This window comes from Leuresthes tenuis, unplaced genomic scaffold (assembly GCF_036924035.1).
Source record: "Leuresthes tenuis unplaced genomic scaffold, fLeuTen1.0.hap1 SCAF_7, whole genome shotgun sequence".
NCBI classification, from domain to species: Eukaryota; Metazoa; Chordata; class Actinopteri; order Atheriniformes; family Atherinopsidae; genus Leuresthes; species Leuresthes tenuis.
Window position 1 is genome coordinate 1,871,493 of NW_027325361.1, and position 265,541 is coordinate 2,137,033.

General features: G+C 44.9%; 9 protein-coding genes across 11 annotated transcripts; 3 read left to right on the top strand and 6 right to left on the bottom strand.

Moving 5' to 3' along the window:
* Positions 1 to 27,073: 27,073 nt before the first annotated feature.
* ntmt2 (N-terminal Xaa-Pro-Lys N-methyltransferase) lies at positions 27,074 to 41,156 on the bottom strand. The gene is made up of 4 exons (XM_072388638.1): positions 40,964 to 41,156; positions 36,076 to 36,248; positions 31,662 to 31,914; positions 27,074 to 27,849 (listed from the first exon to the last, which is right to left on the bottom strand). Exons 1-4 carry the CDS (start codon positions 41,154 to 41,156, stop codon positions 27,593 to 27,595), a joined length of 876 nt encoding a protein of 291 aa, XP_072244739.1. The 3' UTR covers positions 27,074 to 27,592.
* Positions 41,157 to 47,202: 6,046 nt separating this feature from the next.
* On the top strand, positions 47,203 to 110,330 carry kifap3a (kinesin-associated protein 3a). Its single transcript, XM_072388822.1, has 20 exons — positions 47,203 to 47,361; positions 49,047 to 49,178; positions 49,257 to 49,402; positions 49,486 to 49,544; positions 49,620 to 49,761; positions 53,724 to 53,823; positions 55,441 to 55,565; positions 55,696 to 55,794; positions 62,120 to 62,298; positions 68,080 to 68,242; positions 84,442 to 84,542; positions 88,496 to 88,604; positions 88,677 to 88,789; positions 90,403 to 90,568; positions 90,991 to 91,116; positions 91,879 to 91,977; positions 92,362 to 92,447; positions 95,508 to 95,697; positions 95,846 to 95,933; positions 108,849 to 110,330. The coding sequence occupies exons 1-20, from the start codon at positions 47,321 to 47,323 to the stop codon at positions 108,955 to 108,957; spliced, it is 2,373 nt and encodes a 790-aa protein (XP_072244923.1). The 5' UTR covers positions 47,203 to 47,320; the 3' UTR covers positions 108,958 to 110,330.
* Positions 56,483 to 58,906, bottom strand: LOC140311448 (tripartite motif-containing protein 16-like). Its single transcript, XM_072388820.1, has one exon. It carries the CDS (start codon positions 58,862 to 58,864, stop codon positions 57,125 to 57,127), a length of 1,740 nt encoding a protein of 579 aa, XP_072244921.1. The 5' UTR covers positions 58,865 to 58,906; the 3' UTR covers positions 56,483 to 57,124.
* Positions 110,331 to 110,413: 83 nt separating the features above from the next.
* Positions 110,414 to 149,427, bottom strand: niban1a (niban apoptosis regulator 1a). The gene is made up of 14 exons (XM_072388821.1): positions 149,293 to 149,427; positions 129,553 to 129,683; positions 128,381 to 128,509; positions 128,176 to 128,290; positions 122,385 to 122,549; positions 120,098 to 120,213; positions 117,385 to 117,489; positions 117,134 to 117,296; positions 116,871 to 117,058; positions 115,514 to 115,660; positions 115,081 to 115,191; positions 114,664 to 114,771; positions 113,699 to 113,810; positions 110,414 to 113,611 (listed from the first exon to the last, which is right to left on the bottom strand). Exons 1-14 carry the CDS (start codon positions 149,345 to 149,347, stop codon positions 111,795 to 111,797), a joined length of 3,462 nt encoding a protein of 1,153 aa, XP_072244922.1. The 5' UTR covers positions 149,348 to 149,427; the 3' UTR covers positions 110,414 to 111,794.
* A 2,976-nt stretch (positions 149,428 to 152,403) lies between these two features.
* Positions 152,404 to 171,098, bottom strand: trmt1l (tRNA methyltransferase 1-like). Of its 2 annotated transcripts, XM_072388837.1 has the most exons (16): positions 171,038 to 171,098; positions 167,454 to 167,555; positions 167,309 to 167,371; positions 165,364 to 165,477; positions 163,036 to 163,100; positions 162,752 to 162,908; positions 162,414 to 162,534; positions 162,256 to 162,335; positions 158,702 to 158,948; positions 158,415 to 158,627; positions 158,149 to 158,339; positions 156,648 to 156,714; positions 154,389 to 154,552; positions 154,247 to 154,312; positions 153,844 to 153,970; positions 152,404 to 152,784 (listed from the first exon to the last, which is right to left on the bottom strand). In XM_072388837.1, the coding sequence occupies exons 1-16, from the start codon at positions 171,096 to 171,098 to the stop codon at positions 152,595 to 152,597; spliced, it is 2,028 nt and encodes a 675-aa protein (XP_072244938.1). In that variant the 3' UTR covers positions 152,404 to 152,594. The 2 variants fall into 2 exon arrangements, with proteins under 2 accessions (XP_072244938.1, XP_072244939.1); XM_072388838.1 differs by lacking the exon at positions 167,454 to 167,555 and having other exon boundaries at positions 162,414 to 162,537; positions 171,038 to 171,089.
* A 1,610-nt stretch (positions 171,099 to 172,708) lies between these two features.
* LOC140311470 (interferon-induced protein with tetratricopeptide repeats 1-like) lies at positions 172,709 to 175,394 on the top strand. Its single transcript, XM_072388850.1, has 3 exons — positions 172,709 to 172,952; positions 173,991 to 175,293; positions 175,330 to 175,394. The coding sequence occupies exons 1-2, from the start codon at positions 172,945 to 172,947 to the stop codon at positions 175,288 to 175,290; spliced, it is 1,308 nt and encodes a 435-aa protein (XP_072244951.1). The 5' UTR covers positions 172,709 to 172,944; the 3' UTR covers positions 175,291 to 175,293; positions 175,330 to 175,394.
* A 2,331-nt stretch (positions 175,395 to 177,725) lies between these two features.
* On the bottom strand, positions 177,726 to 186,637 carry prpf38a (pre-mRNA processing factor 38A). The gene is made up of 10 exons (XM_072388823.1): positions 186,442 to 186,637; positions 185,189 to 185,348; positions 183,731 to 183,852; positions 182,770 to 182,855; positions 182,425 to 182,535; positions 181,329 to 181,435; positions 181,223 to 181,249; positions 180,293 to 180,384; positions 179,473 to 179,521; positions 177,726 to 177,987 (listed from the first exon to the last, which is right to left on the bottom strand). Exons 1-10 carry the CDS (start codon positions 186,569 to 186,571, stop codon positions 177,942 to 177,944), a joined length of 930 nt encoding a protein of 309 aa, XP_072244924.1. The 5' UTR covers positions 186,572 to 186,637; the 3' UTR covers positions 177,726 to 177,941.
* A 1,774-nt stretch (positions 186,638 to 188,411) lies between these two features.
* Positions 188,412 to 194,514, bottom strand: LOC140311248 (uncharacterized). Of its 2 annotated transcripts, none has more exons than XM_072388640.1 (5): positions 194,030 to 194,514; positions 191,997 to 192,119; positions 191,543 to 191,801; positions 190,868 to 190,891; positions 188,412 to 189,384 (listed from the first exon to the last, which is right to left on the bottom strand). In XM_072388640.1, the coding sequence occupies exons 1-5, from the start codon at positions 194,252 to 194,254 to the stop codon at positions 189,251 to 189,253; spliced, it is 765 nt and encodes a 254-aa protein (XP_072244741.1). In that variant the 5' UTR covers positions 194,255 to 194,514; the 3' UTR covers positions 188,412 to 189,250. The 2 variants fall into 2 exon arrangements, with proteins under 2 accessions (XP_072244741.1, XP_072244740.1); XM_072388639.1 differs by having other exon boundaries at positions 191,997 to 192,122.
* A 6,383-nt stretch (positions 194,515 to 200,897) lies between these two features.
* On the top strand, positions 200,898 to 222,372 carry orc1 (origin recognition complex, subunit 1). The gene is made up of 17 exons (XM_072388824.1): positions 200,898 to 201,145; positions 202,081 to 202,208; positions 202,285 to 202,457; positions 204,179 to 204,617; positions 204,687 to 204,894; positions 210,674 to 210,736; positions 213,629 to 213,736; positions 214,176 to 214,428; positions 214,502 to 214,608; positions 215,504 to 215,605; positions 218,566 to 218,737; positions 219,198 to 219,305; positions 220,556 to 220,705; positions 220,860 to 220,979; positions 221,060 to 221,229; positions 221,309 to 221,396; positions 221,937 to 222,372. Exons 1-17 carry the CDS (start codon positions 201,051 to 201,053, stop codon positions 222,129 to 222,131), a joined length of 2,679 nt encoding a protein of 892 aa, XP_072244925.1. The 5' UTR covers positions 200,898 to 201,050; the 3' UTR covers positions 222,132 to 222,372.
* The last annotated feature ends 43,169 nt before the right edge of the window (positions 222,373 to 265,541 follow it).

Consider the following 265,541-nt stretch of genomic DNA (forward strand, 5'->3'; position numbering starts at 1 on the left):
GGGAAGCGTGCAGAGGCCCAGAGGGAAGCAGGCAGAGGCCCAGAGGGAAGCAGGCAGACGCCCAGAGGGAAGCGTGCTGAGGCCCAAAGGGAAGCCTGCAGAGGCCCAGAGGGAAGCAGGCAGAGGCCCAGAGGGAAGCCTTCAGAGGCCCAGAGGGAAGCATGCAGAGGCCCAGAGGGAAGCATGCTGAGGCCCAGAGGGAAGCGTGCTGAGGCCCAGAGGGAAGCGTGCTGAGGCCCAGAGGGAAGCATGCAGAGGCCCAGAGGGAAGCATGCTGAGGCCCAGAGGGAAGCGTGCTGAGGCCCAGAGGGAAGCAAGCAGAGGCCCAGAGGGAAGCATGCTGAGGCCCAGAGGGAAGCAGGCAGAGGCCCAGAGGGAAGCAGGCAGAGGCCCAGAGGGAAGCGTGCAGAGGCCCAGAGGGAAGTGTGCAGAGGCCCAGAGGGAAGCAGGCAGAGGCCCAGAGGGAAGCAGGCAGAGGCCCAGAGGGAAGCGCCCAGAGGGAAGCGCCCAGAGGGAAGCGTGCAGAGGCCCAGAGGGAAGCGTGCTGAGGCCCAGAGGGAAGCGTGCAGAGGCCCAGAGGGAAGCAGGCAGAGGCCCAGAGGGAAGCGTGCAGAGGCCCAGAGGGAAGCAGGCAGAGGCCCAGAGGGAAGCGTGCTGAGGCCCAAAGGGAAGCCTGCAGAGGCCCAGAGGGAAGCGTGCAGAGGCCCAGAGGGAAGCAGGCAGAGGCCCAGAGGGAAGCGTGCAGAGGCCCAGAGGGAAGCAGGCAGAGGCCCAGAGGGAAGCCTGCAGAGGCCCAGAGGGAAGCGTGCAGAGGCCCAGAGGGAAGCAGGCAGAGGCCCAGAGGGAAGCGTGCAGAGGCCCAGAGGGAAGCAGGCAGAGGCCCAGAGGGAAGCAGGCAGACGCCCAGAGGGAAGCGTGCTGAGGCCCAAAGGGAAGCCTGCAGAGGCCCAGAGGGAAGCAGGCAGAGGCCCAGAGGGAAGCCTTCAGAGGCCCAGAGGGAAGCATGCAGAGGCCCAGAGGGAAGCATGCTGAGGCCCAGAGGGAAGCGTGCTGAGGCCCAGAGGGAAGCGTGTTGAGGCCCAGAGGGAAGCAAGCAGAGGCCCAGAGGGAAGCGTGCAGAGGCCCAGAGGGAAGCATGCTGAGGCCCAGAGGGAAGCATACAGAGGCCCAGAGGGAAGCGTGCAGAGGCCCAGAGGGAAGCATGCAGAGGCCCAGAGGGAAGCGTGCTGAGGCCCAGAGGGAAGCGTGCTGAGGCCCAGAGGGAAGCGTGCTGAGGCCCAGAGGGAAGCATGCAGAGGCCCAGAGGGAAGCATGCTGAGGCCCAGAGGGAAGCGTGCTGAGGCCCAGAGGGAAGCATGCAGAGGCCCAGAGGGAAGCATGCTGAGGCCCAGAGGGAAGCAGGCAGAGGCCCAGAGGGAAGCAGGCAGAGGCCCAGAGGGAAGCATGCTGAGGCCCAGAGGGAAGCGTGCAGAGGCCCAGAGGGAAGCATGCAGAGGCCCAGAGGGAAGCATGCTGAGGCCCAGAGGGAAGCGTGCAGAGGCCCAGAGGGAAGCGTGCAGAGGCCCAGAGGGAAGCGTGCAGAGGCCCAGAGGGAAGCATGCTGAGGCCCAGAGGGAAGCAGGCAGAGGCCCAGAGGGAAGCAGGCAGAGGCCCAGAGGGAAGCAGGCAGAGGCCCAGAGGGAAGCGCCCAGAGGGAAGCGCCCAGAGGGAAGCGTGCAGAGGCCCAGAGGGAAGCGTGCTGAGGCCCAGAGGGAAGCGTGCAGAGGCCCAGAGGGAAGCAGGCAGAGGCCCAGAGGGAAGCGTGCAGAGGCCCAGAGGGAAGCGCCCAGAGGGAAGCATGCTGAGGCCCAGAGGGAAGCGTGCAGAGGCCCAGAGGGAAGCAGGCAGAGGCCCAGAGGGAAGCGTGCAGAGGCCCAGAGGGAAGCGTGCAGAGGCCCAGAGGGAAGCAGGCAGAGGCCCAGAGGGAAGCAGGCAGAGGCCCAGAGGGAAGCGCCCAGAGGGAAGCGTGCAGAGGCCCAGAGGGAAGCAGGCAGAGGCCCAGAGGGAAGCGTGCAGAGGCCCAGAGGGAAGCAGGCAGAGGCCCAGAGGGAAGCAGGCAGAGGCCCAGAGGGAAGCAGGCAGAGGCCCAGAGGGAAGCGCCCAGAGGGAAGCGTGCTGAGGCCCAGAGGGAAGCCTGCAGAGGCCCAGAGGGAAGCGTGCAGAGGCCCAGAGGGAAGCAGGCAGAGGCCCAGAGGGAAGCGTGCTGAGGCCCAAAGGGAAGCCTGCAGAGGCCCAGAGGGAAGCGTGCAGAGGCCCAGAGGGAAGCAAGCAGAGGCCCAGAGGGAAGCATGCAGAGGCCCAGAGGGAAGCGCCCAGAGGGAAGCGTGCAGAGGCCCAGAGGGAAGCGTGCTGAGGCCCAGAGGGAAGCGTGCAGAGGCCCAGAGGGAAGCAGGCAGAGGCCCAGAGGGAAGCGTGCTGAGGCCCAGAGGGAAGCGCCCAGAGGGAAGCGCCCAGAGGGAAGCGCCCAGAGGGAAGCGTGCAGAGGCCCAGAGGGAAGCAGGCAGAGGCCCAGAGGGAAGCGTGCAGAGGCCCAGAGGGAAGCATGCTGAGGCCCAGAGGGAAGCAGGCAGAGGCCCAGAGGGAAGCGTGCTGAGGCCCAGAGGGAAGCGTGCTGAGGCCCAGAGGGAAGCAGGCAGAGGCCCAGAGGGAAGCAGGCAGAGGCCCAGAGGGAAGCGTGCAGAGGCCCAGAGGGAAGCAGGCAGAGGCCCAGAGGGAAGCAGGCAGAGGCCCAGAGGGAAGCGTGCTGAGGCCCAGAGGGAAGCGTGCTGAGGCCCAGAGGGAAGCAGGCAGAGGCCCAGAGGGAAGCAGGCAGAGGCCCAGAGGGAAGCGTGCAGAGGCCCAGAGGGAAGCAGGCAGAGGCCCAGAGGGAAGCGTGCTGAGGCCCAGAGGGAAGCGTGCTGAGGCCCAGAGGGAAGCAGGCAGAGGCCCAGAGGGAAGCAGGCAGAGGCCCAGAGGGAAGCGTGCAGAGGCCCAGAGGGAAGCGTGCAGAGGCCCAGAGGGAAGCAGGCAGAGGCCCAGAGGGAAGCAGGCAGAGGCCCAGAGGGAAGCGTGCTGAGGCCCAGAGGGAAGCAGGCAGAGGCCCAGAGGGAAGCGTGCTGAGGCCCAAAGGGAAGCCTGCAGAGGCCCAGAGGGAAGCGTGCAGAGGCCCAGAGGGAAGCAAGCAGAGGCCCAGAGGGAAGCATGCAGAGGCCCAGAGGGAAGCGCCCAGAGGGAAGCGTGCAGAGGCCCAGAGGGAAGCGTGCTGAGGCCCAGAGGGAAGCGTGCTGAGGCCCAGAGGGAAGCGTGCTGAGGCCCAGAGGGAAGCAGGCAGAGGCCCAGAGGGAAGCAGGCAGAGGCCCAGAGGGAAGCAGGCAGAGGCCCAGAGGGAAGCGTGCTGAGGGAAGCGTGCAGAGGCCCAGAGGGAAGCGTGCTGAGGCCCAGAGGGAAGCAGGCAGAGGCCCAGAGGGAAGCAGGCAGAGGCCCAGAGGGAAGCAGGCTGAGGCCCAGAGGGAAGCAGGCAGAGGCCCAGAGGGAAGCGTGCAGAGGCCCAGAGGGAAGCAGGCAGAGGCCCAGAGGGAAGCAGGCAGAGGCCCAGAGGGAAGCGTGCTGAGGCCCAGAGGGAAGCGTGCTGAGGCCCAGAGGGAAGCAGGCAGAGGCCCAGAGGGAAGCAGGCAGAGGCCCAGAGGGAAGCGTGCAGAGGCCCAGAGGGAAGCATGCAGAGGCCCAGAGGGAAGCAGGCAGAGGCCCAGAGGGAAGCGTGCAGAGGCCCAGAGGGAAGCATGCAGAGGCCCAGAGGGAAGCATGCAGAGGCCCAGAGGGAAGCATGCAGAGGCCCAGAGGGAAGCATGCAGAGGCCCAGAGGGAAGCGTGCAGAGGCCCAGAGGGAAGCATGCAGAGGCCCAGAGGGAAGCAGGCAGAGGCCCAGAGGGAAGCGTGCAGAGGCCCAGAGGGAAGCATGCAGAGGCCCAGAGGGAAGCATGCAGAGGCCCAGAGGGAAGCATGCAGAGGCCCAGAGGGAAGCGTGCTGAGGCCCAGAGGGAAGCATGCAGAGGCCCAGAGGGAAGCAGGCAGAGGCCCAGAGGGAAGCGTGCAGAGGCCCAGAGGGAAGCAGGCAGAGGCCCAGAGGGAAGCGTGCTGAGGCCCAGAGGGAAGCGTGCTGAGGCCCAGAGGGAAGCGTGCTGAGGCCCAGAGGGAAGCGTGTTGAGGCCCAGAGGGAAGCGTGTTGAGGCCCAGAGGGAAGCCTGCAGAGGCCCAGAGGGAAGCAAGCAGAGGCCCAGGGGGAAGCAGGCAGAGGCCCAGAGGGAAGCATGCAGAGGCCCAGAGGGAAGCATGCTGAGGCCCAGAGGGAAGCAAGCAGAGGCCCAGGGGGAAGCAGGCAGAGGCCCAGAGGGAAGCGTGCAGAGGCCCAGAGGGAAGCCTGCAGAGGCCCAGAGGGAAGCATGCTGAGGCCCAGAGGGAAGCAAGCAGAGGCCCAGGGGGAAGCAGGCAGAGGCCCAGAGGGAAGCGTGCAGAGGCCCAGAGGGAAGCCTGCAGAGGCCCAGAGGGAAGCGTGCTGAGTCCCAGAGGGAAGCAGGCAGAGGCCCAGAGGGAAGCGTGCAGAGGCCCAGAGGGAAGCATGCTGAGGCCCAGAGGGAAGCAGGCAGAGGCCCAGAGGGAAGCGTGCTGAGGCCCAGAGGGAAGCATAAGAGGCCCAGAGGGAAGCCTGCTGGCAGAGAAAAAGGCACCTCTCAGGCCACTGGGAAACTGGACTTTCAGGAGGAGTTCAAACTTGTTAGATGGAGCATGTAAACATGTCCTAACAATCCATTTTATTGGAATTTTAAGATCGGACATTTTGGGGCAAACACCTGATCATATGATTCATTCAGAGGGGCGTTTGGGTCAGTCAGACGGGGGCTATTAGCCACCCACAGGTTAATTATGGGGGATTTCAGGCACTTTGTCCAATCAGTGGGCAGCTGAGCCTCTCGGTAAGTGAGGTAACGTTTCCTGACGAACGCAACAAAAGGGCACTTGTCTCCATATTTACTGCAAACAGGCTGTGCTGAGTGTTGCTCCCACTGACACACAAACAAACAGAAGGCGCCCGCGAGGCCTCCTGCGATCGCAGAACGATTACAGCAAACAACAACACCTGCTAACATTCACGTGTGTGTGTGTGCATGGCCTGAATCAGGGGGAAAAGGCTGTTTCCCACCATCTCTGCCACTGAGCTTCACACAACAAGATGACTAATTTCTGGCCTGCAGAAGGCAGATCGTAACAAGAATTCAGCTTAATGGAAACAGACACACTCACACACACACATTAAGCCATCACAGGAAGAATGAATTGCAACAGAGATTACAGCATCCTCTGCAAGTCAAATGCGATATGCTTTATGAGGACGGGGAAGCAAAAGCACATGGGCCCTGTTTGATTTCTTAATTGGAGGATCTGTTGACCGAGCTGTGTGAACGGTCACGAGATCCAGGCTTAATCTGACCCGAATCCAGTTTGTTCCCGACTGTTTTTTATCTGGTATGAGAAAGGTTTGGATGCGGGTGTGTTGGAGGGGGGGGTTTGAAACAAGAACAGACACCACATGGTGGTTTTTTTAGAGCTAAAAAGAGGTTTTCTCCTCCACTCTGTCAGAAGGAGAGAGGAATAATGTGAGTTGCTGCGCTGTTCCTTGGCTGCTCCTTCTCATGGCAGAACAAAGGCATCATCGCACCTCATCCATCCATTCAGCCGCCGGACAATTGCCCCCCCACACATATTTACACATTTAGCCACAAGAGTGGTGCACAGGCCTCATCCAAGCCGTTTTTAGGTAGTTTTCCACATCCTCCAGATGTGCAGAAAGATGATATGTCTTTAGAAATATGGGAAATGCCACCTTTTAGATAGGTCTTGCTAATCCAAAGAGCTGGAATAAAGGCAACTGGACATCATCTCATCCAGAAGTTTTCTAAACTCGTTGGTGCAGAATATTGTCCTTAAATGCAGCATAAGCACTTCCAAACACAGATCCTTACAGAACCCTCTGCTAATGAGCGAGTTTTTGACCTTGTTAATACGTCTCTGAGATGTTATCTTTGACAAGACAGGAGCCAAATGAAAAATAATGTGCTGAGAGTCTCAGAAAGATGACATCATGCAGCCCATGTGTCCCACACATTACTCTGAAAAGAGAAGCTGGGAGCTGGTGATGATGCCTTCGTTCTAATTACCTTTTTTGTGCTCCTCTTGCTTGCTTTTGGGTCCATGTTTCCTCTGAAATGGATCTCTGACATCACAGTTTCTATTGCAGACTGAAGAGTTGGGACCCGGCTTTCCTTTTCTTTCTCTTTTCCCTCGTCTTCCCTTGTCAGGCTCCATTTTCTCTGCAGCATGACGGCTCATTCAGCTCACCTGTGGTCATTACCGCTCACCTTCTTGAATACCCAGATCTGCTCCTTACTCATTGCCAGTTTGTTCTTCTCGTGCTCACAGGAGACTTTTTGCAGTGTTTGGTCGTTTCCTCCTCTGCTCTGCACAGAACTGTGAACACAAAAGCCTGTTTTTCCCACCTGAATCCATCCTCTCTTCCCCAGAATCCTGCATCTTTCCTCTTCAGAAACCACATCCAGAGGAGAAACCAAAGTTCACCACAGCAGGAGAATCCTGGAGAGCTTGTTCTTGCACTCGTGGTGCAGTTGGCTTAACTTTAAGGATAATTATTTACCTGGTGAGATCACCTGTTCATTCCCTTTTCCTGAGACTTTTCTCCTTCCTACAGGGTTGAGCTGTGAGTAAAACAGTTTAATTCAGCCACTCCAGCTCCTGCCGAGGGCTGTCTCTGCCACAATTCAGCTACAAATCACCAAGTTTGAAAGTTTTTATGACCAGTAATATTGATTCAAACCATTTTAGAGTTACAGCAGAGTTTAAGTGTGATGTGATGAGTCACAGCGATCGATCATTGGCTAACCAGGGCTGGAAAATATCTCCCCTGTTGATCCGTTTAATGGACGAGGAACTTCCAAAAGTCCTCATTACCTTGAATGTGCTCAAAGTTAGATGGAACTCACTACTGTTGCTGTCTAACATTACCAAGTTTAGCACATCGGGCATCATTTAGCATCATGTAGCATCATTTAGCATCATTTAGCATCATTTAGCACAACATTTAGCATAATTTAGCACATCACTTAGCATCATTTAGCACAACATTTAGCATCATTTAGCACATCATTTAGCATCATTTAGCACAACATTTAGCATAATTTAGCACAACATTTAGCATAATTTAGCACATCATTTAGCACAACATTTAGCATAATTTAGCACAACATTTAGCATAATTTAGCACATCACTTAGCATCATTTAGCATCATTTAGCACAATATTTAGCATAATTTAGCACATCATTTAGCATCATTTAGCACAACATTTAGCACAACATTTAGCATAATTTAGCACATCATTTAGCACAACATTTAGCATCATTTAGCACAACATTTAGCATCATTTAGCACAACATTTAGCATCATTTAGCATCATGAACGTCTCAGACAGCAGGATTTGACAGAACGTCAGTATTTGACTAGATGCTGCTCATGTAGCCTAAAAAAATGCAGATTACACCAGAGTGACAACTTTACTGCCATATAAGACTTTATATGGTTACCAGGACAACTCTATTTGCACCAAACTGTTGATATATTATATAGCCGTGAGATTTTATTTGAAACTTTAAATATAGTTTACTGAGAAGTGGAGAAAAGTGTCACTAAAGAGCGAAATATGTCTGAACAGGAAGATTTCCTTCAGTTCTGTAAAACACGTTTGTTCCAGCATTAAAGCAGTAAAATCTATTCAGACTTTACTGTGATGAACAGCATGAGTCAAACGTTGGAACAACTGATTTGAGGCTAATTTCACCTGCATCCAAACAGCTTTTTAGTCTTTTAGGCTAAATTAGCTGAATCACTGCAGTGTTGTACTGAAAAGGTGAAAAAAAAGGCAAAATCCTCTAAAATCAACAATGAAATCCCAGCTGATGATTGGCTGCAGCTCAGGAGGGAGAGCAGCCACCGACCAATCAGAAGGCCGGTGGTTAGACTGCGAATGTGCACGAATGCGTGCACGAAAGCGCCGACTAAAACGTGCTGTGTCAGTGAATGCGGCATGCCGCGTTGAAGCGCTTTGAGTGGCACACTCCACAACACGTCAACGTCTCGATGTGACGTCTCCTGGTAGTTTGACGTCACGCCCACTTCAGGCTCCGCCTCCCTCGTGCATTCTGCAGTCACACCTCTGTCGTATTGGAGCTGGTTACCTGCACGTATCGTGACGCAGTAACTTGTGCACTTCGTGATTTTAAATGTCAAAGTGTTTCTGAACTGAATGCACGGTTGTGCGTGCGTGTGCGCGCGCCCGCGCATTGTTGGTTAGCTGGACAGAAACCTCAGCAGAGTGGTAATGCATCACTGCGGTGGGAGTTTGGTCCTGACCACATCTCCCCAGTGGTGATGGTGGATCTTCTCCTCTTGGCATGGGAAACCTACAATGTCTGGCAGCCCTGCAAAGCGCAGCAGTGCCCCCCCCCCCCATTTTACAAGAATAAAAGCTTTTAGCTGTCAAAAAGCACCCATCTGGAGCCAAAGAAAGAGGCTTCATTGTTCTGCCTCGCTCCACCTCTCCTCCACGACCCCATCTTCCTGTTGTGCTGGCTTGGCGGCGAGAAGGGGATTTTTATTTTGGTTTCTCTGCTGGAGGTCAAAGTTCGTGGGGATGTGGAATCAGAGGAGATGTTGCCATGTTTCCCCCCGACTCGTTTTTCAACCCCCCCAGGAGGCCGTTCGGGCCGGCATCGAACATCTCGGCGGCGCTGATGACACAGCGGGCTGGAGTCTGCACGCAATCATACGCGATACACGTGCACGCATGCACACAATCAGAGGATTTCACGCACATTTACACCCTGCAAAGTGTTTAATTGATTCATATCAGTCTCAGCTCGGATGCTATTGTTCAGTTTTAGTTGTGGAAGTTTTAAAAAACGACTTTTTATCAGGAAACACAAATGTTTCGCTTCCAGGAACTAAAGAAAAAGAAAAGTTTGACCCTGAACTCCCTCTAAATACAACTTTCTAAACTATGCTCCATACTGTAAAGCTGCACGGAAATCCAAAGCGTTTTACTATTATGCATTTATAATAATAATAATTATAATAATAAATGCATAATTGTGTTAAATTCTACTTTTGATCGTGGAGCACAGCACCAGGGACGCAGCGAAGCTCTGCAATTAAGCTGCTGTGTGAAATGTTATCATAACCAATAAGAATAATGACTGAAACCACGAGATCTTTACAAAAACACCATTTTTCTTCACGTCTGTGAGTGCGCGCGATGGCTGGGTGCGCGTGATGGAGCTCTTTAGGGGCCCGGACCAATTACATCATTTTCTTAACCAAGTTGACTGAGGAGAGGCCTTGAGACCTTTCCCTCTAAACACAATCAGAGCAGCATCCATCACGGCAGCAGGGTCTCTGCTGTCCGCCTTGTTTTCAGAGGCGCTTTGATGACGCAGCTGCACGTGACGCCAGGTGAGCACGTGAGGCAGCGATGAGTGGGCCGCAGATGTGTCCGTCAGCAGCAGCGGGAGCCGCCGCGTTCCTGCGCTTCTGGCGCAGAGACAGACAGCACAGATGACTCTCCCTTGTTGTTGTGCAGCAGAGGATGAGTCATTAAGGGGTTTTAGGAGGCCGTTTTAGACGTCTGCCCCCCCCCCCACCCTCCACCGCCCTCCTGCCTGCCTGGTTCAGCCCGGCTGTTCATTGCGAGTTAGGGGGTTTAATATTTTCCATGCACTGTGTCCAGGACATTTACAGTTGGCGTCAGGGTACGCTGTTGGTCTGAAGGGAGGCACTTTGAAGTGTTTGCGGTTTTGCCACATCTGCAGGCAAGATGTGCGCGCAGGGCTGGGGGTATGAGGGGTGGGGGGGGGGGGGGCAGGGAGGAGGAGGAGGCTTTCTATCGCGCTCCTAATGTCATGTGACAATGAACAACATCTCTTAACTCCTTCCCAGGATCTTTCCCGGGACAGCCGGTGGTGGCGCAGACATTAAATCCTCATCTCTCAGGCTCAAATGTGCGCAGCGCGCGCGCATCTATCGAGCCCCCGTGCGACAGGCGGCGCGTGTTTGTGTACACAGACAGACAGCAGCCCGTCCACAGGAAGAGGCCGAACCGAAGGGGGACTTTCCCAACATGTGCTTTTTATGTCTCTGGCATTATGCTGATGAATGCTCCGCATTACTTCAGCGCGCAGGCTCCACGCACGAAAGCTGCTTGACCTGATTAAACGCTTGTTAGTACAACTTACCAGCAGAGTCATTATTTTCAGATTGTTTCACACGTTCTAAATATAGCCGAAAAGCTATAAAACCGAGCCGAAACATCAACACCGAGGGTTCATAACTGCAGCCGCGGATCAGGATGGCAGCCAGGGTGGTGCCGCATTAAAGCGCGCCGTGGCCCCGTTAAAGCGCGCCGTGGCCCCCGTTAAAGCGCGCCTCAGACGTCGGTTGTCTCGGTCTGCTCCTCTTCTTCCGAGCTTAGACCCGCGAGCCGCCAAAGCCGAGCGGAGCGCCTAGAATTAGGCCCCGCCACAGCTACATCGGTTTAATCATCAGTTTATGGAGCTGGATTTGGTTGAGCTATGGTCGCCGCACCCACAAGTATTTTCATCACATTTCACGAGCCGTGCCAGGGTGGGGGCACGGGCAGAGGGAGCTGGTGTTGATCCCAGCGCAGGAATTTGACTTCTTTATTTTCCACCCTCCCATGCTCCCAGACGCTGCCATTTGCAGCCATTATTAAAGTCATATTTCACAGCTTACTTCATAAAATCGCCCAACTTGCTTCAAATTAGTAGAATTTTGCTGCTGCCTCCCCCGTCCACCCGCACCCTCTGTTAAGTCGCGGGATGGTGGGTTGGCAGCGCGTTCCAGGGTCTTTGAGCCACGAGCTGCCATCTCAGGTCAGGATCAGTCAGCCCACATCAGGCTCAGGTTGGAGTCTTGGCTTCTGTACACATGGCAGCAAATTTCCTCACACCATAAATATCGTGATAATTGAGACTGAAAGTGGGACAGAGTTGCTGCGCGCAAGCTTTCTCCAACCTGCCGCGCGGCGGAGAATTGATCAACTTATCATTGTTTATAGCTTTCATAAAGTAGAACTTCACAAAGATGAATGCTCTGGAATGAAATGAAGTTCTTACGCACTAAAACTGCGCATCGGTGCCACGTTACAGGCTCAACGTGCACACTTAGAACAGAACAAACCCTCCAGATCAGGCGGGTTAGTGACGTCACAATGAGCACAAGTTAGACACAGATACTCTGATCTGTTAGAGTTAGAGTTATTAAGAGTTATCGTTAGATCTCCTCGTGTCCTTCGGTGTTATTTATATGTCGGCATCGTGCTGCTGGAGGATATATTTAAAAAGAAATACATCAATTTTCCAAAATTTCAATTCTGCGCCTGTGACATCGTTCATTTTTAAGGCTTTTTCTTCACTTTTCGATTAAAACCTTCACAGTTAAGTTGTATTTGATCTTATATCTTATTACAACAGTGTGATTCAGTGATTATCTGAGAAGAAAACATGAGCTGAAGCACATAATGCACCTTTTGTGAATTATTATTCAACCATCTGCAGCTCCAGTACTGCCAACCCACAGCAAAAAAGTGTGGTCGGATGCTTGTTACAGCCCAACCTGTGTTGGGGGGGGGCTGCAGCTCACAGTGTTGCTTGTTCAATCCTCAACTTCCCCAGTTATTAACATTATGAGGTGTCCTTGGGCAAAATACCCAAGGATGAACATCAAAAACATCAAATGCTGGTGAAAGACAGCTTGAACCACAACCGATTTAAACCACAAAGAAGAGCAAAGACACATGGATGATGAACACAAAGACTGACTGAAACTGACCCTTTGTGGTGATTTCTGCACTAAAAAGCACAAAGCTTTTCCATTTAATGGCTTGGCAAAAGTAGAGAACAATAGCAGCCTTTCTGCCAGGTTCTGACGGTCCTGAGTGGCTGCAGGAAGCTACAACTGGAACATGTAGGTTTGCAAAGCTGATCCGCCCAGAACAGCAGCAGAACCCATCCAGTTATCATGTTGGAGTCCTACAGATTGGGTTTCCACCTCCTATTCGGCCTGATGCGATTCATTTTGGTCATTAAATGACTTCTGAGGTGCATCAGAAGCACATGAAGCGAAATGAGTCTCCTGTGTGCTGAAAAGTGACATAAAAAGGTCCTGATTAAGCATCTACTGGTCTGCATAAACCCATCCAATCTATCCTTAAAAAGTGTCTTTCTGTAATCTAAACCGAGTGATTTTATGATTCTTGGGCTTTTTTCTTTATTTGTGACTGTTTCTCAGTATCAGCGGAAAGGAAAAGTAGTTCCTCTCCACATCAATCCAAATGTCAGCTGTGAAACATACGTTTTATCAGCACAATTAGTGCCGCTTATTGTTTTAGTGACATTTAAATCAGCTCAAACTCTCTTCCTGGCCCATATGAGAAGCAAATTACGTTTAGGTTCGACTCAAAATGTCTCCCACGTGAGTCCAATAAATTTCCAGCTCACATCTTAACCGCCTGCGTGTTTCAATGTTCCCCTTGTATACAAGTCCAGGAACACAACCGAACAATGTGTCCCTCCATCATAAACTGCTTTAGTGTGGTCTTAAAAGTTCACATCCTGTTTTCCTCAGAGTACAAACTGCTTGAGGTTGAGAGGGAAGAAAAAAACACAAAAGACATTCAAAGATGCTGCTGCTGATCTTTGCTGTGTGGGAGGAAGAGAGCAGACACGTTTCAGTCTGAAGAAGTGCTCACAGCGGCCACTCCAACCCAAAAAGCCAAACACCGGCAGAGTTTCTGTTTATCTGAGCAGCCATGCAGCCGAGGAGGGAGGTGTGACGATGACACAACCTGTCAGGTATGAGCCTCGCGTTCACAGGATGTCAGAACCACCATAAAGTCATGACTAAACGTCTTGCAACATACTTTAACCTCCCAAAAACGTATCAATCGTGCAGGGAAATCACTGAGAACGAGATCTGAAGCGTAAAACAAAGTGTTGAGAGCGTCTGTCAGCTCAGTTTGGGATAAAATCTGAATTATTTTGCATATTAGTGAAGCTAAATAAGAGAAATTACTGTGGCAGCAGTGAGACTTTTCCTAAAAACCATCCACAAATAACGGTGAAGGTTATTAACTCATCTTAGAGCTGGACAACATGTTCTCTTTGACCTCCAGAGAGCAATAAAATCCGACCAACATGCAGACCTGGTGACTAAGCAGTAATTTCCTGTATTATAGTAAAAGTCTCGTTTTTACACCCACATCCCTGGTGACCGTCTGATTAGTCCCGGGTCCCTTCTGCTGCTGAATGCTCCGCCTTTTTAACAGAAACCATGCAGTAGATGTGAGGTATTAAAGGTTGTTTTATGAAATAACTGCCCGCTGACTTTAGAATAAGCAGGAAATCAAAATAGTTTGTAAAAATTTGATTCATCATTTGAACAAAAAGAGAAGTTGGTTAGTAGGTGTTTTTTCCTTTTATTAACAATGGCTGTATTATGCTGCAGTTGTTTTCCAAGAATACTGTGGTAACACTTGATTAAAAAATGGCAGTAAATAACGAAGCATGTTGCAGTTTGTGTAATGTGAGGTTTTACAAAATCATCCAATTACAAAAGTTGGCAGGCGAAGCTCTCACTGTAAAGAGCGTTCACACACACCCTGGGCACCGCAAAATGAAGCTGAATAATAAACTGCTGGCATCAAACCGCAACTTATTACGAGGACCGAACCCCCGCCGGCAAAAAGCAGCTCTGCCTCCCAAGATCAAGAGACAGGAAATACCTGCCGCTGAAGGGCGACTCGCCCGGGTCCCGGCAGATTTACTGGAGCAGCTAATGGCTCCAGCAGCGTTTCTCTGCCCTGCTCCTCATGAATACATCACCCGTCACTCAGAAGCTGCCCGAACACACGCAGAAAAGAGAGCGTTGTTCAATTAGAAGGTTTTATGTATCAGAAACACTCAAAAACACCGCAGCAGTGTGTGAAAAACTAAGTGAACCCTCACTGTTTCCACAGCAACTAAGAGGGTAAGAAGCAGCCAGGAGCTGCTGATCAATGCTCTGATTAACTGATCCTCAGTCAGTGTGAGCAGCTCTATAAAAGCAGGAGTTCTGTCAGTTTAACACGATGCCAAGGAGGAAAGACACCAGCAATGATCTGAGAGAAGCAGCTGCTGCTGCCCATCAGTCTGGGAAGGGTTATAAGGCCATTTCCAGACTATCTGGAGTCCATCATTCTACAGAGAGAAAGATTATTCACAAGTGGAAAACATTCAGGACAGCTGTCAATCTTCCCAGGAGTGGACGTCCCAGCAAGTTCACCCCAAGGTGAAGAAGCCCAGAGCTACATCTCAGACTCTACAGGCCTCAGTTAGCATGCTAAAGGTTAAAGGTCACCCCAAGGTGAAGAAGCCCAGAGCTACATCTCAGACTCTACAGGCCTCAGTTAGCATGTTAAAGGTTAAAGGTCACCCCAAGGTGAAGAAGCCCAGAGCTACATCTCAGACTCTACAGGCCTCAGTTAGCATGTTAAAGGTTAAAGGTCACCCCAAGGTGAAAAAGCCCAGAGCTACATCTCAGACTCTACAGGCCGCAGTTAGCATGTTAAAGGTTAAAGGTCACCCCAAGGTGAAGAAGCCCAGAGCTACATCTCAGACTCTACAGGCCTCAGTTAGCATGTTAAAGGTTAAAGGTCACCCCAAGGTGAAAAAGCCCAGAGCTACATCTCAGACTCTACAGGCCTCAGTTAGCATGCTAAAGGTTAAAGGTCACCCCAAGGTGAAAAAGCCCAGAGCTACATCTCAGACTCTACAGGCCTCAGTTAGCATGCTAAAGGTTAAAGGTCACCCCAAGGTGAAGAAGCCCAGAGCTACATCTCAGACTCTACAGGCCTCAGTTAGCATGCTAAAGGTTAAAGGTCACCCCAAGGTGAAAAAGCCCAGAGCTACATCTCAGACTCTACGGGCCTCAGTTAGCATGCTAAAGGTTAAAGGTCACCCCAAGGTGAAGAAGCCCAGAGCTACATCTCAGACTCTACAGGCCTCAGTTAGCATGTTAAAGGTTAAAGGTCACCCCAAGGTGAAGAAGCCCAGAGCTACATCTCAGACTCTGCAGGCCTCAGTTAGCATGTTAAAGGTCAAAGGTCATACATCTCAGACTCTACAGGCCTTAGTTAGCATGTTAAAGGTTAAAGGTCACCCCAAGGTGAAGAATCCCAGAGCTACATCTCAGACTCTACAGGCCTCAGTTAGCATGTTAAAGGTTAAAGGTCACCCCAAGGTGAAGAAGCCCAGAGCTACATCTCAGACTCTACAGGCCTCAGTTAGCATGTTAAAGGTTAAAGGTCACCCCAAGGTGAAGAAGCCCAGAGCTACATCTCAGACTCTACAGGCCTCAGTTAGCATGTTAAAGGTCAAAGGTCATACATCTCAGACTCTACAGGCCTTAGTTAGCATGTTAAAGGTTAAAGGTCACCCCAAGGTGAAGAATCCCAGAGCTACATCTCAGACTCTACAGGCCTCAGTTAGCATGTTAAAGGTTAAAGGTCACCCCAAGGTGAAGAAGCCCAGAGCTACATCTCATACTCTACAGGCCTCAGTTAGCATGCTAAAGGTTAAAGGTCATACATCTCAGACTCTACAGGCCTTAGTTAGCATGCTAAAGGTTAAAGGTCACCCCAAGGTGAAAAAGCCCAGAGCTACATCTCAGACTCTACAGGCCTCAGTTAGCATGTTAAAGGTTAAAGGTCACCCCAAGGTGAAGAAGCCCAGAGCTACATCTCAGACTCTACAGGCCTCAGTTAGCATGTTAAAGGTTAAAGGTCACCCCAAGGTGAAAAAGCCCAGAGCTACATCTCAGACTCTACAGGCCTCAGTTAGCATGTTAAAGGTCAAAGGTCACCCCAAGATGAAAAAGCCCAGAGCTACATCTCAGACTCTACAGGCCTCAGTTAGCATGCTAAAGGTTAAAGGTCACCCCAAGGTGAAAAAGCCCAGAGCTACATCTCAGACTCTACAGGCCTCAGTTAGCATGTTAAAGGTTAAAGGTCACCCCAAGGTGAAGAAGCCCAGAGCTACATCTCAGACTCTACAGGCCTCAGTTAGCATGTTAAAGGTTAAAGGTCACCCCAAGGTGAAAAAGCCCAGAGCTACATCTCAGACTCTACAGGCCTCAGTTAGCATGCTAAAGGTTAAAGGTCACCCCAAGGTGAAAAAGCCCAGAGCTACATCTCAGACTCTACAGGCCTCAGTTAGCATGTTAAAGGTTAAAGGTCATGGCAGCACAGTTAGAAAAAGACTGAACAAGGATGGCTTGTTTGGAAGGGCTGCAGGAGAAAGCCTCTTCTCTCTAAAAAGAACATGGCAGCACAGCTTAGGTTTGCAAAGCTGCATCTGAACAAAGCTCAAGACTTCTGGAACAATGTCCTTTGGACAGACCAGAGCAAAGTGGAGATGTTTGGTCCTAATGCACAGCAGCACGTTTGGAGGAAACCAAACACAGCAGATCAGCACAAACACCTCGTACCAGCTGTCAAGCACGGTGGTGGAGGGCTGATGATCTGGGCTGGTTCTGCAGCCACAGGACCTGGGCACCTTGCAGTCATTGAGTCCACCATGAACTCCTCTGGATACCAAAGTATTCTAGAGTCAGATGTGAGGCCATCTGTCCCACAGCTAAAGCTGGGCTGAAACTGGCTCATCAACAGCGATTCTATGCTTGCAAAGTGCTTAAAATGCTCCAAAACACCACCTTACAAATACTGTTTCATAGAGCGCTTCATTAAGAACACACAATCTGAACAATATACAGTCAAACATAAAAAAGAAGACATTTCAATCACAAACTCAGAACTTTAGTTCAGTTTAGTTGCATTTTGTTGCTAAAAGCTGAGCCAGGTTCAACTTTTCTGCCAGAAGACAATAAAAATCTCTCTCTGCCAGAAACCTGCTGTGGAGTGGCCCCCCTGAAATGGCTTTATGTGCATTTAGTTTTAATGCAACATATCAGTTTAAACACTTATTCTAAAGAAAATATATCAAGTTTACCTGAAAACTCGGAACCTTTGAAACCAAGTTTCCTCACGCTTTTAAATCAGCAGAAGAAGAAATAAAAGAAAAGGGGGAAAAGGAGGGAAAAGGAAGAAGAATAAAGCCTGAATATGAAATATCAACAGTTACTTTCGGGCCCTGATGCTCGGCACACACACTCCCTGAAGACACACAACGAGCTGCAAGCCTCGCCTCGCTCTGACTCATGTAGGAAAAAAGATTTAATCATGAGTAAATTGGCTGGCTGGAAAATGATTCGCCGGGGCATAATGTGCATGTGTGAGCCATTTCGACTCATTACGCCGTGATCTGAAAGGTTATGGAATTGAAACCAGCATGAAGGACGAAGCTTCCAAGGGCACCGGGAGCGCCGGGCCCCGAGAGCAGCTCCACATGTTGTCAGACAACGCGTTGCCATGGCAGCGCGGGAGGGGGGGTGCATTCTGGGTAAATCTAATTGGGTGGCGCTGCTCTTAAACCTCCCCAGAGCAATGAAACGAGGTGTTTGTTGTACCAAATTACTCACAATTAATGGATACAGTTGCACACACACAGACGTGTGGTCATATTTCCATCACTTCAGTCGAATTTACATCAACTTATATTTATATGTTTGACCTTATTTAGACTGTAACTCCTCCCTTAAGTCCTGTTTTTCCTGTTGTCAACAAAAGCCATGAAAGGAACAAACAGGTTCTGGCTGTTCTGGCCTCTGGGACTTTATAGATTCTGACCCATCAGTGAGCCTCATCCTGACATGTTCTCACATTATGAAAAATATGAGCTCTGCAGGTGATTTAGAAACAGCTCCAGAAGACTAAGAGCACCTCTGAGGTCACTGAGCGTGCTCAGACGGACGGCCTGGTTCTGTTGGAACCGGCTCCTCTGAGTTCACTGAGCGTGCTCAGACGGACGGCCTGGTTCTGATGGAACCGGCTCCTCTGAGTTCACTGAGCGTGCTCAGACGGACGGCCTGGTTCTGTTGGAACCGGCTCCTCTGAGGTCACTGAGCGTGCTCAGACGGACGGCCTGGTTCTGATGGAACCGGCTCCTCTGAGGTCACTGAGCGTGCTCAGACGGACGGCCTGGTTCTGATGGAACCGGCTCCTCTGAGGTCACTGAGCGTGCTCAGACGGACGGCCTGGTTCTGATGGAACCGGCTCCTCTGAGGTCACTGAGCGTGCTCAGACGGACGGCCTGGTTCTGATGGAACCGGCTCCTCTGAGGTCACTGAGCGTGCTCAGACGGACGGCCTGGTTCTGATGGAACCGGCTCCTCTGAGTTCACTGAGCGTGCTCAGACGGACGGCCTGGTTCTGTTGGAACCGGCTCCTCTGAGGTCACTGAGCGTGCTCAGACGGACGGCCTGGTTCTGATGGAACCGGCTCCTCTGAGGTCACTGAGCGTGCTCAGACGGACGGCCTGGTTCTGATGGAACCGGCTCCTCTGAGGTCACTGAGCGTGCTCAGACGGACGGCCTGGTTCTGATGGAACCGGCTCCTCTGAGGTCACTGAGCGTGCTCAGACGGACGGCCTGGTTCTGATGGAACCGGCTCCTCTGAGGTCACTGAGCGTGCTCAGACGGACGGCCTGGTTCTGATGGAACCGGCTCCTCTGAGGTCACTGAGCGTGCTCAGACGGACGGCCTGGTTATGATGTCGGAACCTGAGCTTGGAAACGGGTCCAAATGTTCTGAAATGATGAGCAGAATGTATATTGCGCCCACAGATGTTCTGGTATCTTGGTTGGATTAAATTCAATTCAGTTTTATTTATAAAGCACCAAATTACAACAATTGTCATCTCAAGACACTTAAATAATAAAGTCCAGTTCAAGCCAATTGGAATTCTGACAGAACCAGACTCAGGAAGAAATAAAGTAGCAATCAACAAGTAAGCTAACTTCATTTAGCTCATATTCTTCCTCTGACAGCTGGACCGCGACTGAAAAAGGAAAATAATGCAATCCAAGCGGACAAATGGCTTCCTTTATCTTCATGGTTTACCTGGAGGTCGGTTTGTTATGGTGCCAGCCTTCTGTTGATGGCACCTTTGATACCACAGCTGCAGCATCTCTGCACACCTGAGGGTCACCTGAGGGTCACCTGAGTGTCACCTGAGGGTCACCTGAGTGTTGGTGACCTGCACAATTCGAAGGTAAAAGAAGGTTTTTAAACCTTTTTAATTTTATAGAAGGAGACTGGAACAAACAACAAAAGATCCTTCATCCACTTTGAAAGCAGAACCGGCAGATTTGCTGAAAGTCAGAAACTTCTGGAACTTGTTCCCATGCCGGAACCGTTCAGCCAGGATCAAATATCAAAGGATACAAACCATCTGAGCAACTAAGAAACCTAATGGGTGGTTTGTGGGATCTTGTGTTTGGGATGTTCTGGTTTTCCTTTTTGTCTTATTTTGGCAGATCCTGTTCCTTAGTTCATTTAGTTTCACACCTTCGGTGTCACACCTGGTTTTCGTTGCCTCACTTTAATGGCTCCCTCGGTATTTATCCTCCAGGTTTTCCTTTGGGCTGTGCCAGGCTGCTGTTTTGTCATGTTCTGTTGCTCTTTTTTCACGCTTCTCGTTGAGTTCAGTAAAGCTTCTGTGATCACGACCTTCTGGTGGTTCTACGTTTGGGTCCAGATTCGAATGAAGCTCAAACCGTGACAGTATCGTTACCAACTGGCCCAATCAGTGATGAAACCTCTGCTGCATGACTGTAAAGCATATTCACTTTGGACATCCATCTATCTGCTTTCTGAGATACCCAAACCTCTTTCTTCCCAGCTCCAGGGGGATACCACAGTGTCCAAGAGACGCCAGCAAGTCCAGGGTCTGCTGCAAGGCTTCCTCCCAGAAGGGTCCAAAACTTAGGGACTGGACTGGCTAGTGTATGATTGCCACCTTCCATGTGGGAGACCTACTGCCTCCAGTAGGGGTCCTTAGGTAAGACCCCCTTATCCTACCTGCCTACCTGTAAGTCACTTTGGATAAAAGTGTCTGCTAAATGCATAAAAACATAAACAAAACTTGTCCAGGGAGGCAAACCCTAACCTAACCCACCTCAGATGAGTCTTTTCAATACAGAAGAGTAGCGACTCGACTCCGGCTTCCTCCTGGATGACCCACGGGGGTGAGCAACAGCCCCCCTTTGGAGGGAAACTAAAGCCGGCTGCTTGGGATCATAAATTAAGCCGCTCACGATGCTCACAACCCGCCGCTTGTACTTCTTCTGTCGCCGGAAGCGGCCAAAGGGGCGGGGCTTATATGTATAGCAACTAGCATATATATATAATAATCCATCCATACATCGGTTCCCTCTTTCACCATGGATCGTACTCTTGGCAGCCTTCTTTGTGTTTCCTTGTGTTTGCGCTCTGCCGTTTTCCGCCTTTTTTTTTCGCCTTTTTTCCGCCTTTTTTTCCCGCCTTTTTTCCCGCCTTTTTTTCTGCCTTTTTCCTCCTTTTTTCCGCCTTCGGGAATCCAGATCGGCCCTAATTGGCTGTCATCGCGTAGCGTCACTGCTCATTTGCATAAAGTTGAGCCTTTCTCAACTCATGAAGCTCACGAAGCTCACAACGCCGGCGGCTCATCGACGCCAGCTTACATTGAAAATGAACGGCAGCTGGCCGCTCACGACGCTTTTGGTGTGAGTCCCCGGTTACCCACGGGGGTGAGCAACAGCCCCCTTTTGGAGGGAAACTAATGCCGGCTGCTTGGGATCATAAATTAAAACATAGATCAACTCCTTTGCCTTTACGCTCTACTCTATCTTCACCCTGACCGGCCCAGCGGATCGATAGGATGAGGCTGACTTTCAGCCTCATCCTATCGATCCTGTCTTATGAACAACACACCAAAGACAGTTAAACTTCTCTAGTTAAGGCAGCATTTCAGTGCCAACCCTGAATGTCTGAATGTCTCATCCACCCTTTTCTGACGGAGCGCCGTGGCCTCAGGGTTTGAGGTCCTGACTCTCAGTCCGGTAACTTGCTGACAATCTCAAAAAGACCAACAGGACCACATCATCTGCTGCCCTGCGCTGACTGTACTGGAAACTGTCTGCCCATTGGCTGTCTTTAAATGCTGTCCGAGAAGGTTATGAACAGAATCAGTGACAAAGGGCAGCTCTGGTGGAGTCCCGCAAGGAAAAGACTTGTACAGCGACTGAATGTCTCGTAGCAAAGGGCCTGATGTTCTGTGCTCCTAAAGCTTCTCCCACAGGACTCCACAAAGCTCTCTCCAGGTCTGTAAAACACAGGCTGGGCAAACTCCCACACATCCCCCAATATCCTAACAGGGAGGAAGAGCTAGACCAGAACAAAAGAATGCGTTGCCTGAGGTTGAATCTGACTTTCTCCGGCAGCTAGACTTTCTCAAAGAGGAACCGTGATCCCAAATTGGGGACCATCATCTTCCACCTGAAGGTAAAACAGGTAAAACAGCCCAACAACATCCAGGGCCTTGAGGAACTCCTCTTGATTTGTGGAAACACTTAAAACAGTTTGGCTTTTAGCTTGAAAAGCAGCCCTACAACACCCCAGAAGAGCCCAGATCTCAACACCATCAGTCTCAGGTTACAGCACACACGGAAAGGTCCTGCTCTAATTTCTTGGAGGTTAGCTTAACTTATGATACTCCGACTAATTCCCACACATTACGGTGCGTTCAAGAAATGCTGCACCAGTCCAGGCCTGGGGAATTAGGTCTTAACTCATAGCCGGGAACTCGCTGGCCCTGCGTTGCTCCATCATAGTCACAGTGAATCAGACACACACTCACGCCATCGCTTTCAAGCCAGGTCCAGATGGGAAGAAATTCCTTCTCTTTTTGTTGTAATGAGCAATGTTTTCCGTCAATATCTGCTCAGCAGGAAGGTCGATGTCGGGAGGGAAAGTGTTTCTGTCCCAGTGGGCAGTTTTAATCTTTATGGTATATTAGGCAGAAGTCAGGGCATTCTGTGTGTGCTTTAAAGCAGTCAGGATGTCGTCATCTGTCATCGTTTGTTCAGCCCGGAGATTAAACCCTTACAGTCAGCAGCACCTGATCCAGGCTCGGAGCCCACATTGCAGGATGAAATATTACATGTTCAGGACTGGGCCTGTAAAAACTCTGAAACTAATCCCTGCCCTCCGAGTTAAGGAGAGCTGAGTGGGGCAAAAAGAAGAAGAAAAAAAACCCTCTCAGACCTTAGACAACATGTTGAGAGAGTTAAAACCCTGAAAAAGCAGCCAAAGAAAGAGCAGCCCAAAGCTCATCAAGTGTATTTTTTCACTGACATGATTTACTGTGAGAACTGGAGATGAAGAGAAAGCACATTCCTTCAGTTTGAATTCTCTCAGGGAATGGAGGTTAGGCTTCTCTCTGTCTCGCTGAAACCATCCCGGCTCCAGAGGCTGACTGACTGAGGTTTCTCTCAACTTCAGATTCCACAAAGGCTCATTCTGTTCGGAGCGGGAGCTCGTGTTGTCTGACTGATCCCCCTGCTCTGGAAAACGACCCCTCTGCTGCTTTCCGGGGGTGTTTACTGTCTTCACAGGAGGTAGGAATCCACAGTGAAGCCTCCATACGACAGACCTGAAGCTACTATAAAAAGGTTAAAGCCTTGTTAGCAGCCTCTAGGGACCCGAAGTGGTTATTACAGCGTCCAAGACTCTGCTGCAACACAACGGAGCCTCACACTGAAAGACACGAAGAAGAAAGCAGACACTTTAATCTGAGGCGGCTCGTAAACACCGGGAAAGATATGCTTCATATATATATATATATATAAATATATTTATATATGTTCCCAAAGACACTTCCACACGTGGAAGAATAGCATAAATGAACCTTTGATTTATGGGTTGTAGATTTTATCCCAAAAATAATGGATCGGCATCTTAAAATTCTGATGTGAAACCGAAATATTTTGAGGTATAAATAAGATTTTAGTATTAAAAAAAGTCCAAATAATTAGTCCAAAACTATGTGGTTAATTAGTAAAATAATGCGACAGAATGTACAATGTTAAAATAAAGGTAAATAGAAAATAATTAGTGCAGATTATCTCAAAATTTTGTGATAATATCTAAAATCTTACAACCTAATTTCAGAGAGATTGTGAAGTTTGTTCAAATAAAAAAGTCATATCTTGAAAAATTAAACACTTTTTTTAAAATATACTATAAATAACTGATAAAAATTAGTTAAAATGTTTATATTTTATCTAAAGAAATGATGCAGCATCTTGACATTTTTAGATTTTATTCAAAATAAATAAGTTTGTGTGTAAAAATAATGAATTAGAACCTACTTACGATGAGTTGTGATAGTTTAAATATAGTTAAAGTTATAATTATATCCTAAAATTTGGCAATACTGTCTAAAAAATTAATTTGTATCTCAAAATATTGATTTAATACCTGAAAGTTATTGATGAAAGGGATCTTAAGAAAATAAGTTTACCAGAATAAACAACATTTTGAGTAAATGTTTTTTTTAAGTATCTTAAAATTATGTAAAACGACCAAAAAAAATTGAGTAAATCAGAATAATGACATTATGTCTTAATAATTATGTGTCACTAAATAACAAGTTAGTGCATCGAATTATTGATTTACCACGTGAAAGTGATGAGTTCTTAAAGAAAATAATCTAACATGTGAAAATGGTTGTGAGTGTGTTGAAATCTTCTTCTTCTTCTTCTTCTGCTTCTTCTTCTTCTTCTGCTTCTTCTTCTTCTTCTTCTGTCGGCCTCCCTTTCAGGGGTCGCCACAGAGGGTCGATCTCGCTGATTTGACCAGGATCCTGACGCAACCCTCACCTTTCATCCGGCACCAGAACCACACTGGCTCCCGGTGGCTGGACGCTCACACTCCCAAAGTATCTCCAAAGAACAAGTGGAAAACGAGCCACTAACGCAAAAATAATGACGCAGCATCTTAAACTAACTATTTAATATCTCGACGCTTTAATTTAATTTTTATTTTATCACTTTAAACCATTCTTCTACCTGAAAATATTCTTTTAACACGTGGAAATAGGCAACAATGCAAAATAAATTACTTTATGTCTCAACACTTTTAGATTTTATCTCAAAATGATCAGTTATTGGCCTAAAATCTGAAGTCTGGGTCTGAAAAATGTGGAATAATCCGAACTTTTTCGATACAGTCTAACATATATTCAATAATCTACATTTTTCTGCTGATAGGCCTCAGATTAGCTGCTGTACTGATGTGTTTCTTACTCGTAAGTGACTTTAGAAGCAGGCACCGCTGGGGGGTTTAATGATGGCGTTCCCAAGGCAACGCTGCGTCACCGTCCTCCTGGTCTGCAGGCGCTGCCGTCTCGAGCTAACAGCGATGATGACGTGTGGACAGTTTCTGGGATTCCAAGCAAAGCAGATGAAGTCAAACTGTCTTTTTGAACAGTGCCATTAGGAGACACCGATCATTTGTCATTTCCAGCATTTTGATGTTTTCTTTGGACAGTTTCTGAAACGTTTCCAGGCCTGAACTCGCTGTCGGTCGCCACCTCTGTCTCTGATACACTTCTGAAAAGCCGAGCTTAAAGCTCTGCGCTGCAGACGTGACCGGACAAATTAGTGTAACTCCATCTAATGTATTCAAACCGCTGCCGAGCGCCTGCAGAGGACATTGAGCGCTATTAGAAATGATCGCTTTGACTGTCAGCGACGCTAACCACTCCTGAAAAGGTGACAGCACATTTGGCTGCTATTTGCTGGGGGGGGAGAAGAAAAGTACCTACAAGTTTAAATTTGGGGCATTTTGATCTTTAATTCATATGGGATGTGGAAAATGTGTTTGGTCTATTCACATCTTAAAAGAGTCCTTCTGACGAGGGGAGCGCGCCCAGAGATCATCGCACGCCATCGCGCCTTTAATACTTTGATGATTTTGTATTTTCTCAGCGCCAGCCTTCGCACTAACAAACTGTCCTTTCATGAAAAAGCTCAGGGAGCAACAACTCCACTCCATTCCCGTCGAGCGCTTACGCACGCACGCTGAATGCTGAATATTTGAGGCGACTCCTGGATGTATTTCATGCAGACAGCATGTGACAGGCCTGAAGTGAAGCCAGTGCAGATATGAAAACAGGCAGTGTCTGTCAAAACCAGGAAATAATCAACCCCCGCATCCAGCTCAGGGGCCCAGCTGAAAGCCATTAAGCCAAAACAATGTGCTGCTTCTGCTGTTAGTTTTAAAATACATAATAATGGTAATAATACTTAGGAGAATAACTCTGAGAGAATCTAAATGATCGTGTGAGGAAGACTGCAGCTCGGTTGCTGTAATGTGTGTTGATGGGCTGTTCTGGAGGACTATTCAGGGAAAATTGGCCGGCATTTACATCCCAGCCTTGACTGAAACAGCCAGCAGTAATTACCCATCTTTAATCCTATTAGCCTCTCTGTGAAACGTGTGATGAGAAACTTTATAACACCCGAAAACAACCAATGCAACCGCATCCAAATGACGTTTTTCTTTGTTGAAAACAGTGCAGCTACATCTTAAAGGTACTTCAAAGCAGATTTACTGTCCAATGCACCAAAATACAGCAAGTAAAGCACATTTATTTAACACGTTTAAGCTTTACAGGTGCAAAAAAGTCCATTAATGAGGAAAAGTATAAAACATTATTACATAAAAACAAAGATATTTACACCTGATGCATTGAATGAACGTCTCCTTTAATGTGAAACCATAGAAACTGAGCTGGGAGGTGACATTAAAGGTCCAGTGCGAGGGATTTAATGACATTTAAAGGCAAAACTAACATGCTGGAGATGCAGAGCATACCTGCTCATCCAAGCAAAAACTTTGAGATTTGTCCCTTCTGGGCCACTGTAGTAGCATGATAGAGCCTGAGGCAACACTTCTTAGTTTCACAGGATTCAACGCGAATTAAAAGATGTTAAATGTTACTTTCAGCCAATAGATGATGCTCAGTAGTCTGGCTATTGGCTCCTGGCTCATGCATTCTTCCTTTAAACAAGTCAATAGAAAGATTTGTGCCATTTAATTACCTTTTTTTAAACCTTTTACTTCTGGAGGGAGGGAAGCAGCAGGGAGGAGGAGGTTTTTATTTCTAGACAAATAGTTTGGTAATAAAGGATCAAGATCAGTTACCTGATGTGTCTGATTTCCTACACAGAACCGCCTGGAAGGCCATCCGTGGCTCCATCAGATTATAGCCCAAAAGCCAGCTGATGCAATCTAACTCTAAACCAGTCAGTGGAGGGAAGCATCTCCAGTGGTGTTCTTTTAAAGAGGAGCTTTAATTTAGCTCAACCGCCACGAGGAGCTTTGATTTTCACATTTTTAATCTTCATATTCAGCTCAGACTGACTCATTTATCAATTAGATCGGCTCTCTGCAGATATGGATGAATGTCTTAATCCACTGTAAACACGAACAGATGTTGGCTTTAATCACCTTAAAGTAGTGTCTTTGTGTTTTATTGATATGCTAACCTTCTTAAATAGATAGATAAGTGCTTCTATCACCTGGTTATAGGTTCAGTTGGATGTTATTACCGTTGAGTGTTCAGAGGAAACGGCACTTTTCGTCTGTCACATGACCTTTTTGAGGTCCTTTCCATCCATCTCACCATCTCTGTCTTTTCTATCTCTCATCCAAACTCAGATCAAGGTTTTAGCATGTTAAGAAAGGTAGTTCCTTCCCCTCAGCACCATTTTCCATGTCCTTAAATGGATTCTTTCCCGCATATTCTGGCTCTACGTCAGGGTCGACTATCAGTTAGGAATGCCTGTAAATCCTGTAGTGGAAGATGGATCAGCTGCTCCAACCACCTGAAGGAGCAGCGGCTCTACATGGGGCATCAAAATGACCTGTTTTAGTCAACCTAAAGACCCGAGATCGCATGCTATGACTCAGATATGAGATCCCTCTAAACTCCACCCTGTCTGGTCAAGTCTAACAGGAAACAGTCGCTGTTGTTCGCTGCATTCGTTCTGTAATGTTTGATTTAGCTCACTGATACAAATAATTCACTCAGAGGTAAAATCCACAGGTTAGTCCACTAATCCTGGTGTTTCAAACGGGAACGAACCGGAGCAAGGAGGCTCTAATCCTTAATGACATCGAGATATAAAGCCTGGAGGTGTTCAGCTCAGTCTGCTTCTGCAGAAGGTAAATATCCTGCCGAAAGCTTTATTTCATCTCAGCCCAGAGCAGAGAAAAATGCTTCTGTCTGTGTGAAACCACCATCATCTCCTCCAGGATTTATCCCTCGACGACACTGTGGAGATTTCTTACTTTGTTGTTGTACTTTACACAGAAACAATCAAGTTAAATCAAGATTAAAAACTAGAAGAGGTTGGATTTTCATCTTGGTAAGAGAGCAGAAAACAATCCGAGTCACTTCTACTTCATAGCGATCATCCAGACAGGAATGATGGCCTCAGGGAAGCCCTCCTGCTTCTCCACGGCCAGGATCTCCAGGCCAGCCTTGGCGATGATGACCCTCATGATGTCCAGGTGGCGGCTGATGCTGCTGTCGATGGGGTCCAGTTTGCAGCCCTGCCGCGCCATATTGTCCTTCATTATGATGACGCCGTTGGGCCGCAGACTCTTCTTACAGTTAAACAGGAAGTTCATCAGGTCCTTGTCTGTCAGGTGGCCTGAGGAGAAAGACAGACAAACAGCCGCATGGCGTCACAAACGACACACTGTGTTAGAAAAATTATATAATTATACTATGAGAAAAGCTGCAAGAATAAGGGTTTCTGTGATGGGGGGGGGGGCCTCCTCCTGTCTTTTGGTTCTCATAACACTATGTAGCGAGCAAAAGTGTTTTGACTGTCTGAACTCGTCTTCCCATAACATTAAATGGCTAGTAATGCCTTTTCCCATAACATTGTGTGGCCAGCAAGCATAAACAATATAAATAGCAAGAGCACCATTTTGTTAGCAGACAACTCTGAGCAGCTTCCTGACAGGTTGTGCGGACTCGTCTCTTTCTTGCAAGAAATAAATGTTTTGTGTTAATCCAGCGACTCTGAGCCTAATTTTGAGAGAATTTTTCTAACATATTGGTCCTTCGAGCCGGATTCTAAGTCCTTTCCACCTTCCAGGATCGGAGCTGAAACCGTGCACGGGGGGGGTCCAGGACTCCTAACTGAAGTCCTCTCAGCAGGGTTTCTGATAGAGGCCGGCTGCCACTGGCTGGAGGAAAGGTGACAGGATCTATTTTTGAATCAGTGGACAGACTCACTGGATTCTTCGTTGTTGAACTTACCAGTGGATTTATGGTAAGGAACCCTTTGTGTTACTATTGTTGGCGAGAAAGAGTGTGATTATTGGGGATAAATTGGGATTATTTAACTAACAATTGTTAGAAACAAGAGGCCTTTAACTAAATATGGGCGTTGTTAATTTCCAATAAGAAAAGTTACTATTTCGAGTGCAACTTAGTATCAGGAAAGCCTTTAACTGGTACTGTAAGTAGCCTTTAGCTGGTACTGTAAGTAGCCTTTAACTGGTACTGTAAGTAGCCTTTAGCTGGTACTGTAAGTAGCCTTTAGCTGGTACTGTAATTAGCCTTTAGCTGGTACTGTAAGTAGCTTTTAGCTGGTACTGTAAGTAGCCTTTAGCTGGTACTGTAAGTAGCGTTTAGCTGGTACTGTAAGTAGCCTTTAGCTGGTACTGTAAGTAGACTTTTAGCTGGTACTGTAAGTAGCCTTTTAGCTGGTACTGTAAGTAGCCTTTTAGCTGGTACTGTAAGTAGCCTTTAGCTGGTACTGTAAGTAGCCTTTTAGCTGGTACTGTAAGTAGCCTTTTAGCTGGTACTGTAAGTAGCCTTTAGCTGGTACTGTAAGTAGCCTTTAACTGGTACTGTAAGTAGACTTTTAGCTGGTACTGTAAGTAGCCTTTAACTGGTACTGTAAGTAGCCTTTAGCTGGTACTGTAAGTAGCGTTTAACTGGTACTGTAAGTAGCCTTTAACTGGTACTGTAAGTAGCCTTTAGCTGGTACTGTAAGTAGCCTTTAACTGGTACTGTAAGTAGCCTTTAGCTGGTACTGTAAGTAGCCTTTAACTGGTACTGTAAGTAGCCTTTAGCTGGTACTGTAAGTAGCCTTTTAGCTGGTACTGTAAGTAGCGTTTAGCTGGTACTGTAAGTAGCCTTTTAGCTGGTACTGTAAGTAGCCTTTTAGCTGGTACTGTAAGTAGCCTTTAACTGGTACTGTAAGTAGCCTTTAGCTGGTACTGTAAGTAGCCTTTTAGCTGGTACTGTAAGTAGCGTTTAGCTGGTACTGTAAGTAGCCTTTTAGCTGGTACTGTAAGTAGCCTTTTAGCTGGTACTGTAAGTAGCCTTTAGCTGGTCCTGTAAAAGCAGTCAGGAAAGGTGAAAGGTCTATGTGAAGAATATCAACGATGAATTTTTCTAACACACTGGAAAGGCTGAAACGATGCTCTGTCTGACCAACAACAACCTGCTGACAAACAGCTGCTGTTTCTTACATATTTCACTACAGCAGCTGCTGGGAACTGTTTGATAAAGACTTCAGAAGTTTGGCCAACTGATTCAGAGCCTGTTCACCAGCTTTCATGCCTGTGCCTAAACTGCTCTGGCAGCAACCATGGCTGGAAGTTGGAGGTGCGTTTATGCACAGTTTAGTCCTGAAACTGATGGGCTCCTTTTATGAAGCCAAGCTCAAATTACCCACCACATTAACAGGATTTTCTATTAGTCCGAAGAGGTTTCAGTCGGTAGAATTTGGTAGCAAAGGTAAGAAGAAACTTGGTTTCTCTTAACACCAAACTCAAAAAGTGGCTTCTATGTTGCAGCCAATGGGCCACGAAGATGGACCGGTGCTTAAAAACAGGATAAACCCCTGAAGAGACTTTTAAAACCTACAAATAAAAAGAAAACTACCTTTGCTATACACCGTTACAAGATCTGGCAACAAATATATCGCTTTAAGTGGGAAATAAATCTATGATACAGGTATAAACTACATACTCATAAGCCCACTTACTGTTTTTCTACAAGAAAATAAAGAAAAATCACACAAAACATAAGCTAATCTACTTTCATTCATCCACACAGAGTTCACAGCACTTTACTCCCACGTAGGAGGCTGGAAGTCGTCACCTTTTCATAGCTTTTGTGCAGTTATTTCTCATCATCGTCTCAGCTTAAAGGTATTTTAGAGAATAAAAGCTTTTTAAACCAAACAATTTAAGCTAACAAAAGATGTTGGGAAGGTCTAACTGAGTAAAATGGGATGTCCGGTTCTTTTAATCTTCTGAGTTGGCCTGTTTTAGCACGATGGGATCAAGTGTAGCATTTACACGGTGGAACTTTGATCTTAACCTGGACCCCAGTTTTACCCCGTTTTACCCCAGTTTTATCCCAGTTTTACCCTAGTTTTACCCCAGTTTTACCCCAGTTTTATCCCAGTTTTACCCCACTTTTACCCCCGTTTTAACCCCGTTTTAACCCCGTTTTACCCCCGTTTTATCCCAGTTTTACCCTAGCGTTTTATCCCCATTTTATCCCAGTTTTATCCCAGTTTTACCCTAGCGTTTTACCCCAGTTTTACCCCAGTTTTAACCCAGTTTTACCCCAGTTTTACCCTAGCGTTTTACCCCCATTTTATCCCAGTTTTATCCCAGTTTTACCCTAGCGTTTTACCCCAGTTTTATCCCAGTTTTGCCCTAGCGTTTTCCCCAGTTTTACCCCAGTTTTATCCCAGTTTTACCCTAGTTTTACCCCAGTTTTACCCCAGTTTTACCCCAGTTTTACCCCCGTTTTACCCCCGTTTTACCCCAGTTTTATCCCAGTTTTACCCTAGCGTTTTACCCCCATTTTATCCCAGTTTTACCCTAGCGTTTTACCCCCCTTTTATCCCAGTTTTACCCCAGTTTTACCCCGTTTTACCCCCGTTTTATCCCAGTTTTACCCTAGCATGTTACCCCAGTTTTATCCCAGTTTTACCCCCGTTGTATCCCTGTTTTACCCTAGTTGTATCCCAGTTTTACCCCAGTTTTACCCGTTTTACCCTAGCGTTTTACCCCCGTTTTATCCCAGTTTTACCCTAGCATTTTACCCCAGTTTTACCCAAGTTTTACCCCCGTTTTACCCCAGTTTTACCCCAGTTTTACCCAAGTTTTACCCCCGTTTTACCCCAGTTTTACCCCCATTTTACCCCAGTTTTACCCCCATTTTACCCCAGTTTTACCCCCATTTTACCCCCATTTTACCCCAGTTTTATCCCCGTTTTACCCCAGCGTTTTAAAGTAAGCGGTTGGACTTCTTTTTCACCTGAAATGAGTATGGATCGTCTGAACTTTTTAAACTTTATCCAATCGGCTTCAGTTAAGCTTTAAACCGTTCTCAAACATATATAAAGTAAATAATATGAACAAGCATGTCTGTGCAACAGTTACTCATCAGAAGACAACAGCAGGCAGGGATCATCATACTTACATGCCACCCACTGCATCCAGATGACATCATATTTGTTTTTGGGAGGCGTGAACTCTTGCAGGTTGTAACAATAGTAGGTCTCGATGCGGTCAGCGTCGTCGCCCAAATACTCCTCGTGCGCATGGAGCAGGAAGTGCTCCATCATGTCCGCCATCTCCATTTTCTCAAACACGGGAAGAAGGACGCCTTTGGCCACGCGCCCAATCCCACATCCACAATCCAAGGCAAAGTGTGTACCGGCCTTACCGGGACCCTGTTAGCAAAAAAAGGTCAAAGATGTCACAAATGTGTCAAATTTAAACCTTTAGATGTTTTTATCGCAAGGATAAAGTCAGTGAAAAGCCTCAAGTGGGGACAATAATCTGTAATAAAACCGAGGAATCCCTAAAGAATAAGACATTAAGTTTAATTTCCCCTCTGAATGTAATTTCCTGAAGTGATAGATGGGTCTATACCTTGTTTTTTTGTGTCACCAGATGTCAGGCTTCAGCGCTTATAAGCACCGACAGCACAAACAAGTCGACCTCAGTTCCTCAGGGCAACAATGCAGTGAACTTTACCCCAGGGGGGCAAAAAGTCAGCTCACTACAAACATGCTGGTTTTTCCTCTTTTTCACTTGGTATTCTGACCTCAGGCCAACCCCTCCACATCAGGGGCCCCAGTGTGTGATTTTATGAAAGAAGGGGCCCCGAGGAGCTCTGTTACCGGAGGCTTCCTGGTTTCGGTGAATTACTGCCACATTGCTCAGTGCGTATGTACATCTGTTTAAATCTGGATGTATTCTAAATCTTCTCCTGCCACGCTTGTTTTTCATGGAGATGTTTGCTTTGAACAGAAGATGATCTTTCTGCTTCATCTTTGCATTAAAGAGAGCGATTAAAAAGGAATTTCTGGATACACACAAACAAGTTTCCATATTTAACTCCAGTCGTTTTTATGGTTGGAGCCTCAAATGGTGAACATTAAGTGGTGATTCTCAAAGGACACAAAAGAGAAGTAAAATGTGAAGAGAACTGTGTTTGAACTTGATTATGTAACACTGTACAGCATTAAAAGATCCCGTCTTTGGGCAAGGGAAGGGGAATTGATTAATCCAGCATAATTAAACAACAAAGCGATTCAAAGCACTTTACATCAAACATAAAAGGATAAAACACAACATTTTAGAAGAGTTAAACAGAGGGAGGGTAGAGCAGAGTGAAAGTGTTTAATCAAAGTCCTTCAGTTGAATTAAATCAGTTAATTAAATGCAGTGTTGAACAGGAAAGTCTTAAGGTTTGATTTAAAAGAGAAGAGTTGGCTCAGACCTGCAGTTATTCAGGACTTTGTTCCAGATAAACCCTGAGAGTAGCTTCTCCATGTTTGGTTCTAACTCTGAGGACAGAAAGATAACCTGTTCCTGAAGGTTCAGAAACCAGCAGAAGATCTGAGATGAAACCAGTTAAAGCTTCAGAAACCAGTTAAAGCTTCAGAAACCAGCAGAAGATCTGAGATGAAACCAGTTAAAGCTTCAGAAACCAGCAGAAGATCTGAGATGAAACCAGTTAAAGCTTCAGAAACCAGCAGAAGATCTGAGATGAAACCAGTTAAAGCTTCAGAAACCAGCAGAAGATCTGAGATGAAACCAGTTAAAGCTTCATAAACCAGCAGAAGATCTGAGATGAAACCAGTTAAAGCTTCATAAACCAGTTAAAGCTCCAGAAACCAGCAGAAGGTCTGAGATGAAACCAGTTAAAGCTTCATAAACCAGTTAAAGCTTCAGAAACCAGCAGAAGATCTGAGAAGAAACCAGTTAAAGCTTCAGAAACCAGCAGAAGGTCTGAGAAGAAACCAGTTAAAGCTTCAGAAACCAGTTAAAGCTTCAGAAACCAGCAGCAGGGTTTAAACCAGCAGGAAGCAGAGGCCTCAGGATGGAGGATATGATCCACTTCTCTGCTCTCAGCAAGGACTCAATCAGCTGATCATCTTTTAGACACATCTGTGTGTCGTCCATAACTGTGGGAGCATATTTAGTTCCTTTGTGTAATCGGAGTCAGTTAGAGCAGGTAAATGTTGAATAAAAGAGGCCCCAGAATGAAACCCTGAGGGACTCCACGTGCTGTTTTTGTCTGATCAGTTGTGGGATCACCTGCAGACACAAAGTACATCAAAATATGACACAACTGCTGCTGCATTAAGGTTTTAAATACTTTGTAGTGGAATTCAAGCTGTTATTGTCTCAGTTTCCAAAGACTCGGAAACACAATCCAAATTCACGGAGGTCAAATAAACAAAAGGAGCTTTAGTGAAACTGAGGACTGAAGAAAAGTTGCAGGAATGACCCAACAAACAAAAAGAAGCCAAAGAAACTAACGTAGAAGAAAAGAAGTAAAGAAAACAAGACAAAGGTAAAGTTATTAAAGTTTTTTACTGCTTTTCGGCTCATATTTTAGATTTATCAAATCCAAATTCAGCTTATATTTGTTGCTCCATCGATTTGTTGTCATGAAAGTATGTTAATCTATTTAAGTTTAAACTAAATCACAAGTCTAGAAGGTTCCTTCCCTTAAAGCTCTTAAAACTCCTGCTAAGTTGTGACTTCTATTCATTATAAACCAACGAAAGAATTCATTTATTTGCTGTGAGAACTGTGTAACGCCTTGTTTATTACAGAAGAACCCATTCTCAGAGCAGACAGCTGACATCTGACAGCTGACAGCTGAATCTGAACACCTTCTGTTTACATTCACACCAGAGGAAAAGCTGCCTCTTGCTGTCTTTAAAGCATCCGAAGTTGGCGGTTTATATTTAGACCGCCTCTAAAGCTGATCCTCCGTGTTCACGGGCCAAACAACTTCCCCAGAATTAGCAACAACATCTATAAAAACTCTGCAGCGCGTGCTTTAAAGTGGAATGTGCACATGAATATTTGGGCATAAATGAGTGCTGATGCATGCCCTTTGGTTCATTTCACACCCTGCAGCATGTAAAACTCCTGTCCTGCAGGTTTTAGATGCTTCAACACACCTGATTCAGATGAAATGGATCTCTTCCAAAGATTGTTAAGTTCTGCACAAACCTGCTAATGATGCATTGATCTGATTCAGCTGTGTTGAAGCAGGGAAACAGCTAAAACCTGCAGGACAGCGGCCCTCCAGGACCGGACTTTGACATCCCTGCTCTGGATGTTTCCAAATGAAAGTGTTTGTTCAGGAATTACTTCGTCACAAAGTGACAGGCAGCTGGTGGAGCCCTTTGGTCGGGTGTTTATGGGCTGAGCAACTATTAAAAACTGCACATGAAACAAGGTGAAATTCCTTTTGTACAGTCAGGATGATGAGTTCCTCACCAGAAATAGACGCTGGCTTGTTTAATCAGAGATAGCCGCACCAGTGTAAATAGAGACCCCGGTGGGCAGTAATCAGAAACCACAGCAAAGAGTCGATGATGGAGCTTCTCCACTGTTACCGGCTTCGGTTCCCCGGGTCTGATTAAGCAGCTGAATGACTCACCCTATGGCGTAACCACGCATTCTTTGGGGGGTCGTGTCCCCCCCAATATTGAGAAAATACCAACCTGTCCCCCCCCCCCCCCCCAATATACAGAAGAAAATATGTAAAATGCATGTTCTCCTTTTATGAACCCTGTCAAGGGATCGGTCTCTTGTTATGTCTTATTTATTTTCACTTTATTTCCGTGTGTTACCATGGGAACCTAACGGCTCAATGAGCGTGACCCACCGGGCGCGCTTGCGTGTGTTACCATGGGGACGTAACGGCTGCGCCGCCGTCTCAGCAGCGGCTCTCCTTATCTTTACGTTGGACTTCTACTTTTGACGGAGCCGCTGCTCAACAGAGCAGATTGTACCAGAACAGGAAATCCAACACAGAATCAACAAAATAAACTTCCGCCCCCTTTCAAAATAAAACAACTTAAAACTAAAATAACATTAGACTATTAGACTTTTCATTGTTAATGCACATTTTGAGACATTGACACAATAGAAATGAACCTGGACTTAAAAGTCCTCAGCACAGTTTTTGTTAAAGGAAAAGTCTGTCATTTGTTACATCATTAGTTGTCCTTATTAAAATATTTCCATAAACATGCTTTGGGTATTTGGTCGTTTTCCATTGGAAGCTGTCCTATTTGCTGCAGAACTACTGGAAGAGCAGAATTGTAATTGGTAGGTGTGTTTAAGGTCAGTAAACAGTAAGCAACTAACCAAAACAAAGTGGGGGGGCAGTCACTGTCTCTGAGAAATTACACTATTCCTTTAGATGTGAACTTACATGGTCAATGTAGTCCTCTAAACTATGTTCTAAATGTCCAATTTTTCATATATAAATAAAGAATTGTAGATAATGCACTCAACAAATTTGTTTTTCTTGGACCCCCCCAATGTCTAAACCATGGTTACGCCCTTGGACTCACCACAAACCTCTTCAGAAACTGCCGGGAACCTTCCAGATCAACGTTGGATATTTCAACAAAGTCTCCCATCATGCCTTCCTCCGAGGCGGGGACGTCCTCGTAGAACTTCTGCGCTCTGTAGTAGAACTGTTTCTCTCCTTTGATGTACTCGCAGGTGACGGGAAACAGCTTCACTGTCAGAGCACACAGACAGATGTGCAGCAGGATGAGAGGAAGCCACCATCTTTATTACAGCAGATTTTATCAGCTGGAAGGCAAGGCGAGTTTATTTTATAGAACAATTCAACAACAAGGGGATTCAAAGTGCTTCACAGAGACATTAAAACAGAAGAAATAAAAAGCAGGATTTAAAATTTAAACAAAAGAAAGAAATAAGAACAATAGATAAAATCAGGAGTTAAAATATGAAACTCAAGCTTATTCAAATGCAGCTGAAAATAGATGTTTCTTCAACCTGGACTTAAATACTGAGTGTTTCAGCTGATCTGAGGCTTTCTGGGAGTTTGTTCCAGACATGTGGAGCATAGAAGCTGAATGCAGCTTCTCCAGGTCTGGTTCTGACTCTGGGAACTGATAAAGAACCGGATCCAGATGACCTGAGGGGTCTGGGAGGTTCATAGTGGGTCAGGAGGTCACTGATGTATTTTAGACCATTCAGAGCTTTATGGACCAGCATCAGAACTTTAAAGTCTATCCTCTGATGGACCAGCATCAGAACTTTAAAGTCTATCCTCTGATGGACCGGCATCAGAACTTTAAAGTCTATCCTCTGATGGACCAGCATCAGAACTTTAAAGTCTATCCTCTGATGGACCGGCATCAGAACTTTAAAGTCTATCCTCTGATGGACCGGCATCAGAACTTTAAAGTCTATCCTCTGATGGACCAGCATCAGAACTTTAAAGTCTATCCTCTGATGGACCGGCAGCAGAACTTTAAAGTCTATCCTCTGATGGACCGGCATCAGAACTTTAAAGTCTATCCTCTGATGGACCGGCAGCCGGTGGAAAGACCTCACAGCTGGACTGATGTGCTCCACTTCTTTGGTCTCAGTGAGGACTCCAGCAGCTGAGTTCTGGATGAGCTGCAGGTGTCTGACTGACTTTTTAAAGATGCTTTTACAATAATCAAACCCACTAAAGATGAATGCATGGACCAGTTTGGAAGGCTGAACACAAACAGTGAGCAGTGAAAAACACAGTTTATGAGTCAGAAACAACATCCAGGAACCTCTATCAGCAGTAAAAGTCTCTTTGTGACGTTCTGTTTGCATCTCAGCAGCAGGGCTAAAGCCTCCATCCTTCAAAAGCAACAAAATCCTCATCTCCAGTCGGATGTTGCTCCGATTTTTGTTGAATTCAGTAGAAAATCTTCTTTATTCTTATTGTACTCGGCTGCAAACGACAAGCTAAACAACCTGTGTTCTTGTAGGTTAGCATGTTAGCATGTTAGCATGTTAGCGGTTAGCAACGAGGTCAGATCTAACATTTCCTAAACTTTGGGAAAGCAAGAAGACCTAAGAAAGAAATTTCTGGGCTTAAACTCCCGATAAATACATTTAGACCCGTCAGGAAGAAGAAGAGAGTTCCTCAAACATGCCTGTATTAAATGCTGTACACTTTATTTTCACAAAGAATATCAGCAAGCAAGCACTGAACCATCTGTAATTGGGGAGAAACAGCAATAAAACAGGTGCTGAAGGTGGTTACTGACGGTGAGTGACTGATGAGGGATTAGAGACATAAATTCACAACAGGACAGCAGGCTGCTCTGCATGCAGAGGGTCAGAATCTCAGAGGAAGTGTAGGATGATAATTAGATCAGCAGAAGACTATAAATAAGCATGTGCTGTGCTGCTCTTACACTCCGCTCAGCTGTTTCATGACATAATTCAGCACCTCACATCCAGAGTTGTGCATTTATTAAATGTTCGGATTAAAAAAAGAAGTGACAAGAAGCTGAGAACTTACAGAATCCGTCTGTGATGGTGTTTTAAAAGGCTTACATGGATGCCAGAGACAATCCCAGCCTTTCAGTGCCTCTGTTCCGCTGAGCTGAAATAAATCCTGCAGAATGAAGGCAGCATTTCTGACAGCTTAACCGACACGTTACACCGCTGGGGACCGGGCAGGAGGTGGGAATGTCAGTCCTCTGGTCACCGGAGGCAGAATTCATGACACCACAGTGAAATATAAAGAAGGGGGATTTATTTCCTGATGGAAGCGCCAGGATGGGGCAAGGAGCCAAGGAAAGGGCTAAAAACAAGTTGTAGCAGCAGACAGAGCATGCTGGGACCTCCTGGCCCGTGCCCCCATGCTCATGACACATTTGTCACTGTTCCAGATCGGTTTTGAGCACCTTGATTGGGTCGTAGGGGTCATGTGACACCTGAGGGAGGCATTCAGAGGAAGGGCATGTGCAGAAACATCGAGCAAGACAAGGACGGGACCATCTCCCAGCTTCAAAGTGGAGCAGCTCATCAGAGGCTGACCTTTAACCTTCTGGGCAACAGAAAAAGACATTTGATTGATTAAAGTGTCTTCACGTGTCTCAAAGCTAAATTCCCGCCTCCTTCAGCGTTTTAGGAGATTAAAAAAAGTGAAAATGTGTTTGGTTCAGCGCATCGAAAGCTGTGAATAATCTGAAACTGACGGGCGTGATTTAGAGCTGTCAGGCTTGATGTTGCCTCTCCAATAATGCTCCTTGTATCGGGTTAGTGGGCAGAAAGCAAAGCCTTTCTGAGCCAGGATCTCCGGTTTCTGCAGCTCGTGGTCTCATGACGGGCGGCGAATGTTCTGGAGAGGGTCAGGTGGGACTCAGACTGTCAGGATTAGCTGATGTGAGTCACCGGGTGTTGGTCTGAAACAAAGGAAGGAACTGGAGACTTTCAGTAAAACCCGGTGAGGATTCACAGTCCATTAAATTTACAACTGGTTGACAGTTCACTCGCTGGCATCATCAGTGATAGATTTAGGGTTCTGGAGCGGTCCCAGCACACATCTCCAGCTAACTCAGGGGTGATTAATGCTGATTATCTCATTAACACTGACGTCGCAGGCAGTGATTTAACATCAGTTTATGTGTTGGAAGCAGGAAATAAAGGCGATCTGAGCATCTGTTTGGGTCTGTTCAGGACCAGAAGTTTACCTTCAGGAAACCTTTACGATTAAACCAAAGTCCACAGTTTAACTGAAGGTTTCTGCACCCTACGGTGTACTTTTCAGAGAAATTAAACCTTCTTTTCTGTGCATCTTTGGCCCATGCTGACCCCACTGCCTGTGCCTTCCATGGAAAAAAAAGGGATCTTCCTTAGTTCCATGTGGAAAACTGAGCTTGTTAATGATTTCCCAGGGAAGAAGAAGACAACGGGCTGAACTGTGGGAGGAAGGTAAGCTGAGGCACTGTGGTGCTGTGTTTAACTTCAGCTTGGACCACCAATCCGTCACAGAGACAAAGGTCACTGATGGCCTCTTTCAACAGATTCATTCTTCCTCCTGGTATTAGCTTCCAATAGACTGACGTCACAACACTCAGGACCGTGTTTAATGACCAGAGTGAATGTTCTTTTACATGAGCTACATCTCAGACTCTACAGGCCTCAGTTAGCATGTTAAAGGTCAAAGGTCATGACAGCACAGTTAGAAAAAGGCTGAACAAGGATGGCTTGTTTGGAAGGGCTGCAGGAGAAAGCCTCTTCTCTCTAAAAAGAACATGGCAGCACAGCTTAGGTTTGCAAAGCTGCATCTGAACAAAGCTCAAGACTTCTGGAACAATGTCCTTTGGACAGACCAGAGCAAAGTGGAGATGTTTGGTCCTAATGCACAGCAGCACGTTTGGAGGAAACCAAACACAGCAGATCAGCACAAACACCTCATACCAGCTGTCAAGCACGGTGGTGGAGGGCTGATGATCTGGGCTGGTTCTGCAGCCACAGGACCTGGGCACCTTGCAGTCATTGAGTCCACCATGAACTCCTCTGGATACCAAAGTATTCTAGAGTCAAATGTGAGGCCATCTGTCCCACAGCTAAAGCTGGGCTGAAACTGGCTCATCAACAGGACAAAGATCCCAAACACAGCAGCAGATCTACAGCAGAATGTGGGAAAAAGAAAAGAATCAAGGTGTTGCAATGGTCCAGTCAGAGTCCAGACCTCAGCCTGACTGAGATGCTGTGGTGGGACCTTAAGAGAGCTGTGCAGAAACCAATGCTGCAAACCTCAATGAGCTGAAGCAGCGCTGGAGAGAAGAGGGCCGAGATTCCTCCAGAACCAGGAGAGAGACTGATAACGTCCCACAGGAAACCATCACTGCAGCTCACTGCTGCTGAAGCTGCTGGATCAGGGGTTCACTTAGTTTTACACTCACTGCTGCTGAAGCTGCTGGATCAGGGGTTCACTTAGTTTTACACTCACTGCTGCTGAAACTGCTGGATCAGGGGTTCACTTTTTTTTACACTCACTGCTGCTGAAGCTGCTGGATCAGGGGTTCACTTAATTTTGTTCCATAAATAATGACACAGTGTGATATATCAGGTGTTGTTACTCTGATGTTGGATTTTCTGAGTCACTGAGCTGTGTTAAAAAACACCAAAAGTACAAAAACTTCTCAGAAATTAGGGGGAAAAAATGTGAAAAATCTTAATTTTTATTTATTCATTTATTTTTACTGCTGCTGAAGCTGCTGAATCAGGGGTTCACTTAGTTTCTCCCACACTGCTGCTGTGTTTTCTTCAGTAAATAATGACACAGTGCTGTTTAACATGTCCTGATCTGTGTGTGAGAAACAGCCGTCCCAGAGGCAGATCCTAAAGATAAAAGCTCTTCATGCTTTGCAGAGAACAGAGAAAGTCAGACAAGCTTTCATGCTTCCAGGATGCAGCCTTCCTTACCCACAGGGGTCTTCTCCAGCAGGTACAGGTAGCTGGCGAAGAACTCGCTCCTCAGCGTGTGGTGCAGGTGGAACGACATGCTGTGGCGACACATGCTGTCGTCCGTCCCTTTCCAGCGGTCCTTGAACGCCTGGTGAGCTCCTTTGTACTCTAAGTTTGCTGATTTGCTCTCGTCTTCAAGCGTAATCTCCATTTTTTGGCCTGTTGTGCAGAAGCTGGCAGGGCGAAGGACACGAGGACTCTGAGCGCCGCAGCTCCTCAGCTGCTGCTATATCTGTCCAGCTGAGAGTTGAGCTCGGCTCTGCCGGCGCTCGGCGAGCAGCGCGGATCTTTTACACCCGGCAGATTTACAGATCACCTGCTGTGGACTTTGGACATGAGACAGAGGAGTGGCTGAGCAGGAAGGGAGATGCCTTGTGTCTAAAAACTCTCACGAGCAGCAGTGCACAGGCTTCACATTCCAGCACAGAACATGAGAATCCATACATCTGACCTTCAGCACCGGCTGCCATAACTTAAACTGAGCTTTGTCATCTTGACTTTATATACATGGCTTTCTTTTTTCAGGCGACACTCGTCCCAAACCACCTTTCTCCCTGAATAGATCCCTGGGAGCTCAAGTCAGACTCAAACCAGCATCAAAAACCAGGTCATTTACTCCAGTTCTGTGCACTTTTCACCAGCTCAGAGGTCCCTCGGCTTTCTCCAGATGGCTCAGAACTCGTCTTTTCGACTGAAAAGGCACAAACGCATCACCCTCTGCACTCTGATTTTAAATACTACAAACCTTTAAATACCTTTTAAAACATTTCAGACTTACTGACCTGATATTTGAGGTCCTGCTAACTATTCCCGGCTCATTTTGGGCCTTTTACATCAGAGCCCCCGTTTTACGGAAGTCTGAACCCTCTGATTTGACAGCATTAAGGCAGGATTCCTGTTTTTTTCAGCCTCTTCAGAGAACCTTTTGGGTCAGAAGGTGCTTGTGCACATAATCAGTTTACAGCACTTTGCAGAGGTGTGAATTGCGGCGATTTTCCTGCAAAATCAACTTTTCATACCTTCATAAATATGACCCATGGGGGCCTCCTCTGAACCCGAAGCCCCCCACAGTCGTCTTTGTCCTTCATGGGACCGAAATGCATTCTTTGCACTGTCACTGTCACCATTTGGCACTTTAAGTTGCTGCTTTCATGACATCTGAAGGTTGCATAACCCTTTAAAGTGATTATAGATCATCATTGGCTGCATAAACAAATGACAAATGACAAATGACCTGGTTTATGAGAGGACAGTAGCTCAGTTAGAGCCTGGTTACAGATATCTGGGCTTCGCTCTGAGCCCAGTGGATCCTCACAGACTAAATGGAAGCAACACAAACCTCCTGCATGTACAAACCGTCAGTTGTTGCCTTTAGGTCTGCAGTTACCTGTAAAACCTCCTTAAAACTGTCCCCTTTGTATGAGTTAACAACGTCTGACGTTTTTTAACAATCTAAATTTACCTCTATTTGACTGAAATGGACTTTTTTCTTCATATAAAGCAGTTTGTAACATTTTTATGAACAAATTATCGTTATGTTTTTATTATTTTTTGACTTCTTATTCCTATTTTTGAAAAGTTTGGCCATGTTTTAGAACACCGACTCTTTAGAGTAATGAATGTACGTCTGTGAGATGGATTTAAAGGTTGCAGTGTTGTCCCTCCTCTTATTCTGCAGGAGCAGCATGCTTAATAAACACTTAATTTGCCTTATATTCACCCTATTTGGTCAGAATAAATGAGGGAAAGCAGACTAAAGCGCTCCTTTGCAGCAGCTCTGCATGAGAAGTGCAAAAGTTTCAACCTTTAAAGGTTTAATCTTTGCTTCAGTCGTCTCTACAGCTAATTTCCCTCCTGCTCTGAGTCACTTTTACTCATTTATTTATCCTGACATCTTCAGTGTTAACTGTTAGAATTCCTTTAAATAAACCAGTAAACTCCTGGCAGCTGGGTTGCCATCATGTTACTGTAAAATGACATCATGTTACCGTAAAATGACATCATGTTACCGTAAAATGACATCATGTTACCGTAAAATTACATCATGTTACTGTAAAATGACATCATGTTACCGTAAAATGACATCATGTTACTGTAAAATGACATCATGTTACCGTAAAATGACATCATGTTACCGTAAAATTACATCATGTTACCGTAAAATTACATCATGTTACCATAAAATTACATCATGTTACCGTAAAATGACATCATGTTACCGTAAAATGACATCATGTTACCGTAAAATTACATCATGTTACCGTAAAATTACATCATGTTACCGTAAAATTAACATATTTTCAGTGTCGCTTACTTTACAGTTTTGTACTGTTCATGAAAAATACAGAATTAACTGGTTTTTAAAATGATTTTCACAGTATTTTACAATTAAATGACTATTTAGTTTGTATTATTTATACATTTTAATAAACTGTTTTAAAAAAAAACTAAATTAAGACATGAATAGTCATTAAATTACTATTTAATTTGTATTATTTATACATTTTAATAAACTGTTTTAAAAAAAAAACTAAATTAAGACATGAATAGTCATGATTTCATATAATTAAATGCACTTTTGTGAAGGAAAGCATGTTAATAGATGTCACTGTCACAGAATCTCTGTTTGAAACATGGCTACAAGCAGATGGTGAATCATAATAAAATAAACCTACAGATTTTCAACCCTGTGATTGGAAGAGAAAAAGCTTCTTTTTGCACTTTCCTTTTTATTTGAACGTAAAGTTGACATGCGAAACCTTCACAAACAGAACAAAATGTGTTCAAATTACAAAAATATCACTGCATTTTAAAAAAAAACGCCTTAATAAAAAAGTTGTTTCCATTCCCAGCTTTAAGTTTAAACCATAGCGGCTTTGATTAGTTCCTGGAACGGAGCACAAAAGTTTTTGACCCTTCACACAAATCATTTTCTGCCATATTCACCACGAGCTCCATGCTAAATATAGACAGGTGACATCAGCTGTCACACAGGGGAACTGACTGGTGCTGAGACAAGCAAATGCTTTCTGGAGCGCAGATTTACCGGGTTCCCATATCAGTTCCACCACTGGTGACATCATGAATTTTCACCATTTTTTTACAGTTAAAGCTGCACTGGACAAATTTCTTCCTATCTTTCGTTTTTGGGTCTTTTTTTTTCTGGTGCTGCAATGTTTTCTGAAGCAGAGACACCATTCTGCCCGGCAACAGGGCGACAGAGACCCAGCCCCAACCATAGCTCACAGAAATAAGACCTCCAAAAGATGACCGTCCCATGCAAACGCAACACTGCGATCGTTCTGGCGCCAGCAGAACACCCGACACTTTAAAGTCTGAATGAACGATGTTTGAGATGGCTGAAAGACACACGTTTGTCTGTGATATCAAAGAACAGAGTAAACTGAAGCTTTAACTTCTCCACAATCAATAAAATGAATCATTTTGTCTGAATAAGACAAATTTCCTTGTTTTATTGGTCAATAATAAACTAAATTACCTGATAATGTGTTTTCTGCTAAATCCACAAACAAGTTCAACCAAAAGTGGGCATTAAAAAATGAAAAAATAAGTTAGAAACCCTGATGCTGGATGAACTCAATGTTTTACACACAGTGAAAACCAAGGGCGTAACCATGGTTTAGACATTGGGGGGGTCCAAGAAAAACAAAATTGTTGAGTGCATTATCTACAATTCTTTATTTATATATGAAAAATTGGACATTTAGAACATAGTTTAGAGGACTACATTGACCATGTAAGTTCACATCTAAAGGAATAGTGTAATTTCTCCGAGACAGTGACTGCCCCCCCACTTTGTTTTGGTTAGTTGCTTACTGTTTACTGACCTTAAACACACCTACCAATTACAGTTATGCTCTTCCAGTAGTTCTGTAGCAAATAGGACAGCTTCCAATGGAAAACCACCAAATACCCAAAGCATGTTTATGGAAATATTTTAATAAGGACAACTAATGATGTAACAAATTACAGACTTTTCCTTTAACAAAAAATGTGCCGAGGACTTTTAAGTCCAGGTTCATTTCTATTGTGTCAATGTCTCAAAATGTGCATTAACAATGAAAAGTCTAATAGTCTAATGTTATTTTTGTTTTAAGTTGTTTTATTTTGAAAGGGGGCAGAAGTTTATTTTGTTGATTCTGTGTTGGATTTCCTGTTCTGGTACAATCTGCTCTGTTGAGCAGCGGCTCCGTCAAAAGTAGAAGTCCAACGTAAAGATCAGGAGAGCCGCTGCTGAGACGGCGGCGCAGCCGTTACGTTCCCATGGTAACACACGCAAGCGCGCCCGGTGGGTCACTCTCATTGGCTAGAGTGTTAGCATCAACAACGGCGACCGCGGCGCAGCCGTTACGTTCCCATGGTAACACACGGAAATAAACTGAAAATAAATAAGGCATAACAAGAGACCGAGCCCTTGACAGGGTTCATAAAAGGAGAACATGCATTTTACATATTTTCTTCTGTATATTGGGGGGGACAGGTTGGTATTTTCTCAATATTGGGGGGGACACGACCCCCCCCAAGGATGCGTGGTTACGCCATAGGTGAAAATAGTCCAAAGAGGATTTAAACCCCACGGACCTTCCTGAGGTCATGCCCAGTGATGCCTACACCTTCCTGACCTCTGACCTCAACCTGCCGTCAGATCATCCATCATAACTGCAGAAGGAGGCCAGTCGAACACATCAACAGTTTTGCTTCATTCGTTGTCAGTTAGCAAATGTTTGTCACTTATTCTGTGGTTGGCTGAATGTTCCCTGTAATTTTTACCCATAAATCGACATGTATCTATAATTAAAAAGTGCATCTGCTGTATGTTAATCAAAGGAAGTAAAATATGTCCTGTGTACTTTCTGGAACATAAGTCATCATTTTAAATGATGCCGATGTCTCCAATGTGAAGTAAAAGAATTCAGGGAGGACATTCCTGCTTCCCACAGGATGATTTATGATACCTTTGGTGACTTCTTCCCTAGTTTTGAGTGAAACATCTGAACAGTGATTGGTTTTATTGCCTCAGAATTTGTTACATGTTCCCAAAAGACTGAAAACACTCCTCAAACACGACCCTTAAAGAAGCGTCGCCAAGGCTGTCTCCACCCAAAAATAACCCCTTACATTAAAAATGTGCAGGGACATCCCAAAGCTCTTCTTTGGATGTGGGCTGCCTTTTGTTCCGTTCTCTGTCAGATGATCCCACACTGCTTCAATAATGTTGAGGTCCGGGCTCTGGGGAGGATTCATCCCTCCATAAGACCTGTTGCCACTGATTTTCAGTCCACTTCTTGTGTCATTTGGCACAGCTCAGCCTTTTCTCCCTGTTTCCCTTCCTTAAGAACGGCTTCTTGACAGCCACCCTTCCATGGAGACCATTTCTGATGAGGCTTGGGCCAACAGTAGATGGATCAGCTGAAGGTCCAGATGCATCTCTCAGGTCCTGTCAGGTCACAGCTGGATTTTTTCCTCTTTCTTAAGGACATCACTTTCAGATCCTGTTCATCTGCTGGAGATAGTTTTTTAGGCCTGACACTTCTTCTTTTGTCCTCCACTTGTCCAGTTTCCTCAAATGTTTTAAGGACACACTGCACACCATGCTGAGATATGCCAAGTTTTCAGCTAATAGCTCTTTGGGAATCACCTTGTTGCTGCAGAAATCCTATTTTCTGTCTGTCAAACTGTGTTTTCTTTGCTGTTTTTCATAGATGCAGCTAAAGAAATGGGAACAAATGATGTGTCTTTGTGACAAAGAGCCTAAAGATCCAGTTTAAAATGGCTTCTTTGCCAAGTTGTCTGTTCTGTGTCGACACAACACTGGTTCATCCCTTGAGTTAGGAGCCTTTTTTCTTTTTAGGTCAGAGTCAAGTGACTTAACAAACAAACAAAATACAAGGACTGGACTGAAAATGAGCGGAAAAAGCACCCAATGTCCAAAGAAAAACTTTTAAAGACTTTCAGAAAGCTGGAGAACTATTTATCAGGACCACTTTAAAAGATTATAAGAAATTCTGGCTGGTTGGAAGGAAACAGAAAGAAATGAGGACTGGATTAAGACTTTTAAACATTATTATATGACTGAAAATGATCAGATTCCCGTGAAGGCTTTAGCAGCCATTTCGTCCTCCGGGCCTCTAGGGGGCAGCAGTGTCGGTTTGCTGTACATGAACGGCTAACAGCTAATTCTGCTCCTTGGCAACAAGCTGAAGAGGCAAACAACATCCGCCCCGTCTGCATCTGCATCTGCTGTTATCAATAGGAGGCAGGAAAAACCAGTGTGATTAGTCTTTAATATCTAAGATGGAAAACTTGCAGGCAGGAGATCCACGGTACCTGAAGAGGTAACGGCTGCTAGCATGATTTAATGTGTAGCGTTAGCAGGTCGATGAGACAGAGCAGCAGGATGCTCAGCTGTCCTCTGACAACATGTCGGGCTTTTAAATGAATTACATGAAGCTTACAGGTCTCATGCAGGAAAATCTGCTATTAGACATATTTAGAATTAAATTTTAGTCAATAAGGGCTGAGATGATTGAGTTAGCTAGCGGTTGCTACCGTTAGGTCGACGTCATCTCTGTAAAGAGTGTAAATAATCGATATGTTGTGATTCTCCTGCATGTTTACTGATTGGTCCTATTTCCATCTGTTGTCGCTCCTGGTAACTGTTTACATGCCAGCTTGTTTGTGGAGGAAAGAGGCTTAAATCGTTTTAAAAAGTGTTGATTTTAAAGCTGCTGTAGTGTGAAGAAACGTTTTATTCCTTTAGTCCTGATCACGTTTTAAAGTGTGAGGTTATTCACTGACGACTGGATCGTTTTAGAAGCACTGCAGAAATCCAGTTACTTATTTAAGCTGGATTACGACACAACAGAATCTGCCTTTGGTTCTCGGGTTTTATGTCGATCATCTTATTGTCAAACTCAGCGGGTCCTAAAATGAGGAAAATCCATCAGCAACACGTCATATTTTACACCGACAGTTAAAACTGGGCTGAAACTGGACAGTGAACCCACACACAGCACGTTGTGGATTTAGTATTTCCACAAATTGCTGTGGCTGGATTGATTTTTATGTGTTTATGTTTCTGTATTTATCAGACGCTTTTATCCAAAGAGACTTACAAATGAAGATATAACAGCTCTATAAAAAGCTAACAATAAGCTCCATAGAAGGAACCCAGGAGTCCGACTCTGTCAGAGGGGACAGAGTAGAGATAGGGTGCAGGCATAGAAGGAAGTGCAGGAGATGCTCTCTGAAGGTTTTTTGTTGTTTCCCACCATCCCAAAAGAAGCCATCTGGTCAGTGGCTGCAGGTTTTCCATGAGCCAAAACTCTGAAATGATAGAAAAGGCTTGACTCAAATGGTGAGGTCGATTTTACCGCCCCGAATCACAGCTTTCCTTGTTGTCTTCCACACTTTTACTGCCTTTTGTAGAATTTAATTACTCTTTACTCTCATTGCCTGGGCATCCCTAAACCGGTCCTTCAAATAACTCTCAATTAACCACAGATACATGCAGTCTGATGACGATTTAATAAGCCCCACGTTTCTGTTTCTGTATTTATCAGACGCTTTTATCCAAAGAGACTTACAAATGAAGATACAACAGCTTTATAAAAAGCTAACAATAAGCTACATAGAAGGAACCCAGGAGTCCGACTCTGTCAGAGGGGACAGAGCAGAGATAGGGTGCAGGCATAGAAGGAAGAGCAGAAAGATAAAGAGCAGAGATAGAGGGGGGAGGGAAGCACAAGGTAAGTGCTGGGATAGGAGATGCTCTCTGAAGAGCTGGGTTTTCAGGAGCTTCTTGAAGATAGACAGGGACGCCCCTGTTCTGGTAGCGCTCGGTAGGTCATTCCACCATCGTGGGACGACACATGAACAGAGTTTGGATTGTCTTAGGCGTGGTGTAGGAGCTGCTAGACGACAATCCTGGGACCAACGGAGGGACCATTCCTTTCTAAAGAGGCACAGAGTTTCTTCTCATATTAGTTTGAAACCTTTTTCCTCTGCCTTTGAGCAACAGGAGGGTGAAGGGTTGCACGCTGGATGTCCACCCGACTGAGAAGGCGCTCATCGTTCAGTACGAGGTGGAGGCAACCATCCTGGGGGAGCTGGGGGAGGCCATGGTCGGAGAACGCAAAGAGTGTCAGAAAATGTGAGATCATTTCCTCTTTATATCCGTTAAAATCCTCAGCGTTTCTCTATCATTTCAGTCTGTCTCTGCTTCCTTTAGTATTCGCCTGAAAAGCTTGAACGCCAACACAGACACGTCCTCGCTGGCTCGAAAGGTGGTGGAGGAGTGTCGTCTGATTCATCCATCGAAGCTCCGCGAAGTGGAGCAGCTGCTCTTCTACCTGCAGAACCGAAAGCCCTCAAACGGTACTGAAGGGTTTAACGTCGTTACGAATCACTGTGTGAGAAGTAGGAGGTCGTCGTCATGGAAACCTTTTGTTTTTAAACAGACAACCAGGAGAAGAAACGCGTCTCTCCTCGAGACTTTGCACCCTACGCAGGAGTGGAGGTGGGGGCTGGCTGGGTTTGCATGAGTGGTCCCGATGCTGAGGTTTCTCTCTTTAACTTGTGACTTCTCCTCCAGCTGGACGAGGAGGCGAGCATCGGCAACATCGAGGAGTACGTGGAGCTGCTGTACGAGGACGTCCAGGAGAAGATCAGAGGCGCGACGCTCATCTTCCAGCTGGCTCGCAACCCAGACAACTTGGAGGAGCTCATAGAGAACGGTAACTTCTTTTCCAAAGCTGGAAAGTATCCCGAGGCTGAGGGAATCTGGGGAGCTGAGATGTTGGCCTGCTGTGGAACCGTTCCAAAGATGGTCAGCGTCAGTAACCGGGGGATTCAGGAGGCAGAGGCAGGGTCGTGTGGTTCAAGAGGTTTTATTTAAATAAAACACAGCAGATAACGGCACTGCAGGGCGATCTCCCGCAGCGCAGAAGAAACTCCTCCTTATCTATGGTGGAGGAGGAGCTATGAAAGTTAAACATAAAGTCTCTCCAAACTGGGAGGAAACAGAAATGCTTTGAACACTTTAACAAAACTAAGTCACGCTCTCTAACAGAGGCTCTATGAAACTTTAACTTTAACTAAAAGCTCTCCTTTAACGGAGGAATGGTTCCAACAGAAATCGCTCCTTGAAAACGGAGGAAAAACAAAGCTGTGAAACTTACCGTTATAATAAATAAACTAAAGCTATGGAACAAGAATAAATTACAAAACAAGATGCACTGCAGGAGAGTCGCTCGCTGCAGGCTCGAGGAGTCATGGAAGAAGATGAGACGAGTGGCTGGTAATGAAGCTCAAAATGAGACAACATACTGGCCGAAGACAAGGGAAACAGACTGTTTGAACACATGAGGGACCAAAGGGAACAGGTGGAAACACTTTGGAATCAGGGAAGACACGGGAGGAAGGGCAAGATACCTGAAACGAGAGGAGAAGGTCAGTGACTTTTCAAAATAAAACAGGAAGTGACGAGACATGGAACGGAAAATAAACCGTGACAGTCAGAAATCAGAGTTTATGCTCGCAGAGGATGCTGTGTTGTCATGGCAACCCGCCGTGGTGTGTGTGGCTCCTGTGAACCAGCGTCTGTTCGACCCGGCAAAGCCAAAGCTGCACGGTGTCCTTCCCGTGTGACGCTCTCCCTGCAGCGCGGAGCTGCATCGGGTCCCGTTAAAAACACGATGGAGCTGAGCTGAGGGCCCAGTCCACTCTGACGGGGGGCTTTTACACACCTATTGAGATAATTCAGAGTTCTGACAGTGAAAATATCCCTTCATACCAAGGCTGGTCGATTCAGAGCAGAAAGGAAAGAATAAAAAAGCCCCAAAGAGGAAGGAAATAAGGAGGTTTGCGCACACATTTACCTGCATGAGTCCCAGTCAGTGCGACTGTGTTAAAGCGCCTGTTTGCACTGATTTTTGGGCTCATCAGACATCATCTGCTGAAGAGGAGGATGAAGGAAACACTGCGGTGTCACGGCTGCTGTTCCACACATGAGTGATGGAACATTAACACCTCTTAAAGCAGGGGTCGGGAACCTTTTTGACTAAGAGAGCCACGAAAGCAAAACATTTGGACATTTATTTCAATGAGAGCCATATAATATATTTTAAAAGTGAATTCAACTAAATGTCAGTATAATAAGCCTCTGAATTTATTAGCATATTATATTAGCATATTATTTATTAGCATACTCGCCATCTGTGAATGGTTTTCCGTTCCTCACTATTGCTAAAGATCCAGCAAAGCTAGCAGAATTATAGCCACCTCGCCGGGTTGCTGCTGGCTAGCTTGTACCCTGCTCAGTAGCTCTAGCTTGTACCCTGCTCAGTAGCTCTAGCTTGTACCCTGCTCAGTAGCTCTAGCTTGTACCCTGCTCAGTAGCTCTAGCTTGTACCCTGCTCAGTAGCTCTAGCTTGTACCCTGCTCAGTAGCTCTAGCTTGTACCCTGCTCAGTAGCACTAGCTTGTACCCTGCTCAGTAGCTCTAGCTTGTACCCTGCTCAGTAGCTCTAGCTTGTACCCTGCTCAGTAGCTCTAGCTTGTACCCTGCTCAGTAGCTCTAGCTTGTACCCTGCTCAGTAGCTCTAGCTTGTACCCTGCTCAGTAGCTCTAGCTTTTACCCTGCTCAGTAGCTCTGGCTTGTACCCTGCTCAGTAGCTTTAGCTTGTACCCTGCTCAGTAGCTCTAGCTTGTACCCTGCTCAGTAGCACTAGCTTGTACCCTGCTCAGTAGCTCTAGCTTGTACCCTGCTCAGTAGCTCTAGCTTGTACCCTGCTCAGTAGCTCTAGCTTGTACCCTGCTCAGTAGCTCTAGCTTGTACCCTGCTCAGTAGCTCTAGCTTGTACCCTGCTCAGTAGCTCTAGCTTGTACCCTGCTCAGTAGCTCTAGCTTGTACCCTGCTCAGTAGCACTAGCTTGTACCCTGCTCAGTAGCTCTAGCTTGTACCCTGCTCAGTAGCTCTAGCTTGTACCCTGCTCAGTAGCTCTAGCTTGTACCCTGCTCAGTAGCTCTCGGCACGCTTTCTTTCTGCTGTCTCCTGCCGGGTATTTTGATGCTAAGGTAGCATGGCGCATGTCGAAGTGCCGCTTTACATTCGACCGTTTCATCGATGTAATTTTGTCTTTGCAAATTAGACACACCGCAGAATTTGCTCTCTCCACAAAGGCGAATTCTTCAGTCCATTCGGCCTGAAATGTACGATACTCGTCATCTTTTTTTCTTTTCGCCATCTTCTTCGTCGAAGGGTTAGCTTTGAGCTAATGACCGAGCAGACTGATTCAAAAGGGGGCGTTTACCTGTTTTACGCTGCCAACGTAGTCCAGCATCATCCAATTAAAATAATGCTCCTGCAGCCCTGAGCAGGACATGAAAAATCGATAGATGGATTAAAACAAGTGAGAATATTTTGTTTGATCTGTTTTATCTTGATGCAATCATCAAAAGAGCCACACCTGTCTTAAAGGGACTTTGGTCTTCCTCACACTTCATTCGGTGGCAGAGAGCAGCTTGATGTTTCCTTCCCATTCGTTGAGGTATAACCCTAAAGAAAGGCCAGTCTGAACTTTGACCTTTATTTTGAGCTTACAGACAGGTATCTTTGATTATCACACATTCAGATTCGGAGTTAAAAACCTTGTTTCTGCTCTGGCTGCATCATTCTGAACGTCTCAGATGAGGAACGTCTTTTACGATCATCAGCTGCTGCTCTTCTTCTTCTTCTTCTTCTTGGGGCCCTTTTAAGTTTTCTTCTATTCTACAGATTAAACAGTGAATTTATCGAACAATAATCTCTCGTAAATCTAATCTGACTGAGCAGAAGGGCTCTGCCAGGATGAGGCTCCTCCCAAACAATGATTCAGACTGACCTCAAAGACTGGAACATCTTGTTTTTATCGTTGTTTTTGGAGCTTTCGAACCCAACTCGGTGTTCCTCCGGGGATGGAACTGGCTCGGCTGCAGGGACGATGACTCATCAGCTGTTTCAGTAATTTAATATTCATGCAGTCACAGGAGCGAGGGTTGCCAAAAGGCCCCAGCTCCTCCTGTGCCATGTGTGCTGCTTTATTCGATAACTTGGATCTGTTAAGACTTTGAACTTTTGGTCTTCTCAGAAAATAATTCCCGTAAATCAACCAGGCAAATGATGCAACACCATCTGCTGAGAAGGACCCTGAAATAGGATCGAAGGCTTCTTTCTAAAGCCACTATCTTCAAGGTTTTCTGGAAGAGCAACTGGAATTCTTTTCAGAATCATGAACCCCTAAAACATTTAGACGACTCGAGCCGATTCAGCGTTTGGATGCAAATTGATCGGACAGCTCAGAGAGTTGTTCCAGCGAGTGTTATCTGCTCCTCCTGGACGTGGAAAGAAAACACAGTTCTGCTCCGGCTCGTCTCCCTGACGACCTGACGGTTTTCCCACAACAGCACGGAGCCGTCATCCTCCACAGCCTTCACCAGAGGGCCGGCTTCGTTCCCTTCTGTCACGAAGCATCCTCCGCTCCCTCCGTCTGTCGCTCAGCATCAGCCGCGCTCATGCTGATGAGAGCTGAGTGTTTGCGTGAAGAGGGGCCGGGGGTCGCCGTGGAAACAGGATACGAGTCCTGGGACCCACGGCTGAAACCCTGGTCTCCTGCGTCCGTTCTGTCTCTATTAGCTCGTGTTTTTCTCTCTGCTCTTAGAGGCGGCCCTCGGCGCTCTGGCCAGAGTCCTGAGAGAAGACTGGAAGCAGAGCGTGGACCTGGCAACCACCATCGTCTACATCTTCTTCTGCTTCTCCAGGTGAGCAACCATTCAGTAGTTTCACATCAGGGTTTTCAATCCCTTCCTTCCTATAATACCTCTGATGAGCAATGAAATGGAGAAACGTAAGTTTTTATTCTTCGTTGCAAGGAAAAAGCTCAGCGGAAATGGTTTGAAAAAGATCCAAACAAAAGGAATACAGAGCATTTATACCTGAGGAGGGGAGCTTTGTTCTTTAGGTGTGTAACCACACCTCCAGGATGCAGTCTTGATGATAATTAAGAGGTAAATAGTTTAAAACAATTAGTGTTTAAATGGTTAATGTGGATTGGAGAGTCAGTCAGACCTAAAATTTACCATCAGGGCCCTTATTTTGTGGCAGGAACTCACTGTCAGCTGTCTCTGTCTCACTGTCCTGGTGCAGGATCTCATGCTGCTGAGGGAATGGGGCTCGTTCACCAGTTACAGTCCAATGCTCACATGAAGAAAAGCACAACACCGAGCGGCTAAATAATGAGGCTGCGGTTAACAGTGTTCAGCAGGTCCAGCCAATCAGAAGCCAGGACCGACGCAGTGCTCCATCCACTTAGAGTCTGACCTCTAAATGACCTCTGAGAAGCGCTTCTGTTCCTCCACCAGCTTCGTCTTCATCGGTCCTGAGTCCGCTTCGCGTTTTCTCTTCTGTTAATTCACGCGTCGTCCGTTCTTACGTTTCTTTCACAAAACATGCTCCATAACCGCCGAATTCTCCACTTTTTTCATGATATTTGAGCAGAATGTGGTTGTTCTCCCACATCTGCTGCATGAATGATAATAAATCGTTTGTAAAAGCAGTTTGACACGAACTGAGATGCAGTTTTTAACTTCTGAGACACCGACTCTGCGTCGGCTCTGTTTGTTCCTTTGTTTAAAGATCAATAATCTCTTTCTGGGTTTGGTGGACGCCGAACATTAAGCTGTTATCTGAGCAGCAGGCAGCTTTATTTCTATCACTCGATGGTGGTGGCGTGCACCGTCACAGTTTGACAAATCGATGTTTGCCCCTCAGGCTGAGAGTCTGTGTCTGGAACAGGTTCAGCTCGTCTGCTGCAGAGTCAGATCAATTACAAGCTAACGCTAACGCTAACAGCTGAGCGTGTTGCACCAGGGAAGGAGCAGCGTTGGCAGGGGAGTGTCGAAAAGTGTCACCAGAAATAAGAAAACGCTCGTTCTTCTTTCCATTTGAAGCTCAAACCCAGCTTTTCAGCCTGAGCTCTCCAAACCTTCTGCTTTCTCCTTCTCTCTTACAGTAGTCATCCTCTTTGGCAGCGTGCGTCAGACTGAAGTTTCACCTTCGGAAACACCAAAATTAGCTCGCACTAGAATAATACATAAGCGTCTGTCAGAGCTGATTTAGGCCGTCTGAAAGCGATAGTGGTTGTTGGCTCGTCTCCACCTCCATGCTATGCTGTGTGATTGTGAAACGCTTTGAGCCTGCCTGATTGTAAGCCTGAGCAGGACACAGTCTTAGACTTTGACAGTTTACTCTGTAAACTACTTCGGGGGTGACGGATGGGGTCGTTTTAATGACAGCTCCCGGCTGGAATACTGTTCTGAAAGTCCACTTTTGGATAAATGGAACTCTGTTTCCTCTCTCCTCCTTCTTTTCTCCCTCAGTTTCTCCCAGTTCCATGGCCTGGTCACACATTTCAAGATCGGGGCCCTCTGCATGAACATCATTGAGCACGAGCTGAAGAGGTTTGACCTCTGGCAAGAGGAGCTGCAGAAGAAGAAGGCGGCCTATATCCTTCACAAAGAGTCAACCTTTTACCCAAAGGAATGGCTTTATGTTCAGTGAATGCATGCAATCTGCTCCTGAGAAAACCTGGAGATGAATCTTAGCTGTACTTTCTGTTCCTTGACTATCGTCACGTGAAGAATTCTCGGAGAACCAAAACCTGAAGAAGGAACATGAGAAGTCTTTCAGAAAGTACCAGAGCCTCCTGACCAAGCAGGAGCAGCTTCTCAGAGGTGCTGAAACCTTTTTGTTCCTTTTGTTCTACTTAGATTTATCAGCAGGGTGTGTTACTGCTTCCTCTGATTGGATGAGAACATTCAGTCTGTGTCAGAGTAAAGGATTCATGTCAGAATATTGCTGTGCATGTAAACATGGCATCAGTAAGCTAACCATCCAAGCTAATTAGCATTTACATTTCTCTGCTGCAGCCCTGGTTTCTTTATATTTCCAGAAAAACAGGAAGCAGCTGCAGAGATTCACTGAAACATGTTCAAACATGAACATAAACCCAGAATCTGAGGCAGAACCAGAGTTTTCATCAGTTCTCAGCAGCTTTAAAGTGAATCTCTGGTCTGAGCTCCTTTATTCTCCAACACAGCCTGAACCCTCTGAGACCAGCTTTCTGTCATTTCTTTAAGGAGTCTTCAGGAATAGTTCTCCAGGCTTCTTGAAGGACATCCCAAAGCTCTTCTTTGGATGTGGGCTGCCTTTTGTTCCGTTCTCTGGAAGTTCTCATCGGTTCTCGTGTTGTTTTTAATCGGCTGAAGAAAGTGTTTCTAAGCTGTTAAAGAAGAAACGTCAGAACAACAGAGTTCAGAGAATAAAAACTAATCATCTGAAGCATGTGGATCAAATCTTTCTGAGTGAGAGACGCAAGAAAGAAAAATTCAAAGAAGACTGGACTCATTTCTCTGAGATGAAGCTGTTTTATTGAAGAAAGTCAAATATTTTCTGCTCTGAACATGAACTCTGAACTTTGTGCTGTTACAGGAAAACTGCCTCAGTTATACCCTCACATCAGTTTGACATTTTCTCTGTCAGATTTCACACAAACACTGAAATGAAGACAACAGAAAACACTTTGTTCACTCCTTCAAAGCGGTATTTGCTGTGAAAATCTTCACTGGTTCTCACATTAAAGCTGATGAAGGACCTCCTGATTCCTGCTGATCCTGGAAATGACCGTTTCTGAGCACCTCAGAACAGACTTCCTCATCTGTTGATTTAGAAAACAGCAGCAACATTTGATCTCTGAAGCAAATCAAAGTCAGTGTAGCTCCAGAATAATTTTACATTTACAAAGTGATGAGATGTGAACAGAGTCTGTGATAAAGGAAGGTCTGCTGATCTCTCTGTTGGGCTCCATGAAGTGGAAGAGAAACAACAACATACAGACACATCAACACAAGCATCCAACTAATATTTAGAGCTCAGAGAAGTTTAGATTTTCATGTGGAGAAACATTTCTGTGAATAAAACTCATCATTAGCAGTGATTTCCTCCATGGCTGCACAAACCCAGGAAAAAGCAGCAAATAAACAGCAAAGAGCTGACAGGATACCTTTATTCCACTTTACACAACTCTGCTGTGGCTCCATCAGAATAATAATGAAACCTAATCCCAGCATAGAGCGGCTGAGTGAATGTGGTCTGGACTCTGTGGAGCAGAGTCATGGTTCCAGAGATGCTGTAGAAGGACAGAATACCTGCTCTGTGATCCAGGTACACTCCGACTCTGGAGGATACAGGACCTGAGATGGAGGTTTTTATGCTGTTGTACCAAAATGAATAATTGTCTGAGTCACAATCTAATGCCCAAGATTTGTCATTAAATCCAAATCCACATTCATTCCCACCTCCTGCTCTGCTGATGTTCTTGTATGCGACTGCGACACCAACTCCTCTCCCTCTCCACTCCACCTCCCAGTAACAGCGTCCAGTCAGACTCTCTCTGCTCAGGACCTGAAAACATCCAGTGAATCTGTCTGGATGATCAGAATAAGACTGAGTTTGATTCATATATGAAACTTTTCTGTTCCCCTCTGACAGGAACAGCTTTCTGTTTGCTGTGTTTGGATCCAGTTTGATTTCACATGAATATTTTAAGAAGTCAGCTCTGCTCTCTGGTTCTGGTTCAGGTTCTGGTTCAGGTTCAGGTTCAGGTTCAGGTTCAGGTTCAGGTTCTGGTTCTGGTTCCTGCAGTAAAACATCCACCTCAGTGACTCTCAGGGAGATGTTGGTCCATTCCTCTCTCAGGAGGTCCTGTAGTTTCTCTCTGAGCTCTGACACAGCTGCTGTCACAGCCTCAAAGTGCCTCAGAGGACGGATCTTGATGCTGGATGAGGGTGTAGACTCCCTGAGTGCTGACACTGAGGGGCAGTTCTGTAGAAACTGGGTGTGATCCTCTGTGTCTGAGAGCTGCTGCAGCTCAGCATCTTTCCTCTGCAGCTCAGTGATCTCCTGCTCCAGCTTCTCCTGAAGCTCTTTGACTCGACTCACTTCAGTTTCCTGCTGGGATCTGATCTGCTGCTTCACCTCAGAGCTTCTTTTCTGGAGGAGACGGATCAGCTCAGAGAAGATCTTCTCACTGTGCTCCACTGTTTTATCAGCAGACTGATTGATGGCCTCCACCTCCTGCTGAAGCAGCTTCACATCTTTCTCTCGGTCCTGGACTCTCTGCTGGATTTGCTGTCGACTCCCCTCCAGCTCTCTCTGCCTCTCAGTCCTTTCTGCTGCAGCTGACACTGTGTCGTGGCCTTTATGTTCATCCACAGAGCAGAGATAACAGATAGACTTCTGATCAGAGCGGCAGAACATCTTCATCACCTCATCGTGACGAGAGCAGATGTTCTCCTGGAGGTTCTTGGAGGGCTCCACCAGCTTGTGTTTCCTGAATGGAGGTGAATCATAATGAGGCTGAAGGTGTTTCTCACAGTAAGAGGCCAGACAGACTAAACAGGACTTGATGGCTTTCAGTTTTCTTCCAGAGCAGACATCACAGGCCACATCTTCAGCTCCAGCATAGCAGTGATCAGCAGGAGCAGCTTGGAGTCCAGTCTTCTTCAGCTGCTCCACTAAAGCAGCTAACATGGTGTTTTTCTCCAGGACAGGCCTCGGTGTGAAAGTTTTCCTGCACTGAGGGCAGCTGTGGATTCCCTTCTGATCCTCTCCATCCCAGAAGCCTTTAATACAGTTCCTGCAGTAGCTGTGTCCACAGGGAAGAGTCACCGGATCCTTCAGCAGATCCAAACAGATCGAACAAGAGAAGCTTTCTCGGTCCAGCTGAGCTCCTTTCTGCGCCATTTCTCCTCTCAGATCAGCGACTGAGTGAGTTTCACTTCCTCAAAGCTGAAACTAGTCTGAGCTTGATCTACAAATCACGTGTCAGAGAACAGAACCGGTTAGTTCAGCAGCTGCTGGTTTCACCCATCATCAGGGGAGGGAACAAGGAGATATGTGAGAGCAGGAAGTGTGTTGAAGCTGTTTCACACCAGTCTTCATGGTTAAAATACGGCTTGATTCTTCTTTTAATCCCTTTGGAAAGAAGTTTAGCTTCACTTTCACAAAGAATCATTAAAGCTCCAGTTCCTCGTCGGCTTCTTTCTTCACAGAACTTTAAATGAAGCAGACGAGCTTCTCCTGAAATAATGGAATCAGTTGCTGCACATAAATCAAAATGTTGCTGCTTTGGATCCTAAATTCGACATAAATGCAGCAGAGTTTTGAGCCTTTTACTTTCCTGTTAATGCTGTTAATGCACCAAGTGGCAACACATTCTTAACATGTTCTTGTAGGTTTTCCTCCTAAGAATGAAGATTAAATCATATCCTGACCAAACAGACGTCAGACCTGAATGTATATTTATCTGAAGGCTGATTTTCACCTTAAAACTGAGCCGATGAGACGGTTTCATGATGTTTTCTTCTAAAACGTCTCTAAAGGAGCTCATAAACTGCATTTAAGTGAAATATCAGACAGATGATGGACACTCTCACCTGCCTGAGCACTAAATTTATCCTCCATGTTGTGAGTGTGAGCAGAAACACTTTCACTGCAACACCTGAACAGGATGAAGGGACAGAAGCAAAGATTTCTCATTAAAGTTTGGATGAAAAGCTCCGAACATGCCGCAGATCAGAGGTTTCCCTTCATTCAGACATGTGAGCAGTTGGGTCTTAGTTTCCAGGATGAGGGATTTATCACAGAAACTCAAAGATCTCCTGAAGTTTTCACATAAAATCAAAGAGTGAAGTCAGAGAAAATGAGTGAAAGTTACAACAGAAGAACTTTCTTCCTTCAGTCATCTCTCAGGCTTTCAGCTTTATTTCATGGCCTGCTGGAGGGGCCCAACCAAGAGGCTGAGGGCCACCAAGCTAAGAATGATCACTTCTCTGGGCTCTGGGGAGGATTCATCCCTCCATAAGACCTGTTGCCACTGATTTTCAGTCCACTTCTTGTGTCATTTGGCACAGCTCAGCCTTTTCTCCCTGTTTCCCTTCCTTAAGAACGGCTTCTTGACAGCCACCCTTCCATGGAGACCATTTCTGATGAGGCTTGGGCCAACAGTAGATGGATCAGCTGAAGGTCCAGATGCATCTCTCAGGTCCTGTCAGGTCACAGCTGGATTTTTTCCTCTTTCTTAAGGACATCACTTTCAGATCCTGTTCATCTGCTGGAGATAGTTTTTTAGGCCTGACACTTCTTCTTTTGTCCTCCACTTGTCCAGTTTCCTCAAATGTTTTAAGGACACACTGCACACCATGCTGAGATATGCCAAGTTTTCAGCTAATAGCTCTTTGGGAATCACCTTGTTGCTGCAGAAATCCTATTTTCTGTCTGTCAAACTGTGTTTTCTTTGCTGTTTTTCATAGATGCAGCTAAAGAAATGGGAACAAATGATGTGTCTTTGTGACAAAGTGCCTAAAGATCCAGTTTAAAATGGCTTCTTTGCTAAGTTGTCTGTTCTGTGAATCTCTGGTCTGAGCTCCTTTATTCTCCAACACAGCCTGAACCCTCTGAGACAAGCTTTCTGTCATTTCTTTAAGGAGTCTTCAGGAATAGTTCTCCAGGCTTCTTGAAGGACATCCCAAAGCTCTTCTTTGGATGTGGGCTGCCTTTTGTTCCGTTCTCTGTCAGATGATCCCACACTGCTTCAATAATGTTGAGGTCCGGGCTCTGGGGAGGATTCATCCCTCCATAAGACCTGTTGCCACTGATTTTCAGTCCACTTCTTGTGTCATTTGGCACAGCTCAGCCTTTTCTCCCTGTTTCCCTTCCTTAAGAACGGCTTCTTGACAGCCACCCTTCCATGGAGACCATTTCTGATGAGGCTTGGGCCAACAGTAGATGGATCAGCTGAAGGTCCAGATGCATCTCTCAGGTCCTGTCAGGTCACAGCTGGATTTTTTCCTCTTTCTTAAGGACATCACTTTCAGATCCTGTTCATCTGCTGGAGATAGTTTTTTAGGCCTGACACTTCTTCTTTTGTCCTCCACTTGTCCAGTTTCCTCAAATGTTTTAAGGACACACTGCACACCCTGCTGAGATATGCCAAGTTTTCAGCTAATAGCTCTTTGGGAATCACCTTGTTGCTGCAGAAATCCTATTTTCTGTCTGTCAAACTGTGTTTTCTTTGCTGTTTTTCATAGATGCAGCTAAAGAAATGGGAACAAATGATGTGTCTTTGTGACAAAGTGCCTAAAGATCCAGTTTAAAATGGCTTCTTTGCTAAGTTGTCTGTTCTGTGAATCTCTGGTCTGAGCTCCTTTATTCTCCAACACAGCCTGAACCCTCTGAGACAAGCTTTCTGTCATTTCTTTAAGGAGTCTTCAGGAATAGTTCTCCAGGCTTCTTGAAGGACATCCCAAAGCTCTTCTTTGGATGTGGGCTGCCTTTTGTTCCGTTCTCTGTCAGATGATCCCACACTGCTTCAATAATGTTGAGGTCCGGGCTCTGGGGAGGATTCATCCCTCCATAAGACCTGTTGCCACTGATTTTCAGTCCACTTCTTGTGTCATTTGGCACAGCTCAGCCTTTTCTCCCTGTTTCCCTTCCTTAAGAACGGCTTCTTGACAGCCACCCTTCCATGGAGACCATTTCTGATGAGGCTTGGGCCAACAGTAGATGGATCAGCTGAAGGTCCAGATGCATCTCTCAGGTCCTGTCAGGTCACAGCTGGATTTTTTCCTCTTTCTTAAGGACATCACTTTCAGATCCTCTTCATCTGAATGTGAAATGCCCACAGCAAACACCGCTATGATTCCAGTTTGTGTCTCCTCTCCAGTCCCTCTGCTCTGACGTCAGATTCACTCTTAAAAGTTCTTGTGAAGATGCAAAAGTCTTTTTTTTACACCAGATAACTTAAGCTGAATTTTTCTAAGTGTATCATATAAACATTGGGTCCAATATGCATGTTTTTCCTCACTCCATAAGTAGATTTCTCATTAGTTAAAACCTTAGTGACCTTAAGTTACTTGTCCTAATGGTGATAATGGGTCAAACCCAACATCTGGGTAACAGCAGCTAAAAGGACTGACTCTGCCACCCTTGATGCTGCAGTTTCTCTGTGTCTGCTGCTGAATCTGGCTGAAGACACTCGCACAGAGCTGAAGATGAGGAACAAAAACATCGTCCACATGCTGGTGAAGATTGTGGATCGGGAGGACGAGGAGCTGCTTCTGGTGGTCGTCTCCTTCCTGAAGAAACTCTCCATCTTCCTGGAGAACAAGAACGACATGGTGAGAAAGGAAGTAGTTTGTTTGCATTATAGGTGAACTTAATAAACCATAAAGACGTACATGTAAAGTTTATTTTTGGATGTTTCTTTCTTTACTTCTTCAAGTGAGAATAACACTTTATTTCACCAATACTTTAAGAAGAATGAATGAATGAATGAACGTGTGCTATAGCTCTGTTAGCTCATAGCTGCTGTTAGCTCATAGCTCTGTTAGCTCATAGCTGCTGTTATGTGGCTACTTGCAGCTATAGGAGAGCTAACGGAGGGATTTCTACACAGGCACTCTACTGGGACCACTTCATCCACACGCCCCCCTGCAGCACAGTTTATTCACTCCGTGCTCTGTGACAGTCGGCTAACTTCACACAGAGTTTGCTGCTGATAGTTTTGTGCAACATGGCAGGATATTTATCAGATTTTGACGACTTTGAGTAAGATGGACGTTCTTACTGCAGTGAATAAACTGTGCTGCAGGGGGGCGTGTGGATGAAGTGGTCCCAGTAGAGTGCCTGTGTAGAAATCCCTCCGTTAGCTCTCCTATAGCTGCAAGTAGCCACATAACAGCAGCTATGAGCTAACAGAGCTATGAGCTAACAGCAGCTATGAGCTAACAGCAGCTATGAGCTAACAGAGCTATAGCACACGTTCATTCATTCATTCTTCTTAAAGTATTGGTGAAATAAAGACAGATAATGCCTTATTTAGAGGCTGCATCCTCTAAGCCCCGTTCACTCCGTTATATGGATCTCCAGTTATCTAAATATCTTCTGAAGGACGCCGACTTTCACCAAACTGTTCTCAGTGAGCAGATGAACGTATTTCATGCCAGAAATAAGGTTTAAAAATACCAGAGTTCAGCCGAGTTCAGAATAAAATCTCAGTAATTCACTTCAGATTTTCTGCCAGATTTCTGCAAATCTAAAGCGATTCTCTCAAGGCAGCGAAAAAGAAATGTGAATCAGACACATTTCCATTAAGTTTTAAGTGAATAAAACATACTGCGTTGGGCCACCACAGGGGGGCGGTATAGGCTACGATGTTAGTGGGTGTAATTCAGTAGAAGAAGTAGTTGTCTGACCTGGAGGAGGAAAAAACAACAACTGCGGTGGACATCCACAGGAGGAAAATGGAGAGAGCTCTTTTGTAAGAGTTAGCTTAATCTCTGGGAGTATCTGGGATATTATCTGATTGACGCCAGTTGGTCACTGAGTTCAGACCAGAAACGGCTGATACAATTAAAAGCCAAAGGGTTTTCGACCAGTAGGAAAAGGGTTCGTGTTCAGGGGGTCAAACTGATGTGGTGGTTTTAAAAAAAGTGAAAAAACACTTAACCAGACCTTTATCGTCAATGTTTACTTTAACGGGAAAGTTTTTTTATGACCTGATTAATCGTGGAAAAAGCTAATATTTATTCATTCTGTTGAAATATTTTCCCAAAGGTCATTTTGACAAATAGCTGCTTCCATCTGCAGTGCAAGCAGAAAGGATACTGATCAAATTTCAGTTTCAAAAGTCCGCTGTTCCCAGAGCGCTCACCGTGTCGGCTTCCCCCGACCCAAACCCACCTGGTTCCAATCTCACTCAGCTTGTGGGTCTTTATCAAAGCCAGACCCCGTGAGGAACTGGTTTTATCTCCTTGTTTCCCCTCCAGTGTATCTTTGATGCAGATTAAAGAATCCTTCAGGGGGGCTTAGGCCCTGTCCAGCAGGAAGATGTTGGCTTCAACACTTTGACTCAGTGAGCTGTATCAGTTTACACCAGGGAAAGAGTTTGCATTGCAAGACATGGCTGTCTAATTAAGGAAAAAGAGTGATCACATTATTACAGAGTGCTGGATTTGTTTACTCAGCAAACATGTTGTGACTTTCTCTTAATCAGATAAGACTGATCTGGCTTGTCTGCCAGCTGCTGTCACTAATGGGAGGGGAATGTCGGTGGTAATTGACACAGGCTGCAGTTGATTAAGCGGCTCGAGGTCTGGTTTGTGCTGGTGTGACTGGAGCTGGTTTTGCACACAGTAGCAGCGAGTGCGTTTTAACTGGGAGCAGGTTGCATTGTGGGGGCGTCTGCCTGCAGGGAGACCACAGGAGACGGAAACGTGCACCAAAGGATCGGCCGTGTCACTCTGACAGTCATAGTGACAGCGCATGGAGGGAGTCTAAACAGCGCTGGTGTCCTCAGCTCAACACCTCCACCTGCCTGCTGGGCACGTTCTCCGTGAACCACGGGCACATTTCAGTGTTTTATGCAGATGTTTCCAAGCTGAAACGCCACATTTTTCCATCTGATTTTTGTTTGATACCAGGGTGTTACAGAGAGAAAGTACTCGGATACTTCCCTGTACCAGAATATAAAGTAATGACCTTTTTCTGGGAAGTTTGACTTGTTATTGAAGAAAAAGGTGCCGTAATGACACAGATTTTGGCTCAATGCCTTCAGCAGCTTGTCACCTGCACCAGTCCTTCGTGGAGGAGATGGAGCTGTGCCGAAAGGACCCAGCTGTTCATTTACAGGGATCAGGAAAGAGCTGCTGCAGCTGAGGTGCTTCGACCCAACACATGATGAGAAGCTCTGTACAAAAGTCTTGGACTTGTAATCTTCTAAAGTGGTCAAGGATTTTAAAAAAGGCTCCTAACTCAAGGGAGGAACCACAACAAGGTTCCTCACTGCAGGACTAGAAGCCAAGGAAATACCATCTAGAGTAACTGTATAACTGAAGTTTCTCCCTGAAGAACTCAGATCCAAAGAGAACAACTTCAGTTTGTTTAGAAGCAGAAAGCTCTGAGTCATCCAGGTCTTTGTGTCTTTAAGACAGGCTTGTAGTCTGACCAACCTGTTGGTTTCATCTGGTTTCATAGATAAGTACAGCTGAGTATCATCAGCATAACAAAGGAGCTTTATGCCATGCTGTCTGATAATGTTACCTAATGAAAGCATGTATAAAGTAAAAAGAATCGGTCCGAGCACAGAACCCTGAGGAACTCCGTGACTTACTCCAATGTGTGAGGAAGATTCTTCATTTACAAGAACAAACTGGAATCTATAAGATAAATATGACTTAAACCAGCCTAATGCAGCTCCTTTAATCCCAATAACATGTTCAAGTCTGTGTAACAGAATGCTGTGATCGATCGGATCAAATGCAGCTCTGAGATCCAACAGGACAAGAAACAAGTCCGCTATCAGAAGCTAACAATCCCTCTCTTGATCCATCAAAGATAGATAGAAACCTGGGTGTCATGATTGATGACCAACTAACCTTCAAAGATCACGTTACCTCGGTTGCTCGTTCAGCCGCTTTGCATTACTAAACATAAGAAAGATCAGACCATACCTGACCCAACATGCCCCCCAGCTCCTGGTGCAGGCCATGGTCATCTCCCACCTTCACTACTGCAACGCTCTCCTAACTGGTCTCCTAACTGGTTTCCTAACTGGTCTCCTAACTGGTTTCCTAACTGGTTTCCTAACTGGTCTCCTAACTGGTCTCCTAACTGGTTTCCTAACTGGTCTCCTAACTGGTTTCCTAACTGGTTTCCTAACTGGTCTCCTAACTGGTCTCCTAACTGGTCTCCTAACTGGTTTCCTAACTGGTCTCCTAACTGGTTTCCTAACTGCTCTCCTAACTGGTCTCCTAACTGGTCTCCTAACTGGTCTCCTAACTGGTTTCCTAACTGGTCTCCTAACTGGTCTCCTAACTGGTTTCCTAACTGGTCTCCTAACTGGTTTCCTAACTGGTTTCCTAACTGGTCTCCTAACTGGTTTCCTAACTGGTTTCCTAACTGGTCTCCTAACTGGTCTCCTAACTGGTTTCCTAACTGGTCTCCTAACTGGTTTCCTAACTGGTCTCCTAACTGCTCTCCTAACTGGTCTCCTAACTGGTCTCCTAACTGGTTTCCTAACTGGTTTCCTAACTGGTCTCCTAACTGGTTTCCTAACTGGTTTCCTAACTGGTCTCCTAACTGGTCTCCTAACTGGTTTCCTAACTGGTCTCCTAACTGGTTTCCTAACTGGTTTCCTAACTGGTCTCCTAACTGGTCTCCTAACTGGTTTCCTAACTGGTCTCCTAACTGGTTTCCTAACTGCTCTCCTAACTGGTTTCCTAACTGGTCTCCTAACTGGTCTCCTAACTGGTTTCCTAACTGGTCTCCTAACTGGTCTCCTAACTGGTTTCCTAACTGGTCTCCTAACTGGTTTCCTAACTGGTTTCCTAACTGGTCTCCTAACTGGTTTCCTAACTGGTTTCCTAACTGGTTTCCTAACTGGTCTCCTAACTGGTCTCCTAACTGGTTTCCTAACTGGTCTCCTAACTGGTTTCCTAACTGGTTTCCTAACTGCTCTCCTAACTGGTCTCCTAACTGGTCTCCTAACTGGTTTCCTAACTGGTTTCCTAACTGGTCTCCTAACTGGTTTCCTAACTGGTTTCCTAACTGGTTTCCTAACTGGTCTCCTAACTGGTCTCCTAACTGGTCTCCTAACTGGTTTCCTAACTGGTTTCCTAACTGGTCTCCTAACTGGTTTCCTAACTGGTTTCCTAACTGGTTTCCTAACTGGTCTCCTAACTGGTCTCCTAACTGGTCTCCTAACTGGTTTCCTAACTGGTCTCCTAACTGGTTTCCTAACTGGTCTCCTAACTGCTCTCCTAACTGGTCTCCTAACTGGTCTCCTAACTGGTTTCCTAACTGGTTTCCTAACTGGTCTCCTAACTGGTTTCCTAACTGGTCTCCTAACTGGTTTCCTAACTGGTTTCCTAACTGGTCTCCTAACTGGTTTCCTAACTGGTCTCCTAACTGGTTTCCTAACTGGTTTCCTAACTGGTTTCCTAACTGGTTTCCTAACTGGTCTCCTAACTGGTCTCCTAACTGGTTTCCTAACTGGTCTCCTAACTGGTCTCCTAACTGGTTTCCTAACTGGTTTCCTAACTGGTTTCCTAACTGGTCTCCTAACTGGTCTCCTAACTGGTTTCCTAACTGGTCTCCTAACTGGTCTCCTAACTGGTTTCCTAACTGGTTTCCTAACTGGTTTCCTAACTGGTCTCCAGCCTGTGAAACCTCTGCAGATGGTCCAGAACGCGGCGGTGCGTCTGGTCTTGGATCAGCCTAAAAGAACACGTCCCCCCTCTGTTCATTGAGCTCCTCTGGCTGCCCTTAGCATCAGATCCAAGTCCCTGATGTTAGCTACAAAGAGCTTAATGGAACGGCTCCATCTACTTGAAGGCTCTTGCAAAGGCGTCTGTCCCAACTGGGTCCCTCCGTTGGTCCCAGGATTGTCGTCTAGCAGCTCCTACACCACGCCTAAGACAATCCAAACTCTGTTCATGTGTCGTCCCACGATGGTGGAATGACCTACCGAGCGCCACCAGAACAGGGGCGTCCCTGTCTATCTTCAAGAAGCTCCTGAAAACCCAGCTCTTCAGAGAGCATCTCCTATCCCAGCACTTACCTTGTACTTCCCTCCCCCCTCTATCTCTGCACTTTATCTTTCTGCACTTCCTTCTATGCCTGCACCCTATCTCTACTCTGTCCCCTCTGACAGAGTCGGACTCCTGGGTTCCTTCTATGTAGCTTATTGTTAGCTTTTATATAGCTGTTATATCTTCATTTGTAAGTGGCTTTGGATAAAAGCGTCTGATAAATACAGAAACATGAACATATCAGAGGCTAACAGGAGATCATTGGTGACTCTCACCAGTGCTGTTTCTGTGCTCTGAATCCTGACTGAAATGTCATCTTTCCAGACTAAAGGAACGCCTCTGACTCCTTTGTTTCCTTTTCCTCTCCAGGCTGAAGCGTTTGCAGTGGAGAAGCTGGCCCGGCTGGTTCCCTGTGAGCACGAGGAGCTCCTGAGCACCACCTTACGCCTCCTGCTCAACCTGTCCTTCGACACATCCCTGCGCAGCCAGATGGTTCAGGCCGGGCTCGTTCCCAAGCTCTGCTCCCTGCTCGGTAATCGCTCTTTGTCTCGGTGTTTGCTTTGTACTCGTTCCTGTGGGTGTCCACACTCTCGTCCAAACCCAGCTGCAGCTTTTTCTTCTCTTACTGCTGAGGAACGTGCAGGTTCTGACTTTACCCCACAGCTTAAAACCCGGCTGTGTTAGTGGCACGCCAGCTCCTCCAAAGGGACACAAATCTGTGTCATTACGGCAACTTTTTCTTCCATAACAAGTCAAACAGCCCAGAAAAGGTCATTACTTTATATTCTGGTACAGGGAAGTATCCGAGTACTTTCTGTCTGTAACACCCTGGTATCAAGACACAAAAATCAGATGGAAAGCAGCATCTCTGAAGCCGGCTTTGAAGCCTCAGGGGGCGGCTCTGGTGACGGAGCATAATTAATATAATATATTTGTTAGAATAACATGCCAAAGCCTCTGCACAAATGTTGTTTTTGTAGGAGAGGTGGAGGGGTCTTCGGAGATTTGGGCAGGGCTGTTTTTTGGGAAGTGGCAGGGGGGGGTTTCTCATTCAGGAAGCGAGGCGCACACGCATAATATAACTTAACACTGAAATATCACGCCTGCTCACAGTTGTGACACTGTTGAGTTTGCCTGTATTTGCGTGTGTGTGCTTGAGTCTTTATGTGAGCCGAGGGTTCATTAATCATCTGCTCTCTGCCAGCTGTCTGCTTTTCCTCTGACGCGCTGCATGAGAGCGCTGCAGAGTTATCTCTGAAGAGAGGAGACTCCGTCCTCCCCGTTCAGACCTGACCCGAGGTCACGAAGCCCGACGATAAGATGAAAGTGGAGAGCTGTCATCACCACCTCCTGTCTGACCAAACCCACTGCCAGCTGAGCAGCAGAAAGATGGCAGATTTCACTCTGTAGATGGTGCTGAAACAGAAAAATGGCAGATTTCACTCTGTAGATGGTGTAGAAACAGAAAAATGGCAGATTTCACTCTGTAGATGGTGTAGAAACAGAAAAGTGGCAGATTTCACTCTGTAGATGGTGCTGAAACAGAAAAATGGCAGATTTCACTCTGTAGATGGTGTTGAAACAGAAAAATGGCAGATTTCACTCTGTAGATGGTGTAGAAACAGAAAAATGGCAGATTTCACTCTGTAGATGGTGTAGAAACAGAAAAATGGCAGATTTCACTCTGTAGATGGTGTAGAAACAGATAAATGGCAGATTTCACTCTGTAGATGGTGTTGAAACAGAAAAAATGGCAGATTTCACTCTGTAGATGGTGTAGAAACAGAAAAATGGCAGATTTCACTCTGTAGATGGTGTTGAAACAGAAAAATGGCAGATTTCACTCTGTAGATGGTGTAGAAACAGAAAAATGGCAGATTTCACTCTGTAGATGGTGTTGAAACAGAAAAATGGCAGATTTCACTCTGTAGATGGTGTTGAAACAGAAAAATGGCAGATTTCACTCTGTAGATGGTGTAGAAACAGAAAAATGGCAGATTTCACTCTGTAGATGGTGTAGAAACAGAAAAATGGCAGATTTCACTCTGTAGATGGTGTTGAAACAGAAAAATGGCAGATTTCACTCTGTAGATGGTGTAGAAACAGAAAAATGGCAGATTTCACTCTGTAGATGGTGTAGAAACAGAAAAATGGCAGATTTCACTCTGTAGATGGTGCTGAAACAGAAAAATGGCAGATTTCACTCTGTAGATGGTGTAGAAACAGAAAAATGGCAGATTTCACTCTGTAGATGGTGTAGAAACAGAAAAATGGCAGATTTCACTCTGTAGATGGTGCTGAAACAGAAAAATGGCAGATTTCACTCTGTAGATGGTGTTGAAACAGAAAAATGGCAGATTTCACTCTGTAGATGGTGTAGAAACAGAAAAATGGCAGATTTCACTCTGTAGATGGTGTTGAAACAGAAAAATGGCAGATTTCACTCTGTAGATGGTGTAGAAACAGAAAAATGGCAGATTTCACTCTGTAGATGGTGTAGAAACAGAAAAATGACAGATTTCACTCTGTAGATCGTGTAGAAACAGAAAAATGGCAGATTTCACTCTGTAGATGGTGTAGAAACAGAAAAATGGCAGATTTCACTCTGTAGATGGTGTAGAAACAGAAAAATGACAGATTTCACTCTGTAGATGGTGCTGAAACAGAAAAATGGCAGATTTCACTCTGTAGATGGTGTAGAAACAGAAAAATGGCAGATTTCACTCTGTAGATGGTGTAGAAACAGAAAAATGGCAGATTTCACTCTGTAGATGGTGTAGAAACAGAAAAATGGCAGATTTCACTCTGTAGATGGTGTTAAAACAGAAAAATGGCAGATTTCACTCTGTAGATGGTGTAGAAACAGAAAAATGGCAGATTTCACTCTGTAGATGGTGTAGAAACAGAAAAATGGCAGATTTCACTCTGTAGATGGTGTAGAAACAGAAAAATGGCAGATTTCACTCTGTAGATGGTGTAGAAACAGAAAAATGGCAGATTTCACTCTGTAGATGGTGTAGAAACAGAAAAATGGCAGATTTCACTCTGTAGATGGTGCTGAAACAGAAAAATGGCAGATTTCACTCTGTAGATGGTGTAGAAACTGAAAAATGGCAGATTTCACTCTGTAGATGGTGTAGAAACAGGAAAATGGCAGATTTCACTCTGTAGATGGTGTAGAAACAGAAAAATGGCAGATTTCACTCTGTAGATGGTGTAGAAACAGAAAAATGGCAGATTTCACTCTGTAGATGGTGCTGAAACAGGAAAATGGCAGATTTCACTCTGTAGATGGTGTGGAAACAGAAAAATGGCAGATTTCACTCTGTAGATGGTGTAGAAACAGAAAAATGGCAGATTTCACTCTGTAGATGGTGTAGAAACAGAAAAATGGCAGATTTCACTCTGTAGATGGTGTAGAAACAGAAAAATGGCAGATTTCACTCTGTAGATGGTGTAGAAACAGAAAAATGGCAGATTTCACTCTGTAGATGGTGCTGAAACAGAAAAATGGCAGATTTCACTCTGTAGATGGTGTAGAAACTGAAAAATGGCAGATTTCACTCTGTAGATGGTGTAGAAACAGGAAAATGGCAGATTTCACTCTGTAGATGGTGTAGAAACAGAAAAATGGCAGATTTCACTCTGTAGATGGTGTAGAAACAGAAAAATGGCAGATTTCACTCTGTAGATGGTGCTGAAACAGGAAAATGGCAGATTTCACTCTGTAGATGGTGTGGAAACAGAAAAATGGCAGATTTCACTCTGTAGATGGTGTAGAAACAGAAAAATGGCAGATTTCACTCTGTAGATGGTGTAGAAACAGAAAAATGGCAGATTTCACTCTGTAGATGGTGTAGAAACAGAAAAATGGCAGATTTCACTCTGTAGATGGTGTAGAAACAGAAAAAATGGCAGATTTCACTCTGTAGATGGTGTAGAAACAGAAAAATGGCAGATTTCACTCTGTAGATGGTGTAGAAACAGAAAAATGGCAGATTTCACTCTGTAGATGGTGTAGAAACAGAAAAATGGCAGATTTCACTCTGTAGATGGTGTAGAAACAGAAAAATGGCAGATTTCACTCTGTAGATGGTGTAGAAACAGAAAAATGGCAGATTTCACTCTGTAGATGGTGTAGAAACAGAAAAATGGCAGATTTCACTCTGTAGATGGTGTAGAAACAGAAAAATGGCAGATTTCATTCTGTAGATGGTGTAGAAACAGAAAAATGGCAGATTTCACTCTGTAGATGGTGCTGAAACAGAAAAATGGCAGATTTCACTCTGTAGATGGTGTAGAAACAGAAAAGTGGCAGATTTCACTCTGTAGATGGTGTAGAAACAGAAAAATGGCAGATTTCACTCTGTAGATGGTGTTGAAACAGAAAAATGGCAGATTTCACTCTGTAGATGGTGTAGAAACAGAAAAATGGCAGATTTCACTCTGTAGATGGTGCTGAAACTGAAAAATGGCAGATTTCACTCTGTAGATGGTGTAGAAACAGACAAATGGCAGATTTCACTCTGTAGATGGTGCTGAAACAGAAAAATGGCAGATTTCACTCTGTAGATGGTGTAGAAACAGAAAAATGGCAGATTTCACTCTGTAGATGGTGTTGAAACAGAAAAATGGCAGATTTCACTCTGTAGATGGTGTAGAAACAGAAAAAATGGCAGATTTCACTCTGTAGATGGTGTAGAAACAGAAAAATGGCAGATTTCACTCTGTAGATGGTGTAGAAACAGAAAAATGGCAGATTTCACTCTGTAGATGGTGCTGAAACAGAAAAATGGCAGATTTCACTCTGTAGATGGTGTTGAAACAGAAAAATGGCAGATTTCACTCTGTAGATGGTGTTAAAACAGAAAAATGGCAGATTTCACTCTGTAGATGGTGTAGAAACAGAAAAATGGCAGATTTCACTCTGTAGATGGTGTAGAAACAGAAAATGGCAGATTTCACTCTGTAGATGGTGTAGAAACAGAAAAATGGCAGATTTCACTCTGTAGATGGTGCTGAAACTGAAAAATGGCAGATTTCACTCTGTAGATGGTGCTGAAACAGAAAAATGGCAGATTTCACTCTGTAGATGGTGTTGAAACAGAAAAATGGCAGATTTCACTCTGTAGATGGTGCAGAAACAGAAAAATGGCAGATTTCACTCTGTAGATGGTGCAGAAACAGAAAAATGGCAGATTTCACTCTGTAGATGGTGTAGAAACAGAAAAATGGCAGATTTCACTCTGTAGATGGTGTAGAAACAGAAAAATGGCAGATTTCACTCTGTAGATGGTGTTGAAACAGAAAAATGGCAGATTTCACTCTGTAGATGGTGTAGAAACAGAAAAATGGCAGATTTCACTCTGTAGATGGTGTAGAAACAGAAAAATGGCAGATTTCACTCTGTAGATGGTGCTGAAACAGAAAAATGGCAGATTTCACTCTGTAGATGGTGTAGAAACAGAAAAATGGCAGATTTCACTCTGTAGATGGTGTTAAAACAGAAAAATGGCAGATTTCACTCTGAGAAACCGTGTTTTACTCTGAGAAACCGTGTTTTACTCTGAGAAACCGTGTTTTACTCTGAGAAACCGTGTTTTACTCTGAGAAACTGCGTTTTACTCTGAGAAACTGCGTTTTACTCTGAGAAACTGCGTTTTACTCTGAGAAACTGTGTTTTACTCTGAGAAACCGTGTTTTACTCTGAGAAACCGTGTTTTACTCTGAGAAACCGTTTTTTACTCTGAGAAACTGTGTTTTACTCTGAGAAACTGTGTTTTACTCTGAGAAACTGCTTTTTACTCTGAGAAACCGTGTTTTACTCTGAGAAACTGTGTTTTACTCTGAGAAACTGTGTTTTACTCTGAGAAACTGCGTTTTACTCTGAGAAACCGTGTTTTACTCTGAGAAACCGTGTTTTACTCTGAGAAACTGTGTTTTACTCTGAGAAACAGCCTGAAATCAAACTCCAATGTTAGAATAAAGGTTTGAGTTGGCCTGTTTCAGATGCAGCCGAGACTTTCTACACTTTCTGTAGTGCATGTTTTACATGTGCAACGAGAAGAATGTGAGCAGCAGCAGCCTGAACCGCTAGACTGATGAGTTTATTTCACCTCCAAGTGCTCAGTGGTCCAGTTTCATTGTTTTGACTCGGTAAAAGCCGACCGAAGCGGCTCAGCTCGGACCTGCTGCCCTCCTGTCATTAGGCTCCACTTGAGGGGAAACTCCTGAAACACTTGACTGATTTCAGTGCTCAGTGGTCCTCTATCCAGATCCAGGCCTGAAATGGTTAAGAACTGGAACCGGTAACCAGGAAGGAAATGTATGAGACAGTTTGAAGTGGACAGAGATGGTAATTTAGCATTAAAAAGTAGTTAATTTTCAGTTTCCAACCTCTCAAATGTAGATTTCTTTGGCTTTTATCAGTGATTTAGTGTCATTTTGGGTGTTTAACGATTATTTAAAGAAATCTACTCATTTAGTGCTGCTAATTGTATGAAACACGAATCCCTGCGATGAGCAGAAACCCCTCCGACTGCCTTTAAAGTGCACAAACAAACGAGTTTACTGCCGTGGCTGCAGGGATTGTCTGTAAAGGCCTTCCAGCTCGTTTTGTGGTGTGCAGAGCGACCGAAGACCAAACCCAGCTCACTCATTTATCCAGAAACTGCAGTGACGGCGTCCCACAAACGGAGCCCAGACACTTCTTCATGTGTGCGGGTGTAATTTTACGGAGCTTCGGCGGTTTTAAATCAGGCTGGGGTGTAATTGGACTTGAGCTCTCCCACTAACTGCCCTTGAACAGTCCAGTTAATTCTTAACAGCTCCCCTTCACCGGTTCCTTCTCCTCCGCTGCTCCAGCCGTACGGGTGTTTTTGAACATTTAATGGGAGCTCTCTCCTCGCCCATAAAGGATCCTCCTAGCAGCAGAATGAGGGAGGGAGCTGGTTGAGGTAAAGGATCGCTAATGAGAAGCACATGTTCTGGTCAGCGGCTGGCGGTGCTGGAAGGGCCAGAGCGGCGAGCAGCGTGGCTTTAACTTATTAAAGGCAGTAAAATTGATGCTTCCTCCTGTTTTCCCAATTAAAGCTTGAAGCCGCCTCTCCTCGTCTCCCTCCTGTGATTCCGATGGTTCACCGGGCACATCTGGATTCAATCCGGGGCGATAAGGCTCCCTGTACGGCCGGTGACCGAACACGGCTGGGACCCGTTTTAACTGGACCAGGCTGGTGGGCATTACAGGAGGTCTGTCAGTGGTTCTGGTCCAGTGAAGAGCCTCTTTCTTAACACTTCCCTTAATGAAAACTCCCTGGGTCAGACTTTAGTCTGAACTCTATTAACTCCCCCCGGCCGGCTCCTCCTCCCGGCCTCCAGCGCCCCGACCGAGGTCAGAGGTCAAACTCATAAAGGTCCCGGGCTCACTGACAGTCTAACACTTAATCCATCCAACTTTTATCTCCAACATGCTGCTGCTGAGGTTTGATCAGCACTCCAATCTGCAGGAGCAGGGGGAAATGTGCTCTTATTACTGGACAAATCAAGGAAAAACAGAAGAAAATCCATTCAGATTTACTCGTATTGCAGCTTTCAAACTAATCAGATCTAATCCAGAGTTTTAAAAGTGACTGAAGGTGTAAAAAACTAACTTTTAGAGTCTAATCCAGAGTTTTAAAAGTGACTGAAGGTGTAAAAAACTAACTTTTAGAGTCTAATGCACAAAAAAAACCAGGAAAACGTTGAAAAACAGGCGATAGGATGAAATGTTGTGATATTAGAGAAGAAATGTAGTAACAGTGCAGTGCTTAAAAGTCTAGAAATAAAAAAGAAAGGAATGTTTTATCATGGGAAACGCGCTCTTATTACTGGACAAATCAAGGAAAAACAGATGAAAATCCAGTCAGATTTACTCGTATTGCAACTTTCAAACTAATCAGATCTAATCCAGAGTTTTAAAAGTGACTGAAGGTGTAAAAAACTAACTTTTAGAGTCTAATCCAGAGTTTTAAAAGTGACTGAAGGTGTAAAAAACTAACTTTTAGAGTCTAATGCACAAAAAAAAACAGGAAAACGTTGAAAAAACAGGCGATAGGATGAAATGTTGTGATATTAGAGAAGAAATGTAGTAACAGTGCAGTGCTTAAAAGCCTAGAAATAAAAAAGAAAGGAATGTTTTATCATGGGAAACGCGCTCTTATTACTGGACAAATCAAGGAAAAACTGAAGAAAATCCAGTCAGATTTACTCGTATTGCAGCTTTCAAACTAATCAGATCTAATCCAGTTTTAAAAGTGACTGAAGGTGTAAAAAACTAACTTTTAGAGTCTAATGCACCAAAAAAAACAGGAAAAGGTTGAAAAACAGGCGATAGGATGAAATGTTGTGATATTAGAGAAGAAATGTAGTAACAGTGCAGTGCTTAAAAGCCTAGAAATAAAAAAGAAAGGAATGTTTTATCATGGGAAACGCGCTCTTATTACTGGACAAATCAAGGAAAAACAGAAGAAAATCCAGTCAGATTTACTCGTATTGCAGCTTTCAAACTAATCAGATCTAATCCAGAGTTTTAAAAGTGACTGAAGGTGTAAAAAACTAACTTTTCAGATCTAATCCAGAGTTTTAAAAGTGACTGAAGGTGTAAAAAACTAACTTTTAGAGTCTAATGCACAAAAAAAAACAGGAAAACGTTGAAAAACAGGCGATAGGATGAAATATTGTGATATTAGAGAAGAAATGTAGTAACAGTGCAGTGCTTAAAGGCCTAGAAATAAAAAAGAATGTTTTATCATGGGAAACGCGCTCTTATTACTGGACAAATCAAGGAAAAACTGAAGAAAATCCAGTCAGATTTACTCGTATTGCAGCTTTCAAACTAATCAGATCTAATCCAGAGTTTTAAAAGTGACTGAAAGTGTAAAAAACTAACTTTTAGAGTCTAATGCACCAAAAAAAAAACAGGAAAACGTTGAAAAACAGGCGATAGGATGAAATGTTGTGATATTAGAGAAGAAATGTAGTAACAGTGCAGTGCTTAAAAGTCTAGAAATAAAAAAGAAAGGAATGTTTTATCATGGGAAACGCGCTCTTATTACTGGACAAATCAAGGAAAAACAGAAGAAAATCCAGTCAGATTTACTCGTATTGCAACTTTCAAACTAATCAGATCTAATCCAGTTTTAAAAGTGACTGAAGGTGTAAAAAACTAACTTTTAGAGTCTAATCCAGAGTTTTAAAAGTGACTGAAGGTGTAAAAAACTAACTTTTAGAGTCTAATGCACAAAAAAAGCAGGAAAAGGTTGAAAAACAGGCGATAGGATGAAATGTTGTGATATTAGAGAAGAAATGTAGTAACAGTGCAGTGCTTAAAAGCCTAGAAATAAAAAAGAAAGGAATGTTTTATCATGGGAAACGCGCTCTTATTACTGGACAAATCAAGGAAAAACAGATGAAAATCCAGTCAGATTTACTCGTATTGCAGCTTTCAAACTAATCAGATCTAATCCAGAGTTTTAAAAGTGACTGAAGGTGTAAAAAACTAACTTTTCAGATCTAATCCAGAGTTTTAAAAGTGACTAAAGGTGTAAAAAACTAACTTTTAGAGTCTAATGCACCAAAAAAAACAGGAAAAGGTTGAAAAACAGGCGATAGGATGAAATGTTGTGATATTAGAGAAGAAATGTAGTAACAGTGCAGTGCTTAAAAGCCTAGAAATAAAAAAGAAAGGAATGTTTTATCATGGGAAACGCGCTCTTATTACTGGACAAATCAAGGAAAAACTGAAGAAAATCCAGTCAGATTTACTCGTATTGCAGCTTTCAAACTAATCAGATCTAATCCAGAGTTTTAAAAGTGACTGAAGGTGTAAAAAACTAACTAATCAGATCTAATCCAGAGTTTTAAAAGTGACTAAAGGTGTAAAAAACTAACTTTTAGAGTCTAATGCACCAAAAAAAACAGGAAAAGGTTGAAAAACAGGCGATAGGATGAAATGTTGTGATATTAGAGAAGAAATGTAGTAACAGTGCAGTGCTTAAAAGCCTAGAAATAAAAAAGAAAGGAATGTTTTATCATGGGAAACGCGCTCTTATTACTGGACAAATCAAGGAAAAACAGAAGAAAATCCAGTCAGATTTACTCGTATTGCAGCTTTCAAACTAATCAGATCTAATCCAGAGTTTTAAAAGTGACTGAAGGTGTAAAAAACTAACTTTTCAGATCTAATCCAGAGTTTTAAAAGTGACTGAAGGTGTAAAAAACTAACTTTTAGAGTCTAATGCACAAAAAAAAACAGGAAAACGTTGAAAAACAGGCGATAGGATGAAATATTGTGATATTAGAGAAGAAATGTAGTAACAGTGCAGTGCTTAAAAGCCTAGAAATAAAAAAGAATGTTTTATCATGGGAAACGCGCTCTTATTACTGGACAAATCAAGGAAAAACTGAAGAAAATCCAGTCAGATTTACTCGTATTGCAGCTTTCAAACTAATCAGATCTAATCCAGAGTTTTAAAAGTGACTGAAAGTGTAAAAAACTAACTTTTAGAGTCTAATGCACCAAAAAAAAACAGGAAAACGTTGAAAAACAGGCGATAGGATGAAATGTTGTGATATTAGAGAAGAAATGTAGTAACAGTGCAGTGCTTAAAAGTCTAGAAATAAAAAAGAAAGGAATGTTTTATCATGGGAAACGCGCTCTTATTACTGGACAAATCAAGGAAAAACAGAAGAAAATCCAGTCAGATTTACTCGTATTGCAACTTTCAAACTAATCAGATCTAATCCAGAGTTTTAAAAGTGACTGAAGGTGTAAAAAACTAACTTTTAGAGTCTAATGCACAAAAAAAGCAGGAAAAGGTTGAAAAACAGGCGATAGGATGAAATGTTGTGATATTAGAGAAGAAATGTAGTAACAGTGCAGTGCTTAAAAGCCTAGAAATAAAAAAGAAAGGAATGTTTTATCATGGGAAACGCGCTCTTATTACTGGACAAATCAAGGAAAAACAGATGAAAATCCAGTCAGATTTACTCGTATTGCAGCTTTCAAACTAATCAGATCTAATCCAGAGTTTTAAAAGTGACTGAAGGTGTAAAAAACTAACTTTTCAGATCTAATCCAGAGTTTTAAAAGTGACCGAAGGTGTAAAAAACTAACTTTTAGAGTCTAATGCACAAAAAAAACAGGAAAACGTTGAAAAACAGACGATAGGATGAAATGCGGTGATATTAGAGAAGAAATGTAGTAACAGTGCAGTGCTTAAAAGCCTAGAAATAAAAAAGAAAGGAATGTTTTATCATGGGAAACGCGCTCTTATTACTGGACAAATCAAGGAAAAACTGAAGAAAATCCAGTCAGATTTACTCGTATTGCAGCTTTCAAACTAATCAGATCTAATCCAGAGTTTTAAAAGTGACTGAAGGTGTAAAAAACTAACTTTTAGAGTCTAATCCAGAGTTTTAAAAGTGACTGAAGGTGTAAAAAACTAACTTTTAGAGTCTAATCCAGAGTTTTAAAAGTGACTGAAGGTGTAAAAAACTAACTTTTAGAGTCTAATCCAGAGTTTTAAAAGTGACTGAAGGTGTAAAAAACTAACAAATCAGATCTAATCCAGAGTTTTAAAAGTGACTAAAGGTGTAAAAAACTAACTTTTAGAGTCTAATGCACAAAAAAAACCAGGAAAACGTTGAAAAACAGGCGATAGGATGAAATGTTGTGATATTAGAGAAGAAATGTAGTAACAGTGCAGTGCTTAAAAGCCTAGAAATAAAAAAGAAAGGAATGTTTTATCATGGGAAACGCGCTCTTATTACTGGACAAATCAAGGAAAAACAGAAGAAAATCCAGTCAGATTTACTCGTATTGCAGCTTTCAAACTAATCAGATCTAATCCAGAGTTTTAAAAGTGACTGAAGGTGTAAAAAACTAACTTTTAGAGTCTAATCCAGAGTTTTAAAAGTGACCGAAGGTGTAAAAAACTAACTTTTAGAGTCTAATGCACAAAAAAAAACAGGAAAACGTTGAAAAACAGGCGATAGGATGAAATGTTGTGATATTAGAGAAGAAATGTAGTAACAGTGCAGTGCTTAAAAGCCTAGAAATAAAAAAGAAAGGAATGTTTTATCATGGGAAACGCGCTCTTATTACTGGACAAATCAAGGAAAAACTGAAGAAAATCCATTCAGATTTACTCGTATTGCAGCTTTCAAACTAATCAGATCTAATCCAGAGTTTTAAAAGTGACTGAAGGTGTAAAAAACTAACTTTTAGAGTCTAATCCAGAGTTTTAAAAGTGACTGAAGGTGTAAAAAACTAACTTTTAGAGTCTAATGCAGAGTTTTAAAAGTGACTGAAGGTGTAAAAAACTAACTTTTAGAGTCTAATCCAGAGTTTTAAAAGTGACTGAAGGTGTAAAAAACTAACTTTTAGAGTCTAATCCAGAGTTTTAAAAGTGACTGAAGGTGTAAAAAACTAACTTTTAGAGTCTAATGCACAAAAAAAAACAGGAAAACGTTGAAAAACAGACGATAGGATGAAATGTTGTGATATTAGAGAAGAAATGTAGTAACAGTGCGGTGCTTAAAAGCCTAGAAATAAAAAAGAAAGGAATGTTTTATCATGGGAAACGCGCTCTTATTACTGGACAAATCAAGGAAAAACAGATGAAAATCCATTCAGATTTACTCGTATTGCAGCTTTCAAACTAATCAGATCTAATCCAGAGTTTTAAAAGTGACTGAAGGTGTAAAAAACTAACTAATCAGATCTAATCCAGAGTTTTAAAAGTGACTGAAGGTGTAAAAATCTAACTTTTAGAGTCTAATGCACAAAAAAAACAGGAAAACGTTGAAAAACAGGCGATAGGATGAAATGTTGTGATATTAGAGAAGAAATGTAGTAACAGTGCAGTGCTTAAAAGCCTAGAAATAAAAAAGAAAGGAATGTTTTATCATGGGAAACGCGCTCTTATTACTGGACAAATCAAGGAAAAACAGAAGAAAATCCATTCAGATTTACTCGTATTGCAGCTTTCAAACTAATCAGATCTAATCCAGTTTTAAAAGTGACTGAAGGTGTAAAAAACTAACTTTTAGAGTCTAATCCAGAGTTTTAAAAGTGACTGAAGGTGTAAAAAACTAACTTTTAGAGTCTAATGCACAAAAAAAAACAGGAAAACGTTGAAAAACAGGCGATAGGATGAAATGTTGTGATATTAGAGAAGAAATGTAGTAACAGTGCAGTGCTTAAAAGCCTAGAAATAAAAAAGAAAGGAATGTTTTATCATGGGAAACGCGCTCTTATTACTGGACAAATCAAGGAAAAACTGAAGAAAATCCATTCAGATTTACTCGTATTGCAGCTTTCAAACTAATCAGATCTAATCCAGAGTTTTAAAAGTGACTGAAGGTGTAAAAAACTAACTTTTAGAGTCTAATGCACAAAAAAAACAGGAAAACGTTGGAAAACAGGCGATAGGATGAAATGTTGTGATATTAGAGAAGAAATGTAGTAACAGTGCAGTGCTTAAAAGCCTAGAAATAAAAAAGAAAGGAATGTTTTATCATGGAAACGCGCTCTTATTACTGGACAAATCAAGGAAAAACTGAAGAAAATCCATTCAGATTTACTCGTATTGCAGCTTTCAAACTAATCAGATCTAATCCAGAGTTTTAAAAGTGACTGAAGGTGTAAAAAACTAACTTTTCAGATCTAATCCAGAGTTTTAAAAGTGACTGAAGGTGTAAAAAACTAACTTTTAGAGTCTAATCCAGAGTTTTAAAAGTGACTAAAGGTGTAAAAAACTAACTTTTAGAGTCTAATGCACCAAAAAAAAAAACAGGAAAAGGTTGAAAAACAGGCGATAGGATGAAATGTTGTGATATTAGAGAAGAAATGTAGTAACAGTGCAGTGCTTAAAAGCCTAGAAATAAAAAAGAAAGGAATGTTTTATCATGGGAAACGCGCTCTTATTACTGGACAAATCAAGGAAAAACAGATGAAAATCCAGTCAGATTTACTCGTATTGCAGCTTTCAAACTAATCAGATCTAATCCAGAGTTTTAAAAGTGACTGAAGGTGTAAAAAACTAACTAATCAGATCTAATCCAGAGTTTTAAAAGTGACTGAAGGTGTAAAAAACTAACTAATCAGATCTAATCCAGAGTTTTAAAAGTGACTAAAGGTGTAAAAAACTAACTTTTAGAGTCTAATCCAGAGTTTTAAAAGTGACTGAAGGTGTAAAACACTAACTTTTAGAGTCTAATGCACCAAAAAAAACAGGAAAACGTTGAAAAACAGGCGATAGGATGAAATGTTGTGATATTAGAGAAGAAATGTAGTAACAGTGCAGTGCTTAAAAGCCTAGAAATAAAAAAGAAAGGGATGTTTTATCATGGGAAACGCGCTCTTATTACTGGACAAATCAAGGAAAAACTGAAGAAAATCCAGTCAGATTTACTCGTATTGCAGCTTTCAAACTAATCAGATCTAATCCAGAGTTTTAAAAGTGACTGAAGGTGTAAAAAACTAACTAATCAGATCTAATCCAGAGTTTTAAAAGTGACTAAAGGTGTAAAAAACTAACTTTTAGAGTCTAATGCACAAAAAAAAAACAGGAAAACGTTGAAAAACAGGCGATAGGATGAAATGTTGTGATATTAGAGAAGAAATGTAGTAACAGTGCAGTGCTTAAAAGCCTAGAAATAAAAAAGAAAGGAATGTTTTATCATGGGAAACGCGCTCTTATTACTGGACAAATCAAGGAAAAACAGATGAAAATCCAGTCAGATTTACTCGTATTGCAGCTTTCAAACTAATCAGATCTAATCCAGAGTTTTAAAAGTGACTGAAGGTGTAAAAAACTAACTAATCAGATCTAATCCAGAGTTTTAAAAGTGACTAAAGGTGTAAAAAACTAACTTTTAGAGTCTAATCCAGAGTTTTAAAAGTGACTGAAGGTGTAAAACACTAACTTTTAGAGTCTAATGCACCAAAAAAAACAGGAAAACGTTGAAAAACAGGCGATAGGATGAAATGTTGTGATATTAGAGAAGAAATGTAGTAACAGTGCAGTGCTTAAAAGCCTAGAAATAAAAAAGAAAGGGATGTTTTATCATGGGAAACGCGCTCTTATTACTGGACAAATCAAGGAAAAACTGAAGAAAATCCAGTCAGATTTACTCGTATTGCAGCTTTCAAACTAATCAGATCTAATCCAGAGTTTTAAAAGTGACTGAAGGTGTAAAAAACTAACTAATCAGATCTAATCCAGAGTTTTAAAAGTGACTAAAGGTGTAAAAAACTAACTTTTAGAGTCTAATGCACCAAAAAAAACAGGAAAAGGTTGAAAAACAGGCGATAGGATGAAATGTTGTGATATTAGAGAAGAAATGTAGTAACAGTGCAGTGCTTAAAAGCCTAGAAATAAAAAAGAAAGGGATGTTTTATCATCCTAGATGGAAAATTAAACATGAATTCATGAAACACACCAGACATTTGGTTTAAAACATGAGCTTTTCCCTCTGGGATGCAGCTCCTGCAGCATCCTGACTGAGAGCACATGTTTTACTTCTGCTGAAAGAGAAAAGATGGAGGATGTGAGGCTCCCTCCAGGCTCATAAACCGAGGCGTTTCTGATGCTACGATGATGCAAGCAGCAACCCTGACAGCTAACCTGTGTAAAGACTTCAGAGCAGATTTAATGTGAGGGATCTCAATCAGCTGCAGCCTGCAGAGGTTCTGGAGGGGAGAGCCTTGAAATCTGAGCCCCACAGACGCATAACTCCACGGTGATCAGTTTGTCCACAGCAGGCGTCGCCCAGCACTCTTTACAGCTCCTGTTAGCTTCATACGCTGCAGTAAACTGCACGGAGGTGGCTAATTGTTGCTGTTAGGAACAGCAGAATCGAATTCTTTGCCGATAATCCGACTCTCCACCAAGTTTCAGACAAACTGCACCAATCAATTCAATTTAATTTAATTTAATTTAATTTAATTTAATTTAATTTAATTTAATTTAATTTAATTTAATTTAATTTAATTCAATTCAATTCAATTCAATTCAATTCAATTCAATTCAATTCAATTCAATTCAATTCAATTCAATTCAATTCAATTCAATTCAATTCAATTCAATTCAATTCAAATCAATTCAATTTAATTTAATTTAATTTAATTTAATTTAATTTAATTTAATTCAATTCAATTCAATTCAACTTTATTTATAAAGCGCCAGATTACAACAGTTGTCATCTCAAGGCACTTAAATAATAAAGTCCAATTCAAGCCAATTGGAATTCAATTCTTTGTAATTATAATCCAATTAATTCTCATAGAGCCAATTAAAAATAATATCGTAGCTAAGGAAACCAGCAGCTTGGTGAAGCGTCTCCTCGGACATCTGATATCATGCTAATACTAATTCTGTGGCACAAGAATGACGGAGTTTACATGACTGCAAGGTTGTAAAAGTGTGTTTTAGTTTAGATTTGGGCGAAATGTCCCTTTTTGGGCTCTCTCTCCTCAGTGGTTGTGCTTTTGCCTGCTTCCCTCCTGCAGGCGACCGATTCTGATTCTGCTCCGAATAGCAGCTGAGTCGCCGTTAAAAAGGCCGTTCAGCCCATTAATATTTCTAAAAAACACACGGCCCTCCTAGATGTGGTCATTGGCGTCCTGCGGAGCGTTTCGGCACAACCAGTCATTCATGCCTTGCCCTCCCTCCTGTGTTTATGTTGCAGCTGACGAGGGCCAGAGACAGCTCAGCATGTGCATTCTGTACCACATCACCATGGAGGACAGATTCAAGTCCATGTTTGCCGACACAGGCTGCATACCGCAGGTAAGGCTGGCCAATGTACGCCGCCAGCAGACCAGAACAGACACATCAGCAGCTAAAGATAGCTGTGAGGGAGGGACGCCGCACATCTGGAACCAAACGCCACCAGAGGACTCTGTTTTCTTTGAGTCCCAGCGCCGTCTCACCTTTTTCTGTGTGCCGCAGCACAGAAACGGGCCTGTTTGGCCCGACTGAAGCGTCCTCGCTGTGATTGAGCCGCTCATCACCGGCGATTAGCTGGCTGAGCGTGGTGTTTGTTTGTTAAGATTGGGCGTAAATGTTGGCCAGATGTGGCTGTTTGCTCAGAAGTCAGCAGCAGATCTCAACCTCGGGGAGTATCGGGGCAGAAAGGAGGCAGCATGACCAGGATGTGACCTCTGACCTCGCCCCGGGGGCCATGCTACACCACTTCAGATTAAACACGTGGTGTTTTAATCCCTTTTATCCCGCTTCCTTTACTGTAATTTGACTTTTCTTGTGTTCACATCACAGAATCGGATTGATTAGAGCTTCCTTTTTGCCTTCTGGTTGCCCTGAAGGCTTTAAATCAATTAAAAAGCCTGTAGAATTATTCCACGTGGGACTATAAAACAACGTCTGAGTTATTGAACTCATTCAGACTCACTCAAAGTGACTTTATTTGAGGATTTGGGGCCATATTTTTGCGGATTTCTTTGATATGGACGGCTGTAAATGCTGCCTCCTGTTGAGGTTTTCCCGCTGTGTCTCCTGAGCACAGATGAGCTTTAACAGATGCTTCGGGGGTGTTGACGCAGCTCTGACGTCTCACTTCTGCTGTGGTTTCCTGGTGAGGTTGTGTTTTTCATACCTGTCTGTCAGAGACTCGCCAGAGGACTTCTGCGGACCATGTTTTATGTTTGCTAATGAAAGGAGGTGGAAGAAGAGAGGAATTTAGTTTGTGATATTTTGGTATCTGGTGTGGACACATGAAAAACAAGCAAGGAGGTATTTAAAGGCCATTTTTTCTTCTTTTTCTTCCCTTATTTGACCGAAAGTCACAGATCCCCCCTCCGCACACACACCTGATATCTTCATGCCCCCCCCCCCCTCCTTAATGAACTGCTCGGCCACAGTTCCCACCTTTTATCTCACCCACTTCACCCTCTAAGCCCCCTCTATTTTCTCACTTTCCCAGGCAGCGACGGCCTGCCCCTTTCCCCCTGTCCGGCTTTTAATGGGGTCACCGTTTGGTGCTGGATGTGGGCTGTGGCAGGAGGTGGGGGGGGGGCTGCACTGGTCCAACTGCGGACCTGACGGGGCCTCCAGTGGCTGTCTGTGGTAAATAAGCAGAGGCAGGTGCCAGAGAGTCTAGACGGGGCTGATTTGGGGTCCGGGGCCCCTGGTATGTGATACCTAACCCAGGCCCAGCCCAGCGTTTCTCTCCCTGTCTCTGATTCCTGACTCCTCGCAGGGAAGCAGTGCAACTTTGCCCCCCGCCACCACCTCCAGCTCAAAGCCCTTCCTGTTTAATGTTAAATCAGCAGCGGGGAGACGGACGGATGGACAGACTGAGGGCCGAGGGGGGGGGCAACGAAAAATCACAAAGATTCTGTTTGTGATTTTTAGCAAAAAGTGCAGCTTTTTCACACCTCCGACCTCATTAAAGGTGCCGATGGAAAAGAATCGGGCCCATTTATCACTTCTCTCCTCAAGGGTTCAGGCAATCTTTAAGAAAAGCCAAACAGGACAGGAATCCAACAGCGTTCTGCAGCGTATTTCCACACAGGGAACAGGAACCCGGCCCTCTTTGGGGCCCACAGATCAGGGAAGCTGTAAGAAGTAGAAACATCATTTAAAGGTTGTTTTTGGACATTTTCACCTCAGATTCAGAGGTTTAGAGGTCTTCACCTGCCAAAAAACAGCTTCATGACATCATCATAACAGCTGTTATCATCAATGCTGCCCATTGGTCAGTTGGACGGTTCCTGAGTAAAAAAAGACTTTATTTCACTGACTGGTGTGTCAGCTGCTGAATTAAATCAGTTATATGGGATTACTTAAAGCTTTCTTATTCAAAATAACAATAAGAAGCCTTTAAACTCACCATTTAAAGAGCTTTAACCAGAGAAGGTTTAATTATCAACCTTTAAAACTCACTTAAAGGATCTAATAATCACTCTGTTATTTCATCTTTAAGCTTATTCACATTCATTTAGTTTATCTTACAGTTAGCTAAGGTTTTCACCTCAGATTCAGAGGTTTAGAGGTCTTCACCTGCCAAAAAACAGCTTCATGACATCATCATAACAGCTGTTATCATCAATGCTGCCCATTGGTCAGTTGGACGGTTCCTGAGTAAAAAAAGACTTTATTTCACTGACTGGTGTGTCAGCTGCTGAATTAAATCAGTTATATGGGATTACTTAAAGCTTTCTTATTCAAAATAACAATAAGAAGCCTTTAAACTCACCATTTAAAGAGCTTTAACCAGAGAAGGTTTAATTATCAACCTTTAAAACTCACTTAAAGGATCTAATAATCACTCTGTTATTTCATCTTTAAGCTTATTCACATTCATTTAGTTTATCTTACAGTTAGCTAAGGTTTTCACCTCAGATTCAGAGGTTTAGAGGTCTTCACCTGCCAAAAAACAGCTTCATGACATCATCATAACAGCTGTTATCATCAATGCTGCTCATTGGTCAGTTGGACGGTTCCTGAGTAAAAAAAAGACTTTATTTCACTGACTGGTGTGTCAGCTGCTGAATTAAATCAGTTATATGGGATTTGCTTAAAGCTTTCTTATTCAGTCTGATATATATATATATATATATATATATATATATATATATATATATATATAATTAATTAATTCTTTGTTAAAAACAACAATAAGAAGCCTTTAAACTCACCATTTAAAGAGCTTTAACCAGAGAAGGTTTAATTATTAACCTTTAAAACTCACTTAAAGGGTCGAATAATCACTCTGTCATTTCATCTTTAAGCTTATTCACATTCATTTAGTTTATCTTACTGTTAGCTAAGGTTTTCACCTCAGATTTAGAGGTCTTCACCTGCCAAAAAACAGCTTCATGACATCATCATAACAGCTGTTATCATCAATGCTGCCCAGATATTTCCAGGTCAGTTCTCTGTTTGGACGGTTCCTGAGTAAAAAAAATACTTTATTTCACTGACTGGTGTGTCAGCTGCTGAATTAAATCAGTTATATGGAATTACTTAAAGCTTTCTTATTCAAAACAACAATAAGAAGCCATTAAACTCACCATTTAAAGAGCTTTAACCAGAGAAGGTTTAATTATTAACCTTTAAAACCCACTTAAAGGATCGAATAATCACTCTGTCATTTCATCTTTAAGCTTATTCACATTCATTTAGTTTAACTTACAGTTAGCTAAGGTTTTCACCTCAGATTTAGAGGTCTTCACCTGCCAAAAAACAGCTTCATGACATCATCATAACAGCTGTTATCATCAATGCTGCCCATTGGTCAGTTGGACGGTTCCTGAGTAAAAAAAAGACTTTATTTCACTGACTGGTGTGTCAGCTGCTGAATTAAATCGGTTATATGGGATTGCTTAAAGCTTTCTTATTCAGTCTGATATATATATATATAAAAAATGAATTAATTCTTTGTTAAAAACAAGAATAAGAAGCCGTTAAACTCACCATTTAAAGAGCTTTAACCAGAGAAGGTTTAATTATTAACCTTTAAAACTCACTTAAAGGATCTAATAATCACTGTCATTTGATCTTTAAGCTTATTCACATTCATTTAGTTTATCTTACAGTTAGCTAAAAAGGTCTCTGAGGTGTGACGACCACAGTCTCAGGAAGCTTGAACCATCGAATGTTTCTCACTTTTACGCTGAATCCCTGCAGGAGGAGCAGAAAAGTTGAGTTTACTGCAGTTTGAGTGCTGGTGCTGCTTTATTCCAACATGTTTAATGACACCTGGAGTCTGTGACTGACAGCTGATGCGGCTGCTGTTCGACTGCGGCGAGGAGAAGATGGACGTGGAGCTCATCTCGCTCTGCATCAACCTGGCTGCCAACCAGAGTAACGCCCAGGTCATCTGTGGAGGTAGGAGCTCCAGAGGAAGACTCAGACCCTTTGACCCCCTGCTCTCCCTGACCCTCTTCCTTCCTGCCTCAGGGAGCGGCCTGAAGATGCTGATGAAGAGGGCCCTGAAGCTGAAGGACGTTCTGGTGATGAAGATGATCAGAAATCTCTCTCAACACAATGGACCAACCAAGAGCTTGTTTCTGGTCAGTATTCGAACCCGATTCCCACCCGGCCCGTTCTCCGGACCATAGGTCTGATATCGGAGCCTGAAGTCTGGTTTTTATATGGATTGTTTTCTTTCTCACAACCAGAGAAGCTGCTTTAGCTTTACTTCCACTCTCAACAATCCTGACGGATAATTCCACAGAGTCTGAACTCTCCTGTCAAACAGGAACTCAAACATCATCCAATCCCCTCCCCGAGCACTCGGGCCGCCTTCAGTGAGGTGCTGCTTGGGCTCTTTGCTGTTTTAAACGGTCGATCCAGCCCTCCTTTCCTCCCAGACTCATGTTCATGTTTATGCATTTAGCAGACACTTTTATCCAAATTACAGATAGGCAGATAGGGGCAGGTAGGATAAGGGGGTCTTGCCTAAGGACCCCTACTGGAGGCAATACCTTTCATGCAGGGGATTTTAACCCAGATCTGCCTCATGAAAGCTGGCAATCACACCACTATCCAGCCCCAGACTCTTCTTGTAATGGTTTAAAGTGAGCGATAGTTCTCCAGACTCTCTGAATGTGCAGAAAAATGAGCAACAAACGCTGTTTTTATCTAAAACACAGAACTTTTCCGGGTGTAATCACCGAATGATCCGCGTTTTAAAGGTGTTTTTATGGTCTGCTGACAGGACTATGTTGGAGACCTGGAACTCAAACATCATCCAATCCCTTCCCCGAGCACTCGGGCCGCCTTCAGTGAGGTGCTGCTTGGGCTCTTCGCTGTTTTAAACGGTCGATCCAGCCCTCCTTTCCTCCCAGACTCATGTTCATGTTTATGCATTTAGCAAACACTTTTATCCAAAGCGATAGGCAGATAGGGGCAGGTAGGGTAAGGGGGCCTTGCCTAAGGACCCCTACTGGAGGCAATACCTTTCATGCAGGGGATTTTAACTCAGATCTGCCTCATGAAAGCTGGCAATCACACCACTATCCAGCCCCAGACTCTTCTTGTAATGGTTTAAAGTGAGCGATAGTTCTCCAGACTCTCTGAATGTGCAGAAAAATGAGCAACAAACGCTGTTTTTATCTAAAACACAGAACTTTTCCGAGTGTAATCACCGAATGATCCACGTTTTAAAGCTGTGTGTTGGTCTGCTGACAGGACTATGTTGGAGACCTGGAACTCAAACATCATCCAATCCCCTCCCTGAGCCCTCGGGCCGCCTTCAGTGAGGTGCTGCTTGGGCTCTTCGCTGTTTTAAACGGTCGATCCAGCCCTCCTTTCCTCCCAGACTCATGTTCATGTTCATGTTTATGCATTTAGCAGACACTTTTATCCAAATTACAGGTAGGCATGTAGGGGCAGGTAGGGTAAGGGGGTCTTGCCTAAGGACCCCTACTGGAGACAGTACCTTTCATGCAGGGGATTTTAACCCAGATCTGCCTCATGAAAGCTGGCAATCACACCACTATCCAGCCCCAGACTCTTCTTGTAATGGTTTAAAGTGAGCGATAGTTCTCCAGACTCTCTGAATGTGCAGAAAAATGAGCAACAAACGCTGTTTTTATCTAAAACACGGAACTTTTCCGAGCATGTGAGGTAAATGGGAGTTAATGATCCGCGTTTTAAAGGTGTTTTTATGGTCTGCTGACAGGACTATGTTGGAGACCTGGCAGCTCAGGTGAGCGACGAAGAGGCCGAGGAGTTCGTGATCGAGTGTCTGGGAACGCTGGCCAACCTCACCATCCCTGACCTGGACTGGGCCCTGGTGCTGAAGGAGTACAACCTGGTGCCCTACCTGAAAGACAGACTCAAACCAGGTGAAGCGCTTTCAGGGTAAAAGTCCGTCACGTTCCTCATTGAGAAGACGGGTTTAAAGCACACAGCAAAGCCAGATAACCTCCATCCATCAGCCTGAAAGCCAGACCTCTCCCATGCCCTGTGTTCACCTCCAGCTCCTCACCCTAAATCACATTATCAGCGACTGGTCCCTTCATGATGTGAAGACGGAGAAGGCACATGCGCTTTAATCTTATCTTTACCTTTCATGGCCACTGACCTCCTGACCCCAGCTTTTCTGGTTAATCTTATTGCAGAATTTAGTCGGTTTGAAGTCATTACCTGAAACTGAACCGTAAGGAATGACGTAAAGAAACAGATTACAACCTCAGATGGCAGCTTCCTGCGTCCCGGAAAGCTTTAAGATGAGCACAGATTTAACAGATGTTTGCTCTGATGTCAGGTTTGGCGGAAGATGACCTCATCCTGGAGGTGGTGATCATGATTGGCACAGTGTCCATGGATGACTCATGCGCCGCCCTGCTGGCCAAATCTGGCATCATCCCAGCTCTCATTGAGCTGCTCAACGGTGAGACCCAAATGCTGCAGTCCAGCTTTTCCTTTAATGCTGTTGGTTTCCTTTCCAGATCTGGTTTTTTGCAGTTTTTATTTGTCTGATTGAGACTCATCTTGGCTTTTCCCACCTTTTAGCTGGTTAAAACCACTTTTGGGGCATAAAGTCTGCAGCAGTACCAAAGGAAAAGAACTGGACCCAATTAGCTGATTTAAACAGATTTGGTTTATTTAAATATTACCTCCTCGTCTCTTTCTTCCTCCTCATGCAGTTTCACTTGGTATTTATCTGACAGCTTATCTTAGAGGTGTGATGAGCCAGTTTTCACATTTTAGCTGCTTCTCTGCTGTTCATGGTGTCCTCTGAAAGAGGAATAAGGTTGAAAAATCCTGGTATTTTCCTTTAAAGATTGATGGATATTGAAGGTAACGTTTAAATGCTAATTCACTCTTATCTTACCTTTTATTTGAGCTGATGTTTTGTGGGTAGAATAAGCCATTTTACATGTAAGATTACACTGTAAAGGACAGAAAACTGTCACAGAAACAGGTTTCTGGGCTCATTTTTCTATGTTTGTTAGTGCAACAGCAGAAGTTTGTGTCTTTTAGGTTATAATCTAATTATTCCAGTTTCTCTGAGTGGAAGTGAAGTAAACGCAGGACATCATCATCTTTAAGCTTTCCTAAAAGCTCTAAATGAAACAGGATTTTCCTACGCTTGAAAAACAGTGAATCTCATGCATAAATGAAGCCGTTTCTGTTGTCGTTTACACCTCAGCCCAGCAGGAGGACGATGAGTTTGTGTGCCAGATCGTGTACGTCTTCTACCAGATGGTTTTCCACAAAGCTACGAGAGACGTCATCATCAAAGACACCCGTATCCTTTTCTGCGAGTCTGAGCTTCCTCTGGAGCTTCCTCTGCATGGGGGGTTATTCCCATCTGTGTTTCCATGGCAACGCCTTTAACCCCTCATTAGATTTTTAACTCACGGGATATTCCATCTCCCTGTAATTGTGCACAGTTGTGGTTGGTGGCAGCTGGTGACAAATTACAAATATGCTCCGTGTCAGCGTGTTCTGATTGATGTTCTGTGGAAAGTTTCTGCTTCACATGCTGATGGGGGGGGTGAGAGCAGTGTCACTTTACAGCAGAAAAGGTAGAAAGTTGTTCAGCTACAGAACATTCATCACAGACACATACGATTAAGCAGCAAGTATTAGGCTGCAGGGGGAGTTTCCTTTCCTTGAGTCCTGGTGCCAGAGGCCCCGGCTTACCTCATCGACCTGATGCACGACAACAACGCCGCCATCCGCAAAGTCTGCGACAACACGCTGGACATCATCGCCGTGAGTGTCTGATGAACGTGAGAAATAACAACCAATCAGCTCAAAGCACTTCAGCCACAGCAGGACGGTTTTATGCTGAAAAGCTTCATGAGCATCTTTGAGTTCAGGTCCGTTCTCAGGTCTTAAGAATAAACCAACTGCGTCTTCCTGCCTGAGGAAGATTCTGATCATCATTGATCCCTAATTCAGCACCAATGCCACAGAAAGAGAGTTGAGTTCAGGACAGAAAATGGAGCTGGGATCTGTTGAGTGTCCTGATCTGGTTCAAATGGCCTCATGGTGTGTAGAAGCTGGTGATGATGGATTAATCTGATGGATCCGTTACATTAAAGCCACCACAGTGTGTGGGACCGATCAATAGTGACTAAAGAAAGACAACAAAACAAAGCAGGATGGAAGAGTATCTGCAGAAAAGAGTAACCAGCAGTGGAACCGATATTAAACCCATTACCAACCACAAGAGGTCAAAGCGAGGATCAGGATGCTATCAGGTCTCATGTTGACATCACTTCAACTTAAAATGAGCTCATCTTTACTTAAACACCCATTAAGCATAAGTTAAAGTCCAAAATAGCATCCAAAATAAAACAGTTAACAGTGATATGAGCTCATCTTTACTTAAAGACCCATTAAGCATAAGTTAAAGTCCAAAATAGCATCTGAAATAAAACAGTTAACAGTGATATGAGCTCATCTTTACTTAAAGACCCATTAAGCATAAGTTAAAGTCCAAAATAGCATCTGAAATGAAACAGTTAACAGTGATATGAGCTCATCTTTACTAAAAAGACCCATTAAGCATAAGTTAAAGTCCAAAATGGGTGAATCCACCTCCACGTCCAAAGAATTTAAATCAGATTGATTTTATCTGCAGGAGCACAAAAGGCATGAATTAATCTCTGCCGAGCCTGCAGTTTATGTTCATGTTTCTGTATTTATCAGAAGCTTTTATCCAAAGCGACTTACAAATGAAGATATAACAGCTGTATAAAAAGCTAACAATAAGCTAACAAAAAGCTAACAATAAGCTAACAATAAGCAAACAAAAAGCTAACAATAAGCTAACAAAAAGCTAACAATAAGCTAAAAATAAGCTAACAAAAAGCTAACAATAAGCAAACAAAAAGCTAACAATAAGCTAACAATAAGCTAACAAAAAGCTAACAATAAGCAAACAAAAAGCTAACAATAAGCTAACAAAAAGCTAACAATAAGCTAACAAAAAGCTAACAATAAGCTACATAGAAGGAACCCAGGAGTCCGACTCTGTCAGAGGGGACAGAGCAGAGATAATTAAACAGTTAAGCAACCTGATGTGAAGCACAGCGTAATTCTGTAGTTTCAGACTCACTCGCAGTCTGTTGTGATCCGATCTGACGTGGGCCATTAACGGGCCGATGGGTTCCTGACTCAGCCTGTGACTGACAGGTGTGGTCAGGCCGTGATCGCTGCCAGACCTCAGATCAGCGTAATTACTGCAGATTATAGCTGTGGCGGGGCAAAGGAAGTGTTTCATTTGACTTATCAGTGAGGCCTATTAAGCTGCGAGCCACATGAAAAGCAGCCGGCGGGCTCTGGAGAGTGTCAGCGGGCGGATGGCGAAGCGGCGAGAGAAAGCAGAGCCGTGGACACACACGGCGTCGCACCATCATTACTCCTGAAACGCTCACCTTTGAGCTCGGGCTCGGCCACAAACACACGTGGCTTCATGAGGGACGAAGGCCTGATATCGCCTCATGTCCTGCCACCGGTCAGGTCAGCAGGCTGGCTGTGGGCTTCCTCCCCCCCAGCTGTGATCTGAGCCTAACTGCCAGGTTCAGCCCCAGGAACCTGGGCTCTGGGTGGCAGTCGGGAGGCTGGCTGTGGGCTTCCTCCCCCCCGCTGTGATCTGAGCCTAACTGCCAGGTTCAGCCCCAGGAACCTGGGCTCTGGGTGGCAGTCGGGAGGCTGGCTGTGGGCTTCCTCCCCCCCGCTCTGTCTGAGCCTAACTGCCAGGTTTAGCCCCATGAACCAGGGCTCTGGGTGGCAGTCGGGAGGCTGGCTGTGGGCTTCCTCCCCCCCGCTGTGATCTGAGCCTAACTGCCAGGTTCAGCCCCAGGAACCTGGGCTCTGGGTGGCAGTCGGGAGGCTGGCTGTGGGCTTCCTCCCCCCCGCTCTGTCTGAGCCTAACTGCCAGGTTCAGCCCCAGGAACCAGGGCTCTGGGTGGCAGTCGGGAGGCTGGTCGGACTCCAGACCTCGCTGTCAGTGCCCCTCGGCTCTGTTTCGTGTCTGAATGATTAATCTCGTGTGCATCGCAGTCTCAAAGGCCGCCTTTATTGCTCCCCCTGCAGTGGAAGGAAAACACTCAGACAGCCAAGCCGCCCCGGCAGAGTTTTATTAGCTGGAGAGGACGAAGACGCCGGTGTGTCACAGCTCTGCGACCCCGGCGGTTACCTGCGGTCTGTCAGCAAGGAAGAGACGCTCAGAAATGAGCTAATCAAAAGCAAACGGGATTTACTCTGAGAATCGAGGGCTTCAGGTTGACACAGGGTGTATTTTCCATCATTTTCTGACATCTGAAATGGAGAAATAATAAGATAAGTGATTGTAATGGTCAGCCTGAATGATGCAGGGGGCGGGGCATCTGAAAGGGCCTCAGCGTCTCCTTTCTGACTCGCTCTGCAGGGATAGCATCAGTCAGAAGAGCAGAAGCTCTCAGGTGCACCAATGAGACCTGCTGGAGGCTGAAAAGGCTGCAGCCACATCAGATGTGGTCCATCAGCTGCTTCAGCCCGTTTAATGTCTTCTTAAGACTGTCAAAGTCACCCAGGAAGATGGAAAACAAGTCCCTGGTGTTCATTAATCTCTATCTGTAGACAGGTGAAGATTTACTTTTGGACCAAATGCATCTGGAATGAGGACTGAGGATGAAATCGTGATTAGAAAATCTATCCAACAACATTTCTCAAACTTTAGAAGGAACATCGACACAGAAGCTCGGTTTATTCTTTTATTCTTTGAATCCTCGCTTCACAGAGATAGAGATCAATCTGTTCTATCCTCCTCCACCTTGTCCTCAGGAGTATGACGAGGAGTGGGGCAAAAAGATCCAGACTGAGAAGTTCCGCTGGTACAACAGTCAGTGGCTGGAGATGGTGGAGAACCGGCAGCTGGACGAGGCGGCCGAGGCCTTCCTGTACGGCGAGGACGGAGAGTCCTTCATCGGGACCGGAGACGTCCTGGAGCGACCCGACCTGTTCTACTCTGCAGGTACTGAGAGCATGAAGGGCCGGTTAGATCCAGCTCATCTTTCCGCTCAGAACCGTCTCAGCCACAGCTTTTCCTCACCTTTGCATCACTGCCATGAATCTCATGTGAGGCCTTTAGTTCAGACCCAAACTTCTCCCCTGTGGTTCAGATGGGATCATCTCAGCAGACGGTGCCATCAGTCCGGACTTCTACGGTGACTTCCACGATGATCTGGGACAGACGGGATACCTGAGCAGGTACTAAGTTCCACCTCCGGCTGCAGCAGAGAATAAAATGGAATCAGTATTTATTCTGATGGATGAGGAGTTGGAAACGTAAATTATAGCTTCCATGCTCCGGTTCCTGGTGGAGAAACTCCCCAATCTGTTGGGTTTGGTGACCATAATGTTTCTGTTCCTGTTTCTGTATTTATCAGACGCTTTTATCCAAAGCCACTTACAAATAAAGATATAACAGCTTTATAAAAAGCTAACAATAAGCTAACAATAAGCTAACAATAAGCTAACAATAAGCTAACAAAAAGCTACATAGAAGGAACCCAGGAGTCCGACTCTGTCAGAGGGGACAGAGTAGAGATAGGGTGCAGGCATAGAAGGAAGTGCAGGAGATGCTCTCTGAAGGTTTTTTGTTGTTTCCCACCATCCCAAAAGAAGCCAACTGGTCAGTAGCTGCAGGTTTTCCATGAGCCAAAACTCTGAAATGATAGAAAAGGCTTGACTCAAATGGTGAGGTCGATTTTACCGCCCCGAATCACAGCTTTCCTTGTTGTCTTCCACACTTTTACTGCCTTTTGTAGAATTAAGTTACTCTTTACTCTCATTGCCTGGGCATCCCTAAACCGGTCCTTCAAATAACTCTCAATTAACCACAGATACATGCAGTCTGATGACGATTTAATAAGCACCACGTTTCTGTTTCTGTATTTATCAGACGCTTTTATCCAAAGAGACTTACAAATGAAGATATAACAGCTTTATAAAAAGCTAACAATAAGCTACATAGAAGGAACCCAGGAGTCCGACTCTGTCAGAGGGGACAGAGCAGAGATAGGGTGCAGGCATAGAAGGAAGTGCAGAAAGACTTTATTATTCACGTTTTAGCAGTTATTTGGTTAATTTAAGTGCAGATGTTGTCATAAAGGCGCATCATCAACCACATCATTGAGAAATGTTGGTTGACAAATCCATTTTTAGACAAAATGTGACCTTTTCTTGTAGAATTTTGGGTAATTTTCGGGTCCTACTTGCACCGAGGATTTTCTTTTGGGTGCCAGGATTCTCAATATTGACCTTAAAGTCAGAGTAAAACTGAAATAACTGCAGAAAAATGTGTTATGAACTATTCGGTCAAGCATAGAGTTTCTGTTTCTGTATTTATCAGACGCTTTTATCCAAAGAAACTTATAAATGAAGATATAACAGCTTTATAAAAAGCTAACAATAAGCTCCATAGAAGGAACCCAGGAGTCCGACTCTGTCAGAGGGGACAGAGTAGAGATAGGGTGCAGGCATAGAAGGAAGAGCAGAAAGATAAAGTGCAGAGATAGAGGGGGGAGGGAAGTACAAGGTAAGTGCTGGGATAGGAGATGCTCTCTGAAGAGCTGGGTTTTCAGGAGCTTCTTGAAGATAGACAGGGACGCCCCTGTTCTGGTAGCGCTCGGTAGGTCATTCCACCATCGTGGGACGACACATGAACAGAGTTTGGATTGTCTTAGGCGTGGTGTAGGAGCTGCTAGACGACAATCCTGGGACCAACGGAGGGACCCAGTTGGGACAGAAGCCTTTGCAAGAGCCTTCAAGTAGATGGAGCCGTTCCATTAAGCTCTTTGTAGCTAACATCAGGGACTTGGATCTGATGCTAAGGGCAGCCAGAGGAGCTCAATGAACAGAGGGGGGGCGTGTTCTTTTAGGCTGATCCAAGACCAGACCCATAAATAGAACCAAACGGCTCAGATCCTGACTCTTTAATGTAGATGAGAGTTACTCTCTTAGCTGAAGTGGGGGCAGACTCCTCATGCTGCTGGTGTAACATCCACCGTTTGACTCCCGTCCAGCAGACTGTTGTCACATATCACACCTTTCTGCCTGTTTCCCCTTTTGCTTCTGTTGAAATGTAGGAAATTACCCCTAAAACTGCTGCTATAAAGGCACCCATGAGTGACCCTCACACAGAAAGCCCCATGTGGCCGTGTGATGGAGGCTGTCAGCAGGGCAGGTTGTTTTTGTCCAGAATCACTGGCTGTCAGGCAGGAAACAGTAAACTGCCAGTGTTTACCTTAAGCTCGTCCACCAGCCAGCGCTGCCCTCTCATATGATGTTATTCTGAGTCCCTATTCGCTGATCTGCGTTATTGAACCGGGCCAACGGTCCCTGAAGGCATCGCTCCACCCTCAGCAGCAGAGCTCCAGCTCTGAGAACGAACACTCTCCGGCTGTCTCCACGTCCTCCTTTCTCTCTCAAACAGACTCCATGTTTTTCTCAGTGCTCCATCGACCGCTCCGGTCCCAAAACGGCGCCGACATTCCACGGCGAAACCTAAAACTGGAGCCCAGGAATTAAAAATCAGTCCTGTTATCACTGAGTTTCCTCTGCGTCCGATTGTAATCCCCAAAATCAAGCAGCAGCTAATTCGATACAGTGCTGAGATGACGAATAGTGGGAGAAGCAGGGAGTTAATTCAGAGTAATTTGTCTTATTTATTATCAGATAAAACTCCCCCCGCCCTCGCCGGCAGGAATGTTTCGCTTGGCTGCTGCTGAACAGCTGCGACCGGCACAACACGGAGACCCAGAGAGAGAAATCCCAATCAGTGTCGTCTGTTTCTTCTCCCCCTCTTCGTCCCGTCGCTCTCCCCCCCGACAGCTTTGTTACCGAAACCTTTCAAAGGCAGAATCTGCGTCTGAGTGATCCAATCACAGCCTTCAGGACTTCACTTTTTCAATTAGAAGTCTTTGGATCACAGCAGTTCCTTCCAAATGCCAGTCCTTTTTGCATGTTTCTTCTCTTTCCTGTCCTTTTTCTGCCTTCATACAGCTCCACATCCTTTAAATAATGCATTTCAGGCCTTTTGAAGCTTCAGCAAATTAATTTCTACTAGATTTTCACAATTTTTCTACAGTGTTTCTCTTCTTTTTGAATTTATTCACTTTTTGTTTAGCATTTTTCTTCTCTTTCCTGTACGTTTCTGCCTTCAGGTCCTTTCAAAAATACATTTCAGGCCTTTTGAAGCTTCAGTAAAAGAATTTCTACTAAATTTTCACAATTTTTCTATGGTGTTTCTCTTCTTTTTGAATTTATTCACTTTTTGTTTAGCATTTTTCTTCTCTTTCCTGTACGTTTCTGCCTTCAGGTCCTTTAAATAATGCATTTCAGGCCTTTTGAAGCTTCAGCAAATTAATTTCTACTAGATTTTCACAATTTTTCTACAGTGTTTCTCTTCTTTTTGAATTTATTCACTTTTTGTTTAGCATTTTTCTTCTCTTTCCTGTATGTTTCTGCCTTCAGGTCCTTTAAATAATGCATTTCAGGCCTTTTGAAGCTTCAGCAAATTAATTTCTACTAGATTTTCACAATTTTTCTACAGTGTTTCTCTTCTTTTTGAATTTATTCACTTTTTGTTTAGCATTTTTCTTCTCTTTCCTGTACGTTTCTGCCTTCAGGTCCTTTCAAAAATACATTTCAGGCCTTTTGAAGCTTCAGTAAAAGAATTTCTACTAAATTTTCACAATTTTTCTATGGTGTTTCTCTTCTTTTTGAATTTATTCACTTTTTGTTTAGCATTTTTCTTCTCTTTCCTGTACGTTTCTGCCTTCAGGTCCTTTAAATAATGCATTTCAGGCCTTTTGAAGCTTTAGCAAATGAATTTCTACTAAATTTTCACAATTTTTCTACAGTGTTTCTCTTCTTTTTGAATTTATTCACTTTTTGTTTAGCATTTTTCTTCTCTTTCCTGTACGTTTCTGCCTTCAGGTCCTTTCAAAAATACATTTCAGGCCTTTTGAAGCTTTAGCAAATGAATTTCTACTAAATTTTCACAATTTTTCTACAGTGTTTCTCTTCTTTTTGAATTTATTCACTTTTTGTTTAGCATTTTTCTTCTCTTTCCTGTACGTTTCTGCCTTCAGGTCCTTTCAAAAATACATTTCAGGCCTTTTGAAACTGCAGCAAATGACTTTCTACTAATAATTCACATTTTTAGCAATATTTAACATAACTAACTGCACATTTTTCCACGAAAATTTTAAATCCTTTAAATCTTTCTGTTGTTTTTAACCTTTCAACTTCTTCAACTAAGACTTCTGCAGTTTTTTGGACATTAACTACTGCATATTCTTCACCGATTTCTACAACTTTGGTATCAAAATGTTCAGCTATTTTAGGAGATTACTGCTACATCTCTTGGAATTATCTTATTAATTAAAATAAATTGGAATAAGTTCTAACTTTTATACTTTTAAAATGATTTAAAATAACTAACCGCACATTTTTCCACAAAAATTTAAAATCCTTTAAATCTTTCTGTTGTTTTTAACCTTTCAACTTCTTCAACTCAATTTTGCCTTTTTTCAAGTAAATTCAAGTCATTCAAATGTTGAAATTCTTTCAACCCAGACTTCAGCAACTGTTTCCTGCTCAATTTTCACTATTTTCAACTTTTTAGCATGGTCAGCTGTCCCCATTCAGCGAATAAGCATCCTCACTGCTGTTTGACATGCCAATCAAAGCCAGCTCTGCCACTCACTGCAGACTGTGTGAAACGTGGTGTGAAAGCTGCTTTCCTCGCTCCTGAACAGGAATATTTCAGTGACTTCAGCACTGACTCCAGATCTGTGGGAATACCAAACGATTTGAGGTCCGGTCTGTATCCTGTCAGGGCCTCAGGGCTCAGGACACAGATGCAGGTCAGTTCAAAAGCAAAGATGTACAGCAGCAATAAGGCAGGTGAGGATCTCTGAGCAGAAACTAGCTAACTAGCTGAGGACGAGTTAAACATAAACCGCTCCACTCTGGGAGGAAAACAAAGGGCTCTTTAAATATCACAAAACCTAATGAGGCGGATTTATCAAAGGATGCTGTCTTAAAAACCGAGGCACTATGAAACATCAACTATTAATTAAGGGGAGGAACTATTAAACATTCATTCATTCATTCATCGGAGATGACCAGGAAACGATTATAGATCAAAACTCTCCAAAAACGGAGGAACAAAACAAAGCTATGAAACTTCCGTGCATGAATAGATAAACTATGGCTATGAGTGAACTACAAAAGCAAGATAGCTCTGCAGGAGAATCGCTCACTGCAGGCTCGTGGAAACTGTGGAAAATGAGGCAACAAACTGGCACAAGACAAGGGAAATACAGACTATTTGAGCACATGAAGGACCAAGGGGAACAGATGGAGACACTTTGGGAATCAGGGAAGACACGGGAGGAAGTTAGTGATTTCAAAATAAAAGACAAGACATGAATCTAAACATAAATCATGACATATCCATCCATCACTTTTAGATAAAGGCTGAAAAACATGACCTGATCGGGTAAAACGCGGTAATTTAAGAGCGTTGTTGCCTTCCATGTGGAGCAAAAGGTTTAATGTGAAACACGGCAGTGGCAGTAGCATGATGTGGGCCTGTTGTGCTGAGGTGGCTTTCATTAGAGCAACAAAGGGTCCTGAGTTACATCAGCGAATATTAAACACAGATGTCAGCACATCTGTCTGTGAGATGAGACTCCGAAGTAAGAAATATGGTCTAAACATTGAAGTCTTGTAACCAGCCACAGAAATGTTTTCAATATCAAATTTCTGACCATAAATTATTGTGGAAGGACCAAAGCGAAGAACCCAGAGATTAAGCTGAAATCCCTCCGAGCTGATGCACCCGAGGCGTTCCCAGGTCAGATGGGATATATAATCCCTCCAGAGAGTTCTGGTTCTGACCCGGGGCCTCCTCCCAGGAGGCATCTAACCAGAGGAACCACCTCAGCTGAGTCCTTTCTATGTGGAGGAGCAGCGGCTCCTCCCCCCGGATGGTGGATCCCTGCTTATTTATTTATTTTTGTTACAATATTTCACATAATAGAGCCGAACCGGACCGGGGGGGACAGGGAAAGAGGAAGAGCAAAGAAGAAGAAACACACAAAAATAGAAAGAAAAACCAGACAAGCAGCTGCTACACCTATAAAAACAAAACAGAAGACAATCCACGGCCTCTGAGGGGAATCCAGCCTTAAAGCACCTGAAAGCAGAAGAAAAACAAACACAAACAAACACACAAACACACACAACTGTGGATATAGATGAGCTGAAACCACAGGATAACACATTAACTGCTTAGCCAGCATGCTAACACTGGCTGTATATGTAAATATTTGGATGGGAATGAGTGATACCTTCAAATTTTATTCTTGTACAGGAACTATTTGTCGAGTCTTTTCAGATTACTGAATTGACATTTTTTTAGTTACTTGTGAATTTTACACAACAGAAAAGATTTAGTGTAAAAAAAATGCAATTTTGTTACGGTAATGAACATAACTAAAATCAATAAAAACATTTCTGAATATTCTGAACTATTAATAGAACACGCATGAAAAAAATAAAAGGTCTAACTTTCATACATATTCAGTTATCATCGATTGAAAATGTGTTACGGTAATGAATTTATTTGGTCAACGACTCAATAAAACATTCCGAAAATGTATTAAAGGACTTGTATTGATCACTAATTTTAATTGAGACCCTGCTTAATACTAATAAGAGAAAAAAATAGCAAAATTGACCTTTGTTTTTGCAAAGGTTAGGACAGTTTCGTGAGAATCACCCTACTGGGCTAATGAACCTACATGATAACCGTGCTTAGTTATGAGTGTATAGAGCCACAATCCACAGCCCCCCCCCAGCAATCAGAAGCAGGCAGAGACTCACCCTCCCCCTTTTTCTAAGGCTGAGCCCCCCTCTGAAGGAAACTCATTTCACGACCTCCTTCTTTGGGTCAGAACCCAGATCTGTGAGCTCAGGTGAGGGTTGGAACAAAGATGGAGCAGGAACCTGAAAAGGTGTCCCAGGGCACCACCTGTAGGGGGAAACATTGAGGTGGGGGCCCAGGTGTTGGGATGTAATGGTCCTCTGTGATGTCACCCCAGCTGCTGACATCCTGCGATTAGGAGAAACAGCAGAACTTCGTAATCCAAATTGATCCAAAACAAGATGGAGAAAATGTACCTGATGTTGGATCGGAGGTCAAAGTTATGACGGTTGGTCCGACTGTAAGAACGTTTTATCAGGTTTAACATTTTGTTCTTTGTTTAAACACATCAGCCCTGAAACTCTGGGTTTGGGGGAATCTGCGTCTAAATCTACATAAAGTTATACAAAGAAAGAGGCGTGACGAACACACAGCGTGCGACTGTGAACACGCCAGCGGGGGGGCTGAATGAGCGCTTTGAGACGTGGTCAGGATGTGATGAGGCGCCCAGGACTGGGGGCGAAAATAAAGGAAGGAAAGGAAAAGCAGAACATCGCTGCAATCAGGTGAGACGTGGAGGGAGGGCCGGGGGGGCGAGGCCTGCGTTGGTTAAATGAAACCCGAGCAGTGACAGCGGGCTCAGATCAAAGAGAGGAGACAGGCGAGGGGGGGGGGGAGGGTCACGCTGGAGGAGGAAAAGGGCTCGATTCCCTTTCCTGTTCACTACCGAGGAATGTTAGCGGCGGATCGGAGTCCCCGCTCAGCCCGCCGCCTCCAGCGCCTGATCCTCTGGGGCCAAGCCGGCATCTGTGGGAACACTGGGCCCCTTTGTCCTAATGACCCCCAGCCGGCCGCGCTTCTCATTTTGTTGGCGTGTCGCAACACAAAGTGAATAAGGTGGCAGACGGGTTGATTTGCATGTTTCATAATGAGAAATATCAGAGCCGACAGCAGCCGTGTCCAAACCTGCTGGACTGGATTCCTGCAAGTGTTACCCAAAGCACCTCTGAGTCCTCTGAGCAGCACAAAGAGAACCCAAAGCACCTCTGAGTCCTCTGAGCAACACAAAGAGAACCCAAAGCACCTCTGAGTCCTCTGAGCAACACAAAGAGAACCCAAAGCACCTCTGAGTCCTCTGAGCAACATGAAGAGAACCCAAAGCACCTCTGAGCAACACGAAGAGAACCCAAAGCACCTCTGAGCAACATGAGGAGAACCCAAAGCACCTCTGAGTCCTCTGAGCAACATGAAGAGAACCCAAAGCACCTCTGAGCAACATGAGGAGAACCCAAAGCACCTCTGAGCAACATGAGGAGAACCCAAAGCATCTCTGAGTCCTCTGAGCAACACAAAGAGAACCCAAAGCACCTCTGAGCAACATGAAGAGAACCCAAAGCACCTCTGAGTCCTCTGAGCAACACAAAGAGAACCCAAAGCACCTCTGAGCAACACAAAGAGAACCCAAATCACCTCTGAGCAACACAAAGAGAACCCAAAGCACCTCTGAGCAACACAAAGAGAACCCAAATCACCTCTGAGCAACACAAAGAGAACCCAGAGAACCCAAAGCACCTCTGAGCAACATGAGGAGAACCCAAAGCACCTCTGAGCAACACAAAGAGAACCCAAAGCACCTCTGAGCAACATGAGGAGAACCCAAAGCACCTCTGAGCAACACAAAGAGAACCCAAAGCACCTCTGAGCAACATGAGGAGAACCCAAAGCACCTCTGAGCAACACAAAGAGAACCCAAAGCACCTCTGAGCAACATGAGGAGAACCCAAAGCACCTCTGAGCAACACAAAGAGAACCCAAAGCATCTCTGAGCAACATGAGAAGAACCCAAAGCACCTCTGAGCAACATGAGGAGAACCCAAAGCACCTCTGAGCAACACAAAGAGAACCCAAAGCATCTCTGAGCAACATGAGGAGAACCCAAAGCACCTCTGAGCAACACAAGGAGAACCCAAAGCATCTCTGAGTCCTCTGAGCAACATGAAGAGAACCCAAAGCACCTCTGAGCAACACGAAGAGAACCCAAAGCACCTCTGAGCAACATGAAGAGAACCCAAAGCACCTCTGAGCAACACGAGGAGAACCCAAAGCACCTCTGAGTCCTCTGAGCAACACGAAGAGAACCCAAAGCATCTCTGAGTCCTCTGAGCAACATGAAGAGAACCCAAAGCACCTCTGAGCAACACGAAGAGAACCCAAAGCACCTCTGAGCAACATGAAGAGAACCCAAAGCACCTCTGAGCAACATGAGGAGAACCCAAAGCACCTCTGAGTTCTCTGAGCAACATGAAGAGAACCCAAAGCACCTCTGAGCAACATGAGGAGAACCCAAAGCACCTCTGAGCAACATGAGGAGAACCCAAAGCACCTCTGAGCAACACAAAGAGAACCCAAAGCACCTCTGAGTCCTCTGAGCAACACAAAGAGAACCCAAAGCACCTCTGAGCAACACAAAGAGAACCCAAATCACCTCTGAGCAACACAAAGAGAACCCAAAGCACCTCTGAGCAACACAAAGAGAACCCAAATCACCTCTGAGCAACACAAAGAGAACCCAGAGAACCCAAAGCACCTCTGAGCAACATGAGGAGAACCCAAAGCACCTCTGAGCAACACAAAGAGAACCCAAAGCATCTCTGAGCAACATGAGAAGAACCCAAAGCACCTCTGAGCAACATGAGGAGAACCCAAAGCACCTCTGAGCAACACAAAGAGAACCCAAAGCATCTCTGAGCAACATGAGGAGAACCCAAAGCATCTCTGAGCAACATGAGGAGAACCCAAAGCATCTCTGAGCAACATGAGAAGAACCCAAAGCACCTCTGAGCAACATGAGGAGAACCCAAAGCACCTCTGAGCAACACAAAGAGAACCCAAAGCATCTCTGAGCAACATGAGGAGAACCCAAAGCATCTCTGAGCAACATGAGGAGAACCCAAAGCACCTCTGAGCAACATGAGGAGAACCCAAAGCACCTCTGAGTCCTCTGATCAATACGAAGAGAACCCAAAGCCCCTCTGAGCAACACAAAGAGAACCCAGAGAACCCAAAGCACCTCTGAGCAACATGAGGAGAACCCAAAGCACCTCTGAGCAACACAAAGAGAACCCAAAGCACCTCTGAGCAACATGAGGAGAACCCAAAGCACCTCTGAGCAACATGAGGAGAACCCAAAGCACCTCTGAGCAACATGAGGAGAACCCAAAGCACCTCTGAGCAACACAAAGAGAACCCAAAGCACCTCTGAGCAACACAAAGAGAACCCAAAGCACCTCTGAGCAACACAAAGGGAACCCAAAGCACCTCTGAGTCCTCTGAGCAACACAAAGAGAACCCAGAGCACCTCTGAGTCCTCTGAGCAACACAAAGAGAACCCAAAGCACCTCTGAGCAACACAAAGAGAACCCAAAGCACCTCTGAGCAACATGATGAGAACCCAAAGCACCTCTGAGCAACACAAAGAGAACCCAAAGCACCTCTGAGCAACATGAGGAGAACCCAAAGCACCTCTGAGCAACATGAGGAGAACCCAAAGCACCTCTGAGCAACATGAAGAGAACCCAAAGCACCTCTGAGCAACATGAGGAGAACCCAAAGCACCTCTGAGCAACACAAAGAGAACCCAAAGCACCTCTGAGCAACACAAAGAGAACCCAAAGCACCTCTGAGCAACACAAAGGGAACCCAAAGCACCTCTGAGTCCTCTGAGCAACACAAAGAGAACCCAAAGCACCTCTGAGCAACATGAGGAGAACCCAAAGCACCTCTGAGCAACATGAGGAGAACCCAAAGCACCTCTGAGCAACACAAAGAGAACCCAAAGCACCTCTGAGCAACATGAGGAGAACCCAAAGCACCTCTGAGCAACACAAAGAGAACCCAAAGCACCTCTGAGCAACATGAGGAGAACCCAAAGCACCTCTGAGCAACATGAGGAGAACCCAAAGCACCTCTGAGCAACATGAGGAGAACCCAAAGCACCTCTGAGCAACATGAAGAGAACCCAAAGCACCGGTCCTGTTGAATCAGAATCAGATTCACACTGTGAGCTCGGGTCGGAAGTCGTGTTTGATTCACTGAAACAAAAGCAGAACTTTTTAATATCTCATTATGACACAAATCAAACATGTTTTCTTTTCTTATTTAACACTTTAATTCAAGGTTCTGCTGGATTAAAGGAGAAATAAAACAAATCTGTGTGAGTCTGTAATCTGAGTCACATTTCTGCAGATTGAGCTAAATTAAAGTGTTTCTACTTCTGCAAGAAAAGCAGCATTTAAAGCATTTAGTGTCATAAAAAAGGATCATAAGGCAGAGACATGAATGCACCCTTTATGTCTTTCATGATCTTATTTATCTATTTATTTCAGGGTCGAAGGTTAAATATACCTGAAAGGTCACAGGTCATCTTAGATTTCCTCCAGTCGATTAAAAAGTGCAAAATTTACGACTGTTGAGTTATTTTACAACAAGCAACTTTAAAAGTCGCGCTTCATGATTAATTTAAATGCTCTCCTCCTTAAATGTTGCCGTCTGAAAGGGAAACTCCCGTAAATGCACCTTTTCACACCTTTAGAGAATCCTAAATAAGATCTAATATCAGATGAAATGATTCAGGTTGAATCCTGGCGTGTCCCACAGCAGTGCAGCTCTGTTTTTACAGCTTCATGAACTATAAAAACCCTTAAATGGACGTTATCTGCATGATGCCGCTGCCTTCTTCACAGGATTCCACTGTTTGGCTCGTTGTTTCTCTCTGTGAAAACTCCCACTTTAACTTTAACTGAGTTTTTATTCAGCTTTTACCAGAGGAGCACCAACTCCTCACCTCAAAAGAAGAAGAACTCAGTATTTCTTTCTTTTTTGTGGTGAATGAACACTTTTTATGGGTTTTTACTTGTGTGATGGATGTTTTTCCTTTTGGGTAAAACTGGATCCAAATTGAATCTTAGTTGTATCTCAGGTGCTAGCATTAAGTCAGCAACACCACATCATTAAGGAAGACTGTTTAGTTTGTGTTTTTACTGCCAGACGCTCCTTAAAACCTGCTTTTCAGAACTGGGAGCAAACATCGGGACTCTTTCAGTCCTGAAGGTCTCGTCTGGAGCGTAACCACAAAGTCAGAGGCAGGCTCAGATCTCCACTGTTCCTCCTGCCTCCTTTAGCCTGCTTCTCAAATCCCCCCTGACAGCCGTAGCGTGCGGAGGGAAAAAGACATATTTCTGCCCGAAGAGGAGGAGGCGGCGGCTGTGGAGGGGCGAGGCGGCAGGGGGCAGCAGGGAAAACAGAGGAGGAGGAGATCAGGGGCTGGAGGGATTCGCTGGAAGTGATTTGGCTAAAAACAACACGTCATTATAGGCGCTAGCTGGGGCAAAGCAAACAGCTCGTATTTTAGAGGGCGGCGGCTCGCACTCTCCCACTTCCAGAAAAGAAAATGTCAGGATTCGTGTGCGATGTGGCGTCATCCGTCACGTTATCCATCAGCCGCTGTCCTGATGAGGCAGTGACCCCGTCACTGAAATCATCCTCCACCCGCCACGTCTCCATAGTAACTGATTTATACGGCGCAGATACCCCCTCCACAGGCCCCTGTTGCCGGGTGGATGTCAGCCAGGTCCTCCAGGTCTGGCCGTCAGCCTCCATCCTCGTCACGGCGTTATGTTTTGACATCTCTCTGCTTTTTACGGCCTGGCTGCTCCGCTGTTTACCCCTGCAGCCATTAGCAGTCTGTAACTCACACACTTATTGTGGATGTCCAACACCTGCGTGAGTTCATATGAATATTGCATTGAGTTTTTTTTACCAGCGCCTCTTTTTGTGCAGAACTGTGAACTGCTGAGTGATTGTTCTGGCCCTCGGGTGGCAGTGGGGAGTTCACCAGGGGATGCGTGGAGTCAGAGCGCCACCTGGTGGCGTCCTTTAGCTCCTGAGCTACCTTTACTCTCCCACATGTGGCTCAAAGTATGCCAACAGCCATTCATCCATGCAGGCATGTGCTCCCAGTCAGAACTGCTCTCCTGGATCAGAACTGCTCTCCTGGATCAGAACAGCTCTCCTGGATCAGAACAGCTCTCCTGGATCAGAACAGCTCTCCTGGATCAGAACTGCTCTCCTGGATCAGAACTGCTCTCCTGTAATTGTGCAAATCTTTTCTCCCTTTTGTCCTGCAGTGTATCGGATCAGTTTGTCCCATCAGCTCAGATCCCAGCGGATCGACCCGGCAGCGCCTACGGCTTCCGCCCGGATGAACACTTCTTCTTCTCCACGTCCTCCCGGTAAACCTGGAGCCTCCTCACACATCATCTTATACGCTCAGCAGCTGTTTCCCTTGTCCCAACATCAGCCGTGTGATGCTAAAAGCTGGAGGAAGGTTGTCTCTGTCAGCTGCTGGGTTCACCGTTAATTACTTTTACTTTAAGGCAAAGTTTCTGAATAAATGGGTGAATACACACTGTTAACATATGCCCCCCCCCCCCCCTGCTCTGTAGAGAAGGAAAAGGCTTTAATGTTTCCTCAAAGCTGAAGCTTTGCACTGACAGCAGCAGACTGTATGAAGCATGGTGCCACAGTGTCTTAGATGGAGGAGGAAGTGCCTTAAAGTACAATGCACTGATGGTTGTTGGGGTGGGGGGGGTTAAAAGCACCACAATAAGCCAAATCTGTGCCCGTTTACACCAAAAAATACCAACTTTCACAGCCAACACAGAATCTTTCTTTAGTGAACAAACATAAAGTAACTTTGAGCCTTTTTAGCGCCTTTTTGTCTTCACGCCTGCTGATGATGTCACTTATTTCCACGATAATTCGCCTTCGCTTCACGTCTTTGTCGACACTCTGGCTGCTACAGGATAAATTATTGATAAATTATCATTGCTTGTGCAACATTGCAAGAAGAAGTGGACACGAAGCTGATGGAAAATGTTCTGAAAAATCCACTAATCCTCCAAAAAAGGTGATATTTTGTTTTAGTTTGGAGGCTTTTTCCCTTCCAAAGATTAAAAGGTTTAAGTTTCCTTTATTTTAAAAAGAAATAGAGAGAAAATAGTCCCTCTGACCCTCTGGAGACCCACTGAGTTACGTTTGAGACATTCATTTGTATTAGAAAAGGATTTGTTCACATACTGTAAGTCTGTTTCATGGAGGTTCACTGGATAAACTGTAATTCGGTGCCAATTGTCAGGAAAACACAGAAAAGTACACATCTCAGCATGTTTTAGGAGCAAAGTCAAACAATAAGTTGGAAGTTAAAACCATTTTCCCGACAATTTTGGCCAAGTTCCACTTGTCTTTCAGCACATTTCTGTGTAAGGAATTAATTATCTCCATGTTTGGTCAGTTTATCACTGGAGGAAGGCACCGTCTTCATGTCGTTTATCTTTATTTATCTGAATGTAAGTTAAGAAGAGACTTTAACCGCCTTTATTGTGTTGTGTTGAAAAATGTGTTTTAAATAGGAGCTTTTTTGATTATTTCCTTGGTGTGCCTGGAGCTCTGCTGAAATACGAAACCCAATCAATCAAATTAATGGCAGAAATATTGTTGTATTTGGTGTTTAATCCGTCTCAGATGTACGTTTGTCGTATTTTTCTCAAAGCGCTGTGTGTGTGATTGTTTAACAGTTGTCGTGGACCATAAATAAATGATCAAATCATCGTGCTGCGTTCGCTTTGTTGGAAAATTCAACCATTTATTACTGGTTTTCTTTTCCAGGACGAAAGAGACAGAAATTAAACGGTTTCGTTTGTTACAGACTCGCTTTATTATGAATATTTTCACACGGTCTCCATGCAGCAACATTCTTCTGATGGACAGTTTACAGAGAAATGCCCCCCCCCGTCTGTGAAAGACTCGACACGGCGAACAGGCACTTAACGGAGGTGATGCAGGTGTCCACAGACCCTGGACCCGTCTCTATGGCAACAGCATCCAGGCCGGACTCCTTTGTTGTGACATCTAAGGCAACATGGAGGTACAGTGAAGGCACACGCTGAAGGAAACCCTTCGTTAGGTCAAAAAAAGTCCGTTTTGGTAAGAATGTGTCCTAAATGATCGAATCGAGGTTATTTCCAGAGGATTTTAGAAAAGATTATCAGTTAATTTGTGTAAAAGATGAGTTGCAGTTCTGGGAAGTTGATTATTTGTTTAAATATTAGATGTTCAGATGGAGTGAAACATGCTAAACCAGCTTAGCATAAAGGTTGTAAACCTGCTTAAAGCTCCCTTTCAATCAGATTAGATGTTGAAGTATTCGCTGTGCAGTCTCCATCACTTTTACAGGGTTTTTTAATCCAAACATCAGTCTTCTGTCGGCAGGAAAGGAAAGCACTCGGGGGCATCTACTTACTTTGTATCCTCTGAATAGTTTATGAGGCAGAAACAACACAATTTCACAATGTAGTGTTTACTGGAACTGCTGTGAAATTATTCTAAGCTTGAGCTGTTTCGGGTGGTGAGAAATTCCCTTCTTTTAAGCTCCTTTTCTGAGTAGCTTTAGCTAACCTGTCAGGAAAGCTAAGTCAATAAAACGTGCTCCGACCATCATGAATAATGCACACAGCCCAGTTTAAAGAAGCTATCTGAGACACAAAGGTGGAAATAAGACTAAAATACGTTCAGCTGGAGGAGGAAAAAGGTTAGTTTCGCTCAGAAGAAGTTGATCCATGTACCTGGAAGCATGTGGAATCCCTAACTTGTGTCTTTTAGCTCTGGCTAAGCTAGGCTGAAGTTAATATGCATCGGAGCAGTGAGAGAAAGCTCAGCTCCTCCAAATGAGAGTCCTACTTCACCGCAGCACAGTGCCATTCCTAGAAACAGTTTTCCGAAGGGGGAACAAAATGAAAATCTCAATCTCAGGTTTCTAAAACAATCTAAAATCAGCTGGAGGGGAAGGGGAGCAGCAGATCTTTGTTGATTTATATAAATAAGTTACCATCGTGTCATGCATATTTGTTTGAAAAGGTTCTTGGAAGCTTTCCGGTTGTGAGGAGAGGTTTTCTGTGTCTGCTCTCTGATATAAAGCAGCACATGTGTCCAAAAAAGGAAGCTACAGTTATAATCTGGTAATAATCCACAGAACAGACCCCCCCAATGCTCCTGCAGTGATGTCACATGATGCATCATTCTTCCTTGGGAACTTCATTTGGATAATGCTGCACCGGCTCCTCCACCTCGATCACCTCCACCACCAGGTCGCGGATCTCCTTGATGCAGTCCAGAGCCTGGACTTTAGGACTGGGAGGTGTCTCCTCATTGGTGGCTGCAGTAGATGGAGAGGTTGTAACGGGGGCCAAGTCTGCTGAAGTCTCCAGATTCTCATCGGCTGCGGCTTCATGGTCAGCTGCAGCTGAACCGTCAGCTGCAGCTTCATGGTCAGCTGCGGCTTCATGGTCAGCTGCGGCTTCATGGTCAGCTGCGGCTTCATGGTCAGCTGCGGCTTCATGGTCAGCTGCTGCTGAACTGTCGGCTGCAGCTTCATTGTTGGCTGCAGCTTCATTGTTGGCTGCAGCTTCATGGTCAGCTGCAGCTTCATTGGTGGCTGCAGCTTCATTGTTGGCTGCAGCTTCATTGGTGGCTTCAGTAGATGGAGAGGTTGTAACGGGGGCCAAGTCCGCTGAAGTCTCCAGATTCTCATCGGCTGCGGCTTCATGGTCAGCTGCGGCTTCATTGTCAGCTGCGGCTTCATTGTTGGCTGCAGCTTCACGTTCAGCTGCGGCTTCAGCTGAACTGTCGGCTGCGGCTGAACCATCGGCTGCTGTGCCCACGTCTGCGCTCACAGCCTCCGTCTGGATCAGAGTGGCTTCACCATCGGCTGCAGCTTCATTGGTGGCTGCAGCTTCATTGGTGGCTGCAGCTTCATTGGTGGCTGCAGCTTCATTGTTGGCTGCAGCTTCAGCTGAATCGTCGGCTGCGGTGTCGGCTGTGGCTTCACGTTCAGCTGCGGCTGAACTGTCGGCTGCAGCTGAACCGTCGGCTGAACCGTCGGCTGCAGCTTCATTGTCGGCTGCAGCTTCATTGTTGGCTGCAGCTTCAGCTTCGCTGTCGGCTGTGCCCACATCTGCGCTCGCAGCCTCCGCCCGGGTCGGAGTGTCACCTGCGGTTTTGTCCTCAGCTGTTCCGTCTGAGCTCGGGGGTGATCTGATGACCTCCAACACCTCTTCACCTGAGGACTCCAGATCTGAGGGAGGCGACTCACTTCCCACTGACACCAGAGAATTGGGGTCTGAGTCGGTGACCGCCTTCAGTTTAAGGCTGACTTCTCCAGCCTCTTCACCACCAGAGGGAGCCTCTAACTTGTCTTCTGAGCTCTGGCATTGTGTCGTTTCCTCACTGGCTGCTGCAGGCTGGGATCCCTCGGCTGAAAGCTTCACAGGTTCATCAGGAGGATTGGGACTTGGTGCTGGAGCTTCTGCTGCTTCAGACTTTATACTTTGTACAGTAATTGGAGGCCCTAACAAAGCGATCTCTGCTTCTTGTGCAGGATCCCTTCTCTGCTTCTCAGGCTCAGCAGCTGTCTCGGCGCCCTCTGTTTGGACAGAAATCACTTCTTCCTGGGACACAGTCTCTGGAGCCGCTGCTTCCTGAGTCTCAGCTGGTTCTTCTGTGTTCTGAGCTGGGAGCTCTGCCTCCTCACCTTCATCCACCCTGGGAGCATCCTCTTTTCGTTCAACCCTCCCCAGCGGCGTCTCAATCGCCGTCCCATCGGCCAAAGCTTTGCTCTGCATCATGCCCTCCTTCTGGGGGCTTTGCGGCAAACCGTTGACTGCGAGAGGAGACGGAGGCTGTGGCTCCGAGGCTTTAAAGGTGGGGGACAGCGCAGGGCTGCTCGGGGTGGAGGCGTTTGGGGAGGAGAGGCTGGAGCGGCTGGACTGACTGAGCAGGTCTCTGCTGTCTGTGAACAGGTTGTGCTTCTTCAGGCTCGCTGCCTCCTTCACCACTGCGCGGCGAACAGAAAACAGGAAGCATTAGATGGCCGTGAATGAGTGTGTGTGGCTTTGCTGTCACCGGCAGTGTGTGTCTGTACCTTTAGAAACCTCCTTGTCCAGAATCTGCAGGAGAATGCTCTCATAAACGTTCTCAACATGGAGGAAGCTGGAGTGGTCGGCGTAGATGGTTTGCTGAAGACTCTGAAGCTCCTGTGCAGGCAGACAGAACGATGAGGGTCAAGCTCTGGTGTTTCAGGGTGAAATTAACCGAGATCTCTGAGCAGGAACAACACAACCATAATTCATTTAAAGAAATGGGTCGATCTAATCTACAGGGATAATGTTTTTCTTAGGCTATGCATCCATAAAAGGCTTCAGTGTGACTCGGGCCGGGTTTGGTCTGCATTTTCTCTGCTTCTCCCATGATTTCACAGTGACTAATGCCTATAAAACACATCCATGTGTGTGCAGGGGGATTATAAACCTCAAAAATGTTTGCGTAAACTGTTTTAGTGAAGGGGGGGGGGGTGTTTTGCACGTGGTTTCGACATGTTGGGGGACTGCCCGACACCCTGCCTCAGGGAAAAGGTTGGGATGAGGATCTGGTGGCATTTTCTCCAGCTTCGGCCTTTATTGTAACATTTAAACATTTATCTTCAGATCTTTTTGAGACGTTTGATGTCCACCAGACGCAGTTCTGAACCCGACCAGTGGGGGGCAGCATGAATAAGGTCAGAAACAGGTTCAGATGTTCAGAAGTTTGGAGGAAAATGAGATTATAAGCATTTTTTTGACTGGGGATGATGTATATTTTTCAAACCAGATGCACAGAATATGAAGATCTGGATCCTGCACAATCTGCTGGGTTTTCTTTCTGGTTTTAAAGATCTACAACAGCACATTATTGTCAGAAAGATAATGTGACACCATTAGAGGGGCGTGATTGATTGGCTTAAGCAGACACAGCGAAGATAATTCATCTCTGTGCTGCGGGGGTCTGAATAGGCAGGAAAATGAGCCGTGTTACTATAATAATAAAGCTTGTGTTTGTGAGCATTCTCACGGTGTTGCAGGTCGGAGCCAGGTTCCTCTTGATAAACGGCAGAGTGATGGAAACGAGCGCATCCTGGAAGATCCTCTTCCTCACCGTGCTGCTGTCGTAGTCGTATTGCTGCAGGAAGACGGGTTCAAAGGTCAGTGCATCCAACGGGACTCCAGCTTATTCTACCAGAACATTTTTAATTCATATGTTTATGTATTTAGCTTTTATCCAAAGCGACTTACAGGTAGGCAGGTAGGGTAAGGGGGTCTTGCCTAAGGACCTCTACTGGAGGTAGAACCTTTCATACAGGGGATTTGAACCCAGGTCTCCCACATGAAAGGTGGCAATTATACCACTACATTATCTATCTATCTATATATCTATATCTATATCTAAAAACGGGAGTACTTTATCTGTCCGAGTATGTTAGGAACTGACCTTTAGCACTCTGTGTTTGACCTTTTCGATGGCGGACCTGGTGTTGTCGGGGTTATCCTGGATGGCTTTGTAGAGCAGCAGCCTGAAGGTGTAAGCTGCGTTTTCAATGAGCTGAAAACAGGCAGAGGAGGAGATCGGATCAGGTTTAACACCCAGAGTTCAGACAGAAAACCCTGAATGTCCAGCAGCAATGTTCAGGTTGGAGTTCAGACCTTTTTTATCATTTATGTGGAATTAGTCACTAATAATCATGATATTAAACCCTTTTAGACTGACTATCCATTCATCCATCCAGTGTAAAGTGCTGAATAAGCACTCATAGTACAACCAGAAGTGAGTCATAGCTGTTACTGATGAATGAGTGAGTCAGGAAGGCCCTCTGCCCACTCTGTCTGAAGCAGCAGACGGTGAGTAAAGGAGTGAGCCGCTGCACCTGCTGCAGGTCGATCTGAGCGCTGTGGATCACTCCTGTGATGTTGGAGAAGCCGAATCTCTCCTGCAGGTGCTGCAGCTTGTCCTGCAGCGAGCCGATCTTCTGGTAGCAGCTCAGCAGGTTCGGGTTCTCCATGTTGGCCAGCGCCTGAGACACAAAGGAGGTGGTAGAAGTCAGCAGGTTTAGCTAAATCCACAGTGACAGTTTATCTGATACGTGCATATTACTACTTTGTGACTTCACTAGATAAGTCTTATAAGCTTATCTGTTGGCCATTAACCTAACAATCAGTGCTGATACCTGGCCTCTGAGTGTGATATGAAGATGTTTAACAGGCATTCAGCCTCACATTAAATTAATCTGCTTGTCTTTATCGGCTCTGACTGCAATCAGCATCGATGGGAGCATTTATCGGCCATAACTCTTCCCACGGAGACTCTAAAACTGACAGTAAGTGACGTTACTATCCAGTTTACTATCTGACCGTCCAGTCAGAAATATTACAAGCAAAGAAACTTTGGCCACACAGCCTCTAGGACGCAGCCTCTAGGACGCAGCCTCTAGGACGCAGCCTCTAGGACGCAGCCTCTAGGACGCAGCCTCTAGGACGCAGCCCCTAGGACGCAGCCCCTAGGACGCAGCCCCGTAGGACGCAGCCCCGTAGGACGCAGCCCCGTAGGACGCAGCCCCGTAGGACGCAGCCCCGTAGGACGCAGCCCCGTAGGACGCAGCCTCTAGGACGCAGCCCCTAGGACGCAGCCTCTAGGACGCAGCCTCTAGGACGCAGCCCCGTTGGACGCAGCCCCGTTGGACGCAGCCCGTAGGACGCAGCCCGTAGGACGCAGCCTCTAGGACGCAGCCCCGTAGGACGCAGCCCCGTAGGACGCAGCCCCGTAGGACGCAGCCCCGTAGGACGCAGCCTCTAGGACGCAGCCTCTAGGACGCAGCCCCGTAGGACGCAGCCCGCAGCCCCGCAGGACGCAGCCCCGTAGGACGCAGCCCCGTAGGACGCAGCCCGCAGCCCCGTAGGACGCAGCCCCGTAGGACGCAGCCCCGTAGGACGCAGGACGCAGCCCCGTTGGACGCAGCCCGCAGCCCCGTAGGACGCAGCCCCGTTGGACGCAGCCCGCAGGACGCAGCCCCGTAGGACGCAGCCCGTAGGACGCAGCCCCTAGGACGCAGCCTCTAGGACGCAGCCCCGTAGGACGCAGCCCGTAGGACGCAGCCCCTAGGACGCAGCCTCTAGGACGCAGCCCGTAGGACGCAGCCCGTAGGACGCAGCCCCGTTGGACGCAGCCTCAGACAGCTGGACGCAGGATGAGACAGCTGGGAGATTTGGTCCCGAGGAGGAACTGACCTTCTTCAGCTGCTCGTCCTCTGCTCCCTGCAGGAAGTCCTGGCACACCTGGTCCATGGTCGTTTCACTCAGCTGCCGACCCTCCAGGAATCCAGAGCTGATTGGCTCCATCAGCTCATCCAGGACAGATCCCAGGTAGGGCTGGACGGACTCGGAGCACAGCCTCTCTGCTGGCTCCGACACTTTAGCTGGAAGCACAAACGGCGCATCAGAAAACACGCTGCTGCCGTCACCGCTTCCTACAGGCCGGGGAAGAGCCATACCTCGGATGTTTTCCTCCAGCTGCCGCCTGGAGTTGAGAATCTGGTCCATGTCGGAGTGGATCTGCACTTCCTGTTGCCGCGCCGACGTCCGACACTCCTCCTTCAGCGCCGACAGTCCCTCCAACAGATGCTCCTGGACCAGGATGTAGGCCGCCTCCACCGTCTGAGAAACACCAGAACCGTTCAAAACCGGTCCTTCTGACATCTCTCACCGCTTTAAAAAAGAATGAGCAAGAAAAGAAACCTCTCACAGCAAACCAAACTCGCTTCTTCTCAGTCTTCTTGGCTTTGAGGCGAGGCAGTATGTCTTTCTCTAGAGAAGGCAGCAGATGCTCCATCACCAGGTTGGCCATCACCTGAAAACACACACATTATTCTGCAGCCTCGGCCTGAACCAAAACCACTTCATTTTCCACTAATATGGAAGCAAATACAGAAGTTATTATCTCTACAATGTCAGTGCAAAATCCAGTCAAACAATCTTCCTCCTTATGGAGGACTGAAGCTGACATAATCTGAACTTTATATGATAAATGCCACTGAAACCAAGACTCGTTCTAATATAACTGTTAGTTTAACTGTTACTTATTTCTGTATCATTTCCCATCAGGCTGATCCATCCCTGCATTTATTAAATGTTTAATAAACATTCCTGTATTTGTTTTTTTATGTTATTATGCAAATGAGGGGGCGGTCCTTCAGACACGCCTCCTGCCTTCATAAAGCAGGAAAAAAACAGGCAAAACTTCAGATTTCAGAGGCTGTTTCTGGAAGAAAGTCATTGTGATATTAAAGGATAAAACATGCAGCTGGACAGTCAAAACACACATTATTCTGCAGCCTCAGCCTGAACCAAAACCACTTCATTTTCCACTAATATGGAAGCAAATACAGAAGTTATTATCTCTACAATGTCAGTGCAAAATCCAGTCAAACAATCTTCCTCCTTATGGAGGACTGAAGCTGACATAATCTGAACTTTATATGATAAATGCCACTGAAACCAACACTTGTTCTAATATAATCGTTTTATATGTTATTATGCAAATGAGGGGGCGGTCCTTCAGACACGCCTCCTGCCTTCATAAAGCAGGACAAAAACAGGCAAAACTTCAGATTTTGGAGGCTGTTTCTGGAAGAAAGTCATTGTGATATTAAAGGATAAAACATGCAGCTGGACAGTCCACACACACACACACACATCCTATAAACTCAACAGTCCAGTTTGTGGCACTGACTGATGCCAGTTTGCAGCTGTGACCATAAAACTGAGTGAAAACATCTCAGTCGTTCCATTCATTTCTCAGCTCTGACATGAGTGTTAAATGAAAGCTTTGGGCCAAAAACACAAGCTTTTTTTTTTATTTTTGCACTTGCATGAACAACAGGAAACTGGACTGCGCCGACTTTACTTTAAATGGAGAGTGCACTGATGAGGGTGACCTCAGCAAAGACTTCCTGAAACCTCCGCCTGAGTCTCTACAAACAATGTGAGCGAACAGCAGCAGCACAATGGAGCGTTTGCAGTCGGCATGTGGGTGGATTCCTGCTCCGCTGAGGAGGAAAACGCAGCAGGAAGCGCCGTGAACCACCAGAGGAAGGCACAATCACAGCCAAAGATGAAGGTCCGAGCAGATTAAAGCTCATCTGGACCGGTCATGTGCAAATAAAGACGCTGCAGGATCACTCTGAGCCCAGAGATTCATCTTCCACCATTCAGACGAATAAAAGCTCCTGCCTGACATTAATGAAATGGGATTTAAAAAGGTCCAGTGGTTGGTAATTAGGTTGGAGTCCTGCAGTCTTACAAGAATTAAGAAACTTCAGAAACTCCAGAGTTCAATTCAATTCAGTTTTATTTATAAAGCGCCAGATTACAACAAATCATCTCAAGGCACTTAAGTAATAAAGTCCAATTCAAGCCAATTGGAATTCAATTCATTGTAATCATAATCCAATTAATTCATATGGAGCCAATTCAAAAATAATATCCGAGCTAAGGAAACCAACAGATTGGACCAAAACTTGTCTTCAGTCCAATCTCCCGTCCTGAGCCTGAGGGACTGTGGAAAGGAACGACTCCCTTTAACAGGAAGAAACCTCTGGCAGAACCAGAACCAGGAAGAAACCTCTGGCAGAACCAGAACCAGGAAGAAACCTCTGGCAGAACCAGAACCGGGAAGAAACCTCTGGCAGAACCAGAACCGGGAAGAAACCTCTGGCAGAACCAGGAAGAAACCTCTGGCAGAACCAGAACCAGGAAGAAACCTCTGGCAGAACCAGGACCAGGAAGAAACCTCTGGCAGAACCAGAACCAGGAAGAAACCTCTGGCAGAACCAGGAAGAAACCTCTGGCAGAACCAGAACCAGGAAGAAACCTCTGGCAGAACCAGGAAGAAACCTCTGGCAGAACCAGGACCAGGAAGAAACCTCTGGCAGAACCAGAACCAGGAAGAAACCTCTGGCAGAACCAGGAAGAAACCTCTGGCAGAACCAGGAAGAAACCTCTGGCAGAACCAGGAAGAAACCTCTGGCAGAACCAGAACCAGGAAGAAACCTCTGGCAGAACCAGGAAGAAACCTCTGGCAGAACCAGAACCAGGAAGAAACCTCTGGCAGAACCAGGACCAGGAAGAAACCTCTGGCAGAACCAGAACCAGGAAGAAACCTCTGGCAGAACCAGGAAGAAACCTCTGGCAGAACCAGAACCAGGAAGAAACCTCTGGCAGAACCAGGACCAGGAAGAAACCTCTGGCAGAACCAGAACCAGGAAGAAACCTCTGGCAGAACCAGGAAGAAACCTCTGGCAGAACCAGGAAGAAACCTCTGGCAGAACCAGAACCAGGAAGAAACCTCTGGCAGAACCAGGAAGAAACCTCTGGCAGAACCAGAACCAGGAAGAAACCTCTGGCAGAACCAGAACTGAATGACCAAAGGAACGGTGGTGCGTTCAGGTGCGCCTTACCCTGACGTCGCTTCCTATCAGCATGTCCCAGGCTTCGTAGCTGCCCCTGTCCTGCCGGTGGAGCTGGACGGCTTTGAGGAAGGCCTGAACCTCACACGTCTTCTTCTTCAGGAAGTCTGACGGAGAGGGAAGAGGAGTCTGTTACCGACGATTCACCACAGAGACGTGACCTTCACCGGCTGAATGAGCCTGTTGCCATGGCAGCGGTTCGACTGGTGCCGAGGCTTAAACTCGACACAGACCTGAATAACAACTTTATCTCAATGGAGCGTCTTCCCTCTGCATCACCCAGCTGACAGATTTAATGACAGTAATACATCCCAGAACGTGGAAATAAGCAGAAATTACGAGGCTTTGGTGTTAACTGAACAGCTTGGCGGTTGATGTCGGCAAAACTGAAGCAGTCAGTTAGTTGTGACAGAACAAAGAGCTTTACAACCAGCTTTTCTTCATGATTTCTGCAGGGAAAATTAATTCTGTGGCTCTTAAATCGGGATGAAATATCCTCACCTGACCCACATGTTACAGAAGGTCCGGCCTGGAGCTCATTACTCCGATTACTGATGAACATATTTCTGTTCCAGCCACAGATTAATGACTAAATCATTTTCCTGGTTGGATAAAGCTTTGGTAAGAAAAAGGGAAAAAAGGGGGAAACTAAAGTGATGTTGGCTCATAGTGGAAAATGATGTCAGGTTTATCATCTGCATCATTCTCTGTGGACAGACCAATGAGATCAGATGTTTGCTTCATATGTTTTTAACCCTGTGACAGAAGTTTGAATTCATACTAAATAATTAGAGCTGGTGTGGTTCTGATGCACGTTTCATTTGGATCTGGCTCCAACGAGTCTCTGTTCATTCTTCAGCTGCGAGTTCCTCTGTGAGCTCAATCTTAAAGGGGAACTCCGGTGTTTTTAAACCTTATTTCTGGCATGAAATACGTTCATCTGCTCACTGAGAACAGTTTGGTGAAAGTCGGCGTCCTTCAGAAGATATTTAGATAACTGGAGATCCATATAACGGAGTGAACGGGGCTTAGAGGATGCAGCCTCTAAATAAGGCATTATCTGTCTTTATTTCACCAATACTTTAAGAAGAATGAATGAATGAACGTGTGCTATAGCTCTGTTAGCTCATAGCTGCTGTTATGTGGCTACTTGCAGCTATAGGAGAGCTAACGGAGGGATTTCTACACAGGCACTCTACTGGGACCACTTCATCCACACGCCCCCCTGCAGCTGTTATGGAAGTTTTCAATCGCTTCCTTCCTATAATACCTCTGATGAGCAATGAAATAGAGACACTTACTTTTTCTGCCAGCCGGCTAAGTTTTTATTCTTCGTTGCAAGGAAAAAGATCAGCGGAAATGGTTTGAAAAAGATCCAAACAAAAGGAATACAGAGCATTTATACCTGAGGAGGGGGGGGCTTTGTTCTTTAGGTGTGTAACCACACCTCCGGGGGGGGGCAGGATGCAGTCTTGATGATGATTAAGAAACAGGAGGTTAAAACAATGATCTTGTCTGAGTGTTAATTAGGAGGTAAATAGTTTAAAACAATTAGCGTTTCTGGGTGATATAAATGGTTAATGTGGAAATGTGGATTGGAGAGTCTGTCAGTCCTGAGACATAAAATTTACCATCACAGCACAGCTCATTCACTCCGGTAAGAACGTCCATCTTACTCAAAGTCGTCAAAATCTGATAAATATCCTGCCATGTTGCACAAAACTAGCAGCAGCAAACTCTGTGTGAAGTTAGCCGACTGTCACAGAGCACGGAGTGAATAAACTGTGCTGCAGGGGGGCGTGTGGATGAAGTGGTCCCAGTAGAGTGCCTGTGTAGAAATCCCTCCGTTAGCTCTCCTATAGCTGCAAGTAGCCACATAACAGCAGCTATGAGCTAACAGAGCTATAGCACACGTTCATTCATTCATTCTTCTTAAAGTATTGGTGAAATAAAGACAGATAATGCCTTATTTAGAGGCTGCATCCTCTAAGCCCCGTTCACTCCGTTATATGGATCTCCAGTTATCTAAATATCTTCAGAAGGACGCCGACTTTCACCAAACTGTTCTCAGTGAGTAGATGAACGTATTTCATGCCAGAAATAAGGTTTAAAAATGAAGGTTCAGTCTGGAGTCAGCTTCCTCTCAGTTTTATGTCCAATCAGGTTAAACGAGTTCTTATCTGTCCACATCTCCTCAGACAACCTGCACCACAGTCAGAGTGATGAAATCAAACAGAATCTCACAAACGATTACTCCACAGAGTCTGTGTTGTTCTACCTTGGTTCTGGTGCCTGATGCAGTCTGACAGGATGGACAGGAAGGCGGCCTGTTTGGCCTGCTGTCTGAAGCAGAAGTACGAGTCCCTCCTGTAGGGCAGGCGCAGGTAAACCGGAAACTGACCCGGCATCCCCGACAGAGGAGGCTCAAATTCCTCCTTCACACCTGAATCAGAGGAAAGAGGTGATTTTAACCGTTTATTCAGTTTTATTCTGCATGAACACACCCAGCAGCATAATTATTCACTCACACACGACACAAATCTGACATATTTACCACATTTACAAGATGAAATATGAGGAAATGTGCAGATAAGGGATAAAGTAATCAGATTTATTTAAATAAAAAGCTGGAAAATCTTATTAAAATGTTCAGATGGAGACTTCATTTACTTTTATCAATCATCTCTGTCACCAAAACACAGAAATGTGCTCTGACATTTCCAACAATTTATCAGAAAATAAGTTTTTAGTGTTAAATTTCGACTGGAATTAAACATGAAGGATTCTGACTTTCATCTTTCACTCGGGTCCAAAATGATCCTTTAACTCAGCAGTTTGAAAGCAGAAATAAAGCTGAAGAGAGGAATTCTGCGGATCTTTATTTCTTGGGTAAACATCTGGCTCCTCTTTAATCGCTCTGGACGTCGTACCTCAGGGTTCGACTCCAGGCCCCCTTTTATTTGCCTGGTGATATCTTCCATATATCCATAAATGTGTCAACATGATTCTTCTTCTTTAAGAACAACCCAAAACTGCACCAGCGAGGTTTTCAGCACCAAAGATCCTTTGAACTTTGATTTTTTCTTTTACTCTAATAATAAAAGGATATTTACTTCATTTGCTATAAAGCTGCTTCGTTATTAGCCGCCTCCTCCACTCATTGGGCTCTGATGTGAAAAACTGGACACAATGTGAGAGATGAAAAATCACTGAACTGCTGTTTCTCTCATCTTCTACACAACTAAGATGAGACGCTGAACTCCTTCCAGCTGAATTAAAGGCCCTCGGGTCAGATAGCAGTCAAACAAGCTTCCGAAGCTACAAAATCTGATATTTCATCTGAAATATTTCAGTCAGGAATAAGCGTTGGACACATGAACATGTCGGGATAAACAAGCTTTGACTCATGAGGCAGAGGAAAAGTACTGAATGGTGTCGGGTTACAGCGGCTGTATGAATGCACAGGTGAGGATTATCCCAGAGACTGAGGAACACTGAACAAACACGTGAGCATTAAAGCTTTCAGACAAAATATGGAGTAGAGAAGCATCAAAGTGCCGTGAAAACTGACTGAATGAGTGAGGAAGGACAGGAATCATCCACTGAGGCAAAGCCTGACAGTAAACTTCCTCACATCGAACAGGAAACCTCAGTCATTCATTATTCATCATATTGGGCTTTAACAGGAGCTCTTTCTGTGACATCATCTCATTGTTTCAGCTGGGCTTCATTAAACCACACTGGGAAAAGTGGGCCACGACTTATTTACCTCCAACTCTAAGGATTCGTGTGAAGACAAAGGAAAAAAACTGACATTTTCCCTCATTTTTAGATTTCTGAGATACATTCAGCTGGAAACTCAGCAATGACAATGTGGCTGAATGTGTAAAAGCTGCGTTTGTCCAAAGCTCAACATCTTTAAAAGCTCAAAAAGTATCTAACAGGGTTTGTGACACTGTTCCAGTCTTTGGTGAAACGTACAGGTTCTTCACGCTAACAGCTTAGCTAAAGAAGATGTTGTACACCAACTTCTAAGGAGTTACTGCTGTTACTTTCTGAAAGATGAACATTATTGTTCCCACATTACTTTGTTAGCTGCAGCTAGCGCTAACAGCTAAGCTAATGAAGATGACGTACACCAACTTCTAAGGAGTTCCTGCTGTTCCTTTCTGAAAGATTAACATTATTGTTCCCACATTACTTTATGAACTGAAGCTAACGCTAACAGCTTAGCTAATGAAGATGACGAACACCAACTTCTAAGGAGTTACTGCTGTTACTTTCTGAAAGATGAACATTATTGTTCCCACATTACTTTGTTAGCAGCAGCTAACGCTAACAGCTAAGCTAAAGAAGATGTCGTACACCAACTTCTAAGGAGTTACTGCTGTTACTTTCTGAAAGATGAACATTGTTCCCACATTACTTTGTTAGCAGCGGCTAACGCTAACAGCTTAGCTAATGAAGATGACGTACACCAACTTCTAAGGAGTTACTGCTGTTACTTTCTGAAAGATGAACATTATTGTTCCCACATTACTTTGTTAGCAGCAGCTAACGCTAACAGCTAAGCTAAAGAAGATGTCGTACACCAACTTCTAAGGAGTTACTGCTGTTCCTTTCTGAAAGATGAACATTATTGTTCCCACATTACTTTGTTAGCAGCAGCTAACGCTAACAGCTTAGCTAATAAAGATGACAAACACCAACTTCTAAGGAGTTACTGCTGTTCCCACATTACTTTGTTAACTGAAGCTTTCTCGTTGAACAGTTCTGTTCTGTAACCATCTAAAACACGAAGATGACCCATTTAAACCAAACATCATGTGTCATATTTCCTTATTATGTAGAGCTGGAGTGTTTTTGGTTTGACTGGAGGAACAGCTTCATCGTGTTTAACCGTGTTAAATGTCACAGGATGCCCAGGTTTTGGCAGCAGTTGCAAAGTCTCCAACCCCAAAAACAGACCCAAAGAGGTGTCAAAATAGGGCTGAGAGCCGCTCATAACGGGTGTTTATGAAGAAACTCAATAAGATGTTAGAAAAATGTTAAAATGGGTTCAGTGTGTGACAGAAACACAACAGCTGGCCTAAAAACTACAAAATAAGTTCTGCTCCGTTCCTCTAAACCGTCTCTCATACATAATAAAATGTTTTCAGTGTGAGTTTTTCATGCATCCAGTGTTTTATCTAAAGGTTCGCTGTGAAATCTGCAGTCTGACAGACCTCTGACTGTGGGGAGAGTCGTCTGCCCCGGATCACCAGCTCATTACAGCCTCGTGCTGTGAAAACAGAGCTGGATCCACCTCTCAGTGTTTCTGTGGGAGCCGTCTTTAACCAGTCAAACACCCAATGAAACAAGCTGGTCAGACTTAAACGTTTAGCTCCAGTAAACAGACATGATGGGGACTCCCAACAGCAACAGGAAGAGCTCTGTTTTTAGGTCGAGATGAGGCGGTGTGGGCAACCGCTTAGCTGCAGCTCACTCAGGCTTTACACTGCAGGAGTTTCCAAACAGACCTCTGAACACACAGGAAGGTCTTAAAATGGAGCGTTTAAGAACCTCTCCTTGTGTTCACTCTGTCTTCTACAGACGTATTTCTGTTGGAGTCGTCTCAAAACCTACTGAAGTGACTTTGGAAACAAAGCCTCAGTCAACACAACAAGCTAAAAGTAGCTCCAGTGGGAGTTTGAGGAGCAAAAGCAAGCGAAGAAACAGAAGAAGAACTGTGAGCCGTCGCAAAAGTATATTCTTTATTTCAAGGTTTTCCTCCAGGGATGGATTACATCCCCCCAAACTGCATCTGTAGAAGGTGTTTCTCCATAAAAACTAACCCTTTCATGCCCTAAAACAGATCAGATTGTCTTTATTTTGACTTCACAGACACAGATTTGGTTCTATTTGAGCAGGTTAACACATTTTGGACGAAAGAAATCAGGTTTCAGTCCCATTGCAGCAGTTTGACGAACCGTATCGGCTTTGGTCAAGTCTCTTTTCCCCTATAAAAACACCAAAATGCACCTCAGAGTCATCACTTTACATTGAGGAGGTCACAGGAAGAAGTAAAATGGGGGGGCGGGGAGGTCTGGATCCCCCTTTCCTGGCATAAAGAGACTTTTTTACCCCCTTTGACATTACACTGCAAATAATACACCATTTACATTTAAAACTTAAATACTCTGATGTAAAACGAAGCCTCGTGGAGTTCTGAAAAGTTCCCACACCTGCCGAGCTTTGACGTTGCATTTGATGCACCTCAGGAAAATGGAAAATAACTCGTCTTCCTCCAGCTTTGCTGTTCACAACAAATAGTTTTATATATCAGAGGAAAGAAAGAGCTGAAGCACTTTGTCTAATGTTTGATTAGATAAATAATAACCAATTAAATCAACTGTGAAAGCTGATTTTTTGTGTTTCGTTTCTGAGTTCAGGAAACCCGACTTCCCAGAAGTCAGTGAATGCAGCAGTAGGTAATAAGTTTGTAATGTTTTCTGTTGGCTGGATGCAGAGCAGCTGCGTCTCCCTCATGTTAAACAGTTAAAATCATCAGGATTCCTGAAGCTTTAACTCATTTTCAAGCGCTTTGGCTTGTTAGAAAAGCCAAACATGTATCTGGGATAAAAACTTCCAGTTTTGTCCTAAAATACATAAAATAAGTCATTTTTCTAAGTGATTTTTCAGTCCATGTGAAAGACTGACTGAGCTGAGTATCATATGTTAGAAAATAATAGATAATCTTCTCTGTGGTTAGAAACTTTGTTCACAATCAGCAGCTGTGAACTGTGCACCATCCATGCATCCATGCATTAACAGCATCGTTCATCAGCTCTGAGACACTTTGAATCTGGAGTCTGTCGGTGATGCACTGCAGCTCCGGGATGGAAATGCTGCAGCCATGATGTCAGTGGCCTGTTTCACTCAGGATTCAGCCTCTCGCTTAACTTGAAGCACATTTTAATCTCAGAAAATCTACGTAGTGAAGACTTAAAGACGATATAAAGTTTGTTTTCAGTAACTTTGACTCTGAGAGCACATAAAACAAAATATAGACCCTGATAAGAGTCATAAAACATGGCTGCCTCTCAGTCGTCTTCAAAAAAAAGGCGATTTCGGGTCACAACCCCACCTTCTGAGTGTTTGAGCAGGAAACCGTGAGGTAATAATGAAACATATCACTCATCTTTAAGCTATTTCACATCTTTACGTCAACATTTGACACTATTAAAACAATCGAGTCAAATTCTGTCACAATAAGGAAAGAAATTCATGAGTCATGGCCAAAAACGTCTTATCTTTGGCGATCAAACTCTGATCAGTTCATCCATGACATCATGGGAACGGGGGGGGGGGGCTAAAAAGCGTCTAACGAAAGGCAGGCAGGTCTGAACAGGCTTTGAGCTCAACTGTTTCCACCGTATTTGTTTAGTTTCCCACAAAGTGGAGGCATGAATGAGATGATTTGTCACCTGCTCCTCCTGGTAATCAGCTCACCTGTTCCTATCCGGTTCATAACCTCTGCCTAAAACTATCAAATATCAAATAAATACATTAAATTATGAGTTTAGAGGCAGGTCAGTTTGATGACTGCAGGGATAATGTCTGAAAGAATGTTTCAGCTAAATACTTTAACTTCATAAAAAGGTTGTTGAGTCAAAATTTAAAATGTTTTGTCACCTTTAATGTCTCATAATGGATGATGCTTCATATAGAAGATGGACTGAAACTAAAAGGGAAATGTTTAAAGGTGCTGAAATCATTCATTCCTGTTGATCATTTAGAATATTTTACCCAAATTCAGTCACTTCTGGCTGAAAACAGACCAAAGTGCAGGAAGGAAACAATCAAACAATCAAATGTTGAACTCGAGGCTTCAAAGCTGCAGCTGAAAACCAGCAGGAGACAACACAGTGTCACAGTTTATCTTCTTCTTGGTTCAAATCTACGCTCTGAACAGTCAGAGCTCCATGATGCACTTCAGTCAGTGTCACTAATGCAGAAAAACCTGAATATTTTCAGAGAAATGCCCTAAAAACACAGTAAAACTGAGCCGGTGGGATAGTTTTACTCACTGGTGTCACCAGGGAAGCATTTGTCCACCAGGGCCATGTACGCCTCATCCGTGGTCAGAACAGCGCCCCCTGTGGGCAGCAGCTTCTGCCGCGGAGGAACCCCTTTAACAAAAGTCTGAAGGCAGAAGAAGAAGAGTGAGAAGGAGCTCAGCGAGCCTCTCTTTCTGCTGCTTTTTGGCCATGTGGCGGCAGATTTAACGCTCACCTCCAGGCTGTCGTGACACTCCAGGCAGTAGTTGGCTCTCACCACCACATACCTCTCCCTCCACTTCCTGGTGTCGTCGAAGTAGAAGACGGCCTCCTCATACAGCAGCTCGGCCTCCTCCGGAGTCGGCTGGGGAACACAAACAGGCTTAATTACGATCTCAATCTTTGGTTTCTCTGGATTAACTTTGCATCCATCATAACTCTGAGTAGTTTGAGATCATTTCAGAATGATGAAGAGCTTTTTTATTGGGGAAGCCTCATCACCAGCATCTGTGCAGCATTACAGATGTTCCCATGTTAATAAATGCAGATATGAAACGTGGTAAAATACCAACTGTGGCAGAAAATATCTGCTCTAGCAACAAGAGAAGGAACGATGCTGACACTCCTTCACTGCTAGCCAAAAATAAGTCATTAAGGACCTTTCTTTGTGCAGAATATGTGAAGTGCATGGTTGTTTATCTGAGTAGCTCCGTGTTTCTGAGCAGTTTAGAAGCAGCAGATGGATACTTTTGATATACAAAGTCCTGGTGTCCGTCTTTAGCTGCCTTTTTAAGTAAATTCGTCTCACGCCAACACAACACAGACATCTGAAACAGTTTTCTCACAGCCTGGCGGTCAGACTCGTGCCCTTTTAGTGTTGGAACAGCCTCGACTTTTAGCTTCAGTCTCTCTGCTAAGCTAAAAGTTCTTCAGGTTCTTCTTCGTAAAACATTTATTTGTGACGTGAATGAATCCAGATGTTTTCCTGACGAACCACATCCACTGATCCAAGATAAATGCGTCTTTAGGGAAGCTGAAAAGGATCAAAATCTGTGACAAGAAGGGGCGGATCGCTGGTTCGTTGCAGCACAACAACTTAACGTTTTCATGCTGCTGCAGCCAGTTTGAACCTTAAAACACGAAGATGACCCATAGGAGGGACAAACTGGGGCGATTACAGCCTTTGTTTTTCTATGTATCCATTATTTATTCAGTTCTGATTCTCTGAGGTTTGCTTTTCTTGTTTCCCTTTCATCTAAAGTGGAGAGGAAGAGCTTTGCATGTGTTCCCATGACCTTCAAACTCAGCCTCCGCATCTCCCCTTCATGCTCTGAGAGTTTTTATAATGTGACAAAGCAGGATAAGATCCAAGATGGCTGCTAAAGTGCTGTTATTTTTCAGACCGACCTTCTGTTTGAGCAGCTGTGTGATTTTCTCTTTGTTATTTTCCAGGTCATCTTCCACCTGAGCCAGCCGGGCCACAGAGAACTGCTTCCTGTAGAGCGGACTGAACCCCTTCAGCTCATTCTCGGCCTGGTCTGCAGTGACAGAGAAATGGGAAATAACAACAGTTAATGAGAGGTTTGGATGAACATGACAAAAAGAACCTGAACCAGGAAGTGAGATGCATTTAAGGTGAACCAATCAAACACAGCAGCAGATCTACAGCAGAATGTGGGAAAAAGAAAAGAATCAAGGTGCTGCAATGGTCCAGTCAGAGTCCAGACCTCAGCCTGACTGAAATGCTGTGGTGGGACCTTAAGAGAGCTGTGCAGAAACCAAAGCTGCAAACCTCAATGAGCTGAAGCAGCGCTGGAGAGAAGAGGGCCGAGATTCCTCCAGGACCATGAGAGAGACTGATAACGTCCCACAGGAAACCATCACTGCAACTCACTGCTGCTGAAGCTGCAGGAACAACTCTAACAGCTCTCTGCTCAGCTTTAAGACTATCCGGGCAGACAGAGACTGCAGACAGAGCGCTAACAGTAAAGGAGGAGGATCACAGAGCTGGTTAACAACAGATGGTGGAATCCTGGAGCGTCTCTGCAGCCCAGATGTTGAACTGCTGGCTGTGAGTTTCTGTCTGCTGAGAGTTCACCTGAGTTACCTGCTGACACTGTGTGTGACATCATCAGCTGAGTTGTTGCTAAGCAACAGAAACAACAGCCCAACCCACTGATGGAGACCTCTGAAGGTTCCTACCTTCCTCTCTGCTGCACTTCAGCTGGTTTATATTTATTCTGTTATCTGTAACAGCAGCTGATCTTTGATAATAATTAATACTGCAGGGATGTAATTTCCCTTCAGGGGTTGATAAAGTTTTATTGAACTGAATTTGTTTCGTTTAATCTCTGGAACAGTTGCATGAAGTTTCTTCATGCTGCTGCAGCAGAACTCTTCTTCTGACTTCATCTTTTATCCAACTTAGTTTTCATATTGTGTTTTATTGCAGCATCCTTTCTTTCCCTTCTTTGTTTTATGGTCTGTGCTTTAGGTTCTACAACACTTTGGTTCCACTGCTGCTTCCAGGTGTTTTTTGTCAGAAAACAACAGAAAATCCCCTCCTCTCCTTCAGTCCTGGCTCGAAACGTTACATTTTTCTTCCAGAGCAGACAGACACCAGATGATATCCTGCATTTTACAGTAATCAGGTCACCGAGGCGTCTGTCTGGGCCGTATGAGTCATCGCCATGGAGATCACAAACGTCGGATTCTGTCCAAGTCTTCGTGACTCGACAGCAGAGCAGAAGCCAGATCAGTTTCTGCTCTACGCCGTCTCTCTTGTGGTTTGTCAACCTATGACTGCTGGCAGAACATCGACATGATTTCAGAGGAAAGAACAGCCTCTCAGATTTCAGCCTCTCAGAAAGCAGGCCAGACTCCCGATGCAGAGGAGTTGAGTTTCATAGCAAGAAAAAGGAAAACAAAAGAGGAAATGTTCCCATTTTTTTGCTTTCTGTCGTCTCTCCACAGACTTCAGAGCCACCACACAGAGGAGGGCAGGACTGAATTAAAGGGTTCTTAAGCAGCTCAATGTCCATAAACTATTACAGGTGATTTCCACTGAATGCATGAACCAGAACCAGCAGACGCTGCTGTTTGCCTCATTATCTCACTGGGTTAACAGCACATCTCAGAGCAGAATGAAGCAGAACCCGAGGAGCCCGGTCTCGCTCTGCAGATGGAGTCAGGAGGCAGAGTATCCTCCAGGGAAGTGTAACTGATTGGAGTATAAATACATAACATCTGGAATCCGTCTGACAGCTTTTACGGTAAAATTCATAATGTTTCTGTATTTATCAGACGCTTTAATCCAAAGAGACTTAGAGATGAAGATATAACAGCTTTATAAAAAGCTAACAATAAGCTCCATAGAAGGAACCCAGGAGTCCGACTCTGTCAGAGGGGACAGAGTAGAGATAGGGTGCAGGCATAGAAGGAAGAGCAGAAAGACTTTATTATTCACGTTTTAGCAGTTATTTGGTTTATTTAATTGCAGATGTTGTCATAAAGGCGCGTCATCAACCACATCATTGTGAAATGTTTGTTGACAAATCCATTTTTAGACAAAATGTGACCTTTTCTTGTAGCATTTTGGCTAATTTTCGGGTCCTACTTGCACCGAGGATTTTCTTTTGGGTGCCAGGATTCTCAATATTGACCTTAAAGTCAGAGTAAAACTGAAATAACTGCAGAAAAATGTGTTATGAACTATTCGGTCAAGCATAGAGTTTATATTTCTGTATTTATCAGACGCTTTTATCCAAAGCCACTTACAAATGAAGATATAACAGCTTTATAAAAGCTAACAATAAGCTACATAGAAGGAACCCAGGAGTCCGACTCTGTCAGAGGGGACAGAGTAGAGATAGGGTGCAGGCATAGAAGGAAGTGCAGAAAGATAAAGTGCAGAGATAGAGGGGGGAGGGAAGTACAAGGTAAGTGCTGGGATAGGAGATGCTCTCTGAAGAGCTGGGTTTTCAGGAGCTTCTTGAAGATAGACAGGGACGCCCCTGTTCTGGTAGCGCTCGGTAGGTCATTCCACCATCGTGGGACGACACATGAACAGAGTTTGGATTGTCTTAGGCGTGGTGTAGGAGCTGCTAGACGACAATCCTGGGACCAACGGAGGGACCCAGTTGGGACAGAAGCCTTTGCAAGAGCATTCAAGTAGATGGAGCCGTTCCATTAAGCTCTTTGTAGCTAACATCAGGGACTTGAATCTGATGCTAAGGGCAGCCAGAGGAGCTCAATGAACAGAGGGGGGACGGGTTCTTTCATAAAAAGAATATTTTTTCTTTGTTTGACTCCTGAAACAACCAAAGATTTTATTCCATAAGATTTAATTTATTTTAACAAACCGGATTTCATTTAAAATGAGAGAATTTAGCTTCATTTTGGGAGGTTCCAGCAAAAATAACGTATTTTCTTCCTAAAATATAAACCAAAAAGAGGTCGAAACTATCCTGGAACAGCAGCCCACCGACGACTCAAAGCACAGAGTCAAACTATTTCACATATAAGAAAAGCTAAGACTCGTATCCTGTGGACTTAGAGCTGGTCGATAGAAATAAGGTTGATCTGATGCGATTATCTCAGGTCCTCCCTGCATCGTAGCTCCACCTCTCTGCAGCACATCCCGTGTTCCTGAAGCAAAACATGTCCTCATAAACACAGTTTGTGTGACCACTGTGAACAGAGTCACTTCTGCAGTCCCAACAGGAGTTAATCCACTGAAATAGATCCTCAGTCTTCTGGATTCTCTTCAAGTCAGACCAGAAAACAAGTTCTCGCGCAGCTGAGAAGAAAAATGCCGTAAAATGCTGTAAAAATCCCACTTCCAGGTTTCCTAAAATACCTCAGAACCTAAAAATGTGAAATTAATCATTATCCTTTCAAATGTCTTTAACCTAAAACTAATAAACGGAGAATGTGTCAAATATTTAAAGTGTCTTGTTCCACATGATGATCATTGGCTGCTTCAGGACATTTAGCTTTAAAACGTGTTCGGGGATAAATGAAGGAGCTTTAACGGTCTTTTTTTATCATGCAGCAGCTGCAGCAGCTTATTCAGGCTCTCAGGAGACCTGTGTTTTTTCCTCACTCCCAAACAATACAGTGTGTAAAGGTTCGTCCTGCCTGCCGTCTCCTCATTGACCCCGAAAAGGCCTTCGGCTGCCGAGGAGCCAATCAGAGTGGATATCCTCCTCCACTCATTTGTTTCGTTTCCCTTTGCTGAAACGTTTCCCTGCAGGTGAGCAGGGATGCTGCTCAGCCATTTGACTCCAAAACAACAACAGGACAGAGTTAAAAGAGGAAAAACGGATCCAACTGGCTCTAAAGTGAAGGTTTTAGTCTCACCGACCCTCTGATTCTGTTGATTAAACCTTTAAATTCAGCCCAGATTTAACTGGGAACCCAGGATTCTGTCATTCTTACGCCGCTCCTTTGGGTTTTAAACTAAAAAGCAACACGTGTGTCTTTATGGGGGGATTCAATTCTGTGAGGTCATTTTAAATAAGAGGCTGAAATGAAACATTAAAAGATGCAGCAGCAGCTGTGATGTCACTGAGGCCAGCAACACGATGACCATAAACTCAGCTTAAAAAGGAACAAATGATGAAATATATTTCCACAAAAATGCTAAATCGCCCGTCTCCATGTTTTCTTGCCTCTTTAGTCTGAACCTCACAACAGAATCATCTTCATTAACTTTATTTCCACCAACTTCAGCTCATGCTGCATTCACTGAACCTCAGAGGTGGGAAATCTGAAACATTCTTTAATTGCCATTAACGGCACATTCTCATCGGTAGTTACATAGTTAGCTTAACCCGTAATGTTTTATTAGATAAAGAGCGAGAAATGAAAGATTTTATGTTAATTTAATAAGCTACTTGTTTGGGGAATGAGTTCAAATCTGGAAGTCTTGTTGGCGTTCTTTCATTTCTCCCGGTGGGAAGGTTTAAAATTCCAGTTTGCACAAATGCAGCAGCAGAACACACCGTGCACCAACAGTGTTCCTCAATGTTAGCCTCTAAAATACTTAAAATATAGAGAGAGTGCCGCTGAAGTCCAGGGTTCTGTATCCGATATGTGTGGAATTACGCCGCCATGTTAGTTCAGGTGCTTTGGCGTCATTTCAGCCAGTCGTGCACCTCCTGGTGTGCAGCACGTGAATCAAAACCAAAGACAGTAAAACTATCGTAAACAGCTTAAAACTGAAACACCGACGGTGAAAATGTGCAGTTTAACATTTTCAGCTGTTCCTGCATTTTCTCAGTGGTGACACCTACTGGTCAGGAGGGGAACTGCAGCGAGTCCACTGGGCCTGAGGCGCTGGTTAAACTTTTAGAGCATTCTGCTGACATCACAGTTCCAGTTATACTAATGTAGGCCAGCATCTCTGCTGTAGCAGCTTCTCCGTGGAGCAGCTTCTCTGCTGGAGCAGCTTCTCCGTGGAGCAGCTTCTCCGTGGAGCAGCATCTCTGCTGTAGCATTACTTTAAGTTATGCGAGCGCTTTCTTTCTGGAGCCACTTAGCATCCATTACAGGGTTTGTTAACATACTGAAGCTTGAAAGCTCTTCCTCACTTGTCCACTGCTTCGGATGAAAACCGTCTGCTTAAAAGCAGAGAATATATCTGATATATATGATATTATTTTTGCAATGTTGCACACGAAAAACTATATAAAACAATACTTTTTGATGTGTGACTTAGACTTAGACTTAGACTTCCTTTATTGTCATTGCACAAAAAACACAAGGTGAATCTTGACAACGAAATGTCGTTACTTGGCTACCAGTGTAACAGAGCTAGACCTTATTCCTATACAATAATATGTTTTCTATAACTAAGAGCTAACTATATGCAGGGTGAATAAGTATATATATATTCATGTATATTGCACTAAGTTATTGATATATTGCACTAATTGTCAAAAGAAACATTAAAAATTGCACTGAGTTATTGCAAAGAGAAACATTAAATATTGCACTATAACAATTGCACTTAAGAGAACTAGAAAAGAATTTCACAGTCAGAGTAAAGTAAGTGCCAAGGAGTCCCCAGGTTCATGTTGAAGACAAAACTAGACTAACTAAGGTGCGTGTATTGTCCATGTCCATGGGGGGTGGTTTTTGTAGTGTCTGTGTGTGTGTTTCGGGGTGGAGGAGTGTTATGTGGCGTTAAGCAGTCTGATGGCCAGGGGGAAGAAACTGTTCAGTAGTCTGGTCGTTCTGCAGGAGATGCTGCGGAACCTTCTGCCGGACGCCAGGGGGGAAAACAGTCCATGGTTGGGGTGGGTGGGGTCGGAGAGGATCTGGTGAGCCCGGGATAGGCAGCGTCTGTCCGCGATGTTCTTGATGCAGGGGAGCGGAGCCCCCGTGATCTTCTCCCCTGTCCTCACCACCCTCTGTAGAGACTTCCAGTCAGAGGCCCTGCAGCTCCCAGACCAGATGGAGATGTAGCTGGTCAGCAGGCTCTCGATGGTCCCTCTGTAGAAGGTCTGAAGGATGGGGGGCGGGAGGGATGCTCTCTTCATCCGACGCAGGAAGTGCAGGCGCTGCTGGCCCTTCTTCACCAGTGAGGAGATGTGGGGTGACCAGCTGAGGTTGTCAGTGATGTGCACCCCCAGGAACTTGGTGCTGCTGACGACCTCCACAGCTGAGTCGTTGATAAGGAGGGGTGTGTGGGTGGGTCTAGATTTCCTGAAGTCAACGATAATTTCCTTGGTCTTGTTGACATTCAGGATCAGGTTGTTCCCTCTGCACCAGTCCACCAGATGCCGCACCTCCTCCCTGTATGCCGCCTCGTTGTTGTCCCGGATGAGGCCCACTACTGTGGTGTCGTCCGCGTACTTCAGGATGTGGTTGGACCTGAGGCGTGGACGGCAGTCGTGGGTCATCAGGGTGAACAGCAGGGGGCTCAGGACACAGCCCTGGGGGGTGCCGGTGTTCAGGGTGATGACGTCGGAGGTGTTGTTCCCCACTCTGACAGCCTGGGTTCTGTCAGTGAGGAAGTCCAGCAGCCAGTTGCAGAGGGGGGTGTTTATTCCTAAGGGGCCCAGTTTGCCTACCAGGTCCTGGGGGATGATCAACATCGTGTTGTGACACTATGTTTTGTTGAGCTGCAGGAACCTTTAGTTCTTTCTGCGTCTTTTGGTGGAAACCAGAGAGTTACTGTCAGTGCTGCAGCTGCCTCAGTGCAAGTGTATCCCTGCTTAACCTGGACAAATGCCCACAATGATTCCATCATCTGCAAGGAAACCAGTTTGCAGCTAATAAGACCTTCTCCTTCACTCCTGTATGAGACAGCCTGGCCGGAGCTTCACCTTCTTCCAACCTCTAAGAGGAGCAGGTTTCATCTTACAGATGCTGGACGAGTTGAGCAGCTTCAGTCCCAGAGAGGACTCAGGAAACCGTATTAATCTGTCAGCTGGTCGGTCCTTCGGAGGCTCCGCCTGCCATCTATTGGACACACACACGGTTTCTGTCATAACAGACCGAGTTCACCTCGGTTCAGGCTGCTCAGGAGAGTTGAAAGGCTTCGACATCGGCTCTTATACGAAAGCTCTGCTGCAGTTTATGCAAAACATCTGCAGCCACAATTTGTTTAACATATTCTCTCCTGAGGCGGAGGAGAAAAGAGTTTCATTTAGACGCACTTTCAGAGGAATTTAAATGCATTTTCTGCCTTAAGAAACGGAGAATTTGGATTAAATCATTTAAATGTAAATTCTTTCTCAGTCGTTGCTGTGAAACAGACTCAACTTGGTTTAATTTTACCATCATTAGGGGAGTGTGCTGCAGCTTCTTCTCAAAAATCAGGGTAAAAGCAGAGAAAACAAAGCTGCTTTTTCATAAAAAGTTCTTTTTAAACCCCTGACAGGCCAATAAAGTGAGATTTCACAAAATTCCCTGAAATGACTGAGAATTACAGCTTTTTCTGAGCTTCTCCTCAGCTTCGTTCTGCAGCAGCAGAACACAAAGTGACTGTAAAAGCCTTATAAATATATTAAAAAAGGGAAAATTAACCACAGCAGACAGGCGCAGTTAACTGCCAGCTTATTCCAGCGCACTGTTCTGTGTTCCTGTCATCATTTCTGCAACTTCTGTGACTTTATGGATTATTTTCTAAGGATAAATAAATATATTTATTTCCAAGTTTAAGTTTCCAGATTTTTCAGATCATTTTCAGCCTTTTTTTGGAACCTGATTAACATCTAGATGGTTTAAAAATCCAAATATTAACACATTACAGTGCATTCTGACTGCGTATTACAATAATTATACTATTGTAGGACAGTTTTACTATTTAATCGACTAAAACCAAGACAGATTCTCTGATAAAAATGCTTAAATGTACCTAAATGTTGCTCATTATTAATCTAACCAATGTGCAGCTTCTCGTTTAAGCAGCAATGAGCCAATAAAAGGAACAACACTGCTGCCTAAAAGCTAACAGATGTTACCTTTTCTCCCGTTTCCACCCCCAACATAAAGAACTTTGGTGCATTATTAGATCTCACTGCATCTGTTTTGCCTCATTTGTTCACAGTATCCTTGGAATCCACAACGAAAGAGGCTGTAAAGTTCAGTCTGATCCACCCTCTCCCACTCAGCGGTGACTGCCTGCTCCAAACAATGAAAAACCGCAGACTGCATATAAAAGATGACCTTCCCTATAACGGCCAGTAGGGGGCAACGTCTCTGGTGTAGATGACGCTATTTCTCACTTGGTTTATTGTGGATTTATCCGAATCCACAGAGTTTATGGTCTGAACCACAAGCTTTATTTTGTCAGTACAACAAATAGACGATGGGTTTCCGGGCCGGGCCAGCAGTTGCTCAGTTGTGGTTAACTCGGAGTTCGGCCTCATGTCGCGTGGAGACAGCCTGCGATCCGTGGGCACCATTAAGATTAAGTTCTCAGTCACTCGCTCCAGTAGTTTCAAGTAACTCAAACACCACGAAGCCGTTAACTGAAGAGTAAACGCTGGAAACATCCCAGCGACCGTTCAGTCCATCTGAAAAGCACTCGGCTTGTTGATCAGAACAGAACAGAGGAAACAGTGGAAATAAATTCCATATTTCATCAGAACTCAGCTTGTTTTGGTGGATAATGAGCAGATATTTGTAGAAATGCAGCAGCCCGACTCATGTGAAAACTGGAGCCACAGATTTGATGTTCTGGTCTCATCATGAACAAAAAAAGCTTTTAACATCCAGAGAAACTGCATTAATTCGAACTCTTCACCTTTTAAAAGTAAGATAAATGTTTTAGATTAGCTTTAGTGCACATTAAAGCCATATAATTTCGCTGTAAAGTCAAATGAATCCATTGTACGAGGCATGAAAACTGCTCCAGCATCCATTCAAAGACTTCCTGACCCCTGAAGACCTTCACCGGGTTCCATCCGGACCCTTTGAGCAACCCTTTCTCATCTGAAAGCCTGCAACAAACCCTCTCTGTAGACAGCGTTTTAAAGGCTTCAGCTGCCAGTTTAACCCATGAAGGCCACTTCTGCCAGTGCAATGGTTTAATTTTAAGTTAATATCTGCTTCAGGCTGGGAAAGGAAGGTTTAAGAGAGCAATGACCGTCTTTCAGGAGTCTGGAAACGCTTTCTCCCACCTCTGACACACAGAAGGTCTGCTGGTCATCTCACTTCATGATCGTTCTTCTGTTTTTACTGCGTCTCAGCAGCACGTCTCTGTTTTGGATCATCTCCTTGGAAACGGTGACAGAGTGGATATCTAACTGGCTGCAGGACTCACACCTGTTACTCCTGCTGTGCATCCACTGGAACCTGAAACCCGAGGAGCCACACCTCCAGGTGAGGCGCAAACCCAGAAAATATCCCTGAAGCCTGCGATTTTTTCACTTTTTCTCCACAAATTACACCCAGAAGACGCCGTGGGATCAGCTTCGAGTAAATTACAGTCAACAACACGCAGTAGAAAAGATAAACGCGACGTAGACGACAATCTTTTCTGGGAATTTGGACAGGAGCCCATCCCTAATCAGAGAGGTATGCTGGTATGTGAACTATGCTCAGCAGCAAACCCCAGTTTCACTGGAGAGACCTGCTCCTCCACCCTAAACAGCAACAATGCCACAGAACGGGCAATAAAACCGCCTTTAAACCCCGACCGAGACCAGGTGCAACATCAGCTTTAAGAGCTCTCAGTCCTCTGAAATTAAGGGTTAGAAATCATTTGAGTTGCTCCTCAATCTGAGTCTTCACTGACAGCTAAAGACTAAAAGAATTCAGGGAAATATGACACCGACCTGTTGTGTTCGGGGCTTTTCACCTACATCTGTACTAGTTCTAGAGTTCTCCCAAAGGCTCCCACTGCCAACTATCTCACTGGGAAGCAGTGGGCAGGAAACATGTTTCTGTTTCTGTATTTATCAGACGCTTTTATCCAAAGCGACTTACAAATGAAGATATAACAGCTATAAAAAGCTAACAATAAGCTACATAGAAGGAACCCAGGAGTCCGACTCTGTCAGAGGGGACAGAGTAGAGATAGGGTGCAGGCATAGAAGGAAGTGCAGAAAGATAAAGTGCAGAGATAGAGGGGGGAGGGAAGTACAAGGTAAGTGCTGGGATAGGAGATGCTCTCTGAAGAGCTGGGTTTTCAGGAGCTTCTTGAAGATAGACAGGGACGCCCCTGTTCTGGTAGCGCTCGGTAGGTCATTCCACCATCGTGGGACGACACATGAACAGAGTTTGGATTGTCTTAGGCGTGGTGTAGGAGCTGCTAGACGACAATCCTGGGACCAACGGAGGGACCCAGTTGGGACAGAAGCCTTTGCAAGAGCATTCAAGTAGATGGAGCCGTTCCATTAAGCTCTTTGTAGCTAACATCAGGGACTTGGATCTGATGCTAAGGGCAGCCAGAGGAGCTCAATGAACAGAGGAGGGACGTGTTCTTTTAGGCTGATCCAAGACCAGACGCACCGCCGCGTTCTGGATCATCTGCAGAGGTTTCACAGGCTGGAGACCAGTTAGGAGACCAGTTAGGAGACCAGTTAGGAAACCAGTTAGGAGACCAGTTAGGAGACCAGTTAGGAGAGAGAAAAATAAATTAATCAAATCAGTGCGGCAGATGTGGGCTAATACAGGAGAATATGATGCTTTTTTCCTTCTTTTGGGCCACGACGTAGGAAATATTTCAGCGTGAGGTTTGGTTCGAGTTGGTCTTTGTGGATGGAAGCGACGGTAAACGAATGAATGTCCGTTTAAGCCGAGTCAGATGAGTTTCTAACCATTTCTGGGCTCTTTCCTCATGCCTAAACCCAACTGAAGTGAGCGTCAAACCTGAAATTAAACTGACAGGAACAGCGACACAAGAATGTAAAAATGTGCTTTATGGTGTTTTTCAACATGTCGACTGAATCATTCCCAGGTGAGAGTTCAGGAGAAAGGTAAGCAAAGACAGCTGAAAACGTTCTGCAGGACGAGTGTTCGGTGTCTGTTTATTGATTAGCTCATCCCCTCCTTCCTCTTTACGCAGAGAACACACTGTCTGCTACATAGAGCTCACCTGCTCTGTGCACTGCACCTGTTGCAGGAAGATTCCACATCGGAGAGCTCAAACCATACAGAACGTCTGCATTTTCAGGATGTAATAACAGACAAAGAGGTAATAAAAGCTCCTAAACACCCAAAAAGCATCTTCAGACACGTCTGGTGGTGTGTGCAGCGCCAAACAAACGCAGGTTATAATTAAAAGAGAGTGTATTCCTGGCCTTCTGAACATTAGCAGGACGTAGAAAGTGGAGGTCACATGCAGGAATGTGCTGACAGACGGAGCTTCCTGTCCTGTCGGGAGGTTGAAATAAAGCGTGGAAAAGATGGAGGGAGTCTCCTTACTGATGGGATTGATTCTGCCACCGAAGCAGTCCAGACTCCTGTGTTTCTCTCCTGAAACAAGGCCAAAGGTTTCTCCCACAACACAAATCAGCAGATAACTCCTGGAACACAAGCAAAAAGCTCGACTTCTGCTTCCAAAGAGTTGTTGAGTTTCAGCTTTTAACGGCTTCAGTCAAAGCAGCAGAGCTGCAGGTCTCTGGAGCTCCGAGGCTCTGGAGCTCAGAGGCTCTGGAGCTCAGAGGCTCTGGAGCTCAGAGGCTCTGGAGCTCAGAGGCTCTGGAGCCCCGAGGCTCTGGAGCCCCGAGGCTCCGGAGCTCAGAGGCTCCGGAGCCCCGAGGCTCTGGAGCTCAGAGGCTCTGGAGCCCCGAGGCTCTGGAGCCCCGAGGCTCTGGAGCCCCGAGGCTCTGGAGCTCAGAGGCTCTGGAGCTCAGAGGCTCTGGAGCTCAGAGGCTCTGGAGCTCAGAGGCTCTGGAGCTCAGAGGCTCTGGAGCCCCGAGGCTGGCGGACCAAACAAAAGCAGTTTTATTTATTACTCATCACTGCAAACTTCCTGCTTTCTCTTGACCTCGGGGCTTCCACTGATCAAAGCCCTGACACAGTAGAGTTCCTGTTGTTTCTGCCTCTCAGCGTGACCCGGTCTCCTGAAACATTTGCTCCATCCATAATCTCTTTGGTTTTTATTAACATGTGACCTACAACCTGCGCTGGTTCTGCCGTCTTCTGCCAAATAAATCAATTTACAAGGACTACAGAATGTAATCTGGAAAACTTCTGGAACAAGATGAGTGACGACGATCTTCTAGAGCAAAAGTCACCAAAACTAATCAATAACTTTCAGGAATTTTAAGCTCAATAAGTGAAAAATATCTGGAGTAAGACAGTGTTGCTGTGTGTGGAGCGTTAACATGTCAGAACATGTTTTCACACACGGTGTCACATGCAAACAAAAAGGGAGAGAACTCCGTTTCCCCAGAAGGTGATTCACAAAAAAACTCTTTATTAATCATCCATAAAAGCCTTTTACTCACTGGGTTTTTACACCACAGTGAGGTCCAGAGGGGAGCTCTGTGTCATCAGTCAGGAAATACCTGAGAGAGCGTGTAGAAGCTGCGAGGCGGAGAAACGTCGGATAAAGGAAGGAGGGGTGACAGAAATTAGTATCCATGAGCACACAGCCGGGAAAGCACAGGCCACGGAGAGTTTTACGTCCATGGAAGGGAAACACGGCGAGTTGTATCCGCTGGTGCAGAATGATTCATTCACAAAACGCTCAGTTTGATTCACGGTGGATTGTTTCCACCTGATCTGATATAAAGTCGGCTGAAAGCCTCGGAGCTGCGCACGTTAACGTCACAGGACACAAGTGAATGCCTTAAAATGGCCTCAGTTACTCAACTTTAATACTCTACAGTTCACTTTTCTGTCCTGAAACAGGTTCCCAAAGTCCTGAGAAGTGTTAAGAATGTGTTTAACAGATTTTTAACAGCCTATTTGCCACTGATTTTGATTGGCTGTGGTAAATAAATGTATTTGAGAAACAATAACCCTTTGGTTTGATAGATCTGAGCTTTGTTGACATAAGTACGGTGGCCCTGAAGGTCAAAAAGGACAAAGCACAACAACAGAAATTAACATAATGATAAGAACAAACTAAAACTATACAAATCAAACTAAATTATCTTCTATACGTACTTTCAACGGGTTCTTTCATATTAACAAAAGCAAGAACAAGCAGAAAAATAAAAGACAACTTATAGATTAGGGTGATGAGTCCTTTCAGCTGCTGGGGAACATGTCAGAGCACATTTTGCAGTAGACTCAACCTCCATAGCTTATGTTAACCTCATATTTGAAGTTCTGAGATCTGTATTCTTGCACATATTAATATATTACACATATATATCAGAGTTCTCCACAAATGCTGATCATTATGCAGTTTTTTTCAGATAAATCCTCTTTAACAGAGCGACGTTTCACAGTTATTTCAATCTGCTGCGATGGACAAGCATCTGAAAATCATCACTTCTGTGGGAAGTATTCTGAAGATCATCTGTGCCAGTTTTTGGTTATTTTTTGGAAAATGGAGTGTCTAGTTTTTGAGTTACCAAATAAGCCTGCACTTCCAAATATGACCCATTAATGGCTTCAGGTGCAGACGCTAAAACTGGATTTTTTTAACCTTTTGACTGTGATCCGCCTCAGTTTCATGAAAATTTTAGTCTTTTTTATGCGATTTTCAGACAAATTCGACTCAACACAAAACTGGTTAGTAATGACAGAAAGCTTTTGTCTCCCAACAATAATCCTCTGAATGCAAACAGGTTTTCCTGCTCTAATATGATCACTTTAAACGGGCTCTTTGTATGTGACCCACTTTATTGGAGCTGAGAAGCAGTTTCGCTCCTTAAACAATCATAAACTGATCCACCTGCCAGTGACGAGCTGCAGAGCCTGTTTGCATGCCATCACACCTACAAGTTGTAAAGTTTTCAAGGTCTTGACATTTTTGTCCACATTCCTCATGCTTATACACACAGCCACCTGCATACAGACGTGAGTTTATGATGGAAACTGCGAGCATGACTGCCTGCATGTGCCCTTTTCCAACTGTTCATACAACAAAAGTGTAAACGGATCATATTCTTGTGTGAAAAAAATGCACTTTTAGTCTAAAAAGTTATCTTCTTCAAGTTCAGGATCAAGTTTACTTCTTGTAGGTGCTTTTAAATAATTATATTGTTCAATATAAAACCAGAAAACTGGTTACATCCTCACATCATGAGGCATAAAAAGCATGAATATGTCTTATATCTTCTGAGCTGCACCATAAAAGTCTTCTCAGTGAAGATTTTAACCAATATGTTGCACCATTATACTACATTGTGATGTAGATGCACAGAAAGCAAACATTTAATCTACAAACCAGGAAAAGAAATGTCCATTCGTTACTCTAGATCACATGCAATATGTACATGTTAGACCAAGTCTTATAGACCAATTGAATGCTTCTTTTAAATGTAAATTTGGGCCAAAAAACAAATCAACTTCCTGTTGAGGTTTACTGGTCACTTTGCTTAAACTCTGAATAAATCTACTTTGGTTTCTGCATTGGTCCAAACAAGCTGAAAAATGACATCCCTGCAGGGCCCCACTTGTGTTACCTGCTTTGTTAGCATGTTAGCACAGAAATTAAGATGTCAGCATCATAGCATGTTAACTTTTTAACTTTTTACTGAAAGGACCACATTCTCCTGGAGCTGCTAGCATAGCTGTTGTTTTACAGGTTTAATTACTGTATGTGAATATTTAACAAAGAAGTGCCACATTTTTCTGTAAAGTTTTTAAGCTAGCCTGTACCAGTTGAAACTAACTTTAGCTGGAAGCTAAGCTAGCAGAGCTAACCAAATTATGACTCCAGAACAACTGGCTCATTAACTTGATTCATCTTTAAAAAAAAAGGACAAATTTAGTCTGGCCCTGTAATCTATTTGAAAATTTAAGTCACTATGACACTAAATTTCCTGTTCAAGGGCTTTTATCTGATCTGTCTGACAGTACTGTATCAGTGCCTGGCCAAATAAAGACCAAAAAAGACAGTTTTATGGGAGAGTTTTTTAAATTTTCTCTGCAAATGTTGATGGCTCATCCCGCACTTCGGGGGATTTACTAATTAAGCATTAATTAAATGTTTTCCTCCATGTTGAATGCTTGTCAGCAGACTTTTTAGGAAGAGGCAGTGTCCCTAGAATCTGTTTTTACAAGAAATGTCTCAATATCCAGAGAGATCCAGCTCCCCTCCAGTCCTTAACCTGTCGTAATGTTCTTCCTGTCACAGATTCAGGTGTATACTTCATGTATATTCGGCTTTATTTCCATTTCCAGGGTTTTTTTTACAGTCGGACGTCTGCATGGCTGCAGATTTCCGCCACTCTTTCTGCTCTGTGGGCATTCAGTCCAACAACAGGTGGGTTTCCAGCTGAGAGCCTGAGCACCAGTTTCCTCTCTTTGTTGAGAGCAGTGCATTCAGATCTCACAGTTTCTCTCAGCTCCTCTGAATATCTGAGCAGTTGTGTAATGGCAGCTGGAAGCAGAGTGACACAGCATGAAGAATGGCACATTGACAGCAAAAACAAAGACTGGGAATGCTAGAATCTCAACAACTGTTACAGCCATGTTAGGCACTTTCAAAGGCTGCAATAAACGCTGTGCCTGCAGTTAAAAAATATTGAAACATCTTAAAAAGATGCAGTTTGTGGGTTATAATTCCACATTTGACTGGTTTTTAAAGTGTTTAAGGCAGCGGTTACCCCAGTAATCAGGTTGCTGGTCACATCATGTGATAAATCATGTTGTAAAATGAGTGAACGAGTGCTTCTGCTACAGCTCACAGAAAAGCACGAGCTGCTGACAGCAAAGCAGATGTTTGCATTTCTTCCTTCTTAAATATAAAATGGGTCACCAATCTGAAAGGTGTGAACGTACACAACCCAAACTTTCCACTCAGACCAGTGCATTCAGTCACTTTTAGGAACCATTACACCTGGTTTTTCATGTGTTTTAGCCTCAAATCAGCAAAGTACATCTGATGAGGCTCAAAGATTACTCTGGGTTTTAGTTTGGAAAATATCTGCAGAGACTGTAAAGCTCCAGAATCTCATTATAGAGCATTTAAGAGTATTTTTAGAAAAGCCTTCAGCACACCTGTCATCAGAGCACATTTCCCTCCTCAGATCTAATCAGAAACTGGAAACAAACACGTTTCAGCTGCAGGGAGTTTAAATATAATCTGACTAAACTTTTACCGCAGCCAGCATGTTTCCCAGTCTGATCAGTGGAAGCAGATGAATTAAAGGCTGCAGGGTGATGCATCTGGACTGATAAAACGAGCAGAAAGTTTCATCTAAAGTGTTTTACATTGACAGATACAACGCTGAACTCGTTCTATCACATCCAAACTGAGAAAAAAGAGCAATAAATTAATGTTACTTTCTCATTTCCTTGTCACTATAAGTTTAAAATGTTTAATAAAACACAGTAAAGTCATCTAAAGTGGTAGAGCAGGACATCAACTAGTTAATTCAGCTAATCTGTGAGGTTTCATTGCTAATAGTTTAATTTCTTCGTCTATGAAACGTCAGAAAACTACTCGATTTGATCGATTTACTCAAACAGAGCAAACAGAAGAGGGATATCAGCTCATTTACGTTGGGAGAAGACGTCTTACACCCGATTTACAGTCCATTAAACTAACTGTTCCAGGTCTAATGACTCGAATCGTTGCAGCGTTGGATAAAAGCTGCCGTGACTTAAGAACAAAGCCAGCAAACCAAATTTAAACTAAACTCCAGTTTTAACCACATTAGCTTGAAACTGGAGACAGATTCCTGCTTTGCTTCTGACTGAGGTACCAGCCTTATTGCTCCCTCCCTCAGGAAGTAAACTTCAACTGTCATTACTCTGCTAAAGCAGAATTTTGGAAGGTTTGATTTTCTTTAAAACATTGTATAATGAGAGGATCTGTGTCCTTTTCCTTTTATCCATCAGCTGCACCTCAGAGCCTGTCCTTCTTTACTTTCATCTACTTTAGATTGTCCTTCAACAATGCTTTGATTCTGGAAAAAGCAGCGCTAAAGGCTCACAACATAACTGTTGCCTTTGCTCAGCAGCAACAGAAAAGGCTAAAGAAACACTCCCACTGTGGGTAACGATGTACTGGCTGCAGACGGACACCACAGAAAATATCAGAAACTAAAAGGAAACGCTGGACTGAAAGCGCTCAGACATCATGGAACTGAGACCTGTGCAACTTCTCACTGTATTAAGCAGCAAAACCTTCTATTGTGACGGTTCAGCTGATGGATCTGGCATGGACACACTGTTTTATCTTTATTTTTATGTATTTATCAGACGCTTTTATCCAAAGCGACTTACAGGTAGGCATGTAGGGTAAGGGGGGTCTTGCCTAAGGACCCCTACTGGAGGTAATACCTTTCATGCAGGGGATTTGAACTCAAGTCTCCCACATGGAAGGTGGCAATCATGGGAACTGGGGACTGGATAGTGTAGTGGTAAGATTGCCACCTTTCATTTGGGAGATCTGGGTTTTATGATGAGCTTAAATTCCAGGACGCTTGAAGATGTCACGCTGGGTGTGGTCACTTAAGGGCTCTGAGGATAGTTTTTGGCATCTTATAAATGAGGTTTTTTAACAGATCAAGAATAAATTAATGAATTTAAATGTCACTGCAGCTCTGGTTGACCCCTTTTTGCTCCCTCTGGTTTCACAACAAGCCTTTCCTGACGTCCGAGGTGTTAATAAAAAAGCTCTCACTGAACTTTTGTTCAAGCTGAAATTGAAACATGAGCATTAAAACCAGCCTCATTCAACCCAGAGCAACAGAAAATACTCAACATGTCAATATTAAAAGCGTCAAAGTGTCCTAAATAGCAGATATTTGCAGATATTTGCAGCTGCTGGCCAACACATGAGGAGTTAGCGTTGGCGTTGATCCAGTTGAATCCAGAGTGGAGCATCACAGCTGTTTCACATTTGATCCTGATGAGCTGTAACACGGCCAGAACTCAGCCAGAACTCAGCCAGAACTCAGCCAGACCCGACTGGATCGCTGGGGGAGTCTGGAAGAACCGACCTCCCTTTACAACACGGACTGTCAGATGAATAAGTTCAGTTTAATCACCTGCAGCATCCTGCTCAGTACAGTTAAACTGAGTGAAAATGGAGCCGTGGAACACGATCTCCCAAACATTTGGAAGAGCTGAAGGGATCATTTCTTTCAGCCTGTTACATCCACTGAGTCTGAAAATAAATGAGGAGCCACAGAAAGAAGAGGAAGCTCCCTCAGCTGCAGAGAAAAACTGATTTCTTACAGTTTTCTGACATATTTTCAGTCCGTTTTGCTCTCATTTGCTTCTCAAGAATAAAAAAAAACGGACAGAAACTTGGAAACCAGGCCGGGTTTCTTCATCAGACAGCAGCGATATACTGCCACAGGAACGGGGGAATATTCAAACTTTAAAGTGCTGAAAGCTCAGCTTCTTGTTTCTCATCGGCACCACACATTAAATCCCTTTTACACGGTTTCATTATTAATTTAACTAAGCTAACGGCTGCAGAACAAGCCCAAATCACCAGCCCTCCACCACTGTGAGGAGCTTATTTGCTGCTGTGCATCAGGACCAAACACCTCCACTTTGCTCCGGTTTGTCACGTGTTGCTGTTCATCTGAGGCTGGATTTATTTGCATGATGATGTGAAACATAAAACCTTAAAATCAGAGATTTTACTCTCTTTTTACCATGGTTTAGTGTGCCGAGTGTCACAGAGACAGAAAGTGTGAAATTCGGGGATTAGGGTTGAATTTTAACTGCTGAAAGTCACATTTTTAATGTTTTTTACACTTTTATTCCACTCATGCCCCGTTTGGTCTCAGAAATAAAGGCTGACAGTAAATGGAAAAACCTCCACACGGATCAGATTTCACTGCAGCACACCTGGAGCCCAGGTGAGCTCCACATCTCCAACGCTTCTGCTGGCTCATCGTTCCGATTCACCTCAGATTTGGAGACCAACGTCCCTGCAGGAGCACCTGCTGACACGCACGCCCATCTGCTGTGCGCGGCAGCTCATTCACACGCAATAAATTTGTTGTTTATGGTTCTCTCTGCAGACACACCCAGCCGCAGAGGAAACAAAAGACACGAGTCTCACTGCCCTCTCACTTTCCTTTACCCTGCAAGACAGGAAAGGCAGGATGAAATCCGCAGATAACCGGCAGAAAACAGCTCCGGATCCTCTTCGGAGTCCATTATCTGTCCGGAAAATTGCTTGGAGATCGGTGTCTGGGGGTGGCCATTACCGTGGAAAAGCACTTTAACAACCAAACGAGCAGGTTTCAGCGCCGCCCGGCATAGATTCAGATCTTTGAGACAAAATTACGACGAGATAAGTCAGCTGGTTTTTTTCCACACAAACTTCCAGCTGACTCACGCTTTCATGTAAAGAAACCTCAAACATGACGCACCGACTCGGACAACTCTGACCTGAGACACCCAGAGCGCGCTCCTCACATGAATCTGCCCCAAACCTCAGCCGTCAGAGGGCAGGGAGCAGCGCGGCAGCGGAGCGGCGCTTACATGGAAGTTTGCTGCCTTCAGGCTGTTTGAACGCGGTGCGTCAGCGCCGCGTCGCTCCAAACCAAACGCGCACCAATCTTTGACGTTAACTCATCTCCTGTTGCTTCTTACCTTTGATGTAGTTGGATTTGGCTTCGTCCAGCAAACTGGACGCGGAGATCCCCATAGTGCTGCTGACAGGAGAGGATCCACAGGTAGGATTCGGTCCTCAGGTACAGACGGCGTCACATCGATGTGCGGCAGCTGAGGAGGGAGGATGAGGGGGGGGGCGGAGGGAGGGAGGTGTGCTCCTCCCTCCCTCACTCCTCCTCTGAAGGCTCGTTCAGTGACGCTCAGCCACATTTGCCAGCTCACTTTTTATCCCCAAAGGCGCCCGATGATGCTCAGAGCTGAAATCCAGCTGTGATTACGTCACTCCGGCTCTTCCGGTTATAATTCAGCTCAGGTGTCACTGATCATCTGAGTGTCTTTAAAGGCACAATCCGCCGAGTTTCTTTTCTTTTCACAGAAGTTCCGATGAGCCTGATGGCATCTGTGCACAGATGTGTGAGGAAACAAAGGGCCCCTGAGCTGTAGGGGCCCCCAACCTCCTCATTTCAGTTCAACTCTTTGAGGTCATGTTGGATTTGGATGTTTTCTCAGGATGTTTCGCAGCAAAATGCTCTGAAAACGTGTAAAGAAGTAAAAAACCTCAGTGGCTGACGTCATGTTAATAAATTAATTAATAAAAAAAACGAATTAATTTAATTTCCAGTTGTTTCTTTGAGCTGTTTTTGGGTCCTGCTGGAGTTAAATTGTGTTTCTTTGAGCTGTTTTTGGGTCCTGCTGGAGTTAAATTATGTTTCTTTGAGCTGTTTTTGGGTCCTGCTGGAGTTAAATTGTGTTTCTTTGAGCTGTTTTTGGGTCCTGCTGGAGTTAAATTGTGTTTCTTTGAGCTGTTTTTGGGTCCTGCTGGAGTTAAATTGTGTTTCTTTGAGCTGTTTTTGGGTCCCGCTGGAGTTAAATTGTGTTTCTTTGAGCTGTTTTTGGGTCCCGCTGGAGTTAAATTGTGTTTCTTTGAGCTGTTTTTGGGTCCTGCTGGAGTTAAATTGTGTTTCTTTGAGCTGTTTTTGGGTCCTGCTGGAGTTAAATTGTGTTTCTTTGAGCTGTTTTTGGGTCCTGCTGGAGTTAAATTGTGTTTCTTTGAGCTGTTTTTGGGTCCTGCTGGAGTTAAATTGTGTTTCTTTGAGCTGTTTTTGGGTCCTGCTGGAGTTAAATTGTGTTTCTTTGAGCTGTTTTTGGGTCCTGCTGGAGTTAAATTGTGTTTCTTTGAGCTGTTTTTGGGTCCTGCTGGAGTTAAATTGTGTTTCATTGAGCTGTTTTTGGGTCCTGCTGGAGTTAAATTGTGTTTCTTTGAGCTGTTTCTGGGTCCTGCTGGAGTTAAATTGTGTTTCTTTGAGCTGTTTCTGGGTCCTGCTGGAGTTAAATTGTGTTTCTTTGAGCTGTTTTTGGGTCCTGCTGGAGTTAAATTGTGTTTCTTTGAGCTGTTTTTGGGTCCTGCTGGAGTTAAATTGTGTTTCTTTGAGCTGTTTTTGGGTCCTGCTGGAGTTAAATTGTGTTTCTTTGAGCTGTTTTTGGGTCCTGCTGGAGTTAAATTGTGTTTCTTTGAGCTGTTTTTGGGTCCTGCTGGAGTTAAATTGTGTTTCTTTGAGCTGTTTTTGGGTCCTGCTGGAGTTAAATTGTGCTTCTTTGAGCTGTTTTTGGGTCCTGCTGGAGTTAAATTGTGTTTCATTGAGCTGTTTTTGGGTCCTGCTGGAGTTAAATTGTGTTTCATTGAGCTGTTTTTGGGTCCTGCTGGAGTTAAATTGTGTTTCTTTGAGCTGTTTTTGGGTCCTGCTGGAGTTAAATTGTGTTTCTTTGAGCTGTTTTTGGGTCCTGCTGGAGTTAAATTGTGTTTCTTTGAGCTGTTTTTGGGTCCTGCTGGAGTTAAATTGTGTTTCTTTGAGCTGTTTTTGGGTCCTGCTGGAGTTAAATTGTGTTTCTTTGAGCTGTTTTTGGGTCCTGCTGGAGTTAAATTGTGTTTCTTTGAGCTGTTTTTGGGTCCTGCTGGAGTTAAATTGTGTTTCTTTGAGCTGTTTTTGGGTCCTGCTGGAGTTAAATTGTGTTTCTTTGAGCTGTTTTTGGGTCCTGCTGGAGTTAAATTGTGTTTCTTTGAGCTGTTTTTGGGTCCCGCTGGAGTTAAATTGTGTTTCTTTGAGCTGTTTTTGGGTCCTGCTGGAGTTAAATTGTGCTTCTTTGAGCTGTTTTTGGGTCCTGCTGGAGTTAAATTGTGTTTCTTTGAGCTGTTTTTGGGTCCTGCTGGAGTTAAATTGTGTTTCTTTGAGCTGTTTTTGGGTCCTGCTGGAGTTAAATTGTGTTTCTTTGAGCTGTTTTTGGGTCCTGCTGGAGTTAAATTGTGTTTCTTTGAGCTGTTTTTGGGTCCTGCTGGAGTTAAATTGTGTTTCTTTGAGCTGTTTTTGGGTCCTGCTGGAGTTAAATTGTGTTTCTTTGAGCTGTTTTTGGGTCCTGCTGGAGTTAAATTGTGTTTCTTTGAGCTGTTTTTGGGTCCTGCTGGAGTTAAATTGTGTTTTTGGAGATATTTTGGGTTAATTTGCAGTGTTTCTGTGTCTCTTTAAGGGAACTTTGGACCCAGTTTTGTGAGTCTTGTGTCTGGTTTTGTCATTTTTGTGTTTTGCACATCTTTAGGTGGGGCTGCTTTGCTTCTTCCAGTCGTTTCACATCATTTTCGTGTCTCTTTTGGTCATTTTATTGTGCTTTTGCATTGTGCTGCAGTTACTTCTGGTATAATTTCTCTGTTTTAGTCTGTTTCAGTGGTTCTTTTGGTCTCTTTGTGGTCATTTGGTGCCGTGATCTTGTCGTTCTTTTTGTCTTATCACCCTTGTTTTGCTTTGTTCCAGCTGTTTTATGGGACTCTTTGAGGCTGTTTCACATCTTGTGTTTTGAGTCTCTCTCTGTGTCTTTTGAGCATTTTGTTCTTTTGTCTCTATGAGGTTGCTTTGCATATTTTTGGAGTTCCTCTGTCTTTGTAGCGCACGTTTGTATCCTTCCTAATTTAAAATGAAAGCTAACCGTCACTTCAGACGTGTAATTCCTCTTTCCCATCAGGACTGAAGCAGCGCTGCAGTTTCACCGTTTGTCCTGTTAAACACTAAAAATCAGACGTTAAAAAGCATTTGTGCTCTGGAGAAAAATTTTATTGTGTCTTCGTAAGAAAATAAAAGGTAAAACAGAGAAATAAGCCAAATGTGCAGAGTATTGATTTCCGAGGGAAATAAATAGTGACATTAGGTCAAATGTGCTGCTGTGGGGTCAGAGGTCATCTCCACACAGCCTCCATCAGTGCAGTCAGAGTTTAGTCTGGAGCCGAGCCGCCCTCAGGCGCTTTTCTCAGAGCTCACGCTCGTCTGAGAGGTGGCGGCGTTGCTGTAGGTGGGGACGCTGTACTTGGTGAGGACAGATTTAAACTGCTGCAGCGTGGCGTCTGTTCGGACCCCGGTCGGGTCGAAGTGAGTCCGGCTCACCCTGAAGCCGGCCTCCGTCAGGTACTGGAGGAACTTGTTCAGCCTGTGCACGCAAATAATCCACATAAGACACATTCAGACGCCGAGTAACTGTGGCGGAAACATCATTTCACTGTTAAACAGAACTAAAACCGGACCCGGGCCCCTCCAGAGGGACGCCAGATCACTCTGAGGGAGCATTAAACCATCTCTTATGTGTTTAATCACCATTTTCTGGATCTGTTCGGTCATTTTGTGCATTCCTCTGCCTCGTGGTTGATTTTCCCGGTCGTGTCTGTGATCGTTTGACACAACTTTGTGTTGGTTTTAGGGCAAAATTTGAAGTTTTCTCACCTGTGATCTGGTAATAAGTTGAGACATTTTCATTTCTACAGCAAAGCAAACTGACAGCTGTTCCATAAGGACGAGCCCAAAAAGTGAATATTCTCCAGCTGTTTCTGCAGAAACGTGGCTCTTTGTCTGCTGTTTCCTCCTCAGACTCGTCTCTGTCACCCGACCACAAAGCTACGTTTAGATTCTCACAGTTTAACCTCAGAATCTGGAAAACTAGCCTCTCAGGACACAGTTTGAACACACCGGCTGCAGCCATGTTGCTCCTTCACAGCTGCTCAGAGCCTCCAGGCACCAGAGGGACAAGAAAGCTCTGACAACACACCCTCCGGTTGGTTTCTGTGGCCTGTGGACGCCACAGGAGGCTCCTATAGGCTCAGAGAGCTGTCAGTCAGGGCGAGGAGGCGGGTTGTGGCCTGAAACCAGCCAATCAGGATGAGGCACAGCTTGTTGGAGATGATGCTCCAATAATTTGTGAGAATATATTGAATCTTTTTAAGGGTTAAAAGCTGCTGATAGGTGAGCTGCGTCTATTCTTCCAGAACAATGAATCACCAGAATCTCAGGCTTCCACTTGTATGTCACTTAGTTCGTGTGCACGACTAAACGTGCACAAAACAGCCGGGAATCTTTCAAGAACTCCAAAGTAAGAAAAGACAAACTGAAAAGTGAAACTTCTACGTCATTAAGAACAGAAAAATGTTGTCTCTCCTTTTAAAAAACAGCAGCTTAACCTCGATGGATGGCTCCCTAAAGGTCAGAGGTCACTCACTTGGGCATGTTCATGCCTCGGATGCTGTGGCGGTGGATGCTGTAGTAGAAAGGCGGATGCTCCAAAGACGCATCGGGCTTCAGCTTCTTCACAACGCTCCCAGATTCCTCCCCGCTCTTCCTCTTTCCTGCAGGCAGACAGAAAACTAAAGTCATGGTGGGAACTGAAAGAAGGAAATCTGTGAGTTTTGCTGCCTCTTCTTCTCACTTTCTCCTCTGAAGGTAAATCAGAGCAACGCCGCCCTCTGCTGGACATGCACAGACTTACAGGTTTTTAATCTAGCTGAAAACCCGGATCAGAACCTCCTTTGTGTTCTGGTTCCACTGCAGCTGCTCATTAGAAGTCACTCTGCCTTCTTAGACCGGTCTGAAATCTGCACTTCACACAGAACAGCTGCGCTCACCTGACTGATCGGCGGGACCCGCCTCCTCGCCGCTCTGCAGGGTCTTGATGACGACGCCGCACTCCACTGCAGAGGAAACAGAGTCAGTGAACTCGTGGTGCATTCTGCAAACATCGGACAGCGTCACCGGAGAGGCGCTTACCCTGGTTGGTGAGAGCGGACGACCCGTGGACTAAGGACTTGAGGGTGGTGCACTCGGACTCGCAGATCAGAGTTTTGACGAGCGGCTGGATGTCGTCCATGCTGTGCTGCACAGCTGCAGACAGCATCCGCCTCAGGAAGCCCGTGTTGAAGAGAGGACCGGACCTGCACACGCAGAGCAAAAGACTCAGAACAAAGACCAGATCAGATCATCTGGGAAAAGACAAACTTTCACTGCTTCTGGTCATGATGTTGAACAGATTTTCAGACATAACTGATGTTGATGAAACGCTGCAGCAGTGGTTTCTGCACAGCTCTCTTAAGGTCCCACCACAGCATTTCAGTCAGGCTGAGGTCTGGACTCTGACTGGACCGTTGCAACACCTTGACTCTTTTCTTTTTCCCACATTCTGCTGTAGATCTGCTGCTGTGTTTGGGATCTTTGTCCTGTTGATGAGCCAGTTTCAGCCCAGCTTTAGCTGTGGGACAGATGGCCTCACATTTGACTCTAGAATACTTTGGTATCCAGAGGAGTTCATGGTGGACTCAATGACTGCAAGGTGCCCAGGTCCTGTGGCTGCAGAACCAGCCCAGATCATCAGCCCTCCACCACCGTGCTTGACAGCTGGTATGAGGTGTTTGTGCTGATATGCTGTGTTTGGTTTCCTCCAAACGTGCTGCTGTGCATTAGGACCAAACATCTCCACTTTGCTCTGGTCTGTCCAAAGGACATTGTTCCAGAAGTCTTGAGCTTTGTTCAGATGCAGCTTTGCAAACCTAAGCTGTGCTGCCATGTTCTTTTTAGAGAGAAGAGGCTTTCTCCTGCAGCCCTTCCAAACAAGCCATCCTTGTTCAGTCTTTTTCTAACTGTGCTGTCATGACCTTTAACCTTTAACATGCTAACTGAGGCCTGTAGAGTCTGAGATGTAGCTCAGGGCTTCTTCTCCTTGGGGTGACCTTTAACCTTTAACATGCTAACTGAGGCCTGTGGAGTCTGAGATGTAGCTCTGGGCTTCTTCACCTTGGGGTGACCTTTAACCTTTAACATGCTAACTGAGGCCTGTAGAGTCTGAGATGTAGCGCTGGGCTTTTTCACCTTGGGGTGACCTTTAACCTTTAACATGCTAACTGAGGCCTGTAGAGTCTGAGATGTAGCTCTGGGCTTTTTCACCTTGGGGTGACCTTTAACCTTTAACATGCTAACTGAGGCCTGTAGAGTCTGAGATGTAGCTCTGGGCTTCTTCACCTTGGGGTGACCTTTAACCTTTAACATGCTAACTGAGGCCTGTAGAGTCTGAGATGTAGCTCTGGGCTTTTTCACCTTGGGGTGACCTTTGACCTTTAGCATGCTAACTGAGGCCTGTAGAGTCTGAGATGTAGCTCTGGGCTTCTTCACCTTGGGGTGACCTTTAACCTTTAACATGCTAACTGAGGCCTGTAGAGTCTGAGATGTAGCTCTGGGCTTTTTCACCTTGGGGTGACCTTTAACATGCTAACTGAGGCCTGTAGAGTCTGAGATGTAGCTCTGGGCTTTTTCACCTTGGGGTGACCTTTGACCTTTAGCATGCTAACTGAGGCCTGTAGAGTCTGAGATGTAGCTCTGGGCTTCTTCACCTTGGGGTGACCTTTAACCTTTAACATGCTAACTGAGGCCTGTAGAGTCTGAGATGTAGCTCTGGGCTTTTTCACCTTGGGGTGACCTTTAACCTTTAACATGCTAACTGAGGCCTGTAGAGTCTGAGATGTAGCTCTGGGCTTTTTCACTTTGGGGTGAACTTGCTGGGACGTCCACTCCTGGGAAGATTGACAGCTGTCCTGAATGTTTTCCACTTGTGAATAATCTTTCTCTCTGTAGAATGATGGACTCCAGATAGTCTGGAAATGGCCTTATAACCCTTCCCAGACTGATGGGCAGCAGCAGCTGCTTCTCTGAGATCATTGCTGGTGTCTTTCCTCCTTGGCATCATGTTAAACTGACAGAACTTCTGCTTTTATAGAGCTGCTCACACTGACTGATGATCAGTTAATCAGAGCATTGATCAGCAGCTCCTGGCTGCTTCTTACCCTGTTAACTCCTGTGGAAGCAGGAGGGGTTCACTTAGTTTTTCACACACTGCTGCAGTGTTTTGTCTGAGTTATTGTTCAGTGAATGACTCAGTGTGATGTGTCAGGTTACTCTGAGGTTGGCCGAAGCTTTTACTGCCACCTTGTTAACCTTCAGCTGTTCAGTGTGAGCTGACAGATGTGTGCAGAGGTTTACCACAGATGTCCCAGCTGAACTGCAGTCTTTCCAGGCAGACTTCCGTGACAGTTACAGGGCAGCGTGTCTGAAAGGAAGAGGCATCAGAACATGATTTACTCTCCACAGCTAAAACTGCTCTTCATACAATATCACAATTTAATCAGCTGCAGCTGAGGCAGCTCCCAATGCTTCCTGTAAAGCTAAATTTAAGAAGAATGAATGAATGAACGTGTGCTATAGCTCTGTTAGCTCATAGCTCTGTTAGCTCATAGCTGCTGTTATGTGGCTACTTGCAGCTATAGGAGTGCTAACGGAGGGATTTCTACACAGGCACTCTACTGGGACCACTTCATCCACACGCCCCCCTGCAGCACAGCTCATTCCCTCCGGTAAGAACGTCCATCTTACTCAAAGTCGTCAAAATCTGATAAATATCCTGCCAGGTTGCACAGAACTATCAGCAGCAAACTCTGTGTGAAGTTAGCCGACTGTCACAGAGCACGGAGTGAATAAACTGTGCTGCAGGGGGGCGTGTGGATGAAGTGGTCCCAGTAGAGTGCCTGTGTAGAAATCCCTCCGTTAGCTCTCCTTTAGCTGCAAGTAGCCACATAACAGCAGCTATGAGCTAACAGAGCTATAGCACACGTTCATTCATTCATTCTTCTTAAAGTATTGGTGAAATAAAGACAGATAATGCCTTATTTAGAGGCTGCATCCTCTAAGCCCCGTTCACTCCGTTATATGGATCTCCAGTTATCTAAATATCTTCTGAAGGACGCCGACTTTCACCAAACTGTTCTCAGTGAGCAGATGAACGTATTTCATGCCAGAAATAAGGTTTAAAAACACCGGAGTTCCCCTTTAAACTGAGGTTTGGCTTCATGTAATCAGTCATCTGTAAATTTGATCAGCTCAGTTCTAATGTCTCTCAGATAAAAAACAGTCAGATGAGATAAAGTCTCGTGTCCGTCTCAAACAATCTGAATCAGACTCTAACTGGACTCATCTGGACCAACCAGATGCTCTGAGCTGAGGTGATGGAGCCTTTCAGTGGCAGCTGCTGCTGTGGAAGCTTTGGAGGAGACTTCTTACCCATCATCTTATGTCAGAGGCTTTCACTCTGAATGTGCCCTGAGGTTCAGGTTTAGGGCCATTCCTGACTCATCACCACATCTTTATGCTGATGACACAGTTATTTATGGTCCTGTATTTGGTACTATTCTGTTACACTTGTCTAATTTGTTTCTAAATGCCAAAAAAGACCAAAGTTCTGCTGTTTTCAGGCTAAATCCTGCCTTCTGAGTGCTAATAAATCCACTCATGTCTCCTCTGAGGCCCACGCCGAACATCTTTAACCAATCTGAAACTAAAACTGGGTTTTTCTTTGGAAATTAAACCTGTTTCTCATTCATCTGCACCTTTTCTCGTCTTATTGATCGTGATGACATCGTCTACAGATGCTGAAATACTGTGTGTGACGCTCGGAGCCGAGTGCGGTGCAGGTCTGACAGCCGCTCACCGTCCACCATGTTTCCCAGTTTCAGGAAGACTCTCTCCTCACACCACTGACAGTGGACCAGTTTGCGCAGCTTCTTCGCCGACTCGTCGGCTTGCGTTGGACTTCTGAGGACTCTCGCCACCACCAGCACGAAGTGCTCCAACGCCACCGCGAGCAGCACCTCGATGCCTTTGTTGCAGCGAGCCGCGGCTCTGCAGCAGGGGACAGGAAGTCCAGGTTAAACTGTGAGTGAACTGCGATGGAGGCGTTGAAGCTGGCAGACCTACCTCGCCACCGTGGCCACCACCATGCGTGCGGCCAGCTCCTTGTAGTACTCGGTGCGCACGATGTGGCAGCCGTAGTGCCGCAGGGTGACGTTGGGCGACTTGGCGTAGAGGGAGCCCGTGTCTGTGGACGTCACCGAGATGATGCCGAGGTTACGGACGTTTCTGAAGGCGGCGTCCAGGTAGTTGACGGCGGTACCGAAGGGATCCAGGTGGCTGCGGGACGGAACCACTGAATGAGTCCGCCACACGGCTCGCTCTGATTTCTGAGCTTTTCCATGGATACTCACATGTAGTCAAAGGGTCGCAGGTGCATGATGACGTTGGCGTCCATCTTGACGACCTCCACGGCAGCCAGTGTCTCGGCCTCGCCGCTGGCCTTGTCGGGCCCCCGGGGGCCCCGCGAGCCTCCTTCCACTCGGATGTGGTTCAGCTCGCAGTTCTCTTTGATCATTTTGACGCAGGTGTCGCTGATATCCGTGATGGTGACTTTGACGGCGCTGCGGAGGTGTTTCGCCCACTGGAGGCCCATGATGCCTGCAGGTAGCACAACAGACAGCAGGTGGAGGTTTGGACAAACACATTCAGCAGGTGGAGGTTTGGACAAACACAGACAGCAGGTGGAGGTTTGAACAAACACAGACAGCAGGTGGAGGTTTGGACAAACACAGACAGCGGGTGGAGGTTTGGACAAACACAGACAGCGGGTGGAGGTTTGGACAAACACAGACAGCGGGTGGAGGTTTGGACAAACACAGACAGCGGGTGGAGGTTTGGACAAACACAGACAGCGGGTGGAGGTTTGGACAAACACAGACAGCGGGTGGAGGTTTGGACAAACACATTCAGCAGGTGGAGGTTTGGACAAACACATCCAGCAGGTGGAGGTTTGGACAAACACATCCAGCAGGTGGAGGTTTGGACAAACACAGACAGCGGGTGGAGGTTTGGACAAACACAGACAGCGGGTGGAGGTTTGGACAAACACAGACAGCGGGTGGAGGTTTGGACAAACACATTCAGCAGGTGGAGGTTTGGACAAACACATCCAGCAGGTGGAGGTTTGGACAAACACAGACAGCAGGTGGAGGTTTGGACAAACACAGACAGCAGGTGGAGGTTTGGACAAACACAGACAGCAGGTGGAGGTTTGGACAAACACATCCAGCAGGTGGAGGTTTGGACAAACACAGACAGCAGGTGGAGGTTTGGACAAACACAGACAGCAGGTGGAGGTTTGGACAAACGCAGACAGCAGGTGGAGGTTTGGACAAACGCAGACAGCGGGTGGAGGTTTGGACAAACACAGACAGCAGGTGGAGGTTTGGACAAACACATACAGCAGGTGGAGGTTTGGACAAACACATACAGCAGGTGGAGGTTTGGACAAACACAGACAGCAGGTGGAGGTTTGGACAAACACAGACAGCAGGTGGAGGTTTGGACAAACACAGACAGCAGGTGGAGGTTTGGACAAACACAGACAGCAGGTGGAGGTTTGGACAAACACAGACAGCAGGTGGAGGTTTGGACAAACACATCCAGCGGGTGGAGGTTTGGACAAACACAGACAGCAGGTGGAGGTTTGGACAAACACAGACAGCAGGTGGAGGTTTGGACAAACACAGACAGCAGGTGGAGGTTTGGACAAACACAGACAGCAGGTGGAGGTTTGGACAAACACAGACAGCGGGTGGAGGTTTGGACAAACGCAGACAGCGGGTGGAGGTTTGGACAAACACAGACAGCGGGTGGAGGTTTGGACAAACACAGACAGCAGGTGGAGGTTTGGACAAACACATCCAGCAGGTGGAGGTTTGGACAAACACATCCAGCAGGTGGAGGTTTGGACAAACACATCCAGCAGGTGGAGGTTTGGACAAACACAGACAGCAGGTGGAGGTTTGGACAAACGCAGACAGCGGGTGGAGGTTTGGACAAACGCAGACAGCGGGTGGAGGTTTGGACAAACACAGACAGCAGGTGGAGGTTTGGACAAACACAGACAGCAGGTGGAGGTTTGGACAAACACAGACAGCAGGTGGAGGTTTGGACAAACACAGACAGCAGGTGGAGGTTTGGACAAACACAGACAGCAGGTGGAGGTTTGGACAAACACATTCAGCGGGTGGAGGTTTGGACAAACACATCCAGCAGGTGGAGGTTTGAACAAACACATTCAGCCAATAACAAAGTCAGCCGACTATCACCTTAAGAATATATCAAGGCTAAAAGATCTGATGTCTCAGCAGGACCTGGAAGAACCGGTCCATGCATTCATCTTTAGTAGGTTTGATTATTGTAAAAGCATCTTTAAAAAGTCAGTCAGACACCTGCAGCTCATCCAGAACTCAGCTGCTGGAGTCCTACTGAGACCAAAGAAGTGGAGCAGCTCAGTCCAGCTGTGAGGTCTTTCCACCGGCTGCCGGTCCATCAGAGGATAGACTTTAAAGTTCTGCTGCCGGTCCATCAGAGGATAGACTTTAAGGTTCTGCTGCCGGTCCATCAGAGGATAGACTTTAAAGTTCTGCTGCTGGTCCATCAGAGGATAGACTTTAAAGTTCTGATGCCGGTCCATCAGAGGATAGACTTTAAAGTTCTGATCCTGGTCCATCAGAGGATAGACTTTAAAGCTCTGATGCCGGTCCATCAGAGGATAGACTTTAAAGTTCTGATGCCGGTCCATCAGAGGATAGACTTTAAAGTTCTGATGCCGGTCCATCAGAGGATAGACTTTAAAGTTCTGATGCCGGTCCATCAGAGGATAGACTTTAAAGTTCTGATGCCGGTCCATCAGAGGATAGACTTTAAGGTTCTGATGCCGGTCCATCAGAGGATAGACTTTAAAGTTCTGCTGCTGGTCCATCAGAGGATAGACTTTAAAGTTCTGATGCCGGTCCATCAGAGGATAGACTTTAAAGTTCTGATGCCGGTCCATCAGAGGATAGACTTTAAAGTTCTGCTGCTGGTCCATCAGAGGATAGACTTTAAAGTTCTGCTGCTGGTCCATCAGAGGATAGACTTTAAAGTTCTGCTGCCGGTCCATCAGAGGATAGACTTTAAAGTTCTGATGCCGGTCCATCAGAGGATAGACTTTAAAGTTCTGATGCCGGTCCATCAGAGGATAGACTTTAAGGTTCTGCTGCCGGTCCATAAAGCTCTGAATGGTCCAAAATGCATCAGTGACCTCCTGACCCACTATGAACCTCCCAGACCCCTCAGGTCATCTGGATCCGGTTCTTTATCAGTTCCCAGAGTCAGAACCAGACCTGGAGAAGCTGCATTCAGCTTCTATGCTCCACATGTCTGGAACAAACTCCCAGAAAGCCTCAGATCAGCTGAAACTCTCAGTATTTAAGTCCAGGTTGAAGAAACATCTATTTTCAGCTGCATTTGAATAAGCTTGAGTTTCATATTTTAACTCCTGATTTTATCTATTGTTCTTATTTCTTTCTTTTGCTTAAATTTTAAATCCTGCTTTTTATTTCTTGTTTTAATGTCTCTGTAAAGCACCTTGTTGTTGAATTGTTCTATAAAATAAACCCGCCTGCAGAGGCTTCAGTTTAACGCCTGAAACATGCAGCGCTGCAAAGAAAATCTGTCTGAACATGGTTCAGTCTCAGGTTCAGCTGTCAAAACTCAGGCAGAATTCATTTAACTAAGTCACAGAAAGCATATTGATTAGTTTAAAAGCTCTTTGTGCAGGTAGATTTTTAAAAGTCTGAAATCAAATGATCTTCAGTTTCTTATGAAACTCCTCCTGACTGATCCTCCCGGCTGCAAACTACAGCCGGTGTGAGTCAGTCCCTCCTAAAGCTGCTGCTTTACAGCGCTTAGAGCTCACCTGTGGCTCCAAAAGCATCCAGACACTCGATGGGGTTCCTCTCCTCAGCCAGAACAGCCAGCGAACAGAACACCAGCTGCCTGAAAGACAAAGTCAGGTTCAGACCCGGGTTCAGACGCACGGGTCGGGCCGGACTCACTCTAAGCCTTCAGGTGCACCTGTTGGTCTTCATCTTTCGGTTGAAGTAGGTGTCGCTCTTCTGGGGGGTGGTGTGGTTCGGGAGGAGCTGGACGTTTGTTCCCAGTTCTTTCATGATCTCGTAGGCCTGACCCGACGGCGCTGCTGACACGTTGGCACACGGAGATGAGCTCTTAAACAGGTTTAAATCTACAGCCCGTGCCGTTAGGGACTGGGATCAATCAGCTGATCGTGATGCTGCTCAGCTGATTGATCCCATTCAGGCTGGACCTGCTTCCTTCCCATTTGGACCTGCTATAATCCCATGGAAGTGAACCCTATTTCAGAGGACTGGCTGCACCTGACGGAGGTTTCTTACCCGGCTCTTCGAGCTGGACGTCCAAGCTCCCCGAGTAGCTGGCCTCAGTCTCTCCTTTGTTGACGTGGCGTTTAAGGTGGCTGACCATGTCGGTCTTTCGAGCGATGGTAACAGAACACACCACGCAGTGGTAGTGGGCCATGTGTCGCCCCGGCGCCTGCAAGGAGTCACGCCAAAGCTTTTCAGACATTTCATCAGGGTTCTTTACAGTGAAACTTCAGAAATAGCCTCAGTGTTAATCCTGTGGTGATGCTGGATCTGCAGAAACCCCCTTAATGTCCCACCTGGTCTCCGCTGAGGCTCGGCTTCAGGCTTCTGCAGGGCAGGTGGCAGATGCACATCCTCTGGCCTGTCAGAAGAGAAGGATCAAAGTCAGCAGCTGCTGCTCATCTGGAATCAGGTCCCAGAGGCAGCAGTAAGCTCCCAGCTGGCCCCACCTGAACACACTCCAGCTGCTAATCTGAGCTCAGGGTCAGCTGAGCTCCTCACCCTGAGCTTCCACTTGTATGCCAGTAACTTCCCAGAGCTCATGACCCCAGACCTGCACCGGCAGCCTCCCGGTCAGCAGAAGGACCGTCTGCACGCTGCAGCGGTGCCTTCAACTGCTCAGGAATAGAATCCACTTTGCAAAAACATGCAGATAAGCCTTTTCCTACGACCCTGCAGCATCACCAAGCAACCAGGCTCGGTGCTGTTCCAGGACCTGATTCACAACCCTCCTGGAACGCCAGTTAAACATGTGAGCTTTCCAGCTCCCAGCCTGTGCTGTGAAACCTCTGCAGATGGTCCAGAACGCGGCGGTGCGTCTGGTCTTGGATCAGCCTAAAAGAACACGCCCCCCCTCTGTTCATTGAGCTCCTCTGGCTGCCCTTAGCATCAGATCCAAGTCCCTGATGTTAGCTACAAAGAGCTTAATGGAACGGCTCCATCTACTTGAATGCTCTTGCAAAGGCTTCTGTCCCAACTGGGTCCCTCCGTTGGTCCCAGGATTGTCGTCTAGCAGCTCCTACACCACGCCTAAGACAATCCAAACTCTGTTCATGTGTCGTCCCACGATGGTGGAATGACCTACCGAGCGCTACCAGAACAGGGGCGTCCCTGTCTATCTTCAAGAAGCTCCTGAAAACCCAGCTCTTCAGAGAGCATCTCCTATCCCAGCACTTACCTTGTACTTCCCTCCCCCCTCTATCTCTGCACTTTATCTTTCTGCTCTTCCTTCTCTGCCTGCACCCTATCTCTACTCTGTCCCCTCTGACAGAGTCGGACTCCTGGGTTCCTTCTATGGAGCTTATTGTTAGCTTCTTATAAAGCTGTTATATCTTCATTTGTAAGTGGCTTTGGATAAAAGCGTCTGATAAATACAGAAATATAAACTCTATGCTTGACCGAATAGTTCATAACACATTTTTCTGCAGTTATTTCAGTTTTACTCTGACTTTAAGGTCAATATTGAGAATCCTGGCACCCAAAAGAAAATCCTTGGTGCAAGTAGGACCCGAAAATGAGCCAAAATTCTACAAGAAAAGGTCACATTTTGTCTAAAAATGGATTTGTCAACCAACATTTCACAATGATGTGGTTGAAGATGCGCCTTTATGACAACATCTGCACTGAAATTAACCAAATAACTGCTAAAACGTGAATAATAAAGTCTTTCTGCTCTTCCTTCTATGCCTGCACCCTATCTCTACTCTGTCCCCTCTGACAGAGTCGGACTCCTGGGTTCCTTCTATGGAGCTTATTGTTAGCTTTATATAAAGCTGTTATATCTTCATTTGTAAGTCGCTTTGGATAAAAGCGTCTGATAAATACAGAAACAGAAACGTGGGGCTTCTTAAATCGTCATCAGACTGCATGTATCTGTGGTTAATTGAGAGTTATTTGAAGGACCGGTTTAGGGATGCCCAGGCAATGAGAGTAAAGAGTAACTTAATTCTACAAAAGGCAGTAAAAGTGTGGAAGACAACAAGGAAAGCTGTGATTCGGGGCGGTAAAATCGACCTCACCATTTGAGTCAAGCCTTTTCTATCATTTCAGAGTTTTGGCTCATGGAAAACCTGCAGCCACTGACCAGTTGGCTTCTTTTGGGATGGTGGGAAACAACAAAAAAGCTAAAATTATCCCTGGAAACCCTCGTCTTAAGGAGGACTCTTACAGATGTTATACATCTTGTTATATCTTCATCTGTAAGTCGCTTTGGATAAAAGTATCTGATAAATACAGAAACAGAAACAGAAATCATCTACTTCCTCAGACCCTGCAGAGCTGTGGAAGGAACCTGCAAAGGTTTCAGAGTTTTCCTGAATAAAAGCACTTTATGGATGTTTACATGATCAAAAACATTCAATCACTTTAAATTCTGTCAGAAAAATACGCTTAAAGTCCAGAAACAGCAGGCAGGAAAAAGCACAGAACTGTCATTTACTCTTAAGCTTTATTTAGCTTTATAGTCTCTGTTCCGGTAACATGAGCCTTTGCTGACTTTCAGGGTTCAAACAGAACCGCTGGTGCCGCTCAGTCCCGGTCTCGGACTCATTCAGGATGAGCTGATGCTGCCACATCTGGACAGACTGGCAGCAGGCAACAGGAAAGTCGTGTTTAAGGTTTCCTACCTTCAAACTCCACGTAGACCTTCCAGTGGAGGTTCTGCAGGTGGCGACGCAGTTTGTGGCTGTAGCAGGCTTTAAATTTCTCCTCCGGACACAGAGGACACGACTTCCGCCCCGCTGGAAGGAGAAAACACCACAATCAGTTCCATGCATCCATTTTCTATCCCTGCTCAATCCAATGTGGGCTCGCGGGGGGGCGAGAGGCAATTCATCCATTCTGCTTGAACTTTTCTTGCAATAAATCTGAGTCTGAAAGAGCCAAATAAGTTCTTAAAAATGTCCGTCATGGACTCACATAAAGGATAATTCTTCTTTATGAATCGCATCTCGGTGGCTCCGACTGACTTTGCAATCTTTATCTCACTTAAAGGGGAACTTGAAGTGGTCCCAGTAGAGTGCCTGTGTAGAAATCCCTCCGTTAGCTCTCCTATAGCTGCAAGTAGCCACATAACAGCAGCTATGAGCTAACAGAGCTATAGCACACGTTCATTCATTCATTCTTCTTAAAGTATTGGTGAAATAAAGACAGATAATGCCTTATTTAGAGGCTGCATCCTCTAAGCCCCGTTCACTCCGTTATATGGAGCTCCAGTTATCTAAATATCTTGTCCTGCCATGTTGCACAAAACTACCAGCAGCAAGCTCTGTGTAGCTATAGGAGAGCTAACGGAGGGATTTCTACACAGGCACTCTACTGGGACCACTTCATCCACACGCCCCCCTGCAGCACAGTTTATTCACTCCGGTAAGAACGTCCATCTTACTCAAAGTCGTCAAAACCTGATAAATATCCTGCCATGTTGCACAAAACTATCAGCAGCAAACTCTGTGTGAAGTTAGCCGACTGTCACAGAGCACGGAGTGAATAAACTGTGCTGCAGGGGGGCGTGTGGATGAAGGGGTCCCAGTAGAGTGCCTGTGTAGAAATCCCTCCGTTAGCTCTCCTATAGCTGCAAGTAGCCACATAACAGCAGCTATGAGCTAACAGAGCTATAGCACACGTTCATTCATTCATTCTTCTTAAAGTATTGGTGAAATAAAGACAGATAATGCCTTATTTAGAGGCTGCATCCTCTAAGCCCCGTTCACTCCGTTATATGGATCTCCAGTTATCTAAATATCTTCCGAAGGACGCCGACTTTCACCAAACTGTTCTCTGTGAGCAGATGAACGTATTTCATGCCAGAAATATGGTTTAAATATTGGTTTAGGTTTAGGTTTAAAAGTTGGAATATTTTCTATACCCACTTAATTCAATGTAGGGTCGCAGGGGGGCGGAGCCTCTCCCAGCTGCCACTGGATTAGAGGCGAGGTGCACCCTGGACATCCATCACAGGGCCACACAGAGACCAACGAGACAAGAAATCGTGCACATTCACGCCCAGCGTCCATTTAGAGACACTAATCAACCTAACATGCGTGTTTTGGGATGGTGGGGGGGGCCAAAGTACCCGGAGAGAACATGCAAACTCCACGCAGGAAGAAGAAGAAGAAGAACCCCGTTGCTGCGAGGCAGCACCCAATACCCAACCCTGTGGAACAGACTCTGAAACAAACGCATGAACAGATAGTTTCAGATCAATCAGTCACGTTTTTATTCAGAATATTCAAAGCAGGACCCAGTTTTAAAGGGGAAACCAGGATATCATCCCTCAGATCTGTGGAAAATAACGTCAGCATCCTTTAAACGTCCCACAGAAGACCTGTGAGCTGACACAAGCTGCAGCTCTTTTTAAATAAAAGGAGCTCAGTTCATCATAGAGTTATTATTTTATCCATTTCCAGAAACATTTTATCGGATAAAACCCAAATAAACAGCATCTAATTTACCGTTAAAGAGCAGAAAAGGCTTTTATGTTTGGTCATGTGACTAAATTAAATCAGAATGTCTCGACTTTAATGTAAAAAAAAAAACAGAAGAAGAAGAAGAAGGAAGAGCTGAACTCACCACCGTTGAGGTCCACCAGAACCTCGAGGCCCTCCAGTTTGGTCTGGATGGAGATGTGTCTGTCTGGGTGGAGAAAAGAAGAAGTTCAGCACATTAATGCAGATCTCATCCCACCGGGCGGGAAACAGCGCCTCAGCTGGGTTACCGCTGGTCGTGGTTGAAGGTTTGGTGTCGCCGTCTGCAGCAGCTTCACTCTGATCTGAAACCGGGACGCCGGCCGCAGGCGCATCTTCCTCATCGCCATCACCTTCAGACGAAAGAGCGAGAATCTGTGATCCAGCTGTTCCAAAGACATGAAACCTTCCCAGAAAGACCTGTGAGCTGACCACAGATGAGCTGGTATTCAGTGAAAAACAGGGTTCTACTGGGTTCTGCTGGGTTCTGCTGGGTTCTGCTGGGTTCTGCTGGGTTCTACAGGGTTTTACAGGGTTCTGCAGGGTTCTGCTGGGTTCTACTGGGTTCTACAGGGTTCTGCTGGGTTCTACAGGGTTTTACAGGGTTCTGCAGGGTTCTACAGGGTTCTGCTGGGTTCTACAGGGTTCTACAGGGTTATACTGGGTTCTGCTGGGTTCTACTGGGTTCTACATGGTTCTACTGGGTTCTACAGGGTTCTACTGGGTTCTACAGGGTTCTACAGGGTTCTACTGGGTTCTACTGGGTTCTACAGGGTTCTACTGGGTTCTACTGGGTTCTACTGGGTTCTACAGGGTTCTGCTGGGTTCTACAGGGTTCTACAGGGTTCTACAGGGTTTTACAGGGTTCTACTGGGTTCTACTGGGTTCTACATGGTTCTACTGGGTTCTACAGGGTTCTACTGGGTTCTGCTGGGTTCTACAGGGTTCTACAGGGTTCTACTGGGTTCTACAGGGTTCTACATGGTTTTACTGGGTTCTACAGGGTTCTACAGGGTTCTACAGGGTTCTGCTGGGTTCTGCAGGGTTCTACTGGGTTCTACAGGGTTCTACTGGGTTCTGCTGGGTTCTACAGGGTTCTGCTGGGTTCTACAGGGTTCTACAGGGTTCTACTGGGTTCTACAGGGTTCTACAGGGTTCTACTGGGTTCTACTGGGTTCTACATGGTTTTACTGGGTTCTACAGGGTTCTACAGGGTTCTACAGGGTTCTGCTGGGTTCTGCTGGGTTCTACTGGGTTCTACAGGGTTCTACAGGGTTCTACTGGGTTCTACAGGGTTCTACTGGGTTCTACAGGGTTCTACTGGGTTCTGCTGGGTTCTACTGGGTTCTACAGGGTTCTGCTGGGTTCTACAGGGTTCTACTGGGTTCTGCTGGGTTCTGCTGGGTTCTACAGGGTTCTGCTGGGTTCTACAGGGTTCTGCTGGGTTCTACAGGATTCTGCTGGAACTATAATGCTCAGGTACTGGCTGTGAACTCCAGAGGTTACTGCTATTTATTTCGTGGTCATTAAAAGATAATTTACTTAGTTTTCTCCTCATTATTTGCTCACATGTGGGAACCAGAGAGCTGAGCTACCAGAGCCGGGTTCTGGTTAAAGTTAACGGTACTTTCACACTTTGCAGGCATGCGTTTGTGGACTTGGAGAAAGTTTATAACCGAGTCCCCTGGAGTGCAGAGTTCTGCGGGTTAACCGGTTCCTGTAGAACCAAAGTCAGAGCTGTGTCCTCATTCTGGGTCCAGAGTGGTTCTGGTTCACAGTTGGACTCCACCAGGACTGCCCCTCGTCTCCGGTCCTGTTTGTGGTTTTCATGGATCTGGAGGTGTAGTCGGGGGGGCGTCTGGTTCTGAACCTCCGGGTTCCATCTCTGCTTTCTGCAGATGATGTGGTTCTGTTGGGTTCTTCAGGACCTTCAGTTCACAGCTGAGTGTGAAGCAGCTCCTCCAGATCTGAGGCCCTGGTTCTGACCCTCCGGGTCGGGCTGAGTCTCTGCCTCAGCTGGAGCAGTTTCAGCATCTCTGGACCGGGGGGAGGAGCTTCACCATCCAGAGGGAGGAGCTTCACCATCCGGAGGGAGGGGCTTCCCCCATCCGGAGGGAGGAGCTTCACCGTCCGGAGGGAGGAGCTTCACCGTCCAGAGGGAGGAGCTCCACCATCCGGAGGGAGGGGCTTCACCGTCCGGAGGGAGGAGCTCCACCGTCCGGAGGGAGGAGCTTCCCCCATCCGGAGGGAGGAGCTTCACCATCCGGAAGGAGGGGCTTCACCGTCCGGAGGGAGGAGCTCCACCGTCCAGAGGGAGGAGCTCCACCATCCGGAGGGAGGGGCTTCACCGTCCGGAGGGAGGAGCTTCACCGTCCGGAGGGAGGAGCTCCACCATCCAGAGGGAGGAGCTTCACCATCCAGAGGGAGGAGCTTCACCATCCGGAGGGAGGGGCTTCACCGTCCGGAGGGAGGGGCTTCCCCCATCCGGAGGGAGGGGCTTCCCCCATCCGGAGGGAGGAGCTTCACCATCCGGAGGGAGGGGCTTCACCGTCCGGAGGGAGGAGCTTCCCCCATCCGGAGGGAGGAGCTTCACCATCCGGAAGGAGGGGCTTCACCGTCCAGAGGGAAGAGCTCCACCATCCGGAGGGAGGAGCTTCCCCCATCCGGAGGGAGGAGCTTCACCATCCGGAAGGAGGGGCTTCACCGTCCAGAGGGAGGAGCTTCACCATCCAGAGGGAGGAGCTTCACCATCCGGAGGGAGGGGCTTCACCGTCCAGAGGGAAGAGCTCCACCATCCGGAGGGAGGGGCTTCACCGTCCGGAGGGAGGGGCTTCCCCCATCCGGAGGGAGGAGCTTCACCATCCGGAAGGAGGGGCTTCACCGTCCAGAGGGAAGAGCTCCACCATCCGGAGGGAGGAGCTTCACCATCCAGAGGGAGGAGCTTCACCGTCCAGAGGGAGGAGCTTCACCGTCCGGAGGGAGGAGCTCCACCATCCGGAGGAAGCTCGGAGTAGAGTTGCTGCTCCTCCACATAGAAAGGAGTCAGCTGAGGTGGTTCCTCTGGTTCGGATGCCTCCTGGAAGGAGGCCCCGGGTCAGAACCAGAACCCACTGGAGGGATTATATGTCCCATCTGACCTGCTCCAGGAGGGATGGGTTTCTGACCCGACCTCAGATTGGATGGATGGAAACTGACTCAAAGTTAGAAGCCGACAACTGTGGCGACAAACTGGAGTTTTTTTCTGATAATCAACACTAAATGTGCAGAAGCTTTGAGGAAAATGTTCAACTAACCAAGCAGCTGGTGGAAAAACCACGTGTTACAGAGCCGGTTCGGTTTCTGAAGCTTCAGAAAATTCAGAATCCAGCCATCAGCTCAGACTCATCCTTTCTGTGGGTTTAAAATATAAAAACTGCGCATTTTGAAGCCAGCGGCTCTTCGAGCGTGAAACCCGCGGACACGGACAGTTTGAAGAGTCCAAACTGCGCGGTTCTGCAGTGCAGCTCCGTGCTGAGACCGTTTCACACCAAACTGCGGTACAAACAACCCGAAACGTCTCTTAAATCCTCTCTAAAGGGGCTGTGTCCGTGTCTGCGGCTGCTAACCACCACCGCTCAGCTAATCTCTGCTCCAGCGCCTGCGTCGCCGCTGTTCTTCACTGTTTAGGTCCTATGACGGAGCTCCGTGGTGAGGCCCTCGTCCAATTTCGCAGTTACAAACTGAAATTCTCCGTCAGTTTACGGCGGATCGTGAATGATACCTGACGTATAATTCAAGGCGCATTTTACAGCCACAAAATTAGCGCGCACACGAGTAAATGGAGCGTTTAACTCACGTTTGTTATCGACGGCCTCCTGGTGAAGCTGGGCAGCGGCCGCCTCTTTGAGCTCCGCCATTTCGAACTGCAGCAACATTCAGGAAACGTTCTGACGTACGTTCTTTTACGCAAAGTGCGCAGATTCTAACGTAACTGGGTATTACGGTTCACGAAAGCGCATTTCCTGAGGAAAACACAATGTTGTTCTGACTTCTTGTGAGTCTGTAAAGCAGGAAATACACGGTGGGAACTGGGACAGGGAACGAGCTTAACAAACTTCACGTTTTTAACATTTCCTCCCATCATTCAACGATCTGAAGGTGGTTTTCTCTCTTTCAAACATACAAAGCGAAGAGAAACTTTTCACTGGTTAATTCGGCGGAAAAATGCAGTTATGCTGAGCTTTTTGTGAAATAATGTGACCAAAGAATTGAACATAAATGTGGGCCATTTTATGGTTTGCAGGTTAAATTTGCCTGCAGTTTTGCTCATAAACCTGTTCAGGATGAAAAATAAAAGTGTCACAGCTGTGCGGTTACATAATCCATGGCTGCTTTTAAGCATTAAAATCATTAAAGGTGTTTCCGAGGCGTGTGATTCAATTCTTTTAACACTGGTGCAGAGGTTTGAGTGTCTTCAGCTGATGAAAATGAACTGATTTTATTGTGAAACAGAGAAATAGAGCATAAAAATTCTAATATGTTATATTTTTTTGTTTATTACACAACATACAATAATCAGCCATGACATTAAATCCACAGACAATAAGTAACACTGCTTATCTTGTTGTGATGCAACATTCTTCTGGAAAAAATGCATCCTGGCATTCACATGGACGTGACTTTGACACCTTCCACCTGCCTAAATACATTTTGGCAGATTCAGTCCTCACTGAGAGCAGAAAAGTGGATCATATCCTCCATCCTGAGACCTCTGCTCTGCTTCCTGTTGGTTTCTGAAGCTTTAACTGGTTTCTGAAGCTTTAACTGGTTTAATCTCAGCTCTTCTGCTGGTTTCTGAACCTTCAGGAACAGGTTTGCTTTCTGTCCTCAGAGTTAGAACCAAACATGGAGAAGCTGCTCTCAGGTTTTCTTTTATTTATTGATCATATCTGGAACAAAGTCCTGAATAACTGCGGGTCTGAGTCAACTCTTCTTCTTTTAAATCAAACCTGAAGACTTTCCTGTTCAACTCTATATTAAATGAACAGATTTAATTCAACTGAAGGACTTTAATGAGTAATTTACCTTTACTTTTAAGTGTAAATTAGGTTTAATGCTGCCATGTTCCATGTAAAGCACTCTGAATGTCCCAGTTGTTGAGGTCATAAAAACATTTACCTGCTGAGAGAGAGAAACACAAGTTAATGACAACAATGATGTCATCTGTACATAATATCCTTTAAGAATTAAACGGGGAAAAGTGAGGAACGGTGTGACGTAAGAGTTAAATGCGGAAGAAAAACTTTATTCATTTTGTTTTAAACATGAATTATTTGTAGCTTAAACAACTGCATGAATCATAGTTTTAGATGAAGGCAGAAACATTTGATTCATACTTTCTGTTCCTTTTAAACGGCGTAAGTTTCCATTCCTGGGAAACCGAAAGTTACCCTGTGCTGTAACGTCAGTGACGTCACCATGTTCGGTAGGGCGAACCGGATCCAGAGGTGGCGCAACCTTCGTCTCAGACTGACTTCTTCCCATTGGACTTGGATTCCTTCAGCCTGTAAAATCGCACAGATGAATCTGCGCATCGCGTCGTGAGATGCGTCTCCTGAGACTTCGCGCGACAACGCACCGCCTATAAAAGCCTCTGCAAACTGAGCTGCGATCTGCAGATTATCGAAGACGCCGGAGAAGCTGCTGCTTTGATCCAAGAAAAGCTCTAAAATTCACAAAGATTCACATTTCCAAAAAAGCTGAATGATGAGGTGAGTGCCTGCATTTGTCCTCAGGATAATTAACGCGATGTTAACCTCTTTCTCTCCTTTCTTTACTCATCTTTACAGCGTCTTTATTCCTTCCTGTTCAGGGTTAAATCTGTCCTGCCGTATCCTCACATTGTCTTTCTATTCAGTGTTTCTCATGAAAAGGACAAGTTCAGTCGTTGGAATCTTTCCAGCATCTTCTGATCAATATTTCACTTCAATACATTCATCACATTCAGAGTGTTGTCACAGAAAGAGCTGATGAAAACTTCTTTTTAAACTGTTTTAAATAGTTTGGTTTTAGATTTACATGTTACTTACTCTGTTATAAGTCTGACAGAAAAAAAAATAGAAAATAGATAATTAAGTCACACAATGAGCCCTGAAAGGCAAAAAATAAATAAAAAATCGAATTATTCTCAGTGTTTATTGGGGAGGTGGCTCTGACCACCAACTGTTTTCATGCTGATGACCGGACAGACTGATGGAAACATACATCATTCATCTGACTCATGAGTTTAGCAGTTCTGTAATCATTTCTGCAGCTGGATTTAGTTTGGATTGTGGTTGTTATCAACGTGTGAGGCGGTTTTCAACATCTCTGCGGCCAAAAACAGTATTAAGATGACCGCCAGTGAGCCGCCATGAACAAGGTGCGATTTGGCGCCATCTCCTGGTAGAGGAGAGTATTACAACACAAAAGACGGGAAAAGTTCGCGTCAGTTTGATTTTAGCCTCTTGGGGCTCATAGGGTGAAACAAAACGAAAGGTTTTCAGGAGTCATTTCTGGGGACAAGTTTCTGAAAGCTTGTTTTACTTCTTTTCATTTAATTAAAGTGTTTGTTGCTGTAATAAACCTACACCTTCTTCTGACCACAAGGACCCTTAAAGGGCGAAAGGATCACACCACACTTTGGTCCTGAGGAACTTTTTGTTTTGTTTTTGCCTTTAAAGGTTATTATTATCGTATTAATTTAATTATCTGAGCAGATTGTACCATCTCTGGTGATTAACACGCCTTTTTAAATGCTTTTCCGTCAGTGCTGCTCAGAGTCAGTCCAAACTGGAAGCCCTGGAGTGTCACTTCACCTGGGATCTGGACCCCGACAAGAAGAAAATGCTCCATCTGAAGGATAAGCTGGAGGACATCGGCACAGAGGAAGGAAACAGCTGGCTGGGTCACATTTACAACCTGCAGGGGTTCATCCAATACAAGTTGGGCTTGACTGAAGAGGCCCAATGTCTCTTCAGCAGGGCCACGGAGGCCTTCCACCAGCTGAGAGGCACAGAGGAGGGTCCCTGGTTGGTGGTGAACTACGGGAACCTGGCATGGCTGCACCATCATCTGGGTGAAGAGGACAAAAGTCAGGATTACCTGTCAAAGGTGGAGGCCCTGATAAAGAAAGACCCATCTCCACTCCAGGATGAGCTCCACCCAGAGATCTTAGCAGAGAAGGCCTGGACTCTGATGAAGTTTGACAAAGAAAAGAGGCTGCTGGCAGCAGATTACTTCCAGAGAGCCATCAGGATGAAGCCAGACATGGTGCAGTGGCAGACCAGCCGGGTGGTGGGCTTGATGAGTGTTCATAAGCACAGTGACACAAGCCTGGATGGCATCTTGGAGGAGATCAGAATGGCCAGAGAGGAGGATCCAGAGAACTTGTACCTCGCTGCTCGAGACCTGGACTATCGTGCCAAGAGAGGAGAGCAAATCGAAGATGAGGCGCACGAGTTGGCAAAAAAGATTTTAACGAATCCCGTCAGCAGCTACAGCGGCTTGAAACCACTGGTGAGGCTGTACAGGACACTCAACCTCTATGATGACGCCATTGATGTGTCAGAGGAGGCCCTGAAGAAGCATCCGGATGAGCGCTACCTGAAGAGATGCGCTGCACTCTGCTATAAATGGAAAATCCTGTCCAGAGACAGTCGCCCAAATCAAAGAATGCTCGACAAAGCCATCAGCCTGACGAAGGAGGTGATCTCTCTTTACCCCCACACTTCCTTATCCAAGAAGATCGACCTGGCTCTACTGTATGCAAAGTCAGTTCAGGGCCTGAGGAAAGCAGATCAGATGTTCCAGGAGCTGCTGGAGAGAGATCTGGAGCCTGCAGACAAACAGCTGATCTACAACAGATACGCAAGATACTTGTTCTACGATCGGAAGGATGGGCAGCAGTCGATTCGGTACAACATGAAGGCGGCTGCGATTCCTCACCAGGGCTTCTACAGGCAGAACAGCATCAAATCGCTGCAGAGGATCGCAGAGCGAGGCAGGCACCGAATGTGCAGAGAAATCCAGGAGTTTCTGGCAAATCTGCCAGATTCTGAGTCTGAGTGAGTTCTTAAAGAGACAGGCTCCAAATGTGAAGCTTTTCACATGCGTGTTAACAGCTGAGCTCAGGGTGGAGGAGAGGAAATTTCACCTCATGCTCACGTGTCTTTTTAGATAAAAATGTTTTAACAATAATTCCATTTCTTATGTGATAGTTTTAGGAAGAAGACTGCAATCTTTGCAGTGTCTCTGCTTTTATAAAGGCAACAGATGCAACTAGTTAGAGCGTAAAATGCTGCTTTTAAGCTGTAATAACACTACTGAACAAATATGTTCAGGAAAAATATCTTTTTCTGGTGACTGTACAAGAGTTCAAGCATTTATTTGAATAAAACATGCAAAACTTAACACGTCTGAATATTTAATGTTTCCTGGATGTATCTGTTAAATACAAACTGAGCTGAATAAACGTTCTCATCAGGCATCTCTATGCGTGGGTTCCCTCTGGGTTCCCTCTGGGTTCCCTCTGGGTTCCCTCTAGGATCCCTCTGGGATCCCTCTGGGATCCCTCTGGGTTCCCTCTGGGTTCCCTCTGGGATCCCTCTGGGTTCCCTCTGGGTTCCCTCTGGGATCCCTCTGGGATCCCTCTGGGTTCCCTCTGGGTTCCCTCTGGGATCCCTCTGGGTTCCCTCTGGGTTCCCTCTGGGTTCCCTCTGGGTTCCCTCTGGGTTCCCTCTGGGATCCCTCTGGGATCCCTCTGGGTTCCCTCTGGGTTCCCTCTGGGATCCCTCTGGGTTCCCTCTGGGTTCCCTCTGGGATCCCTCTGGGATCCCTCTGGGTTCCCTCTGGGATCCCTCTGGGATCCCTCTGGGTTCCCTCTGGGTTCCCTCTGGGTTCCCTCTGGGATCCCTCTGGGTTCCCTCTGGGTTCCCTCTGGGATCCCTCTGGGATCCCTCTGGGATCCCTCTGGGTTCCCTCTGGGTTCCCTCTGGGTTCCCTCTGGGTTCCCTCTAGGATCCCTCTGGGATCCCTCTGGGATCCCTCTGGGTTCCCTCTGGGTTCCCTCTGGGATCCCTCTGGGTTCCCTCTGGGTTCCCTCTGGGATCCCTCTGGGATCCCTCTGGGTTCCCTCTGGGTTCCCTCTGGGTTCCCTCTGGGTTCCCTCTGGGTTCCCTCTGGGTTCCCTCTGGGATCCCTCTGGGTTCCCTCTGGGTTCCCTCTGGGTTCCCTCTGGGTTCCCTCTGGGTTCTCCCACTTCCTCCCACATGCAAAAACATGCATGTTAGGTTAACTGGTGACTCTGAATCGTCTGTATCAGTGAGTGTGAGCGTGCACGGTTGTGTCTTGTTTGTTTCTGTCACGTTCTGTTTAGATTATTCTTGTTTTCAGGTTTCTTGTCATGTTTTCCCGTCACTTACCTTCACTCAAGTCCCCGGTTTTCTGTTTCACGGCTTTCTTTTGTGATAGTTTTAGGAAGAAGACTGTAATCTTTGCAGTGTCTCTGCTTTTATAAAGGCAACAAATACAACTAGTTAGAGCGTAAAATGCTGCTTTTAAGCTGTAATAACACTGATGAACAAATATGTTCAGGAAAAATGTCTTTTTCTACGGAAAATTCATTCTTTTTGTTTGAGTGTTTAACCTACAAATGATTTCGCTGCACGGTAAGATGAGATAGCTGCACTTTAAGGGGGATGAAGCTGATATTTAGGACTGTGTCTGGGGAGGGAAGGTAGAAAAAGGATCAACTATACCGAAGGAAGGATGACGTGGGCTATATATATATATATATATATATATATATATATATATATAGTGTTCAGAGCAGCTCTGTATTCTGTACTGTGTTGTTATCTCTTGCAAAATATCATTATTAAAAGCCTCTTTTCTCCTCAGAAGAAAGTAACTGACTCACTAGTTCTATGTATTCACACCTTTATTTTAATAAAACGTGCTGTAATTATTTGGTGTTTCTTTAACACGTCTGAATGCATCTGTTAGATTCCAGCTGTTAGCTGAATAAACTTTATTATCAGAACACAAAACCAGGTATTTATGCAGTGAATTTTACTGAAAGAACCGAACCAGAAGCTCCAGCAGCATCAAACTGATAAACAGCAGCAGGAAGTTTAAACAGGAAGTCCAAATAAAACCAGAATAAACTGAGAGAAGTGAATTAGAGACGGGAGAGCAGGCAGCACAATGACATCACACGGTTAGTCTGACCCAACACATCTACGTAATGCAGCTGCAGCTGCAGTCTTTTAGTCTTTAACACACTTTCCTTGGTGTGAAGCAGCTTTCACCAGCGTTGGATTGATGCTGATGCTGTGTTGTTGAGGTCGTAATCCTGCTCTAACCCTTCAACTCACCTCCATCACCAGATCATTATGCAGGTCTGTGCATGGATTTGACTTGTTTCTCAGCTCGGTCACATTCATGCACAGCTGTGACATTTAAATTCAGAGTAACACGCAAGAATAAACATCCTGAAAACTTCACATGAATCAGGGTCTTTATTTATATGTCAAACATCAGTTCAGAGTGAGTAAAGTACAGAATACAGAGAGCCACAAACAGAGGTTTAACCCCAGAAACACTGCTGTAACAGCGGCCCGAGCATCCAAAACTGAAAGTCCTGCCATAAAAAAGTACTTAATACAAGAGTTAAAGGACCAGAAAAAAGAGGGGAAACGGGTTCAAATAAAAAAGGGAGATCACTCGTTTCCTCTTCGACTCTTCTTGTGACTCTTTTTTGAACTCCTGTGAGGTGAAATAAAACATTAATTCTCATTAAAAAGTTAATGTTACAAGAAACAAAACTTCATTCACTGTATCTAAAGTCGGGATCCAACGATCCTGCATCTGTACGATATCTGCATCTGCATCTGTACGATATCTGCAGCTGTACGATATCTGCACCGGTACGATATCTGTACGATATCTGCACCTGTACGATATCTGCACCTGTACGATATCTGCACCTGTACGATATCTGTACGATATCTGCACCTGTACGATATCTGTACGATATCTGCATCTGTACGATATCTGCACCTGTACGATATCTGCATCGGTACGATATCTGCACCTGTACGATATCTGCACCTGTACGATATCTGCACCTGTACGATATCTGCATCGGTACGATATCTGCACCTGTACGATATCTGCATCTGTATCTGTACGATATCTGCATCTGTACGATATCTGCATCTGTATCTGTACGATATCTGCACCTGTACGATATCTGCATCTGTACGATATCTGCACCGGTAAGATATCTGCATCTGTATCAGTACAATATCTGCATCGGTACGATATCTGCACCTGCACGATATCTGCATCGGTACGATATCTGAACCTGCACGATATCTGCATCGGTACGATATCTGAACCTGTACGATATCTGTACGATATCTGCATCTGTACGATATCTGCATCGGTGCGATATCTGCACCTGTACGATATCTGTACGATATCTGCACCTGCACGATATCTGCACCGGTACGATATCTGCACGATATCTGCACCGGTACGATATCTGCATCGGTACGATATCTGCACCGGTGCGATATCTGCACCGGTACGATATCTGCACCGGTACGATATCTGCACCTGTACCGATCCGATATCTGCATCTGCATCTGTACGATATCTGTATCTGTACCGATCCGATATCTGCATCTGCATCTGTACGATATCTGTATCTGTACCGATCCGATATCTGCATCTGCATCTGTACGATATCTGCATCTGTACGATATCTGCACCTGTACGATATCTGCACCTGTACGATATCTGCACCTGTACGATATCTGTACCAATCCGATATCTGCATCTGTACGATATCTGCATCTGTACGATATCTGTACGATATCTGTATCTGTACCGATACGGATTGGGTATCGTGACAAATCTATTCACCGAGTAGATTCACTTATTTTATGCCAGAAATAAGGTCTCGGTTTTAAAAAAAAACAACGAACTTTCCCTTTAAGTCAAGCCTTGAACAAAAGAATGATCGCAGTCTTTTCCACGCAATGAAAATGACCGTTAGCATAATTCTGGACTGTTTGTCTGTTTCAGTATCGGCCGATACTGAACCTCAGATATCGGTACCAGAGGTGCATCCCTAATCTAAAGTAGTTAAAAGAACAGTTAATTTCTCTGATCTTTAACTGTGCAGCTGGGTCTTCATCAGTATCTGACCCAGCTGCTCATAAAGAGACGTTTAATAACACTCACCTCTCTGGAGACTTGGAGTGGCTGCGATGTCTGTGGCTTCTGTGGTGACCTGGTTCACGACAGTCAAACTGTTACACTCATGCACACGTTTGTTCCCTCTTCTGTGTCGTTATTAGCATTTAAACCACATCTCTGAGCTTAATTACATGTAAACCTTCATAGATTCCACACATTTATGGTCTGAATATGCTGTAAAATAAAGTCTCACTCCATCATTTTCCCTTAAATTAAGAAAATTCTAGATGAGCAAGAAAAATCAATCTGTTGAAAGTGTTTCCAACTGCTCACAAGCAGCAGATAACTCCCCTGAACAATAAATACAGATAAATACAGAAAATCTAATAAAATAGTAACTTTACAAAAGAAAGGTCATAAATGGCATTTAAAGGCACGACTCGACCAACAGAATAAAACCAGAAGAGATTATTCTTCTAGGTTAAAGCTTACAGAAAGACTGGATGAAATAAGAATGGATGCTTCACTTCCACTCATGTTTCCACACATTTTCACAGATATTGACTGTGCATTTCCTTCTGTTCTATAAACAGAATTAATCAGGCTCCGTTTGCTTCCTGGTGAGCATCAACGATGCTGGTATTCAATGCAGTTCTGGTATAAAACCTGATAAAAGCCGTTCTGAGCAGCAGCAATAACCTGCTGTAGTTACATCATTTGGCCACATAGAGGCGCTGTAACACCAGCTGAAACAGACCAGGACGCACTGCTGCAGCACTGAACTCTGGTTCTGGTTCTGGCACCAGTACGGAACCAGCTTCAGGCTGGTCAGAAAGCGTCAGAAAGAGGTCTGAGCTCCACCTACCGGGGGATTTGGAGCGGTGGCGTCTGTCTCTGGACCGGCTGCGGTGCCGGCGGGGGCTCTTGCTGCGATGGCGCTCTCTGCGGGGCGACGGGCTGTTGGAGTACAACAGAACACATTCGAAACACCGTTTGTGTGGCAGGATTCATCCTGATATTCATTTCAGGGGCTCTTCGGACGGGTCGGCATTAACCGAACAGGTTTCAGTTCGCTCGCCTTCTTCAGGGGGTCAAACACACCGATTAGAGTCCCAGATCCTTGCTTAAGTGGAACCAGTTAGGCTCCTCCCACAGGAAGAACATCTGACGTCACGTTTTTTAAACGAAACAATACCTCAAAAGACAAATATCTTAAAATGAAACTAACTGAACTAAGACTTGGAAGAACTAAAGTAACTTATATAAGATTTTATTCAGCATAAAATCATTCGGAAAGAACTAAAGATTAAATGAAAAGCTTTACTAAATGTGCTCAGCGCCCAGGAAGAGAGCTGAATGGTGCTTTCACTGCTGCAGGAGGTTCTGAGAAAGGTTCTGAGGTTCTAAGAGACTTAGAACCATCACTCTGAGCAGTGATCCGGCTGCATCACAAGCATTTTAAATAGATCGGATTCTGCTTTATGTCAGAAAACACGATTCTAACAGAAGCTTTTTGGAGATTTAATTCAAAGGCTAAATAATATCCAGGTTCTTAAAGTAATATTTGGCTTCTTGGCGTATAAATTTCTTGATTCTTTCCTTTGTTTTCAGGCTTCTGCTGCTGCTTTAATGCATCCGTTTGGACTCGCTTCGACTCCCCGGAGAAGGCGACCAACAAAACTTTGAAAAGAGACTCGCTTAGAGTTGGTTTTACATCCAAAACACATTCACAGTCAGTGCCAAACACACAGGTTTGAGTCTTAGTGTGATTGAATTCGAAGGAAAGCGGCCGTACCTTCGTCTCTTCGGAGATCTGCTGCGTCTGTCGGGGAAACAATCAGTTTGACTCGGTTTTCAGTCCAAACAATTCTCTGGTATGAAAGGAAAAGCGCAACACAAACCGTCTGGGCGAGCGGCTGCGTTTGTAACGCGGCGACGGGGAGCGGCGGGGTCTGTCGTTGTCACGGTAACTGCGTCTGTGAGGTTCAGGGGTCTGAAGCCTCTCCGGCTGCAGGAAAAGAAAATCACAAACCTGAACAGACACATTTAAAACGTTCTTAAATCAGGGATGTCTGATGGTTTCAGAGGTTTTAATGAAGCTTCTTTTCCTCTCGGAGGGATTTTTGCTGTTCAGGGTGCATTCAAAGACCCGCCGCTTTGTGCGGACATCAGAGCCTCGACACGTCACCTCCTGCAGATCCCATTTAAATCTGATTTTCAGCTTGGTTTCAACCCTTTTAAATCATCTTTTTATCTCTCAGTCATTGTTTTTATTCATTATAAAGTTTATCAGGCAGAAGCACTGGCTGCTGTTCTTTCTGAAGTGTTTGATCGAATACTTCAGGCTTAAAAAGGTGTGAAAAGGACTGATAATCACTTTGGTTCTAATAATAAACACATTAAAGCTCTCTGAATAAATGCACTGAAGGAAACTGTGGATGAGGCTGAAGCAGGGATGTGAACTCTGGTCCTCGAGGGCCGCTGTCCTGATTCAGATTAAATGGATCTTTCTGAAAGATTGTTCATTTCTGCCCAAGCCTGCTAAAGAGCCATGGATCTGAATCAGGGAAACATCTAAAACATTGTTCCAAAGTGTAACAGCGAGGGGATTTAAATGGGGTCGGAGCACCTTTGCATCCTTTATCATCACCTGTTCGGGTCATTCCTGTGAGCTAAATGATTCTAAGTTGGTGATTCTGGCTCCTCACAGGCTGCTTTACAGCAGCTGCTCAGACTCTGTGAGCAGCGAGATGTTTAACTCTGAGAGGAGGCCAGGGATCGATGGAACTAAGGCCCAGATGGTGACAAAGACACCTGGTTCATACGATCAGGAAGTATTAACGTGACAACGATGGCGTCCTCGGTCGTTGTTGTTCATTTGGGTCTGAAAAGCCACTTGAAGTGCCGTAAACGTGCATTCTGTCCACTGACCAGCAGGGGGCGACAACTCTGACAGTAGAAAGTAAAATTTATCATCTTAATACCAGATTTAATTACCTTTTCTTCTTCCTCATCTTCTTCCTCGCTGCTTTCCACCTCATCCAGGTCCTCCTCCAGAGCGCTGATCCGTGGGTCCAACATCTCCGCCTCCTCCAGAACTTGCCTCTTCTGTAACAGACAGATGTTTCCAACAGATGTTAAAGTTTCTCCAAAGGGAGAAGTGAAACGATTCAGCTTCATAAATGAACAGGAACCGGTGTTCGTGAAGCAGGTTCAGCTCAGAAATATTTGTTTCATTCAAAAAACAGAAAACTTTACCCAAACAAATAAAATCTTAACATTCTGTCCCTCCTTTATTGGACACATTTTCCCAATGAAACAGGAACCCGGCGGTTAACGCACCTGAAGGCGAGGAAGGATGATGTCGCAGATCCTCTCTGCGTGAAGAAGATCGTCGATGAACTCGTCAACGTGCATCAGCTCAAACTCTGCACACACACACACACACATTAAACACTCATCAGCACCTGGAATGTGATCCTGGTTCTGAGCAGCATCACATATGTTCACGTTTCTGTTTCTGTATTTATCAGACGCTTTTATCCAAAGAGACTTACAAATGAAGATATAACAGCTTTATAAAAAGCTAACAATAAGCTCCATAGAAGGAACCCAGGAGTCCGACTCTGTCAGAGGGGACAGAGTAGAGATAGGGTGCAGGCATAGAAGGAAGAGCAGAAAGATAAAGTGCAGAGATAGAGGGGGGAGGGAAGTACAAGGTAAGTGCTGGGATAGGAGATGCTCTCTGAAGAGCTGGGTTTTCAGGAGCTTCTTGAAGATAGACAGGGACGCCCCTGTTCTGGTAGCGCTCGGTAGGTCATTCCACCATCGTGGGACGACACATGAACAGAGTTTGGATTGTCTTAGGCGTGGTGTAGGAGCTGCTAGACGACAATCCTGGGACCAACGGAGGGACCCAGTTGGGACAGAAGCCTTTGCAAGAGCATTCAAGTAGATGGAGCCGTTCCATTAAGCTCTTTGTAGCTAACATCATACATATTAACATATTCATGTTTTTAACTGCATGTGAAGCATCTTATTGGGATAAACGATGCAGCAGAAATGCATCTGCAGGATCCATAACAACATGAAAGAATCCTTCGGCTCACACCAAGAACATTAAAGCTGCTCAAACACAGAAAGCTCCACACATTAACAGCCAATCCTCATTTCCCTCCTTTAAAACATGAATAAAACATTAAAATAAGCACCTAAAACCAAACGCATTGTTCCACAATGACACTGAAAGCTGTCCCTTTTGCTTCCAGGAAGTGAAACATCTCATTCTTCTTCTTCAACTCACCTCCGTTTCTGTTCTGACTCTTGATCTTTCTGTAGTCGTTGTACAGCGGCTCCAGGTATTTGTAGCAGTCCACCGCAGTGCCAGTTAACCTCATGTACATGGCCCCCAGCAGACGCACGTATCTGAGAAAACAGACAGTTTCCGCTCAACAACAACATATAAAGAGCGTTCCCTTCGTCCTCTTCCATATCGTAGGAATATGACCCAAAGAAATGACCTGATTTCATATGCTGTGCCTCAACCAACAGATATCTGGTCCAAAACCTGTCAAAAAACATCTCAATAAGACCTCAGAAAACTGGTAGTTTACCGATTTCGTCACTCCCTTACAGTTAAATTAACTCAGTGGCTTAACTTTAACTCTTAAAGAGTTAAACTTGGGTCACAACCAGAGGGTCGGGGCGGAAGCCTCAGCTTATATTTGCCCTCTTTCTTACATTTCTAAATTATCTAAATGCCAGATCATTTAGGGACATTATCCCGGTTTGAAGCACAATAAATGAATAATAGATAACAAAAAGTAAGTGCATATACCCTCATACATGCAGAATTGTATAAACATTAAATACACACACATATAAATAAATATATATATATAAAACCTGTCTCAAACATCTCAATAAGACCTCAGAAAATTGGGTCAAATGTTGACAAAACAGGGCTTAATATGTCACCTTTAAGGGGGGGGGGGGGGGGGGGGGGGGGGGGTCGGTCACATGTTTGTTTACTACCAAAACTGTGAGGAAGTAACACCGAGGAACTGTGGAGCCCAGAGGAAACCATTCCGCCTCACTGGTCTGACACAGTCTGTGAAAATCAACTGAGGCGATGTTCTGATGACAGACAAAAGAGGATTTCTCTCCTTTTTCATCATCCCATGGAATGAGGTGCAAACTGCTGGTAATTTACCAGGGAACCAGCTGACATAATCAGATGATTTTGAGGTTTTTAATTCAGCGAGCTTCTTTATATAATGGAAGTAAAAGCGTTATCTCTCCGACTATAATAAGGTTAAAGATCTCGGACAGTTTATCTCCAGACAAATGACAGATGAAAGATACTCACAGGTAATGCCAGACGATCCACGCACCAACAAACATTCTCACACACAAACATGCAGATGTTTCTAACGCTATGATGCACAGTTGGAGTCAAATTACAGGAAAGAATGAAGCCATGAGAATAACAGTGAAGGAACCACGATGATTCAGCAGAACTCAAAGGCTGCAGGTGTCGACACCTTTACTGTATAAATGGGTTTTTATGCCGTTTTGGGACCATCTAATGTGAGGTTTCCAGACTCTGGAATAAGTGTTTCTCTGTATGAAACTGACTGTACGTATTTAAATATACGTTATTGTGTGTGTTTGTATGTTATCGACTCTGTTTAACGTCTTGTTTTTTATCGTGAAGTCCGTAATGAAGTTGGTTTTGTCTCCTTCTCAGAGGGGAACTCACTTGAAGTCCTCATTCTTTATGAACTCCACGATGATGTCTTTCTCTGGCTGGATCTGCAGCATCTTCAGCGTGAGGCAGAGGAAGGGCGTCGGCTTGATGTTTCCACCAAAAACGCCTCCCACGTACTTCAGTTCCATGGCTTTATCCACCACCAGCTCGGCTGTGGACACAACACGATAACATGAAGGTACAAACTAAACTGGTGGTGCAGAGCTCAAGAGACCCTGAAGACTTCTAAAAACCTTTCGAGATCTTTCACCTTCTTATTCAGCTGATAATTTAGTAAAATACGAGGCTCTTCATGGACTGAGATCCTCTGGCAGAGGACTGTTACTGGTTCCAGAAACACATTTAAGTCCAGAGGTGACAGAACATTTGCGTCCCCTGAACTTAGGAACAAGCAGAGAGCATTTTCTTATTTAGTTCTTATCAATCCATTGATAAACTGTCCTAAAATGTTATCAAATGTTTCTGATTTCATTTTATCTGCAACTACATAAAGCACTTCATGACATTTGTTTAGAAAAGTGCTAAATATTAAAGGTTATATTTTCATGATTCTGTAGTGAGAGATTTTGTCGGTTAGTGCTATTGAGCCATCTTAAACAATGTTTCAAAAACTAAAGAAACGTGTTTTAGGGGGAAATTTAGGGAGAAATTCCTGTTGTCTCCACTGAATTTGTGTCACTTCCCATTCAAATGTAAACTTACTTGCAGGGTGTTGTAAAAGTGTTTTAAAAAACTCGATAACATGCTTAAGGTCAGGTCTATGATTAAAGAATAAAATAAAAGCCAGATCTACTAGGTCAGGTGTGTTTGTGTTGTTCTTATTAGGGCGAAGATATTCCAGCCACGACGCAGAACGGATCAGTTTCAGACGTAAGTAGTCGATCCCTGCCGCAGTAAGTCTTAGAAATTATGTTATTAAGCTGCATCTGAGCTGCTGTGTGTTGGTGTTTGCTGTAATATGTTGTGTATCACTGTTAGCCGCTAACTAATCTGTTAGGATAATAAAGACACCATGAACTCCAGGTAAAAACCAGCTATATTTATATCTGTTTTTAAATTAGTAGATAGACTTCTAACGTTAACGGTTATAAACTCGAACAACTAGTCATCAGAGGAAGATTTTATGACACATTAATAGTTCAATTATCTCATTTAAACTAGTTCAATATTATTAACTGAACGGTATTTTTTCATCAATTAAGAGAAACTAGCCAAGTTAGCTTGTAGGCTAACACGCTACTGACCGGTGAGACCGAAGCACTCCTCCTTCCAGTATTTGGACTCGTAGATCCGGGTCCGGGTGATTTTCTCCACCAGATACTGCGGGTTGGTCCCGTGTATACTATTGGCATCTTTAACGGTTCTGTTTGCCATCGAAATTAAAATAGGCTAACGTGCTGACATGGGCTGCAAACAGACGATGACCCAGAAGCCAGTACCGGAAACGACTGAAAACACTTCCGGTTCAATCTCACAGCCGACCAGCAGAGGTCGCTGTCGGACAGTGTAGCGAAATACCGTTTTATTCTCTGGATATTTGATCTGGATTTAATAAATAAACACACTCAGATTTATTTTCAGGTATTTATTTCATATTACATTTATTATATATCTTTAGATTTTAATTACTCTATTATCTTTGTGTAAAAATAATCCTTATTGATTATTTTTTCTGGCCCTTTTATTTTACGTCCTTAGCGACGTAAACATGAAGAATACAAAAGCACATCTTTCGCTGTTTACTGATTTCGTCACTCCCTTCCTCCAAAAGTAACCGGCCTCCCTTCAACAAAACAGTTAATTTAACTCAGTGGCTTAACTTTAACTCTTAAAGAGTTAAACTTGGGTCACAACCAGAGGGTCGGGGCGGAAGCCTCAGCTTATATTTGCCCTCCACCACCCCCTTTCTTACATTTCTAAATGATCTAAATGTCAGATAATTTAGGGACATTATCCCTGTTTGAAGCACAATAAATTAATAACAGATAACAAAAAGTAAGTGCATATACCCTCATACATGCAGAATTGTATAAACATTAAATACACACACATATAAATAAATATATATATTTATATATATATATGCTGTGAGACGACGGTGCTAACCGCCACATACCTGCACATATGTCAAAATAATTATTTGGATAATAATCATTGTAATAATGCACTTTTTTTTCTTTTTCTTTATAACATGATTTAGTTACCCGGGAACAAGTCTGTGCTTATCTGTCATCATCGTTTCAACCCTTTTTTCAAAATTCAACACATTCTTACTATATTTTAATTGTTCTGGTAATAATTCCATAACTTCACATCACGGCCGGACATGCACCTACTTTTCTGAACTGTATGGCCTCTGAGGGAATAATAATTAATTTTATTCAAATTCAAAGTTAACTTGTTGACATAAACCCACATCTTCAGTTTTCCTAATTCTGCCGTCAACGTCTCCATTAGCCTCCGAAAACAGTCATCTGAACAGAGAATAGTACTATAATCAGCAAAAATGACATATTTAAAGAATATTGGACACTTTACAGATGTCGTTTAGATACATAATGAATCATTTTGGTCCAAGTATCGAACCCTGTGGCACTCCACATGTAACGTCTGCGGACTTGGACATGGCATCACCCACCTGCACATACAGGCTCTGATATCTGATGCAGCTCTGCAGCCATTCTAGTCCCTCCCTCTGACTCTATACCTTTTCCAACATACTATTATGGTCTGTGGTATCAAAAGCTTCCTTCAGGTCCAAGAACCCCCCCCCCCCGCAAACTTCTTCTCATCAACTGGACTTGAAAGCTCTTCCATAGGCTCCATCAAAGCCAGTGAAGTTGATCTACTTTCCCTAAAACCATACTGACAATCACTTTGTAGCGTAGCTTTACAGATTGTGTTCTCAGTATCTAAATTAACCTGAATTACCTCGAATATGTGGGAACCACCTTCAAAAGATGGAAAAAGACAGAATCTTATGATTCTGGTATGTTAAAATTAATGTTAATCTGTCTCAAAGCGCTACTTCATGAGTTCTCGTGTGAATTGACTGAAATTACGTAAAGAAACATCCAACAACGACTTTTTAAATATACAAATATTTATTGAAAGATGTAACAAACAACATGAACCTTACAAATGGGAGAAGGTTTGTTTATTTGTTTATTAACACTTTTAAATGATTAAATTAAAATATATAAAATCATCTCAATGTGCACAAGGCATAGCTTCTTAACATAATTGATGAAAAACAACTTAAAGCGTAACATAAAAAGGCATATTTTGAATCTTAAATTCAGATGGACGTCTGAATTTTACGATTCACCAACTAAAATAAAAGCTTTTTAACTGTAATGCACTTTTAACAACTTGAATGAGCTAACAGCAACCGTGTATACACAGGATAGATTAGCTGTATGATTGCCACCTTTCATGTGAGAGATCTGGGTTCAAATCCCCTGCATGAAAGGTACTGTCTCCAGTAGGGGTCCTTAGGCAAGCCCCCCTTACCCTACCTGTAAGTCGCTTTGGATAAAAGCATCTGCTAAATGTATAAAGACAAACATTTTCAAGTCAGACCTTCTCAGGCGTAAAACCCTGACGTGCCACTAGGGGCACCAAACACCAACAGGTGAGTGAGACACTGACAGGAGTCAGAACAACATGAAATAAACATGAAAATAAAAAGACATTCAGGTTGTGAATCTTAAATTCAGATCTGACCAAACAATGTTATTTTCCTGTGGAACACAAAAAGAAACAGCAGGAAACATCGGTTAACAGTTGCATGAAAGTATCTTTGAAAACTGTGATAAGAGGTATAAACTTAATATAAACCATGTTCCCTTTATGCTGGATTAATTAAAAAAAAAACAAGCTCCTTTTTATATCTGTTCATTTTTTTGTATTTTTTGTATCTAATTGAATAAAATAAATGTTTATCTTTACATAAATTCTCTGCTGTTCTTGCATAGATTCAGTTTAACCCGAGTTGGATTTTCACTGTTCTTGTTTTTCATGTTGCTTTGCCCGACAGATCAGCTGTGATCTTCATCTTCGGTTAATGAGCACCACAGCCACGACGATGACGATAGCGATGAAGGCGACGATGGGAAAGCTGATGTGGATTACAGGGGTTCCCATCTGAGGGACTGCAGAGGTTCCCATCTGAGCCGAGTCACCATCTGTCAGACACAGAGGACCAGACACTCAGATGCTGTTTAAATGTGACTGAGCCGTCCACGGTGGAACCCGATCCACTCGTGTTCTAACGGTCAGACCTTCAAATGGTCCAAATGTGTATTTCAGTGTGGTTTCAGTTGAAGAACAAACGACTGGAGAATTATTTTGTTTTAGGTCATCAGACTGTTGCCTTAACTCCAGTTCATGTGTTGCATGATTATATGAAAGGACATGAGCAAAGTGTGCTTTTAGTTTCCCTCCCTGATAAATTAAAACAAAGATCAGAGTCGTGATGTGCTCCTGGTTTATTCTCATATATTTCAACAAGTCAGAAAACGTGAACCTGCTGCCCTGATTTGTTCTGGAAAAGAAATACAACTGCTCTCAGTGTCAGTAACTGCAGGGACAGAGAAATAATCATTAATCCATAACAGTGTCTGCGTGTCTTAATAAACCTGATACCCACCCACCGAACCATCTATCTCAACCAGAGGTGCCAAACTCCATCACTGAAGGAACCAAAATCTAAAACTGACTGTTTAAATCAGAAACATGATTTTAAGCAGCCATGTTGTAACAACTTTCACCTCATTTAAACAAATAACATTTATAATATTTTCTATCCATCCAAAAAAAATAGAATAGTTCAAATGTAAACAAGCTGGTGAAAATGTGCACATTTTAAAAATAAAATACGGTGATATAACTTCAGAAAAAAGTGTAAAAACAATAAAACTTCAAAGTAATTTGGATTTCTAAACAATATGCCAGCCTTAGAGTGAGATGCGTGTAACATAGACGATCTATGCGCACGAGATGAAGCGCCAATCCTAGCATGTAGCACACCGATACGAGCGCGAGAAACTCAACTGAAAGCCTCCAGCGAGCTCTGCCACTCAAATAAAACACAACTTAAACCCACAGCAATCATGTGGGAACGTAACACAATCACTAACAGCGCAGAGCCACTTTAAATAAAGCGAGTGAAAACAGAAACTGCCGATTAAAAACATGTCTGCGTCATCACTGTGCGACGAACAGACGGCGAGCGAGCAGCTAAAATTGCAACAATAACAAAAACTTCTCAAAAATCAGAAAGGTCTTCTGTACACTGTTTTGTCATAAGTTAATATCAAAAGTTATATCCCAGCTAAAAACCCTGCTAATGTCTCCTCCTGCGAGTCTACGTTAGTTTTAAATTAACCACGGAGCTCCTGGTTGTAACTAATATGGTGGCTGCATTAACAAATCAATCAACAGCAGAAGTCAAGGCAGCATCTGGGGTATAAATGGACCCATGACATCACCATATGAACCATCACCCACTAAAAGCACAATAATTATGGTTTTTGACTTTATTACAAACAAAATTACCCCCCCTCTCTTCATGGAGCTGTGCACCCTGCAGGTTAGGTTCAGATCCTCTGAAGTGTGGGGGTCTAACAGGGATGTTGCACATTTTACAAGAAACTGAAAGACTCTTACCGTCAGAGGGGATCTTCAGACAATCTGTGAAGGAGAACAGATCGGCGTCAGGTTCCAACAGAAACAGTTATGCAGGTTTCTTTATGTCATAAAACCAGCAGGTCGATGCTCAGAAAACTCATAAATCTTCAGTTTACATGTGTTACAGGAGCAGAATGAGTTACTCCAGCTGCTCAGACGCTGCTCTTTTATTCACCCCGAGGACATTTTTTATCTTAAGACAAGCTGAATGAAAACAGCTCAAATTATCCAGAGAATATTCATCTTAAAAATGTTACAAGTGTCACCTCAGTTCCTTAAATTGGACTAAAATGTTCCCAACAACAACAAAAATGTCTCATTGAAAATGTCATGTTTGATCCCACATAATCAACACATTTCTTTGTGTTAAAATTTAAATTTAAATATTTGTCCACCAGGTGGCGCCACTTTCCCCCCTGCATTAAAGTCAGTGTTGCTGATAATTATCGACCCATTTCAGAGCTTAATAAAAATAACAATCAAATACTCTTTGAAATGTATTTTATGGAAATTATTTCAGTTTTCTAATAAAAAACAGTGGAGCTCTGTAAACATATCAGCCTTTAAAGGCTTAAAAGACTTTAGTCGTTTTTACTAACTGTGACCCGGTATCTGATGATCATTTATTGCTCAGAAACATTCTGGGCTTCTTACCGATCGTTTCTATGGTGATTGGGGCTCCGTTTCCTTCCATCGTCACCTCGGCACCTGCTGTCAGATCGGAGCACATAATGAAGACCATCCTGAGCTGGCAGACGTTGCACCGGGAGCTGCTGGAGGAGAAGGAGGAGGAGCAGCGTGGCAGAGGGTCCTTCGGGTCTCTTTCCCAAAGGGTCACATGGTCGATGTAGAAATCGAACACGATGGTGGCGTTCACAGCGACGGGGTCGGATGAGTTGAAGCAGGTGATCTTCTGCAGAGACAGAGGAGGTGAATGACATCATCACTCTCACACGAGATGCTGAACTGGATCAAATCATGACGAGAGGCGGGAAGAAGAACCTAAACAGGTTTCATAGCATGAACACGAGCCTGAAGATGCCTTAAAGTTCCCTTTTATGTTTGATAAACTGAACTCAGGAGGGGACGAACACAGCGTTGCACTCACTCTGTCATCCAGCAGCTGTCCGTCCTTCTTTAGGCTCCCCAGGCTCATCGCCATCACTGACTCAATCAGGTACGTCACAGGGAAAAGGAAGCCGAGCAGAGCCTGGAACTGCATTTTTAACACCTGCTGAAAATATAAAGACACAGTTTTAATCAGAGGATCTTCCTGCTGCCACGTTTGAAACTCACATCCCAACATGAACCCGTCAGAGATTCTTCCCAGACAGCCACAGTTAGTCATCTTTAACATTTCTTTCACGCTGCAGCTTTCCTCTGCAGGTTAAACAGAAGTCATGATGCCCTCAGTTCACAGGAAACCGTCAGGTTAGTGATATTTATACAGTTAACGTCTTACTTTGACCAGCAGCCTCACAGAGGAGAGAAAAAGTCAGCAGTTAAATGTTTTCAGGTGCGTCTCAGATCAGAAATCAGCACAAACTGTCCAGTTTACATGACTGAACAGCAACAGCCAGCAAAGACACGAGCTTTGAATGATTGTTGATGTGTGACCATCTTATTATCAATGAAACTGGAACAGAACACCGAGCTGTCGCTAAAACTAACTCCTGATTTCTATACGCTCAACAAACGGCTGTTTTTAGCAGTGACACATGTGAAAAGACACAGCGAAACACTAGAATAAAAGTCTCACATAGTGTTGAAGGAAAAAAGATTTAAAAACAGACAGAAGAGTCTGAGGAGCAGAGGCAGGTTGTTCCAAAGGCTACACCAGCTGACCTGAGAGGGTGGGTGGGTGCATGAGGGTGAAGCAGCTCAGGGAGGTGGGCAAAAACAAATAAAATCATTTTAAAATGGATGCTTCCAGCAGCCAGTGGGGGGAGGTTACATTGCTCATGTTTACATGTGCCGGTTAAAAGACCAGCAGCGGCATTTTGAGCTATCAGAAGACGCACTGACACGGTCACATTCAGGCAGTAACACAGAAAAGTTACTGTGAGGTAAACTCAGCTCAAAGCTGGTGAACGAGGCTGATGGTGACAGTTAAAACGACTTTTCATCCTCCTCCTGGGTGTCTGCAGGCAGCTAAAGAAGCAGCAATAAAGGGGATAAAAGTTCCGTGAAAGCACTGGACTCACCAGCACTCAGCCACACACAGGAAATATAATCCTCGGGATGTGAAGAAATCCTTTAAAATAAAAGTTTTGTTGTCGGCGGGACTACGTCAGCCGGTCGAGACACAGGCCGCAGAATGGAAATGGTTTGGAGTCGGTACAGGCACTTCCTGATTTTCTTCTTCGTCGATTTTTTTAATGGCAGCTGGCATCCTTGATGGTGCCTATGCCGCCACCTACTGGACTATGCTCCCATCACACGTTCACTGTCTCCCTCTGCCCACAGTTGGATGTTTCCCTTTATCTTAAGTGTTTTATTCAGTTTACAATGTCCTGTTCTGATCCTGCTCATAATTACTTGTTCTGTTCATAACAGCCTTTCCTGCTACACTTTGTAATTTATATAAATGTCTTCCTTTTTCCTGATTCTTTCTTTCTTTCCATACTACCCCCTCCCCCCGTTTGGATAATTTTACTTTAATTTCTTTCTTTACTGCCTCCTTAGCAGCTTTGTCTGCTTTTTCATTTCCTTTTATTCCTACATGAGCTGGTACCCACATGAACACAATTTCCCTCCCCTGTAGCGTTAACCTGGAAGGTTTTAACTGTATTTCATATAAAGTTTCCTGATGTGTTTTTTCTGTTTAGTTTTTAATACTTAAGAGTGATGAAAATTAATCGCTACATATAACTATCCTCCTATCCAGCAAAAATCTCAATCTCACCTCAAAGACACAGACCAGCATGTCAGTCCTCCTTTTTGGGGCTCACCAGCTTTTAGCAGCTTGGTATAAAGCAGAAAATAGTGTTTCGGTAAAAGCTTGCAGATAAAGCCCATTAACGATCCCGCTGGATACAAATAAAACTGAACTAAAGTCAGATCGTAGAAACACTGAAACATGCATGGAAACAGAATGTCTTATTTCTATTTCATGGAAAGCCGAACAGACATTTTACCAACCTTGTGATGCTTATTCTTTGAGTTCTCTGTGAGATGAGGAGCTCTCAGGCAACCCTCCCGTGTTTTAGATTCGGACAGGAGGCTGAAGCCTGTGACGAACCGAAACAGGGAGGGACGTAACTCAGAGGCCTCGTTGTCCTTTTCAAACCGAAATTCTCCTGCAGGAACGCCAACAAATCCTCCCAAATGCTCGCACCCCATGTAAAAAGCATAAATCCTCCACATCTTCAGCCGCTAAAGAAGAAATAGCTGATAAAATGTTCCTGTTTCCGTCTCCCAGGTTTACAGCCGAAGTTCAGCGTCCAAAAATAGCTGCAATGGCGCCGAGTAAATAACGCAAAAACCATCGTAGAAAAGTCCATCTTCTGTAGGCTAACAGAGAGAATCTCCTTCTTTAGAGGTCTTATAAAAGCGAGCAGTTTAACAAAAAGCTTCCACACCGAGATCTTCATGAATACAGCCGGAGTCACAAAAACAGCAGTCATTGCAACCCGGCGCGTCATCAAGAAAGAACTCGTTCCCGATTCACTGCGCTCGTACCCGGAAGTTAGATTTCAGAGCTGAAGTTAGACGTCAGAGCTGAAGTTAGATTTCAGAGCTGAAGTTAGATTTCAGAGCTGAAGTTAGATGTCAGAGCTGAAGTTAGATGTCAGAGCTGAAGTTAGACGTCAGAGCTGAAGTTAGATTTCAGAGCTGAAGTTAGATGTCAGAGCTGAAGTTAGATTTCAGAGCTGAAGTTAGATGTCAGAGCTGAAGTTAGATGTCAGAGCTGAAGTTAGATTTCAGAGCTGAAGTTAGATGTCAGAGCTGAAGTTAGATTTCAGAGCTGAAGTTAGATTTCAGAGCTGAAGTTAGATGTCAGAGCTGAAGTTAGATGTCAGAGCTGAAGTTAGATTTCAGAGCTGAAGTTAGATTTCAGAGCTGAAGTTAGATGTCAGAGCTGAAGTTAGACGTCAGAGCTGAAGTTAGACGTCAGAGCTGAAGTTAGATGTCAGAGCTGAAGTTAGATTTCAGAGCTGAAGTTAGATTTCAGAGCTGAAGTTAGATGTCAGAGCTGAAGTTAGATGTCAGAGCTGAAGTTAGATGTCAGAGCTGAAGTTAGATTTCAGAGCTGAAGTTAGATTTCAGAGCTGAAGTTAGATGTCAGAGCTGAAGTTAGATGTCAGAGCTGAAGTTAGATTTCAGAGCTGAAGTTAGATGTCAGAGCTGAAGTTAGATTTCAGAGCTGAAGTTAGATTTCAGAGCTGAAGTTAGATGTCAGAGCTGAAGTTAGACGTCAGAGCTGAAGTTAGATGTCAGAGCTGAAGTTAGATTTCAGAGCTGAAGTTAGATTTCAGAGCTGAAGTTAGATGTCAGAGCTGAAGTTAGATGTCAGAGCTGAAGTTAGATTTCAGAGCTGAAGTTAGATGTCAGAGCTGAAGTTAGATGTCAGAGCTGAAGTTAGATGTCAGAGCTGAAGTTAGATTTCAGAGCTGAAGTTAGATTTCAGAGCTGAAGTTAGATGTCAGAGCTGAAGTTAGATGTCAGAGCTGAAGTTAGATTTCAGAGCTGAAGTTAGATTTCAGAGCTCGTTTTCTCCACACACTGCAGCGTTTATCAGTGAGGAGGGATAATGTAAAGTCATGATACTCGTGGAATAGTTTCAGTTTTCACTCTGAACGCAGACTGAATGAGTTTAGTTCTACTTAAACATGTAGGAGCCTTGTTCCACGTGGCTTTGTCTTCCTCAGCTGCTGTGTTGAGAGAATTTTAATTTTAAGATAAAATCTTGAATTGTAGAATAAAGAGATTAAAATCATTATTTTTGTCCATTAGAGCATTTTAAACGGAGGTTCACTCATCCATCAAATTCTTCCAGCTGACTTGTTACCTCTCCGGTTATTAATTCTAATATTTCCATCTTTATAGCAGTGGGAACACTATCTGATGGCGTTATGTCCAGTTATCAGGGTGTGTTATCCCTGCTTTAATGGACAAAAAGAAGGATTCAAATCTCTACACTTATGGACAAATATTTAAATTTAAATTTTAACACAAAGAAATGTGTTGATTATGTGGGATCAAACATGACATTTTCAATGAGACATTTTTGTTGTTGTTGGGAACATTTTAGTCCAATTTAAGGAACTGAGGTGACACTTGTAACATTTTTAAAATGAATATTCTCTGGATAATTTGAGCTGTTTTCATTCAGCTTGTCTTAAGATAAAAAATGTCCTCGGGGTGAATAAAAGAGCAGCGTCTGAGCAGCTGGAGTAACTCATTCTGCTCCTGTAACACATGTAAACTGAAGATTTGTGAGTTTTCTGAGCATCGACCTGCTGGTTTTATGACATAAAGAAACCTGCATAACTGTTTCTGTTGGAACCTGACGCCGATCTGTTCTCCTTCACAGATTGTCTGAAGATCCCCTCTGACGGTAAGAGTCTTTCAGTTTCTTGTAAAATGTGCAACATTCCTGTTAGACCCCCACACTTCAGAGGATCTGAACCTAACCTGCAGGGTGCACAGCTCCATGAAGAGAGGGGGGGGGGGTAATTTTGTTTGTAATAAAGTCAAAAACCATAATTATTGTGCTTTTAGTGGGTGATGGTTCATATGGTGATGTCATGGGTCCATTTATACCCCAGATGCTGCCTTGACTTCTGCTGTTGATTGATATGTTAATGCAGCCACCATATTAGTTACAACCAGGAGCTCCGTGGTTAATTTAAAACTAACGTAGACTCGCAGGAGGAGACATTAGCAGGGTTTTTAGCTGGGATATAACTTTTGATATTAACTTATGCCAAAACAGTGTACAGAAGACCTTTCTGATTTTTGAGAAGTTTAGTTGTTGAAATTTTAGCTGCTCGCTCGCCGTCTGTTCGTCGCACAGTGATGACGCAGACATGTTTTTAATCGGCAGTTCTGTTTTCACTCGCTTTATTTAAAGTGGCTCTGCGCTGTTAGTGATTGTGTTACGTTCCCACATGATTGCTGTGGGTTTAAGTTGTGTTTTATTTGAGTGGCAGAGCTCGCTGGAGGCTTTCAGTTGAGTTTCTCGCGCTCGTATCGGTGTGCTACATGCTAGGATTCGCGCTTCATCACCTGCGCATAGATCGTCTATGTTACACGCATCTCACTCTAAGGCTGGCATATTGTTTAGAAATCCAAATTACTTTGAAGTTTTATTGTTTTTACACTTTTTTTCTGAAGTTATATCACCGTATTTTATTTTTAAAATGTGCACATTTTCACCAGCTTGTTTACATTTGAACTATCCTAATTTTTTTTGGATGGATAGAAAATATTATAATTGTTATTTGTTTAAATGAGGTGAAAGTTGTTACAACATGGCTGCTTAAAATCATGTTTCTGATTTAAACAGTCAGTTTTAGATTTTGGTTCTTTCAGTGATGGAGTTTAGCTCCTCTGGTTGAGATAGATAGTTCGGTGGGTGGGTATCAGGTTTATTAAGACACGCAGACACCGTTATGGATTAATGATTATTTCTCTGTCCCTGCAGTTACTGACACTGAGAGCAGTTGTATTTCTTTTCCAGAACAAATCAGGGCAGTAGGTTCACTTTTTCTGACTTGTTGAAATATATGAGAATAAACCAGGAGCACATCACGACTCTGATCTTTGTTTTAATTTATCAGGGAGGGAAACTAAAAGCACACTTTGCTCATGTCCTTTCATATAATCATGCAACACATGAACTGGAGTTAAGGCAACAGTCTGATGACCAAAAACAAAATAATTCTCCAGTCGTTTGTTCTTCAACTGAAACCACACTGAAACACACATTTGGACCATTTGAAGGTCTGACCGTTAGAACACGAGTGGATCGGGTTCCACCGTGGACGGCTCAGTCACATTTAAACAGCATCTGAGTGTCTGGTCCTCTGTGTCTGACAGATGGTGACTCGGCTCAGATGGGAACCCCTGCAGTCCCTCAGATGGGAATCTACATCGGCGTCGGCGTCATCTTCATCATCATCTTCATCTTCATCGTGGTGCTCATTAGACGTTGGAGACGAGGATCTGAAGTGGTGAGAGTTGATCTTTGTGCAGACAGCAGCTGCTGAAAACTCCTCCCAGTTGTTAAGCTTTCAGAATGAAATCAGGGTGAACCTCAGAGGGTTGTATCGGGATGTCATCGGGTGTTTAAGGTGGTCGTAAAACTCAGTCCAGGCTGTTTAAGGCGGTATTTTTCATCATAAGGCCTCCCACACACCAGAAAACTTCAAACTTTGAAAAAGATGTTTAACAGACGAACTCTGACTCACATCTCAGGAAAAACGCTCCGTTTCCTCAGACTTTCACCACTTTAAGTTTTAGTCAAATAAAACCTTTATCTCAGTCTTAATATTTATTTAAAGAGGGAACATGTGTCCAAACTTCTGAGGAAGCTCCTGAGAGTCTCTGCTGCTGAGTTAATTTCATGATTTCCTCCTCAGTAACGACCTGAATGTCTCCCCTCTGCTCACAGGTCTGAAACCTGGTCTGAAACCTGGTCTGAAACCTGGTCTGAAACCTGGTCTGAAACCTGGTCTGAAACCTGGTCTGAAACCTCGCCTGAAACCTGGTCTGAAACCTCGCCTGAAACCTGGTCTGAAACCTGGTCTGAAACCTGGTCTGAAACCTGGTCTGAAACCTGGTCTGAAACATGGTCTGAAACCAGCTGATGGATGAGTTCTGAGGCAAACATCTCATCAAATAAGTGGAGGCTCCTGTTTGTAAGCTTCCTGCCTCTGGTGCTGGACTCTGAATCATGATGCTACCTGTTACTTCCACGTCTATTATGCTGTTGTCCTTCAGCTCTGAACTGATGGACTTTTATCATCCTGTGACTGTTGCTTTCCATCTCTCAGCACTTTCTCATCTATTTATTCTGTGCTGCACTTTGGACGTTTTCTTCTTTCATATATTTGAGCTGCTGTTATTTAAATGTTGTCTTTCATTGTCTACTTCATCTGTCAGGAAACCTCTCTGCTGGCCCCCGTAATGCTTAGTTTCTACTCCTCCCTAACGTGACGCCGTCATTGAGTATTCGAAGTTCTGCGCCGAGGGAACGCATTTCTCTGCAGTTCACTGCCACGCCACTAGGGGGGGGGGGGTGACTGTGTGTTTGTGTGGTTTCAGGTTATAGCCGAATCAGGTCACAGTTAACAACAGTAACCGATGGCAACCGAGGTGGAGCGGCTGTATTTGCAGCTGGAGCTCATCAGTATTGAAGAACAAATGCTTAAATTACAGATGTTGAAGCAGGCGACAGAGAAGACGTTCGCGGGGGTTTGCCGGACATTACGTTCTGAGCGGACCAATCACGGCCCGTGTCTACGTGTCGTTTAACTTCTTTCCGTAGCTCCGAGGTCGAAATGAAGGAGGAGTATGAACGACGCTTAATTCAGGCGCTGAAGAACATTCTCTGGAATAACTGGAGCTCTCCATGTAAATCTCATCATGTGGCTGCTGCTGTTCTTTTACTCAGTTTCTTCTTCTTCTTTCTGGATTAACGGTTCCTAAACGGTTTCTTTGCTGTAACTTTGTTTCATATCAGTGAAATAAAATGCAGAAAACATTGGGCTTTGACTACTTTCTGAAGCAGCTGCTGAGGTGGCCCCCGGTGTCTTTAAGGGCCCTCGAGTCTCCAGGTGAAGCGTTTTTACTGATCAGAGGACTTCAAATGTTTTAACAGACATTTTATAATCCGCCACAGAGAGGAAGTCAGAGGCTGAAAAGGAAGAACTCAAGAAGAAGAACCCAAAAACACGTGAAATACAATAAAATCTGTTTTTTTACAGCAGAGACGATGGAATCAGTGAGTCTGACGCCATCGGACAGCAGATAAAAAGTTTGATTCACAGATGAAATGATGCACAAAGATACAATACAAATAGTTCTTTGAAGGTGGAAGAGAGGAGCCACTGTTGGAGGCAGCACTTCTCAGGCTGGAACTGGACTGAAGCCTATTTCTGAGGCTCGTGATGACAGCAGCGGGAGAAGAAGCCGTGAAAATCAGAGGGTCGATGGTTCAACACCCGGCTTTTCCTTCACATTTCACCACAGGAGTTTAGCTCAAGTGTCACAGCAGGCTGCAACACCAGGCTGTTTTCACAATAATCCTATTTGAGTACACATTGTGGGTCAGAATAATAGTTGATGCCCTCCAATACATGATTACAGGCTGTAGCTTGTCAATAGAATATTGATTCTGTTGTAAAATGATACAAATTCATTGAAAAGAGTCATGTTGGATGGATTAAACCTAACCTAGTTGCTGTGTCACTTTAAATGGGCATCATGGGTTATTATAGCAGGTTTTTTTCAGCCAAAAAGGGATTAAGGCTTCCAGTTATAGGTATTTAATTGTTGTTCCTGCTTCAAAATGTATTGAAGATTTATGTTGTACACGTTATTATGAACTAGTTCTAATTTCTACACTACAATAACATTTAAATACACATTATAGCAGGACGAAAACTGACTAAATAGGATGCAGAAGAAGTTGTGAATGTTGTGAAAAAGAAGTCGCTTGAAAACACGAACTAATCGACAGACAAAGACGAAAGTGAAGTGAAAATAAACTTTAAAAAAGTCGAATTTGATATTTTATTTTATTTAATCTCATGTTAATTTCTTTTTTCTTAATTACTAAATAAAATTTAATTAAATAAAATTTCTAATTCATTTGATTTCTTATTCAATTTAATTCAATGTCTTCTTATTGTATCTTAAAGTATTTTTTGCTTTACTTTTTCATTATTTCCTGTTTGAGCTTTCCTCCGGTAGGTGGCGGTAAACACACCACCGGCGGTAACGCGCCAACTCGTTGCTTTTACACAGTAGAAGAAGAGTTTTCGCGCGAAATGCTGTCGCTTCATCTTGTTGTCTTTAATGTTTCTTTCCTCCGTGGACGCTGTTTTTTTAGCTTAAACTGAGCGGTTTGACTTCGGCTTCAGGTTTTATTCTTAATTCAGGAATATTTTAACATTTTTCCGAGTTGCTGCTCAGCTGACAGGAAGAAAACAGGATGAAATATTTCACCAGACTGAGAGTTAAAAGGCTTTATGAGTGGCGTGGACAACCGCTGAGTTATAACAGGAAGCTCAAAACTTATGAATATGGGTGAGTATTAACCATTGTCTTAACTTTTTATCCTTTCTGTGAGTTTTGTCCTCTTTCTGATGTTTGGAAACACTCTAGATGCGAGTCAATTTAATATAAACTGCAGGATCACAAAGATAAAAACTGACCACAACAGATAAAGCTGCTAGTTAAGGTTAGCATATGAATTAGAAACTATTATCAACAGCATTTAGTTGTTTTTAAGCAAAAAATGGCAAACCATGATACGATTCCATCTGCTCCCGTAACTTTAAGCTTTAAATATCATATAAAAAGAAACAGAATATAAATAGAAAGTAAAGTAAAAGTAATGTTTACAACAGTCTGTATTACTTTTCCCACATGTTGCTTAAAGCAGGGACTTCATTATGCTGCCAGCTACCAGATAGCAGACACTTTTGCACCCGATCTGGGCTGCTTTTGGCACTTCAATCATTGTGTTCTGTGGGCCAGATGTGGCCCAAAGCTCGTAAGATAGCTTTGACATCGGTTACAGGTTGTTGGGAGGGCCTTAAGTGGCCCAGAGAACATGTAGATTTAAAGCCTGTCGGGTGAATATGTGGCTGAGTTCATCCCCTAAACTTACCTTGTTATTAAAGCTCTGATGTGACTCATTTATGAAAGAAAAGCTGTAATCTCTAAACAATATCCCTCCTGACACAAGCCTCAGAGTCCAGACCAGGACTATAAAACATCTGCAGAGAGAGCAGCAAGCTGTGATGTTTAAAACATTTTAAAATGGGAGCCGATGCCACCTTTGACAAGTTTAGTTCATTTAAATCGTCGATAACAACCCGAAAGCCAAAGAAAAACGCAACATTTTGATAAATATTACAGAAAGCGGCTCGTTGTTTGGGCTGAAGCTCCGCTGCAGGGATTTAAACCTCGAACACAGACAGCTGGTCTTCGACCTGAGCTCAATTTTTGTGTTTCAGCTCTTTGGCCATCAGGGTGGAGGGCCTCCCGAGGACGGTCATCATTAAAACCGGCCAGCACATCCTCATCGAGGGCGACGATGAGGACAACCCGTATGTGGCCAAAGTGGTGCGGCTGCTGGGAGACGGTGAGTCTTCTGCAGTCACAGCTGATGGATTTGTTTCCTCTGGATGGACCTAACTGCTGAGCTGCTGCTGTTTCAGAGAGCGGGAAGCAGAAGAAGGCGGTGGTGCAGTGGTTCGTGCGGGTGTCCGAGGTGCCTCTGAGCAAACTGAAGCAGCTGGGCAGAGAGCCTCACCCGCAGGAGATCTTCTTCTATCAGGGCCGCAGCTGTGACGACGAGGTCAACGCCGAGTCCATCCTCAAACCCGTGCAGGTGGGGTTTACCTCTGCTTTTTAACTCGCGTTTAAAGGTTCATTTCACCCAAATCACCCAAAGGCGTCACACGGAAGGTTCCTGCAGCCTGTGAACGCAGGATCTCTCCTTTCTGGTGTTCATGTAAACAGAAAAAACACAGAACTAAGCTGAGAATACAGGAGGTTTGGGACTCACTCTGCTCCTCGGTTTAAAAATAGTTTAAAATTAAATGATTCAGACGCGGTTAAAGTCACATTCCAGGCTTTAGTTTAAAGTCCCGTCATTTCAGGGTCCATAATGTTTGGGACAGGTGGTTTCCAGGTGTGTTTCAGTGCTTCACCAGTGCAGGGATAAGATACCTCGGCTTGTTCAACATGAGGAGAGAAGCTGTGATGAGGCTGAAAAACAAGAATAAACCATCAGAGATGTGAGTCAAACCTCAGGATCACCAGCATCAGCTGTCTGGAAGGTCATGAAGAAGAATGCTCTGGTAGGCCGAGGAAGAACCCTCAAAGGCCCGTCCAACAGATCAGAACCATCTCCAGGAGGCAGGTGTGTCTCTGTCAGAGACAACTGTCCACAGAATACTTCATGAGCAGAAACACAGAGGCTACACTGCTACATGCTAACCGCTAGTTAGCCGCTGCTACATGCTAACTGCTAGTTAGCCACAGAAACAGGATGGACACGTCACAGTTTCGCCAAAAAGTCCTTAAAGGAGCTGCAGAGTTCTGGAAAAAGGTGTTCTGGACAGACCGGACCCAGATGAAGCTGCATCAGTGAGTGATGGCAGGAAGAAAGTGTGGAGACCAACAGGAACCAATGTTGGAATAATTTAAAATACCACAACTTTTCTTCAAAACTAAATCCTGAAATTAGAGTTTTATAGGTTAAACAGTTTTAATGGAAGTCAGTGAAGAGGGAATATCAATCAAATCAATTCTGTTGCTAATCTTTGACATATCCACTGATCCACCGACTATTTACTGGAAGTAAAATATTAACAGAATGTTTTATAGTAAATTATCAAAAATCCAAATGATTTATCTGGCAGAGTAGCTGGAAGCAGAATGATCAGTTTCACCGTCTGAAAAAGTGTCTCAAGCTGTCGTTGATGTTAAAGGTGGAAGATTAAGAACCGTGTTATCAGTCATTTAGTTTGATAATCGATGGCTTTAACCGTGAATGAAGGAAAAGCTTTTGTTTCATCTTTCTTATTCTCTGAAAAACGGTTCCAGCGTGTGAAAACCGCTGAGTCACAGTCTAGGTTCATCATATTGTTCCTTCTGTCCAAGGTGGAGACCTTTGATTTGACAGTTTTCACTCTTCAGTTTGATTAGTGATGGTTGATGAGTTCTGTGGAGCCCAAACTGTGTTAAAACTGTCACTGTGTGGCTCAGTACTGACACCTGCTGGATCTTAGACGTCACTGCAGGCTGATTAAATGAGTTATTGTGTTTTATATTTTATTATTTTATCTTTGAAAGTTTGAAATGTCTTTGATATATTTAAAATATTCTGTCGATAAATAACGTGTGTCATTTCGTGAAAAAGTGAAGATGCTTATCACTAAGAGACGAGTGTGTGATGTCACGGCGGTTATTAATGAACGAGCAGATCGAAGACGGTAACGTGTCTGAGGCTGTTAGCTGATTTAATTTGGTGGAAAGTAGCTTTAAGTCAGGAGTTGGGTGAAAAAGACAGTTGACCCTTTAGGCTCCTCCCCTCTCGCTCCACAGGTGAAGCACCTGGACGCCGCCGCTCCGTTCCCCGGCTCTGATGAGAAGGAAACGCTGTACGTGAAGCTCTCCTGGGACTCAAAGACCTTCAGGGTGGTGGAATCGGATCAGGTGGCGCCTGACTCGGAAGCTGCCTCCACTCCACCCTGTCCCAAACCCTCCCTGCCCCCATCACCGCCCGGCTCCCCGCCGGCGGCCACCCCCGCCTCCAGAGGCCCGTCTCGCCGTGCCCTGCCCACGCCGGACCTCACTGTCATGCGCAGGGCCGCCATGGGGGACGTGAGATGCAGCAGCGGCAGCGTGAGCGCCGGTAAAACGGCGGCGGAGGCCGAGTTGCTTCACTCCGCCGTCAAGCTGTCAGCCTCAAAATGTCTCAGCGCCAAGAGGAGGAACCTGACCGCCAGGACGCCGGGCGTCCGCAAGAAGCTGGAGCTCTGCAGTGAGTGGCTCGAAAGCACATGAACCAGATGTGCAAACAGCTGTGTGATGAACTGTCTTCGTCCGTCAGGTCCAGAGAAGCCGTCGCAGAACAGCGAGGACGCCCTGAGCCGGCTGCTGGAGGAGGAGCTGCAGACGGCGGTGACGCTGGCCCGCAGGCTGTCGTCCTCCCCGCCGCCCTGTTCGCCCCACAGCCTCAGCCCCCTCAGAAAGGTCCACAGAGGCCACGCCTCCGTGTCAGACAGTCCGCCGTCAGCTGCCCGAGGCGACTCCAGCAGGTGAGAGGACGCCACGGCGCCACGTTTCACCGCACCGCAGTGATGACCCTCCATGCTGTACCCTAACGGGTTAAAATCACACGCTAAAAGCGCGGTTAAAGCAGCGCGCTGTTTGTACTGATGCAGGAAACCCAAACACGAGTTCTGCAGCTGAACCCGGTTTGATTTGGTCTGCAGCCACAGAAACTTGGTGCTGCTTTGGCTCTTCTTGGTGACCTTCTGTGTCAAACTGTCCCAGCAAACAGAAAAGGTTTGAGGCAGCGCTCGTTCCTGCCCTCAGATACAAACATGTTGGGAAAGTCCGTGAACCCAGTTTCTGCTGCTGTGTGGAACCGCTTCGGTTCTCCAGACTCAGGCCACGGTCCACTTTGTTCAAAGGTTGTTGCAGCAGCTAACGGCAGCAGCACCACAGACAGATGCATCCAGCCCAGGGGAGAAATGTGGCTCAGTACCAGATAAAGACAGATGTTAAACAGCTGCTGCAGGCGTTAAACAGCTGCTGCAGACGTTGAACAGCTGCTGCAGACGTTGAACAGCTGCTGCAGACGTTAAACAGCTGCTGCAGACGTTAAACAGCTGCTGCAGGCGTTAAACAGCTGCTGCAGGCGTTAAACAGCTGCTGCAGGCGTTAAACAGCTGCTGCAGACGTTAAACAGCTGCTGCAGGAGTTAAACAGCTGCTGCAGACGTTAAACAGCTGCTGCAGACGTTAAACAGCTGCTGCAGACGTTAAACAGCTGCTGCAGACGTTAAACAGCTGCTGCAGGAGTTAAACAGCTGCAGCAGACGTTAAACAGCTGCTGCAGACGTTAAACAGCTGCTGCAGACGTTAAACAGCTGCTGCAGACGTTAAACAGCTGCTGCAGGAGTTAAACAGCTGCTGCAGACGTTAAACAGCTGCTGCAGACGTTAAACAGCTGCTGCAGGCGTTAAACAGCTGCTGCAGGCGTTAAACAGCTGCTGCAGGCGTTAAACAGCTGCTGCAGACGTTAAACAGCTGCTGCAGGCGTTAAACAGCTGCTGCAGGCGTTGAACAGCTGCTGCAGACGTTAAACAGCTGCTGCAGACGTTAAACAGCTGCTGCAGGCGTTAAACAGCTGCTGCAGGCGTTAAACAGCTGCTGCAGGCGTTAAACAGCTGCTGCAGACGTTAAACAGCTGCTGCAGGCGTTAAACAGCTGCTGCAGGCGTTAAACAGCTGCTGCAGACGTTGAACAGCTGCTGCAGGCGTTAAACAGCTGCTGCAGGCGTTAAACAGCTGCTGCAGGCGTTAAACAGCTGCTGCAGACGTTAAACAGCTGCTGCAGGCGTTAAACAGCTGCTGCAGACGTTAAACAGCTGCTGCAGGAGTTAAACAGCTGCTGCAGACGTTAAACAGCTGCTGCAGACGTTAAACAGCTGCTGCAGACGTTAAACAGCTGCTGCAGACGTTAAACAGCTGCTGCAGGAGTTAAACAGCTGCAGCAGACGTTAAACAGCTGCTGCAGACGTTAAACAGCTGCTGCAGACGTTAAACAGCTGCTGCAGACGTTAAACAGCTGCTGCAGACGTTAAACAGCTGCTGCAGACGTTAAACAGCTGCTGCAGACGTTAAACAGCTGCTGCAGGCGTTAAACAGCTGCTGCAGACGTTAAACAGCTGCTGCAGACGTTAAACAGCTGCTGCAGACGTTAAACAGCTGCTGCAGACGTTAAACAGCTGCTGCAGGCGTTAAACAGCTGCTGCAGGCGTTAAACAGCTGCTGCAGACGTTAAACAGCTGCTGCAGACGTTAAACAGCTGCTGCAGACGTTAAACAGCTGCTGCAGACGTTAAACAGCTGCTGCAGACGGCGTTAAACAGCTGCTGCAGACGGCGAACAGCTGCTGCAGACGTTGAACAGCTGCTGCAGACGTTGAACAGCTGCTGCAGACGTTAAACAGCTGCTGCAGACGGCGTTAAACAGCTGCTGCAGACGGCGTTAAACAGCTGCTGCAGACGTTGAACAGCTGCTGCAGGCGTTAAACAGCTGCTGCAGACGGCGTTAAACAGCTGCTGCAGACGGCGTTAAACAGCTGCTGCAGACGTTGAACAGCTGCTGCAGACGTTAAACAGCTGCTGCAGACGTTAAACAGCTGCTGCAGACGGCGTTAAACAGCTGCTGCAGACGGCGAACAGCTGCTGCAGACGTTGAACAGCTGCTGCAGACGTTGAACAGCTGCTGCAGACGTTAAACAGCTGCTGCAGACGGCGTTAAACAGCTGCTGCAGACGGCGTTAAACAGCTGCTGCAGACGTTGAACAGCTGCTGCAGGCGTTAAACAGCTGCTGCAGACGGCGTTAAACAGCTGCTGCAGACGGCGTTAAACAGCTGCTGCAGACGTTGAACAGCTGCTGCAGACGTTGAACAGCTGCTGCAGACGTTGAACAGCTGCTGCAGACGTTGAACAGCTGCTGCAGACGGCGTTAAACAGCTGCTGCAGACGTTGAACAGCTGCTGCAGACGTTGAACAGCTGCTGCAGGCGTTGAACAGCTGCTGCAGGCGTTAAACAGCTGCTGCAGGCGTTGAACAGCTGCTGCAGGCGTTAAACAGCTGCTGCAGGCGTTAAACAGCTGCTGCAGACGTTAAACAGCTGCTGCAGACGTTAAACAGCTGCTGCAGACGTTAAACAGCTGCTGCAGACGGCGTTAAACAGCTGCTGCAGACGGCGAACAGCTGCTGCAGACGTTGAACAGCTGCTGCAGACGTTAAACAGCTGCTGCAGACGGCGTTAAACAGCTGCTGCAGACGGCGTTAAACAGCTGCTGCAGACGTTGAACAGCTGCTGCAGGCGTTAAACAGCTGCTGCAGACGGCGTTAAACAGCTGCTGCAGACGGCGTTAAACAGCTGCTGCAGACGTTGAACAGCTGCTGCAGACGTTGAACAGCTGCTGCAGGCGTTGAACAGCTGCTGCAGGCGGCGTTAAACAGCTGCTGCAGGCGGCGTTAAACAGCTGCTGCAGGCGGCGTTAAACAGCTGCTGCAGGCGGCGTTAAACAGCTGCTGCAGGCGGCGTTAAACAGTTGCTGCAGACGTTGAACAGCTGCTGCAGGCGTTAAACAGCTGCTGCAGGCGTTAAACAGCTGCTGCAGACGTTGAACAGCTGCTGCAGACGTTAAACAGCTGCTGCAGACGTTAAACAGCTGCTGCAGACGGCGTTAAACAGCTGCTGCAGGCGTTGAACAGCTGCTGCAGGCGGCGTTAAACAGCTGCTGCAGGCGGCGTTAAACAGTTGCTGCAGACGTTGAACAGCTGCTGCAGGCGTTAAACAGCTGCTGCAGGCGTTAAACAGCTGCTGCAGACGTTAAACAGCTGCTGCAGACGTTAAACAGTTGCTGCAGACGTTGAACAGCTGCTGCAGGCGTTAAACAGCTGCTGCAGGCGTTAAACAGCTGCTGCAGGCGTTAAACAGCTGCTGCAGGCGTTAAACAGCTGCTGCAGGCGGCGTTAAACAGCTGCTGCAGACGTTGAACAGCTGCTGCAGGCGTTAAACAGCTGCTGCAGGCGGCGTTAAACAGCTGCTGCAGGCGGCGTTAAACAGCTGCTGCAGGCGTTAAACAGCTGCTGCAGGCGTTAAACAGCTGCTGCAGGCGTTAAACAGCTGCTGCAGGCGTTAAACAGCTGCTGCAGGCGTTAAACAGCTGCTGCAGGCGTTAAACAGCTGCTGCAGGCGGCGTTAAACAGCTGCTGCAGGCGGCGTTAAACATTTGCTGCAGGCGTTGAACAGCTGCTGCAGACGTTGAACAGCTGCTGCAGACGTTAAACAGCTGCTGCAGACGTTAAACAGCTGCTGCAGGCGTTAAACAGCTGCTGCAGGCGTTAAACAGCTGCTGCAGGCGTTGAACAGCTGCTGCAGGCGGCGTTAAACAGCTGCTGCAGGCGGCGTTAAACATTTGCTGCAGACGTTGAACAGCTGCTGCAGGCGTTGAACAGCTGCTGCAGACGTTGAACAGCTGCTGCAGGCGTTAAACAGCTGCTGCAGACGTTGAACAGCTGCTGCAGGCGTTGAACAGCTGCTGCAGACGTTGAACAGCTGCTGCAGACGTTGAACAGCTGCTGCAGACGTTGAACAGCTGCTGCAGACGTTGAACAGCTGCTGCAGACGTTGAACAGCTGCTGCAGACGTTGAACAGCTGCTGCAGACGTTGAACAGCTGCTGCAGACGTTGAACAGCTGCTGCAGACGGCGTTAAACAGCTGCTGCAGACGTTGAACAGCTGCTGCAGGCGTTAAACAGCTGCTGCAGGCGTTAAACAGCTGCTGCAGGCGTTAAACAGCTGCTGCAGGCGTTGAACAGCTGCTGCAGGCGGCGTTAAACAGCTGCTGCAGGCGGCGTTAAACAGCTGCTGCAGACGTTAAACAGCTGCTGCAGACGTTAAACAGCTGCTGCAGGCGTTAAACAGCTGCTGCAGGCGTTAAACAGCTGCTGCAGGCGGCGTTAAACAGCTGCTGCAGACGTTGAACAGCTGCTGCAGGCGTTAAACAGCTGCTGCAGGCGTTAAACAGCTGCTGCAGGCGTTAAACAGCTGCTGCAGGCGTTAAACAGCTGCTGCAGGCGTTAAACAGCTGCTGCAGACGTTAAACAGCTGCTGCAGGCGGCGTTAAACAGCTGCTGCAGACGTTAAACAGCTGCTGCAGGCGTTAAACAGCTGCTGCAGGCGTTAAACAGCTGCTGCAGGCGGCGTTAAACAGCTGCTGCAGGCGTTAAACAGCTGCTGCAGACGTTAAACAGCTGCTGCAGGCGTTAAACAGCTGCTGCAGGCGTTAAACAGCTGCTGCAGGCGTTAAACAGCTGCTGCAGGCGTTAAACAGCTGCTGCAGGCGTTAAACAGCTGCTGCAGGCGTTAAACAGCTGCTGCAGACGTTAAACAGCTGCTGCAGACGGCGTTAAACAGCTGCTGCAGGAGTTAAACAGCTGCTGCAGGCGTTAAACAGCTGCTGCAGGCGTTAAACAGCTGCTGCAGGCGTTAAACAGCTGCTGCAGACGTTGAACAGCTGCTGCAGACGTTGAACAGCTGCTGCAGACGTTGAAAGAAGAAGAGGAAACAGAACAAAAATAGAAACAAAAACCAGACAACCAGCTGCTACACCTGTAAAAAAAAACAGACAACAATCCATGGTCTCTGAGGGGAATCCAGCCTCAGAGCCTCCAGGAGCACCTGAAAGCAGACAAGCAGAGAAAAAACAAACACACAAACAAACAAAAACAAGCACAAGTCGTGGCAATCGCATACAACACAATCCAACTTGTTTAAAGTTTCTGTAAAAACTTAAAAGTCTACTTAATCAGGTTAAAAGATGTCAAAAGCTGCTTTTAAGCGGTTCAAACCACACATGAGCTGCTGGAAACTGGTCTGAAGCCAGTAAAGCCAGCAGCAGACCCACTGATGCCTCTTCAGTCTGCAGCATGGCGAGGAGACGGAGGCCGGCGGGGCGTCACATGCCGTTAAAACGCCGAGGAGAAGAAGCGCCACCCCGAGGAGAAACTGCGGAGCCCCGGGGCAGACGTGAGTCGGACAGTGAACGCATCATTAGGTTGGGTTCACGTCACCTGGTGAAAATGGGAAACGTCAGACTTGAAGCGGGGACACGGTTAGATCAGGAGGTTCTGCACATGTTTGGGGGTCCGAGCAGAGGCTGCTGGGAGTTTGAGTCCGGTCGCACAAAGTGGTGGAGACTGGATTCAGATAGAAACTCTGACAGGACTGTTTTAAAGGATGCTTTTGATTTAATAAGATGATCTGATGTTTGTGTCTTCAAACAGAGCGACCACTCCTTCCAGAAAGAAGGAACCCAAACCCGTGAAGGAGCCGGCTCTGGGAGTGCTGTGAGTACAAAAACTTAAAGTTTGTACACAGACTCAGTTTAGGGTCTGAGCTGTGATCAGAAACCTTTTCTAAATGAGCATGAAGAGACGCTGCCTCCTAAAAGATAAAAAAACGTGAAGATTTAAAGGTTGAAGATGGAAAAGTCGAGTTCTCTTATTTTAGGATGTGTTACGACCAAATGTGGGCGTAAGAAAGAGGTTAGATAAAACCAGGTGTTTATGGTTAATAAACAGGGATTTATTAAAGGAAAACTTTGTAACAAAAGGAGGTAAAAGGGAACTGCTGTTCAAAATAACAAATAAATATAACAAAAGAGAACTCCAAACGCTACTATTAATCTGTCTAAATTCAAAATCACTACAGAGTCCAATAATCAATAACAAAAAACATCAAAAACAGCTAAACTAATGACTAATAACTGAACCCTTGCCCAGACCCAAACAACAATCCCTCCACGATTCCTCTCCAAACGAAAAAGAAAAAATCCCGACGCTCCCCGTTTAAATGACCGGGACGCGGCTGATGGGGCCGTCCGGTACCAGCTGGTTTTCCACCTCCTGGAACCGCGTCGATGACGTTTTCCGTCCTCCAACTGTTGGAGCTCGTCAAGCGCCGGCAGCCACCTCCGTCCTACGTTTGGGAGCAAACCAAAACACATCGCCTGCCGTCATGGCGACAGCCGTCACAGGATGAGTCATTCAGTGGGTTTATATGATGAGATGAACTGGATTATAGCTACAGTTGGGTTCTGCTCCTTATCTGAGGGTAATTATCCTTGGATATATGGCGGTGAATGAATGGAATCACTGGCACAAAGCATGTCATACCCCGGTACCATAGGTGGCGCTGTCCCCATTTCAGCTATCGCTAATAGAGCCACTTCCTGTTGAAGCAGGTCATACCCCGGTACGATAGGTGGCGCTGTCCCCATTTCAGCTATCGCTAATAGAGCCACTTCCTGTTGAAGCATGTCATACCCCGGTACGATTTTGTGTCTTCTCCCGTCCTGCAGGAGAAAACACGTAATTTTATAGGCTGTTAATAAAGAGATTCATGGACAATTGAGAAACTTTGTGCTGTAAAGACCTTCTTTGAGCTTCCTTTCCACATCTTTTATTGACATCCTGTTGCTAGGCTACATCCCGATCCCGCAGTGTTTTGGTTTTTTTTTTAGCCGCCCAACTCCCGCAAGATTTGAGTTGGGTCCCATGGGTCCCGATCCCAATGCAGCCCTCCAGTTTGTACCTTCTGGGCTCCTGTAAGAATGCGGTGGTCAGTCAGTGGGGTTACATGAGTGCCATTAGATCAGATTAATGGCTAAATTATGCTATTATGATGCAAGATGAACTGGATTACAGCTACAGTTGGGTTCTGCTCCTTATCTGAGGGTAATTATCCTTGGATATATGGCGGTGAATGAATGGAATCACTGGCACAAAGCATGTCGTACCCCGGTACGATAGGTGGCGCTGTCCCCATTTCAGCTATCGCTAATAGAGCCACTTCCTGTTGACGTCTTCACCACCAACAACAACAAACTCAGGCATTCAGAAAGATGGCGAACGCAGAGCGAGATGAAGCTGCGTCCCTCTCCATCTGTGATGAGCTGGTTATGGAACAGACGATGCCCAACGGCGCATTCTCCATCGCGTTGTTTCTTTCATTCTGACGACAACAACAGGAATATCGTCTCCTTCCACCTCCGGGAGACGATCCCGGGAAAAACTCTGGAGCATGTGCAGAACGCTCGATCCGATCCACTGTCGTCTACGTGCACGTTTAGTGCACGTTTGGATCGAGTTATCTCGGGGTCTTAATTCGATCGCAAGTAATCCGATTTCTTGTCGGATTAAGCTTGTTACATGAGCTGAATAACTCAGTCTTGTTGTAATTTAGCCATTAATTCGATCCGATGGCCCGCATGTAAACGCACTGAGTATGGGCGCCATTTGGCCTGGAAACAGCTCCGTTTCTTAAGGTTTGAATCAAAAACATAATTTTTCTGAAGTTTGAACCAGTTTTCATGCTGTTTATTTCTTTATAAATGCCAACATGTCTTTTTGAAATAATAAACAAAATGATCATTCTAACAAAAGGAGTTCTTTAGTATTAAAATATGAACTTTAAAGGGGACGTATTATGCAAGTCAACAACAGGAATATCGTCTCCTTCCACTTCCGGGTGACGATCGCGGGAAAAGATCTGGAGCATGCGCAGAACGCTCTATCCGATCCGCTGTCGTCTACGTGCACGTTCAGTGCACGTTTGGATCGAGTTATCTGGGGTCTTAATTCAATCCAATTCGATTTCTGTCAGATTAAGGTGTCTCCATGAGCTGAATAACTCAGTCTTATTGTAATTTAGCCTTTAATCCGATCCGATGGCCCTCATTTAACCGCACTGAGTGTTTTGAGCTGCTGCTGGTCGCAGCTCTTTGATGCTCGGTGGCTCTCAGAGACACAAGCATCAAAAGCAATCATAAATACAAGAGAGGAGACGAGAGAGAGGATTCAGGACCAGAAAAACAAATCAAAAGGTTCCCGCCTCTGCCCACAGAACACAAAGCTCCACCTCAAACGATTGAAATCTGACATATTTAGGAGCCTTTAATGGACCCTGAAGAGCTGATATTGGTTCTGTACTTCTTGAGGGGAAGACGGTGAGTGTTTGCTGTGTGGTTTCCTCCTCTGTTGCTCTGACATTCGACAGGATGAGAGATTGTTTTGTTTTCATACTTTGAAGAAAAACCGTCTGTTAAAACGTTTCTAATTCAAACTGAGACAGTTTCTGTAGCAGAGCCCCTGTTTCTAAAAGTCTTTAGTTCTTTATCAGCGTCTCGGAGGCTTTACCCTGTGGCTCCGCCCATTTTCTGACCCTGGGATGTTCCACAGGGCCGAGGTGGACGGCGAGAACTCTCCGATTCTGCCGGTCGCCGCCACACCGAGGAGCTCCAAGAGGAAGTCGGCGCTGAAGGTGTCGTCTCGCATCCGGAAGCAGCTGTGAGTGATCCGTCGTGACCTCTGACCTCCTGCTGCGGCGGCTGTCTGCTGCCGAGTTGAAGGAGAAATCAGGGGATTAAAGTGCGCTTTCCGCATGTTTTTCAGAGGAAACTTTTCATTCTTCTGAGTATTTAAAGATGAACTTTTAGCCTTATTTATGTGGTTTAACCTGACGCCGTTCCTCAGATTAAAGCGTAAAAGCAGATGATGAACTTTGATGTACCAGCAGCCGGAGTCTCTGCCTTTAAGTCTCTGCCTTTAAGTCTCTGCCTTTAAGTCTCTGCCTTTAAGTCTCTGCCTTTAAGTCTCTGCCTTTAAGTCTCTGCCTTTAAGTCTCTGCCTTTCTCTTAGTGTTCTTTTTGAAAAATCAAACCTTTTGTTGGGTCCTGTCGTAGTTTACGGTGTGACTGAATCTGATATTTGACGTCTTTTTCATCAGGAATCTGCTGGACGGCCATCTGGACGCGTACTCTGACGGAGACGACGAGGACGAGTTCGTTCCCTCCAAAAAGCAGCTGCAGAGCAGCAGCGAGGAGGAGGAGGAGGATGAAGGTGAGGAGGAGGCAGACCTGGATAGCGATGACGAGGTGGTGGCGAAGAGGAGCCGGCGTGCAGCCGGGTGTCGCACTCCGAGGTCAAAGCAGAAAACTCGCTTCTCGACCAGAACGCCGAGGAAGACTCCCAGCAGGCGGGTGAGGGTCGCCACGGAGACGACGGCTGGAAAAGTCTGGTAGTTTTCTCACTTCGTCTCTTCTGTTCCGACAGAGCGCGCCGAGCACGCCGCGGACACCGCGGAACGCCACGCCCGGCATCCCCAGCAGGTCGCTGCCGGCCCGACAGCCCGCCAACGTGCTGGAGGAGGCCAGAACCAGGCGAGTCCCGATCAGCCGTCATGTGATGTCACCCCAGCCTCCGATTGGCTGATTTTATTCCATTTATTCACTTCATCTTGCTGTTTATCAGATGTCTTTCAGAAGAATCCTGTGAAACAGAACAAACGGATCCATTTCTCAGATTAAAAACTAAATTTGAATATGATTTTGAACCAAAACATCTCTTGTTAAATATTTTGATTCATTTTCTCTAAATTTCACCCGGACATCTTCCATATACACACTTCCTGTTAGCTGCGTAAGCTAACAGCTGGACACTTCCTGTTAGCTGCGTAAGCTGACAGCCGAACACTTCCTGTTAGCTGCGTAAGCTAACAGCTGAACACTTCCTGTTAGCTGCAAGAGCTAACAGCTGAACACTTCCTGTTAGCTGCGAGAGCTAACAGCTAAACACTTCCTGTTAGCTGCATAAGCTAACAGCTAAACACTTCCTGTTAGCTGCATTAGCTAAAAGCTGAACACTTCCTGTTAGCTGCATAAGCTAATAGCTGAACACTTCCTGTTAGCTGCATAAGCTAATAGCTGAACACTTCCTGTTAGCTGCATAAGCTAATAGCTGAACACTTCCTGTTAGCTGCATAAGCTAACAGCTGAACACTTCCTGTTAGCTGCGCGAGCTAACGGCGTCTCTGATACAGCGTTTTATTTCATTCATCAGTTTACTGGAACATTTATGAACCATAGTTGGAGATTTCCTGGAGATATTTCACGCCCGCTGTGTAGCGGCAGTGAATAGAAACCAGATTAACTGTGCGACTCGGGTCTTTCAGCCTGTTTTATGCAGTCCGGCTTCTTGTTGCAGTTTAAACGGTTTGAAGTCTGACCTGTTGCCTTTCTTTTCCATCGCACAGTAACAAACGTTTGTCCTCCTCAGGCTGCACGTGTCCTCGGTGCCGGAGTCTCTGCCCTGCAGGGAGCAGGAGTTTCAGGACATCTACAGCTTTGTGGAGAGCAAGATCATGGACGGCACGGGCGGGTGAGACTGATCCCGGCTCAGAACCACCTCAGGCTGCCGCTCTGTACGAGTTAGTGTTGGATGGACGGGGTTTTATCAGGCTGATGCAGAGTTATGCAGCGAACAGGCCGGCGATGTTCTGATTTATCCACAGTAAAAGTCAATGTTTCAGAGCTTAAATGAACATTTAACACCTTGATGTCTAAATGCAGAATATTTTAAACATCATTCACGGCAGATCCGGTTTGAATGGTTGACTCAGGAAGTTAGACTCCAGTTAGACTCCTAAAGACTCCTAAAGACTCCAGTGAGACTCCAGTTAGACTCCTAAAGACTCCAGTGAGACTCCTAAAGACTCCTAAAGATTCCAGTTAGACTCCTAAAGACTCCAGTGAGACTCCTAAAGACTCCAGTGAGACTCCTAAAGACTCCAGTGAGACTCCTAAAGACTCCTAAAGACTCCTAAAGACTCCAGTGAGACTCCTAAAGACTCCAGTGAGACTCCAGTGAGACTCCAGTGAGACTCCAGTGAGACTCCAGTGAGACTCCAGTGAGACTCCAGTGAGACTCCAGTTAGACTCCAGTGAGACTCCTAAAGACTCCAGTGAGACTCCTAAAGACTCCAGTGAGACTCCTAAAGACTCCAGTGAGACTCCTAAAGACTCCAGTGAGACTCCTAAAGATTCCAGTGAGACTCCTAAAGACTCCAGTGAGACTCCTAAAGACTCCAGTGAGACTCCTAAAGACTCCAGTTAGACTCCTAAAGACTCCAGTGAGACTCCTAAAGACTCCAGTGAGACTCCTAAAGACTCCTAAAGACTCCAGTTAGACTCCTAAAGACTCCAGTGAGACTCCTAAAGACTCCAGTGAGACTCCTAAAGACTCCAGTTAGACTCCTAAAGACTCCAGTTAGACTCCAGTTAGACTCCAGTTAGACTCCAGTTAGACTCCATTTAGACTCCTAAAGACTTCAGTTAGACTCCTAAAGACTCCAGTGAGACTCCTAAAGACTCCAGTTAGACTCCAGTTAGACTCCATTTAGACTCCTAAAGACTTCAGTTAGACTCCTAAAGATTCCAGTGAGACTCCTAAAGACTCCAGTGAGACTCCTAAAGACTCCAGTGAGACTCCTAAAGACTCCAGTGAGACTCCTAAAGACTCCAGTGAGACTCCTAAAGACTCCAGTTAGACTCCTAAAGACTCCAGTTAGACTCCAGTTAGACTCCATTTAGACTCCTAAAGACTTCAGTTAGACTCCTAAAGACTTCAGTTAGACTCCTAAAGACTTCAGTTAGACTCCTAAAGACTTCAGTTAGACTCCTAAAGACTCCAGTTAGACTCCTAAAGACTCCAGTTAGACTCCAGTTAGACTCCATTTAGACTCCTAAAGACTTCAGTTAGACTCCTAAAGACTCCAGTGAGACTCCTAAAGACTCCAGTGAGACTCCTAAAGACTCCAGTGAGACTCCTAAAGACTCCAGTGAGACTCCTAAAGACTCCAGTTAGACTCCAGTGAGACTCCTAAAGACTCCAGTGAGACTCCTAAAGACTCCAGTGAGACTCCTAAAGACTCCAGTGAGACTCCTAAAGACTCCAGTGAGACTCCTAAAGACTCCAGTGAGACTCCTAAAGACTCCAGTGAGACTCCAGTGAGACTCCTAAAGACTCCAGTGAGACTCCAGTGAGACTCCAGTTAGACTCCTAAAGACTCCAGTGAGACTCCTAAAGACTCCTAAAGACTCCAGTGAGACTCCTAAAGACTCCAGTGAGACTCCTAAAGACTCCTAAAGATTCCAGTGAGACTCCTAAAGACTCCAGTTAGACTCCTAAAGACTCCAGTGAGACTCCTAAAGACTCCTAAAGATTCCAGTGAGACTCCTAAAGACTCCTAAAGATTCCAGTGAGACTCCAGTGAGACTCCAGTGAGACTACTAAAGACTCCAGTGAGACTCCAGTGAGACTCCTAAAGACTCCAGTGAGACTCCAGTGAGACTCCAGTTAGACTCCTAAAGACTCCAGTGAGACTCCTAAAGACTCCTAAAGACTCCAGTGAGACTCCTAAAGACTCCTAAAGACTCCAGTGAGACTCCTAAAGACTCCAGTGAGACTCCTAAAGACTCCTAAAGATTCCAGTGAGACTCCTAAAGACTCCAGTGAGACTCCTAAAGACTCCAGTGAGACTCCAGTGAGACTCCAGTGAGACTCCAGTGAGACTCCTAAAGACTCCAGTGAGACTCCAGTGAGACTCCAGTTAGACTCCTAAAGACTCCAGTGAGACTCCTAAAGACTCCTAAAGACTCCAGTGAGACTCCTAAAGACTCCAGTGAGACTCCTAAAGACTCCTAAAGATTCCAGTGAGACTCCTAAAGACTCCAGTTAGACTCCTAAAGACTCCAGTGAGACTCCTAAAGACTCCTAAAGATTCCAGTGAGACTCCAGTGAGACTACTAAAGACTCCAGTGAGACTCCAGTGAGACTCCTAAAGACTCCAGTGAGACTCCAGTGAGACTCCAGTTAGACTCCTAAAGACTCCAGTGAGACTCCAGTTAGACTCCTAAAGACTCCAGTGAGACTCCTAAAGACTCCAGTGAGACTCCTAAAGACTCCTAAAGATTCCAGTGAGACTCCTAAAGACTCCAGTTAGACTCCAGTTAGACTCCTAAAGGCTCCAGTGAGACTCCTAAAGACTCCAGTGAGACTCCTAAAGACTCCTAAAGACTCCAGTTAGACTCCTAAAGACTCCAGTGAGACTCCTAAAGACTCCAGTGAGACTCCTAAAAACTCTGGTTAGACTCCTAAAGACTGAGTTTATAGTCTGGGACTGTGGAAATCGCCCAGCAGAAGAACAGCAGCTTTCGGTCCTCTTCAGCTCAGAAATGTGCATAAAAACAGCCGACATTCGTGGAGCCGAGGCGGGCGCAGATCGGTTTAAGCAGCACGAGCTGCTCTCTCTGCTGACTCGCCGTCTTCTGATGTTTCAGGTGCATGTACATCTCAGGTGTGCCGGGAACAGGTAAAACGGCCACAGTGCACGAGGTGATGCGCTGTCTGCAGCATGCCGCCGACATGGATGAGGTTCCTCCGTTCCACTTCATTGAGATAAACGGGATGAAGATGACGGACCCACATCAGGCCTACGTGCAGATCCTGCAGGTGGGAGCTGCTTTTTATCACTTATTATAGGTTTGCACCTGGAAATGAAGGCATCGGTGCAGGTGTTTCCTGTGAACTTCTCCGTCTGGATGTATGAACCACGGTCACATCCATGTTTGTGTCTAAGCTCATGGGAACTGAAGAAATACAGCTTATTCCTGCACTTATTCAGTCTGGATTGTTGTAGTTCTTTATTAAACTCCTTTAAACGTCTGCAGGTTGTTCAGAAAGCTGCTGAGAAGCTTCTAACTAAGTCCTCACATGTCGCACCATAGACTTCAGAGTCCAGGTTTGGGCTTTTAGAGTCCCTGAGGTCATGTGATTTAAAAACTCATCTTTTTAAACTGGCTTTTGCTGAACTTTGGGTGGATTTTGTTGCTGAAATTCAACATAAAGCTGAGTGAAAGCAGCACCTTCAAAGTGTTAGATGAACCCTAGCTGAGCGTTGTCGTCTCTGCAGAAGCTGACGGGTCAGAAAGCCACGACCGACCACGCCGCGGCGCTGCTGGAGAAGAGGTTCAGCAACCCGGCGCCCAGGAAGGAGACGACCGTGCTGCTGGTGGACGAAGTAAGAAACCCCTCAGATTTATGAGTAAAATGAATTTGTTCTGCCAGGAAGCAGCGAGTCTCAGTCGGGCTTCCAGTTAAAATGCAGCGAAACACACAGAGACAGACGCGTTTAAAGTCCGGACAAGCAGCGTTTCCTCCTGTTTCTCCGGTGTCAAACTCTGGCCCGCGGGCCACATTTGGCCCGCAGTGGCAATTTGAAATTAATATTAGAGCTGGTCCGCCAGTATTATACGGCGGCAGCGCTGTAACACCGCTTATACTACAAGTCCCATAATGCTCTGCTGTTGTTTTGGCGCGTCAATTAGAACAGAGGCAGATACGCCCCCTCCTCTGTGTCAGTAGCATCTATGCTAGCGGTCTTCTTGCGCACTCCTTCGTCTGAAAGCCCCTCGTCTCTCCCCCAGACCACACTATGACCTCTAACCACAGCTGTCACTGTTACCTACCAAAAAATGGCCAAAAGAAAGGCAGAAAATAGAACTTTTCTGGACAGGTGGGAGACAGAATATCTGTTTATGTAAAAGACAGACCTGTTTGTCTTGTTTGTGGAGCCAACATGTCAGTAACTAAGGAGTAACTAAGGAGTAACTAAGGAGTAACTAAGGAGTAACTAAGGAGTAACTAAGGAGTAACTAAGGATATAATATTAGAGACACTATGAAAGGAAACACCAGGACAAATATAAGGACCTGGACTCGGCTCAAAGGAGCCAGAAAGTAAAGGAGATGAAAAGAGGTTTATTTTATTTTATTTTCACATTTATTAGCCTGTGTAAGAAGCTAATTTTGACATAAATCAGAAGGCTGCAAACAGAAAGGAGGCATTAAATTTTTATTTGAATTTAATTTAATATGCCATTGATATGTTTTTATTGTTATTATTGTCATTATTATTAGCAATTTTCCACCCCTGGACTTTAAAGTTCTATAAGCCTTGCTGGTTCAGTATTCATTGTTAAATCTAAACTTGGGTTCCATATTAAAAGGTTAATTAGTTCAAGCTTTGTTCACTTTAACATTTTGGCCCCCTGTGTGTCTGAGTTTGACCCCCTGCCTTAAAGTCTGGGCTGAGCGTGACATCGGGCCGATGGAATGATTTAGATCCGTCTCTGTGACTCGGGATCGTTCAGTCAGACACTGGCGCTGTGACACATGTTCTGGGTGCCCACACCGACCGCCGGCTGCCACGGCAACAGCTTTGTGACCAATCAGAAGCAGCCAAGTGTCCCGTGTGTTTGGTCCCCTGCAGTTGGACCTGCTGTGGACGAGGAAGCAGAACGTGATGTACAACCTGTTCGACTGGCCGACCCGCCGCCATGCGTGCCTGGTGGTGCTGACCATCGCCAACACCATGGACCTGCCGGAGAGGATCATGATCAACAGAGTGGCGAGCAGGCTGGTGAGACGTGCAAACGCTTTCTGGCCCTCGGCAGCTTCTGTCGGGCTCGTTTGATTTGCTTTGTTGTTCATCCTGATGGAGCTCTGGATGTGTGGCGGCGCGGCGGTTTAAGTCGCCGTTGCTAACGGCTCAGCTGTTGTGCGGTTGTTTCCAGGGTCTGACCCGGATGTCGTTCCAGCCGTACAGCTTCAAGCAGCTGCAGCAGATCATCACGTCCCGGCTGAACAAGGTGAAGGCGTTCGAGGAGGACGCCCTGCAGCTGGTGTCCAGGAAGGTAAGCCTCCCTCCGGGACGCCGCCTGAACCCGCCGTTCTCCCCGCTGTCGCACATCTCAGGCTTCCTCTGTTCTGGCAGGTGGCGGCTCTGTCGGGCGACGCCCGCCGCTGTTTGGACATCTGCCGCCGTGCGACAGAGATCTGCGAGCACTCGCCCGATGACCCGTCTGCCACAGGATTGGTGGGAATGAGTCATGTGATGGAGGCGCTGAATGAGATGTTTTCCTCGGCCTACATCACCGCCATCAAGTAGGTTCCACCGCTGATGAGCGGTTTTTGGTTTTAGACGAGCGGGTGAGCAGATCAGGTGACGCTCGTGTGATTCCAGGTGTGCGTCCACGCAGGAGCAGCTCTTCCTGCGCGCCGTCATCGCAGAGTTTCGCCGGCTGGGATTGGAGGAGGCCACCTTCCAACAGGTGAGGACGCCAAAGCGGAAAGAGAACATAAAAACAAAAGAATATTCTGCCTAAAATGTTCAAATGATAAGAAACTCTGATCACAAAAGAAATATGAAGGAAAATATCTGAGTGGAAAATGAGTAAATTAGAGGCATAAAATGTTTTTATGAACGGCTCCAGATCAGCTGAAATAATGAATAAAAGATTTGTTCACAACAGACCAAACATTTGTCTTATTTTGAAGGAAAAAACCAGTTTGAACTTGTTGAATCTTCTCTGAGGTGATAGAAGTCCAGCTGAAGGAGCTGTGAGTTTGCTTTTAGGCCCTCTGGGGGGCGCTGTTTTTCAGCTCTTACTCTGACTCCTGCTGAAGCTGAGGTGGTTTTTAGGTTTGTTTCCACCTGATTTATCTGAACTGAACACATTCTCTGACCTGCTGCCTCCAGGATAATCAGACATGAGAAAATATGCTGAAACGCTTCTCTCTGTTACATAAAACTGAGCTCAAACCCCACGATTGATGGTTCTGATGACAGTTTTCCCTGTTTTGTCTGGCAGGTGTTCGTGCAGCACCAGGCTCTGTGTCGGGTGGAGGGTCTGCAGCCCGTCAGCGTGTCGGAGGGCCTGGCCGTGAGTCAGCGTCTGGGAGCCTGCAGGCTGCTGCTGCTGGAGCCCAGCCGCCTGGGAGTCCTGCAGCGCGTCCGCCTCAACGTCAGCCAGGACGACGTCCTGTTCGCCCTGAAGGCCGACTGAGGAGGAGCCTCCTCTGTGTTCAGGACTGTGATGAAGGTGAGGGCGGCACCTCAGCCGTCATTTTACCGCATAAATCGGCTTTCTGTCCCATTTTAACCCTTTTTCGTGGGAGACTGTGTGACGTCCCCTGTTTTAACTGAAATGTCAAGTTTTGCTGCTCCCAAACTCTTTTAATGTTGCCACTTGTTATGTTTCAGTGTTTGAATCTGCAATAAAACATCTTTAATATAAAGAGAGCTTCTGGTATGAGTTGTTTAAGCACATCTGTGGGCTGTTCCTGCAGCCAGGTCTCTGCTGATGTTCCTGTCCTCCTCAGGGCTCCGAGCTCGTCCATTTTATCCAGCAGAGATCTCACATTTCCCCTGATGATTAAAGGAAGAAACGCTTTAAACTTCCTCCTTTTCCTCCATTTTGCTCCTGCTCTGCATCTTAGACGTCTCCTCTTTGTCTCCATTTCTTTATTTGGGGCTTTGGAAAGCGCAGACAGCTGCTCCAACAGGTGAAAGACTTTCTAAGAAGTAAACTGAAACACTGCAGCCACAGTGAGTCACTGACTCAGAAACAAACAGTTCTTGGAAACCAGTTTTACCTCCAACTGTATCGCATCATTCGTGTGGTGCTGAGAAAGCATCCGACCACAAAGTCTAACCTTTTCTCTCTCTTCTTCTGGGGCAGTTTGAGATGCTGTATTCAGAGACACATGACACAGTTAAACACAAACGAAGCCAAATGGCTCAACAAGAATATTAACAAGTTTAGAAAAGCTGTTAAACGTGACAAAGCAGAATAAAACGCAGTGTGATGAGCTCATCAATCAAAGCTCTTTCATTCAGTCGAGCTGAGTGAAGTCTGAAGGTCGGATTTCAAAGGAGTTGAAGCAGAGAGTTTCTCTTTATGTGAGGTGTACAAACTTTCCAGTAACCTTTAAAGTGTCCTGATCAACAGTTCTGCAGCTTTCTGTAACCTTTAAAGTGTCCTGATCAACAGTTCTGCAGCTTTCTGAAACCTTTAAAGTGTCCTGATCAACAGTTCTGCAGCTTTCTGAAACCTTTAAAGTGTCCTGATCAACAGTTCTGCAGCTTTCTGTAACCTTTAAAGTGTCCTGATCAACAGTTCTGCAGCTTTCTGTAACCTTTAAAGTGTCCTGATCAACAGTTCTGCAGCTTTCTGAAACCTTTAAAGTGTCCTGATCAACAGTTCTGCAGCTTTCTGAAACCTTTAAAGTGTCCTGATCAACAGTTCTGCAGCTTTCTGAAACCTTTTAAAGTGTCCTGATCAACAGTTCTGCAGCTTTCTGAAACCTTTAAAGTGTCCTGATCAATAGTTCTGCAGCTTTCTGAAACCTTTAAAGTGTCCTGATCAACAGTTCTGCAGCTTTCTGTAACCTTTAAAGTGTCCTGATCAACAGTTCTGCAGCTTTCTGAAACCTTTAAAGTGTCCTGATCAACAGTTCTGCAGCTTTCTGAAACCTTTAAAGTGTCCTGATCAACAGTTCTACAGCTTTCTGAAACCTTTAAAGTGTCCTGATCAACAGTTCTGCAGCTTTCTGAAACCTTTAAAGTGTCCTGATCAACAGTTCTACAGCTTTCTGTAACCTTTAAAGTGTCCTGATCAATAGTTCTGCAGCTTTCTGAAACCTTTAAAGTGTCCTGATCAACAGTTCTGCAGCTTTCTGTAACCTTTAAAGTGTCCTGATCAACAGTTCTGCAGCTTTCTGAAACCTTTAAAGTGTCCTGATCAACAGTTCTGCAGCTTTCTGAAACCTTTAAAGTGTCCTGATCAACAGTTCTACAGCTTTCTGAAACCTTTAAAGTGTCCTGATCAACAGTTCTGCAGCTTTCTGAAACCTTTAAAGTGTCCTGATCAACAGTTCTACAGCTTTCTGTAACCTTTAAAGTGTCCTGATCAATAGTTCTGCAGCTTTCTGGAACCTTTAAAGTGTCCTGATCAACAGTTCTGCAGCTTTCTGAAACCTTTAAAGTGTCCTGATCAATAGTTCTGCAGCTTTCTGAAACCTTTAAAGTGTCCTGATCAACAGTTCTGCAGCTTTCTGAAACCTTTAAAGTGTCCTGATCAATAGTTCTGCAGCTTTCTGAAACCTTTAAAGTGTCCTGATCAATAGTTCTGCAGCTTTCTGTAACCTTTAAAGTGTCCTGATCAACAGTTCTGCAGCTTTCTGAAACCTTTAAAGTGTCCTGATCAATAGTTCTGCAGCTTTCTGAAACCTTTAAAGTGTCCTGATCAACAGTTCTGCAGCTTTCTGAAACCTTTAAAGTGTCCTGATCAACAGTTCTGCAGCTTTCTGAAACCTTTAAAGTGTCCTGATCAACAGTTCTGCAGCTTTCTGAAGCTCTTTCAGTTTTTCTGCTTTTTCACTCATCTTCAGTCCTTGTTCCTGAGCATTTTCAGAGGTTTTTTCTTTGTTCAGCCACTGAACTCTGACCTTTGAACCCTTCAGGCAGAAAAAAGGCTCCTAACTCAAGGGATGAACCAGTGTTGTGTCGACACAGAACAGACAACTTAGCAAAGAAGCCATTTTAAACTGGATCTTTAGGCACTTTGTCACAAAGACACATCATTTGTCCCCATTTCTTTAGCTGCATCTATGAAAAACAGCAAAGAAAACACAGTTTGACAGACAGAAAATAGGATTTCTGCAGCAACAAGGTGATTCCCAAAGAGCTATTAGCTGAAAACTTGGCATATCTCAGCATGGTGTGCAGTGTGTCCTTAAAACATTTGAGGAAACTGGACAAGTGGAGGACAAAAGAAGAAGTGTCAGGCCTGAAATACTTTTTATTTAAAAAGGCTGACATGACTGTGATCTGTGTATTTTATTTGTTTTTTTTTATCATACTTTTACCTTGTAGCACTCTGAGATCCCCAATGAAGAGTATAGATAAAGTTTATTACTATTATTCTTACACAGAACAGACAACTTAGCAAAGAAGCCATTTTAAACTGGATCTTTAGGCACTTTGTCACAAAGACACATGATTTGTCCCCATTTCTGGGAACTAACCTGATAAGTTACTTGTTGAAACCACTGAAACCACACGACTTTCATACAGGAAGTTACTTCTGATTAAAATGCAGAAGGTTTATACAGCTTTAATTAACGAACATACTTTAGTTTATAACTGAAGAAGCGTTTTTACTGCTTTGCTGTTGTTTTAACAGATATTTTATAATCAGCCACAGAGAGGAAGTCAGAGGCTGAAAAGGAAGAACTCAAGAAGAAGAACCAAAAAACACGTGAAATACAATAAAATCTGTTTTTTTACAGCAGAGACGATGGAATCAGTGAGTCTGACGCCATCGGACAGAAGATAAAAAGTTTGATTCACAGATGAAATGATTCAGAGAGTCCAGTGAAGGTAAAATTAATTTCTCAGCACTTCATGTTGAGGGTTAAACGGCTTCCTCAGGTTCTGGCTCATCAGTTGGGACTCGCTCTGTGAACACAGCAGAGGTTCCAGCATCAACTCTCCCTCCATGAGGTCCAGTCACCCATAAATATAATAAAACCATGATGAAAGTTGAGTTCTTTCATCCTCATCACATCATCTCAGTCAGAGAGAGACAGAAATCATTTTCAGGGCTGCAAAGTTGCACAATGATCCATCAACGAGGAACACGACGTGTTCAATTAAAGGCAGATTTATCCTGATGAAACAAACCTGTTTTAGAGCTGGAGTTTGGACAGATTTATCCTGATGAAACAAACCTGTTTTAGAGCTGGAGTTTGGACAGATTTATCCTGATGAAACAAACCTGTTTTAGAGCTGGAGTTTGGACAGATTTATCCTGATGAAACAAACCTGTTTTAGAGCTGGAGTTTGGACAGATTTATCCTGATGAAACAAACCTGTTTTAGAGCTGGAGTTTGGACAGATTTATCCTGATGAAACAAACCTGTTTTAGAGCTGGAGTTTGGACAGATTTATCCTGATGAAACAAACCTGTTTTAGAGCTGGAGTTTGGACAGATTTATCCTGATGAAACAAACCTGTTTTAGAGCTGGAGTTTGGACAGATTTATCCTGATGATACAAACCTGTTTTAGAGCTGGAGTTTGGACAGATTTATCCTGATGAAACAAACCTGTTTTAGAGCTGGAGTTTGGACAGATTTATCCTGATGAAACAAACCTGTTTTAGAGCTGGAGTTTGGACAGATTTATCCTGATGAAACAAACCTGTTTTAGAGCTGGAGTTTGGACAGATTTATCCTGATGAAACAAACCTGTTTTAGAGCTGGAGTTTGGACAGATTTATCCTGATGAAACAAACCTGTTTTAGAGCTGGAGTTTGGACAGATTTATCCTGATGAAACAAACCTGTTTTAGAGCTGGAGTTTGGACAGATTTATCCTGATGATACAAACCTGTTTTAGAGCTGGAGTTTGGACAGATTTATCCTGATGATACAAACCTGTTTTAGAGCTGGAGTTTGGACAGATTTATCCCGATGAAACAAACCTGTTTTAGAGCTGGAGTTTGGACAGATTTATCCTGATGATACAAACCTGTTTTAGAGCTGGAGTTTGGACAGATTTATCCCGATGAAACAAACCTGTTTTAGAGCTGGAGTTTGGACAGATTTATCCTGATGAAACAAACCTGTTTTAGAGCTGGAGTTTGGACAGATTTATCCTGATGAAACAAACCTGTTTTAGAGCTGGAGTTTGGACAGATTTATCCTGATGAAACAAACCTGTTTTAGAGCTGGAGTTTGGACAGATTTATCCTGATGAAACAAACCTGTTTTAGAGCTGGAGTTTGGACAGATTTATCCTGATGAAACAAACCTGTTTTAGAGCTGGAGTTTGGACAGATTTATCCTGATGAAACAAACCTGTTTTAGAGCTGGAGTTTGGACAGATTTATCCTGATGATACAAACCTGTTTTAGAGCTGGAGTTTGGACAGATTTATCCTGATGATACAAACCTGTTTTAGAGCTGGAGTTTGGACAGATTTATCCCGATGAAACAAACCTGTTTTAGAGCTGGAGTTTGGACAGATTTATCCTGATGATACAAACCTGTTTTAGAGCTGGAGTTTGGACAGATTTATCCCGATGAAACAAACCTGTTTTAGAGCTGGAGTTTGGACAGATTTATCCTGATGAAACAAACCTGTTTTAGAGCTGGAGTTTGGACAGATTTATCCTGATGAAACAAACCTGTTTTAGAGCTGGAGTTTGGACAGATTTATCCTGATGAAACAAACCTGTTTTAGAGCTGGAGTTTGGACAGATTTATCCTGATGATACAAACCTGTTTTAGAGCTGGAGTTTGGACAGATTTATCCTGATGAAACAAACCTGTTTTAGAGCTGGAGTTTGGACAGATTTATCCTGGTGAAACAAACCTGTTTTAGAGCTGGAGTTTGGACAGATTTATCCTGATGAAACAAACCTGTTTTAGAGCTGGAGTTTGGACAGATTTATCCTGATGAAACAAACCTGTTTTAGAGCTGGAGTTTGGACAGATTTATCCTGATGAAACAAACCTGTTTTAGAGCTGGAGTTTGGACAGATTTATCCTGATGAAACAAACCTGTTTTAGAGCTGGAGTTTGGACAGATTTATCCTGATGAAACAAACCTGTTTTAGAGCTGGAGTTTGGACAGATTTATCCTGATGAAACAAACCTGTTTTAGAGCTGGAGTTTGGACAGATTTATCCTGATGAAACAAACCTGTTTTAGAGCTGGAGTTTGGACAGATTTATCCTGATGAAACAAACCTGTTTTAGAGCTGGAGTTTGGACAGATTTATCCTGATGATACAAACCTGTTTTAGAGCTGGAGTTTGGACAGATTTATCCTGATGAAACAAACCTGTTTTAGAGCTGGAGTTTGGACAGATTTATCCTGATGAAACAAACCTGTTTTAGAGCTGGAGTTTGGACAGATTTATCCTGATGAAACAAACCTGTTTTAGAGCTGGAGTTTGGACAGATTTATCCTGATGAAACAAACCTGTTTTAGAGCTGGAGTTTGGACAGATTTATCCTGATGAAACAAACCTGTTTTAGAGCTGGAGTTTGGACAGATTTATCCTGATGAAACAAACCTGTTTTAGAGCTGGAGTTTGGACAGATTTATCCTGATGATACAAACCTGTTTTAGAGCTGGAGTTTGGACAGATTTATCCTGATGATACAAACCTGTTTTAGAGCTGGAGTTTGGACAGATTTATCCCGATGAAACAAACCTGTTTTAGAGCTGGAGTTTGGACAGATTTATCCTGATGATACAAACCTGTTTTAGAGCTGGAGTTTGGACAGATTTATCCCGATGAAACAAACCTGTTTTAGAGCTGGAGTTTGGACAGATTTATCCTGATGAAACAAACCTGTTTTAGAGCTGGAGTTTGGACAGATTTATCCTGATGAAACAAACCTGTTTTAGAGCTGGAGTTTGGACAGATTTATCCTGATGAAACAAACCTGTTTTAGAGCTGGAGTTTGGACAGATTTATCCTGATGAAACAAACCTGTTTTAGAGCTGGAGTTTGGACAGATTTATCCTGATGAAACAAACCTGTTTTAGAGCTGGAGTTTGGACAGATTTATCCTGATGAAACAAACCTGTTTTAGAGCTGGAGTTTGGACAGATTTATCCTGATGATACAAACCTGTTTTAGAGCTGGAGTTTGGACAGATTTATCCTGATGATACAAACCTGTTTTAGAGCTGGAGTTTGGACAGATTTATCCCGATGAAACAAACCTGTTTTAGAGCTGGAGTTTGGACAGATTTATCCTGATGATACAAACCTGTTTTAGAGCTGGAGTTTGGACAGATTTATCCCGATGAAACAAACCTGTTTTAGAGCTGGAGTTTGGACAGATTTATCCTGATGAAACAAACCTGTTTTAGAGCTGGAGTTTGGACAGATTTATCCTGATGAAACAAACCTGTTTTAGAGCTGGAGTTTGGACAGATTTATCCTGATGAAACAAACCTGTTTTAGAGCTGGAGTTTGGACAGATTTATCCTGATGATACAAACCTGTTTTAGAGCTGGAGTTTGGACAGATTTATCCTGATGAAACAAACCTGTTTTAGAGCTGGAGTTTGGACAGATTTATCCTGGTGAAACAAACCTGTTTTAGAGCTGGAGTTTGGACAGATTTATCCTGATGAAACAAACCTGTTTTAGAGCTGGAGTTTGGACAGATTTATCCTGATGAAACAAACCTGTTTTAGAGCTGGAGTTTGGACAGATTTATCCTGATGATACAAACCTGTTTTAGATCTGGAGTTTGGACAGATTTATCCTGATGATACAAACCTGTTTTAGAGCTGGAGTTTGGACAGATTTATCCTGATGAAACAAACCGGTTTTAGAGCTGGAGTTTGGACAGATTTATCCTGATGAAACAAACCTGTTTTAGAGCTGGAGTTTGGACAGATTTATCCTGATGATACAAACCTGTTTTAGATCTGGAGTTTGGACAGATTTATCCTGATGAAACAAACCTGTTTTAGAGCTGGAGTTTGGACAGATTTATCCTGATGAAACAAACCTGTTTTAGATCTGGAGTTTGGACAGATTTATCCTGATGATACAAACCTGTTTTAGATCTGGAGTTTGGACAGATTTATCCTGATGATACAAACCTGTTTTAGAGCTGGAGTTTGGACAGATTTATCCTGATGAAACAAACCTGTTTTAGAGCTGGAGTTTGGACAGATTTATCCTGATGAAACAAACCTGTTTTAGAGCTGGAGTTTGGACAGATTTATCCTGATGAAACAAACCTGTTTTAGAGCTGGAGTTTGGACAGATTTATCCTGATGAAACAAACATGTTTTAGAGCTGGAGTTTGGACATATTTATCCTGATGAAACAAACATGTTTTAGAGCTGGAGTTTGGACAGATTTATCCTGATGAAACAAACCTGTTTTAGAGCTGGAGTTTGGACAGATTTATCCTGATGATACAAACCTGTTTTAGAGCTGGAGTTTGGACAGATTTATCCTGATGAAACAAACCTGTTTTAGAGCTGGAGTTTGGACAGATTTATCCTGATGAAACAAACCTGTTTTAGAGCTGGAGTTTGGACAGATTTATCCTGATGAAACAAACCTGTTTTAGAGCTGGAGTTTGGACAGATTTATCCTGATGAAACAAACCTGTTTTAGAGCTGGAGTTTGGACAGATTTATCCTGATGAAACAAACCTGTTTTAGAGCTGGAGTTTGGACAGATTTATCCTGATGAAACAAACCTGTTTTAGAGCTGGAGTTTGGACAGATTTATCCTGATGAAACAAACCTGTTTTAGAGCTGGAGTTTGGACAGATTTATCCTGATGAAACAAACCTGTTTTAGAGCTGGAGTTTGGACAGATTTATCCTGATGAAACAAACCTGTTTTAGAGCTGGAGTTTGGACAGATTTATCCTGATGATACAAACCTGTTTTAGAGCTGGAGTTTGGACAGATTTATCCTGATGATACAAACCTGTTTTAGAGCTGGAGTTTGGACAGATTTATCCTGATGAAACAAACCTGTTTTAGAGCTGGAGTTTGGACAGATTTATCCTGATGAAACAAACCTGTTTTAGAGCTGGAGTTTGGACAGATTTATCCTGATGAAACAAACCTGTTTTAGAGCTGGAGTTTGGACAGATTTATCCTGATGAAACAAACCTGTTTTAGAGCTGGAGTTTGGACAGATTTATCCTGATGAAACAAACCTGTTTTAGAGCTGGAGTTTGGACAGATTTATCCTGATGAAACAAACCTGTTTTAGAGCTGGAGTTTGGACAGATTTATCCTGATGAAACAAACCTGTTTTAGAGCTGGAGTTTGGACAGATTTATCCTGATGAAACAAACCTGTTTTAGAGCTGGAGTTTGGACAGATTTATCCTGATGAAACAAACCTGTTTTAGAGCTGGAGTTTGGACAGATTTATCCTGATGAAACAAACCTGTTTTAGAGCTGGAGTTTGGACAGATTTATCCTGATGAAACAAACCTGTTTTAGAGCTGGAGTTTGGACAGATTTATCCTGATGAAACAAACCTGTTTTAGAGCTGGAGTTTGGACAGATTTATCCTGGTGAAACAAACCTGTTTTAGAGCTGGAGTTTGGACAGATTTATCCTGATGAAACAAACCTGTTTTAGAGCTGGAGTTTGGACAGATTTATCCTGATGAAACAAACCTGTTTTAGAGCTGGAGTTTGGACAGATTTATCCTGATGAAACAAACCTGTTTTAGAGCTGGAGTTTGGACAGATTTATCCTGATGAAACAAACCTGTTTTAGAGCTGGAGTTTGGACAGATTTATCCTGATGAAACAAACCTGTTTTAGAGCTGGAGTTTGGACAGATTTATCCTGATGAAACAAACCTGTTTTAGAGCTGGAGTTTTGACAGATTTATCCTGATGATACAAACCTGTTTTAGAGCTGGAGTTTGGACAGATTTATCCTGATGAAACAAACCTGTTTTAGAGCTGGAGTTTGGACAGATTTATCCTGATGAAACAAACCTGTTTTAGAGCTGGAGTTTGGACAGATTTATCCTGATGAAACAAACCTGTTTTAGAGCTGGAGTTTGGACAGATTTATCCTGATGAAACAAACCTGTTTTAGAGCTGGAGTTTGGACAGATTTATCCTGATGAAACAAACCTGTTTTAGAGCTGGAGTTTGGACAGATTTATCCTGGTGAAACAAACCTGTTTTAGAGCTGGAGTTTGGACAGATTTATCCTGATGAAACAAACCTGTTTTAGAGCTGGAGTTTGGACAGATTTATCCTGGTGAAACAAACCTGTTTTAGAGCTGGAGTTTGGACAGATTTATCCTGATGATACAAACCTGTTTTAGAGCTGGAGTTTGGACAGATTTATCCTGATGAAACAAACCTGTTTTAGAGCTGGAGTTTGGACAGATTTATCCTGATGAAACAAACCTGTTTTAGAGCTGGAGTTTGGACAGATTTATCCTGATGAAACAAACCTGTTTTAGAGCTGGAGTTTGGACAGATTTATCCTGATGAAACAAACCTGTTTTAGAGCTGGAGTTTGGACAGATTTATCCTGATGATACAAACCTGTTTTAGAGCTGGAGTTTGGACAGATTTATCCTGATGAAACAAACCTGTTTTAGAGCTGGAGTTTGGACAGATTTATCCTGATGAAACAAACCTGTTTTAGAGCTGGAGTTTGGACAGATTTATCCTGATGAAACAAACCTGTTTTAGAGCTGGAGTTTGGACAGATTTATCCTGATGATACAAACCTGTTTTAGAGCTGGAGTTTGGACAGATTTATCCTGATGAAACAAACCTGTTTTAGAGCTGGAGTTTGGACAGATTTATCCTGATGATACAAACCTGTTTTAGAGCTGGAGTTTGGACAGATTTATCCTGATGAAACAAACCTGTTTTAGAGCTGGAGTTTGGACAGATTTATCCTGATGAAACAAACCTGTTTTAGAGCTGGAGTTTGGACAGATTTATCCCGATGAAACAAACCTGTTTTAGAGCTGGAGTTTGGACAGATTTATCCTGATGAAACAAACCTGTTTTAGAGCTGGAGTTTGGACAGATTTATCTGATGAAACAAACCTGTTTTAGAGCTGGAGTTTGGACAGATTTATCCTGATGAAACAAACCTGTTTTAGATCTGGAGTTTGGACAGATTTATCCTGATGAAACAAACCTGTTTTAGAGCTGGAGTTTGGACAGATTTATCCTGATGAAACAAACCTGTTTTAGAGCTGGAGTTTGGACAGATTTATCCTGATGATTCAAACCTGTTTTAGAGCTGGAGTTTGGACAGATTTATCCTGATGAAACAAACCTGTTTTAGAGCTGGAGTTTGGACAGATTTATCCTGATGAAACAAACCTGTTTTAGAGCTGGAGTTTGGACAGATTTATCCTGATGAAACAAACCTGTTTTAGAGCTGGAGTTTGGACAGATTTATCCTGATGAAACAAACCTGTTTTAGAGCTGGAGTTTGGACAGATTTATCCTGATGATACAAACCTGTTTTAGAGCTGGAGTTTGGACAGATTTATCCTGATGAAACAAACCTGTTTTAGAGCTGGAGTTTGGACAGATTTATCCTGATGAAACTAACCTGTTTTAGAGCTGGAGTTTGGACAGATTTATCCTGGTGAAACAAACCTGTTTTAGAGCTGGAGTTTGGACAGATTTATCCTGATGATACAAACCTGTTTTAGAGCTGGAGTTTGGACAGATTTATCCTGATGATACAAACCTGTTTTAGAGCTGGAGTTTGGACATATTTATCCTGATGAAACAAACCTGTTTTAGAGCTGGAGTTTGGACAGATTTATCCTGATGATACAAACCTGTTTTAGAGCTGGAGTTTGGACAGATTTATCCTGATGAAACTAACCTGTTTTAGAGCTGGAGTTTGGACAGATTTATCCTGGTGAAACAAACCTGTTTTAGAGCTGGAGTTTGGACAGATTTATCCTGATGATACAAACCTGTTTTAGAGCTGGAGTTTGGACAGATTTATCCTGATGATACAAACCTGTTTTAGAGCTGGAGTTTGGACAGATTTATCCTGATGAAACAAACCTGTTTTAGAGCTGGAGTTTGGACAGATTTATCCTGATGATACAAACCTGTTTTAGAGCTGGAGTTTGGACAGATTTATCCTGATGAAACAAACCTGTTTTAGAGCTGGAGTTTGGACAGATTTATCCTGATGAAACAAACCTGTTTTAGAGCTGGAGTTTGGACAGATTTATCCTGATGAAACAAACCTGTTTTAGAGCTGGAGTTTGGACAGATTTATCCCGATGAAACAAACCTGTTTTAGAGCTGGAGTTTGGACAGATTTATCCTGATGAAACAAACCTGTTTTAGAGCTGGAGTTTGGACAGATTTATCTGATGAAACAAACCTGTTTTAGAGCTGGAGTTTGGACAGATTTATCCTGATGAAACAAACCTGTTTTAGATCTGGAGTTTGGACAGATTTATCCTGATGAAACAAACCTGTTTTAGAGCTGGAGTTTGGACAGATTTATCCTGATGAAACAAACCTGTTTTAGAGCTGGAGTTTGGACAGATTTATCCTGATGATTCAAACCTGTTTTAGAGCTGGAGTTTGGACAGATTTATCCTGATGAAACAAACCTGTTTTAGAGCTGGAGTTTGGACAGATTTATCCTGATGAAACAAACCTGTTTTAGAGCTGGAGTTTGGACAGATTTATCCTGATGAAACAAACCTGTTTTAGAGCTGGAGTTTGGACAGATTTATCCTGATGAAACAAACCTGTTTTAGAGCTGGAGTTTGGACAGATTTATCCTGATGATACAAACCTGTTTTAGAGCTGGAGTTTGGACAGATTTATCCTGATGAAACTAACCTGTTTTAGAGCTGGAGTTTGGACAGATTTATCCTGGTGAAACAAACCTGTTTTAGAGCTGGAGTTTGGACAGATTTATCCTGATGATACAAACCTGTTTTAGAGCTGGAGTTTGGACAGATTTATCCTGATGATACAAACCTGTTTTAGAGCTGGAGTTTGGACAGATTTATCCTGATGAAACAAACCTGTTTTAGAGCTGGAGTTTGGACATATTTATCCTGATGAAACAAACCTGTTTTAGAGCTGGAGTTTGGACAGATTTATCCTGATGATACAAACCTGTTTTAGAGCTGGAGTTTGGACAGATTTATCCTGATGATACAAACCTGTTTTAGAGCTGGAGTTTGGACAGATTTATCCTGATGAAACAAACCTGTTTTAGAGCTGGAGTTTGGACATATTTATCCTGATGAAACAAACCTGTTTTAGAGCTGGAGTTTGGACAGATTTATCCTGATGATACAAACCTGTTTTAGAGCTGGAGTTTGGACAGATTTATCCTGATGAAACTAACCTGTTTTAGAGCTGGAGTTTGGACAGATTTATCCTGGTGAAACAAACCTGTTTTAGAGCTGGAGTTTGGACAGATTTATCCTGGTGAAACAAACCTGTTTTAGAGCTGGAGTTTGGACAGATTTATCCTGATGATACAAACCTGTTTTAGAGCTGGAGTTTGGACAGATTTATCCTGATGATACAAACCTGTTTTAGAGCTGGAGTTTGGACAGATTTATCCTGATGAAACAAACCTGTTTTAGAGCTGGAGTTTGGACAGATTTATCCTGATGAAACAAACCTGTTTTAGAGCTGGAGTTTGGACAGATTTATCCTGATGATACAAACCTGTTTTAGAGCTGGAGTTTGGACAGATTTATCCTGATGATACAAACCTGTTTTAGAGCTGGAGTTTGGACAGATTTATCCTGATGAAACAAACCTGTTTTAGAGCTGGAGTTTGGACAGATTTATCCTGATGAAACAAACCTGTTTTAGAGCTGGAGTTTGGACAGATTTTCCCACGTTTCCAGTAAACTACAGCGAAGATGATGATGATGATGAGGAGGAGGAGGAGGAGGAGGAGCAGCCACCACAACGAAGATCCTGTGAGATACGAAGGAAACGAGGAGAAATGACAGGATGCATCTCAGCTTCATCATGTTCTCAGAGGACAAAAATAACTGCTCAGAAAAGGCTGAAACACGTTTTATCCTCCTCCAGAGTGGAGCTCATCGGTATGAAATGCTTTGTTTGTGGGCACATACCTGGCTCCTCATCAGGCTGATCAATACAGAGAAAAGAAGAATTAATTCACCTGCTGAGCTGAGCAACAACACTTCACAGACACTCAGAGACACTCACCATCCGACAGGAAGCTGGGGCAGTCTGCAATAAGACAGACACCAAGGTCAAAGGTCACGGAGAGGCAGAACAAAGTCACACACTGTGGTTAAAGCTCTGACCTCAGCTGAAAGGTTTGAATTCAGAGGTTAAACTCAGTCTTACCGCTCTCTGAAATCTGGATTTCTTCGCTTCCCTCCATCACCGGCTTTGATTTATCCTGAAGTTCAGAGCAGGCGGCGTAGATGAACCGCTGCTCACACACCACACATCTGGACGGTGGAGGTGGGCGGGTGGAGGAGCAGGGAGGAGCGAAGCCTGTCCCGTTCCACAGGTCTTCATCATCATTGTTGAAGGAGAACAGACGATTCACCCTGGTGATGTTGGACAGCGTGGAACGATAACATCTGAACATCTGGAAACACAAAGAGCGCCGTTACACCCATCTTCTGCCCTCTGATTGGACGGTTTAAAGGGGAACTCCGGTAGTTTTAAACCTGGACCTTATTTCTGGCATGAAATACGTTTTAATACATTTTTAAGAGAGCACAAAGCGCGTTTTGGGAATGCAGGAAGAGGGACACCGTGACAATCTGTGGTGAGTTTGTTCACTTTAAGGAGGGAACAAGTTCTGTCTGAAATTATAAATGACATCCAAATAGTAGATTCAACACCAGATGTATCCCACACAGATCAGCTCACATTTATCATGCGCCATGTGTCTCCAGAGGGATCGACACAGGAACACCGTGAGATTCTTGGAGATAAACAGGTGACTCTATTGCTATTCTCTCTGTTTTGGGCCAACTGGGCATTAATTAACTGCCGTGGTCAGTTCTACGCCAGCAACATGTCGGGACGTGTAAAGGCGTGCATAAAGGACACCAACCCACGGCTGAATGGGTACCATGTGCTGCCCACACGCTAAATTTAGCTGGAGTTAGTGCAGTTAACTGCTGCCTTCAAACTGATTAATTTGTCCCAAATGTGTTCAATTCCTGCTCAAAGTCAACATCTCGGTGGCAGACTGTCAGATCGGGCCTCGACCCAAATGCAAACAAAAGAGTTCAGACTGTCAGATAGAAGCTGGTGTTCTCATGCCCAGGAAACTGCCGCGTTGCACCGGGAGCTGAAACGCATCCCGGGAAGGCACCGGGAGCTGAAGCGCATCCCCGGGAAGGCACCGGGAGCTGAAACGCATCCCCGGGGAGGGGAGCTGAAACGCATCCCTGGGAAGGGGAGCTGAAACGCATCCCCGGGAAGGCACCGGGAGCTGAAACGCATCCCCGGGATGGCACCGGGAGCTGAAACGCATCCCCGGGATGGCACCGGGAGCTGAAGCGCCTCCCCGGGATGGCACCGAGAGCTAAAACGCATCCCCGGGAAGGCACCGGGAGCTGAAACGCATCCCCGGGGAGGGGAGCTGAAACGCATCCCTGGGAAGGGGAGCTGAAACGCATCCCCGGGAAGGCACCGGGAGCTGAAACGCATCCCCGGGATGGCACCGGGAGCTGAAACGCATCCCCGGGATGGCACCGGGAGCTGAAGCGCCTCCCCGGGATGGCACCGAGAGCTAAAACGCATCCCCGGGAAGGCACCGGGAGCTGAAACGCATCCCCGGGGAGGGGAGCTGAAACGCATCCCCGGGAAGGCACCGGGAGCTGAAACGCATCCCCGGGGAGGGGAGCTGAAACGCATCCCCGGGAAGGCACCGGGAGCTGAAACTCATCCCCTCATCTGTGGGCGGATTCAACATCTTTCACTCCGCCTCACTCCTCGGACTGCATTCCTCAGGAAGTTTGACTTCAGACCGCAAACTTCGACGCCTCCGACCAAAGCGAGTTTAATACGGGGCTTCATAACTGAAACATCTGGAGCACTGAGATTCTCTTGGTTACTGAACGGAAGGTGGGTTTATATCCACAGATTTTTGCTTTGTTCGCCAGACGTATTTCTTTTGGGACATTTTTTGACCCCGAACCTCTGCTGTAAACCTGGAAGACGTAAACGCGAATCTTTTTTTATCTTTTTAATCTTTAACGGATGAATATTTGCACCTTTTCCCCGTTTTTGCTCTTTTTTTTACATGGATTAAGGGGAAAGAAGCGGTGATCGGGTGTGGAGGAACCCCCCATCCCCCCAGCCAGTGCTCGTTCCTCCCACCGCGCTGATGTTCGTTTCACTGGAGGAAGGAACTCTGAGGTTGCTTTTTCCATCAGATGTGTTATAAGATGGTGACACACTGATAAAACACGGCGCCGATGGACGTTTCCAAACTTTTAAAAACTAAATAAGCATTTCTTTTTTTTCAGATTTTTTTTTTCTTAGAGCAGGTTTTCTGTACACCAGGACCCGCCCTCCTTCCCACACGCACACGCACACGCACACGTCCGGCATATACTTATTCTCTACTGCTTATTACAAATACTACTGGAGCCGAAATAAATGTATTTATAGAAGAATTTCAGACTAAATCGATCTGCATGAAGCAAAAAAGAAGTAATTTGAAATGCTAAACTCATAAAGTATGACTTAAATGCGAGTTTTAGTGTTATATTTAGATGAGTTGATACCTGGTGGATCCTAACGTGTAAAACATGGCTTTACCTAAAGGTTTGAATCTGAAAATCATAAATAAACTTTAAAAAACAAACCTTATGCTCACCGTTGAGGCGGTTACCGGAGAGCTCTCAGCTGAAGGCTCAACACGCAGAAAGTTTAGGAAGACACTGTTTTGTGTGATGCCTTCAGGGTCTGTCGTAAAAATGGGATTATCCCGCTGTGTATGCCAACATCAGAGGTGAAACAGAAGTCCGCGTGCTTCTGCTTGGCCAATCAGAGCATTTCCTTTTTCCACTGGAGATATGTTGCCCTGTTCAACATGTGATTTTCTATAAAGATATTCACAGATTCGGACTTCCGGGATCAATAAGTCTGAAACTAAACGTTGTCAAAACACAAACGATGCTTCTGTCTCATTGTAATAGCAGAGACTACGAGCTACAAGGACAAAAAAAACCGATTTGTAGAAAAATAAGCCGATCTGTGAGCTGGACGGATAACTTTGATCGATACGCGCAGGCGCAGGCGCGCGCAGGGACCGTCTGCACTTTGCAACACGAGCAAGACGCACTTTCGGTCCAGTGGTTTCCTTCTATGTAGCTTATTGTCAGCTGTAATGTTGTATCCTCATTTGTCAGGCGCTTTGGATAAAAGCTGAATGCATGAACGTGAACGTGTGGCTGAGGGACCGGATATATTCTGTGCCTCTTAATATTTTTGGAACCGTAACCAAAGCATCTTCTGTGTTGAGTGTTAAACTCCATGTGTGTGCTGCTGAAAGAAGTATTTCGCTGTGAATGCATGGATCCTTCATGCTTTTATCGGTTTATTTAAGATAACCGAAGCCAAACTGCGCGGTCAGGCAGATAAAAGATCTTTATGACCTCCTGTCACTCCGGTTCCCAGGAGAGAGGGAACATCATCTGCTCTAATGCTGGGACCAGTGATTACTTTTCACATGGTAATTACACAGGCATGTAAGCACAATGTGGCATATTGTTGTCCATGATGCAGAATCTGTGACAGTCTTTCAGCTGGAGAAGATATTCTTTGATCCATCACTTCCAGAAAAGGTCAAACACAGACTGAATTTGCCTCCTTTATGTGGGATCCTTCTGAAACTGTCCTGGTGGTGGAGATGGTGTAGTTTGTGTCACAGTTCAGCCATCAGTAATTTTCCATTGATCCTGCCTCAGCCCCACCCACCTGTCAGCCCCACCCACCTGCCAGCCCCACCCACCTGTCAGCCCCACCCACCTGTCAGCCACACCCACCTGTAAGCCCCACCCACCTGTCAGCCCCACCCACCGGTCAGCCACACCCACCTGTCAGCCACACCCACCTGTCAGCCACACCCACCTGTCAGCCCCACCCACCGGTCAGCCACACCCACCTGTCAGCCACACCCACCGGTCAGCCCCACCCACCGGTCAGCCCCACCCACCGGTCAGCCACACCCACCGGTCAGCCCCACCCACCGGTCAGCCCCACCCACCTGTCAGCCCCACCCACCTGTCAGCCACACCCACCTGTCAGCCCCACCCACCTGTCAGCCCCACCCACCTGTCAGCCACACCCACTTGTAAGCCACACCCACCTGTCAGCCCCACCCACCTGTCAGCCACACCCACTTGTAAGCCACACCCACCTGTCAGCCACACCCACCTGTCAGCCCCGCCCACCTGTCAGCCACGCCCACCTGTAAGCCACGCCCACCTGTCAGCCCCACCCACCTGTCAGCCCCACCCACCTGTCAGCCACACCCACCTGTCAGCCACACCCACCTGTCAGCCACACCCACCGGTCAGCCCCACCCACCGGTCAGCCCCACCCACCTGTCAGCCCCACTCAGTCTGTCAGCCCCACCCACCTGTCAGCCCCACCCACCTGTAAGCCACACCCACCGGTCAGTTCACTCCACACCTGTGCACTCAGCTGCCTCTCATCATGTGCAATCAGCCCAGCATTTAGTCACCAGCTCCACACTCACTCCTCGGCCAGATTGTTGTCTTTCCAGCGGTCTCCTGTCTGCCTCCTGATAATTCGACCCAGCCAAGAACTTCTCCTTCCCTCTCCTGATTCCTGTCTGCCAGAGTCTCAGCGAAACGTTGAATTTTTACCTCTGTCCTGGGTCCATACAGTTACAGTTTGTAGCTGTGTTCAGGTTACTCGTGCACTTCAGACCAGCCTCTCTGCCAACTTATGCTACTCTTCGTGATTATTTCCTCCCCTGAAGTATTTGAGTGGGTGGTTCAGACCTTTTTACCGTGTTATATTTAGCTGTTTAAAGGAAACTCAAGTCATGCAAATAATATTCTTCAAAAGCAATACACAAATGTGGCACAATATATGATTTTACAGACTATTTCAGAAAATTGTTTATTTGGGTGGAATAGCAATCAGCTAATGCTGATGACCTGCTGTTGTTTTTCAGATAGCAAAAGAGGAAAAACGAAGCTGGTATTTCAAAATGGCAACTATTTATATAAGGTACAGAACTAACTAAATATTATCTGACTCTCTCACTACAATAAGGGACTCAAGCTCCTCAAAGAAACACTGGATTCTGAGAAAAAACAGCACAAAGGTAAACGTTGTGTTGCTGTATGAATGCAGTCACAGTCATACAAGAATTTGGTTCAAATTTGCACAGCAACAAAAAGATGTCCTGATTTAAAAAGACAAATTATATACTGTTATAACTCAGAATTATGGGTCCATATGTTTGCAACAGGCTTTCATCCATGGGACATGAAAGATACTTTCAGACCTTCAAAGTTCATCTGTATAATGTGGCTTTATTACCAACACAGGATGAGGTTTTAATGCTTGTTGGTCTCGTGGTAGAGAGAATAAATGTCACCGCAGGTTTAATCCTCAGCTGTAGATCTCTGAATAATCATTAACTGTATTTCCGTAAAACTTGACCCTGAAACAACCTTCGTACTCTGTGTGCCAGCAGAGCATGATTGGCTTGATCCTCACACAAACCTCTGATAATCTATGATTTTCCACACCTGCAGATCTGAACACTTGAAGCCTTAAACGATGGGTTTGAATTCATCCCTTATCTTCAGGTCATTCGAGGTCAGGCTCAGGAGGGTAACCCAGACATCCCTCTCTCCAGCTCCTCCCGGGGGATCCATGAGGCACTCCCAGACCGGAGGGGATATTTTTCATCTCCAGCGCGTGCTTTGCCCTGGCTTCCTGCCAACTATGCTTAGAACTCTTCCAAACCGCTGGTTTGCGGTTGATGAGCAGCCGTTTTTGTTTTCTCTCCTGTCAGTGAAACCGGGGAGATGTTGCTTCAAATACGGGGCAATGCTGGATGTGTTTCCTGTCATTTTCTTTCTTGTGCCGCAGTTTTATCCACTGACCTCTTTTCCCCATACAGGGGACTTAAATGAGGTTGAATCTCTGCCGTTCCTCTGCTCGCCATGACCTGAACATGCACAAACTTTTTCTTTTCTGTTCATAAATCGTCACGTGAAGCTATTGATCTGATGTGGCGTAACGTGACTAAGGCGCATCACACAGAAAGGTCTTCAGTGCTGCTGGGGAGCTCTGTGCTTCTGTCACTCTTCGAGCTGTCAGCTGCATCGATGGAGCACTGATTAAGTGTTTTCTGGCAGAAACGATCTCTGCAAAGGAGCAACACAGCCCATAAATCAGAGTTAAACATTCAGCAGCTGCAGCCTTAAACAGACTCTTATCCCTGAGTCTCAGGGGTGTGTTCTGTGTCGGATTTTATTGGTTCGGAGGGTTTCCTGGGCAGCCGGGACCACGGGCCAAAATATATGAGGTTGAAATCAATTCGACTGGAAACGAGTCTTTGGAGGGTATTCTATGAACCTACTGGTGTCAAATATCACCACACAGCTCCTCTCTCAGGAGGGCAGGAGGTTCAGAAGGGCTGAAGTGATGTGGCATCCTGTTATTTATGTTTAAAAATGTATGTTTATGCATTTAGCAGATGCTTTTATCCAAAGCTACTTACAGATGGGCAGATTCCATCTGCTCATGGGAGCAGATGCTCAGCCTGTTTTTATTGAGTCGGTTGGCCCTTCACATTTAATAGAGTGAAAATGATTAACAGAAGCACTTTTCTCTGATTCAACAAATGCATCTGATGATGGAGCCAAACAAACCAAATGTAAACTGATAAAGGCCTCCGTTGCACCTGTGAGGGTGTTCCTGTTTGCAGGTTTTATTCACTGGAAACGGATCCTTTGAAACACTTTGGCCACGGTGAAGACATTTAAAAACTCTTCCCACAGATGAGCAGGAATGTACACAGATCTTTGTTCAAAGGGCGAGACAGTGGACCTCATTCTGTAATAATGTGGTTACAAATGAGCCTAAAACACTCACTGAGGCTCATTCTGTAATAATGTGGTTACAAATGAGCCTAAAACACTCACTGAGGCTCATTCTGTAATAATGTGGTTACAAATGAGCCTAAAACACTCACTGAGGCTCATTCTGTAATAATGTGGTTACAAATGAGCCTAAAACACTCACTGAGGCTCATTCTGTAATAATGTGGTTACAAATTAGCCTAAAACACTCACTGAGGCTCATTCTGTAATAATGTGGTTACAAATGAGCCTAAAACACTCACTGAGGCTCATTCTGTAATAATGTGGTTACAAATGAGCCTAAAACACTCACTGAGGCTCATTCTATAATAATGTGGTTACAAATGAGCCTAAAACACTCACTGAGGCTCATTCTGTAATAATGTGGTTACAAATTAGCCTAAAACACTCACTGAGGCTCATTCTGTAATAATGTGGTTACAAATGAGCCTAAAACACTCACTGAGGCTCATTCTGTAATAATGTGGTTACAAATGAGCCTAAAACACTCACTGAGGCTCATTCTGTAATAATGTGGTTACAAATGAGCCTAAAACACTCACTGAGGCTCATTCTGTAATAATGTGGTTACAAATGAGCCTAAAACACTCACTGAGGCTCATTCTGTAATAATGTGGTTACAAATGAGCCTAAAACACTCACTGAGGCTCATTCTGTAATAATGTGGTTATAAAAAATGGTTTATTAAACCTGTGTGATGATCTTTGAAGCAGATGCACAGATCTAATGAAGCCCAGAACAAAGGGAAACTTAACTCAAACATTTGAGCTTACAGATGTAGCGACAGATTTCGTGTCACTGCTGTCTGTAATTAAGCTTCATGGCTGACTCTGACGTCATAAGAGGGTGCGCGCGCAACCATTCTACGCGCAGGCGCACTTCTTCTGTCTTGTCCAGGGCAGTGGAGCCAGTCGTCAGCAGCCTAGAATATTTTGAAATTTTATTTTTACGCCGACTATGGACATGTTTCCTTCAAACATGTTGCGTTTGATTTCCCGTTACTGCCACTGGCGGTTTGGGACGTTTTATGGTCGAATATCGGCCTTCAGTGCGAAAACCGAACATAGCAAAGCGCCTCAGAACCCGCTTCTCCTGACATTCGTCGACGTTTTGTTATCAATTACGGGATTTTATTTTATTCACGAGAATACAAGTGATTTAACATCCATTTAGCGGGAGTATTAACGATGTTACAGTTATTAATTGCGTGTCTTGGTGACGCGTGGAGGTAACACTTCGCATTTGACAGGTTCTGTAGGCTTTATAAATGGCGGCGAAGCACGGGCGCTTGCAACGTCATTTCTTTGGGGTTGTCATTTTACGTAGATTACGTAGATGACGGATCAAATTCGTGACGGGCTGACGAAAGACCAGAGAGAGTAGATCCACCGAAGGGGCTCCACATTGCTTGAGACTCCAGGAGCCTTGTGAAGAGCTTGCTTGAAACGAACGTGAGTAAAAACGCTTTAGTCTTTTATAAACTTACACCGACATGTCGATAACTTCAGACCTTTACATGCTTTTGCGCAGGATTTTCACATTCAAGCACATTTTTAGGTCTTGATTCAGTTCAGGAATGTCCTCCAGTATGATGGTGTTTTTCTTGAGCTGCAGGGTGGAAAAGGCCACCAGTCGGATATTTTATTAAAGAAAGTAATAAACTTTTTGGTAAAATATAATACAGGTTGTTGAAAGGGTTGGGTGCGTTAATTTATGCTTTTATTATGATTTTTTTTATTATGTTTTAGGCTTTTTATGCCTTTATTGATAGGACGATGCCATGAAATAAATGTCGACAAATCAAAAAACGTTATTTTTGTCCCATAATCCTGAGAGAACCGCCGCAGATTTTGAGCACAGGAAAACATATTTGAGCGCACATGTTTGTCGAAAGGAAAATTACATTCAAGCAAGAAATAATCCTGTCTGAGCGAGCAAACAGCTATTTTGTGCTCGATAACGTTTTATGTTTTTGAGTTGGATGGTGAGCAAATGTTTCCTGTTCTGATGTCGCTGAGGGTTTTATTCCCGGCCCCACATTGTACTCTCTAATTGCGTATAGTCTGGTGGCTGTGTTCTTGAGTTGAACTACAACACGGTACCCCGAGGTGCCAAATCGTTACGGTTCCTACTAGACTATAAATTCTACACGATGTCGCTACCGTGCATTACTACGCAATACGCACACGGTGCCAGTTTACACAGTGGCCCCGACTCTCCTCCCGACTTCTGTTCGCTGATTGGCTGTAATCTGTGGATTATGGCACAAAAATAAGGTTTTTTGATGTGTCGACATTATTTACTTCAGGGCATCTTTATTCATTTTAATACTTGTTTAATTGTGAATGAAATGACTCCACATGCTGCCCTCCTCCTGCTTCTGAGTCTCCTCTCGACTTTAATCAAGTTCTGATAAAGTGTTGGCCCTGTTCCCCGTATTGAATCGCCTCGCTGAAGGTCTGAGGAGCAGCTCTGCTTGGAGCAGCTCTGACGGTCTGAGGAGCAGCTCTGCTTGGAGCAGAGCTGACAGTCTGAGGAGCAGCTCTGCTTGGAGCAGAGCTGACGGTCTGAGGAGCAGCTCTGCTTGGAGCAGAGCTGACGGTCTGAGGAGCAGCTCTGCTTGGAGCAGCTCTGCTTGGAGCAGCTCTGACGGTCCGAGGAGCAGCTCCGAGCAGAGCTGACGGTCTGAGGAGCAGCTCCGAGCAGAGCTGACGGTCTGAGGAGCAGCTCTGCTTGGAGCAGCTCTGACGGTCTGAGGAGCAGCTCTGCTTGGAGCAGAGCTGACGGTCTGAGGAGCAGCTCTGCTTGGAGCAGCTCTGACGGTCTGAGGAGCAGCTCTGAGCAGAGCTGACGGTCTGAGGAGCAGCTCTGCTTGGAGCAGAGCTGACGGTCTGAGGAGCAGCTCTGCTTGGAGCAGCTCTGACGGTCTGAGGAGCAGCTCTGAGCAGAGCTGACGGTCTGAGGAGCAGCTCTGCTTGGAGCAGAGCTGACGGTCTGAGGAGCAGCTCTGCTTGGAGCAGCTCTGACGGTCCGAGGAGCAGCTCTGAGCAGAGCTGACGGTCTGAGGAGCAGCTCTGCTTGGAGCAGCTCTGACGGTCTGAGGAGCAGCTCTGAGCAGAGCTGACGGTCTGAGGAGCAGCTCCGAGCAGAGCTGACGGTCTGAGGAGCAGCTCTGCTTGGAGCAGAGCTGACGGTCCGAGGAGCAGCTCCGAGCAGCTCTGACGGTCCGAGGAGCAGCTCCGAGCAGAGCTGACTCTCAGCTGAGTGTAATCATGTTGTATCTGTTGTAATTTAACATTTGTTTGTAAGTAGCTCCCATCAGCATGTTGTCTCCTCTGTCTCTGCAGATGAACCTGACGTGCTTTAACGCTTCGGGGCCTTTAGCTCAGAACGCCACCCTTCTATACAACCAGGACATGCACTCGAAGAATTTGTGGGAGAGAAATGGGACCTCCCCCCTGCCTCAGTGCTCTGAGGCCTACAGCTTCCTCTTTCACTGCCTCCTCTGTCAGCTTTTAGGGACGGTCTACGTCGTCTGTAACAACCTGGAGGACAATGTGAAAGTCGCACTGGAGGCTTCCGCACACTTCATCAAGACTGTAAAAAGCGGTAAGCTCCAGTCAGCTGATCAGCAACGAGCATCACTCAGAGATCGGATATGATTATATATTTACTGCAAGTAAAATGAATTCACAGACAGATTAAAAGATCCCGTCTCGGTGAAGTGGAGGCGGCACTTTGAGTGCGCAGCCTTCTCTGTGATTGGTGCAGAAACGACCAGGCTCAGGCAACATCTCACAGCAATGCTCAGTGTAACTAATCTGCAAACATTTTCTCCTCCATTTGCAGAATGTCCCACAGCTCAGAGTGCTGGTAAGTTTTCATTTACTTTCCTCCATAACAGCTCGTGCACGTCTGACTGTTTTTAGAATCCTTAATGCCAAAGTTCAGTAAAGATGGTCAGAAACATCCACAGAAATGAATCGGAGCTGTTGGACCGGCGCCGCAGGACACTCTGAAGAATGCAAATGCAAATACATTTACAGTAACTGTAGAGTGGAAATTCCTCTCGCTGTCATCATTTGTCATCCCCTGCCACCACGCCACATTTGTTATTACTCAGGTTCTCAGAGTGGCTCAGAGGAGGCCCGGCCCACCTGACTGAGGGTTTCCTTCACGAACTGAAGAAAGTCTGCAGAATTTCACACATAACTCAAACCACTTTCATACCAATGAACTATTCATGAAATCCTTTATCTGTTTGAATCTGGTTTTCCTTTATGTGAACTGAGCAGAACAGTTTTAACCCTGAGAACAAAGTCGACTCTCTGCTCCTCCGTGGATGCTGCACAGTTAAACCTTAACCAGGTTTTACCACTTGTCGACCTTTTGCCGCTTCATGGTGGGTTTCTCATTCACACAAATGCTCGTTGAAGCTACTAAAACAATGAGAGAGGCCCAGATATGTCAGCTTCCAGAGGGAAAACAGATATAAATAGATTAAGGAAGTAAAGCATAGTTGTATTCAAGTGGTGTGAGTCACCTCAGCCCCAACTCAACACACTTCAAGAGATGAGTTCAGGCTGTTTGAGTAGAAACACTCTGGAGGGCTTAGAATAATAAAGCTTTTGTGTTCTTTTGCTTATCTTTGACTCACTGACTGAAGGAGCCACTGACACAACCCATCTGGGCCCTGTAATGGAAAATGAATTCTTCTATGCATTGGATTGAGTGTTACTGTGCATGACCTCGCTGCACGGTGCCACCTTGCCCTGTTTTTCTTAAATTCCTCTTTGCAGGGTTGTTATAATGAGGTATCTGCACTTTAAGGGGAACAGGGTTCGGCTGGTATTTAGGACTGTGTCTGGGTAACTTCAGCTGTGGTTCGGGAGGAAAGTTAGAAGAACGATCAACTATCCCCAAAGACAGATGACGTGATGAGCAGGGAATATAACTGTGTGTTTTTGCCTCAGTGGGCAGAGCAGCTCTGTATTCTGTACTGTGTTGTTCTCTCTTGCAAGATATTATTATAAAAGCCTCTTATCTCCTCAGAAGAAAATGGCTGACTCCACCACAGCCTCTTTCCTTCTTTTAATCTTTTAAAATAGTAAAGATTATTATTTTTTTGGCTCACCAGATGTGTTTTTCCGCTCTTTCTTTGTGGTTGCTTAGGGTGACCAGATTTGACTGTTTGTGTGGGATAGCATGCATGGAGGTGGTCTAAAATAACCTCTCTACTCTGTAACATTACTCTGCTTTGCCTGAATCTGGTTGATTCAGCAGCACATAACAGACTGCAAGTAAAGACTTAACAAATATATCTTATTTAAATGCAACTTTTGCAGGTTCTCTCACATAAGAAAGCATAGCATGGAGCTTTCATGCTATTTCACAGCTCAAGTTAACACACCTGACTGAATACAGTTAAGATAGTCTTTGCTGTAGCTGCTTTTTCTTTCCTTAGTTGTACAAGTCGCGCTCTCCTCCCTTTCCAATCGTATGTGGCGCTGCATGCCGGTGCCGTTCTGACCTGATTTGCTTTCTTTTTTGTTGGTGGACACGCCCTTCACCTGCGTCCGCGTTCCCGTTTGATTGACATGATCGAACAGCCGGCCCCGCCCCTGATGACAGCCTCTCCACACTTTCTCCACACAGCCATGTCGTAAATGCCAGATTAGTAAAGTAATGAATTCTCCTGGTGATCAGCCTCGCAGTCAGAACTAAATTTATTAAAACTTTTTCCTCAAATCGACCCTCAAAGGATTTCTGACCTTCCTGAATGGGTTTAAAAGTCTCCGCTGATCTCAGACTTTCTTCACGGTTGTCATGGCTGAATAATCTATGAATATATAAAGAGTTAAAAGATCATTTACCTTAGAAATGAGCCCATTAAAGGCTGTCATTAGGGGCTTATTTATGTCTTTGGGAGGAGCACAGATTATTGATCAGAACTCCCACACAGCGATTAAAATGAAAGATATTAGAAAACACTTTCTTTTAATGTTTATAACGAGGTAAAAACATGACGGTTTGGAGGGAAAGTTGCACTAAATTTCAAAGGTATTCACATACTTTTTGTCTGAGGATGTTTGTGACAAAGAAAGAAAGAAAGCTGCATATGAGCTTAAGAATGAAGGTTTGTGTCTCACTGTTGTTTGTTTTCTGTCGGATATCTTTTTCCTCTGGCTCAGAGCTTGGAACCGGTCCCATCATCGGGATTGTCTTGGGCGGCCTCGCATTCCTCTTCATAGTCGCCGCCGTGGTGCTGTACCGAAGATATGTGAAACCTAAGAAGGTAGGTGATAAATGAGTGTTTAAAAAGTGTTTCGGTAGCTTCACACACTGGGGCATCTCCATGAAGCATTTTAGCAATTGTTCACGAACCCTTTCTCCTCAAATCAGTCAAAACTAGAATAACCTGAGTTTAAATTCAGTGAAACTGTCTGAGCTGTGCAGCACTGTTCTCTGATCAAAGGAGAGCCGCCTGCTGCAAACCACTTGTGACGGCTCAGTAAGTGTGCGCTAACAACACTTTAAGAGCACCCTGGGTTCATAAAACAGGGCGATCGGCCTCTGTCGTAATGTCATGAAACGGGGGGATCGGCCTCTGTCGTAATGCCATAAAACAGGGGGATCGGCCTCTGTCGTAATGCCATAAAACAGGGGGATCGGCCTCTGTCGTAATGCCATAAAACAGGGGGATCGGCCTCTGTCGTAATGCCATAAAACCGGGGGATCGGCCTCTGTCGTAATGTCATGAAACGGGGGGATCGGCCTCTGTCGTAATGTCATGAAACGGGGGGATCGGCCTCTGTCGTAATGTCATAAAACCGGGGGATCGGCCTCTGTCGTAATGTCATGAAACGGGGGGATCGGCCTCTGTCGTAATGCCATAAAACAGGGGGATCGGCCTCTGTCGTAATGTCATAAAACGGGGGGATCGGCCTCTGTCGTAATGTCATGAAACGGGGGGATCGGCCTCTGTCGTAATGCCATAAAACGGGGGGATCGGCCTCTGTCGTAATGTCATGAAACGGGGGGATCGGCCTCTGTCGTAATGCCATAAAACAGGGGGATCGGCCTCTGTCGTAATGCCATAAAACAGGGGGATCGGCCTCTGTCGTAATGCCATAAAACCGGGGGATCGGCCTCTGTCGTAATGTCATGAAACAGGGGGATCGGCCTCTGTCGTAATGTCATGAAACGGGGGGATCGGCCTCTGTCGTAATGCCATAAAACGGGGGGATCGGCCTCTGTCGTAATGCCATAAAACAGGGGGATCGGCCTCTGTCGTAATGCCATAAAACCGGGGGATCGGCCTCTGTCGTAATGTCATAAAACAGGGGGATCGGCCTCTGTCGTAATGCCATAAAACCGGGGGATCGGCCTCTGTCGTAATGTCATGAAACAGGGGGATCGGCCTCTGTCGTAATGTCATGAAACGGGGGGATCGGCCTCTGTCGTAATGCCATAAAACAGGGGGATCGGCCTCTGTCGTAATGCCATAAAACAGGGGGATCGGCCTCTGTCGTAATGCCATAAAACCGGGGGATCGGCCTCTGTCGTAATGTCATGAAACAGGGGGATCGGCCTCTGTCGTAATGTCATGAAACGGGGGGATCGGCCTCTGTCGTAATGCCATAAAACGGGGGGATCGGCCTCTGTCGTAATGTCATGAAACGGGGGGATCGGCCTCTGTCGTAATGCCATAAAACGGGGGGATCGGCCTCTGTCGTAATGCCATAAAACGGGGGGATCGGCCTCTGTCGTAATGTCATGAAACGGGGGGATCGGCCTCTGTCGTAATGTCATAAAACGGGGGGATCGGCCTCTGTCGTAATGTCATGAAACGGGGGGATCGGCCTCTGTTGTAATGCCATAAAACCGGGGGATCGGCCTCTGTCGTAATGTCATAAAACGGGGGGATCGGCCTCTGTCGTAATGTCATGAAACGGGGCGATCGGCCTCTGTCGTAATGCCATAAAACAGGGGGATCGGCCTCTGTCGTAATGCCATAAAACAGGGGGATCGGCCTCTGTCGTAATGCCATAAAACCGGGGGATCGGCCTCTGTCGTAATGCCATAAAACAGGGGGATCGGCCTCTGTCGTAATGCCATAAAACAGGGGGATCGGCCTCTGTCGTAATGCCATAAAACAGGGGGATCGGCCTCTGTCGTAATGCCATAAAACCGGGGGATCGGCCTCTGTCGTAATGTCATGAAACGGGGGGATCGGCCTCTGTCGTAATGTCATGAAACGGGGGGATCGGCCTCTGTCGTAATGTCATAAAACCGGGGGATCGGCCTCTGTCGTAATGTCATGAAACGGGGGGATCGGCCTCTGTCGTAATGCCATAAAACAGGGGGATCGGCCTCTGTCGTAATGCCATAAAACCGGGGGATCGGCCTCTGTCGTAATGTCATGAAACGGGGGGATCGGCCTCTGTCGTAATGCCATAAAACGGGGGGATCGGCCTCTGTCGTAATGTCATGAAACGGGGGGATCGGCCTCTGTCGTAATGCCATAAAACAGGGGGATCGGCCTCTGTCGTAATGCCATAAAACAGGGGGATCGGCCTCTGTCGTAATGCCATAAAACCGGGGGATCGGCCTCTGTCGTAATGTCATGAAACAGGGGGATCGGCCTCTGTCGTAATGTCATGAAACGGGGGGATCGGCCTCTGTCGTAATGCCATAAAACGGGGGGATCGGCCTCTGTCGTAATGCCATAAAACAGGGGGATCGGCCTCTGTCGTAATGCCATAAAACCGGGGGATCGGCCTCTGTCGTAATGTCATGAAACAGGGGGATCGGCCTCTGTCGTAATGTCATGAAACGGGGGGATCGGCCTCTGTCGTAATGCCATAAAACAGGGGGATCGGCCTCTGTCGTAATGCCATAAAACAGGGGGATCGGCCTCTGTCGTAATGCCATAAAACCGGGGGATCGGCCTCTGTCGTAATGTCATGAAACAGGGGGATCGGCCTCTGTCGTAATGTCATGAAACGGGGGGATCGGCCTCTGTCGTAATGCCATAAAACGGGGGGATCGGCCTCTGTCGTAATGTCATGAAACGGGGGGATCGGCCTCTGTCGTAATGCCATAAAACGGGGGGATCGGCCTCTGTCGTAATGCCATAAAACGGGGGGATCGGCCTCTGTCGTAATGTCATGAAACGGGGGGATCGGCCTCTGTCGTAATGTCATAAAACGGGGGGATCGGCCTCTGTCGTAATGTCATGAAACGGGGGGATCGGCCTCTGTTGTAATGCCATAAAACCGGGGGATCGGCCTCTGTCGTAATGTCATAAAACGGGGGGATCGGCCTCTGTCGTAATGTCATGAAACGGGGCGATCGGCCTCTGTCGTAATGCCATAAAACAGGGGGATCGGCCTCTGTCGTAATGCCATAAAACAGGGGGATCGGCCTCTGTCGTAATGCCATAAAACCGGGGGATCGGCCTCTGTCGTAATGTCATGAAACGGGGGGATCGGCCTCTGTCGTAATGTCATGAAACGGGGCGATCGGCCTCTGTCGTAATGCCATATAACAGGGGGATCGGCCTCTGTCGTAATGCCATAAAACAGGGGGATCGGCCTCTGTCGTAATGCCATAAAACCGGGGGATCGGCCTCTGTCGTAATGTCATGAAACGGGGGGATCGGCCTCTGTCGTAATGTCATGAAACGGGGGGATCGGCCTCTGTCGTAATGTCATGAAACGGGGGGATCGGCCTCTGTCGTAATGTCATGAAACGGGGGGATCGGCCTCTGTCGTAATGTCATAAAACGGGGGGATCGGCCTCTGTCGTAATGTCATGAAACGGGGGGATCGGCCTCTGTCGTAATGCCATAAAACGGGGGGATCGGCCTCTGTCGTAATGTCATAAAACGGGGGGATCGGCCTCTGTCGTAATGCCATGAAACAAGGGGATCGGCCTCTGTCGTAATGCCATAAAACCGGGGGATCGGCCTCTGTCGTAATGTCATGAAACGGGGGGATCGGCCTCTGTCGTAATGTCATAAAACGGGGGGATCGGCCTCTGTCGTAATGCCATAAAACCGGGGGATCGGCCTCTGTCGTAATGTCATAAAACGGGGGGATCGGCCTCTGTCGTAATGCCATAAAACGGGGGGATCGGCCTCTGTCGTAATGTCATAAAACGGGGGGATCGGCCTCTGTCGCAATGCCATAAAACAGGGCGATCGGCCTCTGTCGTAATGTCATAAAACAGGGGGATCGGCCTCTGTCGTAATGCCATAAAACAGGGGGATCGGCCTCTGTCGTAATGCCATAAAACAGGGGGATCGGCCTCTGTCGTAATGTCATAAAACGGGGGGATCGGCCTCTGTCGTAATGTCATAAAACAGGGGGATCGGCCTCTGTCGTAATGCCATAAAACAGGGGGATCGGCCTCTGTCGTAATGCCATAAAACGGGGGGATCGGCCTCTGTCGTAATGTCATGAAACGGGGGGATCGGCCTCTGTCGTAATGTCATAAAACGGGGGGATCGGCCTCTGTCGTAATGTCATGAAACGGGGGGATCGGCCTCTGTTGTAATGCCATAAAACCGGGGGATCGGCCTCTGTCGTAATGTCATAAAACGGGGGGATCGGCCTCTGTCGTAATGTCATGAAACGGGGCGATCGGCCTCTGTCGTAATGCCATAAAACAGGGGGATCGGCCTCTGTCGTAATGCCATAAAACAGGGGGATCGGCCTCTGTCGTAATGCCATAAAACCGGGGGATCGGCCTCTGTCGTAATGTCATGAAACGGGGGGATCGGCCTCTGTCGTAATGTCATAAAACAGGGGGATCGGCCTCTGTCGTAATGCCATAAAACAGGGGGATCGGCCTCTGTCGTAATGCCATAAAACCGGGGGATCGGCCTCTGTCGTAATGTCATGAAACGGGGGGATCGGCCTCTGTCGTAATGTCATGAAACGGGGGGATCGGCCTCTGTCGTAATGTCATGAAACGGGGGGATCGGCCTCTGTCGTAATGTCATGAAACGGGGGGATCGGCCTCTGTCGTAATGTCATAAAACGGGGGGATCGGCCTCTGTCGTAATGTCATGAAACGGGGGGATCGGCCTCTGTCGTAATGTCATAAAACGGGGGGATCGGCCTCTGTCGTAATGCCATGAAACAAGGGGATCGGCCTCTGTCGTAATGCCATGAAACAAGGGGATCGGCCTCTGTCGTAATGCCATAAAACCGGGGGATCGGCCTCTGTCGTAATGTCATGAAACGGGGGGATCGGCCTCTGTCGTAATGTCATAAAACGGGGGGATCGGCCTCTGTCGTAATGCCATAAAACCGGGGGATCGGCCTCTGTCGTAATGTCATAAAACGGGGGGATCGGCCTCTGTCGTAATGTCATAAAACGGGGGGATCGGCCTCTGTCTCAATGCCATAAAACAGGGCGATCGGCCTCTGTCGTAATGCCATAAAACAGGGGGATCGGCCTCTGTCGTAATGCCATAAAACAGGGGGATCGGCCTCTGTCGTAATGCCATAAAACAGGGGGATCGGCCTCTGTCGTAATGCCATAAAACAGGGGGATCGGCCTCTGTCGTAATGTCATAAAACGGGGGGATCGGCCTCTGTCGTAATGTCATAAAACAGGGCGATCGGCCTCTGTCGTAATGTCATAAAACAGGGGGATCGGCCTCTGTCGTAATGCCATAAAACAGGGGGATCGGCCTCTGTCGTAATGCCATAAAACAGGGGGATCGGCCTCTGTCGTAATGTCATAAAACGGGGGGATCGGCCTCTGTCGTAATGCCATAAAACAGGGGGATCGGCCTCTGTCGTAATGCCATAAAACAGGGGGATCGGCCTCTGTCGTAATGCCATAAAACAGGGGGATCGGCCTCTGTCGTAATGTCATAAAACAGGGGGATCGGCCTCTGTTGTAATGTCATGAAACTGGGCGATCGGCCTCTGTCGTAATGTCATGAAACATTATTTGAGTTTCTGATGACTCACAGTAAGATGACACTGTTTGTGTTGGATGATGAAACCTGACACCTCAGGTAGTGAAAACATGACGCCTCCATCTGTATTTCACCGCTCTGTAACCCCCCTTTTTGCATATTTCTTTTGAGGTCACCGTGGGACCGAAGCTAAAGATAGTTCTGCACTTTGTTGTGTTTCTAAGCTCCTCGGTGATGCCTGGAAGGTTTGTGCTGCTGTTTTAATGGCCCAGCAGCTCTTATAACTTCCATTGTATTGAGTTAATCTGTTCTGCTCACTCGTTGTCATTTTATTTAGTCTCATTGGTTTTGATTGATGTCTCACTTTCCGGCGGTTACATTCGCCGTGTCCTGCTCAGAGCGTGCACCAGGCAGATGCTCTCACTGGACTGTGGAGGCTGCCTCTACATGGTGAGCTTTGGCTTTGGTTTGTTCTTTCTTTTGGGTCTGTGATGCACTCAGATGTCAGGTTTGAGCCTGGTTCTGTGGCTGCTCTGTCCGGTTCTAGAGATTCTTTATCGCCACTGCATATTTCTACACAACCAAACTGATTTTGACAGCAGGCGGCAGCTTAGCAGCGCCATATAGAATCAGTAAAGAGGCCCGAAGATGATCAGACGGTAACCGCAGTAATAAACAAGTAAATAAAACTAATAAATAGATCAAATCTGTATAAATTCAAGTTTTAAAGTGTATGTTTAGACCTGGATAAGCTGTGACTCTGAGTTTCAAAAAGGAAACGGTAGGCTGAGAGTACAGAGCGTGTGTGTTTTGTTTTTACTTTATTATATATAATATAATAAAGCACTGCAGTTAACCACACAGTGCCACCACAGGACACTCATTTGTGCATTGTGTGGTTTGGTGTTTCAGATCAACAACAACAACACAGCCAACGGACCTTCATCCCACATCAAGATGTCTGATGTTGGGAATGTGTGTGACTCACAGCTCCAGGATGAGGGAAACGGACTCCTGAAGCCCGCTGATGAGCCACCTCCTGTAAGTTTCAGTAACTTTATTAAAAAGCTGACCGTGTTGTGTCTGGTTAAGGTGTCGTGTTAACTGCTGGCACAATAAAACAGGAAATAAGAGGCTTTATTAGGATTTCAGCTGCATTAAAACACAGTTTATGAAGGCAGAGACGGGAGGAGAGAAGCTGACAGATGTTAGCACAGCTGGATGTTAGCTACAGAGCTAATAGCTGCTGATCTGTGGTCCTGTTATCAGCATCAGGAGGAGGAATAGCTGCCTGTAAGTAAAAGCTATCCGTGTGTGTTCATTTTTCTGTTAAATTATAAAGTATTTCCAATCCAGGGAATCGATAGAATAAGTTATGAAATGAGCTTTTTTAGGTTATTTTTTAACCCAGATCGACTTAGTTTAATCATGTGACTTCTGAAGGTCGTTGCCAGAACCGTGCACACAGGACCTGTTTTTAATTTTAGATGCGTCACTAACTTTGGGAACGGATCCGTCTAAACTTGTAATGGAACCCAAGGTGTTCCTCTTAAACTCCAACTGACCCGATCTGCGTTTCCACACAAGTACAAGATGATTTAACAGGAACAAAAATCATATTTTATTTCCACTTTCAAGCCCTAATCAGAACCATGAAGTTCTTATTCATTTTTATAGGAATTTTGTCATAACAGCACTCCTTATTCTAACAAGAAAAGGTGGCGCTGGACGGATCAAAATGTAGAATTTGTTGCCGTGGCGACTTTGGACACATCCACAGCACACCTTTACCTCACCACCAACTCATTCAGACTATAACCTCAGCTTCAGTCTTCCTTCATCGCTGGTGGAAGGGAAGTTGTGGTTCCAGCCTCGTTGTTGGACTGTAATGTGTGACCTGATCCGATCCGTGGACCTCAACTGACTACATTTAAGAAAGAAACTCTGATAAATGTAGAATAAACTCAACGGTGCGCTTTTATTTCCTAACTCTGACCCTCTGCTTCCACTGCCTGCTTCAAACTTTACCATCAAAGCTAATTTCTAATGTCTTTGTTCCTGAAATGAAAGCCAGCAGTGGAAGGAGTCGCTGCAGCTTCTTGGTCATTTCCCCGCTCGGTCTGTTCGCTCAGCATCTTCTTTCGGATCCGTCCGGTTCCTCTCTGGATGCAGTAGCTGCAGCTCCTGCCTCTGGACCTTTGTCTCCCTCAGCCTCAAGTTCAAACACACTGAATTACTAACAAAGACCAACTTCTTTTAATTCTCTTGTGTCATGGTGTCGGTTTGAGAAGAAGGAAAATAAATGAATCTAACTGGCAGAGTAATGTTATTTTAGCCGTTTAAATCCCTTTAAAACGGTGCTAATTCCCTCATTTATTCAGGGTCGGGTTATTTGGCTCATAGGCTGGTGCTTTCCCTGCTCTGGTGGTGTCTCCTCTTCCTAAATAAATCCCATTCAACACGTTTAATGTCCCGCTGACCTCAGCGGTAATGTTTCTCTGCTCTCAGTCGGTGTGCAGATAGAGGACAAGAGGAGTGGAGCCATGATTATTAAACAATGTAACTCAAGAGCTGCCGCGGGTTTATTTCTAAAAACAGTGAGCGCTTAGTTTATGAAGAATCAGCTGAAGTTGGTTAATTACTGCAGCCAGCTGGGATGGTGACTTGGATATCATTTGAAGGATATTTTAGGGTATCTCCAGCCACCTAAAATAGGCCTGACATGTTTGACATTCAGAAAAACGAGGGATTCTTTACTGATGAGTCTTTGTTTCCAGCTTCACATTAAAAGTCATTCAGAAAGCTCAGAGTCACAGTGAAAGATGGCAGCATTTACAGCATGCACACACAGCAGGTGATGTGGTTCAAATGACATCACCAGCACACAGCGCCGTGCAGACACACCTTTTATGGACAGGAGCTCATATTTTGAACAAAAAAAGGGCAAATGGAAGCAGATCTGATGCAGATGGAACCGTCTGTCATCATGTATCTGTACTGAGAATAAAACCTTCGTTGGATATGTTTGCTCTGCAGGATTCAGCATCATGATTCATAAAAGATCAACATGATTTACTGTGTAAACTTCAACTTAGGTTTTCATTAATTTGCCTACTTTTAATCAGCTTTTTGTTGTGTCCCTTTGAATCTGATCACTGGATACAAAACTATGGATAAATGCAGCATGTTTTGTAAAAACTTTATGTAAAAGACTCCGGGTTATTAACACTAATGATGGGAACATGATGTAAGGCAGCAGACTCATACGCAGGGCTGTAGCGATACACTAACCTCATGAAACGATACGATACAGATAATTTTCTGAAAGATTTTAAAGGGACAGTGTGATTTGTTGCTGATTGGACGGTGGTCCGACCTTTGAACCGGAAGGAAAACACCACCAGACAAACGGAAACAAACAAACGTGTCTTCAGCGTACGCAGACTCATGTTTATGTTGTGAATATTACATCATCAACCTGCTTGTTTTATTTGCTAAATACCATAAACACAAATCCAAATTCTCTGATCAAAAACCATCTTTTTTTTTCATTTTTGAGCTCAAACAATAAATTACAACAATCCTACGTTCTATAAACAGAAAAGCATCAAACCCACTGATCTATGCCCTTTATATAACATTTTATTAACTAATTTATCACTGTTTTGTATCATGTGACCCCCCCGCCCCGCCATTGTTTTGTATTATGTTAATATTCTGTGTTTTCACTAATTGTAACGTCTGACTTTTCAATAAAGTTTGAAAAAAAAAACTTTTTTTTTTTTTTTAAATCGATACTCGTGGCTGAAAAATCGATACTTGACCGGAAAACAAATATCGATATATATATATATATATCGCGGTATCGATAAAATGGCTCAGCCCGACCCATACGCCACCAGGACTGCAGAGGAAACCCAAACGTCGAGCAGGTCTAAATAGCTGAATATTTTCTAAACTTTCTGAAATTCGTACTCATTTTTCGGAGCCGCAGCGTAACGTGAATGGAGCAATAACACGGTTAGTCGGGTCATTGGAAAACTACTTCAAAAGTCTGTTGAAAAGACACTTAAAATGAAGCCATGAAATAAGATGGACCTTTTAACGGGTTATTTTCTAACATCCTCTGAGTGGATAACAGAGAACTGACAGATTTAAACTATCATTTCAGTCATTATTGTTTCACAACTGGAACTTTTAGAAAGTGTTCACGTCTGTCCTGATTTTAAAATTGTATGGGACATCTGAAAGGGCCACTTTGGACATCAAGCGCCCTTTTCTTCAGTTAATCCGCCTTGTTGGCATCTTTATAATCCACCTTGGTTCTGTTTACATCCCCCAAAGCATTGTGGGAACTGTAGTTCTGCACTGAAGAAAATCAAAGTAAGAAAAAAAAAAAAACAATTTTGACCCTTGTAGTGGTGGTCTCCGTCAGGGGGGGGGGGATCCTGAGCTTCTGCTGTTACATTTAACTCTTTATTAGACTTTTATCCCATTATTTCCTCCTCAGTAACAACCTGAATGTCTCTTCTCTGTTCACAGGTCTGACGCATCGCCTGAAGACCAAGCCCATGGTTCTGCTGAGATTTGCTTGCTCCAGTGTGTCGCTCTTAGATGTAGGAAACAGTTTTTAAAGATGGTAACAAATGTGCCTAAATGGAATTCGATGGACCATTTTTTAAAGTTTTTTTAAGACTAAAACGATCCTGCCGCTCGTAACACCACCTGCCGATGTATCAACCCTAAAAAGTGACATGTTTTAGGGTTAATACAGCACATGTAATGGCTATTCCGGGTGGAACTTGGGTCCGTTTAGATGCTGAAATCCTGCCAGCAACCGATGAAAGTCTCTAAAAGGACTTTCCCATTCAGCCAAAGGTAGTTCAGTAAAACTTGAGCTTTAATCCACATTGTTGCCTCGGCTCAGTTGGTTCCTCTTTTCCAAAAACTGCTGCTGAGCTAAACGGGTCCCTGACCCAGTTCTGCACAACAACCATCAGACCTCTGTATGGATGAGTAAAGCCACATGTTCTGCTCCCACTTCCTTTTTTACCAGAGTTTACCATCTTCCAGCTCAGGATCCAAGTCTGCCTATAAACGGGTCGTTGGGTTAACAGGTGCTATTATAGTGTCACTGAATTATGGAGCTTTTAATTTAAGTTATTATGATTGATATTTAACATTCATGAATTAAGAATGACAGATGACACTTGAATAAATGTTTCCAGCTTCTTCAGACAAAAAGAAAACTTTGCACATCTGTAGTAAGGCTGTTTGTCTCTTTTATCATCAAGGAGGCAGGATAGTTTGTATTGTTTCTCATTAAGTTTAATGAAATCATGGAGTTCTTCAGTCTGAAAGCCTTTGCACTGAAGGTATCATTAAGGTACCAGGAAGTTACACGCTGGATTATGCTTTATTACTCCATGAAATGTCCTTTTTATCATTATTATGTTGATCCCCTTCATATTGCACAATCTATTTCAGTGTATTTTCAAACTTGAATGTGTTATTCGGGAGGGATTTCATCTCCTCCTTTGTTGTTCGTGCTTTTATGTGCTCGCTTTGACGGTAGGAGGGGACCGTGCTGTGGTGGAGGTTTATGTTTTGCTTTGCAAAGGAATAAAAGTTACATTCATACCACTGTGTATAAGAGAAGCAAGTGTTTTATTTTACAAATGTCACATGGTTTTTCAGTACCCTGTTGTTGATCTGTCTTTACCAAGGTTACAGGGAAACTGTATCCCCCCACCACGTGTTTTTATTTCATAGATGAGGCTGCAGCTCTGTCTCCAGCAGGTTAGATTACAGTACCTGCTGCTCTCTGGGCTCTAAACGGGCCGTAAGACAGCTGCAGGACATCCAGAACGCTGCTGCTCGAGTCCTGACTACAGCCAGGAAATATGACTATATTAGTCCAGATCTCAGGTCTCTGCTCTGGCTTCCTGTCGCTCAGAGAATAGACTTTAAAACAGCTCTGCTCCTGTACATCTCTGGCATGTTAGAGCCTTATGAACCAGCTGGGACTCTGAGGATCTCAGGGAGGCGTCTCCTGCTGGTGCCCAGAGTCAGGACTAAACAAGCTGAGGCTGCGTTTCAGCTTTATGCTCCTAAAACCTGGAACAGTCCTCCAGAAGATGTGAGACAGGCCTCAACTCTGACCATGTTTAAATCCAGGCTGAAAACGGTTCGATTTAGCTGTGCTTGAGTTTGCATAGAGACGAGTCACAATCAAAGTTTGGAAAAGAGTTCTAACTACCAATATTTTTGATAATATTCAATTTTATATATATATATGCATTAATGCATATATTAATTAATATATATGATATATATGCTATATATATGTTATATTATATAATATGTAATATTTTCCTCAAACTACCAATATTTTTGATAATATTCCATTTTTTTATATATATGCATATATTAATTAATATATATGCTATATATATATTATATTATATAATATGTAATATTTTCCTCAAACTCGTTCGTAGTATTAAGCATTTGTGGAGAGTTATTTTTCCCATGTGCCCTCGTCGCACTGTTCAGTGTAATCTGCATGGCAACAGGGTTAGATATGCTGCCATTTGATTGGCTGAAGGCCAGTCCCTCGTCACTGTGTGGCAGATTTGCTGTAAAATGCTGGATTGACGATAAAATATCAGATTGGCTGTTGCAGACGTCGTCACATTAATATTTCGTTTGGTCTCAACATTTTTGCCCGTGTTTCAGCTTTGTAAGTCGAAACTGTCTCCAAAAAAGAAAAGAGACATCAAAAGTTATTTCACCATCCAGAGAGTATGTAGTTGCTAACTACCCGCGCTATGCTAGCCTTCCAGGCTAACGCAAACATGCATTCTGCTATGGAAAGGTGTTATTAAAGTGTCATGGTGTGAATGTAATGTTGGCTAGGAGGCTAGTTTTATATTACAATAGTTTTATATTACATAAGCATATTTTTATCAGGAGATGTTTATTTCTCTCTGTTTTTGAGTTGAAAACAAAGTTGGTTCCATAAAGCCTAAATCTTGGCTATTCCTGTAATAGTTCAACGTTTTCCTCATAAGTTTAAGTGTCATCATATATGGTCAACATTTTATTCATTGATGCATTATTTTGAATTACATTCAGAGAACCTCAGATGACTATCCTGTTAGTTTCCCGCAAAGGATGCAGCAGCACGAGCCAGGTGAGTTACATATTTTCAGACATTACAGTAACACTTTAAAACGCTGTGGTGATATGAAACAAAACGATGCAGAACTGCAGCCTGGGGCGGGGCTCACTGACAGATCAGACGAATTTCTACATCCTACGTGTTTATAAATTCCCCCTTTGTCCGGGAATCCTCATCATCAGTCAGGTGCTGCATCATTCTGAGAATGTAAGTCAGTCATTGCTTCACTCCTAAATGTCATGGCTGCACATCTCACATCTACAGTTCTGTATTAAAGGACTTGTGGGTAGAGTGACCTCAGGTGGTGACACATGTGGGCGGAGTTACATCAAGTGGTGCCACATGTGGGTGGTGTTGTTACATCAGGTGGTGCCACATGTGGGTGGAGTTACATCAGGTGGTGCCACATGTGGGCGGTGTTACATCAGGTGGTGCCACATGTGGGCGGAGTTACATCAGGTGGTGCCACATGTGGGCAGAGTTACATCAGGTGGTGCCACATGTGGGCGGTGTTACATCAGGTGGTGCCACATGTGGGCGGAGTTACATCACGTGGTGCCACATGTGGGCGGTGTTACATCAGGTGGTGCCACATGTGGGCGGAGTTACATCAGGTGGTGCCACATGGGGGCGGAGTTACATCAGGTGGTGCCACATGTGGGCGGTGTTACATCAGGTGGTGCCACATGTGGGCGGAGTTACATCAGGTGGTGCCACATGGGGGCGGAGTGACCTCAGGTGGTGCCACATGTGGGCGGAGTTACATGAAGTGGTGCCACATGTGGGCGGAGTTACATCAGGTGGTGCCACATGTGGACAGAGTTACATCAGGTGGTGCCACATGTGGGCGGAGTGACCTTTGACTCTCATATAAAACAAGCTTCTCTTGTGCTACTTTTTAAGTGTTTGTGGAGTTAAGAACATGCTGATGAGTTTGTTTTATGCTAACTTGTATTGCTGAAGCCTCCCATAACTTAGAGCAGGGGCCGGGAACCTTTTTGACTAAGAGAGCCATGAAAGCAAAAAATTTGGAAATTTATTTCAATGAGAGCCATATAATATATTTTAAAAGTGAATTCAACTAAATGTCAGTATAATAAGCCTCTGAATTTATTAGCATATTATATTAGCATATTATTTATTAGCATACTCGCCATCTGTGAATGGTTTTCCGTTCCTCACTATTGCTAAAGATCCAGCAAAGCTAGCAGAATTATAGTCACCTCGCCGGGTTGCTGCTGGCTAGCTTGTACCCTGCTCAGTAGCTCTAGCTTGTTCCCTGCTCAGTAGCTCTAGCTTGTACCCTGCTCAGTAGCTCTAGCTTGTACCCTGCTCAGTAGCTCTAGCTTGTACCCTGCTCAGTAGCTCTAGCTTGTACCCTGCTCAGTAGCTCTAGCTTGTACCCTGCTCAGTAGCTCTAGCTTGTACCCTGCTCAGTAGCTCTAGCTTGTACCCTGCTCAGTAGCTCTGGCTTGTACCCTGCTCAGTAGCTCTAGCTTGTACCCTGCTCAGTAGCTCTAGCTTGTACCCTGCTCAGTAGCCCTAGCTTGTACCCTGCTCAGTAGCTCTAGCTTGTACCCTGCTCAGTAGCTCTAGCTTGTACCCTGCTCAGTAGCTCTAGCTTGTACCCTGCTCAGTAGCTCTAGCTTGTACCCTGCTCAGTAGCTCTAGCTTGTACCCTGCTCAGTAGCTCTTGCTTGTACCCTGCTCAGTAGCTCTGGCTTGTACCCTGCTCAGTAGCTCTGGCTTGTACCCTGCTCAGTAGCTCTAGCTTGTACCCTGCTCAGTAGCTCTAGCTTGTACCCTGCTCAGTAGCTCTAGCTTGTACCCTGCTCAGTAGCTCTAGCTTGTACCCTGCTCAGTAGCTCTAGCTTGTACCCTGCTCAGTAGCTCTGGCTTGTACCCTGCTCAGTAGCTCTTGGCTCGCTTTCTTTCTGCCGTCTCCTGCCGGGTATTTTGATGCAAAGGTAGCATGGCGCGTGTCGAAGTGCCGCTTTACATTCGACCGTTTCATCGATGTAATTTTGTCTTTGCAAATTAGACACACCGCAGAATTTGCTCTCTCCACAAAGGCGAATTCTTCAGTCCATTCGGCCTGAAATGTACGATACTCGTCATCTTTTCTTCTTCGTCGAAGGGTTAGCTTTGAGCTAATGACCGAGCAGACTGATTCAAAAGGGGGTGTTTACCTGTTTTACGCTCCCAATGTAGTCCAGTATCATCCAATTAAAATAATGCTCCTGCAGCCCTGAACAGGACATGAAAAATCGATGGATGGATTAAAACAAGTGAGAATATTTTGTTTTATCTGCGAGCCAGATGCAGTCATCAAAAGAGCCACATCTGGCTCGCGAGCCATAGGTTCCCGACCCATAACTTAGAGCTTAAAAAAACTTTCACATCTAAAGACAAAGTCGCTGAGTTTTAAGTCACAAACTGAACCTCCTGCAGGGTCACTGTTTTCCTGAGATCATTTCCCATCATGCACCTGGTGGAAGCGGTCGTTTCTAAAGTGTTCACAACTTTTAAATCGCTTGCCGGCCTCCGCTGCTCCATCAGTATTCGCCTTTTGTTCCATCTTTAAGATTCATACAGTTTGTTCTGTTTTTAATGTGATTAACCTCCACTGGAAAGAGCTGAAAAAGCTTTACATTTTACCTTAAAAACCCTCCATTTGGTTTATTTTTTATGAAATTCTAATGAACTGGATCGTATCTAATCAGTGGCATTGAACACGTTTATTTCCTTGTCAACATTTCAGTTCGTCTCCATCTTTTCCTGATAAGCTTGTCACCTTGTCTCTGTCAAACACCTTATAAGGTAAAGTCCCCTGATAGCTGCTCCTCATTGGCTGGTCAAACTGCAGCTGAACAGAAACTTAAAGCTTTCCACTCCGTCGTTCTCAGTATTTTATGGTCGCGTTGCAACAAGAAAATGAGTCACCAAAACAGGGTTTCTCTTTTCCAGGTAAATGAAATCTGCATCTGAAGGAAAGACAGCTGATATTTAAACAAAGGCATAAACACCGAAACTTTTAGCTGCTTTTGCACTTTTTCTCCTGACATAAAACTTATTGTTTGCAATTAAAGTCCCAAATTGGTTACAGAGTTCTCCATCTTGTGCACACTCGGAGCGTAGCTGCAAATTAAGGATTAAAGCAACTGATAAAGGAGTATAAAATGATCCATTTTAAACACTGCGGAACAAACATGTCGAAGACAAAACAGTTCAACAGCACATGCATTAAAAAAAAGTCAATTTGGACACCGATATATTATCATATTTGAGCTGTTTTAACACCTTTAGGCCACAGATATGCTTTGATGAACTACTGTAAATGTACAGTGATGATATCTCACTGTTCCCCAGCAGCTGAAAGGGTTACGGTCTCATAAAATTAAAATAACACAACTGCTCAATGAGACCACGACACATAAGGTTTGCAAAAGAAAGGATTTATTAAAAAGTTGCCACTGGGAAGGAAAAGGGAAAAAAGTTAATGGTTAACCCATAAAGTTGGAACAAAAGGAACAAAAAGGGGAAACACCAAGCCAGCCATGGACAAAACTGGACAGAATCTAAAATAAAAACGACAAAACAGGACTACCGGCGGTCTCCAACTCAAACTAACATC

Coding starts and splice junctions, on each gene's coding strand:
- ntmt2 (XM_072388638.1), bottom strand. CDS start 41,156: ATGGAGATTACGCTTGAAGACGAGAGCAAATCAGCAAACTTAGAGTAC. Junction 36,249..40,963: donor GCTGGAGAAGACCCCTGTGG/GTAAGGAAGGCT, acceptor GTGCTCTGACAG/TGAAGCTGTTTCCCGTCACC. Junction 31,915..36,075: donor AGTTTCTGAAGAGGTTTGTG/GTGAGTCCAAGG, acceptor TTTTGCTAACAG/GGTCCCGGTAAGGCCGGTAC.
- kifap3a (XM_072388822.1), top strand. CDS start 47,321: ATGGAAAACTTGCAGGCAGGAGATCCACGGTACCTGAAGAG. Junction 47,362..49,046: donor GATCCACGGTACCTGAAGAG/GTAACGGCTGCT, acceptor TTTGAGCAACAG/GAGGGTGAAGGGTTGCACGC. Junction 91,117..91,878: donor TCTCATTGAGCTGCTCAACG/GTGAGACCCAAA, acceptor TTTACACCTCAG/CCCAGCAGGAGGACGATGAG.
- LOC140311448 (XM_072388820.1), bottom strand. CDS start 58,864: ATGGCGCAGAAAGGAGCTCAGCTGGACCGAGAAAGCTTCTCTTGTTCG.
- niban1a (XM_072388821.1), bottom strand. CDS start 149,347: ATGGGGATCTCCGCGTCCAGTTTGCTGGACGAAGCCAAATCCAACTAC. Junction 122,550..128,175: donor ATGCTTCCCTGGTGACACCA/GTGAGTAAAACT, acceptor CCTCTGATTCAG/GTGTGAAGGAGGAATTTGAG. Junction 115,661..116,870: donor AGGACGAGCAGCTGAAGAAG/GTCAGTTCCTCC, acceptor TTTGTGTCTCAG/GCGCTGGCCAACATGGAGAA.
- trmt1l (XM_072388837.1), bottom strand. CDS start 171,098: ATGGCGGAGCTCAAAGAGGCGGCCGCTGCCCAGCTTCACCAGGAGGCC. Junction 158,949..162,255: donor GGATGCTTTTGGAGCCACAG/GTGAGCTCTAAG, acceptor TGCTACCTGCAG/GCATCATGGGCCTCCAGTGG. Junction 154,313..154,388: donor GTCCGCTCTCACCAACCAGG/GTAAGCGCCTCT, acceptor TTTCCTCTGCAG/TGGAGTGCGGCGTCGTCATC.
- prpf38a (XM_072388823.1), bottom strand. CDS start 186,571: ATGGCAAACAGAACCGTTAAAGATGCCAATAGTATACACGGGACCAAC. Junction 182,856..183,730: donor GAGTCAGAACAGAAACGGAG/GTGAGTTGAAGA, acceptor GTGTGTGTGCAG/AGTTTGAGCTGATGCACGTT. Junction 182,536..182,769: donor TCATCCTTCCTCGCCTTCAG/GTGCGTTAACCG, acceptor TGTCTGTTACAG/AAGAGGCAAGTTCTGGAGGA.
- LOC140311248 (XM_072388639.1), bottom strand. CDS start 194,254: ATGTGGAGGATTTATGCTTTTTACATGGGGTGCGAGCATTTGGGAGGA. Junction 191,802..191,996: donor GACAGCTGCTGGATGACAGA/GTGAGTGCAACG, acceptor CTGTCTCTGCAG/AAGATCACCTGCTTCAACTC. Junction 190,892..191,542: donor AATCACCATAGAAACGATCG/GTAAGAAGCCCA, acceptor TCTCCTTCACAG/ATTGTCTGAAGATCCCCTCT.
- orc1 (XM_072388824.1), top strand. CDS start 201,051: ATGAAATATTTCACCAGACTGAGAGTTAAAAGGCTTTATGAGTGGCGT. Junction 204,618..204,686: donor CAAGAAGCTGGAGCTCTGCA/GTGAGTGGCTCG, acceptor TTCGTCCGTCAG/GTCCAGAGAAGCCGTCGCAG. Junction 220,980..221,059: donor TGCAGCTGGTGTCCAGGAAG/GTAAGCCTCCCT, acceptor CTGTTCTGGCAG/GTGGCGGCTCTGTCGGGCGA.